At 38.3% G+C, this 288358-nt stretch overlaps 13 protein-coding genes and 1 long non-coding RNA gene across 17 annotated transcripts; 9 read left to right on the top strand and 5 right to left on the bottom strand.

Moving 5' to 3' along the window:
- The first annotated feature begins 88354 nt into the window (after window positions 1-88354).
- On the top strand, window positions 88355-102569 carry LOC134675875 (poly(A) polymerase type 3-like). The gene is made up of 12 exons (XM_063534202.1): window positions 88355-88547; window positions 91293-91512; window positions 94281-94510; window positions 95105-95212; window positions 95865-95976; window positions 96871-97029; window positions 98571-98782; window positions 99854-99974; window positions 100571-100747; window positions 101199-101306; window positions 101636-101682; window positions 102378-102569. Exons 2-12 carry the CDS (start codon window positions 91404-91406, stop codon window positions 102552-102554), a joined length of 1560 nt encoding a protein of 519 aa, XP_063390272.1. The 5' UTR covers window positions 88355-88547; window positions 91293-91403; the 3' UTR covers window positions 102555-102569.
- A 6-nt stretch (window positions 102570-102575) lies between these two features.
- LOC134675761 (poly(A) polymerase gamma-like) lies at window positions 102576-106138 on the top strand. Its single transcript, XM_063534070.1, has 3 exons — window positions 102576-102813; window positions 104067-104219; window positions 105968-106138. The coding sequence occupies exons 1-3, from the start codon at window positions 102652-102654 to the stop codon at window positions 106136-106138; spliced, it is 486 nt and encodes a 161-aa protein (XP_063390140.1). The 5' UTR covers window positions 102576-102651.
- Window positions 106139-116217: 10079 nt separating this feature from the next.
- LOC134675874 (zinc finger protein 728-like) lies at window positions 116218-120501 on the bottom strand. Its single transcript, XM_063534201.1, has 6 exons — window positions 120310-120501; window positions 119595-120224; window positions 118768-119111; window positions 117761-117914; window positions 116777-116914; window positions 116218-116418 (listed from the first exon to the last, which is right to left on the bottom strand). Exons 1-6 carry the CDS (start codon window positions 120493-120495, stop codon window positions 116233-116235), a joined length of 1638 nt encoding a protein of 545 aa, XP_063390271.1. The 5' UTR covers window positions 120496-120501; the 3' UTR covers window positions 116218-116232.
- A 1724-nt stretch (window positions 120502-122225) lies between these two features.
- Window positions 122226-126808, top strand: LOC134675867 (zinc finger protein 676-like). The gene is made up of 3 exons (XM_063534186.1): window positions 122226-122407; window positions 122862-123340; window positions 123854-126808. The coding sequence occupies exons 1-3, from the start codon at window positions 122401-122403 to the stop codon at window positions 125675-125677; spliced, it is 2310 nt and encodes a 769-aa protein (XP_063390256.1). The 5' UTR covers window positions 122226-122400; the 3' UTR covers window positions 125678-126808.
- A 5294-nt stretch (window positions 126809-132102) lies between these two features.
- Window positions 132103-166020, bottom strand: LOC134675924 (neutral alpha-glucosidase AB). Its single transcript, XM_063534269.1, has 21 exons — window positions 165834-166020; window positions 165489-165723; window positions 163746-163873; window positions 158272-158377; window positions 157136-157216; window positions 151030-151141; window positions 150208-150352; window positions 149623-149760; window positions 147271-147379; window positions 146128-146267; window positions 144362-144549; window positions 143124-143266; window positions 142015-142112; window positions 141316-141438; window positions 140338-140503; window positions 138973-139109; window positions 137926-138038; window positions 136494-136651; window positions 135438-135551; window positions 133304-133413; window positions 132103-132874 (listed from the first exon to the last, which is right to left on the bottom strand). The coding sequence occupies exons 2-21, from the start codon at window positions 165720-165722 to the stop codon at window positions 132664-132666; spliced, it is 2754 nt and encodes a 917-aa protein (XP_063390339.1). The 5' UTR covers window position 165723; window positions 165834-166020; the 3' UTR covers window positions 132103-132663.
- Window positions 166021-166777: 757 nt separating this feature from the next.
- On the top strand, window positions 166778-171626 carry LOC134675797 (macro domain-containing protein RSc0334-like). The gene is made up of 4 exons (XM_063534095.1): window positions 166778-167177; window positions 167721-167813; window positions 168416-168491; window positions 171296-171626. The coding sequence occupies exons 1-4, from the start codon at window positions 166797-166799 to the stop codon at window positions 171622-171624; spliced, it is 879 nt and encodes a 292-aa protein (XP_063390165.1). The 5' UTR covers window positions 166778-166796; the 3' UTR covers window positions 171625-171626.
- A 1245-nt stretch (window positions 171627-172871) lies between these two features.
- On the top strand, window positions 172872-187603 carry LOC134675843 (uncharacterized). The gene is made up of 12 exons (XM_063534143.1): window positions 172872-173014; window positions 173713-173945; window positions 174399-175722; window positions 176129-176310; window positions 177036-177248; window positions 178088-179278; window positions 180485-180802; window positions 181330-181551; window positions 182220-182309; window positions 183187-183374; window positions 185725-185850; window positions 186680-187603. The coding sequence occupies exons 1-12, from the start codon at window positions 172993-172995 to the stop codon at window positions 186951-186953; spliced, it is 4383 nt and encodes a 1460-aa protein (XP_063390213.1). The 5' UTR covers window positions 172872-172992; the 3' UTR covers window positions 186954-187603.
- A 1952-nt stretch (window positions 187604-189555) lies between these two features.
- Window positions 189556-212325, top strand: LOC134675946 (cofilin/actin-depolymerizing factor homolog). The gene is made up of 4 exons (XM_063534291.1): window positions 189556-189850; window positions 209277-209467; window positions 211126-211257; window positions 211651-212325. Exons 1-4 carry the CDS (start codon window positions 189848-189850, stop codon window positions 211769-211771), a joined length of 447 nt encoding a protein of 148 aa, XP_063390361.1. The 5' UTR covers window positions 189556-189847; the 3' UTR covers window positions 211772-212325.
- Window positions 212326-214720: 2395 nt separating this feature from the next.
- On the bottom strand, window positions 214721-223745 carry LOC134676018 (uncharacterized). The gene is made up of 9 exons (XM_063534334.1): window positions 223479-223745; window positions 223121-223390; window positions 222806-222963; window positions 222526-222696; window positions 219940-220122; window positions 219188-219592; window positions 218664-218900; window positions 217720-217826; window positions 214721-216775 (listed from the first exon to the last, which is right to left on the bottom strand). Exons 1-9 carry the CDS (start codon window positions 223546-223548, stop codon window positions 216682-216684), a joined length of 1695 nt encoding a protein of 564 aa, XP_063390404.1. The 5' UTR covers window positions 223549-223745; the 3' UTR covers window positions 214721-216681.
- Window positions 223746-224384: 639 nt separating this feature from the next.
- LOC134675804 (leucine-rich repeat protein SHOC-2-like) lies at window positions 224385-231907 on the top strand. Of its 2 annotated transcripts, none has more exons than XM_063534102.1 (7): window positions 224385-224973; window positions 226791-226953; window positions 227842-227937; window positions 228774-228942; window positions 229285-229400; window positions 231084-231164; window positions 231806-231907. In XM_063534102.1, exons 1-6 carry the CDS (start codon window positions 224483-224485, stop codon window positions 231135-231137), a joined length of 1089 nt encoding a protein of 362 aa, XP_063390172.1. In that variant the 5' UTR covers window positions 224385-224482; the 3' UTR covers window positions 231138-231164; window positions 231806-231907. The 2 variants fall into 2 exon arrangements, with proteins under 2 accessions (XP_063390172.1, XP_063390171.1); XM_063534101.1 differs by having other exon boundaries at window positions 231066-231164; window positions 231806-231904.
- Window positions 231908-235205: 3298 nt separating this feature from the next.
- On the top strand, window positions 235206-240780 carry LOC134675971 (uncharacterized). Its single transcript, XR_010099842.1, has 2 exons — window positions 235206-236277; window positions 236524-240780. It is a non-coding gene; the product is annotated as an uncharacterized LOC134675971 (long non-coding RNA).
- Window positions 240781-251539: 10759 nt separating this feature from the next.
- On the bottom strand, window positions 251540-262451 carry LOC134675938 (seipin). Its single transcript, XM_063534283.1, has 8 exons — window positions 262020-262451; window positions 259449-259594; window positions 258864-258948; window positions 257709-257826; window positions 255906-256044; window positions 254206-254291; window positions 252992-253073; window positions 251540-251670 (listed from the first exon to the last, which is right to left on the bottom strand). The coding sequence occupies exons 1-8, from the start codon at window positions 262286-262288 to the stop codon at window positions 251597-251599; spliced, it is 999 nt and encodes a 332-aa protein (XP_063390353.1). The 5' UTR covers window positions 262289-262451; the 3' UTR covers window positions 251540-251596.
- A 565-nt stretch (window positions 262452-263016) lies between these two features.
- Window positions 263017-270949, top strand: LOC134675995 (valine--tRNA ligase). Its single transcript, XM_063534304.1, has 5 exons — window positions 263017-263362; window positions 264071-264180; window positions 264975-265305; window positions 268353-268512; window positions 268600-270949. Exons 1-5 carry the CDS (start codon window positions 263110-263112, stop codon window positions 270779-270781), a joined length of 3036 nt encoding a protein of 1011 aa, XP_063390374.1. The 5' UTR covers window positions 263017-263109; the 3' UTR covers window positions 270782-270949.
- Window positions 270950-271070: 121 nt separating this feature from the next.
- On the bottom strand, window positions 271071-277310 carry LOC134675996 (uncharacterized). 3 transcript variants are annotated; one of them, XM_063534306.1, is made up of 4 exons: window positions 276802-277310; window positions 275598-275871; window positions 274169-274259; window positions 273762-273902 (listed from the first exon to the last, which is right to left on the bottom strand). In XM_063534306.1, exons 1-4 carry the CDS (start codon window positions 277075-277077, stop codon window positions 273851-273853), a joined length of 693 nt encoding a protein of 230 aa, XP_063390376.1. In that variant the 5' UTR covers window positions 277078-277310; the 3' UTR covers window positions 273762-273850. The 3 variants fall into 3 exon arrangements, with proteins under 3 accessions (XP_063390377.1, XP_063390376.1, XP_063390375.1); XM_063534305.1 differs by having other exon boundaries at window positions 273763-273902; window positions 276781-277310; XM_063534307.1 differs by lacking the exons at window positions 273762-273902; window positions 274169-274259 and adding an exon at window positions 271071-273605 and having other exon boundaries at window positions 276781-277310.
- Between the last annotated feature and the right edge of the window lie 11048 nt (window positions 277311-288358).

The raw sequence follows: 288358 nt of genomic DNA, 5'->3' as shown, positions 1-288358 counted from the left end.
AGAGTGCTTTGAGTGCCTAATTCTTTTTGTTTTATAGGTCAGTTCAAGTTAAAGTTAAAAGAATCGAATATATGTACAGTCAACGTCAAAAATATGTTTACACTTTTGCACCTTACTCCTTGGTAATAAGGGAAAAAGTGTAAACATATCTTTGACGTCGACTGTACTTAATATAGACGTGGGTAAACCACTTTTAAACTGCGCAATCCTAAAGCAGATCTACAATAATCTTATAGACGCTATGCAAAGACATTATTGTTGTCAAGGTGTGTTTGAGGTAATGTACTTAACTTTGCTTGTATAGAATGTTGCAGATACATATTATACGCGATGCAAGGTGCAACCCTTATACCATAGACATGTCTGTAATGAACAGGTACATTGCCATGCAAATATTCAAGTGGTTGAATGATGCTTGTTCCTCGCTAACGACGTAGGGGAGCGAATGCGTGCGAGCACTATGTATCAAATGTATGAACAGGCACGTGCACATTATGTGATATGTATGTCTATGTTATGATAGGTGCCATACAAAGCAGGATCCACTATAATAATTGGTAATATCCATTTTTACAATAAATTCGATTTCCGAATCGAATCCGATAAAAGTTTTTTTACAAATCTCATTGGCCATTCAACGTAACATGGCGATGTATTCAGTAGGTACCTGCCTACTTTACTATGTACTTACTTTCGTGTCGATCCTCTCATCCTGATCCTTTTATAGACATTATAATATAAAAATGCGGTTCATTCCCAAAAAGACGGACTACATGGAGGATTGCATGTTCACGATCCTCAGACGTGAGGGGGACCAGTAAGGACCACTAGATCGAGATAGATACTAGCCAGGAATCCTATCCCGTTATTAAATAACATCTCTCTATCCTCTCGCCGGCCAGTATCTGCTACCTAGCTGCTAAGAGGATCAGGGAATCAATATCTTTCTCTATCCCTCTCAGCAGAGCTCCGTAACTATATATATCCACACGACTAATTAGTGGCGTAAGAGCACCGTGAAGTCTCAAGTTACCTTATGATTGGATACGCGCCGAGCACGGCGATCAAAGCGTTTGAGATAGCAATCTGCCGGGGTCTCATTATAGACTTATTGTAGGCATTGCGTGATTGGAAAGGGCTGTTGGCCAACATGGTGTGAAAAGAATCCGCTTACACGTATCATGCATTGTAATTATTACATTGTTGTAAAGTAGCAACGCCCTCTGACTTAGACTGTTACCTTTAACTTTGAATATCCCCATAAAGTTGTAGGTAATGGGGCCCACTGATTAACGTCCGCTGGACGGTATCGGCCTGTCATTAGTTCGGAGCTGTCAAAATTTTGTTCTAACTGACAGGCCGATACCGTCCGGCGGACTGTTAATCAGTGGGCCCCTTAACACAACACTTACCTATTAACGATTAAGAAACAACTATTGCTGAATGCTGATGTACCACAAAACTCAAAGTACATTGGTCAATCCCTTTAGAAAATAATTGGGAACATTATTTTGCTCGCAAACACACAAATCAACATACTCGTACATGCCAAATTACCGTTTCATCGTGCGTAAAAAGTCAAAGGAATAGAAGTCAGTTTTATTTATCGTATAGGGAAATGTACAATAAATAAACACTAGAGTTTGACCAGGGCCACGCTAGGTTTTCACGCCAAGTGCTACAGAACAAGTTTCTCTAAACTTACACACACTCTTACTCACACTCAGACTCTTCTGGAATTGTAATCAATACTTTATTTTGTACATGTGTGTGTGTAAAATCTCGATTATTTTCAATTGTCTGGACCACTTTAAACTAATGGAAAGTAATCAGTGTACCGTTTTCACCCTCTAATAGTTGTACCAAACTGTCTAGACTCCAGACTAACCCAGCCGTTTATTTTTTCAATAAAATCCGAGCTCTACAAAGCTCAATATCTGGCTGTTTAATATTAAAAAAGTTGTATAAAAAGTTAAATATGTTGATGAAAACGGAAGAGCGTTTGGAATTTCCATTGTTAAACTGAGGCCGCTTCATATTTTCAAAGGGTTAACAAATTTAAAGCATTTAAGAGAATATTTAAAATTCCTGGTTTACAACAAAGCGTCTGATTTAAATATTTTAAACAGCTTCACCCTACATGTTCACTAAACTACATTTGCCTTTTGTTATATGTACAAATTGTGAAAATCTTAATTAAGTAACATTTTCGACAAATTGAGTTAGCAAACCATAGTAAGCACAGACAAGACAACCTCCAGACTGAGCATAGTAGCTCTACCCCCTCTGCCACAATATACGGTAGTTTTTACTCCATTTTCGAGTCGAAAGTGTCTTTGTGTGACGTCCGTGTCTTTGAACGGACCAATCACGGCACGGGACTTCGCTCACCTCGTCTCCCGCACCCCGCACCCCCGTATTTTTGGCAGCATCGGTTTCATGAAATAATTGCTCTAAACTCCGTATAGAGGATTCCTAGTCTATGATAGTAAGTGACCCATTTTTCTGATCTTTTTTAATTAGGGTTCCGTACCCAAAGGGTAAAACGGGACCCTATTACTAAGACTTCGCTGTCCGTCCGTCCGTTCGTCCGTCCGTCTGTCTGTCACCAGGCTTTATCTCACGAGCCGTGATAGATAGACAGTTGAAATTTTCACAGATGATGTATTTCTGTTGGCGCTATAACAACAAATACTAAAAACAGAATAAAAGAAAGATTTAAGTGGGGCTCCCATACAGCAAACGTGATTTTTGACCAAAGTTAAGCAACGTCGGGCGTGGTCAGTACTTGGATGGGTGACCGTTTTCTTTTTGCATTTTTTTCCGTTTTTTTTTTTGCTTTATGGTATGGAACCCTTCGTGCGCGAGTCCGACTCGCACTTGCCCGGTTTTTTTTATTTAATTAATTGGCAACAAACTTATCCAAATCCAGATGAATTTCTGAAGCATAAAAATCCACAGTGTCCTCTGTCAACGTCCCCCAGTCCCTAATTAGACAGGGGTCAGACCTTACAGTGTTTCATTTGTGCTCGCAAATTAGCGTAATTGCAAAATAAGACCGGCGGACTAATTAAATATTGTGCTGCGAATTGCGATGTTAGTTGTGTAGAAGTTGGATATGAGAAATGTTGCTGTTGTAATAAAGTTAGTTACAATTTTGGTGTTCCAATTGTGTCTTATACGAATTAATAGGTATTATAAATTATTGAGTAAAATAAGCATTTGATCTCGCATACAAAAAATATATCCTCCTAATTCCCGATGACCTTACTAAAATAAAATCGAATTTTGAACTATAAGAAGATTTGAAATTCAAAACTGCAAAAATCGATCTGGGACTTAGAGGGTATTACCAAGTGCTACCAAGGAATTAGTAATCCGTGAATGAAAACAAGGCCAAGTCTGTGTGGAGATAAATGGGAACATTTAATTATATGCACACACATACAAACAAACAGCCTCTACCCCTAAATGCATATACACCGTCTCTGTTCGAGGGTAGGTAATAAAAAAAAGTAAACAACACAGGTCTTGCTTCATGTAACAGAACGTCCTAACGGTAAATATACACATTCGAAATAGTTTTCCTACGTTGCATAAGTTGTCCAGGCTGCGTAGCCAACATGCCAATCGTTCACACTCCGTAGCGAACGAAACGCAACTGTCACTGTCGCACTAATATGGAAGCATTTGTATGATCCTATAGTAGTATACGCGTGCCTCCGTGAGGGACAAAACAAACGCAATGCGACTCTATGATTGGTCGAATTAATTTGTTGCCCACCATAATCCATACTAAATTTACGGTGGGGAACAAATAAAATGTGAGACTGTGACAAGGACAAACAATAATAGCTCTTTCGCTGCTACTCCTACTGAAAGATATATAAGACTATCCTGTTTGGTCACTTCCCCCCACCATTGCCATACCATGCCAGATCCAGTTATATACTAGATTCAAGTATGGAAGACTGATAGAGAGACACGAAGCGTTTCGTTGCCGTAGCGCAAGCGATTGTCACCTTGGCTAGGCACCCAGGTGTGTAGCCTTAGGCGGTAGGTCAGAAGGTAATTACCTTAATGAGCCACCAGCCGATTCCAAGAAACCGTTTGACACTTATCTAGAGTCCGAGTGGCGTGTCTAATGTTATAACTCCGGTGGGTGGTTAAGAGCGCTCTTACAAGAAAAGTCGAAATAATGCAAAATTGATGATACTAGTCGACGAAATTCAGGACTTTGTGCTCATTATTAGAAACAATTAGTACTTGTTCCAGTAAAAGCGTCTTCTTATCTTTTTAAATATCGTTGTAAATATTAGAAAAAGGACTTATTAAATTAGTAATGAATTTTTTTCTGATGGTCGTTTCCGAAAAACCGCGTGAAGCACTGAACGGCAAGCTCTTATTTGGAAATATTGAGAAGTTTACTCTGCTAAACCTGGCTATTTTGTATTACTAATACCCTGTACTTTAGGTATATCAAACGATATTTTTCCTACATACCTTTGAGAAAGAGAAAATCAAAGTAAAACGAACTCAATTTTCTCTCCGAAACAAGTGTCAATTTCTACGAAAATCTACTTAATATCGAAGTCATTTTCATACTCAAGCAATCTGCAACGTTTGCTTATACTGTTGGTATACATTAGTGTTTATGAAATTCTACTATAATTTTTTGGCAATTTTTTGAAAACTACTCTATATTACCGATGACGCGCGCTCGCCAGCTCAGTGCCGCGGCAGAGCTTGTACAGGCAGGACGTGTGTCGGTCGGGTCCGCACATTTTCAACGGCGACGACGAGGTTTTTTATCATTGTGTGCGGCGGGCGCCGTGTAAAACGCTATACTGTGTGCGTGTAAACCGCAACGAGAGACTTTGATCCTAGCACTGTTTTTATAGTATTATAATTTATAATGGTACAGTTTAATAAACTACCGGACAGGATTAAAAATATTTGAAACGACCTGACATTCTATATGTATTTATTTGACTCAAGATAGTACTCAGGGTCTGATGATGGAGCTGGAAGGTGGTCACCGGTACCAATCAACCATGCAACTAAACCACTTCGTGTTTAGGCTCATTTTATTTGTCTCAACAAGATCTTTGACACAAGATAGTACTCAGGGTCTGATGATGGAGCCGGAATGTGGTCACCGGTACTAATCAACCATGCAACTAAACCATTTCGTGTTTGGGCTCATTTGATTCGTTTCAACAAGATCTTTGACACAAGATAGTACTCAGGGTCTGATGATGGAGCCGGAAGGTGGTCACCGGTACCAATCAACCATGCAACTAAACCACTTCGTGTTTGGGCTCGTTTGATTCGTCTTAACAAGATCTTTGACACAAGATAGTACTCAGGGTCTGATGATGGAGCCGGAAGGTGGTCACCGGTACCAATCAACCATGCAACTAAACCACTTCGTGTTTAGGCTCGTTTTATTCGTCTCAACAAGATCTTTGACACAAGATAGTACTCAGGGTCTGATGATGGAGCCGGAAGGTGGCCACTGGTACCAATCAACCATGCAACTAAACCACTTCGTGTTTAGGCTCGTTTTATTCGTCTCAACAAGATCTTTGACACAAGATAGTACTCAGGGTCTGATGATGGAGCCGGAAGGTGGTCACGGGTACCAATCAACCGTGCAACGAAACCACTTCGTGTTTAGGCTCGTTTTATTCGTCTCAACGAGATCTTTGACACAAGATAGTACTCAGGGTCTGATGATGGAGCCGGAAGGTGGTCACCGGTACCAATTAACCATGCAACTAAACCACTTCGTGTTTAGGCTCGTTTTATTCGTCTCAACAAGATCTTTGACACTGAAGATACACAAGGTTTGATTATGGAGCTGAAAGGTGGCCACGGGTACCAGTCTATCATGTAACTGAACCACTTCGTGTTTAGGCACGTTTTATTCATCTCAACAAGATCTTTGACATAAGATAGCACTCAGGATCTGATGATGGAGCTCGAAGGTGGCGACGGGTACCTGTCTATCATGCAGTGTTGGCATCAATCTGAACTAAATCAATCCGGATTGATCAATCGAATTGACGCGTCAATCCTAATTGATCAATCCGAATTGATCAATTCGAATTGATCAATTCGAATTGATTTAATTCTGATTGACGCGTTAATCCGATTGAATCAATTAGAATTAACGCATCAATCCTCAATTCGGATTAAATCAATTCTCAATCTAGATTAACCTAGGGTCCCTTTCCCTTCCCTAAGATTAGTTTTCAAAGGTGTCCTTTTTAGGGACTTACTTACTGGACTTAAAGTCGATATCTGAGGTTCCCAGAGGTTCGAAAACATGTTCCTGATGTCAGTATTGACTGATGTCCCTTTTAGGGACATTTTTCGAAATTGACCAATTACGTTCATATTCGTAATCGATGTCGACCCCGATCGATCGATGTAGGTCCCGAAAAATGTTTCTGACGTCAGTATTGAAGGATGTCCCTTCCATTTCGGGACATTTTTTTAAATTGATCGTTGGCACTTTAAAACGATACCTGAGATTTCCAAAGGTTCCGTAACATGTTTCCGACGGCAATACAGACGGAGTTTCCTTTTTTTCTGGACATTTATGGGACATTTCTTCCAATTAACCAATTGCGTTCAAAATCGATATCTGAGGTGCCCAAAGGTTTCGAAACATGTTTCTGACGGCAATACCGAAAAATTACCTTTTTTCATTAGGGTGGCGTAATGCAGGTAGTAAAGTAAGTACGCGGCTAAAGTGTAGAATCTAAATATTGCCGTTGAAACCATATTTTGCACCTCAGATATCGATTTTGAATGCAATCAGTCACTTTCAAAGAATGTCACTAAAATGTCCCAAAACAGGACACCTTTCAATATTGCAGTTGAAAAAATGTTTAGAAACCTCTGTTTACCTCAGATATCGATTTTAAACGCAATCGGGTAATTTCTAGAAATGTCCCAATAAAGGACATCTCTCAATATTTCCCTCGGAAACAAGTTTCGAAACCTTTGGGCACCTCAGATATCGATTTTGAACGCTATCGGTTAATTTCAAGGAAAGTCCCGAAAATGTTCCAAAAAAGACATCCTTCATATAGCCGTCGGAAACATGTTTCGGAACCTTTGGTTAACTCAGACACCGCTTTTGAACGCATTTGGTTAGTTTCACAAAAATGGCCTAAATAAAAAGGACATTAGGTAGGTACATACAAAGTAATCGTCAATCCGAATTGACGATTGAGGATTGACCGATTAATTCGAATTAACGATTAGTAATCGTCAATCTTCAATCAGTAGATTTAGAATTAGTTTCGTCAATCGTCAATTCGAATTGATCGGTCAATTCTCAATCGTCAATTCGAATTGAATTTTTGCCAACACTGCTATCATGTAACTGAACCACTTCATAATTGGGCTCGTTTGATTCGTCTCAACAAGACCTTGGACACAAGTTAGTACTCAGGGTCTGATGATGGAGCTGGACTGTGGCCACGGGTACCAGTCTACCATGTAACTGAACCACTTCGTGTTTGGGCTCATTTGATTCGTCGCAACAAGATCTCTGACGCAAGATACTACTCAGGGTCTGATGATGGAGCTCGAAGGTGGCGACGGGTACCAGTCTATCACATAACTGAACCACTTCGTGTTTGGCCTTCGTGTTTGGGCTTCGTGTTTGGTTTATCACCTAGTGTCAAAGATCTTGTTGAGACGAATCAAACGAGCCTAAACACGAAGTGGTTTAGTTGCATGGTTGATTGGTACCGGTGACCACCTTCCAGCTCCATTATCAGACTCTGAGTATCACCTAGTGTCAAAGATCTTGTTGAGACTAGTAAAACGAGCCTAAACTTGAAGTGGTTTAGTTGCATAGTTGATTGGTACCGGTAACCAACTTCCAGCTCCATCATCAGACTCTGAGTATCACCTATATAGTGTCAAAGATCTTGTTGAGATGAATAAAACGAGCCTAAACACGATGTGGTTTAGTTGTATGGTTGATTGGTAATGGTGACCACCTTCCAGCTCCATCATCAGACCCTGAGTACTGTCTTGTGTCAAAGATCTTGTTGAGACGAATCAAACGTGCCCAAACACGAAATTGTTTAGTTACATGAGAGACTGGTACCCGTGGCCACCTTCCAGCTCCATCATCAGACCCTGTGTATCTTCAGTGTCAAAGATCTTGTTGAGACGAATCAAACGAGCCCAAACACGAAGTGGTTTAGTTACATGATAGACTGGTACCCTTCCAGCTCCATCATCAGACCCTGTGTATCTTCAGTTTCTTGTAACTTGTTTCTTGTAAATAAGCGAGTACCTATAATTTCTTTCGAGTAATATACGTTCATAAGTACGAGTATGGGGCTATTCATAAATTACGTCGTTTCAAATGGGAGGAGGGGGGGGGGGTCTGGACATCGGATGATGGTAGCATGACGTAGAAGGAAACAGAGTCATCCGAAGCATGGTTTTTGGATGATTTGAGGGATGGGGGGTCAAAAATAGATGACGTAATTTATGAACAGCCCCTATGTACATTTGCACTGCATTTAGTATTTTCGTACTTACCAAATAACAGTTTTAGGACTTTATAAGTTAAGTACAGTTAGTGTTGTTATGGTTGATTTCAATATGATTCGCGAAGGATCAAGAATGTTTAATCCATCATTGTAGTGCGAGTGTGGTAGAAGGGATCGGAATACTGAGCTCGCACGGCCTGCCGCAGCGCGTAAAATACCTAAACTCGCTCAACCCCGAAATGTAATAGCACTCTTAATGACATGTGGATGTGTGCTAGCCTGTTAGTTCTTTTGCAAAGATGGTTTTCTGATTTAAGCCATAAACAGTGTTTTAGCAAAATGAATAAACACAAAGATTGTCCAAATCATTCAACGTGTCATTTTGATAACCTAGTGCAGCGGTCGGCAACCTTTTAGCAGCCAAGGGCCACATAATAGTTAACGAAGATGATGCGGGCCGCACTTTGGTAATATTTGTGACTTTAGCAGACATTGTCGATTTTCAGTACTACATACAAAATAGCCAGGGAGGCTCGCGGGCCGCAAGCGAGAGGTTGGCCGGCCGCATGCGGCCCGCGGGCCGCTGGTTGCCGACCGCTGACGTAGTGTAAAGGATCGTCCAAGACCGACATTTTCACGGGCTAAATTTTCTGTATTTTTTAATCATTCAAATAAACAGACAAAAAAGTTAAAATTATATACGGTAGATACAAATGTCTGGAAGCAGTTTCGTATACAACTTTAGTAATAAGTAATCATCTTTAAGCATTTGTAGCGAAAAATACCACATATCTATGACTATGAGTACCTAAATGCGATCAACTATTATGAACCCATGCAAGCTTCTACTAAAGTCGGAGTGTATTTTGACAATAGTCAGTAAAAGCTAATCAGCTCTAGCTGCTAGAAAATACTTGTTAACTACTTGCAGTAAACCAATGAACATAACTAAAAAACAAGCTAGCCAACTAAACTAGCCCTGCCTCAACGTGACATAAAAAACCGGGCAAGTGCGAGTCGGACTCGCACACGAAGGGTTCCGTACCATAATGCAAAAAAAGAAACAAAAAAAAGCAAAAAAAAAACGGTCACCCATCCAAGTACTGACCCCTCCCGACGTTGCTTAACTTTGGTCAAAAATCACGTTTGTTGTATGGGAGCCCCATTTAAATCTTTATTTTATTCTGTTTTTAGTATTTGTTGTTATAGCAGCAACAGAAATACATGATCTGTGAAAATTTCAACTGTCTAGCTATCACGGTTCGTGAGATACAGCCTGGTGACAGATGGACGGACGGACGGACGGACGGACGGACAGCGAAGTCTTAGTAATAGGGTCCCGTTTTACCCTTTGGGTACGGAACCCTAAAAACGGACAGGTGACTTAACCGGTATTAAGTAGCGACCTTGAGGAATCCCTGACTATACTAACATAAGAAGGCCTATTGAACATCGCAAATCGAAATTTCATTTTCTCTCTATCGCTCTTGCATATTCGAGTGACAGAGGTAGAATGAAATTTCAATGATGTACGGCGTCAGATCCGTTCGGGTGAATAACGCTAATCCTGGATTAGATGGAATGATGGAATATTGGAGACAGATCCGGATAACTGTCGGCAGGAGGTTTAGAGTACAAGCCGAAGTATTTATCTGGAAGTCAAAGCAGTCATTACCTTGGCTTGGCACTTGTTTATGTTATTTCAAAGTTTAATAATAAAGTTTTTTTCTTAATCGTAATCTCTTGCTTTTCCGAACAGTGAAACTTTTTTTCGAACTAAGAAGGTTTATTTAAAATCATATGAACCTACATTTAAAAACAAACTACAGTAAATTCAGAATCCAAAAAGTCTAACATATTTATAAAGAGACAACAATACACATTCTAGCAATGAGTTCTGGGTCTGGGTGGGGCTGCTCAGTCAACGCTAAGGAAAATTTTGCGTTCTGTCACCACCTACAATGTAAAGTTACCTACTATTTACATTTAATAAAATACAGATTTACAAATTCTACGCAATACGAGTACAGCCTAAACTTTCATTTTCAAACTCACCCAAAACATTGGAATTCGCTCAATAACAAAGAAAGAATTCGCAATAGCATTCCAAGCAGAAAGCACTGAAAACACGAACCACATTTTCCATTGATCTTTACCCTTTCGCGATAATAATAATAGCATGCTTGGAGCGTATTCTAAAGAGCAACCAGCTAAATCTAGACCTCGATGTAAGTAACAACTGTACGTAACCAGAGGTCAGATATTATTGGTCTTTGACGAACTATCGCAGTCTCGGTAAGACAGCTGTCTGTCTCGAAACCGGTACTAGTTGTATTAATACACCTGACATTTGTATTGCTAACTGAACGTATATTTTCGGGTTATATTGGAATATGAACTTAATATTACTGTAGCAAAGGTTCTTTTTTAAATGTACAATGGTGATTGAGATTGCAGTGCGTTATAAACACACGCAAATACATTTTAAAGTGTCTCACTTTTTGCTTCAATTGTTTGGTTAATAGTTTGTGTACCAAAAGAAACAAGGATTGTTAGATTGTATGTTTATTTTTGATACTAAAATAAACAAATGTATTGAAACAGGAACTATATCATTTAAATACTCTTATCGATATGTTAAACACAGTAAATTAAAACCGTTTATAAATAGTCTCATTATATCAATCACAAACCTTTACCTTATCATTAAATGTTCTTTTTGTACAAAATATGCTAATCTTTCAAGTAAGTCTCCTGTTTTAATATTTGTCTTGTACTCCAAACTTGTACATTTACCAAAGTCAAATAATACTCAAACAATAAACTTAGTATTCGATTTCGAACCTAATTACAATAATAAAAGATTCATATTCCATCGATAATTAGTACCAAGTGTTGGTCATGAAGGCTTCTATGAATCAACGTGGGTGTGAATCAAATGCACTTAGGTACAAAAATGGACAGTGACAATTGTATTATTTACGATGGTTGATTGCTTACGTAACAACTAATAAATCATTTACCTATTTATATAACAAAAAACCTACAGTACCAACCAGTGTTTGATTTTACTATTTGTATGACCGACGCGCCACGACAAGAAAAGCTGACCGTTTATTTAGTGAATAAAAGTGACTTTTATTAGTAGTTAGTAAACACTATTGTAAGCTTATTGTTACGCTAGTATCACCAGTAATAAATGAACACCTACAAATTAATAACACAGAAATAACCGATCGACCTAGTACAGTGGTTCTTAACCTGGGGGTTATTACCCCCGTGGGGGTAAAACTGGTATTTTACGGGGGTAATAAACTAACCTAATATAATAATACAACAAACGTACACGTTTTATTTTTTATTACCATTGGGAGGAGGGGTAAAATCAGGTTCCCTAGTTAGTCATAGGGGTGACCGGACTGAAAAGGTTAAGAACCACTGACCTAGTAGTAAAGACCATTCGCATACCGATCAAATTACAAGTTATTTTGACGCAATCTCGTCATAACGAATGGAGAAGGGAATTAAGAATCATGAATACAGCGTAGACCATGCGTTGGTTCCTCAAACTACCGTCTACCTCAAAGTCCTCAGCACATCCTAAAGTGTCATTCTATGGAACTTGCTAACTATGTAATCAAACCGCCATATTGAAATTGTCAGAGTGATGAATTTACTAGTGACTTTTGTTTACATAGGTAGCAAGTTCCATTGACTGACACTTTAAATAAAGCATTCACCACACGTATGACATTAACACTTCAGAAGATACAATAAGCGTCTATCTAAGCATATCAGTATTATGTTTTGCTCCTCGCTTTAAGATGGGATATACTTGTTTAACACCGTCGTGGTATAAACAAATGTCAAATAAAGCCTGTAATGTGCGCAGAAAGAATGCGAACCCGCTCAAACGAATGCCAAAAAACAAAGTATTCTCATTTAAAAGCGAATGTAAACAAGTTGCCTACTTAAAAAGTAAAATCTACCACGTATCTCAGGCGGTTGGTAAAAGTTGGGTGGTGATTTTCTAGCCGATTAGTTGAGCTGAGTTTTGAACTAAAACTAGTAGGGTACATCGCCAATTACTAGCCACCCCCCAATTACTGGCCACTTAATTTGATTTCTATTTATAGGTGAACAAAGTTCATTTTAGTATATAAGGTACGAAAATCCAATTATTAGCCAGTTTTCAATTACTGGCCACCTATTCCAAAAATGAATTCTATTTACAGATAAATAAAACTCATTTTCAGTATAAGGAAAATGGCCAGTAACTGAAATTTATCCACAACCCACTCGTTCAATAACTGGCCGCCTCTTACAAAAATGAGTTCTATTCACCTATACACAGAATTCATTTTAGTATAGGTGGCCAGTAATTGAAAACTGGCTAATAATTGGCGATGTACCCTATATAGTTTACCTAAATCTTTACTTACTTAACATATTACAACTTCATGCAGCCAAGCCTTTAACCAGTTCATAGCTAAGTATATCATACATAACTTCTTACCAACCGTAAAACTGTAGACCAATAAGTCGTCTGCTAACTGCTACACGGCCACGGATCTTAATAAAAAATTGTTAAGTATCCTTATGTCCTTCTGTTTTTATTATAATTTTAAATTTTTGATAATGAAACTTGTAAATATTCTTAATAAATATATTGTTAAGTATCCTTTGAAAGGTGCCCCAGTGGCCGTATAACAGGCAGCATTCGAAGTGGCCCCGATTTTCTATAAATTGGAGTTTTGAGTATACCTTACTTTCCTCTCTGCACTACGGCACTGTTATTGTAACGGAATTCTATTCTGAAACAACTGAAAGCGCTCACAATCCTGTATTATAAAGGCTCGAAACAAACGTGTAACTGACTGAATGAACATTTCCCTGTCACATATTCTCCCTTGCTCCATTCACGTCATGTCATTGTAAAATAGGCCGTATTACAATAGGGTTGGGTTTAATTTATGCATGTGAATGTGCTCCAGTTTCGAGTTTCATGAATCGTATGAATGTTTTAACGATGAAAAGGAAATCGAGTTACCGGATATCCGAATGGTATATCCGCTACCCAGGTTTTGGTTCGACAGTTACATATTTATTTAAAATCTGTCTCTGAATTCAAGTCATTATCGCTAGGTGAAAATTAGATCTTGAGAACCTACAAAATGGTTACAAGATTAGGTACAAGTACATACATATATTTTGCTAGATTGAATTTTGTACAAGATTTTAATCAATGATACGAGATGTCTCTATCATCATCTTCTCATCGTACGCTACGTATTTGTATAAAGTTATGTACTCACTGAGTATAATTGCATGAATTCTATAGTAATTTAAATTGTATTTTTCTTAATTACTCGTAATGCATGTTAATTATAAAATGTAATAATGTTTTGAAAAGATGTGTCCCGCCGAGTTTGTTGCCGGTCCCATATTGGGATACCCTCCTCCAATTGAGGGGGGATTTAAATCTTCTCGGGGCAGAGGTGTACGGTTGGAGCCGGTAAATTATTTGACGTTCATAAGCGCATAGTAATATGCCTACTTGAATAAACTATTTTTTATCTTTATCTTATCTTCATCATATCATCTACTTAACTATACCTATACACTATACACGCAGTTGACCAAAGACTGTTCAAATGCAAAATTTTGCCGCATTACACTTTAAAACGCGGTCTGAACAAAAGCATGAATGACGCTATTCAATTGCAAATTACGGATAAAGCGCGAGTGCCAAGTGTAATTAATTAATTATTAAAGCTTAATTGTTTTCCGGTCAACAACACCATTGACATCACTGTAGGTATGCCCACGTAGGTGTCGTAGGTGGATGTACAGTCAGCTATACTGTTCGCTTAGCACCTTTGTATACAAACTTATACAAGAGGGTCACTTTTCTCTGCAGTTGTCATTTTTAGGATTCCGTACCCAAAGGGTAAAACGGGACCCTATTACTAAGACTCTGCTGTCCGTCCGTCCGTCCGTCACCAGGCTGTATCTCACGAACCGTGATAGACAGTTGAAATTTTCACAGATGATGTATTTCTATTGCCGCTATAACAACAAATACTAAGAACGGAATAAAATAAAGATTTAAGTGGGGCTCCCATACAACAAACGTGATTTTTGAGCAAAGTTAAGCAACGTCGGGCGGGGTCAGTACTTGGATGGGTGACCGTTTTTTTTGCCCTTTTTTGCATTATGGTACGGAACCCTTCGTGCGCGAGTTCGACTCGCACTTGCCCGGTTTTTTATTAAGTGAATGACGTAATGGCATAAGACGATGACGGAGGAGGGCGTGCAAAAACTAATAATTGATGCTTTAGTCGTTTAATACACAATTATTGTCGCTAATTGTAGCATTAAATCATGGCCATGGAAGCAGTGTTGGCCGAGTGGATATGACGCCTGACTTTCAATCCGGAGGTCGCGGGTTCAAATCCTGGCTCGTACCAATGAGTTTTTTCGGAACTTATGTACGAAATATCATTTGATATTTACCACTAGCTTTTCGGTGAAGGAAAAACATCGTGACGAAACCTGCATACATCTGCGAAGAAATTCATAGGTGTATGTGAAGTCCCCAATCCGCATTGGGCTAGCGTGGGGACTATAGCCCAAGCCCTCTCGCGCATGAGAGGAGGCCTGTGCTCAGCAGTGGGACGTATATAGGCTGAAATGATGAAATCATGGCCAAGGTAAGTGGTCGCAGTAGCTTTTGGACGTTTAGCAACTCCAGTTTTGTAAAATGCGTTCGCTTTAAGATTTCTACAACATATTGTATTAGCAAAAATATAAGTGCTATATTTTGGCAAGAAAACCTAAGCCTATGATCAGTATTCAGTACCACGCGCCCGTGATACCCATATTTTTATCAGTTTATCACACTACATCCTGCTATAGTTTTATGTTACTTACTACTGACATGACATACAAATGCATACTTGGTCTCCCGCGGTACAGGCCTAGCCTAGTGCGGGGACCCCTGGAAATTCGGTACTATATTTAACCATGCTATGCACCCACCCGATGTCACAACAATTTATGTACTGTACTGCCTGTTTTGTACGCAATAAACTTATTTTAATTTTTATTTTTTTATTTTACTACTTATTTAAATTTAGATAGTTAAACAAACGCGGCTCACTTCTGGATGAGAACCCTAAAAACAAAGCATTTTATGGCATCCTAGAAACAGAAAGAAAATATATAGCAAACGCGTTCCGCAAAGCACGTAATACATATAGCAACGCCCCAGAGACGTAGGGTTTAAAACATTTCCCGAGCAAAGTTGTATCGGGCGAGCTGGGAGCAGACTTTCAGGATGTATGGCGTATCCTTTGTTCCCGTATTTATTGCTGGCTGTACTCGTGGGTAACACCGCAAATAAAAACCGGGCAAGTGCGAGTCGGACTCGCGCACGAAGGGTTCCGTACCATAAAGCAAAAAAAAAAACGAAAAAAAAATGCAAAAAGAAAACGGTCACCCATCCAAGTACTGACCACGCCCGACGTTGCTTAACTTTGGTCAAAAATCACGTTTGCTTATTATGGGAGCCCCACTTAAATCTTTATTTTATTCTGTTTTTAGTATTTGTTGTTATAGCGGCAACAGAAATACATCATCTGTGAAAATTTCAACTGTCTAGCTATCACGGTTCGTGAGATACAGCCTGGTGACAGACAGACGGACGGACGGACAGCGAAGTCTTAGTAATAGGGTCCCGTTTTGCCCTTTGGGTACGGAACCCTAAAAATATAATGCAGAAATGCGGTATAGGTACTGATGATACAAATAACTACACGTAAGTGCCATTGCCCCCTATCTGAATAATAGATGCCTCTTAACTGACAGTCGGCACTGAAAGTTTAAGGAAATTCGGAATTTAAAATTGCCAGAAAGTTACAAATACACAACCACATACGAAAAAATACGATACGAATACTTATAAATATGAATATGATATAGGCCAGCCATATGGGAAACGACACAGACTCAAGAAAAACTTTATAATTTTCATATCAGCCAAAATATGTCCACTACGGACATAGGCAGTCGCTAATGATCGTTATAACTTCCTTTTGACTCTCAGATTCACCTTACCACTTCGCGGGAGGCCTATTATTTAATTTTGAGGTACCAGGGATGTCGCTGTTTCTTAACAATTCAGTCAAGTTATTCTTATATGTTCCATCGGCATTTGAAACAATTCTTAGATTTTATTTAGATAAAATATTAATATTTTTTTGTTAACAAGCCACTGATGAGACTCGCGTGAAAAGACAGATAATAATCTATCAGTTTTTACATAAGAGAAAATGCTTGTATACTTAACACCTACATGTATTTATAGACACGCGCAACTGTAAGTAAAATCTACAAATAGCTCTTCTAAATAGAGAATATATAAGTAAATATATATTTAAAACAATTGCTAATTTACTTCTCAAACGTTCCTAAGTTGTACATAAAGATGGAAACTTCCTTCGATTACACTGTTTACCAGATATATATAGACATATACATATATACAGACATGAATATACATGGTACATTTACATAGCAGCTGGTTCATTTAACTCAAAGATTAACTCGCAGGAGATACGAAACTTAATTACTGTGGCTGTGTAACGTATTCGGTCGGTTTTCGTTTCGAATTCGGTAACCGCATAGCGCATACTGTATTGGGAACAACAAAGTTGTTCTTGAAGAGAATAAACTTAAGTAATACTTTATTTAAATAGATGACAGTCAAAGTGGCCAAATACATAGTACGAGTATAATACATAATCTATTCGTTTCTCAAACTTTAACAGATAATATAGCGGAATTCACGAGCGCAATGACTATATACATACGTATTCACGTGAATTTTCCGACGGCAGAGTAAACGACGTTCATTCATTTTTATATAATTCTTGAAACACGTTACTCGCTTTAGGTTGTTATATCAAACTAATGCAAAAGGTTATGAAAATTGCAAGGTTAAAATATGCATCAACAACGGAAAATGTCAAGATGGCCGTATTTCAGCATACCAACGCAAACATTCCCCGCTCTTGGGTAACACGATATAGCGGTTGTATTTTCAGCCAACAACATGCATTTGAATATATAAGTACAGTCGCCATCGGATCTTCAACGTCTTGATAATAGATGCTTTATTCAGATATTTGTAAACACCTTGGCCGCGTCAATATATCTGATGGCGCCTATACCTATACCTAACAGCCAAGGAATACGGTATTTAACTGACTAGCCAGATCAGCTTCCCTACTCTCCATTTTTCTTTCCGATTTATTAAATAGAAATCATTTCAAAACATCACTGCTGTTTAGAATACATTTTCTAGTGATTTATGTCGTGCATGGTGTCAAATAACTATCTATTTTTTAAGAGAATCTTGGCCTCCGAAACGAGAGCATGCCACCTGTCCCGATCCTGCGCAACTTCCTGCCAGTTACTAAATACAATCAACATCCCTATCTTCTTTCTGTGCCACTTCCTACCTTGAAAGTCACTAGGGATCTCAGGTTCTTGTCACTGTGACAAGGTAAGAAGTGGCACAGCAAATATCTTGACTGTACGCTGCGGGCACTAAAGAAAGCAGTATACCGGGTTTTCTAATTATTATGTTCTAGTGTGAAACTTTGATGTTCCTACAAGGGAAATGAATATTAAAATGTAAATGAAACAGAAACATTTAGAACTTTGCATGTCTAAAGCGGATGTAAATCTGCTTTAGGAAACTTACGCCAAGAGCAAGTTGTGCAGCAAATACAGTCGTGTGCAATAGTGTGCATTGGGGCCAGTAGTATGGAAATTCTATACAAAGAGACCCGTATTTATTGCTCAGGAGAGTAGGTGTCAGAACAATTTTCAAGATGATAAACTTAAGAGTTAACTCCTGGTGGAGTGGATGAAACATAGATACTCCTGACTTCTCTCAAGTAATCTTGTAGAACTTATTTTTAATCTAACATAATCCTTTCAAATAGTTGTAGTTTGACACTCGAAGACGTAAAAACATAACAACTCAATAAAAAACCGGTATTCATCACAAACATACTAGAAAAAATATTGTTCCATTCTTTTTCGGCCTATAAGTTGTCGGAATGCCTATGGAACGGTCATTATTAGAGATTTTGACGTTGGTTTTTGTATGATATGAGGCAAACGACCAGACGAATCGTCTGACGACAATCGAAGTCAAGGTCTCAAAAAGCCGAGCATGGCTAGGATTGACAAAACACCATGTATAAAAACCCCTTACCCCGATTTTTATGTTAATTCAACTGACACCTCATTAAATAGTTAACGCCGCCACATGTTTATGCAATGTATGCAGATCTGGTCTCCAGCGACCCTCCTCACCTTGACCGGAATCATGATGCAATCTGATAGTGACCTATATCTAAATTTAGGAGTGGGGACAATACTTTAAAGGTTATCTAGGAGCCGACATTGATGGAGTGGTGCTTATAAAAAGTAAAATGCCGAGGTAGAGGGAAGCTTCGTAGCTTTATAAAGTGCTTTAGAAAAAATATTGTCGACAGATTCTAAATTGTATTGGATTTCAAACTAACATGGTCCATATTTATCATGTATGTTTGTTTTTATGAGTTTCTGATATTTTGGCAGGGTTGCACATTGCATGTGCACTGCACATACATGCCATATCCTCGGCGACTGGCAAATATCAAATGATACTTCGTACATAAGTTCCGAAAAACTCATTGGTACGAAACAGGGTTAGAACCCGCGACCTCCGGATTGAAAGATTTGAAAGTCGCACGCTCTTATCGCTAGGCCACCAGCGCTTTTAATAAAAAAGTGATAAGGGAACAAATGAACATACATTATGTTCCGGTCAAAATAATAACCCTTCTTTTGCTTCGCCGTAGTCCGGTAAAACAAGGCTTGTTTTATACTTAGTATTTACCCAAGACACGTGCACAATGGCCGTTCAGAATGATAGTTTGACGTGCCTGCAAGTTTCGCTCCGATGCTTGCTTCCCTCTCAAAGTGTTGACAGTTGCAAACTGTTTAAATACGTGCAAGTCCATCAGTGTCTAATTTACGAGTGAAACAATGAAGTTTGTATTGTTTCGTTTACATTTGCGTTGGGACTTGGTAAATATTGTACGTCAAATGGGACGGTGGACAAAGTAGAGAGAAAGTTTTAAACAAAATAGTATTTCAGTTACAATTATAATATCTGGGAGAAAAACTCAAAAATGCGCCATTTCCCAGATATGTCCAGTTAGATCGATTTTTCGCCCCCGAAAACCCCCATATAGCAAATTTCATCGAAATGGTTAGAGCCGTTTCCGAGATCTCCGAATTGAATTGCTCGTTTAAAGGTATAAGAATATATTTAATGGTCTTTCTAATAAAAGCGGAGATCCAGTGGGATGTTTTTGACACAGAACTCTTGGTTGGTGTAGGTATAGAATGGGCGCTCGACAAGCCAGTAAATGGTAATATTGAGGATTATTTTGGAGTGCGCACTATAACTTTTTGTTTGGTGACAATAATTTAGAAACGATTGTCAAGTTTCTTACGTATCCCGTCTTGATTTTCGACCCACGAATGTATAGTCAAATGTGAAAATATGGGTGCATATAACTTACTCAAAAATATGTCCCATAGTTCTTAACTCGCTGACATAAGAGCTATGCGACAATATTTTTGAGTCTGATGTGTGCACCCATATTTTTACTGTACAGAGTTTATAGTGTCAGGGTGTCAATAGTCAGCGTGGTGAAATAGTCTCCTGTGAGTGACAATCCTTGCAATAAGTGACAAGTAATGATGAACTGTCATATCTGTTTAAATACGTATTCTAGAATCATTTAATATAATTGCGTCCCACACAGACGCAAGTGTCCGCCACGTTGTTTGAATTCTAATTGACAAATCACAATACGGATAAATATAACTCATAGTGTAATTGCAGCTAGTATTAGTGGCTAAGTCTAGAGGATATTATGTTACATATATGCAAAGTCCGGTAAGAAATATGTCAGATGTAATATAAGAAAATTACTGCGTTTGAATTGATTGAAGTACGTTTAATATCAGTATATTATGCAGTAAGGTTCCATATACGAATATTCGTCATATGTATAGCGATATAAGGTTCAGTAGAATAAGAGAATAGAATAGGTGAAGAAAATAAGGGTTAATTAGGGTTGCGTACCCAAAGGGTAAAACGGGACCCTATAGCTAAGACTACGCTGTCCGTCCGCCCGTCTGTCACCAGGCTGTAACTCATGAACCGTGATAACTGGATAGTTGAAATTTTCACAGATGATGTATTTCTGTTGCCGCTATAACAAATACTAAAAAGTACGGAACCCTGGGTGGGCGAGTCCGACTCGCACTGTCCCGGAATCCAGGACAATTACTACTTCGATAGCTAAAATGGGAGCAAACGAAAAAGCTGGGCTTTCAGACATGAGCATTTAATGACAACTAAAAACAAAAGGTAAAACAAAACACCATAAAACATAGACAAAATATATAAAAAGTAAATAACATATAAAACCTTATATCAGTCCTCGACACGCACTTGTCCGATTTTTGTTAATTAGTCTCCAGGGCCCGTAACAGGCGGACAGGGCAAGTACTTAAATCAAATTGTAAACTTAAAATCGAAATAAATCTCGTTCCAAAAAGGAAAGTAATTTATAAATTTGAACTTATCAGTAGGAACGTATCAAATATGAACGTTGTGTACAATCAATCACGATGCCAAAAATAAAAGGCTATATTTACCACAATTAATAACTAAATCATAGATGACCCGTGCGATATGTCACGTAACCTTCCGCAGAATACTAAATGTACTTTATTACGTCGGTATAAGGCCGAAAAACGCATATATATTGATAACTCTTTCCGGTGCTATGGAGTTTGAACTGTATTCAGTTGTATTAAGGTCTATTTTGTTATTGTAAGTTATTTATAATATGTCACAGCCTGAAAAGATACATGGAAAGGGTTTCAACCGGCGATTCCGCACACGCGTGCAGTATTAATAACGCATACTAATGAATAATTGGAGTAAAATAACGTCCGCTTTCTTTATTGGCCTCATATTTTCCTCACCTATGAGAATCAAAATGCTACCTTAATGTGTATTGCAGAGAGTTCGATTTTCAACAACAGTGTAAAAGAATATACGAGGTTTATGAAGAAATTGGGAAATTGCGGACTTGACAACGTAATGTCAACTACGAACAAAATGCAAGGAGGTAAATGTCGATGTAATGTAACTTAATTAACGGTTCAATGAAAAATGTAGCAAAAAATCTTTAGAACCGATAAGTGACAATAAGTGTGCAATTTAACGCATCATAAGTTACAGATTGTAGTTGGAAGAAAATGTGAAATGAAGTAGAAAACAATTGTAAATATAATGAGACATGCAATATTTTGTTATAAGTACAAATATTATGTAAAACAATAACAAAAGCACGCAAAAACGGAATTTAATCCACTCCAAATGCCACAACCTTGACATTAATTATGATTATTTTGGGTGATATTAAACAGTTAATTCGGAAACCATTATACGACACAATATAAAATAACTACGTCGCCTTATACCTGTAATAATAAGCGGCGTCTACAATTCTATGGCCGACGTCGACGCAGCGTCGACGCAACTGCGCAGCGACGTTATTTTCCATAGCGCTGGACCGACGCCGACAGACGCCGACGCTCGAAAGACGCCAGATGTGGGGGGGGGGGCTAAGGTTTTATCACGAACACATACACAAAATTACCACTTAGTAAGAGCACCATTAGTGCTACATTACTATTTAAATACAAACAGGACCTTTTTCAAGGGTTTTAAAAGCAAAACGAACGTATTAAGTCAGCTGTAGACACGTAGGACCAAATACGTGTTGGACGAAATGCGAATTGAAATATCATTTGGACGAATTGCGTATTGGACGTACAGCTAACAAATCATTAGCTTAGCATGATCCTCATGAGCACCTCGCTGTCACATTATTATTTAAAACCATAGAGTTATGAACGCTTTAAATCAGCAGCACAATTAGCAGTAGCCACTTAGCGGCTACCATATGTAACCTCATAAACACCTCATTGTCATATTATGGCTGCGGGGTGCGGACAATCGGCTAGCCAATTCAGATGCCTGCGACGCGGCACATACTCGTATCGTATCTATAGCCCAATGTAGCTGTTAATAGTACATACCTATAGGTTATATGATGGCTAACGTAATATTTTTATAATACCAGCTTATAGACCTCAACTGAACGCGTTAAATCAGCTTTATAATTAGCCGTAGCCACTTAGCGGCTGCCATAACCTCATAAGCGCCTCATTGTCATATAATGGCTGCGGGCCGCCGAGCCGTAACTGGACAATCCGCTTGCCAATTCAGTTTGCGTGCGATGCGGCACATATCTATAGCCCAATGTAGCTTATACATCACTATACCTTATAAAACAAAGTCACCCGCCGCGTCTGTCTGTTTGTGTGTTTATTTATATGTTCGCGTTAAACTCAAAAATGACTGAACGGATTTTCATGCGGTTTTCACATCAATAGAGTGACTTTTGAGGAAGGATTAGGTGTATATTTGTTAACCCGTGCAAAGCCGAGTATAAATGATGGGTTTGACGTATATTTCCCAAGCCGCATTGGGCTAGCGTGGGGAGTATAGCCCAAGCCCTCTCGCGCATGAGAGAAGGCCTGTGCTCAGCAGTGGGACGTATATAGGCCGAAATGATGATGATGATGAACGTATATTTTATTTTTGGCTTTTAGAGCCCAATTCAAACTTACTATTATATATGTTAATTTTATAATATTATATATGTTAATTTTCGAGATATTTTGGAGGACATAGTTTTATGTACATGAAGGAAGGAACGCAGGTAAAAAGTTAGATTAGACAATTAGCTAACAACTACTTATACTAGTTTTAAAATGGTCTATACGTCAGTCTGTCGTATTGAGGGTAAATGCGAACATTGACAAATTGTAATTTTGGTGAAATTAGAACCTATCAAGCAGATAATTTCATTTGAAACTGCACTTTTTTGTATTGTTCCTGATATTTTAACATGGCATGATGACCATACAATAAGACTTAAAATATCAGTTACGTTTTATGCATGACGGCGGTGTTATGATTATGACAAGTTATGATGGCAGTGTTATGATTATGATAAGTTATGATGGCTGACCTTAATTAAAATACCTTCGAGCCCTTCCTACGAGTATAACTACTAAAATTAATATTCTGATTCACAACAAACGCCTTCTGTTGAGTAACAGATGTTATTAAAAACAAATCATAATCAAGATCTGTTTATGCGATAACTTCGCTCATTTTACGGGTATGTAATGCAAGCATTTATCGCGTGATAAATGACATAAAAGATATTCTTTCAGACGCCGCTTGATAACCATATCTTGTCGCTATAACGTGATATAGGTACGCAACAATAACTAAAATTTTGAGAGAATGATTGCGCTTATATTGTTCATCGCTTGGATTGTGCCGGTAAAACTGAATGACAGACGACAGTGACGTGACGACAGTGTCATAAACATGACTGTCATAAGTGTCATATTCAAGATGACATTGACACTTTATTACATTCAGACATTGCTTTGTCTAAGGCTAAAAATAGTTTTAAAGCTGATACATAACATAAGATACACCTGGTCATTAAATTCATTCAAGTATGTATAAAAAACGTACTTAATCATTATAAGGTCTTACCCACTAGAAATATAAGTTACGATTCATTATGTTTGCATCAAGACTGCTAACAGGTAGATATTGTTAAATGCTGCTACCTTGGACCTTAAGCAACATTAAAGTTAAAGGTCAAAAGAGTTAAGAGTGATGTAAGGGACGTTTAAGAAATCTACTGTTCCAACTTAGAGTTAGGTATAATAGACGGATTTAGTATTAAATTAACACTTAGTATAACTTTGTATAAGTCTCTTTAGAAAACTTAATAAATATAAATTTTAACTGAATTTGAAGGCTTTTCTAACGTTTTAAAACACGATTAAATATTGACGAATTACTTCCGAGAATGGCGATAAAAGTAAAAGTTTTCAAAGTCTAATGAAGCCTTTTACAAGTTACCCAAAAGTTTTCAAGTTTTAGTAGGCTCATTCAAGCATTTGAAATATTCCTAAAAGTTATTTCAGTTTGGTACTTTTGTAAAGATTTTGATTTGTAAGTTTAACAAAAGGGAAACCGTACTTGTAGGTAAATAATTACAGGAAAATAACTATGTATAAGTAAACAAAATTATTCAGCTGCTATGACTTAGACCGTAGGCACTTTACAACTTAACATTCATATGTATGTTTGTAGTTTTTAATTTCTACAAATATGTCAGGCTTAACAACAAACGTAACGTGGTTTATAAATAACTTATCAACGATGCAAATATTCCCACAATAAACCGGTCCGACCTTCTCAAGAACGTGACTCCAATACAACAAAAAAATACAAACCAAGCTGTACGTCCGAGCACGGCACAACACAAAACCACCCTTAAGATGCAGTCTTAATTCCAAAGACTGATCAAGAGCACAACACTACACAGAAAAAAAATGTAAATCCGTTGACGCGATTGGTCGATTTTTAAACTGTCGATGACCACGTGGATTTGGATTCGGCGGTTTGAATTCGCGAATCGTTCGAATCGTTAAGCCACGTGCAACGCTTGGGCTGAGCGTTATAGGACTGCCGTGCCGCAGAGACCCGAACCAACAGCTAGCTTTGAAAGACCTCAAGCTGTGTGTTATACTTGTGGTTAGAGAGCTCAAGTGTAGATGGTGACCACACCCGAATGTTTTGATGCTGCATGCATTTACGATGCGTGTGAGCGGTTGAATGGATTGATTCAAGCATTTGGTAAACAAAGATTAAGGTGTCGTTCGTCGCCCAAGGTGCTTGTGATTCGCGATGTGTAGTTAATACGTACGCGCAGTAAAAACTAACAGCCAACTTGTTATTAGAAGGTGTTACAATGTTCTTCAATCTAGGTTAAGGAAACTATAAACGATGAACGTGCTTTGTGTGGTGTAATTTAACATACATTTTTTTAATATAAAAGAAGCCATTTGTATGAATTTACGAAACAAGCCGTAAAAAAGTCAAATAATAATCAATATCTTGTTTGTTTATAAACATATTGTAAGAACCCGGTCAACTACACGAAACTTGTGTCATGTCAAATATTTGAATTGAATTAATTTCTTTAACATCGCAAAACGAGAATAGTGCAGACATATTTTCAAAGATCATAGCTAAGTTGCGGGCATCACAATACATATTTAGACAACTCCATATCACTAAAGTATGTTGTTTCACTAGTTTCTGGCTTTTGGTGTTCTGAAGCATGAGGAAGGTTGTAAACAGTCGCCACGTATGATACGCAAATTTTTACCTCTCTTACGAGAACAGACAGTTTTGAAGAATTGTGTAGTCGCACGCGACTCCACACTTAAAGTCGCGCTTGACATATCTATGCCCGCTTAGCTGCGTTGTCGCGCGCGACTCCATGTGTCTCGCTCAAGTGCGACTTCAAGTACATGGACTTATGGAGTCGCGTGCGACAACACACGTAATGCTAAGCGGTCAAACTCAAAAGACATCGTGCTGTGCGGATTGGTTCGGCCTACATGGGTGTAGCTAAAGTATACACATCAGTCATAAATGTTAGACAGTGAGCGTACTGTAAGTTGCAATATCATAGCATGAATCACATGTACAATTGCAGTTATTACTATTATTAGTACCTATGCCCAGCCACTTAGTGAGACGAGACTGCATGTAACCCAATTTCGCTCGCCCGTAAATTAAACTAATGTGTTTAGCTCCTACTATATGTAGCAGTGGCGGCGCGTCCATAAAAGCCGATTCCCACCTGCTTGCCTGTTTTTGGACGTTTGAGCAGAGTTGTAATGGAAATATGTAGGTAAGCCAAATTAGCCGGCTTGCCTATGGATATGTTTGACGCGCCGCCAATGTTAGCTTCTACTATATGTAGATAGCTTGATTTATTGGTAGGAAACTGGAGTCTCTTGTTGGAATGAGATATGTATTACGGCGAAAAAATGGCCTTTTTGAAATTAGGACACCGACACGACAATTCGTAGTGTTCTAGTAAAAATTACTAAAGTTTTACAGAACGGAATGTAATTGAAATTTCAATGAATCTAGAAAATAAATGTAGATTAAATCAAATATTTGCTTTAGTCTAAATTTCTTTGAAACAGTTTTTGTGCTTGTTTATCAAATATTTCTGTGACACACTTTGCTTGTCGGATTTAAAGGGTACGTTTGTCCTATATTAGCGCGATAAATACCTACATCCTATAAAAATATGTCAATATGCAAAAAAAAGTTACATAGTAGTCAGTAAAAGCATTTCCACTGTGTATTTCAACCCATTTTGCCTGATTACTTGCACATGTAACAAAATGTAACTCACACAGCAGCAAATCTTGTAATGCGAGTTTTACAAGGGGCATAAGACAAAAGATATACAATAAAATACCCACGTGCAAGCGTATGCACGTGACGCAAGCCGCTTGCATTTAATGCAATTAGTAGCTGGTCGTGCATTCTGGTTGGTTGGCGAGCGCTGGCGAGTCAGATGCTAAGGTCATACCAGATAACAAGTGAATTTTTTTTTTTTTTTTATTATGCATGGGTTTACTCATGGCCACAGACTAGCCGAGGCGTAGACGTGGCCTACGATGGAGCGAGCTCGCCCAGAAGGTGCCTGTTCACTCTTGATTTGAAGGTTCATAGTGAATCTCGAGATGCGAGAATATCATGCCGAAGCAGTGATCGCAGTAGTAGGTGTTTACTCAATGCTTCTACTGACGCTACCCACACGACTTTAAACTCACTGCTCATGCCGCTAGCGAATTTTTCGGGCAAAGGCAGGTAGGTGAATGAGCATGATGATGATGACTTTTACACGTCCTTTGCTCAAACAACGGTTCCCAAAACCGAAATTCGCAAATTGCGGGAATTTCTCTCTTTTGCTCCAATGAAGGCGTAATAAGAGTGACAGAGAAAGATACCCGCAATTTTCCAACTTCTATTATCGCGATTATAGCCCTGGTTGGCTTGAACGTTCGGAGGCGTTAGGAACAACACGCGTGCATACATATGTTATTTATGGATTAACCTGATTAGGTCTTTTTTTCGCAATGCCGACATGCGGAAGAATGAACTAATTATTTGAAATCACGGTAACTTATGTCCATACCACGGTCGTGTAGAAAATGTGGTTTATGACGATCAATATAAATCATTTTTACTTTAAGAAGTTACTTGTATGAGGTAACTGTTTGTTAACTAATCATTTACAATTAGGCTATAGGCAACTATTATAGGGGAAAAGTGGCATGAAACTGACAGGTTTTGAAAGAGAAACTTGGAACAGTCTAACTTTCCAGAATCAAAATCAGATATTTATTTGCTTTGCTTTTCATCTATTAAACTGAGTTTGTGCGTATGCAATTTACAAGTATGGGTAGCTAGACGCTGTAGAAACCTTTTGCCAACAAGTGGATCGAATGATAAGCAGTTACATTATTATGTAACTTATGGATGTTTTCAATTCCAGCGGAACACATAAAATCACAAACCTTCTTCGAAAGTCGGAAAAAATCGAATATTTAAGTACGAAACTTCTAAAACAACCGGTAAATACAAATACCACTCAATCACAGCTAATCTGCACAACAACACAACATTAACAACATGAACATTAACAATAACTGAACAGTAACTGAATTACTTGCGAGTTAGTCACCGGAAAAGTTATTGACGGATCAATGAACTCTTTCGACAACTCGAATGTTTGCAAAGCGATCGATCAGTAAACGAATGTAAGCAGAGAAACTTACAAAAATGATTAACGATATGGATCCAAAATACCTAAGTTCAACGTGAAGAAAACCGTCTTGGTGTAAAAATTGTATAACAAATCCATTTATACCCAAATTTCAATTGCTTATCATAAAAAAAAATATAAAATCGTACCTACTTAGAACCTAAAATACTCTAGTGCAGAAACGTTACATTTTCTGCCCACCTTTTAGAACAACAATGACTCTCTTTCAGAGCATGAGAAATGAAAAGAATGTAGAAGATTTCTTGTCTTATGACGGTCTTCCTAGCAATAAATGTTATATGCCGGTCTTCCCACAATGAAAAGAATCAGACCAGAAAATATAACATACTATCACTAGATCATCGAATTGAAACTATCAGTAGATACTTTACAATATAATTGATCCTTGTATTGGTCCTTATTGCATTAACCGTATGCAACATAGTATAAAAACGTAACAATAACGTATATTTTTAAATCATGGTGTAAGCTTCAATCTGGGTCAGTGTACGCGAACCACGCTTGTAATAAATAAGTAAACAAGTTTTGTAGTTTACAGATATTTATCGTGCGGTATCGTAACAATATACAATAATAACACTACTCTAATTAACGCAAGCAACGGTAACGGTTTGCGGTGCATTTTTACGTAATATACTGGTACAAATATATAAATTTACATATTACAAACCTTTAACTATGGAGATACTTCTGCGTAAATGGCGATGGATAGGACATGTTTTACGAAGGCCAAACAACCACCTATCCAAGCAAGGGCTGACTTGGAAAATTCCCGGAAAAAGAGGGAAAGGTCGCCCACGTACCACCTGGAGGTGCATAGTGGAAAAGGAGGCTGCACCAGTTGGCCTCGGCTGGGCGGAGCTGGAGGAGGCACATGCAAACACCATCCCATGGCTCCTTCAAAACGGTAAGAAGGGTGACGCCGGAGTGGCTTTTAGTGGGTATACCTCCTCTCCCCCTCCCAACAGGAGAGGGCGGTTGCAGGAGGGAGTCCCACATATCCCCCATGGCTCCCCAGGCCGGGGAAATGCGTAACGCATTTTTCCACTCCGTCAACAAAAAAAAGGCACATGCAAACACAGTGTGCATTACGTGTTATGTAACCTGCTAATATTCTGCTTCAGGAAAATATTAAAACGACATGCTATGAACTGAACTATCTGAAGCATCCATTTTTAAAGCACCAATATGCCGAGCGCATACTAAATTCCTTTGAGTTTCCGAACGGACACTAAACTAAGATTAAAAAGTTAGAAATGCTAACTTTACTTTAATACGGAAACTTACCTACTAAACTCCAGTCCAATTTTACAAAGGGGCAATTAAGTTTTCCGCTGAGCTGCGGAGAGCCAATCGGTGTAAAATTTTAGTGCTCACTTGCTCAGCTAAGTGAATATCTGCTGTTAGCCATGCTAGAGTGGATACTATGTAGCTTAAAATAATACCAGGCGTTAGCTAAATGCCTAATCTTATTAGTTATTAAGATAACGCGTATGTTAGCTTACACTTATATTACAGCTCAATTTAATAGTTTTTTTTATAGCGATTTTGTGTAAATTTTACCAAACAAGAAATTCGCAATTACATTAATAAGCATCGCACAGCGTTTACATTAATAAGTTATTAATATAACTATCTTAAAAAAAGAACGAATTAAAGACCTCGGATTATTAATTTATTAATTCATTACACGACAAAAGTACCTACAATCAATTATATAACTACCTACTGCTACTAACGAGCCAGCTCAGGAAAAGTTACGGCAGTGATAAATGTGGCAAAAAAACACAGATGTCCTAACATAATTACATTTCTCTGTTAGATTAATCTATCTATTCTAAAAATTCTCATCTACTCCCAAGCAATGATCAATGAAAAATCCAATTGGAAAAAGCATCGAACCGAACGCTAACTAGGGGGCCGTTAATTGGCACACTTCCACGTTCATTCGACAGTATAGATGGTAGATTGGTGAGAAATATGTTATGGGTTAGAAAACGAACTGTTGGCAATTTCCGGAAGGTTTGGCTTTCGGATTACTGCCCAGTGCCCACCTGAGTTGCCTAGGGTCGATAATAATTGGATACTCAAAGCTATTAGCACCTCAGTGATCAGCACTGGAAGCCACCAGCAACATGCTGAGATAGGGCCATTTCGTGGCACTTTAATCTTATTTTAGTGTTTTCTTTTATACTATGTATTGTTCCGATTGTTTGTGCTTACGAATAAATCTATTCTAATCTATTCTATTAGAACTTTAATTGACTGAGCGAAAGCGAAAGTCTCCGATTCAGCTTGGGCTAAAATGCTTTCATTTCTATCCGGCTGTAGCTTGTGCTCCTCTTCAGAAGTTTCTCAACCGATTCTCGTGAATTTTGGTGAGCACGTATTTTTTTCTCTGGTGGGTTTTTTTCGACATGGGGGGGTTGCGATGTCTACATACAACAGAGCCCCTGTTTAGTTAAGTTAAAATATTTTAAAAGAAAACCAAGCAAGCTGCAATTCGAAATGGATTGGACCATAAATTGTTTAATTTTTTTATGAACACATAACTAACTTCGAGATGTAACGTCATTATCAGAACATTTAGGTGCGTCTTAATTCCATTCCATCTCGAGTTCCAGTGAAACAATCATACATTTCCTCAATTCAAAATACACATGTAAAAGCGTAAAAAGCAAAACTTCCTTACATGCGAACAATGAACATTGAATCAACCAAGAATAGTACATCCTCAATCGGCAGTCACCCAACACGCCGCGTGATACTCTAGTGGATAATTGGGGTTGTCCGGTTGCTGGCCTTGGCGAGGATTAGGCTGATGCGGAAGGTCCTGTGGATGACGGGTGTCAAAGACGGGATACATGGGTACATTTGCAAATTGAGTCAAAAAAGGACACTTCATTTGTAAATTTATTTTGACGAAACCCGAGGTGGATGAGCTATCTGTATGATGATGAAGCCTGCGCTGTGGATCTGAAGATACCTATGCTATTATTATTGTTTTTTTTTGGGTCAATAAATTGCTTTTATGTTTGTAAATTTTGTAGTCATATTTATATCGCCAGTTGAAGTACATACTCTGAGGGTTGTGTTCCCTAAAGAAACAATGACCGACTGTAATAGTAGTAGACTAGCTATTTGGAAAGTAAACCACCTGGTAATAAGAGGCGCAGCAAGAAAGTCAGAATACTATTGACATCTTGGGGAGCCAAAGGTGACTAAAAATGCACTAACATATCTAGATACATATATATTCAATTTGCGGGCAAACATTTTGGGGCGGTTAACTTCACGGATTACTTTAGTTAGACACTCCAAATCGAATTGCTGTTCAAAATACGCACACATCTTACACTAAATGCTAAGCCAGTCTGCAAAAACGATACATTTCCGCGATAACAGTACGCCGCGTTAATATTCCGAGGAGATCATCAATTATAATAAATACAACTAATGAATTCACAAGTCCTAATAAATCACTTGTGGATCTATTCTTGGAACGGACCCTAAGGTAACCTTGTCTGCTAGCTAGGGACCGGCGGACACATGTAACTTGACAGATTGGCTCAATCAAGCTGTGAGCTGGATCTGAATCACCGTTATGTAATCTACAAATTGGATAAACCCAGGAACAAATTACTCGCATGACATCTAGATTAGTTTTGACCACGTAACGGCTCGAATTGGTTGGCTGGTTCGGACTTTGGAGACTAATGTTAAATCAAGAGATGTGTACAGTTGTACACTCGACCAATGAGACGTCTTGGCCATTTCGTACCTAGTCTTTGAAACAGTTTTATGAGATATATCATGGTAATCGTATTCTTGTCAATAAGAGGTGGCCTATAATGTTTAATGGTTGACTTTCTATGCGATCAAAGTGAATAGAAGTAACTTCAATGAACTTTTTAATTAATGACGCTAGAATAGTACTAAATAGAAAACAAAATTAGCCGTTAAATCAGATTCCAACGTTCTTGATAACACAACCTCGACGCCATCTCTTATGAATAAAGGATGAGGAAGACAATAAAAGCGTTTATATAATAAGACGACAGATGACGGCTTATAAGACCTAAAGGTTACAAATGGCGTCTAGACTTCAGGAGAATCACATTGGTATTTTTACTCTCGGATTTGAAGTGATTTTAAAAATTCCTACTAGCTATGGACTGCAACAGAACGAATATGTACCTACTCGTACAATACATACATAACCACCACCTTCGCTTACCATCACGCAATTCGTCTGCTCGTTTGTCTATTACATAAAAAAATAATAATACTGGGATATCGTTCTTAGTGAAAGGGTGCAATTTTTTTCTGAAGTGAAATAACACGTAACTTTTCATAGCATCTGTCATCTCGATACATTTGTTCTTTTCGTTTCGGGTTTTTAGATGTAGGTACAGTCAGTCAAGAAAGTGGTCTGCCACTTTTCGACTCTATTATCTGATTGATAGAGTCGAAAAGTGGTAGACCACTTTCTTGGCTGACCGTACGGTTGTCATCTTGGCGCCTTGGCGCCTTGTCCAGAGGCCCAGGCAGTGAAATACAGAATTACCAACAGGAAAAACGACATTTAACTATCCAAGGTTCCAAGTTCAGCCGTAGAAAGTGCGTCAATATTATACTTCCTATCTGCTAAGTGCTATTATCTAATGGCCTATCTAGAGTAACGTGAACGAATATTTGAACGTGATAACCGTATTTACTGAACAGAACGCTGGAAATTTCCCGATAGAATCGGTATCCAATATGAAGTAGTCGTAAATAAAGGTTCTAGGAAGATTTGGACCTCACAGCGATTTCTTAGTTGCCAAGCTGATCCAGGTTCATTAGCCGTGGCAAAAGGCCAGGAAAACGCTAGGAAGATGGTGAGACCGATTTGCATATGATGACTTGTGTCATCACTATACGTCCCAGTGCTGGGCACAGTCCAAAGTGAGGTTTGGGCTATTAGTCCAGTCCAGTCCAGTTTTCATCGATTCTCAAGTTTAAAGGCTCCTCTTCACTTTGGGCCAACGCCAACGAGGGACGCAGCCATGCGGTAGAATGAGATAGCAATATCACTTGCTCCCTCTAACGCATAAATGCGTCCCTCGTTGGCGTTGGCGTTGGCCCAACGTGAAGAGGAACCTGTAGCAATTTAGTAGTGATAATTATGATACAATTTCGAAATAAATGAAAACACAAAAGCAAAAAGAACTTCATTCATACGGGCACCTAATCTGATGAGGACACCCTATGCTTTATAGAAGGCCAAAACGCATAGCCTAAAATAGGTAAGCAAAGCAAAAATAGGTCTGCCCGAAGGTTCCAAGATCTAGATCTATGCATGTTACTTACACAAGTAAGTCGTCTAGGGCGTTCCGTTGAATATGCAAATTGGATATCCGTATCCGTGACCACCCAGCTTAAATCTTGCGACTGTACCCTATAAACTCCAGGGCCAGATATCCAATAACATTCCGTTCTGAGGTACCCTAAAACGGTTGGGAGCCAGATCGAAAAGGGATTCTGATTTTGAGAACAGCGATTGAATGGGAAATACATAATAATAATTTATGTAGAAGGTCTACGAAGGTAAACGAGTGACTAGCTTTTGCCCGCGAAATCGTATGCGTGGAATAGTTTTTACGTGATAAAAATCTATCCTAAATCCTTCCCCGCGATTCAAAGTACCTTCATACCGAATTTCATCTAAATCGGTCCAGCGGTTAAAGTACCAATGAGAACTTGAGAAGGTATCAGACAGCATGCGGATTTATAATGTTGTAGGAATTTATATTAACTTCCTTCTCTGTCAAATAAACTTTTTGACATTGAGTGCTTTTCCAGCTCGCCCTGGTTTTCAAAATTGCGCGTCATATATTTAGGCCAGCAACCATTGACGTATATCTCAGGGCGGCCTTTACGGGCACTAAAAATGGTACTGGTTCAGCGGTGTCACTCACGAATTCGAACCAATCGTGCAGTCGAACGCAACTAGTTGCGACCAATCGAATACAATCATTGGTTGCGAACTCATCAACCAATCGCGTTGTAGCGGTGTCACACCGCTGTAATGGCTCCATTCATGCTCCATTCTTATTGCCCGCAAGGTCAGTCCTGAGATATATGTCGATGCCAGCAACACAGCTATTTTATATTCTGTGCAGCAACTCGAGTAGCAATCCCTAAAGTGAATGACTGCAAAAGCATCCGGTAACACGAATACGAGTATACCAGAAGTCACGTCTTATACTCTAATCTAAGATATGGTTTGTGCAAGAAACGGTACAGTCGCATGCAATAATATATTGCATAACGAAGGGTGAAAAATGTCAGATTTGTTGGGCCTTAGGCGCGTGTCATAATATACTTTTTCACCACACCAGCTCGGAAAGAATTACTTAACACTTCAAAAACGAATGAGCCAAACGAAAAAAGTGAGGCAAAGTAATCAAGTGCGAATTTTGAGTTGTTTTCTTATGTTTACTGGTAGAATTGACTTTTAAATGATGATTTTGGATGATAAATATTTAATAACATTCATTTCGATTTGATTTGATTTTGTTTGATATTTTACATTTAATATTTGCTTCGGGTTGGTGTGGTGAAAAATTTTGTGTTTCACTCGGGGGCAAATTTTGTTTAACCCTCGTGCTTTGAAACCCTCGCAACGCTCAAGATTCCATTTTTCGAACCACTCGCTACGCTCGTGGTTCAATTTTGGAATCTTTCGCTTGCTCGGATATCAATATTAGCACGAGCGGTTAAACAACAACTTTGCCCCCTTGTAAAACAAATAACTATTGTACGCTTGCTGTAACCAGTCACCGAACTTTCAAGATTGGTTTCCAGATTAACTCTTTAATCCTCATTAAAACTTAAGGTGAACGGAAACAGCTTCTGAAGTATTAAATAAGCCCATTAATACGGCTTTTCCCAATTCATAATTTGATAGAAACCTCATTAAGAGCTAGGTAAAGCTGAGGGTTGGTAAATTCACTTTGACGGTTCAAGTTCATATGTTTCAAATTCATGAATGTTTCAAATAGAATCGTTTACTAAACCTTTCCTTAATTTTAGAGTTTTAGATACAATTGTATTTACGTTTTTAGGTACAGACTTTTATGATATATTTAAACTTTAATGTAAAATTAGCTTTATAACAACTTAGATAGTTTTATGGCGTATGCCATGGACCCATGTCTCATCTAAATGGCAAAATCTTATTTCTGTTTGGAATAATTAAAAAGGTGTGCAATAACGTAACGGAGCTTTTATTTTAAGTATGGCAGTTACTTCTTCTATGATAAATATCTCACTGGTGCTGGTGTTTACCGTTCCATGAAATTGTCTACCGCTGTCCCGTGCGCGAGTTTTCTGAAGATTTGCAGCCATAGGAATTCTTCTTGTGACAAATGGTCAAACATACCCCCAGATAAATAAATGCTTCAAAACAGTAATATTTAGTAAAATATTCTTATTTGTTACCACTTGTTTTAATACAACACGTTCGAGGTGTGATTATAAACGTTCGCCTGTCACCTTGACATGATCGCAGCTCCGGCGCAATCATCCAATTGTCAAACCGGACAAGATGGCGGCGGCGTCAGCGTTGTTGCCGTTTGGTTTCTCATTTTCTAGCTTATTGTGTTCTGCGAGGGCTTCAAATTATTCTTTAAACTAAACTCAGCCTTAAAACTAGAAGTAGCCTTAATATACATAAAAACTCCTAGTCAAGAAACTTGCCCAGCGATCCCACAGATGCATAGGTTATGATCATATCTTTGTCAGAATGCGTGAAATCGTGACACTTGCAAATAGCTGTACTCTAGTTTAAAAATACCCTTTCTGCAATGGACTGCTGCCCTGCAAGTCTACATCAAACTTGACTATTAAAAGTTACTCAATCCCCATGTATAGGTACATATTTGCTCAACGTCTTTGATGTAGCGATTTTATTGATAAATATATGCGTGGGAAAGGAGGGTATAATATATAACCCTACGATTAAATATAAAACAACCCTCATCCAGCAGCCGGGTAATAATAGATCCAGTTCCATATTTGCGCTCAAGCAAAACTTTGCGAATCTGAAATCACGAATTTATCTGTATGATTCTAACCGATAAGAGAAGCCGTGTAAACACACCGTACGTAGCAAAACAATCAATATTATATTTGCGCTGAAGATAAAACTGAATCAATAAACGTTCCCAGCGAAGCTCCTGGCGCCATCTATTATGCAGTAGCGGAACCGCTTGGAAGCGCAGTGCACGAACAACGAACGAAGGTTTCATAAAACATTCAGATTCTCGCCGCCAGCGGCGCGAGCGTGCAATTAGGAAATTGAAACCAGTTTCGTTACATCTCGAGTATCATAAGTATTTATCAAAGACCGGTGTTACTGGCCAGTACTGGAATGAAAAGGCTACATCTACAGCATAAAGGGTTAACAGTGTACATGAAACTTTTTCAATTTTCAACGATGAATTGCGAACTTTTTTAATATCAGTCGGGAAACAACAGCGTGGGGAGTGTTTTGCAGGATTGTGCGAATATTGTCGAGATGTATCCTTGGAAACTATAATCGATAAATATTGAAGCGAAGCGGTTCTATATACGTATATATTGCGAGCACAATGCACAGCCAATTCGCGTTGTAAATAGCTACCGAGCATTCTATTCTACAAAATGATTTCATCGGTTCAAAATGGACTGATCTCAAACAGTCAAAACTTTAACATAGTGCATAAAGGTAATATCTATATCACTTTAAGCCTAAGGAAAGGTCCTCCAAGATTATGATATAGCCAATAGTAATAAAGTAAGAATGAGCGTGTCTGTAACCCTGTTTGAAATAAACCCCTTTTATGGAACCCACCACAGGGCCCATGGTATTAGCACAGAGACCGCAACGCGACCCCGCGTCTCAAATTGCCGTCGCAAACTAAGCACGTATTAACAGCTAAGCAACATCAACACATTGATCATCGATATACCTTATCTAGTTGCAATACGGTTTAGGATAGGCCAGTTAGATATGGCAACGATAGTATCATCGCTCACGCTGTTTACTTACAACACATATACTTTATTGCAATGGTATAAGGTCGACCATTGATCAGATGAGTGTAGAGACGAGCGCAAATAGACAGCGGGACGCAAACACACTTCAATTACAATTTGTCCGGTAAAACTAACCTATTTGCGGAGAACGTAAACACGAGGTTTTGTGAGTAATATGTATTCATTTGATATGAATATTGGGGAGGCAACAAATTTTCCATTGGTAATATTGGTATTTTAAAACGTTATTACATTATATCACCCATATCGACAGTCTGTAACGGTCTCTCTTGTTTTAACTACTCGTACCTACTGATCAAATGCGAACTAACAATATTTTATTTCGTTTGAACAGTCTCTATTAAAACTCTTCAAGACTGTTTTTATTAAGTCTTCACCATAAAAGGCCATGCATGATATGTTAAATCTCTTAAATGAATGTGCATTTTCGAGCATCACTTTTTTAAAATAATTTGTGGATATCAAACTACACAACTAAAATATTTCACCGTACCTTTTTTTAATCACGGGGAAAGCCATCTCTCTTGTAGATTTTGACAGGAGGGATTTAGCCAATGACGAAGTTTCACGACATACCATACCAAGCACGATAAGCATGAATTTTGATATTGTGAAAGGATTGCGTTGGGTACCTAAAACAAAAAACATTTATTGTTATGGACATCACAGACAACACAGGACATAGTACAATTCAGGTAGGAAAGAGGCCAACATAAGGGAAAATAAAAAATAGACAATAGACAATTAGACAAGTACTAGAACATTCAATATTTTTGTTCAGCGGTCTTCTGATAGTCTATAAAAAAAATTACGTCGGTCATATGCAATGATGCGAAAAGAAAAGGTCCTTTAAGACCTTTCAGATGCAGCACAGAATAAGTAGTCATAGGTAACCTCTAACAAAACGCGTCTATTACGACAGATATGACCGCTACTACTGCTAGACACCAAAATGGGTGTGAGCCGCATGTACTTGTAGCGACGCGAGCAAATCGCGGAGTGAGTCACGCCTGGATGCAATTATCATTTTATGCAGAAATTGATATTGGTGATGGTGAATTGTATAGAAAAATGTTTGCTAGCGATTTTTAATGATATTCAAAATGCGTATCGTAACGGAACTACACTGACGTGCCAAATCGCTAGTAAATTTAACCTGAAGTGGGTCAATATCAGAGGATGTGTATTTTTTCGTTTATAACATTTATCGCATATCATATGTAATTGTCTACGGAGCAGCGTGATAATGACATTCTCATTCAATTGCATGGTGTTAAAAAGTGGCAGTATTTTATCACGTGGTTAAAGCCGTCCATAACACGCCTGCTGTCCATTTAAATAGAGCATTTAAATTTCCACATGTATACGACCTTAGCTATCCGCTATTTCTGAACAGTGACGTAAAAAAGTGGGAACAGGAAGTATCGTAATTTTCACGTAGCTGTAGAAATATATTTGTGAGAAATTTCCGACTTCCTTGGCAATCAGTCACTTTAATACATAAAAAGTGTTTGTACAAACAATATCAGAGGCTTTTTTGCCGAAGCTTGGTTTAAGTTGACAAAAGAAGGTCAAAATTTATTTGCAGCGTAATTCTTAAAGAGCGAATCCTACAGCAGTTTGCAAATAAAAGAAGCTAATGGCTTTTCGTGCGAATAAATGATATTCATGAGGAAGACATTAAGAAGGCATATTATTATCCAAAGGCAGACGATAAAAACACGATGCTATGATACTAGTAATATGTCTAACAAATGAAGTTAAATAGAAGCCTATAAAAACAAACCGGTCTAGCATTGCGTACTAACTAAGAAGCGCAGAAATGCTCATTTGATGACCTTATTACGTCGTAATACGGTACACGACTGGTCAGCCGTGTCGTCAATGTTAGAGTGTGATTCATGCAAAGTTGCAAACGCATCTAATTTCATAGTCGGCTAGCGTGATCACACCGATAGATAAGATTCGCGATTGTCATACGCGCGGTGAACGAGCATGGATCATTCACCCGAGCTTTAGGGTCAAAAGTGACACTTCAGAATGGCTATTGTTAGTCGTGAATGTAGATCGATAGGCAGGTAGGGTACATACCTATATAGGGAGTATAGGCACTGCTTGGTTAGGTCACACACAATACACCTAGGTATACGCTATACGTTGAAGATATCCCCTCTCTTATTTAAGAGGTGTGCTCTTGTCCGTGCTTAAGCATAAGTATCTGAGCACATTTTTTGAGATAAATATGTACATATCCAGGTATTTAATCCTATATTTATCCGACAAAAATCAGTTATAAAACCCTCTTACAGGATCTGTAATAAAAGTTGTACCTACATAAAATATATTTCCCTCAACCTCAATATACAATTGGAAATACGTCATTAGAAACATCTGTTCGGAATAATGTATTGTACTTAATCAATTTTCACGCTTGTCTAAATAACAAATGAAGACACAAATCGCTTAAACGTACCTAAATTAAATTGACAATAACGTTCCTCAAGTTCAGGGTATTAGGAACATGCTCCAATAAATTTCTGTAACACGGTTTGTATATTTAATTCAAACAAAACAATTTCCAGTCTAATATTAATATAATATAATACCTCCTGACCTACTTTAAGAAAGCTTCAACCTTACTTTTGAGAGCAGAAATACTATTTGAACAGAAATAAGTCTCTCGGGACGTCAGAGGCAAAATGCAACCGCAATTGCATGTCACGGCAGTTATCAAGTTCACCGTTTATCCTTGTAACACATTAGATCATGGTTATGATTAGTAGGTAAACAAGATAGAAATTATAACTGTTTCACTGTAACACAAGATCGGGTATGTTATTGACAATTACTAACAATTAGATTTAGGGACTTTAAGGGCGATGAGTAGTTAGCTTTCATTGTTTACAAAAAATTAAAACTTATTTTTTCAAATTACAGTAGTTACACTTTATAAAGCTATAGAAAAGCATACATGCACGTCGAATAGGGTTGGTCCTATGATGCCGCCTTGAGGCACGCTTTATAGCATCTTACCACCAGCCGCATAATCCAATGAAGTACCTAAATGAGCCTCGCATAAAGATTAAACAGCAATATCAACAAATGCCAAGTACAATTTACAAATATTTAAAAATCTTAGTACCATCAATTCTCGGTCAAACGACTCAAACGCCACTCGCAAGACTATCGTCAAGTTCGTTCGCGCGGTGACGCAAGCGCGGAAGCTAAGGACGTGCTACACCGTGAGGTGAGTAACCTGCGCATTGTCATTCGTGTGGGCCGAGCTCGGCCACTATTGCGAAGTCTTTTAAGATCTGTTTAATAAAATAAAGGGAATTGCTTTTTTTGTAATTGGATTGCTGGCTGACGACGGCTTAGAATCTGATCTGAAGATTGAATAGAACCAACCCAAAATAATCGAAAAAGGCTTTGGAAGGAGAATTAGAAGGTGAACATTGATGACATCTGCGATAAAGCAAATTTTAGAGATGCCTTAAAACTCTTCATATTATTATTCGCAAATTGATGACTCTTTAGTTGATTACCTACATAACAGTTTGTAACATTAATGATCCGAATTCTTGTCATAATTATGAGCGTGGAAAGCCATCTATTTTTATATCTAGAACGCTGCGAGGAAATTCATTATTATCAAAAATAATGCTATTCCGCGCGGCTTTTTAATGGCAACAACAACATTAAATTATTTAATTATCTATAAAGAATTAAGTTCATTATACTTGTACATAGTTTGAAAGTCACCTTAAGTTTACAGTTATTCTAGCCTAGTTGAAATTAAGAGATAATTCCGGACCTGTTAGCCAAATTGGGTAAAGATATGTAATTATTGTAATTAAGTATTATAAATATTGCCTGGAATAATAACACCTACCTAAAACAAGACCGAAGTGATCCCATAAGTGTTCCGTGAACAAAGTTTTGTACGGAACACTAAAAATGATGTTTTTTTCTCTTATGCTGACAAGTCTTACGTAACTCAGCGTACAATAATCTACTCTACCAGTCGATAACGTGAAAGACAATAGGTCATCATCATAAGTTATGTCCCCTTAACAGCCCGTTCCGCATGGCCGGTTTTATGTCGATTTCTGAATGAGTTTATAAAGATGACGTCACTGATCGTTAAAGATTACTAGCCAATACTTGGTATACACTTGGTACTTAAGTACTGGCGTAGTGGATAGAGACCCGAAGTTTGATATCAATTGAATCTGCTTTTATTTACCGTTCCTAGAGACACGCGGTACTATTTTTGGCAAGCGTGCGACAGGTAAACAGTATATTTATATCAGCGGAAGACACATGACATTGCTGAGCGCGAAACACGATGTAGTATTTCGAAGTAAAACTTTTCGACGCCGCATTAAAATATGTTCCTGCCAATAGATTCGATTTCAAAGTAAACTTTTATTACTGACTACTTTTCTTCGCATCGTCGTTGGCTACTCAGCGTGATCTAAAAGAATTCGATATGTTTGCGTTGTTTTATTACAGAGTTTTATGGTCATGTCCCGTCTCCATTATCATAATACATGCGGTACCACAACATTGGACTATTCCCGAATTTCGGGATTATAATTTTGGATATCGGCCTTTCCGCAGGCCCCAAACACGGCTTGTCGAGGAATCTATAATTTTTAAGTGGTGGAGCCTTCAGACCCTTGGTTTGATGACCTTAGCGCCACTTGCCAACCCAGGGTTAACCCCGGTTAAACCTGAAGTTACCATGGTTACCAGTACAATTTGACACTGGGTTAACGGTTTAACCGCTTGAACGCGGGTTAGTGGCGCTTAATATAATTCTATTGTATCTCAAGAACCTAGTAATTGTATACGTCAGGAACTAGACAATAAGAAAGTTGGGAAGGTGAGCTCCACATGAACTTGAAAACTCGAGAAGAGAACTTACGGTGAAGTTCGGTTAGTGTGTTCTTATAACTAGTTTATAAGTAGCACAGACTTCGTTAACTTTGGTAAATACGATAGAACTCAAATACTTCCTATGTTTCCTGAGAAGTAAATCTCACTAATAAAACCCTATTATTATCAAAACCCTGCTGATCCTCTAGCGAGGAAAAGGTGGGTGAAAAATCGTATAATTCATCAGATTTACAGCGTGTATAATATACACATTGAGTTTATGCTCATTAGAAAGATCTCGAACGACGATCTCGACGTTAAACTTTATTTATTTATTTAATCATTATTGCACAAATGAAAAACCTTATAGTACCATGCCATAAGGCATTCTCTACCAGTCAACCTTAAGGCTAAGCAGAGAGAACTAAACTTTGTACTAAATATAGTTCGTAGGTACCTTCATAGTTTCATTAAATTATGAAAAAGAGAAAAGTCAGTCGTATCACATTTCGTCTAGCCTGTTTTAAAGGTATTCTGTTTTCATTGCTTCTATGTATAAATTTACATTACTAATGAATTCTGCGGCACGATCTTAGCTTAAACTATTACAAACCATTTAAATAAGAACCTAGAGGGATTGTATTTGAAATTAAAACAGTATTAAAATTAAAGCCCTTTTAAAATTTAACATCGTTTATTGTAAGAAGTAGTTCTATTAAATGCCGAGTCTTTTCAAAAGGGTTTTTTTTTGTCTAAGGACGCCATACAAAAATAAGGCTTTTTGAAAAGACTCCTCAAATATATAATGGGTCTACGATGCCTAAGGGCTCATTTAGACGATGCGAGAACTCGCATGCGAGTTTCATTACATTGCGGGTTTTGATCGGTCGGTTGAATTGGACGTAACCAACAGTCCGCAATGTAACTAAAATCGCATGCGACTTCGCGCGCCGTCTAAATCAGCCCTAAAAGATACCTACCTCATTTTTTTTTATTAATTACTATCATAGCTTTAGAGGCTGACCTCGTTTAATTTACATAATTGACAATTAGGTAAAGCCAAAACTGTGATCGTTATTAAAGTAATTAAATTAATTATAAATTATTAATGAAACACAAACGGCCGGGCTCTTAACGATGCAATACATTTATACGGCTATTCCATTGCGGTAGGTTTTGAAATAGAAATTACAGTTAAGTACCTAATAATAAATAGTAATTTAAGCTTAAGTATAATTTAAAACACTAATAAAACATATAATTGGTCTACGATAAATAAGCTTAAGCAGAATTTGCGAGCACGAAAATATAATAAGGCGGTCTTTATATTGGATGCGGATCTGCACAACACTCCGATGTGCGAGTGGGAAATGGTTATATAATTGCATGGCGTTGTCTCACTCACACACAGAGGCGGCGTGCGGATCCGCACTGTGATAGCCGCGTTAGACTGTGCTCATAAAGTGCGTTTACAGCTCTGCTATCGAGACAAACTGCTTTCAGAGCTCGTTCATAAGATTACCGCAGTATCTTACGAGTATGTCAGTTCCTTTCCTGTTTAGACCATTGAAGTTGTTTACATACTTATTTAGCCATTTTTAATCCCTTTTAGAATTTTAAGTTTTGGTCCTATGGCACTACCTTGAGGTACACCTATAACGTAATCTATACCCACAATACCCACAAAATAAGTAATATAAACAATATTTCATACAGAACAGACACGCTCAACCCCGCCCCCAAAAATTACCTCATCCCGCGAAGGTTAGGATTGTCCACATATTGACAAAACGTCAGTTATACTAGCGATATGATGAGTAATTAGCCGATGACGTAAAATGTTAGTGAATTGTGTCACGTTCCCATAGTTACGCCGAAATATTTTCAAATGACTGCCCTAAAGAAGTTAATAAGTACAGAACACATAAAACAATTTAATTACTATGGCATGTCATGTTTCGGTGTTTCCGTCCAGTACTACAACTACTTTGTGTTCATTATTCTTTGAAATTGTACCTTTGAAGACTAATTTGATTTGAAGAAAATAATTTTCCTCTGCATTTCCCCCGGGGCTACTTCAATTTAAAAAGTACTTTGCATTCCAATCCCGAGAGCAAATACCACGTCTTCTGCACTAAAACTCATCGCAAGATGAGCATTTCGTTGTAAGGAAACAGTCGTATCGTAGCCAGAGCAACATTTTGAATAGGGTATTTTCCTGACTAGTAAAATTACTTTTTTTCGATTTGTCAAAACGATTAGCCACTATGGAATTTATATGAAAACAATACAAGTAACGTAAACGGTTAAGTCACCTACTTTTTTGATTTATTAAATAGAAATTGGGTCAAAAATTCACTGCTGTCGAAGTTTTTCTAATAAATTTTTAGTGCTTTAAGTGCATGGTGTGAAATAATTTATTTTTAACACAGGCAACATCCCTATGAGAAACACAATTTAAATTCGACTATAACACAATTGAAATACAATTGGACCTCTTTACAGTAAAAAGAAAAGTCTAATCGCTATTGTCTAAGCTTAGTGAAAAAGCGAACCTAATTCTGTGATAATGAGAATTTCGGGAAATGCTGAAAGCCTAATTAAATATACCTCCGTTGAGGGTTACACGTGCCATGGCCTAATTGCCTTTTCTGACAATCAAGCTTTCTGAAAGCCTCGAATGAGTGAAATTCAATTCAAATCCATTCGATCCACTCCCGGTGACAAAGTGGCTTTTTTCTCCGAAACTGATGCTTGAATTCTATAAATAGTGAATAAAATAAAATCACATTCCACTGCAGAGTGGAACCCCGTTATCGAAGTAGTGTTTGTTATTTTAGTATCACCCGTTCCGCTTCACGCCTCAAATGGAAATAATGTTCATATTCTAAATCTAAAATGGAATCGGATTTCTGTAAGAGCTGCTTTGATTCCGTTGTATGTTTGTCAAGTTTGTCGTTCAAAGGAATATTTATCAAACAGTATGGGGTGGTACATCGATAAACCTTCTCGAAACCTTTAAAATTTGCGAATCAAATGGATTTTGTATGTCATTCTATATGGCTTAATCTATAAGCCATCAGTAAACCACAGTCCTTGTCGTGTTTGCATTTACTTTAAACCGTTTCGTAATTCTACTTTACACATACTCACGTTACGAAGTTAAAAACTGCTCCAGATTTGGAATCATTTTACAATTTGCAACCAATTACGTCCGCATAAATAAACGGATACAACACGCATACGATATCTCAGAGAGTGTGACCGCAAAAAGCGTTACATAAAACGTTGCATTTTGCGTAAGAGGAATAATTATAGGCGCACTAGAAAACGCAGACAACACATAATCGCTAAGGAAATGTCGTGGGTGTTGGAAAACTTGGATAAGCGTGTAAATTTAAACTAGCTGTCTCTGGCAGAGTTTGAAGGATATGGTGAGCTCGTTAAAATAGTTAGGTGTATAAACTTCGACGTATGCGGCGTTAAAGTTATATTAGACAGATACATACACAAGGTGGGGCGTTATATTACAAGGGTGTGCGGTGGTGTAAACTTGTAATTGGTTTTAACCTGCATGTAAATGAGAACTTAACACGTGTTGCATCTTACGTCTTTAGTACCTAGTTTAAGAAGTAATGTAAGCCATAGTTTCTTACTTTTGTCCCTGACACCCAGTTCATCGATCATGAATAATTTTTAGCAGATAAAGAAGCTTCAAATTTTGAGCACAATTCATGTTTAGCCTATAAAGATGTAGAAAAATCGAACATACTACAATGTCAGTAACGTTTCCTAACATACCTTGTTATAATTATAGAAATATAAAGCAAACATTGCAGATGGTTTCGGTTTTGGTGTTCTATCGCGATTCTCCAAAAGATTTGAAATTACAATCCAAACTATTCAGCATTAATGCTAAGTCCTGCTTAACCCACATCAACGAACTGACAGAACTGAAGCAGTCGCATAGAGGATAATGAGACAAAGGCGACAGTAATCAAGTAAAATGTTACTAATAGTAAAGAAGACATCCATTGAAATGTATCCTAAAGCACTATTCAATTTAAAAACGATAAGTCCTGAAGAAAGCTGCCAAGCAGTCGCGGACGTGACCTAAGCCCTAAAAGACCTAAAACCTGGGCTTTAACCGCGAAAATCGAAGTTCGCAAATTGCGGGCATCTTTCTCTATCACTCCAATTACGCCTTCATTGAAGTAAAAGAGAAAGATCCCCGCAATTTGCAGTTTTCGCGGTAGCCCCCCTGGCTCATTAGAAAGCTAGACGTACCCCCGCAGCCGTACTCCCACGCCTAAGGACGCGAACTTGACCGGACTGACTCATCGGACCGGTTACTAACTATATGCATTACGATATACATAGTTACGATCTCTGCCGGTTCGTAATAAGCTTTTTGCGGTGCCTCTCCTATTATAGAAAAAATATGTATATGTAAAAGATTGTATGAGGTATCTATAGCCGAATCTCATCACAATGATGAAAGGAGGCCTGTGCCCGCACGTATGTAAATTTGTGATGAATATCTTTACTGTATCGTTAAAGATGTTTGATCGAGAAAAAAACACACTTGGATACTGAAAATTTTAATACATAAGTAAATCATTCAATAAGAGCGATCAAACGCCATACACGTTTGGATTAACAATTTTCAAAACGTTAGTAATCTGCTTCACGAAACTATCATAACTTAAATGGCCTCTTCAAAAATGGGTGCGGCTTATGTCAAGACAATAGCATACATCCTGTAACAGATAGGTGCCAATGTGTTGCATTGGGTGCTAATAAAATTCTCGTTTGCCTCACCCATGTGACACCCTAACATTTACATTTTACTACATATTCGTAGACTTCGGCAAGGCAAGTTTATACGTTACGTGAAAAGGAACGAAGTTTGGCGAATAAAAAATGCAAAATATGGTACGCTTCGGGTTCCGAGAAAAACAAAGGCAACGATGCATTTAAAAGTTTCATAACAGTTTTATTGCTAACGCTACTAAATCAGAAAATCTTTATTTTTGGCTTTATCTCTTGGGTATGTATTAAAAGCAACCAATTGTAAACCGTACGTCATTGCTATAATTTTTACAAATTGTCAAATAATTGTGTGGACGATGTTGGTGCATGTACAAATTGTACAATTCAATTACCAGTATCTATCTCCCTCCCTGTAGTTACCAGCGTTACCTACTTACCAAGTAGATTTTTACCGGCAACATCTCCTGAAGATGCCTCGCAGAGAGGCGAAACACGTGTCGAGTATTATTCTTTAAGTGGTGGTTTGTTATATTTATTTGCTTATTTATTTTTGCGGTGACCGGGTGGGAACATAAATTGCGTGTAAAAAAAACGCGAGTAAGTATAACGGGTTGGCACTGATTGACTAGCACGTTATCTTTTCGCGGATTAGCAAAGTAATATTTTGGTTTTAATTGAGTAGATTTTTGTTTGAAAATGTCTTCAGTTCAAATCAAATTTACAAAGAAACGAAACATTTTAAACATCGCAGTTGTACTCATAAATAGCGCTTAGCAACGATCATCTAAAACACTCAACCCAATAATAATGGTCATATTGAAAAAGCGTGCCTACGCAGAGGGCCTTATTGCTTTTTTATCTGTCCAATGCCTGACTCACAAACTAATCAAGCTAACAAGACCCGAGGCCCCTTATAGTCAATAAATATACGTGGTATATTTAGTTACATCATTGAACAGAAGTATAAGACTACGCACTTCGGCAATCTTTTGTTCTCTTCGGCTTTGTGAAATATACAGATACCTAATTCTTAAATTCATTTTCTAACAAATAAGATATTATGTACCAATCTACTACTACTAAACAATGCAACACGGTTACTCTCAATATATAAAATCAAATCGAAAGATTTACATATTGGCCACCACGTATCTTACATTAGAGCGATTGTCCTAATTCTGTGCACAATTTTAAACCACTCAAGCTTAGGACTAATCCATGAGATTTGTCAAGTCCCCGGACAAAATTTCTGCTCTATTTCAAATGATGTAAGTGTATATTTTGGCTATTACTAATATTACTATGCAGTGATATTAGTGATAGAGATGCGTGCCAAATTTTATGATCGCATCATTAGGCTTAGGCAAATTGACTTGCAAATGCCAGACAAATGTGAATGTAATGCAGGAAAATGTAAATATAGTAAAACATATTGTTACCCGATGAGGACATTCTGACGTGGTTAAAAAAATTAATATCAGGTTAATGGGAAAAACTTACTAATGCACTCAGACAGACAGACTTACAAATTTAATTATGTACTCTGTCAGTTTGATAATTATGGTCCAAAACATTAGAAAACAAAAGTTATAATATAGAATAGACTACCAGTAGAGAATACTGAAGCTAATACTAAGCTAATTTCTGGTTGAGACTAAAAATATCAGTTGTTGACAATTATTTTACCAATTCTGGGAACAAGAAAGACACCATACAGATGGGAGAACCTGGTGGAACAAGATTTCGATTAATTTCGATTGAAGGAAGGCACCATACAACCTAAATCTGTCTAGTTATGGCCTAATTTACCTACCGTCGTAATATTCGTCAAAACACAAACAATACTTACAAATTGTATTCTCATTTCGCGTCAAAATTAGATGAAAGGGAAAACAAAGGATGATACAATGAAAATTACGAGTAATTAACAGTACTTCAGTAGAGGCTTGGATTTCCCTCAGGAAGTGAGTTTCCGTCATGTTTCAGTCGCTGTTATCTCAAGGCTATCGGCGTCCCCTTCTAAACCTGAATAAGACGGAAGTTTTCGCATTCAATCTAGGTTTATTGTTTAAAAGAATTAGAAAAGATTCTTTTCAGATCAATGCAGCATTGCAAGTATCAAAAAATTAGAAAGATAAAAGATTAACAGTCACTGGGTGTGAGGTCTTTATGGTTCACAAGCGGATTTCTATGTTTAATATATGGATATGATGGATGGATATCTAATCCATGTGATAGTGTGATAATGACAGCGCCTGTCACCTTTTATCCAGCTGCGTTAGAAAGTAACAGTTGCTTTGTCACGTTTATGATACTGCAAATTAGTTCATCATCATCATCATTCTAGCCTTCAGTCGCCCACTGCTGAGCATAGGCCTCTCTTCGTGTACGCCACTTATCCCGGTCCTGGGCTAGTATCATCCAAAACTGCCCCGCGATTTTCCGAATGTCATCCACCCAACGATCCAACGGACGCCAGGCGCTTCTTTCATCCGAATCAGTTATACGCATAAGACATACCTACTCATATAAGTATCTACGTCGGATGCAAAATTGCACAGAAATCAATGAAAATTATTCACATTCGTAAGTGTGTATGAAAATAAGGCATATTACGTTTCAGTTTACTTTATTCAGACCGAATTTGGACCGTTAATAAAAATTCTGTCCGTTTTAGACAAGATGACGCCTTTATTACGCCGAGGCATGTTTTAAGGCAGTAAAAACAACAGACCGGGCTTAGGCAGTTGATTGTAACGCGGGTTGTTTTTAATCTGGTAGCATTTGAGTAGCTTTCAAATTGCGTGATCCTTTGTTATTGTGGATTTTTATTAATCTTGTTGCGATTTAATATTTCACTATTTAGAGTGAGTAAACCGTAAAAGATTTATTTGGTACTCTAGACTAGACTTATTATTTTGTTATAAGGATATTAAACTGCTTTTAAGAGGAAAATACAATAACTTTTTGACAGACTCAAAGCCGTTGTGTAAAGTAATCGACCTACTTAAGTTTTTTTTTTTGCATAGCCTACAAAATTTTATTGAATTCGTTTGGATTATATCTGCTACCCTACCTCTGCTATAGACATATTTACTTTATATCTTCACGGATCATTTAGCATAAAAACCTCTTTGCTATCAAATTGTATACTTCAACTTTGTTATTTCATATTAAAGCGTTTTCTCTCATAAAAGTGTTTCCACAAGACATACATTTCCCAATACCACGATAGAATCTGATGGTACAGAATACAAGAGCAAAACTCAAATGAAAGATAAAAAGTATGTGTGACGTTAGCAACTAATCAACATAACGAGACCATCTGACTAGTCACGGAACAAAACGTTAGCTTCAATTAGAGGAACTCACTGCCCATAAATATTAATTAGTAGAGCACGAAATATTTTTTAATTTATCGAGAGAAGTATGGGAAGTGTTACTTAACAAGCGCTCATAAGTTCGTGTCGACCTCCTCAAATGTATTGTAAGGCCGCGGCAATCCCTTTAGGTCAGTAGTTTTTAACTTTGCAATGACAAGGGACCACTGGACTAAATTTAATTATTGCCGTTGGCTATCTAATATTTGGAAGTTTATCGCCATGACAAATAAATTCAATAAATGGTCGTCCTGTTTATAAATTCGCGGACATCGGGTGTATTCAGGTACCATCAGCCTGCAGACCGCTGGTTAGGAACCATTGATAATTGCTCTCTTTCACACACGTAAGCTAGATAATAGGAGAAAAATAAATGAAATACAGTAAAAGCCGCTTTACAATCACGATTGATTTTTAATTTATCATATTCCGCGCAATACACCATTTTACATTGGCCCCTGCAACTTGTTATCATGCTTATTTTGACGGTTAATACGCTTTCCCGCTTTATTCGCGATCTCTCGTGGTTCCTTCAGAATTTTCTTAACCCTTGAAGTGGCAAGAACCGGCTCCCGGACAATTTACGTCATTTAAATTTGATTAATTAAAAAAAACCGGGCAAGTGCGAGTCGGACTCGCGCACGAAGGGTTCCGTACCACACTGCAAAAAAAAAACAAAAAAAAAAGCAAAAAGAAAACGGTCACCCATCCAAGTACTGACCCCTCCCGACGTTGCTTAACTTTGGTCAAAAATCACGTTTGTTGTATGGGAATTAAATCTTTATTTTATTCTGTTTTTAGTATTTGTTGTTATAGCGGCAACATAAATACATCATCTGTGAAAATTTCAACTGTCTAGCTATCACGGTTCGTGAGATACAGCCTGGTGACAGACGGACGGACGGACAGCGAAGTCTTAGTAATAGGGTCCCGTTTTACCCTTTGGGTACGGAACCCTAAAAATCGAAATTTCGTCAACTCAAAAATGACGTAACTATATCATCTTTGTAGAATTCATTGACAAATAAGTGAGTTTTGATAGACAATTGGAGGATAGTTAAGTTTACATCACATTACAACACGCATTTTAGATAAAATAAAATTCAACACCAACAAGAAAGTACAGTCCCAAAAATTACGGTATATAAAGAAAATAAAGTGTGTTTGCAAAATTTATTCCACACTCAACTACTTTGCAAAGTATTCACGCTCGCACGTTTTACGTCGTAATTTTGGGTTGCCTAAATATGGAATTGTCGGGTAAATGCGGTTTAGTGTCAATAGAATGTCAAGGAGGTCGTTGCAGGGTTAGAATAAATCTATATTTGTGACGTCCCACGGCAAAAGGAACCTTATGGCGGCTGGCGCTTACGTCGCATAGCGCGGCAATAATATTGGAGCGGAGTTAATAATAGCGTAAACGCCTACCGCCATAAGGTACATTTACTCGTGGGACGTCACATTTAGTTCTATTTAAACTTTAGGGCTAAACCTTCATACAATTTCATGAATTTGAAGGGCCGGTTGCGGCAAACTTTATGGAAATGTAATCATCGTAGTTCATTATCATTTGCTTGTATGAAAAGTTTAAATCCCTGTTGGAAATGATAGGCGGCGCCCATATAATCCACATATTTAACATTTCGCCCTTAAAATGTCAAATCTTTATGTCATAATTACAATGATTTGCAGGGGTCGTACAAAAAGTGCGGATGACGTCAAACCACTTATAGTGATTTCAAATAGTATTTTTGATTTTCATAAACAATTATCACTTATCATTTATCAACCTCATTATTAAACGATATCGCCACTTGAAATGAGTAAGTACGTTTTTGACTGACACATTGTCAATCAGATGGACAATAAATTGACTTCGTTATTATTTAGCTATTGTATCTTCACGATTATATTTAGCTAAAATTTATATTTACTAATGTTTAAGAAAACGCTCTAAAATGTCATCTTTACTCGAATATTGTGGCAATTTTCCGTTTTTGGAGGTACGTGACACGGAAGTTTAAATACAAACTCAAACATCATCCTGTGTGCAAGATTACGTCATTTTTACGTCATCCGCACTTTTTGTCCGACCCCTGATGATTTGACTTTTTTATTTTTTTAGTTAGGAATATTTTTTTGTGGCTATTATATGTTTGTACCTACGTGCAGCTGATAACCTTTTAGGTTTCACGATACATTTATACTTAAGATAATGCTCCATAAGGAAATATCCTAATTAATGGTTTTACGTCTAATTACCCCCCACCGAGAGACTAATTACGTGTTTATTTTAAGCCCTCTTTACAGTACTTATTATAGGTATAAAAAAACTTAAGAAGGAGTCGTATGTGTACAAATTAAGAAAAAAATAACAAACTTATGAACAAATTTAGAAAAACGCTAAAAAAAATTTAGTTATTAATTTTGAAATTACTTCAGGTGCTGTAATCCAGTAATTTTTTTTTCATTCCTCTAAAAAAATTGTCCACGAATATAGTTAGAGCGGTACAGTCACTTGCAATAATTAGTCACTTGTAAAAGGGTCAATCAACTTTAAGAACACTGATTTCGTGTCCCTAGACACGAAAAAACAAAGAAAAATCGATTTTTCAAAAACCATGTTGATTTTTTACTTTTTTGTTTACAGGGGCATTATTAGATCCATAAGTATTGAATTAACACATTAAAAGTAACAACTCGATCAGATAAAAGTTACATTTTGTACGGTAACGCAGCGGAAAAAAAAACTCCCATACAAAAATGTGTGTCCCTGATTTTTCTATGGAGGAAAACTTTTTTCTTCATAATTGAATCTCCCAATGGTTTTTATAAGGTCGTCATTGTGGAATAACGGTGTGTCTGTAGTGATGTAGTGTAATGACACACATCTTATTAATATTTATGAAAGCAACATAATGCGTATGCCGCCTTCGAAAAGTGCGTTGATCTACCGCGTAGCCATATTGACGCAGTTATGGTTCAAATACGTGGTGGACAGTTTGTTAAATACGGGTAGCGTAGTTAATTAATAAAAATAATATAGTTATATGTGGCTTTCCATCAAAGAAGGGTTCTTATACACATGAAGCATAAGTACCCTTTAGGCATTTAACGCCACATATGAAACTAAAGGGAGACCTTAATAATTAATAATTATTATTCTAAAAAAAATGGATAAGTAATCATTATTTAAGAAGATTAGTATGTCATCATATCGATTTCATAAATTACTATCCGCCCCGGCTTCGCACGGGTTACACAAAACCTTAACAAATTATACACCTAAACCTTCCTCTTGAATCACTTTATTGATAGATTAAAACCGCATGAAAATCCGTTTCGTAGTTTTTGAGTTTATCGCGAACAAACAAACAACAAACAGACAGACGCGGCGGGGGACTTTGTTTTATAAGGTGTAGTGATTTTTACATATGATACATTATACGCGCGATTTAACTAGTATCGTTTTCCCTTTAAATAATGACGCAATTTTGTACTTTATACAAGATTTAAATTTAGTTAATGTTTTAATACAAAATATCTATAGATCCTGAGTATCCTGACACAACGATAAACAGCTTAATTAAGGCTCTAAATAAACGAATATCTCCGTCTATATCTATACCCAAGTAACCATCCTTACCGTCTTTAGTGGTCTCATTCATGCCGCTATTACAAATTTAACCGCCTTAGCTGCCTATTAAACCCATCGGGGAAATCTCATGAAGTATGAACCGCCTGGAGAGTTCATTGACCCGGGACCTAATTCGGCATTAGATCACATGACACAAATAACGATGTGTTATGTGAATTGGACGTGCGTTTCAATCTTAATAACCGGGCGGTACGGGCAAAAGAATTTATGAATCACTCGTTTAAATTGGGGTATTAATACGGTTATCATAATATAGATTGATAATCTCTATAGAAAGATATGTTTGTTATATAATAAGTTAAGTTCAATGCACAATTTATAAGCCTTACCACGCCAAGACCTTAATAAGATACCAACATAAGAACGCAAGATATATGGAGTATACTGCGTATTATTTATTTACCTTTGTGTTAGCAACACTGGCGATCTTTAAAAATAAAACAAATAAAATGTAGGTAAGAATTGATTTTTAATAAAAAAATAACAGGCGGGTATTCTAGAGAAAAAAAGATGATCGAGATGTAACGGCTGGTTCTTTGTTAAAATAATATAAGTTTAATTAATTGGAAAAGCAGAATACATTGATTTACAAATCAAAGGCTGTATATATTTCTGGAAGCAGATGACCTTTAATATATCCGAAGTGGTAAGAACGTTTAGACAACCTCAGGTATGTGTTAATTTTGATTACATACAAATTTTAACAACTACACGCCTACAATTAGGAATATCACTTGTATTAAATAATATTGGAGTAGTGTAAAATAACTATACACTAATACAATATTAGTGGCATATGTAAGTAGTGCCAGTAAATTATAAAAAAATATATACAATCATTGTACAGGGTACAAGTATTGAGATTACAAAAATAAAGGAATAAAGGTGTTTCTGATTAATATTTGTTACCTATTTTACGAATTGACGTTTTTGATAAGCGATTAACTTCAACTTCAAACAATTTTATTGCCAATAGTTATATGACTTAAGTACCCTGTAAGGGCACAGCAATTTGTCTTTTACATAATTATACATAAGTATTAAGTATTATCCTTATAAACTACACTGTACAGACATTTTAATAAACTATGTATAAAAAAAAAGAGTTAATAATTATGCAGTTTCAAGTACTGTTTATTCCGGGAGGATCACCAAAAAAAAAAAACTCTTGCAGTGAACGGTAACTCTTATCCAGTAAATACTTCTGTAAAATGGGCTCAAATGATTTGGGATTTCTTCACTTAAACAGATAACTGGTACATTTTGCAATAGGTACATAATTATGTTATTATAAAATCATTTAAGGTTCCCCCTTGGCTATCCTGATTTTATTAAAAGTAAGTATTCATTTTATAATGATGATGGTGTTATGGGTAAGTATTTCTTTTATCAGCATAAAGTACCACAATATGATTTAACTAGCTGACCCGGCGACTTCGTATGTCGTTGTCAGTGAATGTCGTGTTCGACTGTTCGTGCTACCTTTCAGGTGAACTTAGTTTCGGCTTTTATAGCTGACCCGGCAAACTTCGCACCGACTAACAGTGTAAATAATTATTTTTATTTTAAAATATTTCTGTGTCAACTTAGTTAATTAAATGAAGAAAAGAAATAGTAAGCATCAAATTCAATAAAACAAAATGTAATTAAACTCGGAAGATAACATTAAACATGTTTTATAGGCGATTGGCCCGAAATTGCATGTTGATGGATTGTGATCTGAATTCAAGATATTTTTGGAAAAGTATTTCTTAATAAATAATTTTATATTGATAAATCACGCAGAGATGATGTACAATTAATGAAATACGTGATTTTATGATCAAATTTATCTATTGTACATGTTTGAATTACGATGTAAAGTTATATATGTCAACGTCAAACAACAAGAAGGACGAACTTATGCGGCAAAAGGAGATGGATGGACCCGTGTTGCATCATGTGTTGTCTGTTAAAGCGCAGTGGCGCCCTCAATCATTTTCTACAATTTCGTGTCGGACTACCCTAGGAGCAATCTTATGGCAATGAATTACTTTTATAATTTTGTTTACGTCTATTTTAATAGGTATTAACTGAAATAAATGTCATATACTGAGAAAGTTACCAAGGCCTACATAAAAACAAATTAAAATATTTTCAGTAAAATAATTTAATTTGTTCTAATATTTCTAACTGTTTAAATAGTTTATCTGATATTCCGATGGAGACAAATCAAACAGTAAAACCATGAAAATGGGTCAGCTGTTCTCGAGTTATGTGTTGTAATATAACAAACACGACTAAGTTTTAAGATAGGTATATAGACTATTATAGATTGTTTATATCATTCAGTGATTTTAGTAAGATTATTTACGAGTAAGCTAAAAAGAAAACTACCCACTAAATATCAAGTGCAGACTACAAGATATTAGCAATTTACGAAACGCTTGTTTTCGCTTTCACGCCCGGTCCAATGTTAATTGACCCCATGTGATATACGGCCATTACACGTGAATGAGGATCAGCATTATTTGGGTTTTCCGTGATGCAGCGATCGGTGAGCTTGATTAATATAGAAATGTATGGTAGACTAACGTTACATCTTATACAGTAAGTTCATTACAACTTGCATCGTTTGTCTGCACAATAAAGCTGATATTTCAATGAATAATTTAGTAATGGGGATGACAATTTTTAATTAATGTATCAGTCGATCAGGTTTGTTTTGAGGATCAAATGTGTAAATACAAACCCAGCAGACAATCAGGCGACACTCAGCACCTACTTTATAACCTTTAGACATAGAATGGCTGTAAAATGGTTGCATAGTCTTAGCTTAGCCAGGCTGAGGTGACATAAAACTGGTTAAGAGGTTCAGCTATAGCTTTAACTTACAGTAGCTGTTTTTGCTGCTACTCGTATAATGCGTGTTGGGCAGCTGGTGTTGTGGCTCTAAGTGAGTTGTAGGCGGCTGCAATTTGCACTTTGGCTTCTGAGCGGGCGATAAAAAGTCTTTTGTAGCTCCTTGTATTGCAATCGTTGCTTGGCTCCTTTGTGTCACTTGCAGTTGAATAGAGAAGTTGTTAGTCGCGGTTGTGGGTCACGTAGTCGCGGACGAGCGCTGTCCAGTCCAGTACCTTAGTACACCTTATATGTTATTAGAGACTAACTTACAAGCTGAACCTATAGCGCCATGTAAATTAGGACGTAAATACTGAATAAAAATGCATAGCTTTACTCAATTTTGAACGAATGTTAGCACCATAAGTACTTAAAACCGAACTTCACGAATGTAATTTGATTTTCGGAAATTACATGCGGTGGACCACAATTAGAAGACTGTTATTTTTTTGGATAGATATGCCCAGTATGGTCCAGTATCAGGTCCTGTAAAGTTTTGTTAATGGTACATGTATGTATCTAGTTATTGACGGTATGATTGGTTCCGATATCATAAGTCTGCTGATGACGCTGATGAGCACTATAATGTTTCTTTTTATTTCTCCATTGGATTTCGCTTCAAGCTGTCACAGGGTAGCCTTACGAACGATAATACAAAAATGGAAAATAAAATACTCATGATCTTCCCATCATACTACTTATCGAAATGACGCTGACAGGTTAAATGAGACGTTCGAACGTAGTAGTAAAAGAGAGTACAAATAGAAATGATTTATTAGCAGAAAAAGGGTACAATAAGTGTCTTGGGTTAAGTGTGTAATCGTTTCACCTTCTTCAGCTGTTTATAAGCAGCATGCAGTACACCGTTAATAAGAAATTAACATAGTTACATTTATAAAACTACGAGGTACATGAGCCAAAATGGCAAACATAAATGAACATTAAAGAATAGGTATACTTAATAACTATACCACCAAGGTATATCATAGACAACAGTAATTAAAACAAAGTAACATTTAGATATCACACAGCGAGTACCTACAAATAGTAAAAAAAAAAAAAAATTGGTTCGCTCCTTATGAGCAACATAATCAGTAGGTAATGTTACGAGTATTATAAAAGCAGTGATCTAGAAGCCAGTCCAATGGAAGTTTGTTAAACTTATGGCCCCAAGTGATTATGTGAACAGGTATAGTTATTGTATATCTTTATATAAGCATTTTTTCTGCATGTCTGTCATACAGCGTGGATGGTGTAAGATATTGTGCTCTTGGGTTGACGGAGCACATATCATAAGGTCTTGGAAATGTTTTGGATATGATTTTTGATAATTACAGATTTTGAGTATATACATACATACAAGCCAGATTTACAGTAATATTTAAATAGTGGTTTACAACTGATCCCCATAGGAGCATTTGCTAAAGTATGATGAGACGTAGCCGTGATAAGCCATAAGGACTGCTTCGTAGGAAACAGATAGTCGTAATTTTTGCAGGCCAAGACGAAATGGTCAATTCTTGAACATTATGACAGAGTGGTTATGGTCCTTCCAATTTAAAAATGAATCGAAATTTAAACCAAAGAACTTAATTTATGTTACCTGTTTTATGAAATGCATAGTCATTTATATGAATGTTGAGCTGTCGAGGTATTGTTCCATATGAGTGAATTGCATAAATTGTGTTTTCTGAGCTAAATAAGAAGCTTATTAATTTTTCTATCCAATATTTAGTATCAGATAAGGCATTATAAATATCTGTTTTATACATACTTTGATCTTGACCACTAACTGAAATTATAGTTGTATCGCCATCTGAATATCATTAATGAAAAAAAATCCCCTTCCCCCCTTAAGTAATAAATAAGTGTAGCACCTACTTTAGTAATTAATTTGGTTGTTAGTTTTAACAAATTTACTGATTTGCGTACACTGCATTCTGTTGGCTAAGTAAGATTTAAGTCAATCATTTGCCTGGCCTCTAAATTTCATTAGCATATAATTTATTGAGATGCTCGGCATGATCAATTAAGTCAAATACTTTTGTCATGTCGAGGAAAATTTCCATAATCGGTGACTTATTAAAGTTTTGAGTCACAAATTTGACACATTCAAAATAAGCCAATTCTGGATTTAGTCCTTTACGGAACCCAAATTGGTCAGGGTGTAAAATATCATGTTTAGTAAGGAAGTTATTATTGTCTTTTGTTAATAAAAAGCTTTTTCTATTAATTTTGATATTATTGGGACAATCACTATTGTGCTGTAATTACACTGTAAAACTACGATCTGTAATTATTGGGATCGTTACTTTAAGATCGTCAAACGAAGCTTTAAGCTGTTCTGGGAAAAAGCCTTGACTGAAGGATAAATGTACATGAGCAAGAGGTCTGCTTAAAAATAACCTACTTAACTTCACTAGTTCGCTTGAAATATCGTCAATACCAAAAGTTTTACTATTACTCAACTACTGTTGGCATTAAGAACATCGTATTATGGACTATTCTCAACATTTAGTTTGGTTGTTAACTTATTAAAATTACTTAATCGATAAAATGATTAATGTAGGATAGTACATTACCTATATCTTACTAATTATTATTGGTAGATCTTATAATTCATTTTTAAAGTAATTATATCTGTTGTCTGATCTAAATTTGGTACCTGCGTGGGTATATGACATTCCAGGTTGCTTTACATTTATATATTATTATTAGAAGATACATATATATTTGCTATTGCAATTTGTGTATACTTTTTTTAAATATCTTACCATAATTTTGAAGAGTTTATTGTTTGGCAGATAATCTCTTAATTCCCTTTTGTCGATGATGATGATGATGATAATGATGGGAAAACACAGATCGAAAAAAGTCTGAATAAGACACAGGATAATTAAACGCTTCCTGAGCGTTGTTCGAGCTAATAACTTCACAAAAGAAGAGAGCCTCAGAGCCTTTATACTATCATGAAACTTTCGAATGTTAAATCAACAATAAATCCTTTTCAGTTCAATCCAGGTCGTACCAGTCTTGATTTCATTAATGTTTAAGGTGACAGGTCATAATCTGATAATTCAAGTTGGTGGCTGTCAGTTAGCATTACGCACACATTAATACATAAATCCTAGTTGGTGCTTTTATGTGCATTGCCATGTTAAAACTTCTCATTATACTTGATAGCTCCTTTGTAGATGAATTATCTTTTAGAGTGTCTATATTCCGATCACCATAAACAACAATATTTCTCTATTTGAGTGTTAAAAATTGAAGTAAATTATTATCAAGCTTGTGAGGAAAAACACAGTAATGGGACTGAGTTTTTATGGTATTCTATAAATTGTAATTGTTATGCAGTAAATGCTAGTTGTATCAATGCCGCAACATTTAAAAATGAAAATGAAAAAGGTTTAGTGAGGCAAATTAAAGTAGAAGTTTGACGCTAAATGTGGAATCATAACCTTATCCTCATTTTTATTGTTCGGTATGAAATAATTATTTACTTTTGAGTGAAGAAGTGACGAAAAAGAAATTGTTAGTTGTCTGCTACTAATTGTATTACCAGTTGTAACTGACATGAGTTTATTTTCAGTGTTTGGAGTGTGTCCTCACGTCTACGGCGACGTGTACACATAAGACGGAATGTGTGATCTCGTCTACGGTGACGTGAGTAAGAAGGAATGTGTGATCTTGTCTACGGTGACGGATACACATAAAAAAAAAAAGAAGGTATGTGTGATCTTGTCTACGGTGACGGACACACATTAAAAAAAAGAAGGTATGTGTAATCTTGTCTACGGTGACGGATACACATTAAAAACAAAGAAGGTATGTGTGATCTTGTCTACGGTGACGGACACACATTAAAAAAAAGAAGGTATGTGTAATCTTGTCTACGGTGACGGATACACATTAAAAACAAAGAAGGTATGTGTGATCTTGTCTACGGTGACGGATACACATGAGATAAGGAGTGTGTGATCTCGTCTACGGTGACGTGTACACATAAGAAGGAGTGTGTGATCTCGTCTACGGTGACGTGTACACATAAGGAGTGTGTGATCTCGTCTACGGTGACGTGTACACATAAGAAGGAGTGCGTGATCTCGTCGACGGTGACGTGCACACTCGCAAAGAAGCGACGTCTACGCTGAAGAATTGTGTGATTAAATTGAGTGCAATTTCTGAAATAATTGCTTGCATAATGAACGTTATGTTATATCAAAGTGATACATTGCCATAGAAAGTTTTATTTCATTTTAGTTTTTTTATATGCTTATTAATGATGTATTGTATAAGATTAAAGTTACATTTTGGAATACTAGTTTTGTTAACGTGTTTATTGTAAATAAATTCTTGATTGTTAACAGATATAAAATAATTGTATGAGGCCATACGCCTTGTGTAGAATGGCCGAGCATTAACCGGAATGGGGACATTCCTACAACAGAATGGCCGTCTGTTAGCAACACTGGCGATCTTTAAAAATAAAACAAATAAAATGTAGGTAAGAATTGATTTTTAATAAAAAAATAACAGGCGGGTATTCTAGAGAAAAAAAGATGATCGAGATGTAACGGCTGGTTCTTTGTTAAAATAATATAAGTTTAATTAATTGGAAAAGCAGAATACATTGATTTACAAATCAAAGGCTGTATATATTTCTGGAAGCAGATGACCTTTAATATTTGGGAGTGCCTTTGAATCGAATTCAGAATTCATATTACATCTTTTTTTTTATTGCCGCTTTGGACACTCTAGGTGAACATGTCAGCCTATATTGCATCTTATGCGGACCAGTCAAAAACGTTTTTTTTTAACTGACAGTAAAGACATTAGAATGAAATTAAATACCTTTAAGTACCTACTCTTGTGGTCTGTACATATAACCGCATTGACCATAAAAAATCCGTTCCCAAATTCCTGACGTATGTTTTATTAAATCATTGAGCGTTAGGTACTAAAAACATTTTCATCACACTCGCTCAGTAAATGTGGAATTGCACGCAGGTTTAGCGGGAGTTATAGAAAAAGCGTTCTCCCTAGGGAGTTATGAAGTTTCTAGTGCCATAATTAACAGTTTTTTGTCTTTATACTTAATTTTCGTAACGCAAGTGTGATGAAAAACATTGTGTGTAACTTGGGGCGTAATAATATTGCAAACTCGAGTCTATAAATCGCTCCGGCAAGCCGTCGCGATTTAACTTACTCTCGTTTGCAATATTCAACTTACGCCCCATGTTGCACAATGTAATATAAACTTTGAAAAGCTTCACAGAACCAATTACCCGAGACTCTCGCGGGAGTTATCAAGTTAAAAAGAAAATCGATTAGTAAGTCTACGATAACTTATAACGAGAATAAATATCGGCCGACCCTTTTCGCCCTCAATTAGCAATAAAGTATCCAGTCCAGCTGGCCTAGACTTATTTATAGGAAGCGCGTGATCATCAGTTTTTAGGGTTCCGTACCCAAAGGGTAAAAACGGGACCCTATTGCTAAGACTCCGCTGTCCGTCTGTCTGTAACCAGGGTGTAACTCATGAACCGTGATAGACAGTTGAAATTTTCACAGGTGATGTATTTCTGTTGCCGCTAAAACAACAAATACTAAAAACAAAATAAATATTTAAGTGGGGCTCCCATACAACAAACGTGATCTTTTTTGCCGGTTTTTGCGTAATGATTCGGAACAATCGGAACCCTTCGTGCGCGAGTCCGACTCGCACTTGGCCGGTTTTTTAACTTGAAAAGTGTACCTTCATCACTAATTGTATTAGATATATGCGTCTTAGCGTCACTTGCACCATCCCACCAACCCGGGGTTAACCGGTTATACCGTTAACCCAGTGTCAAATTGTACTAGTAACCATGGTAACTCCAGGTTTAACCGGTTAACCCGGGTTAGTGGAATGGTGCAAGAGGCCCTAACACGTGTAATTTTGTTTTTAGGTTTAGGTTAGGTTAGTAACCATTTTGAGTATCAATAAACCTGCCAGTCTGCTTATTTTATTAGTCTGTGATTTATGAGTGGTATTGTTTATTGAAGAATTCGTTAATATCTAGATGATTCGAAAAATTGAATTTTTATTAGCATGAATGCTAGCTAGAGTCTTGATTGCTCGTAGTCTCTGTAAACTCACTTATTCGATTTTGCGTTTAGATATTTTATATCATTCGAATAATGTGCCTCAACGATCACGCAAAATTCAAGAAAATGGTTGTATTGTACCTATGCGCCAAACTTAGGCTTCTGCCAAAGTCCTAACTAACATGTAACCGAGTTCCAAACTTGTAAAACACATTAAATTACAGTTCGCCCTTCATTCAAACTCCGTACTCGTTCAATCATGCACAATCATTAACAAAGTGCCTAAACTAATATACTCCGAGCCAGGAATGTTAACATTCTCGTCAGCCGAGAAACAAAGTTACCTCGCAGCAGCCGCAAAAACTTTTCACCTGTCTCCAACGTCGAATACGGTAAAACTTCGAGTTACAGTCCTCTCGGCAAAGTCGGGCGTTTCGACATAATTCAACAAAATATCGACACAGGACTTGATGCCAGTTTTCTGGCGTGCTCGTTGGAAAGTTCATCATTACTGGCGTCTTGGTAGAATTTGTAGAGTGCAAGTCTAAGAATCGACACGACACGGCGTACGAATATGACTACTATTTAATATTAAATTATTATTTAGTGCTCTAGAGCAGTGGTTCCCAAAGTGAACTGGGCTCAGACCCAACTAACAAATACTGGCAAATTCGGGACCCACCTCTTGGCCGTCCTAAACATGGAGCGTGAAATGGGCAAATAGGTCGGCATGTCGTCTTATGTTTCAGGGCCCCCTCAAATTTCGCTTAAGAAATGCTGCTCTAGAGGGCTTTATACATTGCTTATACGAGTAGAAGCAGCGCAAGCTAATTCTGCACTTACTTGGTAGGCGAGAGAATGTGGAAGTGTCATTATAAGGGCTCATTTAGACGATGCGAGAATTCGCTTGCTGCGAGTTTCATTACATTGCGGTTATTGATCGGTCGGTTGAATTGGACGTAACCAACAGTCCGCAATGTAACTGAAATCGCATGCGAGTTCGCGCACCGTCTAAATCCTATAAAAATATGACGTTTATTTATACTGTCCCTTTCAAAAGTTTCACACTTTTCACATCACTGCGCAGTTAGCTTAGCCGGACTATACATTACTGAAACTATAGACTTTTTACAAAAATCTAAAAATATGGTTATCATCTGGTATTCCATATTTTAATCCGAGTTAGAATTCCTAATAATAAGAATGTTTGATGAGGCACATTTACATTTTAAACATAAAATCTCGGCATTTGGAATTTCTAACCCTTTCAAAGTTACTTTAAAGCCGATCCGCCGCGATAAGTCTTCGGGGGTTTGTATTAGAATTTACATAATTTTATTAGGTGCGAGTTTTCAAGGGAACATCAGTATGAAAGCGATTTGGACGCGAAGAGACGTCATCGATTTCGGTCCCACATAGCATTTAAAACAAGACAGTATTATATACCTACCTTCAGTACCTTCAGCAACAATTTATGACGTCCCACACTATTATTACACTATTATTACCGCCGCTCCAATATTATTGCGGTGCTATGCGACGTAAGCGCCAGCCGCCATAAGGTACCTTTTGCCGTGGAACGTCACATTTTATTAATGTAGCGAAACTAACCAGTTGAAGAAGGTTCTCTTCATGGAAGGTCAATTTATTGCTATGAAGTTGGTATATGAGGAATGAAGACAAATCGAATCCACCTCTTTGTGCTCATTTCATAATAATTTCATCATCATCATCATTTCAGCCTATATACGTCCCACTGCTGAGCACAGGCCTCCTCTCATGCGCATAATAATTTAAACCGCAAAAACTTATTTGATAGTGTTTACTCAGTGTAAATTAAAGGAAAAAACTCGATTAAATAAAGAAAAGTAAATAATAAACAAATAAATAGGTACGCTTAGTTTTACCTTATACAGCAGGAAATAGGAAACGTGCAATTATTAGTATAGTCGTGCAAATTGCTTACAACCTACTAATAGCAGGCGTGGCTCACTCCGCGATTTCGTCGCTTTGCTACAGGTAGCTAAAAGTACATCCGTTCGACCCCAATTTTGGGGTTTGCCATAAGCCGCGCGTGGCGCTGTCGCCACCTAGCGGCCATATCTGTGCTGATCGTGACAGACGCGTTTTGTTAGAGAGTGAGTCTTCTGTGCCTAGTACTATTATTTATTCTGTGCTAATAGGCTAAAACTAGGTTATAAATCGATTAAATTCAAGACAGTCGTAATGGAAAGTAACTTTTTTAGTCCGGCGAGTTAATACTGAGCTGTCAAGTGTCAACTCTCTCGGACAACCCTTAAAAGGCATGGCTCGCTCGGCCACATATCAAGTTGCTTCATACTACCCCCTACCATATAAACCTGCGCTCGAATACAATGAGTCTCGTAAGTATATCTGTAAATAGATAACTTGCATAGCATTTTCCTTTAGACGCTATACGAGTATTTTCTTTGGCAGAGTTTAAAGTAAGTCAAAATTTGCAGGAAAATGTAAGTCAATAATTGGCGTGTGAATTTGAATCTCCTTTCTTTGAAACTCTTTTTTAATACAGTTTGAATTTTTAGTCAGATCAGCCTAGTCTAGTGTATGAAAAGTTTTGACAAAATTTTAATTACAATATCCCTCAGAGAACTGCGTAAGAATACATTTAAAATTTACCCCATGCTGTATGTCAATGTCTAATAACGAATATGCGTTTTTCTCGTAAGATTAACACTACTTAAAGTGTCAGTCTATGGAACTTGCTAACTATGTAAACAAAAGTCACTAGTAAATTCATCATTCAGAGACAATTTCAATATGTTTAAATTTAAAAGTGGAAAAATTACTGTCTTGAATCCAGAATCCAAAGAATCGAGAGAAATCCAGAGGCCGCGAGTTCAAGTCTCACCCAAGACAGTAATTTTTACTCATTAGTAGTAATTTTATAATTATTACGTTTAAATGCGTACACGCAATGATGTGTGTCGTGCGTTTTGTAATACATTTATTAAACTGTGCGTCAACGTCTTTTGAACAATTTATTTGTATCTCGTATTACGACTGCTTACGATCCCTACCATTCATTCATTACGATTCCAAACCTTAAAACATAAAACTCAAAACCTTTCGAGTTTAAGCTTGTAGTACCAAAAGAATGCGGTATGAGTTTTTGTATTCAGAAATATCCGTTACGACAGTTAAATTGCCATTAACATATTAGCGCTTTTGTAATGTCATTCGATACTTATTACCGGTGCTTTAGGTGTATTTATTGCAACGGTTAAGGAAGGAACTTTAATTCGGTGGAAATTTAAGAACGGCGTATTGGTAAAGAAGTAAACCCTATAAAAAGTAGATGTGAGACCTGCCCGCGTACAAAAATGTTTTGCCCGCAGTGCAGATAGAAGTAGAAAATAAGATGTAGAGTCAGCGTCGTATAGTAGTTAGCATCCAAAGTATTCAAATAGTTCGTTACGCCATACAAATTACATATATGGCGTACCGAACTATTTGCATACTTTGGATGCTACCTACTATATGACGCTGACTGTACATTTGAAATAAAAGGACTAGGGTAACTACGTTATGTACATTTCTAAAAGTGATGCGCCAAAACAAGTTTGATACGGAATAAGTACTGAAATCTATAGTTCGTTTTTTTAGCATTAGAAAGAACTCCACAGAAGCAAGCGTGCAGTTTTTATCAGGCTCGTTATTTGTTAATAATTATTGAATTATCTAATGTAGCATGGTCAATACATATAATTTACTTCAAATTATTACCGCTAAATGTGCCGGATTTGGAACCAGAAGCTTACTTCTGCGAAGTTCTTTCTAATGCTAAAAAAACGGACTATAGATCAGAATCAGTTTTTCCGTTTGGGCGCCATAATGCCACTTACAAAAATGTACACATGTATGGTTCAAAATATCCGTAAGTTTTCGACATAAACCTACAGCGACATCACCGCTAACCGCAACCATTTTAGCCCCTAGCTTCGGTAGGGTTGGTAAAGCAACAGGTTGAAGAGCAATGACCTGATCGATACCCCAGAACCCAGAACGTGTAGCACCAAATTGCCTTCACGGACTGTCATAAATAATGAACGCTTAGTCTGGTCCGAATATCAATATTAGAAGTATGGATCTACCTTATAGGAATTGTCTATGACTTTTACTTCGACTAATCTTGAGCAACGGCGATTTAACAATGTATGCGTGCATATCCGTTTGTTAATAAAAGACTTAAAGATTTTCGCGGTAGGCCCTCTGAGGACAGTTCATCGCACGGTACGATTTTTTCGGTCTTATCACCGCGGCAAATCGTGGTGTCTACGTATGAATCGGTTTAATAGTGCTCTTGGTTTAAGATTACAGAATTTTGAGACAAGAAACCTAGTATCAAAGGGAAAATACCGTTTATTTAACTATTCCGACGATTCTGAAAATGTGAGTCAAGATCTTGCGGGCGAGTTCGTACGGTAGTTTGCTATATATTGCTCGCTTTATCCGAGTCATGAATGAACTGTGTTAATAAGGCGCGCAATCTACAGCAAACATGTGTGCGTAGTTGCGGCACATTCACTAGATCAGAGGGTCTACCGCGAACCACGTTCGACGTGTTTCCTTTCTGTCGCACTTATACATTCGTACGTAAGTGTGATAGGGAGGCGACACATCGAACGTGATTCGCGGCAGGCCTTCTGGAATCTAAAAGGCGCCGCGCGGATTCCGTTAAGTTTATCCAATTACAGCGATTAGCTCATTTTCTGTTCAGCAAATTGCAGAAATACGCGAAGCAGTTGCCGTCACTTCGTAGATAGGCAGCACAATAATGGTCAGTTGAAAAGATAATTATGAGCAGTTTTTCACAGCACTAAGTTCTTACGTTCGATTATAGTAAGTACATGAGAAATGCAGCAATCCTCAGAAGGGCATTTGTGTCGTTCAAGTAAAAAGGTATTTTGTCAATTGTCATTATGCTGTACTGTAGTTCGGAAATATGGTAGTTCAAAGCAAAAGATGTATGGTAAAATGTAAATTCCAATAATTGAGACCCTGTGCGTCGTCTAAGAATTATAAATTACGATTGAAGGTGTCAACTAATAGCAGTGTTGGCATCAATCTGAACTAAATCAATCCGGATTGATCAATCGAATTGACGCGTCAATCCGAATTGATCAATCCGGATTGATCAATTCGAATTGATTCAATTCAGATTGACGCGTCAATCCGATTGAATCAATCGGAATTAACGCATCAATCCTCAATTCGGATTAAATCAATTCTCAATCTAGATTAACCATAGTCCCTAAGATTACTTTTCAAAGGTCGTTGCTTATCATGAATAGTGACACAAAACAAAATGAAATGCCATTCGATTTTAAATCTTACCAGTAAAAGATAGAATATTAAATGCAATAGCATTTACTTGGTACATGGCACCGGGACGGAAAAGAGAACGTACATTCCACGAAGCTAATCGGAGTTCCATTAAGCCTTGCCTGGGGTCGTTGGTATTGGGATCAGTCCGGTTATTATTTCGTGTTGGTCTCGTAACAATAGTTGTTTGACGTGGGAGGGTTGTTAACCCGCCGCACAACCCCCAGAATGCCGGAGGACCACACCCTTCGTTGGTCAACGAGTCTACTAGACTTAGCCGGATAGTGTAGCTAGGCTGTACTACCGACCATTCCCCCATCCACCACCCGGGGGACGCTCCTCTACGCCGTGAAGGGCCAGCGCGAGGAATCGACATTCGCATTCAGAATGCCTTGCGATGCGGCGCACCTCTGCATAAAGTCTTGGTGTCCAGGCTTCTCAGCAGAAAAACTAAGATCCGAATTTACAAGACCGTGATACGACCTATTTTAACATACGGATGTGAAGCCTGGACACTAACTCTGAAGGAGGAAAATAAGCTGTTGGTGGCCGAAAGGAAGATTCTCCGCAAAATCCTCGGCCCAACGCAGAGACCCGATGGCAGCTGGAGAATCCGAAAGAACGCCGAAGTTGAAGAACTAGCTGCTGAACCAAACATCATTGGTGTGACAAAGGCGCAAAGGCTTCGGTGGCTCGGCCATCTTCAGCGAATGGAAGGTGATCGGGCGGTGAAAAGAGCGTTTGAGGGAAAACCGATAGGACGCCGCCCGGTTGGTCGACCTAGGTATCGATGGGCGGATGTGGTGGACGCTGATCTGCGCGAGCTCCGGGTTGAGAACTGGCGAGACACGGCACAAGACCGGGATCAGTGGCGAGCAGTCGTGTTGGAGGCCAAGACACACTTTGGGTCGCTGCGCCAGAGGAGTAAGTAAGTAAGTAGTAGCATTTAATTTTGAGTTGTGCCACTGTTAATGATAAGCGTCGAGGTGTCCTTTTTTGGGACTTAGTTACTGAACTTAAAGTCGATATCTGAGGTTCCCAGAGGTTCGAAAACATGTTCCTGATGTCAGTATTGACTGATGTCTCTTTTTGGGACATTTTTCGAAATTGGCCGATTATGTTCATATTCGTAATCGATGTCGACCACAGGTCCCGAAAGATGTCCCTTCCATTTCGGGACATTTTTTTAAATTATTCGTTGGCACTTTAAAACGATATCTGAGATTTCCAAAAGTTCACATGGTAGGTAACATGTTTCCGACGGCAATACAGACGTAGTTTCCTTTTTTTTGGACATTTATGGGACATTTCTTAAAATTAACCGATTGCGTTCTAAATCGATATCTGAGGTGAAACTTTCCAAAGGTTTCGAAACATGTTTCTGACGGCAATACCGAGAAATGACTTTTTACCTACGCTAAGGTTCCGAATCATGTTTCCTTCTTCTTCTTCTTCCTAGCCTTGTCCCATTTACTTGGGGTCGGCTCTCCTTATATGGCGTCGCCAGGAGCGTCTGTCCTGGGTCGTCTCTGGTGGTATTCTTTTTTCTTTAAGGTTCTTTTTTACAAGACCTATCCATGTTGTCTTGGGCCTCCCGCGACCCCTAGGCTTCTCACTCATCTCTAGCACCTTTCTCGTCATGTGGTCTAGTGGGCGCCTCATGACGTGGCCATACCATCGGAGTCGATTTTCCGTGAGTTTTTCTTCGATTGGCGTTACTCTGAAACTGCCTCTAACGTGGATATTCTTAACATGATCCAACAGCGTTACTCCGCCAGCCCATCTCAGCATCCTCATCTCCGCTGCATGCAGTTTAGCGACTTGGTCTTTTTTGAGTGGCCAACACTCAGAGCCGTATGTCATTGCCGGGCGCACAGCTGCCTTATAAACTTTGCCCTTAATATGAACTGGCATTCGTTTATCGCAAAGAACGCCCATGAGCTCACGCCACTTCACCCATCCAGTGTTGATACGGTTCACGATATCTGCATCTATGGATCCGTCGTTTTGCATGTTCGAGCCAAGATATTTGAAGCTCGTTACTTCGTTCAGAGGGTTGCCGTCCAAGTTAATTGTGTCTGTCAAAAAATTTATATCTGAGGTGCCCAAAGGTTGTCCAAAAGAATGATTTATTTTTATTGAATGCCTTGCGAGTATTACAGTAAGTATCGGGATATCCCCCGGTATTCACTGTAATACTGGCAAGGCTTTATATATTGAACTTTACTTGTTATTATGGATATTATTTATTCATTTATCTCACAATAACAATCTGTCATAAAAACATAACAAGCATCAAATGAAATCGAAGGGAGCCCGAAATATGACATTTTCTAATTGATTTAGACATAATTATAATATCGTATAGAAGTTATCTTACAGATGTATTCTCATAATTATTTTTTATCCATTAATCTTGCACACGAAAAGAACAAAGTAAAATTTTCAAACCCACATAACATTGTTCTAGAATAAAAAAATGTACCTATAGATATTCATGATGATGTTATAGATGTTAACCTTTACGACAAATAATAGTTGGTAAATGTTACTTACCGTAAGAACAACTGCGATGTCCAATCCTCAAAGTCACGCCAAGTTAATCGTATGAAACAGTCCAGAAGTAAATCCAAAAGTCCGTATAACAAGCCAACGCCAAAAAAAAATCCACAGTCCAATTTAAAACAAACACACACAGTCACACACCAACAAACAACAAGGGTTGAAGACCGAATGTCTTATCTCTACTGGACTCAAACTGGACACCACTAGAACAATAAAAGGATTAGAATCATGCTATCTCTTTCGCACTCGTACGTTTTTAGAACGCATCTTGTTATCAGCAGGGTGGCGTAATGCAGGTAGTAAAGTAAGTACGCGGCTAAAGTGTAGAATCTAAATATTGCCGTTGAAACCATGTTTTGCACCTCAGATATCGATTTTGAATGCAAGCAGTCACTTTCAAAGAATGTCACTAAAATGTCCCAAAACAGGACACCTTTTAATATTGCAGTTGAAAAGATGTTTAGAAACCTCTGGTTACCTCAGATATCGATTTTAAACGCAATCGGGTAATTTCTAGAAATGTCCCAAAAAAGGGCATCTCTCAATATTTCCCTCGGGAACAAGTTTCGAAACCTTTGGGCACCTCAGATATCGATTTTGAACGCTATTGGTTAATTTCAAGGAAAGTCCCGAAAATGTTCCAAAAAGGACATCCTTCATATTGCCGTCGGAAACATGTTTCGGAACCTTTGGTAAACTCAAGACACCGTTTTTGAACGTATTTGGCTAGTTTCGAAAAATGGCCTAAATAAAAAGGACATTAGGTAGGTACATACAAAGTAATCGTCAATCCGAATTAACGATTGAGGATTGACCGATCATTTCGAATTAACGATTAGTAATCGTCAATCCTCAATCAGTAGATTTAGAATTAGTTTCGTCAATCGTCAATCGTCAATTCGGATTGATCGGTCAATCCTCAATCGTCAATCGTCAATTCGAATTGATTTTTTGCCAATACTGACTAATAGACAGTACCAAACACTCGACAATTTCCTTTATATCACAAATGTTCCGCTTCTAAAGTCACTATAAAAATATATTTCTGCATCGCAACAATGAAAAATATTCTATCTCGGAAATGCAACTATTGTAAAAATAAAAATACGCGGCACTCAGTCGCATATCATAAGGCGCTTTATAAAACTGTTAGAGTCTGTGCGGAAAGAGAAGAGTCGTGGGATTTGAGGGCGCGCCAGTGCTATTTTATGGTTTTTGCTATGCTGACAACACTGGTCACGTGATTATAGTACGACACTAAAGGTCATGATACTTGTATCCCTTTTGTTCCGGTTTTTTACCACGGCTTACTAAACGGAGCCTGGTAGTGGTGTCGGCTCGTCAAAATCAATCCTCTGATTTAGCGCAGGCACTAGTTTTCTTTTTAAAACACACTTGTTTTTATATTTCAGATATTAAAAAGTGACAGTGCGATTGACAAAACTGCTAAAACTAGTTAAGAATCTGCCCAATACAACTGTAATTTTAGTACCAAACAAGATAGAGTCTCATTTATGTACTACCTAATCTGTGCAGTCCAACAGTTATTTTAATACAAAACCGGGTAGATCGGGTAGAAATTGGGCATTAGAACTGTAATTTTACTATCTGGGATATATTTCACCCATTGTAAACTTGACTTGTAATGTATGTGTACATTATTAATAATAAATATGAATATGAATAAAAATAGTGCATAAGTAGGTAGGCCTTATTGGGATATGCCCGGTTCTCTCATTTCACGATATTTTACTTCGCCGAAAAGTCTGCTAAATATGAAATACTTATAATTTCGTAACTAACAGAACCTAGTAAACGAACTTACAAATAAAGAAATATTTTTATGAAAAGGTTTTATTCTTTGTAATCGACGTCTGAATTAAAATATTCAATGTCACTTATGTTTGAGCTAGCTTCAGAACAACCAGGGACTGATGTGAGGAACTGGATGTGCTTGAATCCGGCACGTAGATTACGAATTCTTGCATATCACCCCCTTAGCGGTCTTTTATTCGAGATACCGTAGGTACTTTTACACAATCCTGATACAATTTTTACATATAAATATGCATAAAATGGCAAGTATCAAGACTATTTGTCAGTTATTTTAAAGATCATGAATGACCTGCATATCTATGAAAATTAATATATTTTGAATGAATATACTTACCGATTATGTACCGGAGACAAGTTACTTAGGGGGCTTATTAAATAGGTAATTGTTTAATATTAAATACAACATCAATACCCGCGAATAGCGGAAACACGTTCCGCGACTTTTTGTAAGTCGATAGTCGGCTTTTAGCCGTTTTCTTCCCGCTGACAAAACCGAGCAATGTTAAATATAATTTTTCTTGTGCTTTTATGTACGGTTTCATCGTGTTTTGAAAATATTTTATACATAAAACTTGCGGTTTTTGTTAATAAAAATATACAATGACAGAAGTTTGTTTACTTTTTGCAAGACAGGTGTCAAAGGTATGATTGCCATATAAAATTTAAAATGTTAGTTCCCGTTTCTGCCACGACTCTTCTCTTTCCGCACAGACTCTATATCCTATTTCTCGAGAACCATTTGCACAGCTCCTGAATCAGAAAAGCATCCAAGTATGATCCTTTCTTAATAACATTTTTATCAAATATGAAAGCATATTATGTATTTTCTGTTCAAGAAAATTAGGGTCGGTCCTATCCTATTCATTAAGCGAGCCCTTCCAATAACTATCTCGAAGGATATCTGAAGACCGAAGCCAGCGACATGGAAAATTGTATGTCAGAAAAAGGCCAATATTTATCCTTCAAACGAAACTTGCTTATTGGTTAAGAAGGGTAACGACGACACACACAAATCACACAATATAAGAAGAAGTAGATCTGTATGACAGTTTTTAGAGCACCGTACAAAACTTTGTTCACGGTCCTCTTATGGGATCACTTCGGTCTTGCAAATCGGTTAAATGCGTTTTTCTCAAAGACCGTTTGATGAAGGTACCTGAATTTTGGAATAGTTATTTAAAGACGTGTTTAGTAGGTAACTTATTAAAAGACGTCAATGCAACGACTACTATACCTACTACGAGTAGCTTTCAAAGGATCAAAAATATTGAATAGTATTTTAATATTTTACTAAGAGAATCTATTGCACATTCGCCCGATTTAAGTTACGTTCATGTAATTAATGTACATACATAATTACAATACAACGACTAAAATACTCATGTCTCTCCTACAGACAGCCAAACAATAGGGCCCAACTGCGGTCCATAAAAGCTCATTTAGACGGTGCGAGAACTCGCATGCGAGTTTCATTACATTGCGGTATTTGATGGGTCGGCTGAATTGGATGTAACCAATAGTTCTCAATGTAACTAAAATCGCATAGGAGTTCACGCGCCGTCTAAATCAGCCCTAAATTTCTAGAATAGAAAGAACTTTTATTGGCTAACCTCTTATTCTTAAATCAAATCAGCAGGCCTATTATGGATGGCTTTATCCATGTGACAAAATATCCGTCACTTTTTAACAGAGCGCGATTGAAAGTGACGGATGCCGTTTTATCACGCTGTCGCGTAGACAAGAACGACCATCATATCCGTACAGGATGTATCAAAAGTGAAATATCAGTGACAACTTATAAGAAATTAATATGCTACATCTCTCTAAGAAAATAATGAAAAGCACGTTTTCCATCTTCCCGAAGAGGAACGGATTTGAGGAGTAAACAAGTAATTTACAAGCGAATTGTTATTCTATTTTTGGACACGAATGGGACGGGGCGATATCGATTCACACTGACGTCATTCCGTTCCAACTAATCAGTCCGTATTTTTACAGGTCAAATATATACACAATTAAGCCCTATTTAGACGATGCGAGAACTCGCATGCGAGTTTCACACATTGCGGTTTTTGATCTGTCGGTTAAATTGGACATAACCAACAGTCCGCAATGTAACTAAAATCGCATGAGAGTTCGCATTGCGTATAGCATTGCGATCAGCTGATAAGTATACAATACAACCATATTGTTTTTAGTGTTCCGGGGTCAACGGGTAAAAACGGGACCATATTACTAAGACTCCACTGTCCGTCTGTCTGTCACCAGGGTGTAATCATGAACCGTGATAGCTAGAAAGTTGAAATTTTCAAAGATGATGTATTTCTGTTGCCGCTAAAACAAATACTAAAAAGTACGGAACCCTCGGTGGGCGAGTCCACCTTGTCCGGTTTTTTAAACGTATAGTTGTCAGTGAAATGGACCTTTGTACTTTGTTTGTTTGTGTTTGTGTAAGACCTGAGCGGCATGGATTCGCTCATCAGTGTGATAACCGTAATACATCAAATACGAAGCATCCTTTAATGTAAATGCGTAGCACACTTCGGTCCCTTTTCTATGAGAATGCCGCATAATTATGGTAATTTCACATCCACGTGGAAACTGAAATTACAATGCTGTTTTTCAAATGGCTTATGTTTATCAAAATTTCAACATGGTATGCCTTTATCATTATTTATTTATTAGTCGAAGATGTAGCAATAAAATTTGGTCACAGCGCCAAATAACATAAAACGCGGGGCGATGTGTCACTCTTAATAAATTAAAATATGTAAATTATGATGTCAGTCCTGTTTACGGTCATTAATTTTCATTCTGACATCCATTCTGACTAAGGCTCGTTTTAAATACAATAGAAAAGGTAAGAAAACGATATTATTTTGTCGTAAAAAGTTACATGATGTAAAATGTAACTACAGAACGCAAGCAAAATATTGAAATGTATTGCCGATAGGAAATAGACTTATGCGGCGCTCATTTCTTACTTGCATACCTTCTTATAGAAAATGTATAGCGTATAACAGAATAGTTTAAAAAACAGACTATTTTGACAAGTAACAGAAGTTGAAGGTCTGGTTAGAACCAGACCTTTAAAAATCCAATCAAAAAGTGTCGAATAAATTTTGTGTTCAACGCAATTCTAAAGTTTTATTCCTTGATATATCAATATGTACTAAGCTACAATGTAACAATGAGTAAATGTCAGTCCGTCAGGTACATAGTCGTAAATGCGATGTTTTACTAAACTACTCTCCTGAAAACAGTGCATTTCTCTGTAGATAAAATAATCGTTTATTTTCGTAGCGGAGAGCATCCCACGCGGTTTCCACGTCCGAGGTAAAATTAGACCGTGCATCCGTGACATAACTTGGTGCAGAGATTTTTTATCGCCTAAAGTACAGACGCAAGGAGTATCGTGGACAGAGTTTCGTACAAATGACTCCATATTAAAAGAACTCGGCATCAGACAGCGCCTATCAACCACAGTGGAGTCACGCATTCTGACCTTCTTCGGCCATGTTTCTCGTCGTGGTAATGACTCCATAGAGCGTCTCGTAGTGCAGGGAAATGTCGAAGGCACCAGAACAGCTACCGCGAAAACCGAAATTCGCAAATTGTGGGGATCTTTCTCTTTTACTCCAATGAAGGCGTAATTAGTGACAGAGAAAAATCCCCGCAATTTGCGAACTTCGATTTTCGCGGTTATAGCCCAGGCCACGTGGTAGATCACCAATGAAATGGACAGACCAGATCAAGGCCGCAACTAAATGCTCGGTTTCCGAATGTACCCGGAAAGCTGCAGTCCACGACGAATAGCGCCGTATTAGCAAGATCTTCACTCATCGAGATTCACAATGATGACCACGACCACTCTGGCACGAGTGTACCGACTAAGAAGAAGAAAGTACGAACCTGGGCCTTGTTTTATCACGATGACAATATTGACAACTGTCATCTGACAATTCGCCGTACATTGCTGGTTCAACATGTAAACATAGACGAACATTGTTGACTATACCAATATAAGTATTAGGGCTGATTTAGACGGCGCGTGAACTCGCATGCGATTTTAGTTACATTGCGGACTGTGGATTACGTCCAATTCAACCGACCAATCAAACTCCGCAATGGTATGAAACTCGCAGGCGAGTTCTCGCGTCGTCTAAATCAGCCCTTAAAGAGAAAGAGTCAAATTAACTACCGTTTATGAAAAGTTAATACGATTTATAAAATTGTTATTATGGAGTTGTCAACCCCCTGTATATGCATACTTGTAAGGATGCCAACAATTTTGCTGACTGTACCGTTAGGCAAGTGTCACAACGTGTTTTAAAAAAATAACAATGTTTATGGCCTCTACAAACTTCGCCGATTACTTATCGCATGCGATTTGCGATACATTGCAACTTTTCATCGATAAATTGAATTTTTTGCACTAAGCCAGTAATGATCTAAAATCACATGTCATTTTCTTGTAACGTAAGTAGAAGCCTTTAAAGTTTAAACGATGTGCTAAGTAATAAGATTGGTTTAGTAAGAGATTGTCAGATACTACACTAAAGTTGGAAGGATGCTAACATCTTTGCTGTACCAACAGGAAGTTTCGTAAACATTCAAATAAGCTTGTCGAGATTATTAATTAGATGAAGAGGAGATTATTTATAGTATACTGAGTAATATTCGTTCTAAACGCGTGTTGTGCGTCATTAATTATTCTTACTATGATTGTTACCACAACGGAAGGTCGATGCGCAACAACTTAGATATTATCTCTTTGTTTACATTAACAGTTAAATCTAATCATTGACGAAAATCACCGTAGTAACGCTAAATATCGACAAAATGCCATTGAATTAAAGGCCTGTGCATGTGTGCACACCGGCTTACGTGTGCGTGACGTGCACGTACGCTAAAATGCTGGAGCCGCACACGCACACGTCACGCAAGCGGTGTGCTGTCTCTCATAAAGATGTGTATACTGATGTTGCCTGTTTACTGTAAGTTTTAGTCGTTACTCTCCGAAACCAGTGGGGAGACACTCCTAAAAGTGGAGGTTCGCGCCGCGACAGAGACAAGCGACCGAGACAGCGACTATCACTCGACCATAGGCAACACCAAGGGCCCAACGTTTTCTGTTCTCTTTCACGGCGCAGCAACTAGTATCATTTCTCTCTCCTCGCTCTTTTAAAAATGCCGTTTGTCAAAAAAGGACAACCATACTGTTGACAAGGTGGACTTCAAATCAAGTGTTGCCTTTCTTGATGCGCCCAGGCTATGCGTAAAAGCGTATATGTGTGCTCTTTTAGGGATGTGAAAAGTCGATTTTAATCATGTTATATATCGATAAACGCTACACAGCGGAACGAAATAGCGATTAATTGAAGCTTCAATATCTTCGTTAAACATAAACATAATTGAAATGCTAATGGATAATGAATATATTATAATATAATAATATAATTCAATTATTGCGGAACACCTATTTTAGGAGGTATTTATGTATTTTAATTAAATATCTGAACTTTCCCTTGGTTCCCTGCTGGGGCGTGACTATAAAATTGTGATCTGATAACCACAATAAAGAATAAAAGCGTTTTTGGTCATTTTAGGTATCGTTAAGCCTTTGAAGTAAAATTAAAATTGCAAGAAATGTCGATAGTTTATCGATATGACTTTATCGACATGGCTACAGCAATGTGGTGTTAAATTGTTAATCGTACACTAAACAAAAGTGGCAACAGTGACAGCTCGCTTAGACACCGTCTCTATATATTATAAGTCTATGGGCAACACATAAGCGACAGTTCGCGGCGAGACAGAAACAGGAGACAGAGACGCTCTGTCTCTTGTCTCGCTCGCGTGCCTTTCTGTACGGTAGTACTATTATTTCTTCTATGCCGAAACCTGCTCAAACTTGCCCATTATGACATTTCTAAACGTACCTAATTTCAGTATCTGCAAACTATAAAACGTCTAGTCACTACGCTGTTATGATAAAACGAATGCAAATTCAATTTTGCACTCAGCATTGTTTATGCTAATGCGGGAATAAAAACGTTTTGCGTGACCCTGACCTAGTAACGTTTTTTATCTGTGGCGAAAAAAAAATGTAAACATAGAAAACCTATCCATGGAGAAAATTATGGTATGAAAGAGCGCTCATTTGGATATTGTACGCAAGCTGAGTTCACTTTTCTGCATGAGCTGCTGTTGGGAAACCGGTGCTTATCAATGTTGTAATAAGCATACATCGTTATCGCGGGAGCAAATATAAATTTATTAAAGAAGTGGTAAAACAGACTGCCCGTTTAGTAAAAACAGACCTTTCTGCCTACACATTATAAGCCTCCAAGAAGTTCATCATACATAGCACGAAGTTTTTGTTGCATAATGTTCATAAATCTTGCTTTACACTCTGTTAGTAAATAATGACCCGGAATCGACATATCAAATAAATATTCATGATTTATTTTGTACAACATTATTTAATTTTTGTTGATCTTAAGTGATTTTCGTAATATACGACATAAATTTTCTCTATGTTTTCTACTCTTAATCTGCGGCGTCGTGCAGTAAATATCCATTTTAATTGGCTAAATGATCTTTCGACTGCTACTGTTGTAATGGGTGCGTTTTTAAAACGACGGAAGTAATCAAATGTAGAACGATATATCGTTGAATCTAGTACTATCTCCTTCTCCGATATCAGTTCACACATTTTTTTCATAACTTCATATCCGGCATTTTTCTGCAAAACCACTTTGAACTTTTTTAAAATCTGTTTTCCATCTTTATTCAAAATTAATTTGGATATATGTTTGTATGTATTTTGTACTATGGTCAAACTTTCACTAAGAGATAGATTTTGGCACTGCAGTTTATTTATAGCATCTGGTATTACTTGCAGATACTTTGCTATGAAATTTACATCTTTTCGAACTTTTGCACTGAGTAAAGATTTTTTTGCTTTGACGATGCACTGTGCGTCTGAATTACGAAATGTGTCTATAACGCTTTTTATTTCATCAAAATACTTGTTGTAGTAAGTGGTAGCCTCGATCCATGTTCCCCAGCGAATAATTGTTGGGTTTGGAGGCAAAGGAATTCCATTAAACATTTCTCTTAATGCTTTTACTCTTTTCGGAGATTTGCGAAATACTTTCTTTACATTTGAAATTAATAGGTTAACTTCTGGAAAAAGAACACGAACTTGATCGGCAACTCTGTTAAGAGCATGGGCTAAACATGTAACATGGACAATGTTCGGAAAAAGTGTTTTCAAATTTCTGCCAGCTTTCAACATATACCCCACACCATCAGTCAATAACAACAACACCTTGTCATGCTTATTGTGACCAGGGCCCCACAAATCATCCAGGGCATTTTTTACAGTATTAGTTATACTGATATTGTTCGTTTCATTTAAACATTTGCTTGACAGCACGTGTGGAGTTCCAACATCATCTTCAAGCATAGCACCTACTATAACGTTAGCGATTTGACGACCTATAGCATCTGTGGTTTCATCAACACTTACATATATATACGCGTCTTTTAATTCGTCTCTAATTATATCCATCTCTTTGTCGTATAATTCATTCACGCAAGTCTGCCTCAGCAAACATTCTGAAGGGACCTGAACAGTTTTTTCAAATTTTCCAGATAGACAATCTTCAATGAAATTTTTAAATACAGGGTTCTCTATTTGAGACCACGGTATGTTACAGCTTACTAGAAATTTTGTCAGTTCCAACCTAAAATCTTTTTTGAGAGAAGTGTGTCTTTCAGAGTTAAAATGACGTTTCACGGAAGATTTAGTTTTACAAAAACTAATATTGCACTTCGAGCAAAATAGATTTGTATCGCGAGCCTCTAGCTCAGGATAATCCTGTATAAACAACCCCACAAATTCATCACATGTTATTTTCCTTCGAGGCATTTTAAAGGCAACTTCTATTTGATTATGTTGTTACAAATAAAGATCAGTCAAGATTGACAAATGTCTAAATTGACTGATAAGGTTGCGTACCTAATAGGTAATCTTTTTAAGTACCAATCAAGTCAAGTATGGAGGTAAGATAGCATTGATATTCAATAAAATAATTATACATTTTAAGGTCGTAGGTATAAACGTTTCTCTATACGAATGTCATTTCTGTTTTTGACTGTTTTTTATAATCTTTCAGTATTGTCAAATCGTATTTGCTCCCGCGATAACGATGTATGGTAATAAGGGTGGAAGTTGCGTAAACAAATATTGATGTAATTAATAGACGTAGACAGCATATAAGACGTAGTGGAATCGAAACAGTAGATTCATCGATAACACAAAGGTTCTAAGAATGCTAGCTTGTCTTCGGGTAATATATCCATCCTTATCACTTTATGTCGTTACAAAAGGATGGTTGCTGTAAACAGATAATATATTGATTCCAATAGGACATGTTCACAGACATATTTGACAATCAAAAGACAATTCACATAAAAGCTTAGGTGTAAAAAGACAAATTTTCACGTATAAGCTTAGCTTACATAGAGCAAAACCAATCCCCAGTCATTATTTTACTTTTAAAATTAGAGATAGGGAAAAAATAACAGTTTTGAATTATTCATGGATAGTTTCACTAGACTTATATCGACTGGGATATGAACCGTGATTACCTTTTGTACGTAGGCAACTCTGAAAGTTCTTAGAAAAGGCTACTTAGAGATCATATAACAAAAAGAAGCATATTATTTATGAAAATATAACTCTTTATACTTTTTTTGAGGTATATGCAATTTGGTCGTTATCTGCGTTTCAGGATTGATGGCAATTTGGAAATTGTACGGCGAGCGTTATTCCAATTTCGACCTAAGAATTTTTTCGTATTACTATTTATAACGATTTTCATTGTGGGCTCAGCCAACAACAGAGTTACAGTAGGCTTCAGTTATAGTTTCATAATGAAGCCTAGTTCTTGTACGTCTGTTTATTTTTTAAATTACACATTTAATCGCTTTTGTAGTTATTCAACGGATGATCATAGAGAAGCATGTCATTCAAGAGTGACGTCAAAAGTTTACATCGCACAGTTGTGCGGTTAATAAAAAATACTGGCAAAAAATTGTATATCAGTAGTTTTTGATATCCCTCAGTATTCATATGATACTGTTATAATAATCTTGCTTAAATTATTTTGTGTCAAAAAAGCTTGAATCCCGATGGGTACCTCATGAATTTCATACAAAACCTCCGAGGACCTAACATCGCCATACAAAAAAGGCATTGGAAGAATGAGTTGTGTGCGCTTCAGGGTAATCCTATCCTAATGAAAATTTGTACGCGTGGTCAGAAATAGATAAAGCACGCATTAAAATAAAGACTAACGTCCTAATTACTTCAGCTTTTTCTATTCTAAACACTTTCAGTTTGCCCCTCGTATTGGTTTCAAGCTCCCTTTATTACAAAAAGTAGTCACGGTTCATATGCCGATCGATATAAGTCTAGGAAAAAAATATTCAACATTTCATTAAATATGTCATTTTTGATATGAATGATATAAAAAAATTATAATAATTCATTTTTAAAAGTAATCAATAATCAAGCACTCACGATGAGTCATTTAGAGTTCCATTTTATTTTTAAAACAGATGGTGTAACATCTGCTGCAAAATGATATAATAATAATGAGTAATAAATTTAACTAGTATAAATTTCCCTGTATGTACAGTCAGTGTCGTATAGTAGGTAGCATCCAAAGTATTCAAATAGTTTGGTACACCATATAATTTGTATGGCATACCGAACTATTTGCATACTTTGGATGCTACCTGTACCTACTATGACTCTGACTGTACAATCGCCATCAGATACATCAGAGCGGCTGATGTGTTCAAAATATCTGAACATGCACTCTAACACATTAACAAAAGAGGCATGTTCAGATATTTGTGACGACCATGGCCGCTTCGGTGTATCTGATTGCAACTGTAGTATAGCTAAATCAACCTCAAGTTTCAAAAGAGTGCCTTAATTAGTGATTTTGCAATAAAATATTATTGTTGTGCTGTAATCTAAACTATAATGACTATTCAGATAAGTTTGACCTATTTACCTACTTAACCATGTATATAAAATTTTATATAACTAAAAATAAATATAAATTATACCTATGCCTCTACACACACTGAAGGAGGCAGTTAGCAACCTGAAGACACTGCTAGGTTTCATGGACGAGCTGGGGTGGCTAGAGTAGTGCAACCTCGTTTTCACGCAAAATAGGCACAATGGTTATCGATTTGCGGAAAGATGCCCAGGATAACTAACTAACTAACCTATGCCTCTATATCTGAAAGACAAGGGTAGCCTGGAAAGGCCTACAGATAAAATAGTAAAAGAAAAGACAAAGATAATGAACGAGTTAAAATCAAGACAATAAATAAGCATGAAAGTTCTATTAAAAGTTGTTTGTTGACAACATTTACAATGAATAATTTGACAAACTATGACTGTTAATAACCACAAACATGTTTCATATAAGTTATCAATGTTAGGTAAGAAACCTGTTGCTAAGAAGCATATATTGTGTGCAACTTGAATGCAACTTCCTTAAGACCTGAGTCACACTAGTCATAACAATGGTTCCTGACAATCAAACAAAAGATAACATTCCCGGTGCAAAATACAATGAAAAGCCGATTTATATCTTTTAAAATTATTGACAATAATAATGGAGCATTGGGGTTGATAGGGTGAAACTTACTTTAATAGCCTCATCCTGCCCCATGTGATTTTTAAAGGACATATTTTATTTTTAGCAAGTTATGAATAAAAAGCCTGATAGGTTGAGGTTACACTGAAAAATTTTTTTTTTACTAAATACGAAACCAAAGGAAAATCAACTCTTATTTCCAATTAATTTGGTTTAAATTTCAATGGCTTAAACCGAGTATGGAGGGCAGGACTAGGATAGATTAATGTTAATGACTAATCATAATCATAATCATAAACATGTTTAAAACCTAAACATGTTTATAAAGTATAGTCAATATACAGACAGTAATTTTTTTTTATTATTCAAATAAACCTTAAATAACAACAAACTAAATGCAAGTAACAAGAGGAATAAACACAAGATTATTCAATTCTAGAATTTTTATTATAACAATGTCTCCATGCAACGCTGATCACAACTTTCTAGAAATCTAGACTCCTAGGCAATTGTGGTTTACAATTTGCCACTTTCCTACTAGTTCAATCAGCTTCTTTTTTTAAACTGTAAAGGCTCCTCTTCACGTTGGGCCAACGCCAACGAGGGACGCATTTATGCGTTAGAGGGAGCAAGTGATATTGCTATCTCATTCTACCGCATGGCTGCGTCCCTCGTTGGCGTTGGCGTTGGCCCAACGTGAAGAGGAGCCTTCAAAAGGATTTGCTAATATGGAATTTATTTGAAAACAAGTATAGTGACGTCATGGTCAACTCACCTTTTTATATTTTCAATCTGATTTATTAAATAGAAATTGTGTTTAAAAGTAACTGCTCAATGTTTTTCTAATAATTATCTGGGATAGTCTTTACTTTATGGACCATCAATTATATGGTGATTCATTTAATGCATGGTGTGAAATAATTTGTTTTAAGTAGAGGAAACACCTTCTTGCTGATTTTATTTTGTTATTTATTTCATAGTTTGTCAAATTGGATATGAGAATTTAACACGTTCCCTGTGCACCTAGGAACCAGAAATTGAGTCCTCACATGCAACGTGTTTTTTGTCAAAAGGTTCATAGCCAGTATGTGCATGCAAATAAAAAAGACCTAGCTCACACGTGTACATTTTGGCAATGCTTTAAGTTTATATGGGGTCATGCATCATTAGTGGTGCATGCACGTATCATATGCACCCTATAATGCTACACATTTACACATATTATGATGCATGCACAGGGAATGTGTTAAATGTAAAATATGTGTAATGTAAAATATATGTACTATTTAACCTAACCTAAGTAATGAAATTGTATAATAATTGTAAAACAGGAACATTCATTTTAAAAATCATTAGCAAATATGATATTTGAAAACCTAATATTTTAAATTGTCATCAGTTGCTGTAATCAGCCATACTTTTGAAGCTGCTCTTAAGCATCAAAACATAATATAGGTAATTGGGTATCAGATGTGGACTTAACACATTTGTTTATTTGAACAGGTGAACTATAACTATGACACAACACATATATAACAACTCTGAATCACTATTATTGTTTGGCACTTTTTCAGAAATTGAAACTGACTTAAACATTGTTCATAATGACTGGGGAAGGTGTATAAGGTGGACTTACCTTGAAGATGGGTCTGGCGTGCCTCGGCTGGGTCGGGGCTGCCGTCGTGGTTGCCACCGCCGGCGCCGCCGCTGGCGTCGTCACGTGGTCCGCCGGCAATGACTCCGGCACCGTTTGCAGAGTCGGCCGCATCGTTGTCGACATTTTCACCAAAACACACGAGTTCAACACTTAACACTGAGCTAGCCCTAAGCGCACCCTCGCAGCTCGCATCCTCCGTGCCACACGCTCCTGCAGCCAGCACCGGCTCCTCGGGCCTTCACCAGGACTATCCACCACCAGAGAGTTAACCGACTGCCGATCAACAACGCCCATCTAACCGCATTTTCCGCCAGAAAAATACATAGCGAAACCGTTTAGACTGATCTGAGACGCGATTCCCGATCCTATTTAACTTTTAGCTGTATGCCCGCGATCGTTGTAATGGAAAACGGAAATAGACACGCAAAAAACTATTAGAAAGCTTACGGTGTCTTCTGTCACATAAACACTATCATGGATTTCGGCGTTTTAACTCTAAACCGACGCGTAACACAATTTTTTCAACGCGACCGGCTTCTATAGAAGTTAAGAAAGCGCCCGGTGGACAAATATTTGTCCATTTAATAGTAAAATTGTCAACGATAATCACATAACTCCGCTAAAAGTCCTCAGTTCTTGAATCTACTCTCAAGATGGCGGATTTTACCTACTCCTCGTAAATGGGCACAAGGCTGACACGAAAACATCAACCGGCTCTCTATCATTCCCTGTCTTTTGCTTACGATATAAAAGAGATAGTGATACATGAAAAAGTACAACGAAGTTTTAACGATACGTCAGAAAATCTGCCAATGGAGCATGCGCAGAAATAACGAATGAACGCATCTTGAACGTATCTTTGCGTTTAGATTTTACATTTTATTAACTTTATTATTTTTTACGTCTTTTATACAAAATTCCAATATTTTAAATATTGTAATTATATCATGAATTTGTTTTAAAACAATACTTTAATTTCATGTTCAAGGGACAACAAGATTATTTAAACTAAAAGAAGAAAAACCAATTTGTCAGTCAGTAAGAACCAGGAAAACTATACTCATCCTTTTCTGTTGGGTACTAGTACTAGTGTAAGACAAATATAGTATGATTTTCTCTGTCTATGATTGAAATGAGACAGTCCTTAATGGTGTGAAAATATAGTTGGTCAAACAGATCTTGTCAGTCGAAAAAGGCGGCAAATTTGAAAAATGTAGGCGCGAAGGGATATCGTCTCATACAAAATTTGAATTTAGCGCCTTTTTCTACTGACAAGATTTCCTTGACCATCTATACAGGGTGTCCCACGGCTATGCCACATGGAGGGAAAGTACCCCAAATATTGTAGATGGGACATTTTACTGAAAGAAGACATTATTTTAATTTAAAAAACAATTTAAACTGCATTCATAGATATTGAAATAATTACATGGTTGAATCGGGAATCGAACCCGCTACACGAGAAATAAATCACCCTGTAGCTTTATCATACCGATCGAAAGGCTTCATCATAAGGATTATTTTTTGCTAAATAACATAGTGTCAGAAATAAAAGGAAGCCCACGAATTTTAACATTTTTAATTCAAAATTAATCAATTTAATAAAAATGTAGTCTCATTCTGTTGATACAAAGCCGCACTCTTTTGATTATTTCGCTGAATTTCACATCAAATGTTAAAATTCATGGTCTTCCTTTTATTTCCGACACTATGTTATTTAGCAAAAAATAATCCTTATGATGAAGCCTTTCGATCGGTATGATAAAGCTACAGGGTGATTTTTTTTTCTCGTGCGGCGGGTTCGATTCCCGGTTCAACCATGTAATTATTTAAAAATCTATGAATGCAGTTTAAATTGTTTTTTAAATTAAAATAATGTCTTCTTTCAGTAAAATGTTCCATCTACAATATTTAGGGTACTTTCCCTCCATGTGGCATAGCCGTGGGACGCCCTGTATATAATGACATAGTTAATCGAATAATATATACATTCCAGTTAATGAGAATTTTTTTAATGTAAGTTTTTAGTTTTACGCTTTTGCTTTATATTGACAAGTTTGATTCTTATTCTAAACGTATTAGGCCAAGCGCGCACCACGTTTTTCATTTTTGCGACACGATTTTAGAATCGCGCTGTAATTTATCGCAGAAAATTCACTGCGCGCACTGCGATGAAAAGTCGACGATTTGTTCATTCTCGACATGGATTTCGTACCAGTCGCTTGAAACAATATGCAATCGCTGTATGACTTTGAGTATTTATACCACAAAGGTGATCTCCTTCTATTTCTATAATTAAACGGTCAACATCTAGCGTCTCATCTTGTGACTCCATTGGAGAAGCAGGTTCCGATATGTTGACGCTTGGAGAGCGAAATGCCGACTGAAGGCCGGGGGCCGGGGTGCGATTTTATTATCGCAGTGCGCGCGGGGCCATACAACTTCGTATGCTGCAATTCACTTTGCGACAATCGCGTCGCGAGCAGTCGCGGAAAAATGTGACAAATCACAATTTTAAAATCGCTGCGATTTTTTTGTCGCATATGCGCGCACTGTCATATAAACACATACGTTATGTAGCTAACACACTATCGCACCGCACCAAGGTCATTGTGGGACACACCCATAAGTAAGAGGGAGAAAGAGATATCGCTTTCTCCCTTTTACTTATGGGTGCGTCCCACAATGACCTTGGTGCGGTGCGGTAGTGTGTTAGCTACTTTACATTTCTGCGACTAAATTATCGCGTGACAAAAAGTCGCGGTGCGCGCTTGGCCTATTACTTATAGATTGTCAAACAACTTTGTCAGCAAAAAAGGCGTGAATTTCAAATTTTCTATGGGGCAATAGCCATACGCGCCTACATTTTTTAAATTTGCGGCTTTATTCTACTGACGAAAAATGGCTAGACAGACTATAAAAACTTGCAATTAAATTAAATTAAAATAAATTTAATTATTATGTTTTAGTTAAATATAGAAATTAAATTAAACGCAATCACATCAAAGCTGGTAACACATTTTTTTTTTGTGACGGTAGCATTTGCTAACGCCATTTAAAGATGGCTGCCTTGTTGTTGGCGACTGTTGGGCGCTTGTTTGGAAATTAATGTTTATTTCTTTGTATTATTATGAGTTCAATTGATTATGTTTTCGTCATTGTGAAGATAAACGCATGATTTAGTTAATTGGTAAGTGTTAAACAGCCTTTACACGTTACAACATAGTGTAGAATACAGTTATTATAACCATCCATTTAGCGCAACGTGAGATTTTCTTGTGCTTTCTTTGTAAGCATCTCTAAATATAAGTTTAAGATTTAGATCTTTGTTTTTGTTCAGTATGTTGTCTTCAATAGGATAAATTTGCTATCTAAATCTATTATTTACATAAGTGGTGACCTTAAATTGCGTATTTGCTACTCATGTTAACAAAAGGACACATCGTAATTCTTGTCATCTTGTCGATTTCTCGGGAAAGATCTCGTGGTTTTTTTTATTAATATCCCGTAATTGGTATATTTTTCATACAATACCATAGTCGTAGTTTATAATTGTGTAAACTGTAGCTCGTGGCAATAAAAAACAGGTGAATGAACTTTATTATGTTTTGTGTCGTCGTTGGTTTGTTTCGACGAAATACTTTCTAAAGACCATAACATGCCAAGATTACATTAGATTATCGTAATCCATTATGGATGAACGTTTGAATATACCAATTATCAAAAGTCATCGACTACTTGGCGTGTACGTTAGCATTAGTCAGATTGTTTATTTACTGAATTCTAATGTCCTTCTATTGATAAGAAAGCAATAATATCGCTCATATTACTATAATATATGATAATACAGTTGTTGTAAGCAGAAGTTGCTAAGCGGGCGAGGTTTTCAAAATTATCTTGACACACTCTTATTCTCTTAACAATAAAGTCATCAGATCATTTTGAATACCTGGTCCGCTTAGCAACTTCTGCTACTGACTGTACTGTAGCCAGTAAATGACACAAAACAAGTTTCATTAATTGCTTCAACACTAATAATGCTCCCATTGTGGCTACACAGTGACTTTGCTACACAAGTGTTAATTTATAGGTCATGGATTGTGTCACAACCCCAAATAGCAATTTAGCTATTCCATAAAAATTGGACAAGTGCGAGTTGGACTCGCCCACAAAGGGTTCCATGCTTTTTTAATATTTGTCATTATAGCGGCAACAGAAAAACATCATCATTGAAAAATTCAACTGTTTTGCTATTACGGTTCATGAGATACAGCCTGGCGACAGACAGACAGAAAAACAGTGAAGTTTTAGTGATAAAAGGTTGTCAATTTTTATCAATTGAATTTCAAATTTGATTGAGTTGCTCGACCATTTCTTGACATCCTGCCATTCCAAGGGCTAATGGCAAGGGATAATAACAATAGCATAAGAACCACTGTACTATGTTTATTCCAAATAAATGAAATCTAAATCTAATGGCTAATAAGTTGCTACTAAACATTAATTTACAACGTAATGTTTGGGGTATAGTTTACTACTAAGCATTGCAGGGAGTAAGCCAGAAAAAAAAAACTGCTAAGCAAACAATTATTATAATACACACTAAGCGGCCATGACAAATCACAAACAAAATAAAGTAACTAAGCCGCAAACATTATTCATTATTGTATTGTCACTTCACTACACCTTATAAAACAAAGTCCCCCACCGCGTCTGTCTGTTTGTGTTTGTATGTTCGCGATAAACTACTGAACGGATTTCATGCGGTTTTCACCTATTTATAGAGTGAATCTTGAGGAAGGTTTAGGTGTATAATTTGTTAACCCATGCAATGGCGGGTCACTAGTAAACTATAAAACAATCAAACAAATATTATTTGAACTACCCATGTAATGTTTAACTGTAATTCCTGCTATCTGAATCAGAAAGTTATGTGCATGTGCAAATTGTTAAGGGTTAACATTACAGACAATACAATACATTGAGAAATTAAACAACACATAAAATATTTATTTATTTAAAATAATGGTACAGCTAATCGAAATTAAACTTTCTTGAGACATTTTTAAACTGTTTAGATGACAACGTCGTCGCTATTGGCGACATGTTACATGAATAGTGACTAAAAATTCAAGTGAGTGAAACCATTGTGGCCTAAACAATGGTACAGCTATCATAAGAGTTGCCCACAGTGTATCGAATATTAACCTAGGTGCATAAATACACTCCATTCTAAGAAGTATATCATAAATTCATAATATAAACAAAGTGACTTTAATGAAGTTATTCTCAGAACAATTCTCAATACAATCCAACCCTTTGATGACTTTGCAACATAGGTACAGTCAGCAGCAGAAGTTGCTAAGCGGGCGAGGTGTTCAAAATTACTTTGACACGCTCTTATTGTCTTAAAAATAAGGTCGCATTAAGATCATTTTAAACACCTGGCCCGCTTAGCAACTTCTGCTGCTGACTGTATTAACTTGTAACAGTTAGTGGTCCCTGGCATGTCACTAAACTTCAATTTAAGTTGTACTAACTTAAATTTAGTGGTCTGAAAGGAGTAATTGTACTTTAAATTACAGGAATTAAAGATAAGCAAAAAAATCATGAATGAAACTACAGCATACCTGACGAGTCAGTGATCAGTGCACCTTCAATAAACTCTTTTAAAAACAAACTCGATGAACACTTTTGTAGACTACAAAACACAAGTGGACATTGATGTGCACGTATCAGCTTTAAGCTGCCTGTACAGTCGCCATCAGATATATCGGAGCGGTCAAGGCGCTCACAAATATCTGAACACGCCTCTATTGTCAAGGCGTTAGAGCGCGTGTTCAGATATTGTGAACACCTTGGCCGCTCCGATATATCTGATGGCGACTGTACAAGTGTGCATTCACATATAATAATAACATACAATTTCTTTCAGGTAGTTAACCCGGGCGCTGCCCCAACAGTCACCCTCGAGGAGAGCCCTTAATGACCCACCTAGCTTAAGCCTAAGCCTTCTTTACGATAAGTTCAACGTTAGTTAGACAAGATGTGGCCCGCACCGCAGTACTCGCACACCAACCAGCCCAAGTCCAATGAGCATCAGAACCAGCAGAATTTGAAGACGCTGGGGATGACCTCTGCGATTTCCATGGCAGGTTTGTACCCACAGATATTAGTTGCTAGCTTCTGCCTACACTTTTGTGTAATATGATGATTTCCATGACGAGAACTTGGTTTAGCATCTTAAGAAGTATTAGACGGACAAGGTTTTTGAGAGTAATTTATAAAATCGAAATATTGCCTATCTGCCTCTATCGTACGAATATGGAAGAGCAATAGAGATGCCTTTCTAACGATTTCGATTGGTTTTCGTTTTTCGCGATATTATAACATGCAGATCTGTTCGAGCAATTTTGGATTATAAAAAAAAAGCGTTTATTTTAAGACAACAAGGTCCATAGTATTGTTAGTTTAGTAGGTACTTAAAATAACAAATAAAAACTAAAATTAAAACTTAAAACATACATAAAAGGGATTCAATAAAAGTTGACCTCAAGCAACTGGTTTGTCCTTAAATTAGTCGTTTTGTTCGTTGCATAGCCTTGCAACTGACATTGCAATGCAAGTTTCCATATATAGGAGGGTAGTTATGACCCCATTCAAACAAATATTTTGTGTCCCCTTTAACACAGTAAGGAATAAACACAGTAACCTATTCTCGAACGTTTGGTAATTCACGTTCTTATCTGCGCAAATCTCAAAAAGTTTGTACATTTCGATCACATCTTAGATTAATATTAACTCACATTATAGACGGGTCTAATTTATTGATATTTTGTGAAATGTGGTGTAAGTTGTTCAGCTGCATGTACTTTACCAGCATACCAATTTTTATAGAAATCTAAGATGTAATATTTTAAACTTTCGCGTTTTAAATACATATTAACTCACATTATAGACGGGTCTAACGCGAATTATATTCAATTACCTTTATTTACCGACGTTTCGACACAGGTTTCACTGGTCGTGGTCGCGGCTGACTGATTGTCCCAGCAAAATGTCAAAACAGAGATTTGTGCATCTACCCGACGAAAAGTGTATGGCAAAGTTTGGGGTAGACATCACATTTTCAAACCACCCACCACACATAATGTTAATTATTGTCAATAGTCCGACACGCAACACTCACAATATCCACGCACCCGTCCGAAGATAGATCCTTTGACATTTTGATCTGTTTTGACATTTTGCTGGGACAATCAGTCAGCCGCGACCACGACCAGTGAAACCTGTGTCGAAACGTCGGTAAATAAAGGTAATTGAATATAATTCGCGTTAGACCCGTCTATAATGTGAGTTAATATGTATTTAAAACGCGAAAGTTTAAAATATTACATCTTAGATTTCTATAAAAATTGGTATGCTGGTAAAGTACATGCAGCTGAACAACTTACACCACATTTCACAAAATATCTCGGAAAGTTTCTAAGAAACATTCCTTTTTTGTTACCAAATGTGTCAGGAAATCTGGTGGTGGTGTGGAGAATTTCTCAGTAACAGTGTGGCCAATGGAACCCATAGACTAGGAATCCTGAGACCGAGTTTAGAGCAATTCTTTCATGCAACCGATGATGCCAAAAATACGAGGGTGCGCGGGACGAGGTGAGCGAAGTCCCGTGCCGTGATTGGTCCGTTCAAAGACACGGACGTCACACAAAGACACTTTCGACTCGAACATGGCGTAAAATTACCGTATGCGTGGCAGAGGGGGTAGCGCAACTATGCTAAGCCTGGTGTATGTTTTGTCTGTGATGGAACCTAACACCTTTTTTATTGCAAGATAGCTTACTCTAAATAAATCTACTCTGGTCAGTCAACAAGAATGTTTTCTTCCCTTTTAATAAATAACTAGTTGAACTGGTTTATACAAATTACAAAAGCAGCTTTGCACTCTTAATAAGGTCAAGATTGATAAACGCTCTTATCAAACTTGTAGTACAGAGGATTATGTAAATCTGTGGGTAGCATATGTTGTTATTTGATTAATGAATTATACAACATTTGCATATCGACCAGATAAACCATTTTGCTGCCTTTTTTTATTACTTTTCTCCCACATCCATTTTAAGATTATCTTTTCACTTGTTAAGTTGTTACATATTCATGATATATGTGATCCCCTGAGGGAAAACTCCTCCATCATTTTCCATTCCTGTTTAATATGTTACAAATAATATTAAAATATCTGGGACAACATATAAAAACTCCAAAATGCTCGTTTTCCCAGAGATAAAATCGATTTTTATCCCCTGTTTTGGCCCCGAAAACCACTCGAAATAATTATATATATATATATATCCACGCTTATCATGAATAGTGGCATAAAACAAAATGAAATGCCGTTCTATTTTAAATCTTACCAGTAAAAGATAGAATATTAAAATGCAATAGCATTTCATTTTGAGTTGTGCCACTATTCATGATAAGCGTTGATAAACAAGAATTGCTCGTTTACAGGTAACAGTACTAATACTAAATATAAAAATAATAGTGTCTTCGTGCTGGGTGCTTAGGAAGAAACCGAAAGAATTTAATATTGTATTCCTGATCACAAGATACTAAAAATCTCAGACAATCGTGTAAAGTTTCTGGACTTGGCCTAGTTTTAGACATAACATAGTCTTATTTTTCATATTGACTTACAGTAAAAAGCCATTTTCATCGTGAAGTCGTTACTGCATAGTCATAACACTCAATTCAGACATGGATATCACAAGAACTTTGCGAAATTTGTTCCAAGTAAAGAAACCTTACCAATTCAGTTTCTTTTTGCGAAATCGTCCAAACTCGTACTTTGTTTTTGCTCCTGTTATCCCGTTATTTTATTTAATTACTTGCTGTATTTTGTACTTTACATTCGTAGGTCCAAAACCGATCGACATCGAAAAGACGAACGAACTGAAAGAAGCCCTCGTACCGTTCGGAGTCTTCGAATCTGATGCTGAAATGGACCACCGCATGGAAGTGCTTGGAGCGCTACACAGGCTTGTGAGGCAGTGGATACGGGATGAGAGTATGAGGAAGAATATGCCCCCAAATGTAGCTGATACTGTTGGTGGGAATATATACACATTCGGATCCTATAGACTTGGGGTAAGTGATTTATATGACTTGACTTTTAGCACAGAATAAGTAATAGTATTATCATACAGAATAAGTAATAGTATTGTCATACAGAACGGCCACGCACCGCCCCGCCCCGACTCGCATTACCTCGGTCCGCGACTGGCCGCGACATGAATCTGGCGGACTTCAGGGCTAACCGCGAAAATCGAAGTTTGCAAATTGCGGGGATTTTTCTCTGTCACTCTAATTACGCCTTCGTTGGAGTAAAAGAGAAAGATCCCCGCAATTTGCGTATTTCGGTTTTCGCGGTAGCCGCTCTAGCGTCCTCTCAGTACAACGACTTACCCACACATACACAATGACGCGTGTACAGACGTGCCACACCCACATATAAAGGCAAATGATTTTTGATGTATGGCGTGTCCGTCCTGTGCTTTTAGGGTCTCCCCACACTAGCGTCGGCGTCTAGTCAGCGATATGGAAAATGGCGTCGCTGCACAGTTGCGCCAATGTTGCGTCGAGCAGCAGCCATAGAGTTGACAACACGCCGACTATCGGGAGACGCTAGTGTAGGGTGGCACTTCAATTTTGTTATAACCATTAATATACGTAATTGCACAGGTCCACCACCGCGGCGCCGATATCGACGCGCTCTGCGTGGCGCCGCGACACATTGACCGGACAGACTATTTCCAGTCCTTCTACGAACTCCTACGTCAGCAGCCACAGGTTAATATTTAACTACTTACTACATCATAACATCACTAACCAGTATAGGTACGTCCCACTGTTGGGCAATGGTAGTTTCCTGACGATGTTTTCTACCACCGGAAAGCAACTGGAACTAATGATATTTTGTACATATTCTTTGACTAACTCATTTCGTGCCAAGGTGGCAACCAATGATCTCCAGTTTGAAAAGCTGCACGCCTTAGGGTGGTAGTACACCTGTACAATATCTTTGTCCAATAATATTATCTCACTCTCTCATTAAGCAAAATGTGACGCAATACACATTGGATAAAGATATTAGATAGGTGGAAACCACCCCTAACGTTAAGCTGCTGACGCTTTGTTCCTACGCAACTACATATTACAGGAACACTGTCATTGTAAAAACATCTATGCAAGGGGGTTACCTTTTCTCTGCAGCTGACTGTACTCAGGGATATATTGTGTTGATAATGATAATTTTTTTACCAGTTGATGAAGAGGATGCTTATGATGAAATTTGCAGAAAGGCATAGACGAAAAAAGCTCGTTTCTGGCAGAAACTTATCTACAAATGTTAATTTGTTCCTATTAATTGCACTATGTGTTAGAAAAATCTCATATCTATCATATGATACGAAATACTTTGAACGTCTTATTTTCTACACAGGTTCGGGACTTGCGCGCCGTCGAAGATGCTTTTGTGCCAGTCATCAAAATGAACTTTAACGGTATCGAGATAGATCTGCTATTTGCCCGCCTCGCTCTCAAGGAGATACCAGGTATGAGCCCTCCTTATCATCTTACCCTCTTATTCATAAAACTAGTTAAATTATGTTTTATCACTTTCTTACAAATACATATGTCAAAATGACAAATAGAGACAAACGATTCATAGCCAATTAAGGCCGTGGTTAGCTTTGGAAAAGCATCAACATCGGCCCCAAAAGATCGGGCAGAGGTAGACTCCCTACGACCTGGATGTCAGTAAGAAGTGCATATACTTGGAAAAATTCGACCTTTGCCGCTGTGGCCCGGTGGCCGAATGGCACAAGCGCCTGCCGCGATAGCAGAGGACGCTGGTTCGATTCCAGCGTCCTCTCCAGAGGCCTTGTTCACTTTTTCTTAGTATATGACATTTATTTCAGTTTATATTTTATATAGTAGTGTGTCTACTTGAAATAAAAAACCGGGCAAGCGCGAGTCGGACTCGCGCACGAAGGGTTCCGTACCATAATGCAAAAAAAAAACAAAAAAAAGCAAAAAAAAAAACGGTCACCCATCCAAGTACTGACCACTCCCGACGTTGCTTAACTTTGGTCAAAAATCACGTTTGTTGTATGGGAGCCCCATTTAAATCTTTATTTTATTCTGTTTTTAGTATTTGTTGTTATAGCGGCAACAGAAATACATCATCTGTGAAAATTTCATCTAGCTATCACGGCTCGTGAGATACAGCCTGGTGACAGACGGACGGACGGACGGACGGACAGCGAAGTCTTAGTAATAGGGTCCCGTTTTACCCTTTGGGTACGGAACCCTAAAAACAAATTAAAATATTTTCTGAAAATAATTTAATTTGTTCTAATACTTCTAATAGAAGGGTTATTGTTACAAGTGTCACTACTCACTATGTAGAAATCATAATAATCTTAAAACAGTAAAAACCTTTCCAGATTCCTTCGACCTACGAGACGACATGCTTCTCAAGAACCTGGACCAGAAATGCGTCCGCTCCCTAAACGGATGTCGCGTCACCGACGAGATACTCCGGCTCGTGCCCAACATAGACAACTTCCGGTTGACTCTGCGCGCCATCAAGCTGTGGGCCAAGCGTGAGTAACGTCTGAAACCTCCACAGGGATAAGGGGCTATTCATAAATTACGTCATTACGAATGGGGGGGGTCTGGACATCGGATGATGGTAGCATGACGTAGGAGGAAACGGGATCATTCGAACCAAGATTTTCAAAAATCGTCAAAATAAATGACTTAATTTATGGACAGCCCCTAAACACAAAAACAACTTTATAATATATCACTTGACGCATAATCAATTTAATTAGGTTTATATACAATATATATACAGTGGTACAACTAAACGAAATTAATAACTAGCTTAAATCTAAAATAGGCCCCTGAGGCATTGTACCAAGGATGCTGGCGGCATTTCCCCGCTGTATCGCAATACTATACGTTGTGCGAGGTAGCCGCCAGCTCTTCGGTCACCAGTTACGTCAACCAGACGCTTCGCGATTTCTGCGAACAACTTATGCGCGCTGGGACCCCATGGACCTATTCACTTGACTATATTCTAACTTCAACTTCACTTTAAATGGTGACGACCGACTACTCTGGGTAGGAGGGCCGCATTTTATACCAGATTCTGGCAATGTTGCCATACCCGCAAAATTTAATAAAAATGCAATCAATCAGAAACTATTAGTTAAGATGTAGGTAGTCTGCCGTGGTTACACGTCACATCATCATTGCATACGTCCCACTGCGGGGCAAGTGGGCAAATGCTTCCTCCCAATGTATGTCCATTCAGCGTCAAATAGATGTGACGGTCAAAGTGGCCAAATATATCGTAGCACACCTTGATTGCCATTTTCACTGAAACACCAATCAGAAGCGAGCTAAGAAGTGACGTCATCAATCCATGACATATTTCTTAGAGTAGCATAAACATTGTGTTGGAGGCCAAGACTCATTTTGGGTCATCGCGCCAAACTAGTAAGTATAAGACAACCTCATTGACCGTAATCCATACGTCCTCACCAAAGAGTTTGGAGGTTCAAAAAAAAAATATATCGCCACTAATCATTTATAAGTAAAAAATAAGTAACTTACCATATAGATATTTGACCGTCACAGTCATGCTGACATTGCTAATCAGCAAGCTAAGCTAAGTTTTGGGCCATATTTTATTTGGGGCTAAGTAAATAGCTACCGTCCGCATTCAAAGACCTCCCACCTATCGAAATTGCAAACTTCACGCTGATAAGCAGGGGGAAACTGCCACCTAGTGGCCTAAATATGAAACGTGACAATGACTTAACACCAATTAACTGGGCGATCCGTGTGTGTAGGTTTCCTCACAATTTTTCCAATACAAAAAAGTTACTGTTAATTTTTTTAACCAATCAATCCCGAGATACGTCAATAGTCAAGACCGGGATACGTGGAAAGGGAGGAGGGAGGCCTTTGCCCAGCAGTGGGACACTCTAGGCTCATATAAATATAAATAAATCGTACCTATTTGTTTACTAGATGTAATTTGTACCCACGACCTTCAGTTAGTAAGGCACACGTTTTACCAACCGACAGCAATTACATGCTTGATTGCATCAATATTAATCCTATCTCTCCTCAGGTCACGGCATCTACTCGAACACACTGGGCTACCTCGGCGGAGTCTCCTGGGCGATGCTAGTAGCCCGCACTTGCCAACTATACCCCAACGCCCTCCCAGCGACATTGCTGCACAAGTTCTTCCTGGTCTTCAGCCAGTGGAAGTGGCCGCAGCCGGTGCTGCTGAAGCAACCTGACAGTGTCAACCTGGGCTTCCCGGTGTGGGATCCAAGGGTAAGTTATCCTATACTTACAATGCTAGTAGCCCGCACTTGCCAACTCTACCCCAACGCCCTCCCAGCCACATTGCTGCACAAGTTCTTCCTGGTCTTCAGCCAGTGGAAGTGGCCGCAGAGGGTGTTGCTCAAACAACCCGACAGTGTCAACCTGGGCTTCCCGGTGTGGGATCCAAGGGTAAGTTATTCTAACCTAGCTTTCGTAAGCTCCACTTGTCTTCAGCAACTTCAGCCTTGCTCCAGTCCAGTCAAACCAGATCAAAACCAAGCCTTAAGTGCCTAAGGCTGGTTTCGAACTGGCGTCTCCTTTCAGGCCTATAACCGCGAACATCGAAGTTCGCAAATTGCGGGCATTTTTCTCTGTCACTCTAATTACGCCTTCATTGGAGTAAAAGAGAAAGATCCCCGCAATTTGCGAATTTCGGTTTTCACGGTAGCCCCTCTGGTACCCTCGATCCACCCGGTCAAGGTAGCTCAATTCCCTGAGTCTTTCGCAATCTTTAACACATTGACTGCCAAGAACACGTGTTCATTTTGCACAGGAAACGGCGCCGGGCACCGAAAGTGTTAAAGATCTGTAAAGGAATGTACTGACCATTCTCTCAAGGCTAGTTTGCACTCCCATTCCGATAGCGAGATAGGCTTTTTGCAAGCTTTTATTTAGTTAGTTAGTTTGTTTCGTTGTGTTGTTGTTAGTTAGTTTCACCTGACCGTTGTCTGTAATCAAATCTTGCAAGTTAAATTTGATCCACTTCCCGGTTTCCGATTGAGCTGAAATTTTGCATACATACGTAAGTCGGGTGACAATGCAATATTATGGTGTCATCGAGCTGATTTGATGATGGAGACCAGAGGTGGCCATAGGAACTCTGTGATAAAACAACGAAACCTAATTGTGTTGGGGGTTTTTAGAATTGTCTCGATGAGTATTAATTGCCTGTGGAAAGAAAAGTACAGTCAGCGATAAAAGCTTGTACCAAAAATGAAGTTTAAAACAAACCAATCTAATGACAAGCAAAGTTCGTAAAAGGGACTAGAGAAAAGTTTAGTAATAACCTTTTTTTAACAGGTAAACGTGTCAGACCGGTTCCACCTGATGCCAATCATCACCCCCGCCTACCCGCAACAGAACTCCACCTTCAACGTGTCTGCCTCTACGAGAACAGTCATCATGGAGGAATTCAGACTGGGTACGTTAAAAAACTTTTGATTGTTGTTGATGTTTGAAATGATACAAAGTTCGTCCGTTCTACCGGACTGTTTTAGATAACACGCGATAGTAAACCTTCATAGGAAAATGGATAAAAAATTAATATGCATGAAGGTTAATTTTAATGGTATCCTTTGCCGGCTATTGCCTAGAAAAATTGATTTTTTTTGTTGTTTTATTACGAGTACTGTAATTTATTTTTTTAACTAAGCTTGAAAAAAAAATACGTCTGCAACGGCGAATCAAATTGTTGGCAATTTGGCATTGGCAGTGACACGATTTTTGTAGGAAATTCTTCACTATAATTCAGTGCTTTTCGTACTTTTTCATGACGCGACGCGACCCCCTTAGTACGAACGAAGTGTTTCGCTTATATATAGTTTTCAAGGCTGGCAGAGGCTTCGCAACCCCCCAGGGAGTCGCGACCCACAGTTTGAAAACCACTGCTATAATTAAGCTGCCTTTAAATAAGTTTAAAGGTACAACAGAAAGACCAACTATTGGTGGAGTGCCAAGAATTGGATAGTCTATCCTACCACTAATAAACTTGGTGATATAAACGGTTTTTTTTTTCAGGCCTCGCAATAACAGACGAGATAATGCTCTCGAAATGCGGTTGGGAGCGTCTCTTCGAAGCTCCCAACTTCTTCGCGCGCTACAAGCACTTTATAGTGCTGCTCGCTTCTTCAGCCAACAAGGATGACCAGCTGCAGTGGTGTGGGCTGGTGGAGAGTCGGATCAGACATCTCATCAGTAAGATTTTTATTGTATATTTATATTTCACAATAATGTAAAACTGTTTAATAGTTTTAATTTAGTTTGCAAGTTATTATTCACCTATTATTTATTGATTTAGTGGTCAATTGAACTAATAAGTTTACCAATCTAATTCTGTAAATTAAGGTAGGCATAGGAACACTATTATAAAACAACACGTAATCGAGTTTGAGCTTATTAAACTAATTTTCTAAGGGGACTTGTTTAACATAATTACATTCGGAGATATAATCTTAAATCGAAAACTTATTCTATTCAAGGACTGTTGTCGTTTTTAGGGTTTTCGGGGATTTATCCCGAAAACCTCGGAAACGACATTCTATTAAAATTACTTCCACCTAGTAGCTTGTATAATTGCTTGTAATAAACAATATTTCGTCGGTGCGTCAGCAGATATGTAGAACATTGTTTTTTTTTTTTATTACAGCAACCCTAGAAAGAAACCAACACATAACCATCGCCCACGTCAACCCAGAGTGCTACAATTCAGTGCCGCTCAATATCAACAACGGGCAACCCCTCGCCTTGCCGCCTGGTAAGCTGTACTACACTCGTATTTAATTTGCACTAAATTAGAAAATAACTAAGGACATCTTAATTCAATTGCCAGCTCTCCTCAATACAAATGTCAGAAAGAAATAGCTTTTTAGCAATAAGACCTGTTGTCTTGCCTCTTCTTAATTTTCTGTATTCCTTGTGTTGTTTTCTGTATTGAGGTGTGCAATAAAGAGTATTTGTACTGTATTGTTATGTGAACTAGAAAGAAGAATAAATATATTTGAATTATGTCATAAATCATACATGTGATAGAGATAGTACAAAATAGAATAGTAATGTATGAATAATATAACAATTTTATTTAAGGTGCCCCAGTCCCAGATCCTGGTACTGAAGTCAAAAAGAATGAAAATGTAAGTCAAACATTATTATTTTAAGATTAAGTAAGGTCATTATATTTAAATATTTGAACTATACAGATCTAGTTACTTTTGTAAAAAAATAATAATATATAGACATCAAAACTGTTAAAATACACACCTTGTTTACCACCTTTTATAATACGAGTAAGGTGGCACTTATTAGAAGTGACTTTTAATGACTATAAAGTTTTGTATATTGATGTTATTCATAATTTAAAATACTGTTTAGTATCGTTTATTTCTATGCCTTTATGACAGCGTCCTTTTTGACCTGTCCAATGTCAGTGCGTCTCACTCTCTCATTAAAGCAAAGTATGTGACGCAATACACATTGGACAAAGAAATTGGATAGATGGAATACCACCCTTAGAAAGAGATACAATTGTCCATATATTTCCCTATAGTTCGTTTTTTTAGCATTAAAAATAAGGTATACAATCTTGATGTGTCTTTTAATTGAAATCACATTTAAAATAAGTTACGGCAAATATGTAACAATTATGAATCTAATACGATCATTTATGTTCTTCTGCTTTCATAAGTAATAGTTACTGATTTTTAAAAAGCGTTTCTCAATTAAAAGACATATCTAAATCGCTCACCTTCTTTCAAGTTCTTTCTAATGCTAAAAAAACGAACTATAGTTCTAAAAATAAGGGTTATTGATATATTAGTCAAATTTACAGGGTGAAGTACTAGCGAACCACTGTTCCATGTGGTTCATCGGTCTCGTGTTTGAGAAGACCAACCTCAACGTAGACCTCACGTACGACATATCCACGTTCACGAAGAGCGTGCATTACCAAGCGGAGAATACTAATATGCTGAGAGAAGGCATGGCTATTGAGGTGAGTTATCCTTAGTAAGTCCATCTTCTGTTTGAGGAGACTAAACGTAGACCTCACGTACCACATATCCACGTTCACGAAGAGCGTGCATTACCAAGCGGAGAATACTAATATGCTGAGAGAAGGCATGGCTATTGAGGTGTTTCTTAGTAAGTCCATCTTCTGTTTGAGGAGACTAAACGTAGACCTCACGTATGACATATCCACGTTCACGAAGAGCGTGCATTACCAAGCGGAGAACACTAATATGCTGAGAGAAGGCATGGCTATTGAGGTGAGTTATCCTTAGTAAGTCCATCTTCTGTTTGAGGAGACTAACGTAGACCTCACGTACGACATATCCACGTTCACGAAGAGCGTGTATTACCAAGCGGAGAACACTAATATGCTGAGAGAAGGCATGGCTATTGAGGTGAGTTATCTTTAGTAAGTCCATCTTCTGTTTGAGGAGACTAAACGTAGACCTCACGTATGACATATCCACTTTCACGAAGAGCGTGCATTACCAAGTGGAGAATACTAATATGCTGAGAGAAGGCATGGCTATTGAGGTGAGTATTTCTTAAAGTAATAAGTTAGAGTTTGTTGCCGGTCCCATATTGGGATACTCTCTCCTCCAATCGAGGGGGGACTTAAGTCTTCTCGAGGCAGAGGTGTAGGGGTGGAGCCGGTGTAGCTTTAATTGACGTTCATAAGCGCATTGTAATATGCCTACTTGAATAATAAACTATCTTTATGGACATATACATGGCTGCCGAGAACGGAGACAAGAATATTTCTTTATGAAAACTATGATTGGCACTTTCAAATGGAATTGATTTCGTTTGTAACTTGACAAGTACAATTTTTTGATAGTAAGCATCAAAAACTTATGGCCTCACTTAGTAGATTTGTTTAGAAGCAGCATTTTTGATTTTATAGTTGTTAGAGATCAGACCTATAGTTCGTTTTTTTTAGCATTAGAAATTAGGTAAACAATCTTGATGTGTCTTTTAATTGAAAAACACATTTTAATAATAAGTTTCTGCAAATATGTAACAATTATGAATCTAATACGATCATTTATGTTCTTCTGCTTTCATAAGTAATAGTTTTTGAATTTTAAAAAGCGTTTTTCAATTAAAAGACATGTCAAGATCGCTTACCTTCTTGCAAGTTCTTTCTAATGCTAAAAAAAACGAACTATAAAGTTGCGTCCAGATTTGGCCTTTGTAGATCGGAACACACTTAGCTGGGCGTCCGGCACGGCATCTATATTAGGGAATGCAAATCGGCTATTTTCGGTTATTTTTTGTATGGAAATAATCGGTTATTAACCGAAACCGCGGTTATTTCCATACAAAAAATAACCGATTTGCATTCCCTAATCTATATTAAACGAATGCAAACGTATGCGGGCGGCCTCACTGCACGTTGTTCAAATCCTATTGACGCTTGATGCTGCGCTGAACGCCTTACTTGACTTTCGCATCTTGACTAGTTTGTTATGCAAATAGCAAATTATCTAATAATTAATGTTATTCCCAGGTGCGGCACGTGCGACGCAAGCAACTCCACCAATACCTCTCAGCGTCGTTACTGGTGAAGCGTGAGCGGACAGCGTCAGGGACTAAACGCAAGCCCGACGCCCAGCCAGTCAAACCCGCACCTAAGAAAACTAAGCGATTATCCGAGAGTAGTGTAAGTTTATGACACATTTATTTTTATTAGCTGTTTGAGTGTTCGTTCAGAGCATAAAGTACTAGAGAGAGGCCATGCCGACGGTGGTTGCGTCGCAGTTGTTAGTTCAATGAGCATACACTGCCTCTAGTTCACCGTCAGTTGTTACCGAGTGTGTATGAAGGTTAAGACAGAAAATATTCCGTTTTTATTTAAAATGCCGTGTAGTGCAATGGTTACCAGCAAACATCGTAGTGATTTGATTCATTTCCGCTCCAACGGAATCACTTTTCACATGTAAATACTATTTATTTGTAATAAAACAATGAATTTAACGTAATATTCCGATTTTACGCTTATTCATATTCATATTCAATTCTTTATTGCAGATAACAGATGATCCATATTAAATTAAAATAATTAAAATTACGTACACAATAATAAAACAATAAATAGGTACACTTAAAAATGATTAAAATAATAAAATTAAAAATTAAAGTATTCAGTCTTACACAAAAAATAAAAATAAAAGGTACATTTTGGAATTACAAACACAAAATAAATAATAATAATAGTTAAAATTCAGTCAATTATTTACATGCAAACTATTCCAGTGTCTCGCTATGGGGGAGTCCAAACAGCTAGCGATCACACTCAGAATGCCGTTGTTACTCCCACGCACACGGCGCATGATGGAGGCGACCCGCTTTCGAACAATGGCATGGAAGCCGTCTACTCGCATTTCCGCAAACATGCCCGATGCGCTGCAGCACCTGGGCAGTCCCAACAGCATCCTGAGCGTGTTATTATATTGCACCCTTAAGGCACTGACTGCCCGCTGAGTATAGTTCACCCACAGGCAGCACGAATAAAAAGACTGGCAAAACGCCTTAAACAAAGTAATTTTAACTTCATTACTGCATCGCGCAAACCTGCGGGCCAACATATTCCCCCGAACAGCCAGCGCCCTACGCTCCCTCTCAATGTCCAGGTCATCCGAGAGACACTCCGTGACCCAGTGACCCAAGTACTTAAATTTAGCGGTTCTTTTTAGTGGTACTCCATTCAACATAATATTCGGGACCCTATCCACTTTAAAACCGCGCGACTGAAATACAAGTACCTCACTCTTCGTCGTGTTGTACTTAAGTCCATGAGCCACCGCGTACCTCTCACATTTGCCAAGCAGCCTACTAACTGCACACGCAGAGGGCCCCAACAGCACCATATCGTCGGCATAGCTAATATTGTTCACCATTTTACCTGGCTTAGCCGCGATATCTTCCGCGTCCCGGCCGCTGCGGCCTGCCGGGTTCGTCAACGACACCTCGTAACTCATGAGGCCCTGGTACTTGCTCCGCACTAAATTAAATTTTTAGACAGTTTTTCTCGATATTGGCCACCGTAGTCTATGGAGACTAACAAGCAACGCTAAGTGGTTTTCGTAGTCTATGGATGTCGCTATATTAAGGGTGTCACATGCGCGTTTCTAACTTATGAAGAAATTGTTTTTACGATACAACCTAAAATAAATAAATAATTAATTTGAGGTATGGTTTTGATTCGCTTCATTTACGATTTCATTATAGTTGACTAAACCGTATCGAAATGAATATTATAGTCGAGTCGGGAGCCCTTATAGTAAAAGTACTAATTTGCTGTTAGGTATACGAAATCTTAATTCAACAATTACAGTCGACGAGTAGAAAAAAGTTACATTATTAAAATAAATAGGGTACAAAACGATGACGAACGACATTCTCCCACAGACGGACGAAGTCAGCATCCTGTCATACAACGACGACTCCAACTCGTCCAACGTGTACGAGCTCAACCTCAACTCCGCGCCCGCCCCCCCCGCGGCCGCCGCCCCCCCCGCGGCCCCCGCCGAGCCCGCGGCGGCGGCGGCGGCGGCGGGGCCCAGCATCGCCTGCACGTAGCAGTACGAGGAGTGGCGCCGCCGGTTCATCTACGGCCAGCCCCGCCCACCCCGGCCCCGCCGCAGGGCCCCGCTGTGAACTGGCTACGGTGCAGTGCAGCGCTGACTGGTGTTATGTGACCGACTCTAAATACTATTTGGCGCATTTTTGTGTCTCGATTTACTTGCTCCTCGCGTGACGCGGGCTCCGCTGGGCTCCTCCGTGTAGCGTTCGATGCGTTAGATGTGGTGTTATTTTCGTAACGATCCAATGTGACGCGTGACGATTTACGCTTTCATGCCTCAATTTATGACTCCCGATGGTTCATTTCCTCCGTCCGCCATCGGTTGCGCGGGCGTGAATGGTTTTTACCCGCCCGCGTCAGGAGGGTAATTAAGTCTAATGATCACCGAGTTGATTGTTAGTGGGTAAGTATGATATCCTAAGACTTGACGCCCCACAGATCTTACGATACAGAACCGTATAATTCCCAGCTAGACGTAGCTCCACTGCTATATTGGGTTGTGCCGACCTCACTCACACAAATAAATGGTAACACACTAGTACCACTTGCCTCATCATCATCATCATCTCAGCCATAAGACGTCCACTGCTGAACATAGACCTCCCCCTTTTTTGGGGGGTGAACCACTTGCCTATAATGTTATTACTTCTTCAAATTTATGAGCCCTTGGGCCCTATTAATAGTCAAACATGTCTATAGGCTGACTTTCCTCTTTGATTAGAATTTTTTATGGACTAAATTGATAATTAATTTCATTCAAATCCAATATTTAAGTTTTAGTTTCTCTAAAGCGTCGCATGACCCAAGTTAGCACTAATATGAACAACGGTTAGACTTTCGCGTCGAATCGTGAGTGACTTGTGATGATAGTGATAAGGTTTGTTTTGGCGTGATTTCGACGTCGGCTACGTTTTGAGGGTAAGTTACTTGACTTTTTTTACAGAATTACTGTTTATTGCATAAGTGAATCAACTTTTTCTGGTCCCTCGTTGCAATGGCTGTGTTCCCCTGGATAACCCAGAAAACCCAAATGTGGTATTAAATTTACCAAACATACGATTTTTTGGTAGTTTTAAGCCATTTCTATAATGGACCATCTATTAAGCATGTTAGTAGAAAGTGACACAACATTTCTTCTGAGTAACTGTACTACTATGAAAGTGTCATTCTATGGAACTTGCTAACTATGTAAACAAAAGTCACTAATAAATTCGTCATTCTTTGACAATTTCAATATGGCTGTTTGTTTACATAGTTAGCAAGTTCCATAAAATGACACTACTACTATTGTCCCCTGCTGACAATGGGATAAAATAACGACGAGAAAAAGTTGATCCACCTATGTGTAACAATTAAGAAATTAAGCTTATTTCAAAGAAACTTACGGTAATACGTTATTTAATTATTACAAGAGTCGTAAAATTCACGAAATGTTTAATTGTAAGATTGTTACATACACGGTAACTGTGGAATAAAAATGATTTTGAGTGCAGACAAACGCACTAATCTATGACGTGTCCTAATTTTTATAAAAATTATTGTCATAATTAAAAGTCCATCTATATCGCAATTAATGATACTATTAACAGTTTCGTTTCTTACTTAGTGAAATTGGTAAAGTATCGTATTAACATTTTACCACTGGGAAAGGGGGAACAAATGAGAAAGAAAACAACTGTTACGAGTGGTAACAGTTGGAAATAACCCCTTGACCACCAAAGTCCTCAATGTTCACCATGACGCGCTGCACACGATCGCCGTGGCGTTAAAAGGGTCAACCCTTTACATATGTGCAGATGGATTTTTCATTATTGACCACAATGATTTGTTGCACAGCCGATTATATATTTTTTTTAAAGCGGCAACATTTCAATGCGGGAGATCAGAGAAATACTCCCTAATAAAGGTTTATACCCAATAATTATTATTGTAAGTGTGCAAGCAAGTAGAATTTTTATTTAGAGATGACGAAATATGTTTATGGGGATATAAATGTCAATATCTCAAGCATTTTGTAATTGATGCAATCACTACCTAAAGTGTCATTCTATGGAACTTGCTAACTATGTAAACAAACCGCCATATTTAAATTGTCAAAGAATGATGAATTTACTAGTGACTTTTGTTTACATAGTTAGCGAGTTCCATAGAATGACACTTTATACTCTGTATCTTTAGGTATTTAAATAAAAGTAAACAAAATCTACCCTCAAATGGTTCCTTAAGCCAGTTGAGGGTAGATGAAAACATTACATGATCAAATAATGTAGCTTAAAGTCAGTTCGTTCACTGACTGATCCAGGCGGTTTTGTTGTTGGTTGGCTAACCAATAAATGTTATAACTACCTGAAAATTTACAAATTGTTTGTTTACTTTTATTTAAATACCTTAAGATTCCGAGTATAGGCACACCACTGGATTTAAAGTAGGTTTGAATATTATGTATTAGATTTAAAAGAATTTTTATCGAAACGCGAGAAAATTGAAAAAAAAAAGTCTAGGGAATAATGATTTAATTTGGTAAATGTGAATCGAAGGTCCGTTTGTTTTTGGGTTTTATTTATTTGCAGGTCGCCGGACGGGCGACGCGAGTCTGGTAAGTTGTGTGGCGACATTGAAAGACACAGTGAAATCATTTGCAAGGAAATTTGACGCGTTGTCTTTAAACTGAGGACGCTAAGGGGCTGTTCATAAACTAGTGACTCTGAGCTAAAGACCTCGCGAGCATAGCTTATTGCACGATGACAGCGGTTTGATCAATCAACAGTACGAAGTTATTAATCTATTCAAAATAAAATAAAAAATAAGAAATACGAAAAAAATACAAAAAGTTATGTCAAAAATACAAAAATACGCCATGATAGTTCTTAGCTAAGCTGACGAAATTCAGCTACTCATTCTCGAGTAAAAACTAAATATCTAAATACCGCCTAAACCAGCAATACAATTTTTTTGCATTTTTTGCCATTTACTATGTAAATATGTCTCAAAAAGAACATACTCGTATGATATTGATACGACTATTTGTTTAAGTGCGAGGTATCACGACTCCTCCATTTTCGAAAATTTCCAAAAACCGGATCGACAAAAAAAATATTTATAAAAGCTAGTCACAAAATTTCACGAGAATCGGTTGAGAATTGTGACCTGTAGAGGAGAACATCCGGACATACAAAAGCAAAATGCCCGAGTCAAAACGTAGATCTTCGCTACGCTTCGATCAATTACGTCATCTATTTTTGACGATTTTTGACCCCCCTTCGCCCCTAAAATCCTGTTTCGAATGACAATCTCTATCAATCAGATAATAGAGTCGAAAAGTGGTAGACCACTTTTATTTATTTATTTATTAGGCACACAAAACAGATAACATTTATTACATGGAATAATTCTTTTCAGAGCAGGTTTTTGGTTGGGAATGCCATCCAAAGCACAGAATAAGTAATAGTATTATCATACAGAACGGACACGCACCGCCCCGCCCCGACTCGGATTACCTCGCCCCGCGACTGAGTTCTGACGGACTCCTGACATACTCTCAGTTCGGCTAGCAACGCCGCGGCGCGATGACGCAACGTTCAAAATGCCGATGTATTTTGCGATGTATGGTTGTTTTTCAAATTCACGAAATAAAGAACATTTATTTTTATTATACATATATTAAAAAGTAGCGTTTTGTAATTATTTATATTTAGTCCACGCTAATTGTGTATCGACAATTCGACATGACATTTTTGGTAATTTATTGCCGCACCATACTAACGTAATATTTTACGGCCTTTACGGGTTACGGGTGAGTTCGCATATACGTTCAAATAATATTAGCTGTGACCTGTGAATATAACAGTTTATTATAGCAAGGATCTAGGAGAAAATACCATCTTGTAAATTATGTTTGTTTCTTTAATTTTAGGAATAAAAATGTTTGATATTTAGGTACGTTACGAGTACAACGATAACGCTCCGTGAACTCAAAAACATGTAAATAGTAGCCCTAAGCGACTTACTCACACAATGACGCGTATACAGACGTGCCGTTCACACATATACACGCAAACGAGTTTTGATGTATGGCGTGTCCGCCCTGTGTCCAAAGCATGTATGCACATCATGAAACAAATATTAGAGCGAAAACTACAACTATACTAAGACTACTATACAAACTAACTTAATTACACAATAATACAATTTTAGGCACAAAACATAATAATTCACATAATGAGGAAATTAAAGACATTAATGAAACTTAATGTTATGGTGATCGATGGCAAAGAACTTCCATAACCTGTTTCCGAAAGATTGCAAATCTCGAGTTGAATATATCAATATGGCTATGTTTAGATACCAGGTCGTTGTACAGACGGCACATTCTTACAATAGGGTTGTAAAATGAAGCACTTTCTTGGCTGACTGTACACTTGCCTTGGGGCCTGTTTACATATTGATTAGTGTTTAGTATGAGTATACATATGCTACTTTTAAACGAAAGTACCTCCTATCTCGAACGATCGATACAAAAAATAGAACAAGTAAATATTAACTATGCAGTTAGTTAACTGGGTTTAAAAAAAACACCGTGTATTATTAATTACAGAAGGTTTACTTTTGATTTTGACAAAAGTCGTCTCTATGTGCGCGATAGTTTGGCTTTGACTGGAAGTTTATTGAATAAGTTAGAACTAAAACTACTTATTTAATAAATCTAAATAGTTTTTGAATTATACAACACTAGCGACTCGCCCCGGCTTCGGACGGGTTAACAAATAATACACCCAAACCTTCCTCAAGAATCACTATTGATAGGTGAACATCACTTGAAAATCCGTTCAGTTGTTTTTAAGGTTATCGCGAACAAACACACAAACAGACAGACGCGGCGGGCGATTTTGTTTTATAAAGTGTAGAGGTTTTACGTTGCAATTAATTGTGACTCGACTGATTATAGTAACGATTGATACAATAATGTACTTATTACTTTTCTTTCCTTGCAAATGGTTGAACGTTTGAGAGTACAAAGTGGAAGAAAGATATTATACAGGTTTATTTTATATATTATTGAATTACACTAAAGTGTCATTCTATGGAACTTGCTAACCATGTAAACAAACCGCCATATTGAAATTGTCTCTGAATGATGAATTTACTAGTGACTTTTGTTTACATAGTTAGCAAGTTCCATAGAATGACACTTTATCTTATTTCGGTTATCTAAGCGGCTTTCAGATTTATAAGAGTGTCAGGAGTATTGCAAAATTGAACCGTATCACTCTGAAATGAAGTTCAGAATCGAGGCTTATTGTCTGGACTCTAACATTGAGCCGCCATTTTCTATATCTCTTGCATGCTAATTATATTGCCGTCCCGCTCGCACACAGTGGCGGATTTGCAGTCTTTGCCGCCCTAGGCCCCAAGCCTTGTAGCCGCCCCTTTCTCAGCATCAGCACCCATCATATTGACTACATTTAGATCAGGCAACGAAAAGATATATTATAGAGGGAAATGGGACACATTTTTTACTTAGTAACTTTTTTGGACTCGTTAGGAGGTGAACATATCAAAAGTAGGGGGGTTTGGTTTGAAGGTCACATGTTTCGGTTTTTCGCTTATTATATCTCAGAAACTATACGTCCTTGTGACATGATCATAGGAACATAGGTTTTACGAAAAAATAAGCAAATACTTTTTCATTTTAAGTGACAGTTTTGCCAATAACATTGACTTTTTATGTACCTACAAAAACATTCAAAAAATCTAAAAAAGAAACATAAGAAAAATATTGTATTTGCCTATTTTCTTGAATAACTGCTAAACTATTTATCCTAAAATTATAAAAAAAAATATATTTGAGATTCTTACAATGAGCTCTTTGATTTGATATGTAACACGATATAGTTTGAAAACCTTTATTTTTAAATTTTCTCATTTACCCCCCAAAAATGGCCTCCATATTTAAAGGAGAAAAAGGGGCTGTGACAGACGGACAGCCAGACGCACGAGTATATATAAGGGTTCCGTTTTTTCCTTTTGAGGTACGGAACCTTATAAACGAGGAACAAGGCGCGAAGGCGTCAACAATATGCGAAATCGACGCCACACTCGCGTCCGCGGCTTCGCGCCGCGATTCGCGCACAAGTGTGGAGGGCCCTCCAGATATCGTAAAAATTGTAGCTTGTAGCAAATTTAACCAACTTTCATTTTGTATAATAAATAATGATCATGGCGTTAGAACGCATAGTTTCCGAGATATAAGCGAAAAACTGAAAAATATGACCTACAAACCTCTCTCTTCCCCCGGCTCAAGGGCTACGGCTTTGGGACTTTTGATATGTTCACCTCCTAGATAGTCCAAATAAAGTTAGGTACAAAGTCAAAAATTGTGTTTCAAGCATTTCCCTCTAGGTACCTTTTTTTGAGAATTCGTTGCCTGGCCTGATAAATTTTGAGTCATTTTTTGTTATCATCAGCGAATTTTTTGTCACAATTTGCCGCCCCTAATATCTCGCCGCCCTAGGCCCGGGCCTACTGTGCCTTATGGGAAATCCGCCACTGCTCGCACAATGGCATTGACTGCCAGCACGTGGGCGGGACAGCAATATAATTACGCTCGTGCGGTAGAAATATGAACAAGCGAGTCAATGTACGAAATTCTTCGTTCTTAGAGTTCTTACTTTAGCGGAAAAAATAAATTATATTTTAGTAGTAAAAACAGACTTAGTGTTTTTTGTATAAAATTGTTGTCCTTTCAAGTACAGTCAGCAGCAGAAGTGGGTACACGGGTGGAATGATCAAAATTATCTGCACGTGCTTATACTCCCATAAAAATTAAGTTGTGCATAGCTATTTTTGAAAACCTCGAGCGCTTATCAACTCTTGCTCCTGACTGTACCTATACCAAGCAATTTTGTAAATTCATACACCGGTTCCACTTAATTTTGATTAAAACTTCAATATTGAATATTTATATTATATAGGTAACTAATTTGTACTTGCTTTTTTATATGAAAAAGTTAGTCGCATTCAAAAGTTACTGCCAAGACTCGACATTCCTATTACCTATGTACAGTGGCAGAGAGTGCGTTGTGAATAGACTATCACATTAAAGACAACATATCAATATCTTCCCTAGAACCCAATACAGAACATAAGTTAGTACAAGTACAGAAGGTATGTCTTATTTCCTCGCTATTATTATGTACAGCCAAGTGTAAAAATATGGGTGCACAAATCATAGTCAAAAATATGTCCCATAGCTCTTGTGTCAGCGTAATAATAACTATGACATATTTTTGAGTAAGATGTCTACAACCATTTTTTTACACTTGACTGTAAGCAAAATTATTAGCGGAATGGTTGCTAAGCTAATAATTTAATTGACTGTACAATAATAATGTAAATATTAAAGTAAAAAGGCCGCTTAGATAATGAAAATCATTCTTTTTTCTTCTACTTTCGAGTTCAGTGCTTAAATTTTCAAGATTTGGAGGGTAGTTTCGTTCTTTGAATATGTGTCTTACCTACGAAATGTTACAGTGGTGAGCATTTCAAGTATTTTTTTCTAATCTACACTTGAATAGAAGTCAATATACAATATTTTTTATATTAAGGTCATTAGGGTCTGTTTACATATTGATTTTACTAATGAAGGCCAGTTACACTTACCCGTATTGATCTTATATACTTACGATTTATTAACATAAAAACATTATTACTTATGATAGGCGGTTTACATTCGCGGCTCGTCTCGTGGCTCGCCTCGAGCGCGTAAGCACGTCGAGCTAATCGATTTTAAACACTAACGGCATACGATTTGTAACCGAATGGCAAGACGAACGCGAGTGTAAACGCAAGCAGCGCGAGTCACTTTGACTCGTGCCCAAAAAATAACCACTCCTCCACGCAAGCCGAGCCACACTCGCGTCTCGTGGCTCGCCCGAGAATGTAAACCGCCTATCAAATGTTTTAAGGAACGAAATTCTCTTCACGTCTCTCTTCCGAAAATTATTTATTTATCGAATTTAATCCCAAATTACTGTACATACGTTATTATATAAAATTCACTGAATGTTGCACTCCTTAGATACATTGTATGTCTAATTTAATTAATTTACGAAAGTTATTCCACGTAGCTATAAGACTCAAATGTAGTTGATGCTAAGGACCTTCTTGATAATTTTAAGTTGTATATAACGATAGCCAATTTATTATATATGAAAAAATATATATCTGAGAAAAAATTAAAACAAAAAAAATAAAATCTACAAGAAAAGGACTATATTGTCGTTTATTTTTCCTCCCTGAAACCTTCAAACTGATATGTGACGTCCCACGGGTAAAGGTACCTTATGGCGGTTGGCGCTTACGCTATTATTAACGTCGCTCCAATATTATGCGGCGCGATGCGATGTAAGTGCCAGCCGCCATAAGGTACTTTTTGCCGTGGAACGTCACATATTTGTTCATATTTTAAGCAAAACAGCTTATTGTCTGGTCAATATATAAGGCACTACTAGGCAATAATATAAGCTCTAGGCAATAATAGCTCTTCTATAGGTATATCTGGTCCACAGTGATGAACGACAATTTTTAATTTGGGGTTCCGTCAAATATTTCGCTTGCCGAAAGGGTTCCGTCACCAAAAAAGTTTGAGAACCGCTGCCCTATTTCAAAGTCATTTAGGTACAGTCACCTGCAAAAATATGTTACACAAAGGCAGCAAAATAATTTGACACGATTTTATTTGTAGAGCCATAAGAGCGTGTCACATATTTTTACGGCGTTCAAAGAGTAACATATTATTGCAGGGGACTGTACAACAGGCAGGACATTTCGAAAATAGTAAAAACAAAAATAATAAATTAGTCAAATGTCAATCATTTATTTACATTCCCTTACTATTTAGACATGATTAGTAAATAATTTAAAATTGAAAGTATTAGCCGGATACACAGAGCGAGCATACGCGCTCAGCCAAGGGCGCGCGAGGCACGTCTACACTGGCCGTTTTGTGCGCGAGGAAATTGCCTCGCACGTATGCTCGCTGTGTGTGGACCCGGCTATTCAGTACGCGGTCTCTCCGGAGAAGTTCAGTGAATCTGAAGCAGTTTAATATGAACCTGAACAGCTAGCATGAGTTGCGTTCTCGCGCGCGACTCCATACGTCCAGCTCGACTTCAAGAGTGGACTCGCGAAACCGCTCTGTCCAACAGTACACTTCTTGATATCCAAATATCATTTAAGCATACGACCTGATGGTAAGCGATCACCAGCACAGCCAATGCCTGCAACTCCAGGGGTGTCACATGCGCACTTAGTTTTTTTTAGGGTTCCGTACCCAAAGGGTAAAACGAGACCCTATTACTAAGACTCCGCTGTCCGTCTGTCCGTCCGTCTGTATCTCACCAGGCTGTAGAAATTTTCACAGATGTATTTCTGTTGCGCTATAACAATAAATACTAAAAAGTACGGAACCCTCGGTGGGCGAGTCCCACTCGCACTTGTTCGGTTTTTTAAAGACAGTTAATGACCCAGAACCCAGTCAGGACCGAACCCTCTGTCCTCACTATCCTCTTGAGCGGCCTTCAGCTCTAAGATCTCGTTTTGTATGGAAACGCTGAGCTCTTGTATAGGCACCGGCTCGGTCCGCCAGTACACTTCTTGATATTCAAATATCAGCCAGTTTATAAGAACATCGTTGGCATACAAGCATACGACCCGCCTGATGGTAAGCGATCACCGTGGCCAATGGAGGCCTGCAACTCCAGGGGTGTCACATGCGCACTTAGTTTTTTTTTTTCAATAGACAATGACCCATAACCCAGTCAGGACCGAACCCTCTGTCCTCACTATCCTCTTGAGCGGCCTTCAGCTCTAAGATCTCGTTTTGTATGGACACGCTGAGCTCTTGTATAGGGACCGGCTCGGTCCGCCAGTACCTACACTTCTTGATATTCAAATATCAGCCAGTTTATAAGAACATCGTTGGCATACAAGCATACGACCCGCCTGATGGTAAGCGATCACCGTGGCCAATGGAAGCCTGCAACTCCAGGGGTGTCATATGCGCACTTAGTTTTTTTTTTTTCAAAGACACTTAATGACCCATAACCCAGTCAGGACCGAACCCCCTGTCCTCACTATCCTCTTGAGCCGCCTTCAGCTCTAAGATCTCGTTCTGTATGGACACGCTGAGCTCTTGTATAGGCACCGGCTCGGTCCGCCAGTACACTTCTTGATATTTGGACGTCCGGTTGCGGCGCTTGTGCGCTTTAAGATGTACCTGTAATGGTATAAATAGCAATGATTTATTATTATTTCGTGGAATAAATGAACATTGAAATTATTGATGCCTTTTGACACAGAATAAATAATAGTACTAGGTACAGAAGACTCTCTAACAAAACGCGTCTGTTACGATCAGGACAAGTATGGCCGCTAGGTGGCGACAGCGCCACGCGCGGCTTATGGCTAGCCACTAAAATTGGTGTGGAACGGATGTACTTTTAGCTACTGTAGCAAAGCGACGAAATCGCGAAGTGAGCCACGCCTGCTTTTGTTTAACAGATTAGGGTTTGAGCCGAAAAAAACATGTCAGAATATTTCGACTATTCCAGGACAAGTCTAGGATGGTCACATACCTTCTTGATGTGCGTGTTGACCATGGAGCGCAGGTGGAACAGCGAGGGGCACAGCGGGCAGCGCCGGGAGGGCGCGGAGTGCGCGCACTTGGCGTGCTGGTTGCGCCGGTTCACGGACACGAAGCCACGCCCGCAGATCTGCCATACAAATCAAATACATTATTCTTATTCATAAACATATTGATTTTCTTACGGTCACATCCCACCTTGTTAAGGTCGCCGGATGGCGCTGGATGCGGGTCGCTTCCAACCGGCACGTACGGAGGTCCAAAGGGGAGGCCTATGTTCAGCAGTGGACGTCTTATGGCTGAGATGATGATGATGATGATGACATCCCACCTGGTCGGAGGGCGTCCTACACTACGTTGTCTGACACACACTATACCAAAAAACAACGGGCTGCAATCCGGGAGTGCCGGCAGAACTGAAAACTCAATGACATTGTAACAGTTTTTCGATCAGGTCACGTGTCCGTCTTACGCTATCGCGAGTTTAACATTTTTTCCCCATCACAAAAAGTGCACAGCGCCGCTAACGAAGTTTTCACTTCAAAAAGAAAGGGATGGAGATAGAGTCGGTGTAAAACAGAAAGATGCCCGCAATTTGCGAACTTCGGTGTTCGCAGTAGGCCCAGTCTTACTTACTGGCAAAGAGAATAGACAGTATAGAGGGCTATTGCCAAAGTAAATTTTGTAGTCACGATACATTTACTGCCGTCTATCGACACACGATTAAAAGTTGAAATAAAATTGAGAATGTATAAATTAATCAAAATATGTTTACAGATAAATGATTTTTAATTTTTATTGTTCCATAGTGACCCATGTTCTTTCACTGATATGTGTTAAAATTGTTAAATATCAAACGGTGTCGTCAACGCCATCTAGCCGAGAATAGGCCAAAGATGTGTGCGCCATCTATTCGAGAATGACTTTTTCTTGATTTTCGAGGCACGTTTTTTACTTTTTTACGTTTTTTACTTACCTCACAGATATGCGGCCGCTCATTAGTATGTAACCTTGTGTGCCACATAAGGGCCCGTTCGTCTACAAAGTTGCCACCGCAAAGGTCGCAGTGGAATCTCTTTTCCTTCTTCTTTGGAGGTTTCTCTTGAGGCTTGGGAACTGGGGATAGGTCCCTGTAAAAAAGATCGTTTATTACAATATTTGTTGTAATTTTATTCACAAGTACAAATAATTTTCCGAAAATGGACTCTAATATTATGGCATTAAGGGCGATCTTAGGAATGACCAGACATTCTAAAGTCCCTTTATTTCCTAACAGGGATGTTGCGGATATTCGCATCCGCGGCACATCCGCATTATTTTCAACATTCGCATAAAATCGATGCGGAGCATCCGCATGATGCGGATGTCGACCAAGTCGGTAACAGGAACGTATTAGCGGCGGCGCCGACGGCGTAAGTGGTAGGTAATTTCGTCATTATATATAACGAAATCGTCTAGATCCCGAAAAGTCGACCAAGTTACTGTTTATTAAATAAAACGCAAATAAATACTAAACGTTTCGTTTTTTTAAAATAAAAAATGTAATATTTGACGTTTTTTAAGTACCAAATCTTGACATCCGCATCCGCGGATGTGAGGCTTTAAATATCCGCATCCGCGGATGTCAAAAAATCTGCATCCGCAACATCCCTGTTTCCTAACATATAGTTTTTTGTGGTCACGTTTAAGATCAAAGCTGAAATAAAAGCTGTAAGTGCTGTAACTCATGAACCGTGATAGCTAGACAGTTGAAATTTAATGATAATGTATTCCTGCTGCCACTATAACAAATAATAAAAACAAGATAAAATAAATATTTAAGTGGGGCTCCCACACAACAAAAGTGATTTTTTTGCCGTTTTTTGCATAATGGTACGGAACCCTTCGTGCGCGACTCCGACTCGCACTTGGCCGGTTTTTTTATAAAATCAGCAGAAATTGCTGTTTTGACTACTTATTTCTCGGAAAGAGAAATTTACTCACGTATTTTTAACTCGCAAATGCTCTTCATGCTTCTTTATATGACTATCAAAGCTTATTTCCCCTTTATACATCTTTCCACAATAATAGCAAGTATATTTCTTATCATGTTTCTTCTCATAATGTTGTTTCAAATGGTCCTCGTCTGCCAGCACTTGTCCGCATAGCTCACAGATATGCGAGCCTGTCATAGCGCTTTGCTGCATGGCTTCATGTTTCTTGAGATGGGAGATGATGGTGTCTCTCTTTTTAAAGACCATGAAGCAGATTGCGCATATGTGTGTGTTTGTGTGGGTTTTTAAATGGTTGTTGAACTCTTCTTCGTCTTCCATCGTAGCTTTGCATACCTGAAAATGTTAAAATTATACTGCTAAATTTAGGCTAAGCGAGAATTCTTTACTTTTATTTTTATTAGTAAATATCCTTAATTCAATGTGAATTAGCTATTTAACACACCTAATGAAAAATAGAGTTACATAAAAAGAAAACAGGATTTTTTTTCCAAGTACCATTAGGGGGTAATGGATGACCTCTTACAGATCTTAGAGGAATGTTAAGAATATTCTTTTAAAATTGATAGATAGCGATTTTGATCTATCAAAACACAGAATATATCTTTAAAAAATGCTACTGTACTTGGGAAGTAAATTCTTACAAGTAAGATAATTTAACACTTTGACTACCGAGAACCCGCCTGGTAGGCACTCGTAATGTTAGCTCAGATGCCGGACAACCCGCCCAGCGGGTTCTTTTGTACGCAGATATAGACAACCGGTTTCTGGGGTAGTGCGCCGTTTTTTGCCCGGTTGCGAAAGTGTTAATATACTAACCCGACACACAAATAAATCAATGTTATGTTCATTTTTCATGTGATCCCTCAATTTAGCTGCAAATCTATATTTGACGGGGCACTGGCTGCAGAACATGTATGTCATCGGTTTCCTTTTCTTCCGCTTCTTACTCTTCTCCACCTCAACTTTAATTTTAACTTTATCTGAATAACCAAACATCTTCATGTATTTCTTTTCCTCAACTTTATCAACTAACACTAAATTCCCATCATGAGGCTTTAAAAAAGAAGGTTTATTATCATCCATGACTACAATAACATCATCTTCATCTATCACTTCTTGTTTCACCACAACTTCTTTTTTAATAGCAGAAATATGTTTTTCGATATCAGAATTATCATCTGCATTTTCACGGCTATTCTGTAGCGCTAGGCCTTCTAAATCATAGTCATATGATTCAACACTTGGGGTAAATAATGGCAAAGATATACAGATCGAGTCCTCAGAGTTTTGCAAGTCTGTATTAATAAAGTCCATATTCTGTTGCAGTTCTTCTGTGTAGAAATTTAGGATTTCTTGACTCCGCTTGGTTGAGAGGAAGAATTTATAGGCAGCCGATGCTGTTACAAAGCAATCTGAACACACCCTGTGTTGAATAACATCTGAAAACTGGTGAAAACAGGGTGGTGTTTAGATTATAAAAAGGCAAGTGTTTCAGAAGAGTAGGTAATATTATAAAGGTTTGGAAACTAACCTTAACGTGGCAAACCTGCTCTAAAACGTCTGCTACGCAATATTCCTTGCCTTCTTTGCATATTGTAGTCAAAATATGTTCATTCAGCTCGTCCAGCGGCTTCAAGCAAATTAGACACAAATTGTCTGCCAAGGTACCGTTTACGATGTGTTGGATAACAACTTTAAGGTCCACGGAACTCGCCATAGCCTCCTGCCAATGAAAATATATTTGTAACACATATTTTAACTTTGATTTAGAACCACGTAAAATATGTTTACATGCCAAATTTCGGAATTTACCACTTACAAATTATAGCTGCGTTCCATAAAAGTACAACGTAGCCCGAACGAGACTTGGAAGCGATCGTTGAAACCAATACCAATGGCCGACGTGACGTATATTTGTTGCTACATCAAAATTGGTCATAGACTTATAATATATATAGACGGGGTCTCAGCGAGCTGTCACTGTTGCCACTTTTGTTTAGTGTATGATTAACAATTTAACACCACCTTGCTGTAGCCATGTCGATAAAGTCATATCGATAAACTATCGACATTTCTTACAATTTTAATTTTACTTCAAAGGTTTGACGATATCTAAAATGAACAAAAACGCTTTTATTCTTTATTGTGGTTATCAGATCATAATTTTATCGTCACGCCCCAGCAGGGAACCAAGGGAAAGTTCAGATATTTAATTAAAATACATAAATACCTACTTAGATATGTGTTCCGCAATAATTGAAATATTGTATTATATTCTAACATATTTATTATTCATTAGCATTTCAATTATGTATATGTTTAACGAAGATATTGAAGCTTCAATTAATAGGTATTTCGTTCCGCTGTGTAGCGTTTATCGATATATAACATGATTAAAATCGACTTTTCACATCCCTAAAAGAGCACACATACACGTTTTTACGCACACATACACAGCTTGGATGCATCAAAAAAGGCAACACTTGATTTGAAGTTCACCTTGTCAACAGTATGGTTGTCCTTTTTTGACAAATGGCATTTTAAAAGAGCGTGGAGAGAGAAATGATACTAGTTGCTGCGCCGTCAAAGAGAACAGAAAACCATAGACATAATATATATATAGACGGTGTCTCAGCGAGCTGTCACTGTTGCCACTTTTGTTTAGTGTACGATTAACAATGAGGCCCACGTTGCTGTAGCCATGTCGATAAAGTCATATCGATAAACTATCGACATTTCTTGCAATTTTAATTTTACTTCAAAGGCTTAACGATACCTAAAATGAACAAAAACGCTTTTATTCTTTATTGTGGTTATCAGATCACAATTTTATAGTCACGCCCCAGTAGGGAACCAAGGGAAAGTTCAGATATTTAATTAAAATACATTAATACCTCCTACAATAGGTGTTCCGCAATAATTGAATTATATTATTATATTATAATATATTCATTATCCATTAGCATTTCAATTATGTTTATGTTTAACGAAGATATTGAAGCTTCAATTAACCGCTATTTCGTTCCGCTGTGTAGCGTTTATCGATATATAACATGATTAAAATCGACTTTTAACATCCCTAAAAGAGCACACATATACGCTTTTACGCACACATACACAGGCTGGGCGCATCAAGAAAGGCAACACTTGATTTGAAGTCCACCTTGTCAACAGTATGGTTGTCCTTTTTTGACAAACGGCATTTTAAAAGAGCGAGGAGAGAGAAATGATACTAGTTGCTGCGTCGTGAAAGAGAACAGAAAAGGTTGGGCCCTTGCAGAAAACGTAGGGGCCTTGAAATTGGTAACTAGAAAATACCTGTTACAAATACAAATACCAAGTATTTTTTATCGAGTACCTACTAAAAAATACTATGTGGGGTGTTTAAAATTTAGCTCTTGCAATACTGGACTTGCAATCTGTCAAAATTAATTATTGTTCGCTGAAGGAGTGGTGTAGATCTTGCAAATGGATCCCTTTTTTAATTATTACTCAATTTCCGTGCTCAAAGCAAGAAAAGAAGCTAGTAAAGAAGTGTCTCCTTCTTGCCATCGGCAGACCGACACATGGGATTGCGTATGAATGCTAAATTTTAGATGTTCGGATTATAGTACTTTTCGCAATGGAAGGTAATTGTGAATTATTGAATAATAACAGAACAAATAATTGGCTTTATTACAATCTCGTTCGCAATTATGTAGTTATGTTATAATTGAGGATGTTTAGATTTGTGTTATTATCAAGTTTCACTACTAAATTGTACTTATCGCGGAATGCATACCGATATTTTTCTGTTTGTAAATAGTGCATTTAAGTACGACCTGTTATTATGCATTTGATACGACAGTAAATACACTTTGCTACGCGATGTAGGTAGAAATTTACATATTAATTCTCCTTTGATTAAACATTCATATAAATTTGCATAACAATCAGACAAAAAGCCAGTTATTACTTATACTTACCTGCATTTGTGTTGTTGCATTGTTATTTATAGTTTTTTTTAATCTGATCCCAATTAGATTTTTTTTTAATTTCCCTTAAATGAATGTCAATAATTTTAGCATAATTTTTTTTCTACAGACTCAATGGCCTTAGAAAATACCCTCCAAACAGACTCAAACTACCAACTAACAGATAGTGTAACAATTAAGGAGGAGTTGGACAATAACATAGTTATAGAAGAACACAATGTAGAACTGCAATTAAAAACTGAAAAAGAAGATCCCTATCAAAATATACAACTAGAAGTGAAAGAAGAACCAGTTAATTTCAGGAAATATATAGAAAGTAAGATATTAGAAGAGTTTAAAGTACAAAGTGAAGTAGATTCAATATTGCCTATAATAGATCCAGAAGAAGAAGAAAAGGTGAAACAAGAATGTTTGGCAGATGATGCTATGATATCATATGACTTCCCGAATTTTGATGATGGGAGTGTCGGGGCTCGGAGCATGGAGACTGGGAGTATGGACAGCAATGATGCAGCCGCTCTTGGGAATGTGGAAACGTGTCTGCAAGAAGACGGGGTCAGTGTTAAATACGAGAATGATGAATATGATGTAAGTATCAGGTTTTTGTCTTAATACCTTTAAATAATGGCTTCTCTGATATTTGAAATATTACTTAAATTAACTGTTAGAAGGTAATAATCTTATTAGAATTTTTTTACATTTTTATGATATTATTATATGGGAAAATACAAAGGACCTGGTCAAATGGAGGAAGAGGGAAGTCCTCTGTACAGCAGTAAGACTAATATAAGTATAAAAAATAGAGATCCATTCACTCTTAATAGACCCTGTAGATACTTCTTGCAAATTGGTGGGTTACTTCTGTCTTTGCATGTGTCTCCCAAATACAGAAGATTAATCTATCTGTAATCCCTTTTATCCTGAGTAAGAGACTAGGCTATATCTCTTAACTCAGAGTGCCACTTGGCAAAACTCATCTATCTCTTTCCACTGTAGTCTGTCATTCTCCTCCATTGGCCCACTGTTAGGTTAAGTTCATCCTCCACACCTTGATAGAGGTCTTTTTAGGACATTTAATACTTTAACTTTAAATTTTTTCAGGACCCTCACTTAAGCGTGAAAGAAGAAAGGGACTTGACAGTAACAGAAACACATCTAATCTCAAATAAAGTGATCAACACAACATCAACCATCACCAACCCGCAGGACGGGCTCATAGAGTCACAGACTACCAAAACACTAGTCATGGAAATACACCCCATGTCACATAGTGGCAGTGTCCCTCTATCTAAGATAGGGAATCCGGAAGAAATCCTACCTAACGACATAGAATATGATGACTTCCAATTAAATTCTATCACAGGAAATGAATTAACGTTAGAACAAGAGGCTTACGGACTTTTAAAGGCAAAGAAGAAAAAGATAGATCCAGAAAAGACACATCAATGTCCTAAGTGTGTGAACATGTACCGCAGCACAGCGTCTCTTAGAAACCATTTGTCAGTGCATGCCAGTATAGAGAAACGAGCGAAAGGTGTCATTCAAGGGCAGAAAACTAGGCGTTTAAATAGATTAAAGGCAGAGAAACAATACAGGATAGAACTTAAGAAAGAGATGAAACAGCAGGAACAATATCTCAAGCCTAAGATAGAAAAGAAAAAAATGAAAAAGAACCCTGCAGAACCAGTTAAGAAGGAAGGCTATGAATGCACTTGTGGCAAAGTATTCAGAAGAAGAAGCCGCATGGAAACTTGTTTAAGATCGCATAACTTGTTTGCTGAAGAAAAAACATACCCTTGCCATACATGTGCAAAGAATTTTAAAAACAAAGAAGAACTGACGCTACATAGAAGACGGTTCCACACTAAGAAGAAATTCCCATGTAAATTTTGCCCCACGGACTACAACACGCCTAAAGAGCTCTTCAAGCATTTACAAATACACCAGAAAGTTCAGCTAATGGAATATAAAGTTATTTCAGAGATTGTTAAAGGCAAAAAGATGAGGTGTTTTATGTGTTCTAAAACGTGTACAGAACTTTCAGAGTTGAAGTCCCATGTCATGGACGACCACAAGGAGCCTTACATTTGTCCGCATTGCCAGCAAACATTCCCTAAAATAATAGATTTTGCCAACCACACAAAAACATCACATCCTGAGGTAGAAGGCCAGTCAGTCTTAGATGTCCTAGAAGCGTTTTCAAAACTAGTACAAGCATGGAAGTGTGAGGAATGTGAACTGCAGTTCCACGAGGCGGATAAATTAGCGAGGCATCAGATAGAGAAGCACAGTCGGGAAGCCAAATCGGAGCTACAATTCCAGTGTACAGATTGTCAAAGAGTTTTCATCACACAGAAAGGTCTAACATCACATAGAAGAGTACATCACAGCACAGAAACGCCCGAAATCAGTGACATTATCGAAAAGGGTATAATGTGTTTAGAATGTAGGAAGATATGCAAAGATATGAACGCTTTAACATCACACATGAGGCTACATTCTCCGGATAGAAGGTATCCATGCAAATTTTGCGATTTTCGTTTCGCAACTCCTGAAAAGAGGAAAACGCATGCTGAAATTCATACAGGTGATATGAAATATGTTTGTTTTATTTGTGAATATCAATGTACATCGGAGAATAGGCTTAAACAGCATAAATTATCAGCGAAGCATTCAAATATGAAGGAATACTTATTAACCGGTAAAATAAATAACGAATCAACACCTAAGCAAGATGAAATCAAAGCGTCTCAAAGTAAAAGTGTTAAGAAAAAGAAGGCAGAAGGTACAGAGGAGATAGAAGCGACATGTGAAGTGTGCGGTGAGAAGTTCCCTAGTGAAGAGACCATGTTGGAACATAAACAGACACATCCCTTTATCGAGTTTCCTAATGAAGATACGCCTAGTAGGATATTTTTCAAGTAGCCTAAAGCCTGCTTGTTATTCAGTACTGCCGTGTTGAACTAAAAGGGTAGAAACAATAATGTTTCATTTTTTTATTTGCAAAAGGTCGTTCGGACCCTTTTTTACTGCGCCTCCGGTTTGTGGGTACTGAATTGATTCTTTTAAGTTCAAAAACTAAAAACTGTAATCGTGGCAACAATAGCTCCAGTACAGATGTACTGCATAATTGTTTTTCATCGTATTTTCTCGGAAACGTTCGTATTTGTCATGCTATTTCAGACAACCTCAGTATTTTTTGTACCAAGACTGACTGAAATAGACACGTTAGTAAGTTTCCGTGAAAATACGATGGAAAATAATTATGCATTACATCTGTATATGTTTGATCCTACTTTCAAAATGAAAGGTATACATGTATAGCCATTTTAGTTCCACACGGGGGAATGCCACAGGTTTAAGAATATGGTACAGGTCATAATCATGCATTTTATTTCTTATATCAATGGAGTAAGGTACATATTTGTATGGTATTTTTTCTTAACTCAAGCACAATAAAGTCATCTAATAAGTAGTTATGGCTTTTAATAAAAGATTGAAACAGGTATGAACTGGGAGCGGTTTTTATTAAATGATATTTTATTTATAACTCTCTTATACTTATATCTCAGTAGTTTATAATTGTTTCTGTATACCTGTGGCTATGTAAAACTATATTGTTAGGGAGGATTTAAGTTATAATTAAAGTGTTTTTTCGTTTAATTAAGTGTCAAGCTAGTCTTATACGTATTTGCAAACGTGATCCAATCAAAGCTAATAGAAATAGATTCAATTTTGCAGCAACACTACGTACAGTAAGATGTAAGTAGAGATAACTGACCCACCCTGTATAGAAACTGGTTTGGGGGGGGGGGGTCAGTTATCTCTGAATGTTACTGTACATTCGCCACCAAATATATCGGGGCGTGCAAGGTACTCAAAATATCTGAACATGTCTAACGCCTTCACAATAGAGTAATGTTTCGATATTTCTGAGCACCTTTTTTAGTACCGATATATTTGCAACTACGTATGTATTCGAGTAATTTTGCCGCTTATTGTTTATTACATGTAGCTTTAGTTGGACTCTAGAGTTAGACCGAGGTAAGTCTGCATCGATTTTGACAGCAATCATAGCACACGCAGTAGGTACAAGTGTTATTTATACGTCATAATTTCTCAGAAGTTGACGTTTAACATTACACATGCACTGTGTGTTATCAAAATCGTTGCAGACTTATCTCGGTCTGACTCTATGATGTTAAGTATGTGCCTGAATTATGTAATATCGCGTAAGTACTTACTTCGGCCGGTTCGAAATAATTAAAGGTCACTGTAAGATTATTAGATATTTTTGAGAATGTTATGCCGCAAAAATATGTGATACGCTCTTATGGCTCTACAAATAAGATCGTGTCAGATATTTTTGCAGCCTTCGTTCTATAACATACCAATTATTGCAGGTGATATTTTAATAAAATGGCTCATTTACTTTTTAAGAGCCTATCAACGTGCACACTAGCGCCACTGCTAAATAATCCTGATTTTTTAAATGTAACCAAAGATAATCCAGCAACATAGAAACTAGTTTGATGTATTCAAAAGATACTTAAATACAAAATACAATATGTACCGGCCCCCTTTTTAGGGTTCCGTACCCAAAGGGTAATACGGGACCCTATTACTAAGACTTCGCTGTCCGTCCGTCCGTCTGTCACCAGGCTGTATCTCACGAACCGTGATAGCTAGACAGTTGAAATTTTCACAGATGATGTATTTCTGTTGCCGCTATAACAACAAATACTAAAAACAGAATAAAATAAAGATTTAAATGGGTCTCCCATACAACAAACGTGATTTTTGACCAAAGTTAAGCAACGTCGGGAGTGGTCAGTACTTGGATGGGTGACCGTTTTTTTTTTGCTTTTTTTTGTTTTTTTTTTGCTTTTTGGTACGGAACCCTTCGTGCGCGAGTCCGACTCGCACTTGCCCGGTTTTTTAAATATCTATCATTAAATTTAAATAATCACGATTATTTAGCAGTGGCGCTAGTGTGCACGTTGATGGGCTCTTAAGAGAAACAAAATAAGAACAGCTGAGTAAATAGCGATTAGATATCGTTACTGTGTAAATAAATGATCCACCTTAAAATGTATATATTAAATAGTTATATAAAGGAGAAATAAAACGGTTGCATATTCAAAAAAACGTATTTATTATCACAAAACATGATACACCTCACTCTTCACAGTATTTGTATGTGACTCCCGCATCTCGAATAGGTACAATTTGTTTTAACTCAATTTGTAGGTAAAGCCATAGACAAGATAATACTAAGACGCGTCAAGTAGCGGTAACTAAACTTTGTTTTATATCTCAGGTATAAAAATTACAGTTAATTTTAGTACAAAACGTACATAAAAGAAGATAATTGGAAAGTAAATTAGCCAATTCCACCGTAATTTTGTAATCTGGAAAATAAAAACAGAACTTAGGCTGTTGTTACCACAAAATGGTACCAAACCATACTTCAGCCGCAAAATTTGTTACTACACTACATAGATCGACCGCTTAAATGAGTCCTCGCCTGCGCGGTACGGGGGCGACGGGGTAGGACGACTAAGCCCACATTCGCACGACAGCTTTTTCAACTTGAATCTGTCCACAGTCTAAATTCGACTTAACGACCAAGGCTCAAAGTCGAAAATCCAGCAACGCTTGATGCGCCACCGCTGTCGTGTGAATAAATACACATGTATCCATTTGTGTCACTCCAACGCTTTTTTAACGCGCGTTGAAAAAGCTGCCGTGCGAATGGGGCCTAAGGGTGGCGGGGAAGGTGCGGGCGGCAGGCGTACGGCGCGGTCGGTCTATAGTTTGCGCCTCTTTCAATTCCTTTATCTGTGCCATTACACTGATTACACTCATTGCCATTTTGAGAAATAATAATCCGTTGGTACGAGTAGATGCTCATTTCCATACCACTGAATAAAACATATGAATGAAAACATAGTTCGTTTTTTTAGAAAAAGACTACGCGATTTTACGACTTTTAATTGAAAAACGCTTTTTTAAATCAGAAACTATTACTTATGAAAGCAAAAGAATGTAAATAATCGTATATGATTCATAATTGTTACATATTTGCCGTGTCTTATTTTTCAAAAGTGTTTTTCAATAAAAAGACACGTCAATATTATTTACCTTTTTTCTAATGCTAAAAAAACGAACTATAGTAATAATGTAGAAATTATTTGTAAATGATTGGATATAATATATACTTATTCCATTTTACTATCACGGTAACTTTCCAAAGGTCGATTGAAGGTACAGTCAAGGAATTTAAATTCCGACCCATTTCGTACTTTGTCACAGTGACAATCAATATGAAAGCCGCTAGAGACCTCATACGGTTGTCACTGTGACAAAGTACGAAATGGGTCGGAATTTAAATTCCTTGACTGTACCTTAATATTTTATTACCTACATAATAAACAAAAAATACGCCATTTAACGATTAACGCCTTTATTAACTTAAAATTAAAGTCTTATTTTGAAATATTCACGCAATAGTCAAATGTAAAAAGTTTATACAGACATACATTATGTTTATGCGATGAAAACAACATGTACATATATTGTAAAACATAGCGTACGTACACAATTTAAATATGGAGTATCTATATTGATCTAATTACATATAAAAACCACATAAAGTTAGTAAATCACAAGACTTTTATATATTTCTTTGATCGCCAATGCGACTTGTTGTATTAAATTAACGCAAGGATCAATTTGCCTTGACAATGACGTTTTGCGTTATTTAGCGAAATGCCTGTTGTTAATAGACAAAAAAAATTACTGGTAATACAAAAGTTATCACTGGAGTGCGCATGATTTGGGGCCAAAACACGATTTCAGAGAGCTTTTTTATTCTTAAGGGGTCATCCATTAATTACGTCACACGAATTTCTAGGTTTTTTGACCCCTCCCCCCCTCCTTGTCACACTTGGTCACATTTGGCAAACCCCTCCCCCCTAGTGTGACGTCACATTTTTTCTACGAAATCGCCAAATCGAATTAAGTACCTAAGTATTATTAATATTTTATCAAAATATTTTTGATGATATAAATATTAGTAATTTTATAACCCAAAACTGCTTAGGAAAGAAAATTAAACGAATAAAAACTATTATCGTTTTAAAAACTTGTTATTTAAATGTACAGCGAATAAAATAATTCAAATAAATTTTCGGTTACTGACGAAGTTAAAGTGACGTCACAAAGTTTGTGTCTCCCCCCTCCCCCATGTCACAATATGTCACGTTTTCTTGACCCCCTCCCTTCCCCTAAACGTGTGATGTAATTAATGGATGACCCCTAAGGAGGCAACTAAAACTCAAATTAACCACGTTTTTTGTTAGTAAATGTCTTTTGACAATGTGGACTAGTTTGAATATTTTAAATTACTAAAATTGACAGTTATTTTTCGTTTAACTGCACGTTTGTCAAGAGACAGGTAAGGCAAAACTAAGGACACAGTGGCACGTCAAACTTGGCGTGAATCGAAGGCGGGTCCTGAGGTTTTATTGAAACATTTATATCAGTGCCCTGTTTATCAAAATCTTGTAACTTGTAATACACGTGAAAGTGCCTTTTTGACAGCTTTTGTTAGAAAGGGACTTCCGCTTGTATTACAAGTTACAAGCTTTTGATAAACAGGGCATAGGTCTATCGGGAATCTATATTGGTATTAATAAATTTGCGATAGACTTGTTATATTTTGTTTTTAATGTATTCAATTCAAAACCCGAAAGTTTTCAATGGTATACCTTAGATTTTCTTTACAATCGCCTTACAAAGCCGGGAAGTGGGATTTTCACCCAGCTCAGTAAATAACACGACGCGAGGCCTGTTTCACAAATGCTTGTAACTTGTAATACAAGCGGTAGACATGTGTAAGTAATGCTCGTAATATCACAAATGAGATATCTCTCGAACACGTAATATGGCATTACGTATCTCTCCGCGAAATCAACCAGTACTTCAAACATCACCAATCACGCGAGCTGCACCGAGCGCGCGAGCGCCAACGACCGGCCGAAGCGCGCGAAATGGATTCAATTCCAAATACATTGACTCGCCGATATGAACGGTCAGTTCAAGTCTACGCACGGAGCGCGTAATGTGTAATGTCACTTGTGATAGTGTCATGTTTGTTCGCCATGCCATGCCATCATTGCTTTGTTATCTCGCTCGCACTCGCACTCAGTGCTCGCTCGCTCTCGCTCTGCGATGCTTTCGGCTATCTTCGGAACCATTCGGGTAGGTCCGCTCGGCCGATCGCCGCGGTTTAAGTTGTCACTCACTAATATTTTTACGAATATGATTTTCTGCAAGCGTCCGCGTAGATCTTAAAATGTTTTTTTATAATACAAGGACGCGGTCAAATGGAGTAATTTATTTGCGATTTTGAATTTGACGAAAACCGTTTATTATTATTGTTGTGAAATGTTTGATAGTTTGCTTGACTTTCGCGGTTCGCGGCAAACAGTACGAGTTAGTACTTGTTTATCCTTTAATTTAATTGTGAATTAGTGCATATCGAGACTGACTGTAGAAATTCGAGTTGTTTATAAAGACTAATTGAACTAAATTACAAATATAGTTAAATTAAATTGTGAAAAGTGTAAACAATAGTTTCGTTATGGCAATATTCTGATAATGTATTAGTGCTGGTGAGCAATCGCTTTTTTACGGACTATTGGTGACTTTAACTTGATTGACCTATTTAAAAAAAATGGCTATAAACGAACCACTTTACGGAGACAGAACCAAAGCGAGCAATAGTACGCATTGTTATAGAATACTCGCCATATCGGGAAGCTCCATAGGCAATTATCTACCTCCGAAACTTACATACATATTACATAATTACATTATTTTATAATTTATAAGAACTAACAAAAAATCTTTCACATAAAGGTGACAAAACGCAACGCGTAATAAATAGATCGATCGCCGACACGGATACGAGACGCCCTAGAATCACTAGAGTGCTGTATGCGCTGTAAGAGATAGCTGTAATGTGGCCGTCTCGCGCGCGCCCGAGCGCTGTTTCACGTTCGGGTCATGTTTCGAGTGATGAGTGATGTGATATCTCAGTGTACCATTACGTGTTCGGAAAAGTGATGTGATATAGCATCACTTTTCGAAGCACTGTTTCGCGCATGTCTAACAAGCGGCAAGCGGATGTCTCTTTTTGCCAGCTTTTATTAGAAAAGGACTTCCACTTGTATTACAAGTTACAAGCTTTTGAGAAACGGGCCCCAGGGCCGTGTTGCATAATAAACTACAACTAATATAACAAGCGGAACTCCTTTTCTAATAAGTGAAGTTAGAAAAGGAGTTCCGCTTGCAATATTAGTTGTAGTTTATTATGCAACACGGCCCTAGCCTAATTCCAAACGTCCAACCGTCGTTGGTCAATTTGAAGTCACTATATTTTACCTTATCAGGATCAAAGACACGCTAAAAAGTACTTTTCTGTCCCCGAAAGTACACTTCAGCTTAGAGGCTAATTCGAACTGACATTTTTTTTTAATTTATTTAGAACACAAACAGTCACATAACACAAATGGATTTGTAGTTTGTATGGATTTTGATGTCCTTTTATAATACATTTACGGATATGAACGAGCGAAATGTACGCGCGTACCAAAATGGTAGCCATTGCTAATTTTTGGGAATAGAATTACAATGAATATTCTATTCTGACAGATAAATTACGCCATCTATTTTTGAGCCCCTCCCCCCTAAAATCATGCTTCGAATGACGCCATTTCCTCCAACGTCATGCTACCATCATCCGTCCAGCCCCCCCTCCCAATTTGAAATGACGTAATTTATGAATAGCCCCTAAGTAGGTACCATTAAAATGGTGTCAAACATGAAATAACTTCCAAAATGTCTTAATAACTGAACACAATCTTCCAAGGCTGCGCCATGCTGGCGGCCGGTTTTCTCACAACTAGAACATCGTTGCCCTTGTGTAGGGTCATCTGCAGGGCGAGCTGTTTGTCGCCCTGTACGAGCTTGGCTGTCTTGGGCGGGGATTTGATGCCCGCGATAACTATGCGCTCCACCCACGAGCGGGTGGGATAGCTGGCGGTGTCGACGAAACTGGAAAGAATAGGGGATATCAGGTCTTACGTTCTCGCGAGTTTAACATTTTTTCCCCATCACAAAAAGTGCACAGCGCCGCTAAAGAAGATTTCACTTCAAAAATTATATGCTAGCCAGGATTGTGTATGTGTAACATTTGAAGATACTCACGAGTAAGTGATCCCGCTGGGCTCGTAGTCGATGTGCGCGTAGATGTACTTGTTGTTCCTGAACTCGTACGTCTCGCCGTCGTCGATGTACAGCGAGCCGTGAGCGGTGTTCTGTGTATTAACATTTGAAGATACTCACGAGTAAGTGATCCCGCTGGGCTCGTAGTCGATGTGCGCGTAGATGTACTTGTTGTTCCTGAACTCGTACGTCTCGCTGTCGTCGATGTACAGCGAGCCGTGAGCGGTGTTCTGTGTATTAACATTTGAAGATACTCACGAGTAAGTGATCCCGCTGGGCTCGTAGTCGATGTGCGCGTAGATGTACTTGTTGTTCCTGAACTCGTACGTCTCGCCGTCGTCGATGTACAGCGAACCGTGCGCGGTGTTCTGCAAATTTTACACACGAATGGCGTTATTCATAAACGCGCTACAAGCCTGAATAGGGGATATTAATGCAATGTTGTGCCGCCAGAGTGCAGCACTACTGACTTAGTAAATTCATAGGCTAACTTATACGTACTGTGCCTTAAACTGTTTTTTGACAAGTTTTCACAGACAATAAAATGTGACATTGATACATCAAGGCGGTTTGTTAACAAGGGCCTACCGGTAAACGCGAAAATCGAAATTTAGTCATCTGCCTCTTTATCGCTCGAATATGCATGAGTGATAGAGAGATTAGATAACGAAATTTAGATTTTCTTGTTTCGCGGTAGGCCATGTAATTGACGTGACGTGTGATGTGTCAATGTGGTTTGTTTACTGTATGTGCCACAAAGGTGCCATCTACGCAGAGCTTTGCCTAATATTCCCTATTAGCTATTAATGGTTTGTATTTATCTGTCATTTTGATTTATGTATTTGTAAGAAAGGGATAAAACATAATTTAACCAAATCGGGCCCGTAAAGTTTTATGAATAAGGGAAGATATTGTTTTCGTATTTTTGGCCACTCACGAGAGATGTTAGGAGAGCCTAGGTCTCAATTTTAAACAGACTTCAAAAAAGGATGAGGCGGAGAATCGTCGAAATATTATTTTTTTCAGTCACTTTTGTGTTCATCAATCATCACACAAATAAATGCCCATACCGGGATTCGAACCCGGGACCGTCGGCTTCGCAGGCAGGGTCACTACCGACTAGGCAAGACCGGTCGTCAAATAAATAATATACTCACGTTGGCATCTAAAGCGACGACGATGGTGTAAGTAAAAAGTAACTAAAAAGTATAAGTTATACTGTATGCAATATTATTTGCGTTATTTGACACATTGTGACTGACGTATATAGAGATGAAACTAACCCAAATCGATTGTCACAGCAAGCGATTACGATTGGATAGCACGTAGACTGAGGTATCGAATTGTGACGTATAATGAATTTTTATTTGTGATTTAAATAAAGCTAGAATTATATGGTTTTCCCGCAAGGTAAATGCATTTAATACACCGACCGAGTAGGTCGCACCCATCGTCAAAATCTAAACTAACTGGGGATCTATTTTAAAGTTTATTTCTGTGTCAAATTTGTTGTCTGTTAGGTGACGATAAATATATCCATATTTACAGTTAATTATCCACCTTTTCCTTACTTTTATTAAAAGAAAAATGAAAAATTCATATCGATTTACTTAGACTACTACCGATTCATAACGGTGGTGTCCGGCCAACCCTAAAATTAAAAAAAAAGACGTAGAACGTAAACGTTCGCAGTGCATTTGTTTTCCTTTGTGATTTCGATGATGTGAGTTGGATGATTCCGCCAATTCGCACTAAGCGCTTTGCTTCTACTTTCCTTATGCGCACTGCCAAGGAATGGAATTCCTTGCCGGCGTCTATATTTCCGTGCTCTTATAACCCGGCAACCTTCAAATCAAGAGTGAACAGGCACCTTCTGGGCGAGCTCGCTCCATCGTAGGCCACGTCTACGCCTCGGCTAGTCTGTGGCCATGAGTAAACCCATGCATAATAAAAAAAAAAAAAAAAATGTGCAAGACATTTTACGTTGTATTGCTGTTGTGAGTGACAGATGTCAAATAACGCAAATAATATTGCATACAGTATAGCAATGAATTTTCTTTAGAGATAGGCTTTTTGGCAGCATAATATGTTTAACGGCCTCCTAGCCTAGTCGGTAGTGACCCTGCCTACGAAGCAGGAGGTCCCGGGTTCGAATCCTGGTAAGGGCATTTATTTGTGTGTTCATCACAAATATTTGTTCCCGAATTATAGATCTTTTCTATGCATATAAGTATTTATGTGTATATATATTATATATATCGTCGTCTAGTACCCACAACACAAGCCTTATTGAGCTTACTGTGAGACTAGGTCGATCTGTGTAAAATTGTTCAATAATATTTATTATTCATTTATTATTATTTATAATATGTATTGTAAATAATATGCTCACGTTGGTATCTAAAGCCACGACGATGGTGTAAGGGTCGGACGCCATGAGCGCGGACGAGCGGCGCACGCGCTCCTTGCGCGGCACGACGCTGCCCCCGCGCTGGTACACCGGGATCTACAGACAAATCAATATTCATACTTTACTAATCGTCGGGTGACAAGCAAAAGTCACTAAGTACCAATGGCGGCGCGTCAAACATATCCATAGGCAAGCCGGGGCTAATTTGGCTTACATAATTATTTCCTTTACAACTCTGCTCAAACGTCCAAAAACAGGCAAGCCGGTGGAAATCGGCTTTGATAGACGCGCCGCCACTGCTAAGTAGGTACTATCAAACAATTAAAGTAATAATGCACTTTATTACATTTGTAACACGGTTTATTGTCCAATAATTTCAATGGTGTTGAGTGACTTTTGCTTGTTACCCGACGAAATACAATAGTTATTTGTTTTACAAGGGGGCAAACTTGTCATTTAACCGCTCGTGCTAATATTGATAACCGAGCAAGCGAAAGATTCTAAAATTGAACCACGAGTGTTGCGAGGGTTTCAAAGCACGAGGGTTAAACAAAATTTGCCCCCGAGTGAAACACAAAATTTTTCACCACACCAGCCCGAAGCAAATATTAAATGTAAAATATCAAACAAAATGAAACCAATCAAATCCAAATGAATGTTATTAAATATTTAACATCCAAAATCATCATTTAAAAGTCAATTTTACCAGCAAACATAAGAAAACAACTCAAAATTTGCATGATGATTGATTACTTTGCCTCACATGTGAATAAAATGCAACCTTGCTATCAATTTTGTACAATCAAGAGAGCCTTTACCAGTTGGTGTGGTGAAAATAACCTGCAGAAATATCAGTTACTCGATTAGAACAAATCGTCAGGTGACAAGCAAAACTCACTAACTACCACCACAAGTTTATAACCATAGTGAACCGTATTAGAACTAAAAGGTCGTTTTTTGTTTAATTTTTTTTGTAGTTAGTGACTTTTGCTTGTCACCTGGCGAAATGTATATGGTAGTGAGATACGTGTTATTTACCTTGGCAATGTTGACGTCCTGCGTGAAGTATCCGTTGGCTGCGTGCGCGTGGTAGGAGTCGACGTCGTACCAGAGGGTGCGGGTTGCCTTCCCGGGCAGGTACACCTTCACGCTGGTCACGCCGGGCTCCGTCACGGGCCGGACCAGGAACTCATCGCCTGGGGAAGTATATAGGTATTTATTTAGCAATATGTAAATTCGTCTGCTCCAGCCATTCACAATTCTTCAAAGTAAAAGATATTTTTTGACAAATAATATATTTTTGAATTACACTTCAAAAATACCCAGAAAAGGGTTCACCAAAAGACTAAAATATTTTTATCGCACAGAATACATAATAGGTTTAGGCAAAGAGAATTTGAAATAGAGAGTTACTGTCTTGGTAAATTATGTAGCTACAGTACATTTACTGCCATCTTTCGACAGACGATTAAAACTGTTAGAACGCCATTTGACTTTGATCATTATTCTTTCACTGATATGTGTTACTCGTAACTTGTTAAATATTAATATTAACGCCATCTACTCGAGAGTAGGCTGAAGATTATGGCGCCATCGCTCGAAAAGATTGCACCATACCTTTGGCCTATAGTCGAGTAGATGGCGTTAATATTAACATTTAATAAGTTAACACATATCAGTGAAAGAATAAGGATCAAAGTCAAATGGCGTTCTAACAGTTTTATGTTCTGTCGAAAGATGGCAGTAAATTTACACTGGCTACATAATTTACTTTGACAATCCGTCTCTATACACTCTATTCTCTTTGGTTTAGGTCTACCTACAAGGTACAGCGCAAGGTAACAAATCATGCTGTCTCTCCCTAACACATGTAACGTTCTCTCACTCGCTCAATAGACAGGGCTTTTGTTACAAACCGAACGCGTCCAAACAATTGAATGATATAATTACCACAGATTTTTGGTAAGTATGACCAAGTACATGCCCATCGGGCCATGTGCATCGAATGCAACCTTCTCGTTTGCCGCGGCGTGTTTTGCTTGGTGCCATAGCTGATGCCAAGAGAAGTGTCGGTCGGCCGATGCTACGGCATAAGGACTGCGTCAAGCGAGACATGAACTCCTTCAACATCCCGGTTCATAAATGGGAGGAGCTTGCCGAGGACAGAGATAAGTGGCGCAAACTGGTGTTCGATGGTCGTAAAATCCACGATGACGCTTGGTTTAAGACACTCGCAAGTAAGCGAGCCAAGCGTCATCAGCCCGACATCTGTTCGCCACGGGCACACTACACCTGCCAGTTTTGCGGTCGTGGTTGTCGCTCGCGTATTGACTTATACAGCCATGAAAAAAGTTGTCGCCCTGCCTGACACTGTTTGTATAGTCTGCAATAGACTGAAAGGCCTATGGATGAATGACCAAGTACTAATTATACTCGTTTATGTAATACGTAATGAAATCCAGGTACTTACCGAGTAAATACTGGTCTTGGATGTCGAAGGTCTCCTCTTCTTCAGGATAATCGTGGAACGTCGGTCTCATGATGGGCAGCCCGTCCACGGAGTGCTCATAGAACAATGTGTACCTAAAATATTTTACTGTTAGGTAAGTGAAATCACTGCTAACGTTCTACGTCACTAATTCAAAATCTGTGTATATGCATGAAGCAAAAAGCTTCTTTCTTTTCCAGTCCTTTCATGACAACAAGAATACAAGACAACACGAGTAACTTGTAAAACAAGTACAATTTGAAAGGTAGAGATATTTTTTTAGGGTTCCGTACCTCAAAACGAAAAAACGGAACCCTTATAGGATCACTCGTGCGTCTGTCTGTCTGTCTGTCTGTCTGTCATAGCCGATTTTTTTGCATTTAAATTACTATTAAACATACCAATAGTCGATGAGCGCGTATCTCCTGCGCAGGGCGTCTCTGATCAGAGCCGTGGTAGCGGGCTCGTACAGCCAGGGCTCGCGGCGTTTGGTCTCGATGTGCGAGTGAGCGCGGAAGAACGGCTGAAGGCACCCGCCTGTGAGGTTAAACAACATACCAATAGTCGATGAGCGCGTATCTCCTGCGAAGGGCGTCTCTGATCAGAGCCGTGGTAGCGGGCTCGTACAGCCAGGGCTCGCGGCGTTTGGTCTCGATGTGCGAGTGAGCGCGGAAGAACGGCTGAAGGCACCCGCCTGTGAGGTTAAACAACATACCAATAGTCGATGAGCGCGTATCTCCTGCGCAGGGCGTCTCTGATCAGAGCCGTGGTAGCGGGCTCGTACAGCCAGGGCTCGCGGCGTTTGGTCTCGATGTGCGAGTGAGCGCGGAAGAACGGCTGAAGGCACCCGCCTGTGAGGTTAAACAACATACCAATAGTCGATGAGCGCGTATCTCCTGCGCAGGGCGTCTCTGATCAGAGCCGTGGTAGCGGGCTCGTACAGCCAGGGCTCGCGGCGTTTGGTCTCGATGTGCGAGTGAGCGCGGAAGAACGGCTGAAGGCACCCGCCTGTGAGGTTAAACAACATACCAATAGTCGATGAGCGCGTATCTCCTGCGCAGGGCGTCTCTGATCAGAGCCGTGGTAGCGGGCTCGTACAGCCAGGGCTCGCGGCGTTTGGTCTCGATGTGCGAGTGAGCGCGGAAGAACGGCTGGAAGGCACCCGCCTGTGACAAAAACACAATTTATGGAGTTTTTTTGAGCATTAGAAATAAGGTAAACAATCTTGATGTGTCTTATAATTGAAAAACACATTTTAAAAATAAGTTATGGCAAATATGTAACATTTATGAATCTAATACGATCATTTATATTCTTCTGCTTTCATAAGTAATAGTTACTGATTTTTAAAACGCGTTTTTCAATTAAAAGACATGTCAAGATCGCTTACCTTCTCTCAAGTTCTTTCTAATGCTAAAAAAACGAACTATAGACCAATTACAATTGCAAGTATATCCGCGAACAGTAGAAGATTTGCAGTAAAACACAAGTTTATTATAAAGAAGGACATCGAGACACATGAGAAGGGTTGCACTTGGTACTTACGACCCAACGGAGAATGGTAACCCAAGAGAGGGTAACTTGACCCAATTGGTGATAACTTTGCCCCAATTAGCATAATTTTGATCCAAGAAGGGGTTAGTTGGCCCCAATAGAGGATAAATTAGACCCAATGGGTGGTAACTTTGCCCCAATGACCATAATTTTGATCCATAAAAGGGTTAGTTTGCCCCAAAAGAAGGTAACATTGACTTAAGGGATGGTAACTTAGCCGAATGCAAGGTATATCAGTATCACTAACCTGGTACCATCTCGTCATCAGCTCGGCCTCAGGATATTTGAAGAATCCACCGACGTCGGAACCGCAGAAGCTGATACCGGCTACGGACATCGAGATGCACTGTGGAATGGAGACGGCCAGGAAACACCATACCGCCATGTTGTCGTTGCCCCAATGAGCATAATTTTGATCCAAGAAGGGGTTAGTTGGCCCCAATAGAGGATAAATTAGACCCAATGGGTGATGACTTTGCCCCATTGAGAATAATTTTGATCCAAAAAGGGGTTAGTTTACCCCAATAGAGAGTAACATTGACCTAAGCGGTAACTCAGCCAAATGGAAGGTATATCACTAACCTGGTACCATCTCGTCATCAGCTCGGCCTCAGGATATTTGAAGAATCCACCGACGTCGGAACCGCAGAAACTGATCCCGGCTACGGACATCGAGATGCACTGTGGAATGGAGACGGCCAGGAAACCCCATTCCGCCATGTTGTCGTTGCCCCAATGACCATAATTTTGTTCCAAAAAAGGGTTAGTTTGCCCCAAGAGAGGGTAACATTGAGCTAAGCGGTAACTCAGCCGAATGGAGGGTATATCAGTATCACTAACCTGGTACCATCTCGTCATCAGCTCGGCCTCAGGATATTTGAAGAATCCACCGACGTCGGATCCGCAGAAGCTGATGCCGGCTACGGACATCGAGATGCACTGGGGAATGGAGACGGCCAGGAAACCCCATTCCGCCATATTGTCGCCTGTCCATACGGCTGCGTATCTACAAAAATACATTATTATAGTTCGTTTTTTATAGCATTAGAAAGAACTCCACAGAAGCAAGCGTGCAATTTTTATTAGGCTCTTTAATTGTTAATAATTATTGAATTATCTAATGTAGCATGGTCAATACATATAATTTACTTCAAATTATTACCGCTAAAAGTGCCGGATTCGGAACCACAAGCTTACTTCTGCGAACTTCTTTCTAATGCTAAAAAAAACGAACTATAGGCCAAGTAATAAGGAGGTATACAAGGAAATGCTAGAACAATTTTTGACACCGTATTTTGTTTGGACTAGTTAGGAGGTGAACATATCATAAGTCCCCGGCCGTAGCCTTTGAGTCGGGGACCATCCGCTATCATCAGTTACGCGTGAACAAGATGCATGTAACTGCGTCGAAATATCGGGAGCTCGACAACAATACAAAAGGTAATCACGGTTCATACCCCGGTCGATATAAGTCTAGTCTTAAAAAATATTTTAAAATTAGTTGTTGATCTAACGCTACGACGACACATATTTCGTCGGCTAGAAGACTGGCGTCAACTAACAAACAAGTTGTTGTGTTGCTGTTTGCGAGCGAGAAAATTAGAATACTGGCGAGGACTTTTAAATTTTAGCAGTGTTTTAAGCTGTTATTTTATATTTTAGAGATTTGATTCACGTTACCGGATCCGAGACCGGATCCGGTGAATTTTGTCGGATCTGGTAACTTGAAAAATGTGCAGGATCTGGCCGGATTACCGGATCCGCCGGACCGGATTGCAATCCCTAGTTGTTGGCATGGTCTTGCTTGTCTGGCTTTACCTTTGAGTGCCGGCGAACGCGGAACGCGTGAGGATGAACGGCCGGTATTTGCCGTCGGCGCGGTCCAACATGCCCTGGTGAGTGCCTTTGATGTGCGCTAGACCGTATTCATTGTGGACGTGTCTGAAAAAAAATGATACAAGGTTTTATAGCTGATGGTACTTTTCTTTCAAGCCGAAATGAAGCGCTGGTGGTCTAGCGGTAAGAGCGTGCGACTTGCAATCCGGAGATCGCGGGTTCAAACCCCGGCTCCTACCAATGAGTTTTTCGGAACTTATGTATGAAATATCATTTAATATTTACCAGTTGCTTTTCGGTGAAGGAAAACATCGCGAGGAAACCGGACTAATCCCAATAAGACCTAGTTTCTCCTTTGGGTTGGAAGATCAGATGGCAATCGCTTTCGTAAAAACTAGTGCCTACGTCAATTCTCGGGATTAGTTGCCCAGCGGACCCCAGGCTTCCATGAGCCGTGGCAAAATGCCGGGATAACGCGAGGAAGAAGAGGCAATTAATACGGTGATTCATTGATTATCAAAATATTTGATGACATAATTGAAATTGTTTCCAAGATGTCAATATACAGAGAGGAAAATGGACGACCGGTTCTTTATACACACGTAGTCCACTTTTGTATGAAGAACCGGTCGTCCCCTTTCCTTTTAAGGTGTTACAACCACTTTCTAATTGTAACAATACCTGTGTTCCCAATAGGAGGCGAGTCCATCGTGGCCGTCCTGGGGAGGCTTGTAATGGCGGCAGTCCTTGGGCATGGTGATTTCAGGACCGTTGAATACCTGTTCAACATTATAATTATATTATCTTCATATTAACTTAAATATACGTATACTTACAATTAGTATGTAAACTAACGAAAAACATTTACTCAAACCCGTTAATGTGTAGGTCACACTGAGCAACTTTTACTATGGGACCAACCCCGAATACGCGGAAAAAAAATGGATCTTTCATACATTTTGCTGGTCTGATGTTGAAATTTCCTATGGGAGTGTCAATTTTTTTTCCGCGATTTCGGGGTTGGTCCCATAGTAAGAGTGGCTCAGTATGACCTTAACATTAATGGTTCTTGGCCTTTCGTTCTGATACACACTGTATATTTTGGGAATCTCGGAAACGGCTCTAACAATTTCGATTAAATTTACTATATGGGGGTTTTCGGTATATAGGTCTTATCTCTGGGAAAACGCGCACTTTTGAGCGTTTATATGTTTTCCGAGCAATGCTCCAGATATTATTAACTTAAATAAATAATCGGACACACTTAACCCTTAATTTGGCAGAACTGGTAGCGCTCGGAGCAGTACTTGCTGGCCGAGCGAAGAGAGACCTTAACTCAACGTAGTAAGGTTCATATTACTCACGCTGGGCTCATTCATGTCGTTCCAGATGTGGACGTATTTGCTGGATCCGGGAAAGGCCTTGAACTGGTAGCGCTTGGAGTAGTACTTGCTGACCGAGCGAAGTAAGACCTTAACTCAACGTAGTAAGCTTCATATTACTCTGTTCGGTTCATATTACGCTGGGCTTCGTTCATGTCGTTTCAGGTGTGGACGTCTTTGCTGGATCCAGCCCAGTTCTTGAACTGGTAGCGCTCGGAGTAGTACTTGCTGGCCGAGCGAAAACCTTTAAGGTTCATATCACTCACGCTGGGCTCGTTCATGTCGTTTCAGATGTGGACGTCTTTGCTGAATCCGGGGAAGTTCTTGCGCTGGTAGCGCTCGGAGTAGTACTTGCTGACCGAGCGAAGAGAGACCTTAACTCAACGTAGTAAGGTTCATATCACTCACGCTGGGCTCGTTCATGTCGTTCCAGATGTGGACGTCCTTGCTGGATCCGGGGAAGTTCTTGAACTGGTAGCGCTCAGAGTAGTACTTGCTCACGCGAGGGTCGAAGAAGTCCAGGTAGGAGGAGGAGCCGGGCCAGCACCAGCCTGGAGACAATTTTTAAGACTTAACACCTGAACTAGGTTTTTACTAAGTTCCCCACGAAGCCCTATTGAATTTCCTAGACAATTGTGAAGCAATTTTTCTCAAGCAATTTTTTCAACACAATTTTACCTACTTTACAGGTCGCATTTCTCACCCGATTCTCGTGAAATTTTGTGAGCAGAATCGATAATTATACGATTTTTTTGTAGATTCAAATTATGAAATATTTTCAAAATGGCGGTGCCATGTGGTATCCTGAGTTCTAAATCTAACAGAACGTAAGTAGGTATACTAACCTTCATAATCTTTCCCGTCTTTGTCCTTCACATAGTACCCGTTCTCGGTAGCGTCTTCGTGTAGGAAGTATCCGGGCTCCGGGATCTTGATGTGGGGGTCGATGATGGCGATCAACCTCCGGCCCTTGGCGGTCAAGTTGGCGACCATTTCGGCACGATGGGGAAACTTTGGGCGTAGTATATGCTCCTCTAAAGTAGTAGGTACTAACATGCGAGTATGGCACCGTATCCTGTTCTGTTTACAATCGAATCCCTTCGCTATCAAGAATACACTAACCTTCATAATCTTTCCCGTCCTTATCTTTCACATAGTACCCGTTCTCGGTAGCGTCTTCGTGTAGGAAGTATCCGGGTTCCCTCTTGATGTGGGGGTCGATGATGGCGATCAACCTCCGGCCCTTGGCGGTCAAGTTGGCGACCATTTCGGCCGGATGGGGAAACTTTGGGCGTAATATATGCTCCTCTACAGGTCTCATTTCTCAATCGATTCTCATGAAGTTTTTATGAGCAGATTCGATAATTAAATCGATTTTTTGTAGATTTTAATTATGAAATATTTTCAAAATGGCGGAGCCATGTACTATCGTGCGTTATAAATCTAACAGATCGATAAATATACTAACCTTCATAATCTTTCCCGTCCTTATCCTTCACATAATACCCGTTCTCGGTAGCGTATTCGTGTAGTAAGGTGTCTCACGAAATTTTGTGAGCTGATTCGGTAATTTAATGAATATTTTGTAGATTCAGATATTGAAATATTTTCAAAACGACGGAGCCATGTAGTAAAAGTGTACTAACCTTCATAATCTTTCCCGTCTTTGTCCTTCACATAGTACCCGTTCTCGGTAGCGTCTTCGTGTAGGAAGTATCCGGGTTCCCTCTTGATGTGGGGGTCGATGATGGCGATCAACCTCCGGCCCTTGGCGGTCAAATTGGCGACCATGTCGGCCGGATGGGGGAACTTTTCGGCGTCCCAAGTGAAGTACCTAGGGGTAAAGTATAAATGTTATAGGACAGTTTTACATTGATCGACCTAATCTATAAGCTCTATAAGGCTCGTGTTGTGGGTACTATAGTCTGTATCTTTCTATCTTTAGGTATTTAAATAGAAGTAAACAAAAAAATTGTATATTTTCGGGTAGTTGTAACATTTATTGATTTATATTTATTTATATAAGCCTATACGGTGTCCCACTGCTGGGCAAAGGCCTCCCCCCTTGATTTCCATTCGTCTCGATTTTGGGCAATCTCCGGCCAGTCGTTAAGATATGCGTCCAGGTCGTCCCGCCATCTCCGTCTGGGCCTACCACATCCTCGCCCGTCTTGCGGCACCCATACCGTGGTTATTTTGGCCCACCTCTGTGGGTGCATGCGGCAGACATGGCCGGCCCAGTCCCATTTCAGCTTGGCGGTCTTAGTTCCAACATCGGTAATGCGCGTTTTTGAGCGCAGCGTAGAGTTACGGATTCGGTCAATCCGTTTTACCCCTAGTATGCTGCGCTCCATAGCTCTCTGGCAAACCTTCAATTTGGTCTTTTGCGCCTCGGTGAGTGACCACGTTTGAGCACCGTAGGTTAGGACAGGCAGAATGCACATGTCGACGAGTTTCCGTTTTAAGGTCAGAGGAAGGTCGCCCTTCATCAGCTCCTTCATAGACCAATAGCTCCTCCACGCGTTTTGGATCCGCCTTTCGACTTCTCTATCCTGTCTATGGCTGAAGGAGACTAATTGGCCCAGATACGGGTACTCGTCGACATAATGTATTGTCTGCCCATCTATTGATTATTGATTAACCAACCAAATACAAAACCGCCTGGATCAGTCACTGCATGACCTGACTTTAACACATACATTGTATCATTGTATGGAACTTGCTAACTATGTAAACAAAAGTCACTAGTAAATTCATCATTCAGAGACAATTTCAATATGGCGGTTTGTTTACATAGTTAGCAAGTTCCATAGAATGACACTTTACCCTCAACTGGCTTAAGGAGCCATTTGAGAGATTTTGTTTACTTTAATTTAAATACTTAAAGATACAGAGTATACACGACGATTACATTATATATGTATACTTACATCTGTCTGTGTACTCGATGTCGAGCCAGATGGCGTCAACGGGCATGTCGTGCACGTCAAAGTTGTCGTCCACTTGTCGCACGTCATTCTATACAACATTACATATGTATATACTTACATCTTTTCTGTCTGTGTACTCGATGTCGAGCCAGATGGCGTCGACGGGTATGTCGTGCACGTCAAAGTTGTCGTCCACTTGTCGCACGTCATTCTATACAACATTATATATGTATATACTTACATCTTTCTGTCTGTGTACTCGATGTCGAGCCAGATGGCGTCGACCGGCATGTCGTGCACGTCAAAGTTGTCGTCCACCTGTCGCACGTCATTCTATACATTATATATGTATATACTTACATCTTTCTGTCTGTGTACTCGATGTCGAGCCAGATGGCGTCAACCGGCATGTCGTGCACGTCAAAGTTGTCGTCCACTTGTCGCACGTCATTCTGTACAACATTATATATGTACATACTTACATCTTTCTGTCTGTGTACTCGATGTCGAGCCAGATGGCGTCAACCGGCATGTCGTGCACGTCAAAGTTGTCGTCCACTTGTCGCACGTCATTCTCGTCCACGTAGTTCCAGCGGCATTGGTGGTACGCGATGGAGAATTTCTGGTGGGACATATGGATTTACTTGTTGAAAATTTGGAGGTTGGAATGTTATTAGCAACTATAGTTCGTGTTGTTAGAATTAGAAAGAAGGTAAGCGATCTTGACATGTATTTTAATTAAAAAATGCTTTTTAAAAATCAGAAACTATTACTTATGAAAGCAGAAGAATATAAATGATCGTATTAGATTCATAATTGTTACATATTTGGCGTGACTTATTTTTAAAACGTGTTTTTCAATAAAAAGACACGTCAAAATTGTTTACCTTATTTCTAAGGCTAAAATAAACGAACTATAAATATAATACCAAAGAGAATATAGTGTATAAAGAGTTATACTGTCATGGTAACTTATGTAGCCACAGTACTTTTACTGCCATCTTTCGACAGAAGATTAGCTACTAACGCCATTTGACTTTGATCCTTATTCTTTCGCTGATATGTTAACTTGTTAAATATTAATATTAACGCCATCGAGTAGACTGAAGGTTATGGCGCCATCGCTCGAAAAGATTGCATCACACCTTTGGCCTAGCGTTTTTTTTACTATGGTGATATGATTATTCAGTACGTTTGTATTGCGTTATCGCTATGACATCGGTTACACGCTAATTCTGGCGTCAGTTCAGTCATAAGACTTATTCGAGTTTTGACTGATGCCAAAATGACGGAAAATGGATACGGTTACACGATCAGTCCAGACTGACAAAAGACTGATAAAATTACGACACAGTCGCCGTTTGGACACAGAACGCAACAGTCATCAGTCTTGTCTAATATGGTGACTGACGCGAGAATGACACAAACAGGTTACAAGATCAGTCTCCTATCAGTTTTCTGTCATTCAAAATGGACTAACTAAAATATTAAATATTCATCAGTCCAGACCATCAGTCCGAGTGTTACACGTTAATTCTCTCGTCATTCTGACCAAAATGTTGGACTGAACTGACTCCAGAATTAGCGTGTAAGTAACCGATGTGTATATCAAATGTTATACTTACGGGTGGCAAGGGCATTACTCCGGTGAGCCGTGTGTACTGCCTGAACACGTCCTTAGGCCGGTTGCCGAGCATCACGAACACGTCCACGATACCGGACTCGCTCATGAATCTGCCAATAAATATTAAAAATTATAGAAAACTAAAATAATATATCTTTATTTAATTACACTTACGGGTCTACCGCGAAAGTGTGGTCACGGAAAAACGGTCTTTCCGTGAACACAGTTGGTGCAACTCAGATGAAATGTCGGAATTTAAGGTAAAAACAATGAAATTATATCGCTGTAGACCCGTTAGTGTATTTAAATATGTGTACGAAACGCGAGAGTTTAAAATCTTTATTTCAGAATATTAAAAAATGCCATAAAACATTGTTAGTAGTTGGTACCATATCATTATAGCTACATGTTAGTAAGTACATTAAAATTAATCATAACATTACATAAATAATTGCCAGAGTATTTTTATAATGAAATTAAGATTTATTATAATAAAATTAAAACAAAACGAACACGTTCAATTTATTTCACGTCCACTCACGTATTTTTGGTAAATTGCGTTTACATAATTTTTACTTTAGAATAGAATTTTAATAACAGTGTTTACCTAGCATCGACTTGTTTCTTCTGCCCGCCGGTGACCAGATTGGCCAGCGAAGAGACGACAGTGCCCTCCGCGTGGTTGACCATGTCCACCCACGTTTCAACAATTTACTTGTTTATGTAATAGTAGTTTGATAACAGTGTTTACCTATTAGCATCAACTTGTTTCTTCTGCCCGCCGGTGACCAGATTGACCAGTGAAGAGACCACAGTGGCCTCCGCGTGGTTGACCACGTCCAGCCACGTTTCAACAGTTGTTTACTATGTATGAGTAGTCGTTTAAAAATAGTGTTTACCTAGCATCGACTTGTTTCTTCTGCCCGCCGGTGACCAGATTGACCAGTGAAGAGACGACAGTGCCCTCAGCGTGGTTGACCACGTCCACCCACGTTTCAACAGTTGTTTACTATGTATGAGTAGTCATTTAAAAATAGTGTTTACCTAGCATCGACTTGTTTCCTCTGCCCGCCGGTGACCAGATTGACTAGCGAAGAGACGACAGTGCCCTCCGCGTGGTTGACCACGTCCACCCACGTTTCAACAGTTGTTTACTATGTATGAGTAGTCATTTAAAAATAGTGTTTACCTAGCATCGACTTGTTTCTTCTGCCCGCCGGTGACCAGATTGACCAGCGAAGAGACGACAGTGCCCTCCGCGTGGTTGACCACGTCCACCCACGTTTCAACAGTTGTTTACTATGTATGAGTAGTCATTTAAAAATAGTGTTTACCTAGCATCGACTTGTTTCTTCTGCCCGCCGGTGACCAGATTGACCAGCGAAGAGACGACAGTGCCCTCCGCGTGGTTGACCACGTCCACCCACGTTTCAACAGTTGTTTACTATGTACGAGTAGTCATTTAAAAATAGTGTTTACCTAGCATCGACTTGTTTCCTCTGCCCGCCGGTGACCAGATTGACCAGCGAAGAGACGACAGTGCCCTCCGCGTGGTTGACCACGTCCACCCACGTTTCAACAGTTGTTTACTATGTATGAGTAGTCATTTAAAAATAGTGTTTACCTAGCATCGACTTGTTTCTTCTGCCCGCCGGTGACCAGATTGACCAGCGAAGAGACGACAGTGCCCTCCGCGTGGTTAACCACGTCCACCCACGTTTCAACAGTTGTTTACTATGTATGAGTAGTCATTTAAAAATAGTGTTTACCTAGCATCGACTTGTTTCTTCTGCCCGCCGGTGACCAGATTGACCAGTGAAGAGACGACAGTGCCCTCAGCGTGGTTGACCACGTCCACCCACGTTTCAACAGTTGTTTACTATGTACTTATGAGTAGTCATTTAAAAATAGTGTTTACCTAGCATCGACTTGTTTCCTCTGCCCGCCGGTGACCAGATTGACTAGCGAAGAGACGACAGTGCCCTCCGCGTGGTTGACCACGTCCACCCACGTTTCAACAGTTGTTTACTATGTATGAGTAGTCATTTAAAAATAGTGTTTACCTAGCATCGACTTGTTTCTTCTGCCCGCCGGTGACCAGATTGACCAGCGAAGAGACGACAGTGCCCTCCGCGTGGTTGACCACGTCCACCCACGTGTCAACAGTTGTTTACTATGTACGAGTAGTCATTTAAAAATAGTGTTTACCTAGCATCGACTTGTTTCCTCTGCCCGCCGGTGACCAGATTGACCAGCGAAGAGACGACAGTGCCCTCCGCGTGGTTGACCACGTCCACCCACGTTTCAACAGTTGTTTACTATGTATGAGTAGTCATTTAAAAATAGTGTTTACCTAGCATCGACTTGTTTCTTCTGCCCGCCGGTGACCAGATTGACCAGCGAAGAGACGACAGTGCCCTCCGCGTGGTTGACCACGTCCACCCACGTTTCCGCCGAGTTGTGCCAGAAAACGCCAGTGGTGCGCTTGGAGCTGCCAACAAAATGTCATGTTAGGACCGTCCAAAGATCAAAGTTTTTTATTGTATATAAGAATCAGGTTACATTGCAGGTCGAATATGTAAGTACAGATGTAGTGCATAGTTATTTTCCTTCGTATTTTCACGGAAACGTACGAACGTGTCTTGCTATTTCAGTCAGTCTCGGTATAAAAGTACTGAGGTTGACTGAAGTAGCATGACAAATACGAAAGTTTCCGAGAAAATACGATGCAAATCAATTATGCACATATGTGTACACATTTAGTTACACTGGGGCTTACAGGTGCTTTACTTATCTTCTTAAGCATCACATTCGGTCTACGAGTATCCTTTCGGCGTTCCTATAAATTCCAGGGTTCTTCAAGGCAAAAGGGAGGGTTTTTGAGAATCATGTGACACCCCTAGAGTTGCAAGCGTCTATAAGCTATGATAAAACTCACCCATGCGCATACATGACGGGGATGGCGCCATACAGCGCCATGCGGCTGTCGAGTTCAAACTCGAACACGTCCAGATTATAGAGGCGGTACGGCTCGCCGCCGCTCGTCGTGCGGAGGGCGAGATTATCCGTGTGCTCGGGGATACCTGCCGACATTAAATATTAGTATTATAAAAAAAATCTAAAGAACGGTAGAAAGTATAAAACTCGGCATGTTTCTGAACTGTGAACTGGTGAGGTAAAAAAACCGGTCAAGTGCGAGTCTGCCTCGCGCACGAAGGGTTCCGTACCATTACACAAAAAACGGTAAAATATCACGTTTGGAGCCCCACTTAAATATTTGTTTTATTCTGTTTTTAGTATTTGTTGTTATAGCGGCAACAGAAATACATCATCTGTGAAAATTTCAACTGTCTAGCTATCACGGTATACATGAGATACAGCCTGGTGACAGATAGTGGAGTCTTAGTAATAGGGTCCCGTTTTTACCCTTTGGGTACGGAACCCTGAAAATGGATTACACTCAGAAGAAAAGTTTGGTTCCCTCTTGTGATTTCTAAAATTTGTAAAAATCTTAAAATTCTACACAAGCATAGCAAGTTTTGTAGTAACATTTTCGCTAGGTCGAGTCTCAGTGGGTAAACAATCATAAACAACAATAGAAGGGATGTTTACAAAAGCAACATAACTGACTACACTGGTTGACACCTGAAACGATTAACAATGTTCTTAAAAAAGTGTTAACCGCTCTAAGCAGTTATGTTGTTTTTGTAAACATCCCTTCAATTTTACTCCCTTGTATAACAACTATTGTTTTTCTTACCGTAGACATGGTCGGCCTCGGGGAAGGTGACATCGAGTGAAACTGCCTCGTTGCCTCGCGGTTTGCTGTCGTGGTGAGATTTGAAGTTCTCCCCACGCGAGCTGTCGTCTTCCTGTAGAATATTTTACTAAATTAACATATGTGTTCGATGTACTCCTCAATTTAAGCTCTTGCGGTAATGAAGAAACTCCAGGATAGTACTATCTTCTTTCTATTAACTTAATAACTAGATACAAGTAACGTTTAGGTTTTTGGGAATCTATATAGGAGCATTCCATGAAATTGTCTACCGTTGTCCCGTACAAACGCGAAGTTTCTGAAGATTTAGAGGTATAAGAGTTTCCTTTTCTATGACAAATGGTCAAAAATATGCACAGAAATATAATCGCCTGCTTTAAATGCCGAGAAAAAAGTCGCAACATAGGAAATAAAATGCGTTTGCACGGGACAGCCCGTGGAATGCTCCTATAACGATATGTGTAGCCGCTTCGGCTGTAAGTTGCAGTCTAATGTAGGTACGGGGAACGGGGAGCCGTGACGTATGTGTGTGACGTCATGTGTCGTCAACCGGTCTTCGTACGAGTACTTATGTTGCGCCAACAATATGTAGCATTCCATCAGAGGGTCCTTATGCACATAAAGCATAAGGGCCACCCCACACTAGCATCGTTTGAAGTAAATGGTGTCGCCATAGACTAGGAATCCTCTAGACCGAGTTTAGAGCAATTATTTCATGCAACCGATGATGCCAAAAATGCGGGGGTGCGAGGTGAGCGAAATCCCGTGCCGTGATTGGTCCGTTCAAAGACACGGACGTCACACAAAGACACTTTCGACTCGAACGTGGAGTAAAATTACCGTATGCGTGGCAGAGGGGGTAGCGCGACTATGCTCAGACTGGAGGATGTTTTGTCTGTGGGTGTCGCTGAGCTGTTGCGTGAAGTAACAGCCATAGAATTGGCTAGACGCCGACGTTCTGGAGACGCTAGTGTGGGTGAGGTGGCCTTTAGCCCCCCCCCCCCCCCACATCTAGCGTCTTTCGAGCATCGGCGTCTGTCGGCGTCTGGTCAGCGCTATGGAAAATGACGTCGCTGCGCAGTTGCGTCGACGTTGCGTCGAGCAGCGGCCATAGAGTTGTATACGCCGACGCTCGAAAGACGCTAGATGTGGGGGGGCCCTTAGGCATCGAGCACCATAATTATAATTAGCAACGGAAATTCAAACACAAATGTACCAGAACTCCCAGTTTACATATTAATTAAGAACAGAACACAGATAACAACAGTATGTAGATTAATCATGTTAATAGGCATTTAATTGAGCCGACCCGGTCACAGGTCAAAAGGTGGATACGTGCCGTACTATAAACTATATCAGTCAATTATCACATTTTATTGCTAATAAATAGCGTAAGCATGTCCAGTAAAGGTCTAAAATATCAATACGTATAATGGGACAATAAGGTCGTGTTTATATCCTCCTAAGGCCCAAGGTCCTACCTATAGTACCTATTTAGTTGACAGGAGTTTAGTAGTCAATAGGAACAGAGTCGCTTTTGCTTTGTTTCGTTCTATTTTCCAACAACGAAAAGTCAACTCTATTTCCTACATTGTAGCTTCAAATTTCAATGGCAAATTTTGGATCTTTCATTTGTATGGCTGGGCCTTAAGAGGTTATGTTTTTGGCGCTTTGTCAGAAGCTACACTTCCCTCTTAACATGAATTGATAAATTAGTTTGGGAGCACCGAGATAATGAAACAAACTCTCTACTATGCCAGGCGTGGCTCACTCCGCGATTTCGTCGCTTTGCAACAGGTACAAGTACATCCGTTCCACACCAATTTTGGTGGCTAGCCATAAGCCGCGCGTAGCGCTGTCGCCACCTAGCTGATCGTAACAGACGCGTTTCGTTAGAGAGTGAGTGTTCTGTACCTAGTACCAAAGAGAATAGATAGTATAGAGGGGTCCTATCATAGTAAATTTTGTAGTCACTGTAAATTTACTGCCATCTATCGACACACGACTAAAACTCAAAATAAAGACGTATAAAATTATCAAAAAAATGTATATATACACCGTGAAATTTTAGTGGTTGTCTTCCCGCAACGAAATGATTCTGCTATCGATATACAGTCGATGTGTAATCTTTTTTTTAAATAATGTTAAGAAATGCCAGATTTATAAATGTGTCGAATGAAACTCGAAAGTGACCTAACACCAGTAGTAGCACTGCAGTAGTACCTACCTAATTCTTTTGAGTGAATGAAACAAAATAACCTAAAAAGTAGTTCCATTTATTTTTCCTTCACACATTTTACGTGCAGTTAGTTTGCAGATCCTTAAAAGTAAACATAACAAGTTAAGATCAAGCTTTTAATGATCAAAAACTTACACAAACACTTAAACTTCCCGATACCGCAATAATTGTTCGAACTGCAATCCGTCACGTTCAATACACAATCTGGCACGTTTAATTTGATTTTATTTCAATGATATTGGTGTGTCTCTGTCACGTCTAATAACATCGAAAGCGTCGGTTATTGCCACTATTAACGCTTCTTGATTTTCGTATTCCCGCTGGTACACTAGGCGCTTTAGCTCAAACCACAAATAAAAGTCCAACGGAGTAAGGTCCGGGCTTCTCGCTGGCCAAGGCACGGGCCCAGCACGCCCAATCCAGCGCCGGGGAAACACGGCATCAAGGTGGGCCCGCACGGCGCGCTGATAGTGAGACCGGGCACCCGTCATGCTGGTAGTAAAGATCTACTAACACTGCTAGCGGAACGTCGTCTAATAAGTCAGGGATAACGTTCTGTAACTCCAAATAACTTCCCCCGGTCAAGTTTCCAACTATGAAATGAGGGCCAATAACGTAGCCATTGACTATCCCAGCCCACACATTTACACTAAACCGCACTTGATGAGTACACTCGCGGATTACATGTGGGTTATTAAAAGCCCAAAAATGTTCGTTGTGCTGATTAAAAAGTCCCACTCGCGTAAATGTTGCTTCGTCTGTCCGCAAAATGTTAGCATTCCTGTTATCGAGCAACCACCGACTGAAAGCTACCCTAGCTGGCCCATCGTTTTCGTGAAGGGCTTGCACTTTCCGAAAATGATAAGGATGTAGTCCCTCTCGGTTTAGCACTTTCCACACGTAGTATTGGTTTACGCCGAAAAAAGCCGCAGCGATACGTGTACTACAACGAGGATCTTGTTCGAAGTACTCGATGATCTCTTCGTCGAGTTCTGCATTGTAAGCAGCCGGCCGACCTCTGCCCTGTGCATGTGCTGGCGTTTGAAACTGCCCGTGGCTAAGCAGCCGCTGTATTGCGGCGACAATTGTTCGTCCGTGTGGAACTTGGGGGTTTAAAATCCCCGAAGACGCAGCGACTGTAAATGGTCCGGTTCCGCGTAAAGTCGCCGGGCGGCGTGGGAGTCGTAGTTAGCCCGTAGCGTACAGCTGCACCATCGCGACGTACTCTAAATTAGAATATTCGTAATGTCGATCTATTTTACTAGAAATAGCATTGATGACATTGACAGGCTCTGTTATAACATTAGTTTAATAAGCGAAGAGGATGTAATTATTCTATTTACCAAAGTTGACACAACGTAATGGCAAGATCAAACTAATAAAAAGGTTTTATTTCAACTGTTAATCGTGAAGGAACCAAGAAGGAACAGTCTAAAGTGTGTTACTATTGTTTTTCGCTTGTTCGAGTTTAGGTTATTTTTTTTGTAATTTTTTTTTTGGAAAACAGTTTATTTATTAGTTTGTCTATCATAATTCGAAAGTACTACCGATAGCAAATCGCCCTGCCGCGGGAAAACAACCATTAAAATTTCACGGTGTATATGGATAAATGATTTTATTATTTTGATATCATTTTGACCCATGTTCATTCACTGATAGCTATGTGTTAAAATTGTTAAATATGAAACGGTGTCGTCACGCCATCTAGCCGAGCATAGGCCAAAGGTGTGTGCGCCATCTGTCCGAGAATGACTTTTTCTTGATTTCCGAGGCACGTTTTTTGCTTAGACTTTATTCATCTTATACGAAGTTACATATGTCTTTGCTAGTACTATTATTTATTCTGTGACTACTAAAAAGCCAATGATGTAAGTTAAATCTTCTTCATCTTCTTCTTCTTCTTCCTCGCGTTATACCGGCATTTCGCCACGGCTCATGAGAGCCTGGGGTCCGCTTGACAACTAATCTCATGATTTGACGTAGGCACAAGTTTTTACGAAAGCGACTGCCATCTGACCTTCCAACCCAGAGGGTAAACTAGGCCTTATTGGGATTAGTCCGGTTTCCTCACGATGTTTTCCTTCACCGAAAAGCGACTGGTAAATATCAAATGATATTTCGTACATAAGTTCCGAAAAACTCATTGGTACGAGCCGGGGTTTGAACCCGCGACCTCCAGATTGCAAGTCGCACGGTCTCATGTAAGTTAAATCAATGTTAGCAATTAAAAATGACGTAAAATTTCTCCGTTATCGCTGTCATTGACCTGTTGACACACTCTCGTAGTCATTGATCTCGCTTATCGCTACGTGACTGATACAGCGTTCGTATTGGGATATAGATGTTTACGCGATAAGTGATAACCGGGAGATGAAGGATCGAAAATAATAACAAAATTGATTATCGATCGTGAGGAAGAGACGATCTCGAATAATAATAACATTAATGATCTTGATCAAACAGGGAGGTTGGGTTAAAATACGGCAGCTAAATCTAAAAAATGACGCAGGTACTATAGATCGTTTTTTTAGCATTAGAAAAATGGTAATTTTGCTTTCATAAGTAATAGTTACAGATTTTTAAAAAGTGTTTTTCAATTAAAAGACGCGTCAAGCTCGCGTTGTCTTTTTATATATAAATGAATCCCTATTTTATTTCCCTTGGTCACGGAACATTCGAATAGATAATCCTTTGTTTCATGATATGTGCAAATAAACAACGGGTACACGTGTAGATAAGTGTACTACATTGTAGCAATTACATGTGCATATACAAAGGTCTTTGAACTCAATATACACATACATGAATAAGAAACTAGAAACTTTGAATAAGAAACTGAAGATTGAATAATTTTACGGTTTAGACTAAATTGTTTTAGTCAATCGCGCGACATTTCCGGTTTACTGAAGATTCTTCCAAACACGAGGTCTTAACGAATAAAAGTATTTTAAAAAACATGTTACGATCAAATGTGGCTTTGCATCACAGAAGGGTCCTTATTTTTCAAATGCAATAAGGACTTTTCCATCTAAAATTCCAACAGAAATTCTAATTGAAACGGCCTTATGGCGGATGAAGCATAAGGACCCTTCTCTCTGGATGGAGAGCCACTAAATTGTTATAATTCGATCGCTCGCGCTAATTGGTGCGCGCGAAATACACTGCGAGTCGTGTCAACCGTTGACAGTCACATGCAATGCAATAATATGTTACTCTTCGAAGGCCGCAAAAATATGTGACACGCTCTTATGGCTCTACAAATAAGATCGTGTCAGATATTTTTGCGGCCTTCGTTGTGTATCATATTATTGCAAGTAACTGTACACAACAAATAATAGACAAACAATGCAGTGACAATAAATATAACAATAAGCTGGATTAGAAGGAATCTAGTATTTAATATTACTCATTATAGTCTTCCTGGTGTAGTGTTGTCTGGACATTTTTGCCACGGCTCACTTGGAGCTTGGCTTGTTCATAATTAAAGGCTTGCTACACGGTCGCCGACAAGCCCCCAGACCGCGTGGCCTTGGCCGGTCCCGGACCGTGTAGACAGTTGTTACCAACAAAATTTGACCAAAACTGACCAAGGACAGACCAAGGTCGTCTGACGTCTGAGGTTAGAAGGCTTGTCGGCGACCGTGTAGCAAGCCTTTATTATCCATCGTATTTTCTCGGAAACGTTCGTATTTGTCATGCTACTTCAGTCATTACTATATCCTATTTGACATTTGGGGACCTCTCAGACACTCGAACCTCAGTTCTCCGGTGTAGGGGCTTCATTATCGGCCTCAACTGCTGAATTAGAATACTAGATTCCAGCTACTCGCGAGACAGGACAACACTCACGTCACCACCCTCCTCTTTGACCTTGAGCGGCTCCACAAACAGCTGCGCGTTGCCGTTCACCACCACTGCCACGTCGCCGGCCTGTTGAAATAAAAATAACATTGCTTTCAGGATCAGGAAAAATGGAACTAAGCCCCCCCCCCTCCCACATCTAGCGTCTTTCGAGCGTCGGCGTCTGGTCAGCGCTATGGAAAATGACGTCGCTGCGCAGTTGCGTCGACGCTGCGTCGACGTTGCGTCGAGCAGCGGCCATAGAATTGTAGACGCCGACGCTCGAAAGACGCCAGATGTGGGGGGGGCCTAAATCGTAACGGATTGGTACCCAAGAGGTTGCACACGGTTGCCAGAGGAGACCTCGAACAAGATGGGAGGATGAACTCAAACTCACAGCGGGCCCGAACTGGAGAAGAGTGGCCCACGACAGACCCCAATGGAAAGAGCTGGAGGCCTTTGCCAAGCGGCACACTGAGCCAAGAAACATATTCTAACCTCTAACTCAGAATAAAAGGGCTTAAGAGATAGATATATAGACTTTTAGGCAATGAGAAACCAAATCATATCTTATTCGGGGTTTTTGGATTCCGGTCTTGGCGACTCGAGGGTTTAGTCACTTTTACGGTGCCCTATTGATTCCCCGATTCCTTGTTAAGGTGGCCGGAAGACGCTGGATGCGGGTCGCTTCCAACCGGCACGTATGGAGATCCAAGGCCTCCCTATGTTCAGCAGTGGATGTTTATGGCTGAGATGATGATGATGATTGATTCCCCGATAAAAAATATGTTTTTATCGGGTTTCGTAGAGTAACCATTGGCAGAATCGTATTACGTTGAGTATTCGTCTGCAAAACTGGTGAGTACGCAGAGCATTGATACGCAGATTTAATTTTCGTAGAATGATCGTTTGCTAACCGTCACAATTAACCGAGGAACCATTGGTCAAAATACACTGGTCAATATGAATACCAAATGATCAGTCCAAGGTAGGAGTTAAGTATAAATTCTCCTATACTGATGACAGAGCCCCAATTATTAATAATATAAAATGATACTTTAATAAACATTTGAGAACTATTGGTGATAAAAATGTGCAATAATTTATATAGTCGATTTTTTTAACTAGACGTATTAAAAACATACCTGATCAAGGAACTCCAACTTTAAGGGTTCCGCCGTGATGAGGACCTTATGGCCTTGCCCGTTGACCACCGTCACCACGCCTTTCGCGCTTGATACCAGTTTCAAGCTGAAATACATATAAGAGTTTAAACAATTATTTTTTTACATACAAGATATATACAATGGTAGGTACTACTAAACGAAAATATTAACTAGCTTAAATCTAGAATAGAATAGCATTGTACCAAGGATGCTGGCGGTATTTCGTCGCTGTATCGCAATGCTGATACGTTGTGCGAGGTAGCCGCCAGCTCTTTTCGTCACCAGTTACGTCGACCAGGCGCTTCGCGATTTCTGCGAACACCACCGAACTTGTGCGCGCCGGAACCCCATGGAAATTCATCTCATTTATAAATATTGTTATTATTACAGCACAGCTTTATTTTTCACTTCACAATGTATTTTCAGTTTATAACTTTAACCATATCCATATCTTTGTTATGAGGCCCCTCTAAGGGTAAATGCCTCCTCCATTCTTTCATAAGTATTGTTAAGCGGAAGTAAAATAATCATAGAAACTTTAAAATGTTTTAATTTTTACCGTAAGACTATATTAGATATACCTATAATTGATTGACTAATGAAAACAAACGATACTGATACCTAATGGTAATGATGACGTCACAAACAATTATAGTACTGTTATGCCAACAGTACTTTTGAATCCTTCAAATGTTGTTATATTGTGTTTGTAAACAAAACATCAATGTAACAGGTAAAAAATGTATGGCATCCCGTAGTTTAGATTTAAAGAGCACTTCACACTCTTTGCGCTATCGACGAAAGATAAGTGTGGATACGAGCAAAAAACCGGGCAAGTGCGAGTCGGACTCGCGCACGAAGGGTTCCGTACCATAATGCAAAAAAAAAAACGAAAAAAAAAAGCATAAAAAACGGTCACCCATCCAAGTACTGAACACTCCCGACGTTGCTTAACTTTGGTCAAAAATCACGTTTGTTGTATGGGAGCCCCATTTAAATCTTTATTATATTCTGTTTTTAGTATTTGTTGTTATAGCGGCAACATAAATACATCATCTGTGAAAATTTCAACTCTAGCTGTCACGGTTCGTGAGATACAGCCTGGTGACAGACGGACGGACGGACGGACGGACGGACAGCGAAGTCTTAGTAATAGGGTCCCGTTTTACCCTTTGGGTACGGAACCCTAAAAACTAAACTGTAGGCTGTACTCCTCATACTGACCAACATTTGTTCAGCAACTTTTAAAAATAACTTGTGGTTTGATTTTTAATACACTTTAAAGTTTATTCTAAGACGCAATGTATTGCGAATTTTGTTATGTTTAAGGCGTGACAAGCAACGTCAATCACAATGATATGGCGTGGCGATGGCGTCCATTGAAGATAATACAGTGCCAACCACTTAAATAGCCTCACCTATATATTGTGAGTATTATAATTATACGTGATAATTTTTATCAATATATCTTAAATTTGAATTGTACGCCCTGACGTTTATCGAACGACACATTCACAAGTCCGAACTTGTCTGCGCGCGAAACGTCGTGGACGCAAGAGCTAATACGGGTCGTCCACATGAATAGCCTCAGTGTAACATTATTGTCCAAACCGTGCATTTATGCTTCGCTTTCAAATTTATTTTTCTCAAACATGCAATGAAATATTGATGTTATGTTCCTTATAATAGGCTGCGAAGTATGACGTTTCAGGTGCGGCTAGGACAAAAGGTCGTTAATGGAATTTCATACACATCTTGCAGGCCTAGGCCGGCAAAGTCCTCTTTTTTAATTTTCATTTCACAGATATTTGTGACACAGCATCGTGGCATTCATTCATAAAAAAAAACTAGAGGCAGTATTTGCTTTATGGTTCGTAATGACACTCTGCCACTACGCCTATAAAAAAAAACAAAAAACAATGTTTGCTATAATTTGCAGTTTTATTTGTATAAAATTAACATGAACTTAATAAATAATACATTCTATAATTTTATAATTTCAAATTATAAATTTAACTACACAAATAAAAACATTCAAAATATTTAATCTAAACGTTAGCGGTAAAAAGGTCTACTCAAACACGCGTAGTTATATTTTTTAAATTGTTATGGAGGTAAAGTTGAAAAATATTCATTCTGTTTTATTGGATTTATGGTGCGTTGTTGATTTTTTGACTTTAATATGAGTTCCGACGAAATAATGAAATTAATTAGGTGTTGGAATTGGCAGCGTAAGCAGAATTGATTTTAAATAACTTGCTGCCTCTGCCGCCAAGTAAAAGACGAAGTGTGTATATGGTTGCTTATGGCAATTTTATTATATGAGAAACTAAGAAAAATGGTTTACAGTTTATTAGAAACAGTTTTGTGGCATATTTTAAATGAATGTAACTACAAATTCGTCAACACTGTGGAAATTATACTTATTTACTCCATGCATAAAGCAACGATGTATGTGAAACATGATATCAACATGAAAGACTATGTAAACTTATGTGACGAAAACGACAATCAGACGGATACAAGGCGAAAAAATCAAAGATACATGAAAATAGACGGGTAGTAAAAATACACGACTCGTGTAAAACATAAGCGTGATAATAGAATAGAATAGAATAGAATAGAATGTTTTTATAATGATATAGGTACGTGTTGGTTATATTTTGGGTGTAGTTTACTTTTAGTTTTTTCTATAAATAAAACTTGGGTTTCGTGGATTTTTTATTTTATTTATTTCATTGCATGTTTGAGAAAAGCACTATACATACCTCGGCGGGAAATGGGGTTGCCCGCGCTCAGACCTATCCGGCCTCGCTTCGCTCGGCCGTCTATATGTCTTCGGCCGGCAACCCCTTTCGTCCCGGCCTCTGTAGTAATGTACTATTATTATGATTAGATAATACAGAAGGCGTCCTATTAAGTACCTGCAGTAACGCGATAAACACAATGTTTTTGTGACTATAGGACGTGGCAAAAACTTACAAGTTTAGAAATTGCAAAGGTTAATTTTTATTTAACTCATAAATTATCCCATCGTGAGATAGCAAAAAAAATAGGTCGCAGCCCTAAAGTTATTAATAATTATGTTAAAAATAAGGAAAATTACGGCCACCAGTATAAAGGACGCACAAAATTTGCCACTATGGATCGTGAACGTCGACTTATTTTACGCTCTGCTTCAAATTCCACCAAGACCGCCAGGCAGATAGCTAGTGAAATAAATACTAGAGTATCTCTCTCTACAGTTCGACGAATTATTAGAACATCATCCCACCTCAAACGAAAAATATCATGAGTAAACCTCCTTTGCGCGAACAACATGTGGCGGATCGACTGTCTTTTGCCAAAAAGTACATGTGCTGGAAAACCTAGTGGCGAAATGTGGTTTTTAGTGATGAGAAAAAGTTTAATCTAGATGGTCCAGATGGATTTAAATATTATTTTCATGACCTAAGGAAAGATCCGAAAGTATTATCACGTCATCACTCAACCCTCGGATCGGTGATGGTTTGGGGAGCAATTTCTTACTATGGTACTGTTGATTTAATTATGGTAGATGGAAGACTAAATGCTGAAAAGTATTTAAATTTATTAAAAGAAAGAAAAAGTAAGATCAGAAAAGTAATAAGTAGAAAAAAATGTTTTTTCAGCATGATAATGCTCCCATACACACGTCAGCCATAGTTACAAAGTCGTTTGAAGAAAACCAGATTGAAGTTCTAGATTGGCCATCCTTGTCTCCTGATCTGAACATCATGGAGAATGCCTGGGGTTGGCTGTCTCGGCAAGTTTATTACAACGGAAGACAGTTTAGTAATAAAGAAGAACTAATTCAAGCTATTTACACTTTTTGGGATTCTGTGGACGTTAATTACAACATTCTTTATATGAATCACTACCTAATCATATTTTCGAATTAATAAGGTCTAATGGAAGGTATACAAAATATTAAACGAAAGCGTTTTAATAACTAAAAAGTATCCTTTAGCATGTGAGGCTATTCAAGTGGAAGGGCCAATTATTTGTTTGACGTTATTTCTTAAAACTTTGATTAGATAACAATAAATATTTTTTAATACAGTTGCTCAAAAAGTGCTACTTTACGTAGCTGTTTAGCGTGCGGAAAGTTGGTTATCTCGAACTAGTGCTTTTTACTTTTCCAATTTTTTTAAATTTATACTTGTTCCAATTCACGACTACTTATTGATGAGTGTTAATATTAGTTTCCTTTAAACGTCGTAATCAGCATAAAAACCTACCGTTAATGTAAGAATACGAAAAATATTACATATTTCATATTTAATTACTTACCTCTTCATCATTATAAGACGTTTATTTATTAATATTCAATATTGAAAATTCCGTTCTTAATAAGTTGACTGAATGGAACGGAATAGCTGCCAAACGCCCATAGATATAATATACTTAAAGACGACGTCTAACCGAGCTGTCACTGTTACCACTTTTGTTTAGTGTACGATTAACAATGTTTTTCTTATTTTTTCGCAACTGTATTAAAAAACGTCGTTCGATACACGTGCGGAAATGTCATTCTTCACTCGTCCCGAGTCTTGCCACTCGCCTGCGGCTCGTGGCAAGATATCTCGGTACTCGTGAAGTAATAACATACCTTCCGCACTAGCATCGAAATGTACTATTTTTTACTATTACAAGGCTTCCTGTTTTATTTCATATTTAATGTTTAATGTATATCTCCTTTTTATATTACTATGAGAAATATTAATTTTGGTGAGTGAGGCTATTCAAGTGGCTGGCACTGTATTTATTTTGTATGAAAAATAGGGAGTCTAAATACTTCATAATTTTTAAAAGTTGTTGAACAAAAGTGTCACCGTTTGAGAAGTACAATCTATGTTTTAATTATTTGCTCATGTTACATGCCACACCCGGTATATTACATGCCTAGTTGCCTACCCTATAATTATTTGCAAAAATATCAGAAACAATTTCTCACAGGTAACAGCCGTAGGTAGGCTTACAAATAAAAATCACCACATGTCAATCTCACAATCTGCAACCAAAACAGTACCGTTAACTAGCTGATAACGCTAGTATTGTTACAATTCCTTATCAAAAACCGTAGTCAAATAATGCTATTTAAATTTGAAACCTACATCCTTCAGCATAAGGACGAATTCGGAAAAACAATTTATGTAACAAGGTTAATCGGTTTGCTCGACAATTTTACGGTTTAATTAAAATCATATTGGTTATAAATATATGTTCGTAAAAGCCTGCGCAAACCGGGGCGCAGCGCAGATCACTTAAAATTATCAATGTATTTTCTTCGATTTCAATTACCTTCAGTTATAAATTTAAATGCTTTGAGACCGACCTCGGAGCATCACGGAGGATTGTTACTCCGCGGCATCGAGGAGCACGTTAGAGGATACCGCGGCGGTAGGCGCTGGCATGCAGAAAGAGAGACTAACCTGTCGCCTTTAGGTTCACCGTCCAAAGAAAACTGAGTCCTGTAGCGAGGGTACAGCGGGTCTGCTTCATCCAACTCCACCCTGAAGGTCCCGTCGACTAGCGCCGTCAGTTTGAGGGCGTAGTTCCACTGTTGAAGAGAATTACAGTGTAATTCAAGAAGTCAACAACTTTCAATTAATATATATCCTATATCGCCAAAACAGCTTAACCAATCATGTTGCTATAGTTTTCATTGAAAGACTTTATCATGCTTTAAGGGGCCCACTGATTAACAGTCCGCCGGATGGTATTGGCCTGTCAGTTGTTCGGAACTGTCAAAATTTTGTTCTAACTGACAGGAAAAAAAAAATGCAGATTTACCAAGTGTGATTATCTCGGAAACTAGAATCAACAATAAGGTCCCTTCTTATACATTTTAGTCACATTATATTTTAGTAACGTTTAGTCTTAACATAAAAATACAATTTGAAGTTTAGTTGCATATTGGCCAATGGCCAGATTCGGAATTCCAAAACTTATTAATAGCACTGACATAATTGCAATGTTTATTTACGATATTAGTAATCATGATAAACATGTATGGCAGAGCAATGCTACAGGTAGGGCTGCCATCCGTCAGGGTTTTCCGGATTTGTCCTAGTTTGGAGGCTGTCCGGGGGAGTTTTCAAAAAGTGTCCAGGGAAAATCTGGACACTTTTTATGTGAGGAAACACCTTATTGAATTTAATTATTTACCAGTGGCGACGCGTCCATAAAAGCCGATTCCCACCGGCTTGCCTGATTTTGGACATTTGAGCAGAGTTGTAAAGGAAATATGTAAGCCAAATCAGCCCCGGCTTGCCTATGGATATGTTTGACGCGCCGCCACTGTTATTTACAGGCATTATAGTAAACAAGGTAGGTAAAAAAATGCAATGATCGGGTTTTTTTAAGTCTTAGTCCAGGTTCGGTGAATTTAGAGATGGCAGCTGTAGCTACAGGCTACTCAACCCAGCTACCGTCCAACATGACTTCATCAACAAATTCAAACATGCCACTTATATGGCAAGAAGTGCCGTGTGGCGTGCAGTGCTTGCATGCAATTTACGTTATCCACTGACTCTAAGGTTTTATTTTAAATAAAGATATTTTAATTTAAGGTAAACTGCATTCAAAAGTTTGCTCAGATGTAGTGACGCCACACAGCTGTTCACAAAAACATAAAATAAATAAATTATAATAATCCTTTTTGTTCTTAATGCTTCAATGATTTAGAACAATACTATGTAACTTGAGACATTACGTATAAAAATATAATACTCATTGTAATTCGATATTTTTAATACTTTCACATCATTGAACAAGAATGCAACCTATTATAACTTTAGTAGTAAGCCTCATGTTTTCTCAATAATAAAACAGTATTTACTCGACTCTTGGGTTATTATACCCCTCCACACAGCACACGATACATCAGCGGTCGGTAAAAGGCGACCCATAAGCCTCCTTGGCTATTTCATATGGAATATTGACAAACGACAATGTCTGATAAAATTAAGAATATTAACAAAGAGCGGCCCTTTATAACATTGTTAACTACTATGTGGCCTTTGGCTGCTAAAAGGTTGCCGACTGCTGCTATACAAATACCGAAAATTGTATTTTTTTTATAATTCTTGAATACGTATTATTAAGTGGTGTCAAAACACCACGCAATTTTGTGCTTCAACTAATTCTTGACTAATGAATAAATCATTACATACCAGTATAATCCTCTTTTCAGTTTCCGTGTCCACCGTATTGACTTCCGCAGTGAGCACATTTCCGTGCACAATAACCGTGTCCAAGTTCAGCGAATACTGAGACTTCTCCGGCTTCAAAGACCGCAAACGTTTGCAGAAACCTGATTGCTCGCACGTCTTAAAATTGTTCCTATCCACGGCCAAAGAGCCGGCGAAGGCCAGCGAAAACACCAGAAGAGCGCCGAGAGTCTTCATTCTGAAATACCACAAGAACCTGACGTGGTTATTTGTTAGACGCTCACAAAGGCCGGTGTCAGTGACCAACACCTGACTTCAAGGACTGTAACGTGATATTATAAGGTTTACCTGGCGGATTTACTGCACAGCGCACTTATAAATTTGTGATAAGCACCCCTGAATACTTTAAAATGCGAACATTGCCGGAAACACGTCGTTAATTCAATAAATTTAATATTTTCTTGATAGCCCCGCACGCCAGAATTACGTGGAGAAAACTCGTTGTTTGACAAGTACAGTGCTGCCAGCTTGATATGAAATTCACCCTATAGTAGTTTTTTTTAACCTGTTTTTTCTAAAAACGCTTTTATTAATGTCCAATTTTTTTTGTATATATTGTGTCCCACTGCTGGGCAAAAGCCTCCTCTGTCTTTGGCAACTCGTCACGGATTTGTGCATGCTCCCGCCATCGCCAGTCGCCACAGAATGCATCATCTGCAAATGCTTCCTCAAAATTCCATAAGTTCAGATACCACCATCCATGCCACCATCCACCATTAGAGTGATTAGATTGAGACATAAAATATCTTCACCGAGTAGATTGGGAATTTTTATTTTCTGGCAATACCCAAAAAACTCAATTAAGTTCTTTTTTACTTAAATAAGCCTTAGATTATTCGTAGTGATAAGTTTTATAATTAAACAAACAAATTCGTTTTAAACATTTCAATAAGGAATTACTTAATTGACTTTCTATCAGGTTTAGATTTAAAAGTAGGGTCAATTTGTTAAACACCGGATTTTACTATGTCAATGTCAGGTCACCGCAAATCATCCGCAAAAGCTTCCTCAAAATTCCGTAAGTTCAGATACCACCATCCATGCCACCATCCACCATAAGAAATACATACTTTTGTTTGCTGTTGATACGCTTCCGCACTGTTTAAAAATGTTTCACGAAATTACGTTAGTTTAAGAGAAAAGTTTTCTTTTTACACAAAGATATCATTTTGGTGGAAATTATTATTCTTCAAGTTTAGCTTCTGAATCTGAACGTGTTTTCAACGTTAACTGTCATTACTGTCAAAGATAATGTTATCGCCGGTATATCGCTCTTTATTTTCCTTGATTCCGAGCCCATCACGTAAAGTTTTACCGTTCGTCCAAATTCTACAACACAGTTCCGCTTCCTTTAAAAACATGACGTCGCCAGCGAAGTGGAAAATCGAGAAAACCAGGATTTTAAACATGCCGTTAGACGAAAAAATAAAACTTTACGCGTCGCCAGACTACGTAACTCTCGAGAGTGTTTCCCCTTGGGATGACTGTATTAGAACGCAAAAGGGTCTTGAGTCTAAAAAGCACAATCTGGAAGACTTGGAAGTATTTCAGAGGGCTAAAATTGACAACGAGAAGAACACTGAATTGATCAGAAAGGTCTCAATTTTCAAAGGGGATATTACGAAACTTGAAGTGGGTACCTTCTGTGTTATTTATTATGTAAAATTTCTCACAACAATAATTTTCTCGAAACTGTCGAAAAATCATCGTGTGGAGACCTAACTTATCTCTCAAGGTTGTAAGGTCAGATGGCAGTCAGCGAATAGATAATATGAATACCTACTTAATACAAAAGTTTCACTATTGAATACAACCAGTGTTTAATGTCTCACACAACAAATTACACCACTCTTCTTATTTTAACTCCTTGAATCATAAAGATGCAATATTGGGTTAGCAATGACACTCAAAATTCAATTCTACATGTAACAGTCGAAGACTGTTTTTATCTGGCAAATTTAGATCCTTGGGACTCAATTGATTAAGCAATTTCACACCAGTTATATTTCCCAAGAGCCAAGCCAATGATACAACACATTCACTACCAAAGTTTTCATAGCGCTATGCTCGTAGCCGATCCCATTCGTTTTCCTGCTTTGTAGAAGATAGCGACTATAAACAAGAGAATCAGCCAAGCGGATTCGTGGCACTCAATGAGTGAACTATCTTTTTCAGGTGGATGCTATAGTGAACGCGGCTAATTCTCTCCTAAAGGCTGGTGGAGGCGTTGACGGAGCCATCCATAGGGCTGCTGGACCTCTATTACAGGTAGGTATTGGAATAATTTCATCCTTTTCTTCTAAACTGAAATAAACATGCAATTTCATTATGTTCAAAGACACTTTAGTTTCTCCATCCTGCATTTTACACATGCATGGATCAGACGTAGATTAGACTTCACAAGAAAGATTTTTCTAAGTTCAGATCCCACCTGCGGCGTAAAAGGTTTTTGTTGCATTTGAAACCAGTGGCAGATTTGCTTTAAGACCCAGTAGAGGCACTAGATGCAGGGCCTAGGGTGGCAAAACATTAGGAGCAGCATGGGTGCTGAGAAAGAGGCGGCTAGTGCTTACAACGGGGTCTGGGCTAGGGCAGCTAAAACTATCAGCCACTGTTTGAAACCTGAACATTTAAATAGGGTTATGCTTTTAATCTACTTTATTAAAATATAATAATTTCGATAGATACTGGTGGAGAACAGCACAGAATAGGAAGGAATGGGAAAAACTGGGGAGGCCTTTTCCGCACATGCAGCATGTTAAAAAAATAATTTAATAAATAAATGTAATAACAATGAAAGTGTAAAAATAACAAAAACTCATGAAATAAAGGCTATTAATTAATTAATAATTTGTAATGTAATTTTACAGCAAGAATGCAACACCCTGGGAGGCTGCCCTACTGGTCAGGCCAAGGTCACTGGAGGCTATAACTTGCCGGCTAAATGTAAGTGGAATAAATGGTGGTTGCCCCCGGTTGGTTTATCCTCTTGGGGTTCAATGTCCTAATACTAGTACAAATTACCTCCAATGAAATTTAAAATTTTAATGAAATGGAATAGAGTTTCTTTTATTTCGTTTCGTTCGATTTTAAAACAAAACAAATTCAACTCTATTTTCTAATACCGTTGATTCAAATTCGATTGCCAATTTTCCTTGTATGGTGGGCCGCTAGAGGGTATATTTTTTCGAACATTATTGGAATAAATACTAGTACGAAAACCGGACCAAATATTCGGTTCGGTTTTACTCTAGTTTCGGCCGAAACCGAAACTTCGACTGGAACATGATTTTTATGCCGAATCTTTGGTTGGACACTACCGAAAGTTTCGATGCGGGCGCAAGGTTTGACAGTTTTTTGGCTTTTTTATATGCCGAAACGAAACGAACCGAAACTTTGGTTGGACACTATTAGGGTTCCCCCACATCTAGCGTCTTTCGAGCGTCGGCGTCTGGTCAGCGCTATGGAAAATGACGTCGCTGCGCAGTTGCGTCGACGTTGCGTTGAGCAGCGGCCATAGAGTTGTAGACGCCGACGCTCCGAAGACGCTAGATGTGGGGAGGGCCTTAGATATAGGTATCTAAAGGCCCGTCTCCATATTTCGCGGCAAGCTATCGAACATTGGCTTGATAGCTTGCGAGCCCGGTATCCATTGCGCGCGGCTGCCGCGCGAGCCAACTCGATCATTGGCGCGCTCGAACGCGCCGCGCGACGAACCATTCATTGTCGGTGTTTCGACGCGCGGCAAAGGAATGTTCGCGCGCAGTTGGGACGGGTGTGTGTATATTTCAGTTGGCTCGCGCGGCCGCATACATGTATTAGATATGAGCGCCGATAGGCATTTAGTCGGCGGCGGCGCGCCGGTCAAAATAGGTCGGCGGCGGCGGCGAATCGGCGGCGTGGCCTTGAAACACCTTTGATTAACGAAAAAAGAATACAAACCAAAATTTTACCGAAAATACATGTTTTGCTGCAAGAAAGTTATAAAATAGTGCATTTTTCAATTTCAAGCAAAATTTATTGAATAAAGGTACGAAAGTTTTTTATATAGTATAATAAACGATATCGCGCAGCATCAGAGGCGGTCTTAATCTTGGCGAGGCTCTGGCCGGCCGTCCGGACGATCTTTGCGAGGCCCTTATCTTTTGTGCTAGTAAAAAGTAGCGGATTGACTGTATCAGGGAAACGTCTGGTCGACAGTCCAAAGTGCCGAAGTAAGGAAAACAAAGCTCCGTCATTAACCAATATCAACCCAACAAACCGATTTACGTCAAAAAGTGAGGCCCACGGCCGAGCTCCACCTAACACCGAAGACCTGATAACGACGCCTTCCCATGCGTGGCCAGATGCTGAGCTGCAGGTAAGCTTACAGCTTAGAATCGAACGCCAAGTGTGAGCTTGGCTGACGGCCGAATGTGCGGAGCGCCGACTACGGCGCGCTTCTGTGCGAGGCCGAAGGCCAAGCTGTAAGAGAGCAGAGCTTGGAATGGAACTATTGGTTCAGTGTAAAGCAAGTCCGAAGGCCGATTAAGACCGAGGCCATAGTGTTAAAGACCTGGAGCTTTCCTGCAGGTGCATTTGTGCGAGGCCAAAGGCAGTGGAGCTAAGATCGGAGAAGAACCAATGACCAAGCATTTTAAAAGCGAGGCCGAAAATTAGGCTCCAAACAGGGCCGAAAATTTGGAGGTTCAGATAGCGGCTTACTTCTATGCGAGCGATGCGAGGGCAAAGCTTGAAATTTGAATAATGGCCAAGCTAAATGAGACCCGATTCCGTTTCCGATGCCTTCCGTGCACAGCCAACGGCCACCGTTGGGCGTGAAAGCACTTAATATCTGAAATTAACCCCCTTTTACACCTTTTAAAGACATTTAACCATTCTTGCAATGGTTAAATTAGCGGTGAATGACGGATGAGCTAGCCAGCTGGCAAAATTAGTCATTTCGTTGCCCTAACACTAGTAGCGTGGTTACCAAACAGAAAAGTTTGAATTTACCATCGATATTTTTGAATTATATGGACCTAAAATGCCTTTTGAATGTCTATAAGCTATTCAGACTGGCCCCGTTAAAGATCTAAACTAGATAAAATATATATTATCTGATTCTGAAAGTAGTAGTACCTATCAAGGTCACGCCGATGCCACGCCGATAGCGCAGCGTCGGCGGCGGCGGCGCGAAAATTTTGTCGGCGGCGGCGGCGCGCCGGCGCGGCGCTCATATCTAACATGTATAATGAAAAGTGTCGTACTTTAATTGAATTATACAGCACTAAACAGTTTCTAGGGAACAGTAAATGTAGTGATTATCGCAGCAGATCATTTTTCTATTTGACTATACTTCGTTCCAAATAATTAATTTTTGTGATATAATGTGGTCGATCGTCGGATCGCCTGCCGCGCGCGGCCACCGCGCATAAGTTCAAGATGGTGCCGAAATTGGCTCGCGAGCCAAAATACAGGTTTGCCGCGGTCGAACATTGCTCGCGCGGCCGCCGCGCAATATCGAGACGCGCCTTAAGGTTTGCGAAAAAATCTTTGGTATCCAAAAAAAACTAGCTGCCCACAGCTCAGAAATTGTCAAGACAAATGCACTATTCGATTCGTCAAAATAAAGATCCAAAATAGAGACCTTTTTATAGGCCTCTGGGCGGCTAGCGGTCAAAAGTCCAGCCGATATTATGGCAATGACCGACTTAAAATACGTTAGCCACCAAAACTTGCATTAAGTTGAAATATTTTCCATTTTACAGATGTCATCCACACAGTGGGCCCTCAAAATGGCTCAGCACCAGACCTCCAATCCTGCTACGAGAAATGCCTATCGTACGTGAAGGAATACGATATTAAATCCATCGCGTTCCCCTGCATCTCAACTGGAATCTACGGGTTCCCTAACCGCCTAGCGGCCCACATTGCTTTGAAGACTGCGAGGAAATTTCTAGAAGAGAATCTAAATATGAACCGAATCATTTTCTGCACTTTCCTGCCGATTGATGTGGATATATATGAGACTTTGATGCAGATGTATTTTCCTATGTACGAACGGAGATATAATGATGGGGCCAGTGTGACTGAATAAGGGAGATAAAACTGAAAATTTCAAGCCAGGATTTAATATTTTGGTATTGCAGAGCAGCTAAAAATATACATTTGTCTCTTTCTTTGAGATGATAATTATAGAAGCAAAAGCAAGTAGCTTGCTTGGCATTTTGTATGTGATTTTTTTTTAATTGTTGCATGTTTTACTATAGACGGTCAAGCAAATCTTGTCAGTAGAAAAAGGCGCGAAATTCAAATTAAATATGAGACGATAACCCTTCGCGCCTACATTTTTCAAATTTGCCGCCTTTTTCTACTGACAAGATCTGCTTGACCAAGTATACTTTTAAGATTGGTGGAACCATCTCATTTTAATTTCGGGTGTCTTTTTTATAATTATAACATTTATTACCTATATTTTTATTGGAATTTAAAACTCCGAACCAGGTAAAAATTAGTTAGGCCAGGGCATCCCATTTCAAACAGAGATAGAGAGAATCATACTGTCTTTGTCATGCGCTAGAAGAGACCAAGCTGTAGTGTTGACGTCATAGACTTTTAAAATAACATTTGCACAGTCTGGGCTATCAGACTTTTAAAATAACATTTGCACAGTCTGGGCCAAAGAGTAAAGTAAGTATAATAGGTAGTATGGGCTATCAAAATCGCTGCCAATTTATTTGGTTTAGCTCTACCAAGCTCTAGGTACTAGTCTACTAGCACCCAAAAAAATTCTAATACCTATTTTTTTTGTTATGGACTTGACGGTGGTGGTGCCCGTAAATAGCCAACGTCGAGTACAGCCTGGCAAATAAGAGTAGAAATTAAAAAATGGCAACATCGTAGTGACGTCCCTTTCAAACCGTTGCTGCTAACAACAAATACTAAAAACAGAATATAATAAATATATAAGTGGGGCTCCCATACAACAAACGTGATTTTTTTGCAGTTTTTTGCGTAATGGTACGCAACCCTTCGTGCGCGAGTCCGAATCGCACTTGGCACTTGGCCAGTTTTTTTAAGTATAGCAACATTAGACTTGTTAATTTGACAGTCAAAGCGTTTTAATCTTGCAATGGAAAATAAATATTTAAAGATACTTTAGCTGTACAAAATCTTAAAGCATGTCCTTATTTCAAAATTTTACTTTATTCAAATTACGGGTATTTACAATTAACAATTTTCACTGTACAAAAATTAAAAGGAACGAAAGAGAAATATAGCGGTTGAACTAAATATTAACACCCGGCCAATTTGCCTCAAAGCAACTTCGAAACGCACAACAACATGTGCACGTGTGTCAATCGCATACTCGCTTAGTTTTATTTTATTTATTTTCGTAAGTTGACCATTATCTCACTAAGATCAAGTAATGTTTTATAATATATAGTCTGGAATCACAGTAAAAATGTCACTGAATCCTTTAAACGGTAAGTTTTAATATAGATCTACGACTATAAAAAAATACAGTGTGGGATTGTGTTAACCCCAAATGTATTTTGTATTTTAGCCAATATTATTCCATTTATGTATTTATTTCTATCACTTCTTTGATTTTCTATAGATCTAAACAATATAACGTTGTAGCAGAAACCTTTCGAAGTTGTTTTATGTTATTTCGGCGCAACATTATATTTCTAATTTTTGAACCAGTTCTTCATGAAATATTGTATCTTAGACTCAATATAGACATAATAACGGCTTAATATTTAGAAATTAACCCAGCTTTGTTATACAAACAAGTGTTTGTTAACATGTATATCAGAACAGATAGATAGAAAACTGATAGGTACATAATAGTTTATTCATCACACAATGACATTTAAATTTACATCATGTACACAATCCTAGGCCTGCCTGCAAATGGCACATGATAGGAATGCCTGAAAGAAAGTGGTGCTAAGGGTCTGTGGTAATCACGACCCTCAGCAATGAGGATATGACTGGAAAGAAGACAATATCCATTTTTTTTTGATAGCCTATTTTGTGTCCCACTGCTAGGCAAAGGCCTCCCCTTTCTTCCGCCACTCGTCACGGTTAGGTGCAAGCTCCCTCCAATTGCTGCGAAAAGCGTCAAGTTCATCCTGTCATCTCTTTTTATTATATTACATAAATTTTATTTTTTCAGAATTAAAACGGCGCTTGGAAGACGACAAAATAGTCTTACCAAAACGTCTGTGTCTGGCGAGAAATGTTGTCCACTCCCAACACTTCCCTGCTGGTCCGAAGGAGAGAGTTGTTGCAGAATGGCTTGATCAAGTAAAGCAGAATGGACTCTCTGGAGGAGAGCTGAAAAATATTGTAGGCTGGATTAATGTTGGAGATGATTTGAGTGGCGAGTTGAAAACTAAACTGATACAGGTATAATATTAAGTAAATAAATATAAATATAGGACATTTTTTACACCAATTGACTAAGCCCCACAGACAATACACAACACAACAACACTACACAATATTTATTTAAATATAAGTTAAAATAAAATCTTACTGCTATCATGAAACCATTACTGCTCTGACATTACATTCATGAAAGTGCACTGAAAAATACAAGGTTAAACATGGTTTTGTAGTTAAAATTACTGAAAAATGAAATCACCTTGTATGAAGGAGTCAGATTGATTTCTAATATCGCAGATAGCATTTCTGTTACTAAAACGTCAAATTCTAATTTTTAATGACTTATTTGACTGGTTAGAAAAATTGCCTATTATTGATAAATGACTTGATAATTATTTAGATGATTTTTTTCTAATTATTATTCATACATTATTATTTGTACTTAGATATTAAACACCATGTTTTATGTTACAGATTGTGTCAGATTTTGTTAAAAAAAGTACACTAACACTTGAGGATGTCCATTCAATCATCAACTTCTTGGAAAATGAAAAAATTGCCAAACAAGTTACGGAAAATATAGATGAAAACCTATTCATATCTGTTACATTACTGAAATCATTAAGAAACACTGATAACAAAGATGTAAATAGAGTTAATATTCTTACGACAAGAATTCTAACTGACCTCACAAAACACTATAAAGAGTCAAAGAAGAAACTTGAATTTATTATAAAACTATTAGACGGAGAAAACTTAGAAACAATATTCAGTTTACTAGATACTGAAAATCGTAATTCTATTATAGAATTATGTCAGAATATCCTTTTTCCAATGAATAAGAAAACTTTCTTCATCAGCTTCTTACAAACTTTAGTAAGAAAAGATAATATTGATGAACTTATTGCTGAAAAAGGAGACAATATTCAGTCGGTGTTGAAAATAATGAATGTATTCTTCGAGTTCCCGAACGGCCGCACTTCAAAAGACTACAATTTCTTATGCAATTTCGTGAATGTTTTCGTGACATGCTTTAAAGGGGAACATCAGCTTATATTCGCTTTATATATAATTACTACGTCATCTTTGAACATGACACAGAATTATTTAAATCCTAACATGACTTTATCTTCAATTGTGTTTGAAGAAAATGATGATAAAATCAAAAGGAATATCTTTCTGAAATTCCTGGATATTTTACTGAGAAACGAAGTTGACATCAGCATCAGATTGACAGATACTTTTGGTGAGAAAATATCCAAAGTTGAGATTAAAAAGAACTTTACCGGATTTCTCCAAAGTGTTATGATGGGATTGTTGAAGTTAGAAGGGAAACCTGATAAAACTACAATGAATATAATAAATGTAGCATTGCAGTTGGATCCAATATTAATTGAACAAAAGCTAGACACAATTATACCACCGATTATGGCTGCCAAGAAAAATAATGCAAGCACCATGGAAACATACACAGCCATGATGAAATGCCTTCTACAAACCTTATTTAAACTTAGCAGAGGAACTTTATTCATCACGCAAATACTACCAAATGTAAAGCTTATTTTAGAAGCATGCAACCCAGAGCAATTTGAATTGATACAAAAATCTAAAGAGGACGATTCAGAGAAGATCAAAAGTAAGATAATCATGAGCAATGATATCATTCCGCAAGAATGTGTGGAAATGTATGGAAAATGGACATCAGAGTTAATGTTCAGGCAAAACAGTGAACTACTAGTGACTTTACAGAAAGATTTTCAAGTACACTGCCTTATGATGTTAGAAGAGGGTTATGTCAGTAAGTATTAAAATCTTTTATAATTATATAATTGTCTATGTACATAACTACTTTCTGTGATCTCTGTTGCCATCATAGACAAGAAACTGGTGATAGCTTGATGGGACTGCCAAAGCACTGAAGCAATCCTTAATCCCCACCACCTAAACCCACTGCTTAGTAGACCATGGATGACTACACTTTTTTATCATTTATTTGTTCAATTTTGTGCAAATGGTGTATGCATAGCCATAAGCGGAAATGCATGGCCGACTGGCCGTCTCAATTGCCAGACTTGCAACGCACACAGCAACACCACAACACACAACAACCTTTTGCTGCAACACAGCATTGCAACTAACATTCGTCAGCGTCATTAATGACTGAGCTTAGCCTTTCATACTCTTTTTCATTTCATTTCTTTCAGGCCCCTCGATCATAACTCTGTCCGAAGTCCTGGCGGCCATTTTGTGCAGCTTCTTCGAGAACAATAAGATGGCGGACCACACGGTCCCGCGCCACATCGCCGAGGAATTCTGGACCACGTTTGGAAACTTCGAGAACGAGTGCTTGAAGAAATTGGGAGAGTGTGTGCTGAAACTCAATTATGTGAGTTGTGTTTTTTTTTTAGTTATTTCAATGAAATAAGACAAGTCAGATGGACTTATTGAAGTGTCCTGATCTGGCCTAAGTATAGGGATTCAGGTCACGAGGTGGCAGACCCTCTAACGCGCACTGTCCTTATGACCTTATTGTGTATACCGTATATGTTGCTATAGACCAATCCTAAATTAAGATTATGTACAAAAAACCGGGCAAGTGCGAGTCGGACTCGCGCACGAAGGGTTCCGTACCATAATGCAAAAAAAAAACAAAAAAAAGCAAAAAAAAAACGGTCACCCATCCAAGCACTGACCACCCCCGACGTTGCTTAACTTTGGTCAAAAATCACGTTTGTTGTATGGGAGCCCCATTTAAATCTTTATTTTATTCTGTTTTTACTATTTGTTGTTATAGCGGCAACAGCAATACATCATCTGTGAAAATTTCAACTGTCTAGCTATCACGGTTCGTGAGATACAGCCTGGTGACAGACGGACGGACGGACGGACGGACGGACAGCGAAGTCTTAGTAATAGGGTCCCGTTTTACCCTTTGGGTACGGAACCCTAAAAATGAATTCTAAGGATGAATCAAGACTTCAGGACTGTAATAGAATTGAATCGTGTGATGGTGTGCTTCACGCTTTTCTTAAACCCCTTTTAATGTGATTTTTTTTAAGCTAGAAGAGACATCAATTTTTTTTGTTAAATTATTATCATGACTCATTTCAGAACCCAAATCTAGCAAACGCGTTCTTAAAGCTAAGCATTAGCTTCACCCGACTGAAACTGATCAACTTAAAATATGGCAACATTAAAGTGGACATGAAGGCTGGCAACACCAGTGCAGTATTCGACTTCAGCCCGATACTGCCGTGTTTGAAAACGAAACAATGGGTAACGCTGGCTGGTAAGGTGCAGGAAGATGATTCAAGATTGCTATTGGTGAGTTATTTTTCAAAGAGGATTCACGGTAGTTTTTAGGGTTCCGTACCCAAAGGGTAAAAACTAGAGATGCCCCGAATAGTGAATTTGGCCGAATATTCGGCCCCCTCTCTCGGCCGAATACCGAATATTCGGCGACCGAATATTTGGCATAACATGCGAACATTTTGAGTCACAATTATTACAAAAACTGTTCGGCAACAAAGCACAAAGTTTGCTAAGATATATGTTTATGTTGAACAGAATTAATTAATGTAGTTAGAGCCAATCAAATCAGACCCATGATAAAAAATAAAATATTTTGGAATCAACAACTGCTTTATTTAACCACTTTCCAAGAATACATTTTAGATATTAAATATACAAGTTTTTGGTTATTTTAGTAGTAGTAGTAGTAGTAGTAAACACTTTATTGCACAAAACAAGTACATAACACAGAGAGAATGCAATAAATGTGTACAAAGGCGAACTTATCCCGTTAAGGGATCTCTTCCAGCTAACCTTTAAGTAACTGATAGAGATACATATATAGATATTTTTTTATGAAATTTAAATACCGAATATTCGTCAAAGTAGCCGAATAGGCCGAATACCGAATACTTTGCGAATATTCGTGGTATCTCTAGTAAAAACGGTCCGCTCGTGTATCGTACAACGTTTTACAGTACATAATATGGCCCTTTAAACTTTTGTCATAGGCACGGAAAGTGCTCATTCCCGCACTAGTGCGGGAAAATAGCAACATATATAGGTACCTACTGTAAAAAGTATGAAAATAGCTTAATTATCGCGTTGTGATTTCAACTAACCATTTTAATGTAAATTCTATTTAATTTCAGGATGACTTAGTAGCCAACAAAATCCTAGCAGCGGAGTTATTAAAAACAATACCAGATATAAAAACGGAGTCGGAAATAGAATACAAATCACACCTAATTAAACAAATAACCAGTTCCGATTGTTTGAAAAACGAGAGTTATTTCAACAAATTAGTGATGGAGAATTTAGAGAAAGGACACGCAAAACAACTGGCGAAATGCTTGGTGAAATTATATTTAAGTAATATCGAAATAGATATGTTTAAACGTAGCTCCGTAATAAATAATAAACCATTGCTAAACGCTTTGGTGTTGGAGACATTGAAAAATATAAGTAAATGTCTAGAAAACGCAGACGAATTGACAAAAGCTTTGAGTAAATCCGAATTTGATATGACTTTATTTTTAGAAGATGTTGATGTTAAAGAGTATTTCAACAAATTATCTGTAACCGAGGAAAGTGAAGTAGCGGGTTATTTGGAAATATTGAAACAATTGCCGATCTACTATTTGGAAGAAAAATATCAACTGGCAGCGATTTTTGTAATGTTAGCAGTGAAGAAAAGTGTCAGTAAGAAATTGAAACGCAACATTGATCATATTTTGCAAAGTATTTACGAATTGAGTCCAAAAAATCCGGACTTGTACAAAATATTCCCAGTGAATTTGCTGTTTTCTTTCGAAGACAAAATATTAATAGATTTATTGACGCTTAAAATAAAAACGTCAAATAACCTGCTTTTGATCAAAAGCACATTAGAAACTGGAGTGAAAAAAGTTAAAACTGATAGTGAAATAGTCAAAAGCATAGTCAAAATACTTCTGAAAAAACAAAAAACCAAAAACAACTCAACCGAATATTTTTGCGACCCAGTATTCCAAATGAGCTGTATACTTTTACCGATTATATCTAAAGAGAAGCGAGCTATTACAACAAGCGCTTACAGATCTATATTAGCTGAATTACAAGAAAAAATACACAAGACTATGCTGGATGCGTTTAAAAAGATAGATTTTAGTGAAAATAGTTTATTTAGTCAAGATACTGGCAACATTGAAGACTCGGTTGTTTCTGACAATGCAATGGCGGCACTGAATGCGATGGAGGCCTATTCTTTGACATTGTCGAAGTATTGCGAAACGAATGATGCTGCGGAAAGCAAGAATTTGGACTTCCTTTGGTCCGGGTTGAATTTCTTTATGGAAAATGCTGTAAGTACTTTAACTATGCTCATAGACGAAGTATGTGTGTTAGATAGGAAGTTTTGTGTATTCACTAAACTGAAAATCGTAATTCAAAACTAAAAAACCGGGCAAGTGCGAGTCGGACTCGCGCACGAAGGGTTCCGTACCATAATGCAAAAAAAAGGCAAAAAAAAAACGGTCACCCATCCAAGTATACTGACCCCGCCCGACGTTGCTTAACTTCGGTCAAAAATCACGTTTGTTGTATGGGAGCCCCACTTAAATCTTTATTTTATTCTGTTTTTAGTATTTGTTGTTATAGCGGCAACAGAAATACATCATTTGTGAAAATTTCAACTGTCTAGCTATCACGGTTCGTGAGATATAGCCTGGTGACGGACGGACGGACGGACGGACAGCAGTCTTAGTAATAGGGTCCCGTTTTACCCTTTGGGTACGGAACCCTAAAAAAGAAAAACAATTTTTCCACTGCAATAAATTGTTTGTAAAATAGTACATTCCTTTTTATAAATAAACACGCTGAGATAATATGTTTATTGGTAATTTTACTTCTATTACGATTTAAAAAAGTACTTTTATTTACTTATTTTTACATAAATACAAGGCGCGCTAGTAAAAAGTGGCAACATTGTCTTACTTTTTTTGGTCTTGAATTACGATTTTCAGTTTAGACTATATATCGACCGGGATATGGACCGTGATTACCTTTTGTATTGTTTCCGAGCTCCCGATATTTCTATATCCCGGTCGATATAAGTCTAGTGAAATTAACCGTGAATCATTCAAAACTTAGTTTTGTGTATTACCTATTTAATAGCTAAGTATTTGAAAGCCAATGTAGATGTCGCCTTATGGCTCCATACATTATGCAGTAACTCTGGTTGTTAAAAGTTGACGTTTGAATATTCAGTTACCCTAAAACAGGTGGCGCCATTTTCTTCGAGCAAGATTTTTTCTACGACCTTACACCACAGAATAAATAATAGTACTAGGTACAGAAGACTCACTCTCTAACAAAACGCGTCTGTTACGATCAGCACAGATATGGCGCGCGGCTTATGGCTTTCCCCAAAATTGGGGCCGAACGGATGTACTTTTAGCTACCTGTAGCAAAGCGACGAAATCGCGGAGTGAGCCACGCCTGCTTACACATCATATTCAATTAATAAATCTTTAAAAATAATGTTGCCATGTAATATTTTCCATTTTCAGATACAAGCGATCCAAAACCCAGACTCCAAAGCACCACACATAGAATCATCTATTCACCTACTAAACGTATCACTACGTTACATCAAGAAACTAGAAAACCACGACATTTTCAAAGACAAAGATGGTTTGTTTTTAAAAATATGGCGGAGCATAAAAGAGAGACTGCTTATGGTTTATGATAAAGCACAAAAGAAGAGAATTAGCGAAAGTTGCCTAGAGAATATAAGTATATCTTTGAAGTTTGTATTGGAGTTATCGTCTATTGAGTGCTTTACCAAGCAGTTTGTTGGGGATTTGGGCAGTTTGGCAGCTCTGAAGGTAAAGTTGACTGTTTGTCAAAAAATTTATTAACAAAATCTACAAAATAATCAATTTGTCTATTCTCTATGCCCAATGTGCATGTTGTCGGAACTAAAAGCGAGGGCTTGTGGCGCTCCCTACGTCAACTACTACTACTATAACTAATTTTTACCGTAGCCGCAAGGCGGACGCCACAGTCACGCAGATAGCTCATAGTAGATATACGAAAATAATAAAGAAAAATCATTACGCCAAAATGTACTAACATGACAGATTATACGAGCAAGAAACTACAGATGTCGTGCATAATTGTTTTCCATCGTATTGTCTCGGAAACGTTCGTACTTGTCATGCTACTTCAGTCAACCTCCGTACTTTTTGTAGCGAGATTGACTGAAATAGCAAGACATTTTCGTACGTTTCCGTGAAAATACGATGGAAAATAATTATGCTCTACATCTGTACGATGAAAACATAATAATTTCACAGTATCTTGACAGCAAAAAACGGTATATATTTTTAACAACTCTACCTTTTATTTGCAGGATCTAGAATCCCTGAAAGACGAAAACACCTCAAACACATTATTAACCTCCCACAAAGTATCAAAATATTTGACCACACAATGTCTCAAAGCCAACATAATAGGTCAAAAATGCGCCGCTTTGTCCAAGCAAATATACAATACTTGTAAAACATTAAGGTCTTGGATTCAAGATAATTATGACTACGGTTTGGAAGTGAAAGGAGATAGGATTGTGGTTGAGGTGAAGGAGGTAGTAGTGGGAGATGTTGTTTGTGATATATTGAGGAGTCATTTAGATGTTTTGGCGGAAATTGTCTTGGCTGCAAGAAGGGTAAGTAAACATGTCTTGGATTCAGTATAATTATGAGTGTGGTTTGGAAGTGAAAGGAGATAGGATTGTGGTTGAGGAGAAGGAGGTAGTAGTGGGAGATGTTGTTTGTGATATATTGAGGAGTAATTTAGATGTTTTGGCGGAAATTGTCTTGGCTGCAAGAAGGGTAAGTAAACATGTCTTGGATTCAGTATAATTATGAGTGTGGTTTGGAAGTGAAAGGAGATAGGATTGTGGTTGAGGAGAAGGAGGTAGTAGTAGGAGATGTTGTTTGTGATATATTGAGGAGTAATTTAGATGTTTTGGCGGAAATTGTCCTGGCTGCAAGGAGGGTAAGTAAACATATCTTGGATTTAATATATTTAATTATGAGTATGGTTTGGAAGTGAAAGGAGATAGGATTGTGGTTGAGGAGAAGGAGGTAGTAGTGGGAGATGTTGTTTGTGATATATTGAGGAGTAATTTAGATGTTTTGGCGGAAATTGTCTTAGCTGCAAGAATGGTAAGTAAACATCTCTTGGATTCAGTATAATTATGAGTGCGGTTTGGAAGTGAAAGGAGAGATGATTGTGGTTGAGGAGAAGGAGGTGGTAGTGGAGGATGTTGTTTGTGATATATTGAGGAGTCATTTAGATGTCTTGGCGGAAATTGTCTTGGCTGCAAGAAGGGTAAGTAAACATATCTTGGATTTAGTATAATTATGAGTGCGGTTTGGAAGTGAAAGGAGAGAAGATTGTGGTTGAGGAGAAGGAGGTAGTAGTTGAAGATGTTGTTTGTGATATATTGAGGAGTAATTTAGATGTTTTGGCGGAAATTGTCTTGGCTGCAAGAAGGGTAAGCAATAGTACACTACGCGATAAATCGACACGAGTTGCGAATAATTACCCTTTCGCACGTGTATTGTACAACGTTTTACAGTACATATATGTATAGCCCTTAAAATTTTTGATTTAGGCATATATTGTCCTTAATTCGTAAAGTAAAGTAGCTCTATCCTCTAGCGGCCCACCATACAAGGAAAATTGGCAATCGAATTTGAATCTACCGTATTAGAAAATAGAGTTGGATTTGTTTTGTTTTAAAATCTAACTAAACAAAATAAAAGCAACTCTATTCCATTTCATTAAGATTTAAATTTCATTGGAGGTAATTTGTACTAGTATTAGGACATTGAACCCCAAGAGGCTATATGTACCTATAGTCGGACCAATAAAAGTCTGCAGCGGATTTGATAGCCCACGCAGTGTAAGTATTATTTAAACGTCATAATTTCATAGAAGTTTGACGTTTAAAATGACACTTGCACTGCGTGGGCTATCAAAATCGCTGCAGGCTTTTTACGGTTTAACTTATAGTATATTACTTGATATTACATAGGCAGTAAAGTAAGAATTGTCTCAGATCACATGTAATCTTCGTTTAGCGCCGCGGGCCGAAAGTTGACGCTTTCGGGCTATGTCGGGCAGAAAATTAAACTAAAATGAACTTTCCAATACTAGAGAAAAGTACTTTTTAATTTTTTAAACAACGCTTTTCTAATTCCAGATAATCCTCGACTACAAGTTCCTAGACTCAATATTCGAGCTCCTCCACCAGATACACGGCATTATGTGCTGTAATAACAAGCGCGTAAGGTGCAATGTGGCGTGGACGGCGTTCTTCAAGCTGTACGACGGGTCAACTGCGGTGTTGAACTGTTTGCTCGTTTCTAGAGAGGAGATATTAGAAGACAGGTGAGATAGAGAGTACGAGTCATATTAGATAGAGACAGCGGTACTAGTGCCTCTGATACCGCATTATGGGCTGTAATAACAAGCGCGTAAGGTGCAGAGTGGCGTGGCCGGCGTCCTTTAAGCTTTATGACGGTGCAACTGCGGTGTTGAACTGTTTGCTCGTGTCTAGAGAGGAGATATTAGAAGCAGTGGCGGATTTCCCATAAGGCACAGTAGGCCCGGGCCTAGGGCGGCAAGATATTAGGGGCGGCAAATTGTGACAATAAATTCGCTGATGATAACAAAAAATAACTCAAAATTAGACCAGGCAACAAATTCTCAAAAAAGTACCTATAGAGGGAAATGCTTGCAACACAATTTTTGACTTTGTACCTAATTTTATTTGAACTATCTAGGAGGTGAACATATCAAAAGTCCCCGGCCGTAGCCCTTGAGCCAGGGGAAGAGAGAGGTCTCCGAAACTGCCGGACCAATTAAGTTGAAATTTGGCACACATATGTAAGTTTGTGACCCAAAGAAGGACGTGTAACGTAAATAATAGTACATTGTGCAACATGGGGCGTAAGTTGAATATTGCAAACGAGAGTAAGTTAAATCGCGACGGCTTGCCGGAGCGATTTATAGGCTCGAGTTTGCAATATTATTACGCCCCGAGATACACACAATGTTTTTCATCACACTTGCGATACAAAAAATAAGTTTATAGACAAAAAACTGTTAATTATGGCACTAGAAACTTCATAACTCCCTAGGGAAAACGAAATTTCTATAACTCCCGCTACGCCTACGTGCAATTCCACATTTACTGAGCGAGTGTGATGAAAATGAATTTTAAATATGGCCTCCGTATTTTGGGGGGTAAATGAGAAAATTTAAAAATAAAGTTTTTCAAACTATATCGTGTTACATATCAAATCAAAGAGCTCATTGTAAGAATCTCAGATTTTTTTTATAATTATAATATAATAAAATAATAGTTTAGCAGTTATTCAAGAAAATAGTTTTTAATGTTTTTGTAGGTACATGAAACTCAATGTTATTGGTAAAACTGTCACTTAAAATGAATAAGTATTTGCTTATTTTTTTCATAAAACCTATGTTCCTAACATCATGTCACAAGGACGTATAGTTTCTAAGATATAATAAGCGAAAAACCGAAAATAGTGACCTTCAAACCAAAGCCTCCAACTTTTGATGTGTTCACCTCCTAACGAGTCCAAAAAAGTTACTAAGTAAAAAATGTGTCCCAAGCATTTCCCTCTATAATATATCTTTTCGTTGCCTGATCTAAATGTAGTCAATATGATGGGTGCTGATGCTGAGAAAGGGGCGGCTACAAGGCTTGGGGCCTAGGGCGGCAAAGACTGCAAATCCGCCACTGATTAGAAGACAGGTGAGATAGAGAGTAAGAGTCATATTAGAGAGAGACAGCGGTACTAGTGCCTCCGACACTGCATTCTGGGCTGTAATAACAAGCGCGTAAGGTGCAAAGTGGCGTGGCGTGAGATTTTTTTTATACCACATCGGTGGCAAACAAGCATGCCTAAATGGTGATGAAATTTCGGAAATTTCTTCTATTTTTAATGGGCCTTAACCTATTAGCGCCCATTATATCCACTTGGGTAAACCTGGGTATGGGTAACTGTGTTAGATTTGATTTCCTACTGTAACTCTTTCTAACAGCATTAAAAAAATGGTGGGTTCCAAAAAGTAGGTGTGGGCGCTAATGGGTTTGAAGCACGAGTGACTTCCAAAACTTTGGCGTCATCTCAAAATTTATGATTATTGCAAACTTTACGTTGTTATTTTTAATTAAGATTGAATCTCGAATGATCATAAATTTAGATGTGTCCGTACTGCAGATAGGGGACAATTAGTACGAGCACAACCTTATTTTATAAATCTTGAAGTGTCAAAGTCAAGATATTAAAGAGGGAGGAAGGAGATAGAATCCCAATGCCCGCAGGGTTTTTATTATTTGAGTTTACAATTTTAATATCGTTCGTGTTACAACCAATTGAACCAATGTTTTGATGAAGTATACAGTATGTGTCTGACCATGGGGCTTTAATTCCAGGGCTTGATTTTACTCGCTAAACTGAGTAACTTTTACTATGGGACCAACCCTAAAATCGGGGATTTTTTTTTGGCTTTTCCCTAGAAAACGTCGACATCTGATCAGCCAAAATGTATGAAAAAGTAAAATTTGTTTTGGGATTTCGGGGTTGGTGCCATAATAAAAGTAAGTCAGTTTAGCGAGTAGAATCACGCCCTGAATTTAAAGCCCCATGGTCAGTAACACCCTGTATACCTATATAATAAGTAATAACGTTCTGGCTAATAATTTCAGATGGCCGTGCTACATGCAGTGCTACAGGGCTCTCGTGTTTTCCCTGTGCGAGCGATCTTCCTCGCAAGTGGAACTGGACAAAGCTACAGAAGACCGGCTGGCTGAGGCGGCACATTCTATAGAGAAGTAAGCATTATTTGTATTATTTAAGTATATCTTAAAACTGAAATATATTAGACCTACCTTTACCTTATTCCTCCTCGCGTTATCCCGGCATTTTGCCAAGACTCATGGGAGCCTGGGGTTCGCTTGACAACTAATCCCATGATTTGACGTAGGCACTAGTTTTTACGAAAGCGACTGCCATCTGACCTTCCAACCCAAAGGGGAAACTAGGCATTATTGAGATAACTCCGGTTTCCTCACGATGTTTTCCTTCACCGAAAAGCCAGTGGTAAATATCAAATGATATTTCGTACATAAGTTCCGAAAAAATCATTGGTACAAACCGGGGTTTGAACCTGCGACCCCCGGATTGAAAGTCGCACGCTCTTACCGCTAGGCCACCAGCGCTTTACATACGTATAAAACTTCTACTCAGCTATTTTCTTTGTATAACAATTTGCAGAAAAAACAATAAGCGCCATTTGCACCATCCTACTAGCCCGGGGTTAACCGGTTAAACCTCGAGTTACCATGGTTACCAGTACAATTTGACACTGGGTTAACGGCTTAACCGGGTAACCCCAGGTTTGTGGGATGGTGCAAGTGGCGCTAAGTGTCTTAGGTTAAATGTACAATCGTTTCACCTTCTTCAGCTGTTTATAAAATAATACCAGCCAGACATATATTGGGAGTCCTAGAATTATTTTTCTAAGAATGGACAAGACCGATCCCTTTGTTTGAACGCCAAAAGATAAATATTTTATTATTGCACAAAATTAGTGTACTAGAATTTGCCACAGTTTAATTTCCTTGTAAAAAAATAATGCTAATTAATTTTATTACATTCCAGATTAACCCAATCCATCTGCAAGAGAAAAACCCACGTATCCCGCCTCGCAACCTACACCGTAGCCGACATCTCGTCCTGGCTAGAACGCACGGCCCCTTGCAAAATGGTCCGACAACATCTAGAGAACTCCGTAGTTCTATTCATTCAAGCATCTGACTCTACTCACGCTATGGCGTTCTTGAGGAGAGCGCTAGCTGGCTCGCCGGGCCAGATGACTATGACTAACTTGTATACTATGTATAAGAGATACCATAAGTATACAGGCAATGCCTAATGTAAACTGGAGAACTCCGTAGTACTATTCATACAAGCATCTGATTCTACCCATGCTATGGCGTTCTTAAGGGCTCTAGCTGGCTCGCCGGGCCAGATGACTATGACTAACTTGTATACTATGTATAAGAGGTATCATAAGTATACAGGCAATGCCTAATGTAATATAGAGAACTCCGTAGTACTATGTACTATTCATACATGCATCTGACTCTACTCACGCTATGGCGTTCTTGAGGAGAGCGCTAGCTGGCTCGCCGGGCCAGATGACTATGACTAACTTGTATACTATGTATAAGATGTATCATAAATATACAGGCAATGCCTAATGTAAACTAGAGAACTCCGTAGTACTATTCATACAAGCATCTAATTCTAGCCACGCTATGGCGTTCTTAAGGGCTCTAGCTGGCTCGCCGGGGCAGATGACTATGACTAACTTGTATACTATGTATAAGATGTATCATAAATATACAGGCAATGCCTAATGTAATATAGAGAACTCCGTAGTACTATTCATACAAGCATCTGATTCTACCCACGCTATGGCGTTCTTGAGGAGGGCGCTAGCTGGCTCGCCGGGGCAGATGACTATGACTAACTTGTATACTATGTATAAGAGGTATCATACGTATACAGGCAATGCTTAATGTAAACTAGATAACTTCGTAGTACTATTCATGCAAGCATCTGATTCTACCCACGCTATGGCGTTCTTGAGGAGGGCGCTAGCTGGCTCGCCGGGGCATAATAAATAATAATATGACTATGACTAACTTGTATATTATGTATAAAAGGTATCTTATTCATAAGTATGTCGGCAACGCCTTCTAAGTCAACTTTGGCTTTACTGGCGAGGCAAATCAGCTATAGTTCTAGTGCATAATTATATTCCATCGTATTTTCACGGAAACGTACGATCGTGTCTTGCTATTTTTTACCTTGTATGTTTGTAATGTACAGTCAAGGAATTTAAATTCCGACCCATTTCGTACTTTGTCACAGTGACAACCGTATGAGGTCTCTAGCGGCTTTCATATTGATTGTCACTGTGACAAAGTACGAAATGGGTCGGAATTTAAATTCCTTGACTGTACAATGAAATAATGGAAAACATTCTGTATGCATGTAATTGTAAGCTACAAAGTTTCAAAAATTCATTGATTTCTCGTGAAAGTTGTTATTGGTTGGATAAATAAAGATGTTTATTTACATTTAAATTTATATTTATTACTTTTTGGGTTCCGTACCCAAAGGGTAAAACGGGACCCTATTACTAAGACTTCGCTGTCCGTCCGTCCGTCCGCCCGTCTGTCACCAGGCTGTATCTCACGAACCGTGATAGCTAGACAGTTGAAATTTTCACAGATGATGTATTTCTGTTGCCGCTATAACAACAAATACTAAAAACAGAATAAAATAAAGATTTAAGTGGGGCTCCCATACAACAAACGTGATTTTTGACCAAAGTTAAGCAACGTCGGGCGTGGTCAGTACTTAGAATCTTCGAGCAACACCGGCTTCCGACACGTCGGAAGGGAGGGGCCCAAGCGACTCTCACCGTACAAATCTTTCTGCCATTTTTCGCGGGGGGAAAGGTGCACACAGTCGCAGTTCTCACACACTTACATACAAAATCCAATCTGTAATGATGTAGCAGCCCCTTTCTCAGCACCCATCATATTGACTACAATTTGAGTTATTTCTTGTTATCATCAGCGAATGTTTTGTCACAATTTGCCGCCCTAGGCCCGGGCAGGGATGCGAAACTCCTGACTTCGGTCAAACTCGGCTCAGCATTGCTCCGACCAATTATGGTTGGCACCACTTGACTTCCTTTTGCGTGCACGACTACAGATAAGAAAATCACTTGATTTTTGACAACCCTAAATAGCCGAAAGGGATAGTGTCATATATTAGAAACGGCCAGCATGATTCGACCTTGAACCGCTATCAAACTTCGTTTTTGTAGGAAGTTTCCTTTCTGTACGGTAGTACTATTAATTATTCTGTGGCCATTTTTGGTGCAACGGAGTGGTGTTAACGGAATCGGTATAAACAATTTCAACCCGAATTATTAATTAGCATTAATTACGTTAATATTAACCTTAATTTACCATTTCAGTTGGAATTATCTATACCAATTCAGTTAACACCACTCCGCTGCACCAAAAATGCTGTAAAATTTACGATCACTGGTTATCACAAAAAACTAAGAATTCGTATAAAATAAATATTTCAGAAGTAATAAAGAAACTCTTGATATAAAAAAATATAAAATACGATAACTGTGTTCGACCGAAAGGCGCCAAATTTTCAAAATGTAAAATGGCGACTTGAAGTTATTTCCGTCTGTCCATATATGGGCATTTGTTAAATACTGGAATGTGATTGGATAAAATTTAATCGTAATAGTGACTCACTTGTCGACTAGCAAGAACTTTAGTTTTATCACTGGCTTTACAAGTGTATTGTTTGTTCTTATCTCATTCCGCTGATGTGACTTTCATTTATCAAGATATAAATATATTCGAGTATTCATTGTCACGACAGCATCGACGTTGTTAGTACAACTTTGAAGTTTCACATTATCTGTATTTGCAATTTTGCTACAGAAAATTAAGAGACTGTTTAAAAAATTCAAAACAGTTGTATAAATATTTAAACTGGATTCCAATTAAACTCTGCATAATTACATTGTTATAAAGTTAATTTTAATTAATTGGGAAGTGTACTGACTTTACTTCACAATTTTGACACATGCGCCCATTGGCTCATTCGCTGTCGCAAAATAACGGGCAGCCAACTGTACGGATCAGTGTCGTTCCGGTCGCTCGCTGTTGTCGCGGAGTCGGTGAAGTTAGTGGTAAAATTTTTACGTGAATAACATCAAAAATGGTAAGTGAGGAGAATAAATTGCAGTGCTTCATAATTGTGTTGTGAAAAAATATTGTGGGTGCGTCGAAAAACGTATCGCAATGCCGAAATTGCAACGGAATTTATTCTTGTGAGACCGGTGCCGCCATATTTCGCACGAACCACCGCCGAGTTCGCACGCCTTTTCTCGTTAAAATAAATGTCACCGTTCAGTGATTTTATGCCACGTGTTGTGTTTTTAGCGTTATTAAAACTGGAGCTGGCTAAATCCTGTCCGTTCCGAAGTGGATGTCGGATGTTGGGTTTGGATTAGCGGTGTTGGATTTCACGTATGTTTGAAAGGTTACGAGTCTGCAGCGCCTTTTTTGACGGCTATGGAATTTTGGGCGTTACTGGATTGCTGAATATTTGAAAGAAATTGTATCTCGTAGTTTGTGAAGGTTATTTGTCGATGCCGGTGGCGTACCGAGGGCATCGAACTGAGTGAGGGTTTGCATCGCCGCGCAATCGCATTCAGTTTTACCATATATGGTATAGCGGTCGGCGGCGCTTGTCACATACATTTCACGTCTATTTCGGGTGAATAGAGTCGCGCAATAGGCGTCGGTGCAGACTGACCGGGGGTAATGCTCCCGCCTGACGCAGTGTCAAGGTCACTCACTCACTCACTAATTCAAATATCGTGCCTTACAAATCTTGTCTACCAGTCAAATCTTCCGGAAAACTAACCTAACATGCAAATCGTTACAAACCTCGTAATATAACCTGAGAAATCAAAAGAAATTCCAAATGAGTGACTATTTAGAACATACATGTGGAATCTTATCAGAATGCCTGAGTCATATGGTTACGTTTCTAGCTTGTTGTTGACATTATATTTCCTTATTTGTCCCCGTAATGGACTAATGGTGCTCGGGCATTGGCAGAGCTGAATCATGTGTTTATATGGTCTATTGAATTATTAATTTTCTTGTAGAATACACTTTGACTAAGAATTGACAAAGTTAACTCATCCAGTCGAGGTTTCACAAGCTCTAGTTAAACTATAAGAATATGTGAGGTAAACCATAGAATATTTTATTACCAGGTTTTAGAATTGCTATTATCTATTAATCAAAATAATTCTGTTGAAAATTACCCTCATCATACAGGAAACGAAATATCATAGTCTTCCTTAAAGCAGAGCAGTCTATTATTGTATAGATATCAATCCTAGTTGCAATTAAAATATATTTTTTCCTTGATACTTAGCTGTACAGCTAATAGACTATGGCAGTTCCCAAAGTTCACTGGGCTCTGACCCACCTAACAAAAACTGCCAAATTCGGGATCCACCTCTTGGCCGTCTTCAAAAGGGCATAAAATATAATTGGTAACACTCGGATTCCCTAGAAGTTTTAGGGCCCACTCAATATTTGCACATGACCCATAATTTGGGAAATACTGGACTATGGAATTTTAATCTGAGAGTATGCACTGCAGTTTCATAATAAACAAAACTCAAATAGGCTTGTATTGTGGTCAGAAGTAGAAGAACTTAAGCAGACAAAGTTTGTTAACAGTACCGGGAACAAGACCTTTAAACAACTTAGCAGTTGCTTAGCGCGCAGGGGTCACCAAACATTTCGATCAAAAGGCCCCAACTGGTCCTCCGTTTCTTGTCCTTTTCAGGCCTATTTGGCACTGGCAGGCTATACTTTAGTTAAGACTGTTGGCTTTGGGCAATCTGTCTAGGGGTTGTCCCTTTGCTTGGCGCTCCAAAATCTCAGGAGTTGATTGAATCAGATGGATGACATGAATACAAAAACATACTTACTTAGCAACTTGTCTATTATATGTGGCTTTACATCAGAGAAGGGTCCTTATGCTACCCATTTCGTACCTTGTCACAGTGACAGTGAATATGAAAGTTGCTAGAGACCTCATACTATTGTCGTGACAAGGTACAAAATGGTCATAAATTAAAACTTTCAACTGTACATGTGCATAAAAGTATCCTCTGATGGAAAGATTCCTTATATGCATGAGGCATATTAAGGACCCTTTTCTAATGGAAAGCCGCATATATCACTCATGTCTACCAGGAAAAATCCATAGGCCAAACCCATTATAAAAAGTTGCAAGTTCATGAATTAGTCATAACAGATACAGTTATTAATTAGCATTTCCTGTTTAATCTTTATGGTTTGGGATTAAGATGTGTTTTTCCATGACTTGTTGTGATAATTTCATTCTTTTGATTGTTTAATTATAATATTTAATAAGTCAAGCTTACTACTGTTGGAAACATTTTTGGGTATAGTTAAGATCTTAGTTAAATTTGACCCACTTCCCGATTTCCAATGAAGCTAAGAATTTGCATGCATATGTAAGTCGTGTGACAATGCAATATGATGGTACCATCGAGCTGATCTGATGATGGAGACAGGACGTGACCACAGGGACTCTGTGATAAAACAATGCAACCAAATTGTGTTTGGGGTTTTTTAGAATTGTCTCGATGAGTATTCATTGCCTGTGAAAAGAAAAGTACAGTCAACGATAAAAGCTTGTAGCAAAATGATTTTTTTGTCATAAACATAAATTTTCCAACCCATTATAGCCTACAATTCAATGAGTTTATTTATTTTCCTTGTGAAAGAAACGTTCACGTTATTACCGGTATCTACCTAATCTATCGTTATCTGGCTATCTTTGACTTCTACCCGTTATCAGGCGGACCTACTCAACTTGTCAATTAGAGTGGTTAATCCCTGTAACCTCGCCCTTGCTGCTTCATTACTCGACATAGTTCCACTTTTACCACAAAATAAATAATAGTACTAGGTACAGAATATTTACTCTCTAACAAAACGCGTCTGTCACGATTAGGACAGATATGACCGCTAGGTGGCGCAACAGCCACGCGCGGCTTATGGCTAGCCACCAAAATTGGTGTGGGACGGATGTACTTGTGGCGACGCGACGAAATCGCGGAGTGAGCCACGCCTGCTTTTACTCTATGGAATAGGGTTCACCTCTCAAACTTTTGGACCTGAGAGCCACGGGGGCCTCCCCTTTTATTGGGTTATTCTCGCTCTCATATCGAGTCGCGCGGTAGCCTTTCTCCGCAGACGTTGTGTCTGGTTTCCCTTGGTATAGGCCTCTCCCATATTCCTCCACGCGTCCCTGTCCAGAGCCTGTCTTCGCCACAAGGCGTATTAGTTGCTGTTAAATGAAAAGTCCAGCCGGCGAAAAAATCTTGTATCAAAAATGAAAATATTCACAATATTTTTATTTAAAAAACCTTTCAAGAACATAAAAGTAAGAATACTTAGGAAATCTGTATCTATCTCATCCCGTAAGGATGCAGGCCAGTGTCCTTGCCCCGACACCTGAGTGAGTCAACCGTGACGCATGGTGAGATTGGTGAGGTCACTGCCCCGGCCCAAACGGCTCAAATAATACGCACTTGTGTTGTGCCGATGATTAGTCGATCATGATGTGATCGTTGGTGAGTAGCGAGGTAGCGAGTTACTCAAGTGTCTTAAAGTAATCGTGACGGATTTGAGCTGTGATCATTATGGCTAGGTGATCATTGGTGTTGATGTGAATCATTTTTAAGGTTCCGTACCCAAAGGGTAAAACGGGACCCTATTACTAAGACTTCGCTGTCCGTCCGTCCGTCTGTCACCAGGCTGTATCTCACGAACCGTGATAGCTAGCCAGTTGAAATTTTCACAGATGATGTATTTATGTTGCCGCTATAACAACAAATACTAAAAACAGAATAAAATAAAGATTTAAATGGGGCTCCCATACAACAAACGTGATTTTTGACCAAAGTTAAGCAACGTCGGGAGGGGTCAGTACTTGGATGGGGGGTAGGGTTGCCACCTTTTTACTAAGCAAATAGAGTAGTTCTCATCTTAATTCAAAAAATAAAAAGTACACACCATAAAAATAAAGTATTTTATTTTATTTTTTTAAATACATACTTTTTGTTCGACTTGGCGCTGTCTAACAATTTTTTATCAGTTTTAAAAATATTTATTGCGTCTAAACAGGGTAAACAGAGGTTTAGGTACACTAATAATTCGTTTCGAATCAGCTTCATTGAAGCTTTGTTTCTGTCGTCCCGCCACTTCGCATTCATTACGGAAAACACCCTTTCTGTAAATGCTGAAGTGGCGGGAACGGACAGTAAACGTGAGATCACTTTAAATATATTGGGAAACAAGGTTTCCTGGGAAAATATTGATTCCCATTTTTTAGCTGTGCAGGATTCTTTAAAACTGCTGTTGTATATCTTTTCCCTCACATCATTTAGAAGGTTTACTTCTGTGTAAAGGCAATCTATATCCAATTTAGATTGCATATTCAACATTTCAGTAATTTTTAAGATCTCTTGAAATGATAATGCAGAATTTAAGTCAAAATGACTTATAATAGCTAGCCAGTTATCAGGTTTAAAGTTGAACCATTTTTCTAGGTAACTTACAGCTTTTTCTATAAATAGATCAAAGTTTTTTAAAATTTTATTTTTTAGGCCCTGTGAAGATTGCTCAAGTAATTCTATTTTCTGCATTGTTATAAACCCATAAAATTTATCTTCTTTTCTTTTCAGTAAATCTTTTTTTATATTTGTCATTATGTTAAAAACATCCAATACTGTGATAGAATCACCCTCTAAGCTCTTCACAGTTTTACAAAATACATTTAATACATGGCTACAGAAATTTAAATACACTTCTATTAAATCTTTATCTTCATTCAATAATAATAAATTTTGCATTATTATTGGGCAATCTTCACCTAGACTAATAAAATAATTCCTTATTGGTGCCCAGTTTTTTAGAACAGTATCCACACAAGGCAAGAGTGAAAGCCAGCGTGTTCCTACATGGCGTTTCAGTTCGTGGAAATTACCATCAGCAGCTTCAACAAATTTTTTTAAGTCTTCTCTCCTAACTGCTGAATGAGCAAAGTGACTGTAGATTTTTAAAATCACGTTTTCTATATCATAAGACAGGAAATCCATGGCACGCTTTACACAGTTGTGAATAATATGTGCATGGCAATTGCCTTTTAATACATCAGGGACCTCCTCTCTAATATTAGTAAATAAAGAATGTCGAGCACCAAAGTTTGCATTTGTGTTATCAGCACTAAATCCAGAAACATTCTCAAAAGTCAAATCCAGGTTTTCTAATGACTCCTTTATAGAACTAAACATGCCATCTGCACTTTCATTACTATTTTCATAGAAATCCAGCAACTTAGTTTGAAGACCATTCTTTGCAGAAAAATATTGCACAACAAGTGGAAAAAGCTTAATATTTTTTTTATTAGAGGCATCTGTTTGAAGGCTGAAGTACTGGTCTTCATTTTTTAAATCATCCACAACACCCTGAAGAGAATATGGCCCCAACACCTCAGTCACTAAAGCTTCCATTTTTGTTCGGCCTAACCGTATGCTGGTGGCTGTGCTTGAGTCAACGTAGATAATTTTATTTAATTTCACTAGACAATCCATACTGTTGTATGAAAGATTATGTTTTATAGCATGATATGTCAAGGCAAGCTCAGCCGCTGAAACATTCTCAGTGTTATTGTTGAGACATGCAGTGTTAGATGTAGATGGAGTTGTCAGGAATTTACTTAAGAGCCCAGATGTTTTTTTAATTTCCATTCTTTTTTTGTGTGTATTAGTATTCTCATGTTGCTTTATCTGGAAATAAAAAAAAACAAACCATGTTACCTCCACCTTCACCCTTCACCAGTCCACCCTCTCAGGCCCTCAATAAAACAAGACAAGTATGTATGATACAAGTACATATTTATGTACTACATTATTCTTACTAACACAAAATTGAACAGAGTCACAGACACACCATGGCAGTAAGTTAGTTTAGTAATTTTAGTATGCACAAAAACACTCAAACAATACAGTATAGTTAGTTAAGTTAAGACTGTTAGAGTTAAAACATGCACCAGTAACTTGACCAAACAACTAACCGTGAATGAAACTGTATATTAATCGGAATTGTATACCTGTCTTTGAAGTGTGTGTAGGTACTAGGTACGGTCAGACGGTCACATCTATAAATATATAAACAGTCATAAATATGGTTACACCCTTATTACATTGACAATAAGGTGTAACTGTTTACATATTTATGTTCCATCTGTACCTATATTTATGGAGCCGACTGTACTACATAAATTATATAATATGTTAATATGTAGTATGAAAAATATTATTTTTGGCACATGGCTTAAAAATTAATGTATTCAAATTCTTCAATAAAAAACCAGTTAAAAGGCTTCATTTCATTAATCCAAATAGGTAAACTAGGTAATCTATGTAGTGTAGCCAGTGAAGGGTAATAGAATAGGTACCAAAAAAAATTAATGCTCACCTGACCTACGCCACCTGTTCCGATAACAATAACAACACCACACGCTGTGCATTTTGCATTAAAATCGTTAGTTTCATCCTTCTTTAGCCAAGGGAAATCGGCTTCCCATTGAAATTTATATTTTTGTGCACGTTTTTCTACTTTACGTTTTTTTACCACGCGAACAGTCCCATCTTCGTATTCTTCGTCACTTAAGTCACTTTCCATTTTAAATTTAAGGAATCTAACAGTCAAAACACCTTTTAACACTGTTTTAAAACTTATTCTCAACAAAAGTTTAGCGCAGAATCACACACAACACAAGAGACAAGACAGAAAAACGACAGATATTGGGGAATGGGGATACCGCGAAAATTTTATTGACACTATTGACAGTGGCAGTGGCAGCTGTCAAGCCTGTCAATGTCAATTTCGAAATGCCAAGCGGTAATGGGGCCCACAAACTCATGTCCAACCAACGTCGGTAAATGAAAAGGACGCAGCGATGCGTTCATATATCTGCGTCCCTTATGTTTGCCAACGTTCGCGTTGGTCATGCATGTGTGTAGGTAGGCCCCATAAAATGCGAAATGTAATAAAATTTCGTTCAGAAACATACTCTAAAGTATTTTACTGTTCAATTTAAGTATGAAAATTTATAAAATATGTGTGTTTTACTTAAAAAAATACTAATCACTGATGAATGTTGTAAATAAAGTATTTTGGCGTACTTTATGTGTTTCGTAAAAAATAACGTACACACGGCTAAAATAGAGTACAATACTTTATATTAAAGTACGGGTGGCAACCCTAATGGGGGGTGACCGTTTTCTTTTTGCTTTTTTTTGTTTTTTTTTTTTGCATTATGGTACGGAACCCTTCGTGCGCGAGTCCGACTCGCACTTGCCCGGTTTTTTTTCTCCGTAGAAACTGGTCATTTGAGCCCGGTTATTCATTTAAGCGTATCTGTTGACACTAAGCCCATGTAAATGGGGATACAGATCTACCATGTAGAGACCGTTTGGAGTTTTAATGTCATGTAATCGCCCGCTGAATGTCATTCACGGATATGATGTTTTCATTATTAACATGAGATATAACAGATAAGTCGGAGAAACATTAATCCTTTAAGCCCTATTTAGACGATGCGACAACTCGCATGCGAGTTTCATTACATTGCGGTTTTTGATCGGTCGGTTGAATTGGACGTAACCACCAGTCCGCAATGTAACTAAAATCGCATGCGAGTCCGCGCGCCATCTAAATCAGCCCTTATTGACAGGATAAGTTCAACTCTTCCGCTGGAATTGAATTGAATAATCCGTCCTGATAAGGATAATCCTAGAAAACCCGGTCGTATGGCAGAGTAAATACCCGAAGCAGTGTTGTTGAGTAATTTTGACACAGGAAAACAAAGTTAATAACTAAAAGGATGACCGCAATAATCAGGAAAATTGGGTATTAAAATAACTTAAAATACTAGGAATATTTTTCCCAAGGAAAAAAATAAGGTGGAAATTCGAATATCAACGCCAACATCGTACAAAATTTTATCTGCATTCCTGTTACTCAAATTAGTTTAATTTCTAATTGGAAGGCCAATAGAAATGGACGTAAACTTCTTCAAATTTTGATTGGCTGTCCTATCCTGGACATGAGATTATTCCGTGGGCCGAGGTGCGCAACAAAAAATAGTCGAACATTTAATCACTTTTCGAACTCTTCATGTTATATCTAAAGAGGCCCACGGATTACCAGTTCGCCGGAAGATATTAGTCTGTCAGTTGTTCGGAACTGTCACCTTTTGCGATTAACTGACAGGCTGAGATCGTCCGGCGAGCTGGTAATCTACGGGCCCTTAAAGAATGGTAAAGATTCAAGTCTTTAGGACATAGAAGGACATTCTAAGAATATCGAAGTTAAACCTACACTAGATATAAGTAAATGTCATCCCAACAGTATCACGTCAGAAGGACGCATAAAGGCGAGTATTTATTACGATCTCGCGAAGTATCTCTTGACATAACAGAACAATTTCTGTCTTGGATGTCCGCCAGCGGCGTTTTACACTTGTGACACCTCTCATTCATCTACGTAACGTATTTATAACCATCGACCATTGTCCTTTCTAGCTCTCTATCTAGTCAATTCACTTGTTTTTTTGTTTTGTCTGGCCCTGAGATTCGTCGCTTGTTATCATTGGTCTTCATATAGTCTTCTGCTGACCGTGAACCTCCAGACCATTTCATTATGATATTTATCATGTCAAGTGTAACGTTCGAATTGGCCGGATGCACCCTTATCCTTGCGTAGAATTTAGTCTAAGGCACTCTACTGACATCCCCTTAGTCACTAAGTTTGTTGTCCCGTATTACACACCCAAAATATTCTTACTAGTCTTACGATTTGTGTCAATCTTGAATATCTTGATACTGCTTTTTATTTTCATTAATAAGATTAGTGCCTGTTGCACTAACCACAATTAGCAGACTGATCAACGTCATTCAGCAGTGTACTTTGAAATGTCCCAGATGTACAATACAATTTTGCGAACTCTTTAACGAAGACAAACGGTTTGATGCTTAATCTGGTTGACCTGAGTCAAAGAAGCAGGCCAGATATGCGGTTTGGCAAGCCCTAGTGAATTGTAGCCATATCGATATTAGTGACGTGGCAGTTATTTTCGGCTGGGGACTCCCCGTGGGTAATCGAATAGATATTTTAGAATGTCTTTTCTCAACCCGCTGGGTCATAGCAAACGTGAACTATCTTCACTGTCTTTTTAGATGCAACTGTCAGCCATCAACCTCGAGAAAATGTATAATTGGTCCTGTTTTATTACTTAACTCGTCGGCGATGGGACACTGCATTATACAGTCGCCATCAGATATATCTGAGCGGCCAAGGTATTCACAATATCTGAATAAGCACTCTTAACACCTTGACAATAGAGGCGTGCTCAGATGTTTGTGAGCACCTTGGCCGCCCCGACATATCTGATGGCGACTGTACTGACATTCTTCGGATAACCCAGTGCAAATGGGGCCTCCCGTCTTTTGAAATACTGCAGAAATGTCTCTAAAAGATTAATTTTAATGTTGACATACCCGCCTAGTGAATGTGGAGTGTAATAAATTCATTATTCTGTCAAAACATCGGAAATAGGAGTGAGCAATTCTCGTATTGGTGCCGGAATCATTATTGACGTCAATATGTTTGTGTTACAACACAATTATTTGGAGCTAATTCAGAAGAAAATTAGTCATGGCGTATCAAAATATCAAAGAGCTTCCATGTGATTGAAGCAAATACCTTATATACTCGATGTTGGGGAGACGTGCTCTACTTGAGTACTCCCGAAGGCCTTCCGAGATCGTCGAACATTGAAATTTCGTTATCTGCCGCTTGAATAGATGCAAGGGCAATAGCCGAACGATCGAAGTGGTTCGCAATAAGCCCTCTGAAGTTAAGGAAAGGAAATACTTGCAGATTGTAACGATGCGATTTTGGATCTTGGGACTGTTAGTAACCGAAGCAATCAGACATTCAGTTGTTTCAGCATCTTGAAATTGGGCCGAAAAACGAAAGTCGTTACGTAAAACGTAACGTAACACAAATGATATCGTGCATCAGTTTCATCAAGGTCCTATACTTTCAGAAACGCGTAGGCGTCCACTGGCGAGCATTATTAATCATGTTGGCAGAAGTAACATTCATTACAGAAGATTTACAATGCAAGGGTAATAGGCGATGTTTATTGACTGGAAAGTTGAAAGTTACAAATTTCGTTACAATAACTATGTGTTTACATATTTAGTTATCATGTCTTAACATTTAGTTAAAGATATGTATGTACAAAAAAAGAAAAAAGGTTTACAAACTTTATACGGCAACCCTAGGCTTATAGGACTGAGTATCAGGATGTCCATAGGAGTATTTGTTGGTAATCATTAGCAAATGCTACTTGAGGACTCAATAAAACCTGTTACAGAGTGAAAGAGTCGAGACGGGTGAGTCAGCGACCGTCATGGTTCTTAGAATGCGGACGGCAATGGAATAATAAATAACCTATAAATGTTTTATGTTTAAAAGCCCATGCGACTTCCGATTTATTAGGCATCGGATGCAGAAATCGTTTAACCTCTTGTCCGTTTATGATATGGAACCGGACAGATTTTTTTTTTCGACGGTAATTTTTTTCTGCTCTATACAACACAACCGTGGTGTTTACGACGATTTTTGACCACACATAAAAGGGGTAAAAACGGAATTTGGTTGTCCGTAACGGAATTCTTGATCTGAATTTTCATCAACTCAATTTTATGTTATGAAATGGCCTAACCGTGTTGTATTGTAATGTCACTACAACTATATTGTTGTTGTTGCTAACAATAATGGAGCAAGGCCGCGGACGGACGGACAGACGGCTAGAATGAAACATTTTTCTAGACACAAATGTATGTTTACGTACCAATGTCAGTCATTATCAGAAACTTCATGTTGTTCGCTAATTTTATTAGGTCATGGTATGAGAAACTAAGATGACTTGCATTTTGTATGTTTTTGGCGGCTCGCCAGTGCATCATCAAGTCATTACTATTAGCCTGTTTTATTTCTGTGCTGGAATCATCGTCTCCTTTTCATAGTGGGCCAAAGTAAAATGTACTCAAACTCGAACATTTATTTAGCAAGTAGGCCATAGCCACAAGGGCACTTTAACAATCTATATTTTGTAGTACTGTCGCTTTATCAGTTATCGATACTATAGCATAACCTGACTAAGCAAAACGCACAAAATACAAAACTTATGTGCTCATTTATTCTTAGCCGTTCGACTGTTTCTATTTAATATCCGTTATACTGAAGAAGTTGTCGTAGTCATGGTAATAATTTCAGATATTGGTTGAAGTTCACAACACACGCTATTTATCGCAGTATCGAGCTATTTACCGCAGCTTTAACCTGGTCCTCTCATCTGTGCCTTACACTTTGTCTAGCTGCCAATACTACAGTTACACGAAAGCGCTCCTAAAGGATCTTTCCCATTGAACATCCCGTTTTTTGCGGGTACGGTTTTCTGCAGGATCCCGTCTTAGTATTATTATATTATTATTCAGAGCCCACTGTGCCCCACTGCTGGGCAAAGGCCTCCCCCCTCTTCTTCCACTCGTCTCTGTTTAATGTTGTTTCTGGCCACAGCCTCTCAAGGAGTCGCAAGTTATTCCGCCATCGCCGACGAGGCCTGCCGGCTCCCCGATTAGACTCGTGGGGCTCACACTCTGTGGTAAACTTGGCCCACAAGTCGTCTGCCGGCCATTCGGCAGACATGACTAGCCCAGTCCCATCTTAACTTCTTCTAATATTTTTTTTCTATTACTATGTTTTAGTATTTGTGCTAATATAGTTACGTTCACACGAGCATTCTGTTTGCGGGATACTGCAACGGGACTAAAACGGGATCCTGCAGAAAGCCGTACCCGCAAAAAAGGGATGTTCAGTGAGACGGGGCTCCAAGGTTTTCCCTAACGTTTCTCTTTACATCCCTTATCTTCAAATCTACCTATAATAAACCGGCCAAGTCAAAAAGACCAACCAAATGTAAACTACCTTTCCCGCCACTCGGCTACTTAACTCCGTCAGGTTGGCTAGACGGGAAGCCCTCCTAAGGTTCAGTGATGTATGTAGCACGTGTTGCATCGACTGCCTCTAATAATAGAGCTACGGCCAATGTCTCTACTGATTCTATTTCGATACAGCGACGTAGGAGGGATTGAACGCGGCTCGTATTCCAGAATATACGATATTTTATAATGTGTTAAACTATTGTCGAGTTCTATATACATAGAATTTTAAGGAATTCACGGTTATCGTTATCACTCAAAGTATCACTGAACTTTGCGATTTTTTGACCTGTCCCGGTCCCGGTGTAATCAAATCTTACAAGTTTTGATCTAATTCCTGTCTTTGATTATATGAAAGTCATGTTATCATGCCCATACATTAAGCTTCGATTTCTATATAAACTTGTCACTTAGCTAGGCTCCGTTTAGAGCTTGAAAAATGAAAATGAAAAATGAAAAAGCGTTTATTGGTTACAATATTGTGTACAACAAATTATGGTTGGAATCTCCAAGTAAGTAAAATTATACTTGTGGCAGGAGATCCCGCTCTTCCTACCAAAGTTACATACAAAGTAACCGAAAATATACTTAAATGAAAATCTTACAAACTAAACTAAACTAAATTTAGGCTAAGATATGTGTGCGAGTGTGTGTGTGTGTGTGTATGTGTGTGTGTGTGTGTGTGTGTGTGTATGTGTGTGTGTGTAATGGGGTATAGGTAAATGTATATACATATATATGTATCTATTGTTTTTGTAAAAGTGCTTCTGTTTCCTCGTAGTCTAAATTTCTAATCCATTCAACTATAGCTTTCTTACAAGTGTATAATTGCAAAGGGTATATTGAAATAATTTTATTTATGTGATTATATAGGTGAACAGACTGGCTTGTAAATTGTCTTCTGGCATAAACAGATTTAATAGGTGGCTTAGGAATTACATTTGTTTTCCTCCTCCGTGTTACTATGAGTGGTTTAAATTTTATAGTTTTGTGTAGCTTTAGTAGTGAAAATAGAATATAAAGTTTCCTCATACTAAGTACATCACAATCCTTGTACAGTTCAGTGGTTGGGTATCTATAAGGTTTGGAGTATATAACTTTAAGAAGGCATCTTTGACCCCTTTCAGCATCAATGAATTTGGTCTTGTTTGTTCCGCCCCATACTGGGATACAATAAGTCATAACGGACTGGGCTAAAGTAAAATATAGTTGTTTAAGTAAAGCTTTAGACGCTACATGCTTAAGTATTTTAAATATCCAAATTAACTTGCGAATCCGACCAGCTATAAACTCTATATGCGGATGCCATGAGAGCCTCTGATCTAGCATTATTCCAAGATACTTAGTGGTGCTTACTCTTTTTATTTCATTACAATTACAATCTAAAGTGTTCTGAGGGTTACAAGTATGTATTTTTAATTTAAGGGTATCAGGTGGTTGTGTGTTTTTATACTTTGTGAAGCATATGTAATTTGTTTTGGTAATATTTAGTGTTAGAAGGTTAGCATTTAACCATGAAAATATACGTTGAAGACCTTGCTCAGCTTTATCAAAAACGCCAGCCCAGGTACTATCGTCAAAAATAACCACCGTGTCATCTGCGTAAGAGAAAATCTCTCCTCCGTGAATGACAAGATTCGACAAGTCGTTGATATATGTTAAAAACAGAGTTGGGCCTAGCACACTTCCCTGGGGGACGCCATACGTGATATCTCTTTTTGTACTAACATGATTTCCAATCTTAACAATTTGGCAGCGACCCCTGAGGTAGTTATCCAAGAGCTGTAGAGGTGTCCCTCTTATACCTATGGTCTCTAGCTTTCGAACAAGAATGGAGTGAGAGACGGTGTCAAAGGCTTTTTTTAAATCAAGAAAGACAGCCAAACATTTACGACCAATATCAACTTGCTTGGTGATTGAGGTAGTGAGGGCAAGTACAGCATCCTCTGTACATTTCCCGTGTCTAAAACCGTACTGAGAGTTGGACAAAATATTGAATTTATTTAGATAGTTAGTAATCCGGACGTTGATCAATTTTTCTAAAATTTTGGATATAGGTGATAATACAGAAATCGGTCTATAATTGTTAACTTCATCTTTTTCTCCACTCTTGTATACTGGGGTCACAAGGGCAAGTTTAAGCTGGGTGGGAAAAATCCCAGTGGCAAAGCATAGGTTTGCTAGTTTACATATTATTGGAACAATAATGTGTCTAGCAAGCTTTAAGAATACAGTAGGTATTCCATCGTACCCGGGAGCACTATCGTTCTTTAAACTCATTAAAATGCTGTCAACTTCCTGGTAGTCAGTGTCTAGCAGTACAAAGGATGCTAATCTAGAGTCATTTATTAGGGTATGAGCGCGGCGATGTACGTCCACGTTTTTCTGCAAGATATTGTCTGCTAATTTTTTTCCAGTGTCAGCAAAAAACTCATTTACATAGCTAACTGCTTCACTAGGAGTAGGCCCAGCGTTAAGCAGTTCAATTGGGTGAGTATTGTCTTGTTCAATTGGGTGAGCTTATTAAAAGGCAATTGCTTTTAACTAGAGATAGTAGCAAAATTATGACCTCGGTCTTCGAACTTTCCGACCAGTCACGCGCGTTAAAAGTTAGTAGGTTAGACGGCAAATTCGATGGTATCTGTCGCCGAGTTCGAGGGAGATACTAAACGAGTTTACTCTCTGCGGTTAGTTGCTAGGGGCCTAGGGGGTAATGAATGAATGATGGTTAACGTGAATTGACATTTGTTAGTGTGTTGTTTGTTATTAAATTGTCACCAGTGCGGCTAACATGATTCCTTATTAGCTGTCAAATCCAAAGTAGCTTTTAACAAGTAAGGTACCTAAAGTATAAGTACATTTGTGCCATTCTCAACCAAAAGCAAAGGGTAATTTGAAGTCAACCTTATCGACAACTGATAATGTGGTACCTTTTGGTTGAAAACGTCACATAACTTCTTATCTTATTAGCCAAATAAGTCTTTTTATTAGTAGAACTCTATACAGGGTGTAATCGTTAATGAAATGAAATGAAATCTCTTACGACACCGACGTTATTTAAGGGGTGACTCGTCTTACTAAATGTATGGGAGGGTTTTAAGTTAATGTTTGGGATATTTCTGCTTTTATTAAAAAAAGTTATTAATGTAATTTTACTCATTGGGTAACGCACTTTCGATATCAGTTGGAAGTTTTCTGATATCTGTTATATGTACGGAATTATGGCCTGGCCACACTTAACGATTACACCCTGTCTTGCATCGAACGTGAACTATGAGTAGGTACTCTAGTTCAAAACGCACGACCACCTGATCAAACATCACTCACACCGGTACAACTAAAGTAAAAACAATGAGTATTTATTTACATAAACTGTCGATATCGGGTCGAGACGCGAGATAACTCGCGTTTTTCTGACTCATGCGTTAACTCAGCTGTTACTCGATATTAATCAAAACATTTGAAACGCCTGATCTGCGGTCAGACGAGAGGATTAAAGGCCATCTCGTGCGGCTCCGGTGCCCGGCTAGCATTGCATGTCCCACGGCCTACGTGTCATCATCATCTCAGCCATAAGACGTCCACTGCTGAACATAGGCCTCCCCCTTTGGGGGGTCTACGTGTACGTGAAGAGTATTTGATCTGTAGAATAATCCAATGTTATTATGGAATAATATTAACATCAATGAATTGCTCTGATAATTAGATTAAGATTAATTACGATTCATAAGAGCTTGTTGCTAGGCCTACATGAATAACGTATATTTTGAGTTTGAGTAGGCAATGCAAGCGATGTGTAAAAATATGGATGCACAAACCATCTCAAAAATATGTCCCATAGCTCTTATGTCAGTGAATTACGAACTATGGGACATATTTTTGAGTAAGTTGTCTACACCCATGTTTTTACACTTGCTTTACTTCGCAGTGTGGTCTGGCCTTAACACAAAGATGATATCTATATATCTATTATTAGAGATGTTAGTTACGTAGGCACTTTCACGACTTCGTTTAAAAGGTTTACAAATGTCAGACGCTTAAAAGCCTGTCATTCGATGTTTAATACAATTTCATTACTATACTATACTACCATATAATACATATGTGTGGTCGTGAAACTAGGTTAAAAGTATCCATTGATTCCCGAAGTAGGTAAAATCTCCTACTTTTTTCCTTGTTGGGGAATGTACGTACCTATGTGCCTACATTTAAGTGACGTCATTTCATCATCATTCATTACACTCGCATGACTATATTTGGTCATACATCACATCTATAAGAGAGACCGTTCTATTTTGAAAAATCAGTAGTAATCGTATTCCTAAAACTTATGGCAACCAGATAACCACTAAAATATGTGTATCATTATAGTTTCAAGACAACTATAAAATAAAAATCCATAAAACCTACCTTTTAATCTAAGCCTAGGCCCCTCGGCAAGGTCTTATCACGCAGGCAACATTCCCGCGCTGTATACCGATAGTAATCCTTTGCGCGAGAAAGTTGCCAAGATTGGCAAGATTACAAGTTTTATTATTTTTCTATCTGTTTCAAGACCATATATGGTCAGGTAGAATCTTCGGGCATTACTCATATAATTAGAACTCGCAACAATTTGCGAAATGTCGACACGTATTTTGAACATGTTCAGTTCCTGTCATTATCTTTGCGATTACTCATGTTATGGCGTCGCTGTTTTATGACTTGTATTGTATTATTAGCACAGCACAGGCGTATCAGTAATCAAATCTTTATGAAATTTACTGTATTTGTCCGCTAATTTAATATGATATTGTCATTTGTCATTTTACCACAGAAGAAATAGTACTACCGTACAGAAAGGCCACTTCCTACAAACCCGAAGTTTGACAGCGATTCAGGGTCGAATCATGCTATCCCTTTCTAATATATAGGCACTATCCCTTTCGGCTATTTAGGGTTGTCAAAATTCAAGTGATTATCTTATCTGTGGTCGTGCACGCACAAGGAAGTCAAGTGGTGCCAACCCTAATAATTGCTCGAAGCAATGCTGAGCCGAACGGAGCCGAGTTCGACCGAAGTCAGGAGTGTCTCCCCTCTGATTTTACAATGATAATTATGTTTTTCAGTTAAATATGGATACTTTCCCCGATTTGAATCAATTATGTTAACCCTAAATGAGATAATAGGGTCTCTAAATTGAAATTGAATTGGAATATCGTCGGGTGACAAGCAAGTCACTAAGTAAGTACTATCAAAAAATTAAAGTAACAATGCACTTTATTACACTTGTAACACGGTTTATTGTCCAATAAATTCAATGGTGTTAGTTAGTGACTTTTACTTGTCACCTGACGATATGTAGTTACTAGTAATGGCTTGACAAACAGTTTGCCTGATGGACTTCCATGCACCTAGCTTAGATCTAACATTTATTACAGGACCGGCAAAGTGGCAGACTTAAATATAGACGGGACGAAAACTAGTTGTGAGTTGTGAATTGATGTTTCCGACTAAAATGACACGATGAGGTTTTAGTTCGTCGTCGTCACCTCCAGGATCTTTGTAGAAATAATTATGAGAGAAAACTAAATACATTCGTCCGTTGTAATGAACTGGTCGTGTTCTTTAGTCAAGTAGTTGGAGATACGTCAGTTTTTAAGGTCGTCCTAACAGTTTTTCCCTTATAACTGTATCGGAGTTTTCTTAAGTCTTGGCTTGACCGCCCCTGTAATTTTTTTACAAACAGGTCCATTTCGCTTTTTATTTATTTTCATTACACTTGACTTGTATAGAAAGGTGGAATCTCTGTTTGAATCGGTCACGCTTGTAAAGGCATTGTCTATAGCAAGCAAGAAAGATACTAGGGGTTTCCCTACAGGACAGGGCACAATCTTCCGCTGTTTGAAATGGTTATGTAACTGAATGCTGAACATACTACTATTCTTATATCGAACCGGGATATGGAGCGTGACCTTTTGTACCCGTGAACAAGATGCATGTAACTGCGTCGAAATATCGGGAGCTCGAAAACAATACAAAAGGTAATCACGGTCCACGGGACACTCTGACAACACCGATTGTCGTATGTGTGGCGAAGAGGAAGAGACAGTAACACACTTAATGTGTGAATGTCACGCCCTCGCCAGACAAAGAATGAAGGACTTTGGAGCAGGAGCAGGAACCAAAGAACTTTAAAACGCTACCCATGAGCTCCATCATCCGACACATGGATATGGTGGGAAAAGCTCTTGAGTAGTTGACGGATCTCTTCTAGGGGGTAACTGCACAAAAGATCCCTATGGGTCGAAGTGTATCCGCAAGGGCCCCCGAAAACAATAAGATACGATAAGATAATCACGGTCCATATCCCGGTCGATATAAGTCTAATGAAACTAACCGTGAATCATTCAAAACTGTAATACTACTATTATCTCTGTGACTATAGGCAGGCGTGGCTCACTCCGCGATTTCGTCGCTTTGCAACAGGTAGCTACAAGTACATCCGTTCCACACCAATTTTGATGGCTAGTCATAAGCCGCGCGAGGCGCTGTCGCCACCAAGCGGTCGTATCTGTCCTGATCGTTTTTTAGAGAATGAGTCTTCTGTACCTAGTACTACTATCTTACTCTGTGGCTATAAGCAAGCGACACACATTTTCACACATATCAGTCTCGTAAACAGGCCCAACCGACCTTGGTCAGCGCTGCAATCCCGCGCTAAATGCGTCGCTGAACGGATATAAACCCAACAAATAAACACTCTCCTTGGAACTGTGTCGGCGCGATCCGCGATCGTAGACCGACGGTAGCATCGACTGCCATCAGATATATCGAAGCGACCGAGGTGCTCACAAAGATCTAAACACGCCTCTATTGTCAGGGCGTTGGAGTGCGTGTTCAGATATTTTTGAGCACCTTGGCAGCTCCGATATATCTCATGGCGACTGTACAACAATACAGTCGGACTAAGCTGCCAGAACAGATTTTGACGTGACAGAGCTTAAACAGCTTGAATCGAATTCGATAATACTTTTTTACGTGGCATAAAATGTTTATACTATTTTAGGGTCAGTGACAGGTGGCTAATATTTGACTCATATTCGAGTTTATGGATTGGATGGAACATTTAGAATGGTTCGGCTTCGCGGTTCAAGTTCCGCTGTGATCATTTTCTGTATCTGAAATCTTTAAGGCTTTAAGGGGCCCACAGATTACCAGTTCGCTGGACGATATCAGCCTGTCAGTTGTTCGGAACTGTCACCTTTAGCGATTAACTGACAGGCTGATATCGGCTGGCGAACTGGTAATCTGTGGGCCTCTTTAATTGTTTTCATAAACAAAGTGAAAAATTAGTAACAATCATTTCTGACTTTTACGTTTGATTTGATCTTCACAATATTTTTCTTTGTTTCTACAGTAAAGTTTAAAAAAAGCTTGCAAGCCTAAACTCCCCTCTCTTTCCAGGCGTCTGGTGTGACAGTATCGGACGCGTGCAAGACCACGTACGAGGAGATTAAGAAGGACAAGAAGCACCGATACGTGGTGTTCTACATCCGCGACGAGAAGCAGATCGACGTGGAGACCATCGGCGAGCGCAACGCCGAGTACGAGCAGTTCCTCGAGCACCTGCAGCAGGGCGGCACCGGCGAGTGCAGGTATCTCTCGCACACTACCCGTCTCTCTCTACCACCAGCACCGACACGTGGTGTTCTACATCCGCGACGAGAAGCAGATCGACGTGGAGACCATCGGCGAGCGCAACGCCGAGTACGAGCAGTTCCTCGAGCACCTGCAGCAGGGCGGCACCGGCGAGTGCAGGTATCTCTCTCGCACACTACCCGTCTCTCTCTACCACCAGCACCGACACGTGGTGTTCTACATCCGCGACGAGAAGCAGATCGACGTGGAGACCATCGGCGAGCGCAACGCCGAGTACGAGCAGTTCCTCGAGCACCTGCAGCAGGGCGGCACCGGCGAGTGCAGGTATCTCTCGCACACTACCCGTCTCTCTCTACCACCAGCACCGACACGTGGTGTTCTACATCCGCGACGAGAAGCAGATCGACGTGGAGACCATCGGCGAGCGCAACGCCGAGTACGAGCAGTTCCTCGAGCACCTGCAGCAGGGCGGCACCGGCGAGTGCAGGTATCTCTCTCGCACACTACCCGTCTCTCTCTACCACCAGCACCGACACGTGGTGTTCTACATCCGCGACGAGAAGCAGATCGACGTGGAGACCATCGGCGAGCGCAACGCCGAGTACGAGCAGTTCCTCGAGCACCTGCAGCAGGGCGGCACCGGCGAGTGCAGGTATCTCTCTCGCACACTACCCGTCTCTCTCTACCACCAGCACGGACACGTGGTGTTCTACATCCGCGACGAGAAGCAGATCGACGTGGAGACCATCGGCGAGCGCAACGCCGAGTACGAGCAGTTCCTCGAGCACCTGCAGCAGGGCGGCACCGGCGAGTGCAGGTATCTCTCGCACACTACCCGTCTCTCTCTACCACCAGCACCGACACGTGGTGTTCTACATCCGCGACGAGAAGCAGATCGACGTGAAGACCATCGGCGAGCGCAACGCCGAGTACGAGCAGTTCCTCGAGCACCTGCAGCAGGGCGGCACCGGCGAGTGCAGGTATCTCTCGCACACTACCCGTCTCTCTCTACCACCAGCACCGACACGTGGTGTTCTACATCCGCGACGAGAAGCAGATCGACGTGGAGACCATCGGCGAGCGCAACGCCGAGTACGAGCAGTTCCTCGAGCACCTGCAGCAGGGCGGCACCGGCGAGTGCAGGTATCTCTCTCGCACACTGCCCGTCTCTCTCTACCACCAGCACCGACACGTGGTGTTCTACATCCGCGACGAGAAGCAGATCGACGTGGAGACCATCGGCGAGCGCAACGCCGAGTACGAGCAGTTCCTCGAGCACCTGCAGCAGGGCGGCACCGGCGAGTGCAGGTATCCCTCTCGCACACTGCCCGTCTCTGTCTACCACCAGCACAGATACGTGGTGTTCTACATCCGCGACGAGAAGCAGATCGACGTGGAGACCATCGGCGAGCGCAACGCCGAGTACGAGCAGTTCCTCGAGCACCTGCAGCAGGGCGGCACCGGCGAGTGCAGGTATCTCTTTCGCACACTGCCCGTCTCTCTCTACCACCAGCACAACCGTCTCTCTCTACCACTCTACGTTACACCGCTGTTGCGTTATTTATTTGCCACTTTCCTAAAGCCATTATTTTAGTGTTTCCTTGACGAGACAACCTTATTTTCATAAGCTAATATAATTGTTTATTAATTCCAGATATGGCCTGTTCGACTTTGAATACACGCACCAGTGCCAAGGCACGTCGGAGGCGAGCAAGAAACAGAAGCTGTTCCTCATGTCGTGGTGCCCCGACACCGCCAAGGTCAAGAAGAAGATGTTGTACTCCAGGTATACTTACTTACTAGTTTGGCGCGGTGCGGTGACCCAAAATTAGTCTTGGCCTCCAACGCAAGAGCACGCCATTTTACTCGGTCCAGCGTGGATTCACGCCACTTTTCAGTGACGCCACAGAATAAATAATAGTACTAGGTACAGAAGACTCACTCTCTAACAAAACGCGTCTGTCACGATCAGCACAGATATGGCCGCTAGTTGGCGACAGCGCCACGCGCGGCTTATGGCAAACCCCAAAATTGGGATCGAACGGATGTACTTTTAGCTACCTGTAGCAAAGCGACGAAATCGCGAAGTGAGCCACGCCTGGTTATAGTTATGGCGTTAGCCAAAAAGATCGCTGCCGGAGTATACTAATCATGCTAATCGTACGTTAATTTGTTCCAGCTCTTTCGACGCCCTGAAGAAGTCCCTAGTCGGCGTACAGAAATACATCCAAGCGACCGACCTCTCCGAGGCTTCCCAGGAGGCCGTCGAGGAGAAACTCCGCGCCACCGACCGCCAATAAGCATTTCATGACGACCGGGGCGCATGGGTTCTTATAATATATCGTTTCATCCTTAAGCTTTCTCTGCCGTGGTGTACAGAATTGCCCGGCGATAAATATTGCATTTCGATATTTGGCAAGAGACAATTCGCTGTAGACGACTGTCAATCAATCATCGTATTTATATGGACAACAACTGACATTTTACGTACGAAGCCAAAATTAGCAGTCTTCGATGTTTAATATTTATCGCCGGATACTGTAACTAGATACTGTATAATACGGATGGGATTATTATAATAATTTAAGTTATAACTAATTATTATATATATTTTTTCCTGTAAAAGAGTAAGGTAAGCTCAAACTAAATTAAATTCAGTGACGCGAGCATTTTTTTTTGTTACACGCGAACGCCGGTCGGCTTTTTGTACTATTTAGATTGTAATATATACTAAACTACGTGCGATCAAGTTTACGTTTGAGATTCTCTGTCGCGGCTTTGCTCGGCTGGCCTCTGGTCGGTGGATGAGTATTTTGTAACCAATTTATCCAGAAATACACTCGATATAAGCGAATCGATTGTTTTATTTACTTTCCTAATAGGTTTCTAATCGAATAGGGTGCGTGCGCTCTGGAGGGTCTGCCATCTTGTGACCTAACCTAAATTTAACCCTTTGACCGCCGTTGGCATGTATACAAGACAACGATAGAACGATACACTGGCGCCGCTGTCTTGTATACAAGACACAAATTCAACCGCTCTGTAAATGTGAAAAAACATCAATTGTAGCATATTTTTACACTCGTGTTAATGTTTTAGGTCTTTGATTTTTAAAATAATTGCATTTAAAGCAGATAAATAAATCCATTCTTTTATAATAAGGCAATCAAAAAAATTGCTCCAGTTTTCAACGTTTTTCATGTTCCTCGTCGCCGTTGTCTTGTATACAAGACAGCTAGGGATGGGAATGTTAATTCGATATGAGAATATAGTTCGATAGTTGTTTGGGCGGATACTGGATATTCGGCCTGACCATCGGCCGAATATCCGGTATCCGGCCGCCGAATATCGACCAGCAGAGCTGCACCTACATTTCGGTTTTTCAGGTGCGCATTCTGCAGTTTTGACCTGTTTCTAAGTGAACGTTCGCGCGGACACATTTCTAGGTTCGAAATGAGTGCGCGTGCAAGTCAGTTGAATCTCTAAATTGTTTTAAAATAATAAACAAGTACGATTGTGACCGTGACTGTTTCTTAAATCCAATTTGTTTACTCCAAAATCAAGCAATGGTACTATCCGGTATTCGGCCGGATAGCAGGGCACTATCCGGTATCCGGCCGGATATTAAAATACTGGCCAAATAGGGCGGATACCGGATAGTAACCGAATATCCGGTGCATCTCTAGAGAATATTCAAAATAAATATCAAGTGGCCAATCTGGTTTTATTTAAGCATTTGAACACCTGTTAAATGCCAATTGGTGATAACCAGAGCTCGGATAGGGTGAGCTATTTGCCTTATAATTTGACATGTCTTATGTCATATATAAGGCAAATAGCTCACCCTATCCGAGCTCTGGTGATAACTAGTAACTAGAATACGTTAAACGAGAGAGAGACAGGCATAACTATAGCTGGAGTTCAGGGAACTTGTTCAGCTGTCCATAGTAGAGTCAGACAAGTAAATCTGTCCTTGTGGTCTATTTGCAGAAAAAATGATTCATTTTGAGATGATAGTGTAGTGGGGAGTGATACCCTGCAGTGACCGCTTCGCACAAGAATGGTACCTACAGGCGGACGCTCGGACTAGTCAGTGTCGCCTAACTATGAGAATGTTATGTATTTGAAATTGACGAAAAATTATTATGGTAGGGAGGGTGTAATACGGGAATTGACAAGCTCTTCTAAGGAACATGTCGAATGTGAAACATGCATTCCCGAACATTTCTGATACCCACCCTTTTCCAATATTATTGTTCTTCACTCATTGACAATTCAACCCACGTGTCATTTTCCCCAATGCAGTTCCGGTACATTTATATTATCGACACACGATGCGCGGCTCTAACCTAACGCTTATAAAGTTTACGTACCGACAAGCGCTTACGCCGTTGACCTAGAGACTATTATTACTTAATCCGCGCGGAAACGGTCCTTGTCGGTCTGCACTGCGGGCAGTCCATGCGCGCCGTTGTCATGTATACAAGACTTCTAGTAGAGCCTAGTGCGGTGATATTATGTCATGAATCGATATTGTTTAGTGGTTGTTTTTAATGATAAAGACCATTATTTTTAACATTGTCGTGTGTAAAAAATATGTTAATTTTTGGCATTCTCGAAATAAATTAAAGTTGGTTAAGAACAAAGCCAAATTGAGAAGATTTTTACCATAAATTGTAAATATCGATATCACATTTTGCAATCCCTAAACTTTTTATTAGTTGTTTACTTAGAATTTACTCTGGCGTGTGAGTGACCGTCTTTGCGGACTAGGTCCGGCGGCCAAAAGGTTAAAAAACAAAACCTCAAGGTCGTTTTTTGGCTGGCATTGCTGGCAAATATATTTAGACCCCTGTGGCAGATGATAACCCTTTATAAGGCATAAATAAGAGTGTAAGTATGCAAAGTTGAACTCTATCACTTTGAAATAAAGTTCAAAATCAGGTGGGAAATACGCCCCACAGAGTTAACGCACGCTACTTGTGCTATAGTCAGACCGTAAAAAGTCTGCAGCGATTTTGTTAGCCCACGCAGTGCAAGTGTCATTTTAAACGTCAAACTTATGGAATTATGACGTATACATAACACTTACACTGCGTGGGCTATCAAATCCGCTGCAGATTTTGTTTGGTGCGACTCTAATGGATGTCCCCTAGATGATGAAAGTCCGTAGGTGAATAGGTACGGTAGCTACAAAATTCTATTTGAATAAGCTACTTCATGATGTAAAATCTAAAATGAAACATATGTTTGTCAAAACATTTATTCGAATCATTGTGGCAACAGTTACTATCACAAACAGAACGACTACGGCCTAAAACATTTAAGAATATAAATCTAATGACTTTGTCGTAGAAAAGTGCTCTCAAGTAGAAGCCGCGTGTGGCTTAGGCAGGGTCTTTAGGGCAGGGAGCTTTTTCAACGCGCCTTAAAAAAGCGCTTGAATATGTCCGCACTTTAAATTCGATTTAATGACCAAGGCTTAAAGTCTAAAATCCAACAACGCTTGATAAAAAAGCGCCACCGCGGTCATGTGAATACATAGATGGCTAATATCCATTTGTGTCATTCAAACGCTTTTTTAACGCGCGTTGAAAAAGCTGTCGTGCGAATGGGGCCTAAAAATAGACTACTGTTTCTCGGTTAGTGTTGTGTGTGGGGCACTTATAGGGAAGAAGGGAGAGTAAGGTACATATAGTTGGTCAAACCAATTTGTCAGTCACTTAGAACAAGGAAAACTATACCTACTCATCCTTTTAGGTGCTAGTACTAGTGCAAGACAAAGATAGTATGATTCTCTCTGTCTATGATTAAAATGAGACAGTCCTTTGACAAACTATAATAGGGCCCGACAAATTGTGTAGTCTAAAATTCTTTTTTATTTATGTGCACACATATACCATGGCAAAAAATAGGGTTGTTGGGGGAATAATGAAGAAGGGTTTTATGCTTGACCCGTATTGCCGAAAATAGATATTTTATACATTTTACAGTTTTACTTCTAGTAAGAAGTTTAACATAGGTACCTATATATAATGTTAATCATATTCTATTGTGCGACAAGAAATATCAAAAAATTACTACCGATTGATAAATCATAGCTAACAAAGACAAGTGAATAGTACTACTGTTAATTCATTTACGAACAAAGCTCTCTCAGTTGTTTAAGATTACTGGTATAAGAGATATTATTTCGAGCGAATACAGATGTGTATGGAAATAGTAGTCTATATTACTGACGTGTCTCTAAAAAGAACATATTGCCTGCATTATTGCCATATTTTGATAACATTCATATTTTAATTTAAAATACCTAGTCTATTTAATACTTAGTTTGAAATCTGAATCAGCCATAACATGTTCAGTCGTGTAAGATAAAACGTTTACTTTTTAAATGTTAAAACATCAGTTTGGACAGAAAAGCTTATATAAAATATAAATATGCGACTCACTTCGCTGGTCCATGGCGGGTTAGTGGGTCGCAATATCTTATAGTAAGTAAATATACATTCTACTTGTTTAGATATTTACCTAATGAGTCAATCGATAAAATGGTTTGAGGATTTTTTTTGCTTTACTGGCAACATTCATCAACGTCGCACCACCTGATTTGATCGGACAATTTAATCAGATTGGCGGAAATTGTCCCCATCTGGACACGCCTTAAGCGTGGGTAGTACAACGCTCTGTTAAGAATTTTCCTGATTTGTATAAGGCATAAATAATATAGGGGTAATTAATATTTATAACTACATACGTACTTACAAACAACAATTTTGCTTTAAAAACAATCATACACATAATACACAACCCATCACATAAAATCTTTAAAATGGTTACACCAAAAACACTATAAAAATCTGTAAAGCTGATTTAAAATTCCTTAATTTAATATTAACCATATTTACGGCCATTAATTTGTGAAAACTTTGGTATTGTGTAAAATATTCATTAATATTGCACTTAAAACTAATACGATAGCATTATTTTTCTTAAAATCTATGAGAACAAACTTGTTTTTCACCTTCGTGGCCATTTGGCCTTCAGGCGATTTCAAATCCTTTTTTTATCATTAAATTGACTAACTAAAAGTTATAAATCCGCAATTCCTCGTCAAATCGTCGAATTTAACCCGAAAGCGATTTTAAATCGCTCGAACCGACTTTGCAGTCCTCGATTTGAACCCAAGTACCTTGACATAAAGGTGACTTTATATGCTGATAGTGCTTATAGTATCTGCAGGTACCGGGGTCACCACGGGCTGTTGTATCGCCGGGTCCAGTAAAGGAATGCTGTCAGTTGTTCTGAAAATGAAATAATTATATAAATCTTGTGATTTGGCTATTTTGTCTCCACCTAAGACCCCGACTTAGTTGTTGCGTTTTTGAATTTGAAACGTTTATTTAATCAATAAAAGATCAGAATAAATTGCAGAATAGGTACAGTCATCAGCAATAGTATCTTACACAACTAGGGCCGCAAAAATATGTGCCACGTTCTTATTTGGAGCGCAATAAGAGCGCGTCATATATTTTTGCGGCCCTAGTTGTGTAAGATACTATTGCTGATGACTGTACAACATTTTGTACAAGGGGTCTTAGGAGGTTAAAGTTGATTTTTTTATTATTCTTTATTTATTTATTGAGGGTTTTTTAACAAATGCCACCCTCATAGAGGTTATGACGAATAAAACAGTTTAAAACTTCCCCCTTGTTAATAATGTTACTAGTAAAGAAAATAAGCTACTAATTTGGTATTATTTGTATACTGTAACGATAATAATGATTATTATTTACAAGCTCTGCCCGCGGTTTTGCACATAATTTTATTTAAGAGAGTTAGTCAATTAAAGATTATACATGCTAAATTTTATAACATTCGATTAAGTTTAAAAAAACAGGTAATAGACAGAGTCACTTACGTATTTATAATATAAAAATGTACTATAGTGCGATATAAAATAGTAGAAATTAAATAAAACGGAACTAAATAATTCCCATACTAAATTGTTGCCATGTTTAAGCATTTTACGTAGATTTAACAGCTACGTAGGAAGCGGCATCCTAAATAATTTTCTACAATTTCTTGTCGAACTATAACTATAGACGGTCAAACAAGTTTGTCAGTAGAAAAAGGCGCGAGCTTCGAATTTTCATAACTCTTCTCGCCTACATTTTTTAAATTTGCCGCTCTTTTCTACTGACGGAAATGGGTATACTTATATTAGTATAGATACTATGAATTTTACCTCGTTCTGGTCAACGTTTGTTCAGTGACGACTTCCTCGCAACATGGTGTCGTTTTGTTGCGGACGATGGGAAGAGTCGTACACAATGTGGCCGAGAGATACACATACTGAAAAAATACAACGTAATGTTAAGTTAAAAATCAATATGTGCTAGTTTATATAGAGACGGAGAGATAGCTCGAGAAAAGTAGGTATGTAATTTTGATAGGTAGGTTGTATTGTATACCATTTTTAATGTGTTTAAATAATTTTTTTTATTATTGTTCATATTTGTGTACAAGAATAAATAAATTTTGTTACAATTTTGGTAGCAAGTAAAACGTCATTATAATTATTTTACAATACTATTCCTATATTTCATATTACTACACCCGAGCATCTGGCAAGTGCGAGTCGGACTCGCGCACGAAGGGTTCCGTACCATAATGCAAAAAAAAAAAACAAAAAGAAAACGGTCACCCATCCAAACCAAGTACTGACCCCTCCCGACGTTACTTAACTTTGGTCAAAAATCACGTTTGTTGTATGGGAGCCCCATTTAAATCTTTATTTTATTCTGTTTTAGTATTTGTTGTTATAGCGGCAACAGAAATACATCATCTGTGAAAATTTCAACTGTCTAGCTATCACGGTTCGTGAGATACAGCCTGGTGACAGACGGACGGACGGACGGACGGACGGACGGACAGCGAAGTCTTAGTAATAGGGTCCCGTTTTACCCTTTGGGTACGGAACGTATAAACGGTATAGCAGAAAATTCATTGCTAACTTATACTTTAGTTTCTATTACTGAGAATTCCATTTTCAAAATAATTTGTTTTTGAGATAGCGCTATTCGGCTTAGGAGGGCAGCATATACCTAGGAGAAAAAAGAAACAGACTGTTTTCCAAGGAGCTCTAAAACGAATGAGTTAAAAACTACTCTTTGATTTGGGAGTGCTTACCATAACGACAACGAGTATCAAATAAATAGTCGGCGTAGACCAGTGGCCAGAGTTTTCAATGGCGACAACACCCATCACCCAGTTGATAGCGAAGAAGGGCTCCAACACTAAGCACAAGTTCAGGTAAGACTTTAGTTCGTTCCCTTCCGTATTCCAACTCCATTTCAAAGACAGGTTGTCCATGCTGTAGAGTACGTTTAGAAGTCCTCTGTCTTGTAAGGCTTTTATGTATGGAGGCTGGAAATGAGACATTAATAATTATTTATTATAGGACACCTTATGTTAACTTTACCTTACCTTTAAGGCGTGCAATAAATCACCTTTTTTCTACAGGCTGAGACTATATCTGTATAAAGGAAAATCTTTATCTCCCGAAATGATGTCCCATTAATCCTATTATACATGACTTAGGGGCTAGAGATTATTAATCTTTAGTTTACTGTTAGTAAGTTAAAGCACCTAACTGTAACTGTAGCATGGTAATAAAGGTAAGTATAGCAACAAATTCATGTAATTACCCTTACCTGATTCTCACCGTCTAAATCTAACTCTCCATTAGAATTCTCCAGATTAACATTATACTGGCAATCATCCTCACTCATATTGTAATCTTTATCTGAAGTGTCTGTGTTCTTCCGGCTACTGCTAGGGCTGTATATGTTATCCAAAGTATCGATACTTCCGGTGCTGTTCCTTTGCTCATTCTTAGGCCAGTTGGCTAGGTGATGGTCTACCAATTCCTGAATCTTGGCTGTTAGCATTTCAGCTTGCTTCCTATTGACGCTTTGCAGTCCGATTATTATAATGCCAGTATTGATCAGGATCAGTATCATAGCTGGAACCATGAATCCCATGACCATCCCCTTTTCAATCGACATCCAGCAATAGTGCTTTATTTCGTAGTGTTCCATCGATAGAGCGTAGTTGAACTGAAATTAAGTATTTTTTTTTAAGTGAAACTTTTATTTTATCGCCCCATTACTGCTTGTATAAGATAATATTACCATTGGAATGTTTCTTGTAGATTACTTTTCTAATGTTTTTCATAGTTTTACTACAGACATCAGCCGGCGTATTATGGATGGGATGGCTTTATCCATCTTGATCCACGTGATAAAATAACTGTCACTTTTTAACACCATAGGATAGAAAGTGACGGACACCGTTTTATCACGCTGTCACGTAGACAAGAACGACCATCATATCCGTACAGATCGAGACCGATTAACTATATTACGCTTACAGTTGTTATAGAATAAATATGATAAAAACATACCATGACCACAATCGCCGGTACTCCATAAGCCAGCAAGTAGATATACTTAAGCGGCAGCAGTGTATCGCAGACGCAGTACTCAGCCACGGCCGCGGCAAGCGCCACGATCCACATCGCGCAGGACACGTGCGTGTAGTGGAGGAGGAGGGCGATGCGCTCACATTGAGACGGGGATGAGACGCCCTGGGTAAATGAAGAGGATAATAAATTTATTCAGGACGCTTAGAAGTTAGACCAAGAAAAGTCTGCAGCGATTTTGATAGCCCACGCAGTGCAAGTGTTATTTATACGTTATAATTTCATAGAAGTTTGACGTTCAACATAACAATTGCACTGCGTAGACTATCATCTTTTTATTGCAGGTTTTGTTGGTCTAACTCTACATTACTTAAGACTATTATGAAAATCCTTTTACAGTTGAAAGTATAAACGACACTGAAACGGCCTCCTCTCAGCGTGATGCCTGGTTACATATCGGATACCTTGATGCTGGTCTTTCTTGAAGACCCATCCATAAGATTACGTCAGAACGCAAATATATTTTTGGGAATATGCAAGTAAAATGTTATGATTTCCCATAACTTGTCCTTGATGTCCTTATAGTGTGTCTCTGTAAACTTATCTCCTGCTCACTTATTTCTGTTTGCTTTCCAAATAAATAAAATAAAATAAACATGTTTTGCACTTCTTGTAGATATCTACACTGACTGCGCCAGTATCGCCTAGTTTTATTTTGAAAAGTTTGAAGCAGTTTGAAAAGAACTTAGCGGTCTTTCTAGATTTAAAAAAGGCGTTTGACACAGTCTCTCTTCCCATTCTTGTGCAAAAGCTGGAAAAAAAAGGTGTCAGGGGTACACCACTCGCACTCTTTATAGATTACCTGTACGGTAGGCAGCAACGGGTTAAGCTGGGCGAATATAATAGTGAAGATGAGGACGTGCTGTACGGCGTGCCCCAGGGAAGTGTTTTAGGCCCAACTTTATTTTTAGTCTATATTAACGACCTCTGTGACATGACCATTCCTAAAGCTAACATATTCTCCTACGCTGATGACACAGCCGTTATTTTTTCTGGAAAATCATGGGATGAGGTGAAGGTCAACGCTGAAATTGGTATGGCTAAAATCTCGAATTGGCTAAGGATAAATTTGTTAACACTGAACACGAATAAAACAAAATATATATGCTTTAGTATAACAAATTCCACTCAGCCTCCCTTTCAAATGGACCTTAAAATTCACTCGTGCCAACGATCTAACTCTTCTGTCTGTAATTGTCCGGTTATAGAAAAAGTAGCTGAAACAAAATACCTAGGTGTACTCTTGGATCAAAACTTGAACTGGTATTCTCACATTGACCAAATCACTAGTAGAGTTAGGAAAATGATCTGGATATTTAAGACGCTGAGGTACATTGTTCCATGTAAAATGAGCACAACTTTAACCAACTCCCGCAATGTTTTAAATGAAATTTATATGTCCTTGGTACAATCTATAATAGTGTATTGTATACCTGTGTGGGGAGGCGCAGCAAAAAGTCGTCTCATTGATCTGGAACGAGCTCAACGTGCTCTGTTAAAAGTCATGTTTTTCAAAAAAATTAGATTCCCCACCGACTTATTATTCCAAACTAGTGGCCTACTTTCTGTCAGGAAGTTATATATATTACAAACAACACTAAAAACACACAAATTATTACCTTATAACCCTAACTACAAAAATAATAGACGTATTATCCATGTAGCTACAACTTCACGTACAAGATCGCACTTTGCAAGGTCGCAATTTAACGCAAAGTCTGCCTATTTATATAATAAAATAAATAAAGAATTAGACATCCACTCAAAGTCACACCGAGATTGCAAAACGCTCCTTACTCAGTGGCTAAAAACGAAATCATATGAGGAAACGGAAAAACTACTAATCTTAGAATACTAAATAACACAAATAAAAAATGGCAATCGGACAGAATAGTCTCTGTCATATATATACACACACACACACACACACACACACACACACACACACACACACACACGCACACGCGCGAGCGTTTTACATGCATTTACATTAAATTTATTATTATATTTAAGCTACTTACAATAAAATAAATCTGTTAAAATTTAACACCTAATTATAAGCTATATGCTTTACGTGTAAGCTAAAAATGGTCATTGTTGTTATTTTAGTTTTAGAAATTATATTTTTAGGTATTTATGTTTAGATAAAAAGTTTGTTGTTAACCTAGGGAAGAGCGGTGCCTCCCAACACAGGCAATTCTTTGCTTACCGGGCGGCTCCATCCCCTAAACCATGGCCACGTGTATTTAAATGAAATAAAGGATTTTGTATTTGATTTGTATTTGTATTTGTTTGGTGAAGCGCTCCATGTGTTTTATTACTTCTATTGTCGTCTTAGTTGGTTATATTCCCGTTACTCTATGTTTGTGTGATTATATATGGGAGCGCCAACATTGGCGTCAAAACATAACATGGTGGAATCCAGTAATTTTGACGAGATCTCGAACGTCAACTTTGTACCAACTAAGATGCAATGTGGATTGGGGTTATTGAGAGATATGTACTTACCATGACTGCTTGCATATAAATAAAAGAACAAGCCCCTAGACAGCAGCACAGGTTAATGTTGATTGGGTATAGCTTGCTGCTCTTTCTGAATTCAGCTGCGTATTCACTCCATAGCAGCCACAACACAGTGGCAGCTAACATCGTAACTGCGATACTGCTTGTGACGAATATCTATTAACACAACAATATTTTGTTTGTATTACATACTTTCACCGACTGGATTTATGAACTTGACTGTACATATGACATAAAGTTTCACATGTTGCAAAATAATACTTACCAATATTTTCCATTCATTTCTCACGCCATGGCAGTTGTTAAAGCCGTAAAGGTATGTAACACTGTCTATGATATTATGCTCCTTCAGATCCGCATCGGCCAGGGAGTCATCTGGTAAGTCCACCTCCGAGTCCATCGCTCGGGCGTCCACCGATTTGCCTAAAATGTAATCATTATATTTCTATTTGTTGATGTAAACGACACAAACCTATAAATATGTTAAGTGAAAGAAGTTCAACAGAAAAACAAACAACTGTTGATTTTAAAATCATATGTTCAGTGAACCTGTTGCTTTCAATTTTAAAATGCCGTTTACCTTGATTGCTTCTGGTTAAAATTTCTGGATTTGGATATAACGGAGGATTGTCATCGTAAATGGAAGACGTAAAGTTAGATACTACTCCGCCATATTCGGAGTCGTAAGAGGTAATGTCGTAGTCCGTGCGATCTTCCCTTGGATATGCTTTTCGATATTTAATTGAGACTGGCTGGAACGATCGGTACGACGGTGGTTTTTGGTTCTTGAAGAAACTATCATCCATACTTGATCGACGTACATGGTGGAAGGTCCTATTTTGCTGTAGAGCTAATTAATAACAACAAATACATTTATATTAAGTATATGACAGATTTGAGACTCGTAATCATTAAGAAAAAATTATAATAATACTTACCATTTGTATTACAAACAAAAAAATGCTCTATAAGAGCTATTGTAAATATTAACTTAAAAATATGAGACATTTTATTTATATTTTAAATACAATCACTTTGGATAAAAAAGGATCACTTGTTAATATTTTATTGCGTCTAATCGTAGCTAATCATTTCCTAATTTGTTTCTACGACTATCCTCTGTTTATTTTTAATACAATCGATTAGGCCAAACATTTTCCGCGAAAATACAAAAATCAATACATTGCTTACGTTACATTTGACGCAACACTCGATTGTTTAATTCACGTAAACTAAACTTTATCTAAACTAATTAACTAGTTTTTATTTAAACGTATGACATTATCCGTTTTTTAATATTTGCTTTAATAATGTAATAATTTAATAATGACAAATCGCTTATTTTTGTACTTGGTAGAAATTATCACAATATCCTAGCAACACTTTCTAAAAACCTCAAGAAGGATTTTCATGAGGTTTTAGGTGTTCATAAAATTACGATTAAAATAATTTTCTAATATGTACATCACTCATTATCCATTTGGTAACACAATAAATTAATCATTCTTTATTATGTAAGTGATATTTTATAAATTTACTATGAATATCGTACAATTTCCATTTTCGTAAAGGTATTAAAGCTAATCATAAGAAACTCATCGACACCACAGGTGACCAGAGGGCTGGCAGCTACCTCGGCCAGAGAATAAGCCTGGCCATCCAAAAAGGAAACGCTGCCAGCCTCCTGGGCACCATAACAAACGAAGGCGACCTGGGGAGCATTTTTTATTTATAAGTTCTGTTAAATTTTAGTTTTAATTTTAATGTTGTTTTTATTATCACTTTATTTGTTATTGGTAAATAAAATTTATTTATCATAAGAAAAATACTTCTTTAAAATGTCAAATTGTCCAACTGTCACTGTCAACTCCAATGCACCTGTCATTTACACAACAAATTCAAACGCAATAGTTTCTTGAAATGCACCCAAAATAACTCAAAAATGAGTTCAATATTAAAATTTATTCGTGATAATCACATATTGGCCATAATAGAATCAGCAGTAGTGAAAAAAAAGTCAAGACTGAGCCTCAACGCGTTCGATATCACAGAAATTCCCAGCCTTTTGTATACCTGTTACGAAGTCGAGCATCTTTACCTACATAGAAACAAAATAACAACAATATCAGTGGAATTAACACAGTTATTAAATTTGACGACGCTGACCCTTGATTATAACAACATAAGTTCCTTGCCACCGGAGATAGGGAGCTTGAAAAACCTAGTGAACTTGAATTTGAGTTACAATCCTTTACAAGTGTTGATACCCGAGATTGGTGAACTGGAGAACCTTGAGGCGTTCTGGTGCAACAGGATAGGGCTCCGGGAGATACCAAAGGAGATCGGGAACCTTAGTAAGTTAGATACATTTGGGGCGCGAGGAAATCTACTCAAAACTATACCGGAGGAAATGACCAAACTGTCAAAATTGAGGTGAGAATTATTTTTAACGTAGAATGAACTTGACATTGAATTTCTGGCGGAAACTAGTTGGCAAGGATTTTATTGTTTTTATTAACAAGTGTTTTAATTATTATTCACTTAACAAATACAAAACAAAACACATTTCATACATTATCATTATTTTGTGTGGTTAAGGACAAATATATTTTTAGACTTAATAATGCTAGAAATAATAATGTAGATGCAGGGACAACACAAAATAGATTGTTGTGGCGAAAACTTATGAGGAGCGCTGACCCAAAGTGATATGGGAATGAAGAAGATATTTTTAGACTTAATAAAAAAAACGAAATTTGAGGTAACATTTTAAAAAGTGGCATACTTAACTAAAACCTAGCTTTAAAAATTGTGTTCAATACAGTATTGGTATTTTATACCCATCATCATCATCATCATATTTATTCATCAACAATACAAAATTGTGTGTTTGTGTTGTTTGTGTTTCGATGACCGGTCTGGCCTAGTGGGTACTGACCCTGGCTATGAAGCCGATGGTCCCGGGTTCGAATCCTGGTAAGGGCATTTATTTGTATGATGATACAGATATTTTGTTCCTGAGTCATGGTTGTTTTCTATGTATTTAAGTATTTATATATTATATATCCCAGCGCATGTTTGGTTTGCCTTTTCGGCGCTTACCGTCTGGGCCTTTCCAGTTCGTGACTATGGCTGTCCATCTGTGGTCTTTTAGGCGAGCCACATGTCCCGCCCATCTCCATTTTAGCTTTCTAGCGTGTTCTAGAGCATCTATTGCTTTTATTGTTGCTTTTATTTTACTATGTCTTATCTTTTGTATCTTTTTTATGTTCAACATGCTTCCTTCCATTCCCCTCTGGCAAGTAATAATTTTATTTTTTATTTTTTCTGTGAACTTCCATGTCTGGCAAGCATATGTTAAGCTGGGGATGAGGCAGGTGTCCATAGCCTTCTTTTTAAGAGTTATTGGCATGCTACTTTTAAATATTTCTTTATAAGACCAATATTTGTTCCATGTATTTTTGATTCTTCTGTCAACTTCTAGTTCATTGTTCTTGTTGTTGAAACCAATCTGCTTTCCTAAGTATATATAGCTTTCAACATAGTCTAATGGTTTGTTGTCTACAATGATATCTATTTGTTTTGAGTTGGTCATGGTTTTTGTTTTATTTATATTCATCTCCAGTCCTACTTGTTTGCTTGCATTTTGGAGACCATCTATCATGGATTGCAGGTTTCGGGACGATTCCGCGAGCAGCACCAGGTCGTCTGCGAATCTGAGGTGGCTGAGATATTTCCCTTTGATAAATAGGCCTTGGTTTTTCCATTTTAAGCTGCATATGACTGCGCTGGGAGGAAGACATGAAAAGAATTGCTGGTCCAAATTGGAAGAGAATAGCACAAGACCGTGAAAAATGGATATCTTTGGAAGAGGCCTTCACCTAACGGGTTCCTACAAATTAAATCAACATAAATATAGTAACAAACTTATGTATAACAAAAGGAAATAAAAGGCTTTTTATTTTTATTTTATTTTATTTATTTATTATATTATATATATCGTTGTCTGAGTACCCACAACACAAGCCTTCTTGAGCTTACCGTGGGGCTTAGTCAATTTGTGTAAAAAATGTCCTAAAAAAAAATGTGCTTGAAATGCACTTAGTTACAATAAAATACTATTATCATCTTTATGTTTGCTTTGTATTCTTTTAACAACTTTTATTCTAACTGAAGGTATGACCATACTACCATAGATTTATATACAACACCAATTCTGCACCAATATTTCAAATCATACCACATTCCAGATGGCTAACCCTAGAGCACAATGAGATTGAGACCCTACCGAACACCCTCGGAGGCCTAGAAGCCCTGGTACACTGTAATCTGCGGCACAACAACCTCAGGGAATTCCCGATGTCCGTGCTGCAGTGCGGTGATCTCATGTTTCTACAGCTTAATAATAACCAGGTAAGGTTAAGTTCCAAGGACCAATCCCTTCCAGCTCCTATAAGAAATAGTTCCAACACTGAAACATTAAAAACAAATATAACTGAAAAGGAGCATTCCACGGGCTGTCCCGTAAAAACGCATTTTATTTCCTGTGTTGCGACTTTTTTTTCGGCATTTAAAGCAGGCAATTATTCCTCTGTGCATATTTTTTCCATTTTTAATAGAAAAGGAATCTCTTATATCTGCAAATCTTCAGAACATTTGCGTTTGTACGGGACAAACGGTAGACAATTTCATGGAATGCTCCAAAAGCAGAATAAGATTTAAGAAAGTAACAAAGTTAAAGTAGAAAGGAATGGAAACAGCTGGGAGAGGCCTGTGTCACAAGATACGCCTATAGTTTTTAAGTAAATTTGTTTAAAAATATAATGTAATACCGTTTTTGTTTCGGCAATAAAGGCTATTATGATTATGAAGGGTGAGTTAAAAACTTATGGCATTATTCATAAACACGTTACTGGACTGAATTAGCTATGAATCATTTGTCTTTATCTGTCATTTTGACTTATGTATTTGTAAGAATGGGATAAACAATAATTTATGAACTAAATCGGGCCTGTAAACTTTGAAAGATATAACCTCTAGCCGCCCAGAGACCTATAAAAAGGTCTCCTGTTCCATTTTAATTTGAACTTTGTGTTGACAAAATAAGATTTCATTTTGCTTGGCAAGATTTAACATATGGGCGGCTCGAGGTTAAAATTGAGGCCACTAAAGTGGAAAAGAATTTATTTAAACTTTATTGCATCAAATACCAATAAAATGTACAAATGGCGAATAAGAATAAACTAGGTTAAGCTCTATTATTATTAATTCGGTCGTTTAATCTAAATTATAATATTCTAGATATCCAGCTTACCTGAGGACTTCGACATAAATTCCCTGCAAGTGTTAGAAATGATAGACATGAGGGACAACCCCATCTGTGAGCTTGATCATCCAGTAAGTTAATTTTTTTTTAAATATTCTACCCAAAATTAGCTGGCTGAGATCCGCACACAATAGCCGACATATGCGGTCTGTGAGATAGACTACCCGTCTTGTTCTATGTTGCAATAAAAACCGAATACTAGATGGAGAGATGCTACGAAATTTCGATAGATTCTGGTGGAGAACAGCACAGAATAGGAAGGAATGGGAAAAACTGGGGGAGGCCTTTTCCGCACACGCGGCATGCAAATGAATAAAATAAAGTGAAAAACAATAAAAGTTAAAAAAACTATTTAATAAATAAGTGTATAACAATGAAAGTGTAAAAATAACAAAAACGCATGAAATAAAAGCTATTACTATTACTACTATTACTTGTTCTATGTTACTTGTTTAGAAGTATTAATTAGTGAGGGATGGGTCAGTCTTATCTTGCGAGCGAGATACTGTCACACCTCTGTGGGTTTTACTCATTATTTTCGCTTCTAAAGAGGGTGACTGCTATTAGTTATTGGTCACTTCATAGTAATTGCCCTTTTCTAACAAATCAGAAAGAAACAAGCGAAAAGAAGTCTTATTTTTAGGATTTGCCATATACTACGCAGTGGCACGCGTGTCTCACTCCGCGATTTCGTCGCTTTGCTACAGGTAGCTAAAAGTACATCCGTTCGGCCCCAATTTTGGGGTTTGCCATAAGCCGCGCGTGGCGCTGTCGCTACCTAGCGGCCATATCTGTGCTCATCGTAACAGACGCATTTTGTTAGAGAGTGAGTCTTCTGTACTTAGTACTATTATTTATTCTGTGGTAGTGGCCAATAACTTTAGCAGTCACCCGATATTGTTTTCAGAAACACATGCTCATCCGCTACGCGGACGTGTCAACGCCGAGCTCGCTGAGCGAGATAGCGTCAGCGTCGGGGTCGGGGCGGCACGCGGCCGCGCTGGCCGTCAACGCCACCGCGCTGCGCCTGCCCGCCGTGCCCGGCCCCAGGCGGCTCGACAACCACGCCTTCATGGGTGAGTGACAGAGACATCCCATTTGTAAAGGTACAGCGTAAAGATTAGCTTTTGATTCTCTTAACTTTACGATTTCTGCCATCTGACCTTCCAACCCAGAGGGTAAACTAGGCCTTATTGGGATAAGTCCGGTTTCCTCACGATGTTTTCCTTCACCGAAAAGCGACTGGCAAATATCAAATGATATTTCGTACATAAGTTCCGAAAAACTAATTGGTACGAGCCGGGGTTTGAACCCGCGACCTCCGGATTGAAAGTCGCACGCTCTTACCGCTAAGCCACCAGCGCGTCCCCTAACTTATAGCCTACCTAATCTAATATTGAGCGAATTTCCTTTTTCAGCCGAAATGGACCTGGACGCATCCTCGGTAGACTCCTCTGAGGACTGGGAGAACAGCGTGAACAGCTCCGAGCTGGACGTGCAGTACCAGAGCGACGAGGAGCGCGCCGATAATGAGGTACGCCGGCATTGAGGCTCTCTTCTCAGTCGTTAGAGCACTGCTCTGAGAGCAGTCGTGGTCATTAAGGTCATTGTACGGCCTTTTTTAGGGTTCCGTACCCAAAGGGTAAAACGGGACCCTATTACTAAGACTTCGCTGTCCGTCCGTCTGTCCGTCTGTCTGTCACCAGGCTCACGAACCGTGATAGACAGATGAAATTTTCACAGATGATGTATTTCTGTTGCCGCTATAACAACAAATACTAAAAACAGAATAAAATAAAGATTTAAATGGGGCTCCCATACAACAAACGTGATTTTTGACCAAAGTTAAGCAACGTCGGGAGTGGCCAGTACTTGGATAGGTGACCGTTTGTTTTTGCTTTTTTTTTTCGTTTTTTTTTTGCATTATGGTACGGAACCCTTCGTGCGCGAGTCCGACTCGCACTTGCCCGGTTTTTTGTTGTTTCCCGCCATGCTTCGCTATAAGCTTTTATTTAGTTTCACCTGTCCCGTTGTCTGTCTGTAATCAAATCTTGCAAGTTAAATTTGATCCACTTCCCGGTTTCCGATTGAGCTGAAATTTTGCATGCATGTATAAATCGGATGACAATGCAATATTATGGTACCATCGAGCTGATCTGATGATGGAGACAGGAGGTGGCCATATGAACTCTGCGATGAAACAACGCAACCAAATTGTGTTAGGGGTTTTTAGAATTGTCTCAATGAGTATTAGTTCTCTGTCGTAAGAAAAGTACAGTCAGCGATAAAAGCTTGTACCAAAAATGAAATTTTTGCCAATAACTTATTTATTGCATTCCGCACGCACATATTTAAAGGTGACACGGTGAGAGTTTTATCTTGGTCGGTTCATCGCATTGTAGGCTGCAATCTGGGTCTTGTGCCACCTCGTGTGATCCACTCTGTCCTGAACAACAAGCCTCTCCATGGCGTCGTCATACCTACCTACCACATGCGCATGGGCCCAGTAATAAATATAGTTACCATTTTCCGCACGAAATATATAATTATATTCATTAAAAGAGATATATACCATTTTTTCAATACCCCCCCCCCCCCCCCCCCCCGAGCATCTACACCCATATCTAAAGATTCTTAAGTAATTTATTTAACAAACGGAACACACAAACAAATTAAACGTCGGTATGTGTTTCCCGTCTTTGTATGTGTTGCGTTGATAAGATTACTTTAGGGTGGTATTCCACTTTCATTTCTTTCTCCAATGTGTATTGCGTCTCACATTTTGCTTAATGAGAGAGTGATAACAAAACAGCCGCAGAAATACATACCTACAAAACATATGAGTAAATACCTATAATTAGGGTAGTCGTCTTACATTTACCTTAATAAACGAACAATCTTGTATGGAAACATATATTCAAAGTGAGCTGTTTCAATTGCCCATTAGGTGAGGTACATCACATGTGATACAGAACATATACCGATATAAAACAGCCCCGGAAATGGGCCCAAAACATATTTACCTATTTGAGCTAGACTCCCTATATTTACACTACTGACGTGATAACATTAGTCAGGTGGAATACCACACTTAGACACAACAAAAGTCGGTACTTTATCCATATTTGTGTGCGTCAACTCAGTTTACACACTAACAATCATGCGACCACCGGACGGCGTTGTAAACACGCTCACATAGATCGCTCAATTCTTCCAGGCCGTCGGCATGGTGTTGCCAGAGCTGTCCCGCTACGCCTCCACCGCCAGTTAAGCTGGCAACACTGGGAGGATAATTATGGTAAGTAAAAAAATAAAAACAAATAGCTTAACGACTGGTGCTACCGAACATACGAGTACGTATTAATCTAATTCAATCACTAATACTAGCTCTTGATTGTCTTAGGCCCACTTGCACCATTCCACTAACCCGGGGTTAAGCGGTTAAACTGTTAACCTAGTGTCAAATTGTATGGCTAACCATGGCAACTCCTGGTTTAACCGGTTAACCCCGGGTTAATGAAATGGTGCAAGTGGGCCTTACTGTATTTATATGAACTACGTTCCTTTAATAATCATGGAACATGTGTAGGCACAGACTTTATTTGAGATCTTACGTCATTCGGTTGAAAATTGGAAAGAACATATCAATATTTTTGTTCATGACAACCAAAGCGTTGAGAAAATTAAGTTAATTTGTTTCTTATCAAGCAGCTCTTAGGACCTATCATGGTCTCGTCCCGTCCATTCTTAGTTACGGTATTGATCTATGGGGTAACTCTCTAACAATATACAAATCACCAGACGGTTTTTTTTGTATTCAAATTATAAAGACGCTGTCAATCTGTCATAGAAGGTTAAGTATTCTAGGCCCTTTAATTTATTTCATGACCCTGAATAGTCGGAAGCTTAAATACAACATAAACTCCCTAATTCTTACAGATTAGGGCGTGATTTGGCCAGAGCTGTTCCACTACTTCACCGCTAGTTAAGCAGGGAAAACTACGAGGGAAATGGTGATTATATCAATAATTTTTTTAGCAACTGTTTCATTTGACAATGCAACTTGAAATGTCATTATTCCTGTTTAGAAAAACTGTAAACATTCATGTGAAGACAATTGAACCTATGTGCTTATGACATGTTGTTATAAAACAGGTCGAATTGATCCTTCTTTTTTTTAGGTCGGTTAAAAACTGTAAACATCTCTTAAGGTGGTTCGCTTTTCATACAAAATTCAATCAAAGCTCATTAAGTAACTACACACTATTAGTACATAAATATTTCCGCATTTATCTTCTTTCGAATATTCGTTTGCGCGAAATTAACAGGAAAACAATGTTTCATACAGAAATCATGCAAAAATCATAGTTAACTTTTCATCAATTTTACGTATGTGTGTGTCACAAATGTCGTGTACAGATACATTTGCGACGTTGCCATACCATTTCCGACGTTGCCGGGCTGACCACGGCTCGAATTTGGAGTGCCGTCATGTTTAGTCCAATTTTGTTGACACTGATATTTGACAGGTAGTTAATTGACCTAAGCGAGAATAAGTACCCGAAGTTCGTCAGCTTAGCTAAGAACTATCATGGCGTGTTATGCAAACAGTCGCTTTTTTGCTTGCAAACGGAAGATTCCCGGTTCGATCCCCAGTCATTGTATGCTGGAACATAACTTTTTGTATTTTTGTTACACCTAAATTTCGTATTGTTTTTTTATTTTTATTTAATTTTTCTTATTATCATAAATCGATTGATTAATTTTTCTTATTATCATAAATCGATTGATTAAGTATGGGCTACACGTATTCTTTTATTTTTACAAAGATAATTAGAAATTATACTCTACCTAATCTCTCTGATTTTTACAATCAGGACATCCTCACTGCAATAAAAGAGAAGTGTATAAAATTTCCTGTGGTTAAAAATAATGGATTTTGTCTATGAATGAAAAACTCAATTATTACTATAGTTTGTTTTTTTTAGCATTAGAAATAAGGTAAACAATCTTGACGTGCCTTTTAATTGAAAAACACATTTTAAAAATTTTAAGTTACGGCAAATATGTAACAATTATAAATCTAATACCATCATTTATATTCTTCTGCTTTCATAAGTAATCGTTTTTGATATTTAAAAAGCGTTTTTGAATTAAAAGACATGTCAAGATCGCTTACCTTCTTGCAAGTTCTTTCTAATGCTAAAAAAAACGAACTATAGTTACAACCAGATAAGTAAATTATAACTTGATTATAACTTTATTAGAATCCATATTGTTGCAAATGTTGCATCATCTTTCTTTCTATTACATTAGTGATTTTTTCCTAGATTCATGATATTATACAATTTCTTTCAGGTTTCAGGTACGGATAACAAATATGAAAAAACCGGGCAAGTGCGAGTCGGACTCGCGCACAAAGGGTTCCGTACCATAAAGCAAAAAAAAAACGAAAAAAAAATGCAAAAAGAAAACGGTCACCCATCCAAGTACTGACCACGCACGACGTTGCTTAACTTTGGTCAAAAATCACGTTTGCTGTATGGGAGCCCCACTTAAATCTTTATTTTATTCTGTTTTTAGTATTTGTTGTTATAGCGGCAACAGAAATACATCATCTGTGAAATCTATCACGGTTCGTGAGATACAGCCTGGTGACAGACAGACGGACAGACGGACGGACGAACGGATGGATGGACGGACCGACAGCGAAGTCTTAGTAATAGGGTCCCGTTTTACCCTTTGGGTACGGAACCCTAAAAAATGTACTGTACTTGAAATCATAATAAAAAAAAAATATGTTTTCATTTTATTTTACAATTACCTACTACTTTATTAGAGGTTGAGCAGTAAGGGATTGCTTTACTTGTAGAATTATAACTACATATTAGCGCTTTAAAAAAACTGATACCTGCAGGTATCAGTTGACACTTACAAACCTGGACTTCCTTGGGGTCATTCCGCTAAGAATCGTCAGTAGGTATTCTCCATACTAGCATAAAAAGATATCCTAAAATGTCGGTTCCATCACGTCAGGTTTTAGTATCAAAAATGTTTCCCAGCCTGCGTGACGTAGCGGAAACTAAAACTTGTATACAAATATTTGGGACATAGTTTTTATATTAGCATCAGGATTCAACAAGAATATGCTAGTGATTCTGAGTTGGAAGAACCCAAAAAGATCTTAATCTGTGAAAATCAGGTATTGAATATTTTTTTTGAAAACGTTGATAAAGTAATTTATTGATAATACCTGATAACGCGCTGCTGGCCTAGCGGAAAACAATTCGGAGGTCGCGGGTTCCAACCGCGGCTCGTACCAATGATTTTTCGAACTTTTGTACGAAATAGCATTTGATACCTATTTATATACCGATACCTATTTTTCGGTGAAAGAAAACAATGTGAGGAAACCGGCCTAATCCAAATAAGTTTACTCTCTGGGTTGGAAGGTCAGGGCAGTCGCTTTCGTAAAAACTAGTGCGCATGCCAGTTCTGGGATTAGTTGCCAAGCGGACCCCACGTGAGGAAGAAGATTGAATATCTGGGAGACCGACCAAAGCTTACAAAACATAAAAACTCAAAAATGCGCGTTTTCTCATAGATCAGACCTAGCTAAGAGATCAAACCCCTTATAGCAAATTTCATCGAAATCGTTAGAGCCGTTTCTGATACCATCCAAATATATAAATAAATAATTATATACATAATAATTGCTCGTTTAAAGGTAAGATAACACAAAGGAGAAACAAAAAGAAATTACCTACTCGCACCAGTCTTGAACCCCAATCCTCTTGCACGTATTTCCACGAACATACCGTTACGCTATTGCAACATACTTACGTTGTGTGAAATTGTCTACTACAACGATCACGGAAACACTGTTTGCATGTGTGAGTAACAGTAGGAAAAAGCGTGACAGCAACACTCCGTCGAATTAAAAAGGTGGTTTTTGCACAATGAAGTATTCAATGTTTATTTTAATAGTTCAATATTTACTTAAAGAGTGCGCGAAACATACTTTTAAGTATACAAATACCAAGACCATTTCACAAAAAAATAAAATCTGAAATTTTGCAAAAGTGGTGCCATCTAGCGAGAGTTAAGTTTTGAGTAACCTAGGCGAACCACCTTAAAGTTGTAGTCTCCATATTTAAGCATCTTGAAGATCTGGCTGTGCCAAAAAGCTTATAGAAATACTGAATATTAAATAAAAAAATGAGGCCACGGAATTAAGGCTTGTATTACGGTCCATGTAGGTACAGTCGCCATCAGATATATCGGAGCGGCCAAGGTGTTCACATTATCTGAACACGCGCTCTAACGCCCTGACAATAGAGGCGTGTTCAGATGATTGTGAGCACCTTGGCCGCTCCGATATATCTGATGGCGACTGTACCTACTCTGTTTCTGTCTTCAGGGTGACTTACTTGAACATATCAAAAAAATAATTAATAATTTAACAGGGAAAAGGGAACCATTCTGTAGAAAGAGACAGAAGTTACGATTGAATAAACACAGCCTCAAAATATATCGTTAGGTGACAACCAAAACTCACTAATTACTAAAAAATACCCAATGAAACAAGAATCAACCTTATTGCAGTACTAATATGGTTCACTATGATTATGGACTTGTTGTGGTAATTAGTGAGTTTTGATTGCCACCTGAGGATATACGTCAACCTTCAGGGTTCCTATCAGCTTCTTAGGATCAGGAGTGTTTTAAATGGACACGAGTTGCGAATCACCTATTCGCACGTGTATCGTACAACATTTTACAGTACCTATGGCCCTTTAAACTTTTGACATACACACGGAAAGTGCTCTTTCCCCCACTAGTGCGGGAAAGTACCACCATATGTACTGTAAAGAGTATTTTTATTCTATTGTATTGTAATGGGTGAATCAACTTTTTCTTGTCACTAGTTGCCATGGTTACGGTCTCCTGGGTCACTCTTAAAATACTAGTTATTTCGTATTTAAATGAACCAAACTTGAATTTTTTGGTAGTTCTAAGGCCTTTCACTAATGGGACATCTACTAAGCACGTTTGTAGAACATGGTACAGCAGCTCTTCTAAGAAACTAAGCTACTATTGTCTCCTGGCTGATGGGACAGCATGACAACGAGAAATTGTTGATCGACCCTAATATATGCGTTTGTGCGGGACACCTCATGGAATGACCCTTTTTCAAATGAGACAGTTGACTACAAACACTCTTTGAACCTTAGTCTTTACAATGAGGTTTACAATATGTCGTAACTGACAACAGTTTGGATATAGTTTGCCAAATTGTTGGTTTGATAACATTAAAACTTGGTGCTGAAGTTTGGGCCAAACTTTAGAAGTCATTGACGTGTAATATCTAAGGATGGGCCTTACGGGCACTAAAAATGGTACTCTAGTTCGTTTTTTTAGCATTAGAAATAAGGTAAACAATCTTGATGTGTCTTTTAATTGAAAAACACATTTTAAAAATAAGTTACGGCTAATATCCAACAATTATGAATCTAATACGATCATTTATATTCTTCTGCTTTCATAAATGATAGTCACTGATTTTTAATAAGCGTTTTTCAATTAAAAGACATGCCAAAATCGCTTACCTTCTTCCAAGTTCTTTCTAATGCTAAAAAAAACGAACTATAGTTCAGTGGTGTCACTCACGAATTCGAGCCAATCGTGCAATCTTAACGCAACTAGTTGCGACCAATCGCGCGCGTGATGCGAACTCATCAACCAATCGCGTTGTAGCGGTGTCACCGCTGTACTGGCCCCTGTCATGCCTCATTATTATTGCCCGTAAAGCCAGTACCTAGATATCTATGTCAATGTTAGAAATGTTATGTCACTGGTGGCGCCTAAATTGCACTGCCGTTCCTATTCTAAAAAAAAACTTTAATGCCATACATATTTAAAAAAATATTCCTAGTTTATAAAAGGCCAATGGAAAAATTTGATTTCGTCACAATGTCTGTAAACATGTTATTAATTAAAATTTTATTTTCAATTATGAGGGTTTAAGATACCTATTGAATTGTTTCCTATAGCTTTTAACAGTGACGGAACAAGTAAATAATAAATGGCTGCTATTTAACTGAATCTAATTTACCACCCTAAAATAATAAATGATCACCAAAATTGTAACTCCATTTTAATGCGAACTGATTACCAATTTTATTACATTTTACTATCCTATTAAAGGACATGACGCCAAACTAATCATTATTAACCCAAAAATTGTAAATGATTACCAAATTTCAAACACCATTTTAATGTCAATTGATAACCAATTTTTTTCATCTTGCTATCCTATTAAATAAAATGACACCAAAATAATCATTGTAAACCCGAAAATAGTAAATGACCACCAAAATTAGAACTCCATTTTAATGTAAAATTATAACCAAATTTTTAAATCTTGCAATCCTATTAAAGCAAATGACTCCAAAATAATCATTGTAAACCCAAAAATAGTAAATCACCACCAAAATTGTAAATTGTTTCTGTATGGGTCACAGTTCAAACCTAACCTAACCCACTTTTCAAGTAGAATTTCGTTTCTGTATGGGTCGCAGTTCAAACCTAACCTAACCCACTTTTCTAGTAGCATTTCGTTTGTGTAAGGGTCACAGTTCAAACCTAACCTAACCCACTTTTCTAGTAGCATTTCGTTTCTGTAAGGGTCGCAGTTCAAACCTAACCTAACCCACTTTTCTAGTAGCATTTCTTTTCTGTAAGAGTCGCAGTTCAAACCTAACCTAACCCACTTTTCTAGTAGCATTTCGTTTCTGTAAGGGTCGCAGTGCTAACCTAGCCCACTTAACTGATAGCAGTTCAAACCTAACCTAACCTACTTTGCTACTAGAAAAGTAGGTTAGGTTAGGTAGGTATGCAGTGCGAGGTACGGGGGGTTGTGCGGGAGGGGCTAGTAATTTTGGCATCATTTTACTTTATTTGGTAATATGTATGCATTTTTTGGTAATCATAGTGGTTTATTAGGTGAAAATATCGCATTAATTTGGTCTTCAAGATTTGGTGATCATTAATGATTTTTGGTAATCATTCAATATATTTGGTATTCGAATACAATTTGAAGTGCAGTCGTAATTAAAGCGGTGGTACTTTTGGAATTTTAGGCCTTATGTTTTTGGTGTTCAGTAATTTTTTTTGGTAAGCATGATTTTTTTATTTAGGGTACCAAAATATTTTTTGGTGGTCATTATATTTGTAGCCATAATAAATGTAATATCATTTTTTTTTTATTACATTTGGCCTAAGAAAAAAAAAATTAGGCGGACTCCAGAGGACGTGTATAGGTGGGAGAGATGAATTTGTCGAAAATATTTAATATGACACCTTCACTTCTTATGTTACCAATACCTATTGTTGTATCTTTAGGTATAGCAAATTTTAACACTTTGACCACCACAGTCGGCTATAGCCGACAAAATTACACCGTAAATTCAGCCATAATAAATTCTAATAAAATTCACTGTGGCATGTGATATAAAATAGCTGTGGCGGTCAAAAGGAAGTAATGGAATTGTTTTATAAGGTTCAACTCTCAACGGTTGATATCCCCGATTTCTCATAAGTATACCATGCCTAGATTATTTTTAATACGTAATATACATTTCATCAAACTAGCTATAGCTGGTCAAGCAAATCTTGTCAGTAAAAAAAAGGCGCGAAATTCAAATTTTCTATGGGACGATATCCCTTCGCGCCTACATTTTTCATATTTGCCGCCTTTTTCTACTGACAAGATCTGCTTGACCAAGTATAGTGACCTCTTTTGACCCATAATAGCCCAGTGTGTCGTACCCGATCTATTATTTTTTTAGCTTTCGCTTAAAAAGCGAGAGTGGTTTATTTTTTTAAATCGATGCAGTTAAATGTCAGAATATATAGCTGGTCAAACAAGTTTGTCAGTAGCAAAAGGCGCGAAATTTAAATTTTCTATGGGACCATTACCCATTATACCCGGTTTTTTCTACTGACGGAAATGGCTTGAGACACTATAGTTTATACTTTATATTTCGAATGCGTTCAAATTATTAAATTGTTTATACCAGAAACTACTTGAAGTAGCTTTGCTTTAAAAAAAAAAAGGTGTTTCAATAAATATTTTATCGACTGTGATAGAATTTTTGGCATAATTGCACTGAAAAAACTTTGTTTAAGTTTACACTGTTAATAAACATAAATTTTATAATTGTCTAAGGTTGGTAATTATTTTTTTAGGTTATTCATACTTTGTGTACCGTTTTTATTTAACGCTAGAGTAGTAGTTCGCCCACACAGTGCAAATGTTATTTTAAACGTCGAATTCCTACGAAATTATGACTTATAAATAGCACTTGCACTGCGTGGGCTATCAAAATCGCTGCAGACTTTTCTTGGTCTAACTCTACTCACCTTCAATTAGCCTTTTAATAAGCCAGTGTTTAATCACCAACTAAATCAATTAATTTAGTGATCAAGAACTAAAGAATAAACTAAAGACTAAAAAGGTCTATAGCGTTAAAGGGTTATAAAGATAATGATTCAAGAGCTAAATAATATTGCTAGTTTTCTTTAGATAGTTATTATAATAACGATTTAAAAGACAAAAGTACATTCATTAGTTAAACCTAATTTCTAAAGGGGCCCACTGATTAACAGTCGCCGGACGGTATCGACCTGTTAGTTAGAACAAAATTTTGACATTTCCGAACAACTAACAGGGCGATACCGTACGGCGGACTGCAGTTTAATAATAATAGCCCCCCCCCCCCCTTCAGGTATGAAGTGAAGACTTTTGTTTAATAGTTTTTCTTCTAGACTTTTTGGACCTCTCAAGGCTTAGTGGGTACATATGTAGTGCATATTTTTTTTCCATCATATTTTCTCGGAAACGTTCCTATTTGTCATGCTACTTCACCCAATCTCAGTCCTTTTTTTACCGAGACTGACTGAAATAGGAAGGCACGTTCGTACGTTTCCGTGAAAATACGATGGAAAATAATTACATTACACACTATATCTGTATAATAATAGTAAAAATCTAATATCTAAAGTGGTATCTGTGTAATAGTTTATTATTTAGAATTTTTGGACCTACTCATCAAGTTTAAGTGGGTAACAAGTATAAAATATCAATCCAGTAATAGTACCAAAAACCGTTCCGTTTTTGGAACACAATTAACACTTTGACCGCCACAGTGGGTCAAAGACGACAAAGGTATAACAGTACATACTTTCTAATAAATTTTACTAAGCGTATTATACTAATTAAAATAGTCGTGGCGGTGCAAAGGTTAAAAATTATCTGTCCCTTTCTATAAATAAAGGTAGGAATGAGGCGCTTCGGTGACAATTCATTGGGGTTAATTTATACGTGGGCCATACTGAAAGTCTCTGGTTTCTGATATATGAGACGACTTAGTTTTTCTAAGTGGCCAGTTCCAGGAATTTCAGTATGCCCTAAGTAGGGTCTATGGCATATTACCTATGCATTAGTGAGTTTACTGGAACTTTAATAACATATTTATGGCGTTATACATAAACGCGTTACTGGCCTGAATTACTTAGCTATGAATCGTTTGTCTTTATCTGTAATTTTGACTTATGTATTTGTATGCAAGGAATAAAACATAATTTAACCTTTTCGACGCCGTGTCAAACACAAAAGCTCGTCGTCGTCACTCGGACGCCACGTCACCGAAGTGTCAAAACTGAAATTGAACTTTATGCATACGCACGTAGGTCTATGTCGCTCTGTGGTCTGTGACCGATTAATCGGTCTTTGGCGTTGGACCTTCGGTGCGGATATATCGGTCATTGGCGTCCAAAAGGTTAACTAAATCGGGCCCGTAAAGTTTTATGAATAAGGGGTATAGTCTTTATGAGGATTTGTGATTGAAATACCAAAATAACATCAATACAATAAATACTGTGAGTTTTCTATTATGTAAAAAAACTGGTGTTCTTCAGTATATTTTGTACATCGATGGCCTATGGTAGTGGGCTGTCCATAAATTACGTCATCTATTTATATGGATTCTTGAATCCCCGCCCCCTAAAATCATCCAAAAATCATGCTTCGAATGACCCCTTTTCCTCCTACGTTACGCTACCATCATCCGATGTCCAGACCCCCCTCCCCCGCCCCTAGTTTGAAATGACGTAATTTATGAATAGCCCCTAGGTATATTGTAACTTACTATGTTTTATGATCCGAATTTTGGATATAGTATTATTAAAAACATATAAAAATGTGACTATAATCCGAATTTTGGATATTCTACAACTAAATGTAAAAACATGTTGTCATATCGGTGTTCGGGATAATTAAAATAAAATATATTTATTAAATAATCAGTGAATGTGATTATGATCAATTTTGAGCTTTATTCTATACGGTGTAAAGTTGGTTTTAGAAATCAATTCGAGAAGCATTGTTTGATCTATCATCAGATTTTTTATCGTTTATTCTAATGTAAAAAAATATATATAATCATGAAGAACCAAGGTATCATCTTTCTTACAAAATTTTATTGCACCTTTATTAGGTACTTATTATGTTTTGTTGTCATATCTATGGTACCCTAATAGTAGGTACAGTCACCTGTAATAATATGTTACACAACGAAGGCCGCAGAAATAGCACGATCTTATTTTTAGAGCCATATGAGCGTGTCACATATTTTTGCGGCCTTCGAAGAGTAACTTATTATTGCAGGTGACTGTACCTTTAGTATGATGTTTTGTTGTCATATCTGTGGTACCCTAATAGTATAGTCACCTGCAGTAAAATGTTACACAACGAAGGCCGCAAAAATATCACGACACACGATCTTATTTGTAGAGCCATAAGAGCGTGTCACATATTAATGCAGGTGACTGTACTGAGTGGACTTATGTTGAATGTTACTTTGAAGGACTTCTTTAAGACAAGATAACTCAAATTAAATATTCACATTATATATCGATCTAAATGGAGCCGCCATTAACAGGCGTTCCCCTCTGTCGAAAATAGGCGGCCAATGGTCAACCACATGTCAACCATATGTATGGACTGACGTTTATCTGACATGACATACCTATACATTTCATGTGCCCCTCCCCCGCAAAAAACGGCAGACTATTTTGTACCGAAAATTTTAGACATGGCGTCTCCGTTGGTTATATCTTCTAAGATCTAAACTATCAAATATCCTGCCTAGATTTAATTACCTATTCATAATTAACAAATGTACCAATTTAGTAGACACTAGAAATACTTCCGAATAAATAGAAAAATGGTATACCTTTACAAATATTGAAATTCTGTTATTATGAGTTATAGTTCGTTTTTTTAGCATTATAAAGAACTTGGAAGAAGGTAAGCGATTTTGGCATGTCTTTTAATTGAAAAACGCTTATAAAAAATCAGTAACTATCATTTATGAAAGCAGAAGAATATAAATGATCGTATTAGATTCATAATTGTTACATATTTATCGTAACTTATTTTTAAAATGTGTTTTTCAATTAGAAGACACATCAAGATTGTTTACCTTATTTCTAATGCTAAACTATAGTCTACCTATTTGTTAACATGGGTGCCTCTTTAATTGTTAGATGATATGTTTAAGTTTGTTTTTATTTTACGTATTTGTTAAACCGTTTAAGGTTGTCAATATTTGAATCTGTGTATAGTAAAATAATAATGATTAAGCCTGTGGGCGCTTACTTCATTGTCATCATCATCATCATCATCATCATCATCTCACCCTATATACGTCCCACTGCTGGGCACAGGCCTCCTCTCGAGCGCGAGAGGGCTTGGGCTATAGTCCCCACGCTAGCCCAATGCGGATTGGGGACTTCACATACACCTTTGAATTTCTTCGCAGATGTATGCAGGTTTCCTCACGATGTTTTCCTTCACCGAAAAGCGAATATCATTTGATATTTACTTCATTGTAGTTATTATTTTTTTTCTTTTATCTTATGGCTCCTCTACACGATGGGCCAGCGCCGGCCACTCCAAGGGACGCAGCCATGCGGTAGAATGAGATAGCAATATCACGTGCTCCCTCTAACGCATAAATGCGTCCCTTGGAGTGGCCGGCGTTGGCCCATCGTGTAGAGGATCCATTAATTTTATACAGTAAGCTTTGTCGGCTACGGCCGACTGTGGTGGTCAAAGGTTAACCCTTAATTTGGCGGTGTCCAAAATAGGTAAGTATATACTTATACTGTGCACAATCTCATACAATATTTTTGTATTTTTTTTCTTAACCAGAGTCATTGATACTGTTGAGCGTAGAGGTTTGAACCTTCCGTGATTTTTGCCAAATTAAGGGTTAAACTCGTCTTATAATATTTTAAACTTTCGCGTTTTGAATACATATTAACTCACATTATAGACGGGTCTAACGCGAATTATATTCAATTACCTTTATTTACCGACGTTTCGACACAGGTTTCACTGGTCGTGGTCGCGGCTGACTGATTGTCCCAGCAAAATGTCAAAACAGAGATTTGTGCATCTACCCGACGAAAAGTGTATGGAAAAGTTTGGGGTAGACATCACATTTTCAAACCACCCACCACACATAATGTTAATTATTGTCAATAGTCCGACACGCAACACTCACAATATCCACGCACCCGTCCGAACGCGCGCGCGCGCGCGGGTTCGCGTTAGACCCGTCTATAATGTGAGTTAATATGTAAACTCGTCTTGCTGAAAAAATATAATAATAAAATCGTACCTATTAGATGAGTTTCTGTAGAACAGTTTCAGCGATAAAGTATGTTTATTGGTACAGTCGCAATCAGATATATCGGAGCGGCCAAGGTGTTCACAATATCTGAACATGCACTCTAACGCCTTGACAATAGAGGCGTGCTCAGATATTTGTGAGCATCTTGGCCGCTCCGATATATATGAAGGCGACTGTATATGGTAATGGTATCTATATTTTATTTCTGTCTCACAAATGTTTAATTCGGAAGTGTTTCGCCTTAAATGTACCAATCGTAGTGAACTTTTACTAAATCTCTTTACAGTTTACATCGTCCTATTATTCAATAGACTTAGTGATAGTAGCGGGTTATATTTACACGCCTGTATATGTATATTGAAATTTATATATAGTAAAGAATACTTATACATTCTAGCTGTCTATATACCTAAGTATGTACGTGCCAATAGGTGCAAAGATTTTTGAGGTAATCCTAAGCTACAGTAGCAAGGCCATAGGGTGGTGCTCATCATATTGTTTGAAAAAACCACAGGTTTTTGTACCCATAAATACAGAATATATACCGTACCTTACTTAAACCTGAAACTTCATAATCCAAGTCAGAGCTTAAGGGATATTAATGGCGATGGCGAAGCCTTTTTTTGGACATAATAATTATAGTGAGACCGTTAAAAGTCTGCAGCGATTTTGATAGCCCACGCAGTGCAAGTGTCATTTAAAACGTCAAACTTGTATGAAATTATGACGTATAAATAATACTTACAATGCGTGGGCTATCAAATCCGGTGCAGACTTTTCATGGTGCGACTATAATAACATTCAGGAAAATTATAAAACTCAGAATAGGAAATATGTGACGTCCCACGGGTAAAGGTACCCTATGGCGGTTGGCGCTTACGCTATTATTAACGCCGCTCCAATATTAATGCGGCGCTATGCGACGTAAGCGCCAGCCGCCATAAGGTACCTTTTGCCGTGGAACGTCACATATGATTAACAATGTTGATAGGTATCCAAGTGTATTTTCTAGTGAAATAGTATTATTCCACTTGAAACGCTTAAGTGGCTCCTGTGGTGTTGCTTATGTCCATGGGCGACGATGACCGCTTCCCATCAGGCGGCTCGTCTGCTCGTTTGCTGACTATTGCATTAAAAAAAAAAATATATATATATATATATATATATATATATATATATATATATATATATACTTGGCTACTGTGGGTCACTGCTTCTACTGGTATTGAAGTAAAATACCGCCATTTTTAAATTGTGCAGTTTTTTAGAATTAGAGCACGGAATAACAATATTTATTTTAGAAATATACTTTCGCGTACAGGCGACTTCAGATGGAGCTAAATGTTCAACTAAACGAAACAAGGATTTAACTTCTTATTATTGCTCTAGAGACAAATGGGTTTAAAACTGCTAAGTTTGTTATATTTAATATTACCTACCTGTACCTACTGCAAAACGTAATTCAAGACCAAATAAAGTAAGAAAATGTTGCCATTGCAATAATTTATTTGTAAAATAGTAAATTCATTTTGATAAATAATCACGCTAAGATAATTTATTCATTAGTACTTTTTACTCCTACTAATTAAAAAAGTACTTTTATTTACTTATTTGTACATAAATACAAGACGCGCTAGTAAAAAAGTGGCAACATTTCTTACTTTTTTTGGTCTTGAATTACGTTTTGCAGTTTAAATAGTAAGCTGTGTCTAAGAGTAAGTTAGTTTTTCTGTAAAGGTAGGAGTTTATGCACAATTATTATAATAATATTATCCCAAGTACAGTCAACTGTAATAATATGGGTGTAGACAAGTTACTCAAAAATAGTTAGGGCCCCCCACATCTAGCGTCTTTCGAGCGTCTACAATTCTATGGCCGCTGCTCGACGCAACGTCGACGCAACTGCGCAGCGACGTCATTTTCCATAGCGCTGACCAGGCGCCGACGCTCGAAAGACGCTAGATGTGGGGGCCCTTAATTCACTGACATAAGAGTTATGGGACAATAATTTTCAGATGATTTGTACACCCATATTTTTACAGTTGACTGTACTTTAAGTTTAGTTAGTCCAATTCTGTGGTCGACTGTACGTTAGCACAAAAATAAATTAAATAGGTTCACATTGTAAAACAGGTTCACATTGTACCTAATTATAGTTCGTTTTTTTAAGCATTAGAAAAAAGGTAAACAATCATGATGTATCTTTTAATTGAGGTAGAACTAAATTTATTTGGATAAGTAATGACAAAATTGTGTCATTCTCAACTAAAAGGGTACTTATTGTCGGTTGTCAATAAAGCGCTATTTCCATATAGCTTCAATTTGAAATCAACTTTTATCTACAACCGCCAAACCTTTTGGTTGAAAACGTCATGGCTCCTCTACACGATGGGCCATCGCCGGCCACTCCAAGGGACGCAGCCATGCGGTAGAATGAGATAGCATTATCACTTGCTCCCTCTAACGCATAAATGCGTCCCTTGGAGCGGCGCTGGCCCATAGTGTAAAGGAGCCATCAAAATTGAAGACTTGAGCTGGTTGTCACGAATGTTGCTCACTAAAGGATCAAATAGACATGTCAATCTTGAAATCAATCAATAAAGACCTTTTACATCATCTGTGTTTTTTGTTTCATCTGTCTTCTATACAAATACAGGGTCATTTTTGGACCGTTAGCCATATTGTGCGAGGTCATTATTTCGGGGTTGGTCCCATAGAAAAAGTTGTTCAGTATGGCCTACCTAATCACCTCGCACAATATGGCTAACGGTCCAAAAATGACCCTGTATATGGAAGTGTGAACAGTCAGCAACATGTATAAGTAAATAGTTACACTGGCAAGGCAACCATTATTTAAAAAACCGGGCAAGTGCGATTCGGACTCGCGCACGAAGGGTTCCGTACCATAATGCAAAAAAACAAAATAAAACGGTCACCCATCCAAGTACTGACCACTCCCGACGTTGCTTAACTTTGGTCAAAAATCACGTTTGTTGTACGAGTATGGGAGCCCCATTTAAATCTTTATTTTATTCTGTTTTTAGTATTAGTTGTTATAGCGGCAACAGAAATACATCATCTGTGAAAATTTCAACTGTCTAGGTATCACGGTTCGTGAGATACAGCCTGGTGACAGACGGACGGACGGACAGCGAAGTCTTAGTAATAGGGGCCCGTTTTACCCTTTGGGTACGGAACCCTAAAAACAAATTTGTTAAGAATGAACATTTCGCCCGTTTCCCTACTTTTGCTGAGTGTACTATCCCTTCCTACTTTTAGATTACTATTACTACCTACAATTACACATTAGTTCAGAGAAGTAGGTAATTAATTCGTTAATCATATATAAGATAAAAAACCGGACAAGGCCGAGTCGGACTCGCCCACCGAGGGTTCCGTACTTTGTTAGTATTTTTGTTATAGCGGCAAAAGAAATACTTCATCTGTGAAAATTTCAACTGTCTAGCTATCACGGTTCGTGAGATACAGCCTGGTGACAGACGGACGGACGGACAGCGGAGTCTTAGTAATAGGGTCCCGTTTTACCCTTTGGGTACGGAACCCTAAAAAATACACTTAATAATTGTTGACTTTTAAACAAAAAAATCGGATAAGTGCGAGTCGGATTCGCCCACCGAGGATTCCGTAGTTTTTAGTATTTGTTCTTATAGCGGCAACAGAAATACCTACGTCATTAGTGAAAATTTTAACTGTCCAGCTATCACGGTTCATGAGATACAGCCTGGTGACAGACAGACGGACGGTGGAGTCTTAGTAATAGGGTCTCGTTTTTACCCTTTGGGTACAGAACCCTAAAAACTACAACCAGGTAATCCATTGCAGAGGAGAATAAAATAAATAAATATTACTCAAAGCTTTATTAAAATGTTTCGCTCACCGAAAATATAATATCACAATTTATTAAAGTAGACATCATACTCCAAAATCAATAAAAATAATTTAATTATTTATTCTAACTAAATAACTTTGTGTACAGCAAAGACTACACATAAGCCTTTTAAATCTCTTATAAAAATTATGTATAACATAACAATGAATAACAAAAAATATCAAAACAACATCGGTCTTAATCTACACCTACTTAAAGCTAGTAACAAAGGGAAAAAATATATTGTACATATGTTTTTTTCAACTGGAGGAAATATGATCAGCCTTATTTCACTACAAGTAGGTATATACCTAATACATGGCAAAAGTGCAGTGCAGGTAAGGCAGACAATTATTTTGGGCAATTACACTTAACAGTTCTATAACCTCGACACTAAATTGCCATTTCGATTGGGCAATAGACTCCCCAATCTGCCCAAGCCAATACAAATGTAGTGCATAATTGTTTTCCATCGTATTTTCTCGGAAACGTTCGTATTTGTCATGCTACTTCAGTCAATGTCAGTACGTTTTGTACCGAGACTGACTGAAATAGCAAGACACGTTCGTAAGTTTCCGTGAAAATACGATGGAAAATAATTAGGTATGCACTACCAGATGTAGTGCATACCTAACTAATTGAATGTGAGAGCTGGTATTATATCACGTTAAAAAGATTTAAAAAGTGTGATGTCGGTATAAATATTTACGAAGAGTTTTAGATAAGTACACTTTATCACAGAATAAATAATAGTACTAGCGTACAGAAGACTCACTCTCTAACAAAACGCGTCTGTCACGATCAGCACAGATATGGCGGCTAGGTGGCGACAGCGCCACGCGCGGCTTATGGCAAACCCCAAAATTGGGGTCGAACGGATGGAGTTTTAACCTTTTGGCCGCCGGACCTAGTCCGCAAAGACGCTCACTCACACGCCAGAGCAAATTTTAAGTAAACAACTAATAAAAAGTTTAGGGATTGCAAATAGTGATATCGATATTTACAATATTATGGTAAAAATCTTTTTAATTTAGCTTTGTTCTTATCCTGTTTTAATTTCATTCCAAATTGCCAAAATTAAACATATGTTTTACACCCGAAACTGTTTAAAATATAGGGATTTAACATAAAAAACAACCACTAAACAATGTCGATTCAAGACGTGATATCGCCGCACTAGGCTGTACGAGAAGTCTTTTATACAAGACAACGGCGCCCATGGACTGCCCGCAATGCAGACCGACAAGGACTGTTTCCGCGCGGATCAAGTAATAATAGTCTCTAGGTCAACGGCGTAAGCGCTTGTCGGTACGTAAACTTTATTGGCGTAACGTTAAAGCTGCGCATCATGTGTCGATAAAGTCAATATACCGGAACTGTTTTAGTGAAAATTACACGTGGGTTGAATTTTTAATGAGTGAAGATATTATTCCGGAATTAGAATCTATCATTATAATTTCAGTTTGGTTTACATTAATCTATAGGTAAACTCTTATCAAAAAAACGTTCAACGACTTGTTACAAAAAAATTACACATTAACTTCAATGTTATAACAATAAAAGTAAAGTCTGATAAACAGGTATGTCCCTGTACCACACTTGTGCGAAGCGGTCGCTGCGGTGTATCCCCTCCCACTAAGCTATAAAATAACATCAATTATTTTTTTTATTTATCTCTTCTGCAATTAAATAGTCCACAATCTACAATGGCAAATTTACTTGTCTGACTCTACTTTATAGAGCTAAAGAAGCTACCTGAACTTTAAATATAGTTATGCCTATCTGACTTTCGTTCTACGTATTCTAGTAAGTAGTTACCTACTATTCGTTGAAAAAAATTGGCGATTAACAAGTGTTCAAATACTTAGATAAAATCATATTTCTGACTTTATATTTACTTTAAAAATTCCCATATCGAGTTAACATTCCCATCCCTAGCTGTCTTTTATACAAGACAACGGCGACGAGGAACATGAAAAATGTTGAAAATTGGAGCAATTTTTTTAAATGCCTTATTATAAAAGAAGGGATTTATATAGCGGCTTAAAAAGCAAATAAATGAAAAAACAAAGACCTTAAATATGAACACGAGTGTAAATGAAATTGCAATTTTTATTATTTTCACATTAACTCAGTGGTTGAATTTGTGTCTTGTATACAAGACGACGGCGCCAGCGTATCGTTCTATCGTTGTCTTCTATACCGCACAACGGCGGTCAAAGGGTTAACTACCTGTAGCAAAGCGACGAAATCGAGGAGTGAGCCACGCCTGACTTATAATACAGAGATTAAAGCGATTTGGAATGGACAGAGTTATTTAGAATCAGGCCAAAAGCTATGAAGACGTTTAGTTGAAATACGTGTGGAGTTCTATTTTCCCATGTTATGTTATGGTTAACAGTAGTGTCAGTAAATATGTAAATTGTACAATACATACCGGGTGTGGCCTGTAATACAAGCAAAAAATTAAACTGTAGGCTATATTCCTCATACTGACCAACATTTGTTAAGCAACTTTTAAAAATAACTTGTGGATTGATTTTTAATACACTTTAAAGTTTATTCTAAGACGCAATGTATTGCGAATTTTCTTATGTTTAAGGCGTGACAAGCAACGTCAATCACAATGATATGGCGTGGCGATGGCGTTCATTGAAGATAATATTTATTTTGTATGAAAATAGGGACTCTAAATACTTCATAATTTTTAAAAGTTGTTGAACAAAAGTGTCACCGTTTTAGTTGTACAATCTATGTTTTAATTATTTGCTCGTGTTACAGGCCACACCCGGTATATAGGAAGTCTAGCCAACAAATAACTAGGTACTATACAAAACAACCTTTTTTCCAAATTATCTATATGTTATTTGCTATCCTATCCTTCAAAGATATAAGTAGGTTAAATTCTAAAAAAATCTATCTAACTTCGTCCTGCCTAATGTGATTTTTAAAGGACATATTCCATTGTTAGCAGATTATGAATAAAAAGCCTGGATAAGTTGAGGTTACACTGATTTTTTTTTTACTTAATACGTGAACCAAAGGAAAACCAACTTTATTTTACAAATACTTTGGTTTAAATTTCATTGGCTTAAACCGAGTATTATGGACAGGGCGAGGCTAGCAGGGAGAGAGCTATGATGTCAGTCTAGTTTTGTATTTTGTCACTTATACAGGTTGGCTAAAAATAACTGCATTCCCGTTGCGAGGGAAGTTTTGGGATTATACTGAGCAACTTTTACTATGGGACCAACCCCGAAATCGCGAAAAAAAATTGGCTGTTTCATACATTTTGGCTGGTCCATTTTCTATGGGAGGGTACATTTTTTTCGGGATTGGTCTCATAGTAAAAGTTGCTCAGTATAATAAACCTCCCTGGAAGTTATTTTTCAGCCATCCTGTATAAGCGACAACTATATTATTGAAATTCATCGGTTTATTTTTGACGTACCTAAATTAATTTTTAACTGTTTGATTTTTTCTAACCTTTTGATATCAAACAAAGTATAATAATAGTATACCTTATTGGAATGTATGAAGGTCCATTTTAAATCGTCGTCTATCGCCGACCGTGGCGTTTAAAAGGATAATAATTAAATTATCAGTATATGGCAACTAAATATACATTTCTCATATGTTTTCTTTACTTATCCTCTAGCCGCCCAGAGACCTATAAAAAGGTCTCCTGTTCCATTCTAATTTGAACCTTGTGTTGACAAAATAAAATATCATTTTGCTTGACAAAGTTTGACGTATGGGCGGCTAGAGGTTATAACCCGATTTCTTTCATAATAAATTCATATTTGATTTATTTTTATTATTCATAGCCAATATGTATATTTTAATTCTCAAATATCACGTTAACGTTTTATGCTTACAACAAACATTTTTTCTTTTGCGCCGAATAATTGACATAATTTAGTAAAAAGCCGTACAAAAATACTCTAACGACATTGCGCGACTGGCGGCGGCGGCAACCACGGTTGGAGCGAGACACAGCGATCGGACCTTTCGTTCCCACCTACCGCCTACCGTCGCCAGTCGCGCAAGGTCGGGGCCGAGCCGTAAGCTCGAGTCAGTCTAAGTCTTCTTTGGTTCATCGATGTGTTTCAGCTCCTCCATCAGGCTCTCGTCATCGAGGAACATGGAAGAATCTGGAATATCCACTTTAATGAGGAAAATGTACTAACAAGTAAAGGTTCCGTCACACAGGCGCGTTTTCTGGGCGGGGTGTGAGCGTTTTATATGTAAAAGCGGCGCTCCCCCTCACGCGCCGCCCGCAAAACGCGCCTGTGTGACGGAGCCTTAAAACTTCGGCACTGTAAAAAATAAGTAAAGTAACAGTGGAGCGTCGCCTTTGATGTTTGCGTAAATACCGACACCGCACAACACAGTAGGGTTGTCACAGACTTTTAAACAACTGCCCAAAAATTACAAACATTTCAACTAAGACACCCTTTTATAATTAATACCGAGCTACTAATAATGGCGATGTATGCAGCTCGGGTGCGCGAATATTAAAATTCATGATTTCAAATTTCAAGGATGTTTTATGGCTAGTAAACTGTAAATGCACATTCCTGGGAATAAAGGGGATAACGCAGCTGTCTGACTAAGGGCCCCCTTACAACTAGCGTCTTTCGAGCGTCGGCGTCTGTCGGCGTCTAGCGCTATGGAAAATGACGTTGCTGCGCAGTTGCGTCGACGCTGCGTCGACGTTGCGTCGAGCAGCGGCCATAGAATTGTAGACGCCGACGCTCGAAAGACGCCAGATGTGGGGGGCCCTAACAGCGATAAAACGACTAGCGAACAGTAGTTCGTAGTAGAAAGAATAAACTCAGACCAAGAAAAGTCTGCAGCGGATTTGATAGCCCACGCAGTGCACGTGTTATTTCAAACGTCAAACTTCTATGAAATTATGACGCATAAATAACACTTACACTGCCTGGGCTATCAAATCCGCTGCAGACTTTTCTTGGTCCGACTCTAGTAATTATTTCGCAAATAAAACGTACGTGTAGATTTTAGATTCTATTCGAAAAAAACCGGGCAAGTGCGAGTCGGACTCGCGCACGAAGGGATCCGTACCATAATGCAAAAAAAAAACAAAAAAAAGCAAAAAGAAAACGGTCACCCATCCAAGTACTGACCCCTCCCGAAGTTGCTTAACTTTGGTCAAAAATCACGTTTGTTGTATGGGAGCCCCATTTAAATCTTTATTTTATTCTGTTTTTAGTATTTGTTGTTATAGCGGCAACAGAAATACATCATCTGTGAAAATTTCAACTGTCTAGCTATCACGGTTTGTGAGATACAGCCTGGTGACAGACGGACGGACGGACGGACGGACGGACGGACGGACGGACGGACGGACGGACAGCGAAGTCTTAGTAATAGGGTCCCGTTTTACCCTTTGGGTAAGGAACCCTAAAAAGATCCAGAAATACAAATATTACGTAAATAGTCAACACATACCTGTTCTTTCCAATTTCACTTTCTTTAAATATTTCTTTTCGTCGTCGGGGTCGCTTTCGGTTTTGACGTCGCCAAATTTGCTCTGAAACATAAAACATAGCATGTCATCTTCCTACCAAATTTAACCCGTTTCCAAGCATAGCACGATTTATCGACCACATACGCGCCACTAGAATTTCAACTTTAGCATTCCGATTTAAGATTCAAATTAGATTGCACTTTCGGGAAATTTGACTTGTCTTCAAATGAATCATCAGAGCTGGATTAATCGGAATATATTTGGATTTTTCGGGACAACCTTGTAGATTGGTGCGGGGTCCATATTGGGTCGCATAATAATTTATTGTCCTAACCTAATGTAATGTTACATTACCACAATGTTACGCATAAAACTCATTTCGCATAATTTATAACACAAACTTAACCTAACCTACCCTATTTTACACAACCTATGCAAAATATTTTGGAAAATACTTTCTGTTTCAGCTTGAGAAAAAATATGCGAAAAGAGATTTATGCGTAACATTACATTATGACAATCAATTATTATGCGATGAGATAGGATCCCATTGGACGGCCTGGAAAAGGGTTAAGACATATTTATGCAACCCTTTCACCATCGAAGACGTCAACTGACGCGCACGGCTTCAGCTCAATATCAACCTTCGTGCATTGTGACAAGGCTTATGATGAGGCGGCGCTCCCGATTGGCGTGGCGTTCAGTGTCAAAAAAATAATCATCGGCCTCTGTAGCGCTTGGAACTGGTCCCAATTTTAGGTTCAGTGTTTTATTGTCTATGTGTGACTGTTATAAAATTGAATTTTCACCACACCAGCTGGTGGCTCTCTTGATTGTTCAAAAAGTAATGAAAAAGTTGCGTTTTATCCACATGTGCGGCAAAGTAATCGAATGCAAATTTTGAGTTGTTTCCTTATGTCGGCTGGTATTGATGAATTTGTGTTTTCGAACCCAACGCGCTGCGCGGTCAAAGGGAAATTTTAGTGCTTGAAAATGGAGACCTAAGCTTCGAAACAAGTCACGAGAGAATCTAAAAATAACGCTAAATATTTCATCCTCTAGCCGCCCATACGTCAAACCTTGCCAAGCAATATGAAATTTTATTTTATCAACACAAAGTTCAAATTAGAATGGAACAGGAGACCTTTTTATAGGTCCCTGGGCGGCTAGAGGTTATAAAATCGATACAACTTACCTTCACGAAGTCTGGTAATCCGTCCTGTAGGTGATACCAGCTCAATATGAATATGAGCGACACGAAGAATAAATTCGTACTGATACCTGAAAGAGACAATAGAACATTAGTAAGAAAAGCAAAGAGTTAATTACGCGAAACTCTGCGTAGGGGGCGCCACTACGACTATCCATCACAATCTGGGGGTCTACCGCCAAACAAGAAAATCGAAATTTCGTTATCTAACCTCTCTATCACTCTTTTAAATTCGAGCGATAAAGAGGTAGATAACTAAATTTTCAGACAATAAAATTATAAATTTTATTATAAACTGAAATGTCATATACTAAGAAAAAGTGACCAAGGCCTCCAGTGCCCCAGGCTGGAATCGAACCAGCGTCCTCTGCTATCGCGGCAGGTGCCTGAACAACTCGATAAAAACAAATACACTAAGTACTTCTTCTTTTTCTTGTTTCTACTTGATAAAAACAAATTAAAATATTTTCCGAAAATAATTTAATTTGTTCAAATACTTCATAGTATTTTTAAATTTTATTGTCTGTGAAAACTTGTCAATAAACAGTTTAAGGCACAGTATGTACTAGTGCTGCACTTTGACGGCAGAACATTGCAGTAATACCCCCTATTACCCATCACAATGAGATTTTTTTATCAATAAGAGAATAAACTTTTAACATACATGGCCAATTTGCGTCCATATTTGTAACTCGTACGTGTTCGACTTCATACTCTTGCAATACGGTTGTAAATCGTTAGTTACGAGTAACACATACTAATGGCATCCGAGTCGTGGCTAATGAACGGTACTGTCCAATGCCCGCTAGATGGTGCTGCACCGACGCGATTTATACCTCGCGCTAACGAAATTTTAATTGGGTTTATATAAAAGGGTTGGGATTTATCCGAGTCGTGTATAATGAATGGTATAGTCCAGTCCCTAGATGGCGCTGTACCGAACGTCGTGGATTCTACATCTCGCTAACGAAATTGTTATTGGGTCTTGGGTATTCTTGTTGTTTTTTTATATTTTATTCTAAAGTATACTAACCAATGGCAGCCGAGAGTCTTGGATAATTGTACATGCAGTATCGTAGGCCGGTGAAGTGAGCCTCTATTTGTAACTCGCACGTATACTTGTGTTCAACCTTATACTCTTGCAATACGGTTGTAAATCGCTAGTTATAACATACTAATGGCATCAGAGTCGTGGCTAATGAATGGTACTATCCAATGCCCGCTAGATGGTGCTGCGCCGACGCGATTTATACATCGCGCTAACGAAATTCTTATAGGGTTTGTATTTAAGGGTTGGGATTTATTCTTGTTTTTTATATTTTATTCTAAAGTAAGTATTCTAACCACGAACGCTAGTGGCCTAGCGGTAAGAGCGTGCGAATTTCAATCCGGAAGTCGCAGGTTGCAAACCCCGGCTCGTACCAATGAGTTTTCGGAACTTATGTACGAAACATCATTTGATGATTAGTCGCTTTTCGGTGAAGGAAAACATCGTGAGGAAACCGGACTAATCCTAAGAAGGCTAGTTTCCCCTCTGGGTTGGAAGGTCAAATGGCAGTCGCTTTCGTAAAAACTAGTGCCTACGTCAATTCTTGGGATTAGTTGTCAGACAGACCCCAGGCTCCCATGAGTCGTCGCAAAAATGCCGGGTTAACGCAAAGAAGAAGATTCTAAAGTATACTAACCAATGGCAGCCGAGAGTCTTGGATAATTGTACATGCAGTACCGTAGGCCGGTGAAGTGAGCCTCTATTTGAAGCTCGCACGCGTATATCTGCGCGTGTCTGGACTGTAGTTCGACGTACGCGTCGGTTACTGGTAAATTCTGAGGGTAGAAAATACAGGGTCATTTTTGGACATTTAGCCATATTGTGCGAGGTGATTAGGTAGGTCATACTGAAAAACTTTTTCTATCGGACCAACCCCAAAATCCCAAAAAAGTTTGGCCTTCCCATAGAAAACGTCGACATCCACTCGACAAAAATGTATGAAACGGCCAAAAAATTTCATGGGATTTCGGAGTTGGTACCATAGAAAAAGTTGTTCAGTATGGCCTACCTAATCACCTCGCACAATATGGCTAATGGTCCAAAAATAACCCTGTATAAGAGTTAAATTATAAAATTACATGCACATTTATGCTACCCTACTAATATCATAAATAAGCGAAAACACAGAACAAATAATAGTACTAGGTACAGAAGACTCACTCTCTAACAAAACGCGTCTGTTACGATTAGGACAGATATGGCCGCTAGGTGGCGACAGCGCCACGCGCGGCTTATGGCTAGCCACCAAAATTGGTGTGGAACGGATGTGCTTTTACCAGTGGGGAGATACTCCTGACTTCGGGCAAACTCGGTTCCGTTCGGCTCGGCATTGCTCCGAGCAATTATTAGGGTTGACACCACTTGACGTCCCTCTGCGTGCACGACCACAATAAGATAATAACTTGAATTTTGACAACTCTAAATAGTCGAAAAGGATAGTGCTATAAGTTAGAAAGGGACTTGATTCGTCCCCGATTCCCTGTCAAACTTCGGCTTTGTAGGAAGTGTCCTTTCTGTACGGGAGTACTATTACTTATTTTGTGGTGTTACATAAAATATCCATGTTAAAAGTTAAGATTGTATTCTTACAGCGTATCCAGAGTATCACTATTCACATATGATTCGTCTCTGTCTGTCCCTACGTGGTAGAGAGAGATACCTGGTCGTCCTCGAAGTCGCTGAACAGTTCGACGTGGAGTTGCTGACGCTCCTCGTTCACTCCCGTGAGGAGTAGAGGAGAGAACACTACGGTTCGGATAAATTCGTGTAGGATATGATTCGTCTCTGTCTGTCCCTACGTGATAGAGAGAGATACCTGTTCGTCCTCGAAGTCGCTGAACAGTTCGACGTGGAGTTGCTGACGCTCCTCGTTCACTCCCGTGAGGAGTAGAGGAGAGAACACTACGGTTCGGATAAATTCGTGTAGGATATGATTCGTCTCTGTCTGTCCCTACGTGGTAGATAGAGATACCTGATCGTCTTCGAAGTCGCTGAACAGCTCGATGTGGAGTTGCTGACGCTCCTCGTTCACTCCCGTGAAGAGTAGAGGAGAGAACACTACGGTTCGGATAAATTCGTGTAGTATATGATTCGTCTCTGTCTGTCCCTACGTGGTAGATAGAGATACCTGATCGTCTTCGAAGTCGCTGAACAGCTCGATGTGGAGTTGCTGACGCTCCTCGTTCACTCCCGTGAGGAGTAGAGGAGAGAACACTACGGTTCGAATAAATTCGTGTAGGATATGATTCGTCTCTGTCTGTCCCTACGTGGTAGAGAGAGATACCTGGTCGTCCTCGAAGTCGCTGAACAGTTCGACGTGGAGTTGCTGACGCTCCTCGTTCACTCCCGTGAGGAGTAGAGGAGAGAACACTACGGTTCGGATAAATTCGTGTAGGATATGATTCGTCTCTGTCTGTCCCTACGTGGTAGAGAGAGATACCTGGTCGTCCTCGAAGTCGCTGAACAGTTCGACGTGGAGTTGCTGACGCTCCTCGTTCACTCCCGTGAGGAGTAGAGGAGAGAACACTACGGTTCGGATAAATTCGTGTAGACGTGACCTGTCCAAATCAAGTATCAAGTATTCACAGACAACCCTAATGATTAAGTTGAAGAAAATATACAGGTTGCCCAGTAATTAATGGATAACCTTCTAACCACCGACAGGGTACCATAGGCTGGTCCATAAAATGCACGTACAGGTCTAGTAAATGTTTTTAATTTTGGATCCTTGTTTCACTGAAGAAAAGTTCGATTATCTCGAAAACCACGAAACTTTTACTAGACCTATAAGTGCATTTTCTGGACCAGCCTAAGGTGCTCTGTCGGTGGTTAGAAGGTTATCCACTAATTACTGGGCAACCTGGTATATTTGAAAATAAAATATATTTTTTTAATGAACCCAAACTTGCGTTGTTTCACAGAGTACCATCGTCCACACTGTTAACTGTACATCGGTGGACCTTATGCCTTTTGTAATAAGGTCCTCCGATGTACAGTGAAGAGAGTAACTATTTGGTACCACCCCCTATCGTCATCAGATCAGCTCGATGGGAGTATAATATTGTACTTACCTACTTAATACAAATCTTCGAGCTGATAAGTAGGTACTTCTAACGCAAATTTCAACACAGTAATGGGGAACCAATTTAAATCTTGGAAACAAACTGGAGTTGCATATTAAGGATCACCCCCACACTAGCGTTTTTTTTTGAGCGTCGGCATCTAGTCAGCGCTATGGAAAATGACGTCGCTGCGCAGTTGCGTCGACGTTGCGTCGAGCAGCAGTCATAGAGTTGTAGACGCCGACGCTCGGGAGACACCTGTGACCTGTGTGGGGTGGCTGTAACCTCCTGAGGCCGAAGGTCCTACCTATAGTACCTCTTCAGTTCCATGTTTAAATCCTACTCAAGTGGAACAGAGTTGCTTTTGCTTTGTTTCATTTAATTTTCCAACAACGCAAAATCAACTCTATTTCCTACATTATAGGGACAAATTTTCAAATTTCAGTGCCAAATTTTGGCTGGACAGGAGGCTAAGATGGCTGTCAGCCGAATGGGATCACTAGAAGCTTAGAAACTAGCTTGGGAGCACTAACCTGTGTCTAAGCATAGCGGATCTGCAGGATGACGACACTAGGACTCCGCCCTTAGCCCTCATCTGAGCACACACCATGAACATGCCTGGAAATAAACATAATATACAGAGAACAAGGAAAGGAAAAACACATATATGTATTTTATTTATAGTTTTTTTGGTACAACCCTAAATAGCCGAAAGGGATAGCGCCCTACATTAGAAAGGGATAGCATGATTCGACCCTGAATCGCTGTCAAACTTCGGCCCTTTCTGTACGGTAGTATAATTTATTCTGTGGGCTTACTTCTAGGTTACCAACGCAACTTATTAGAAATAAAATTGATTATGCGGGCAACACTAAAAGTTATTAAGAAATACGAGTTATAACACAGTATAAATAATAGTACTAGGTACAGAAGACTCACTCTCTAACAAGACGCGTTTGTTATGATCAGGTCAGATATGGCCGCTAGGTGGCGACAGCGCCACGCGCGGCTTACGGCTAGCCACCAACATTGGTGTGGAACAGATGTACTTTTAGCTACCTGTTGCAAAGCAACGAAATCGCGGAGTGAGCCACGCCTGGTAATAGTAATAGTCATACCAAGTTCTTTGTTGATGGGCGACTCCGGCATATCAAGCACCAGCCGCACGCGGTAGGGTTGCGCTGACATCAGCATCTGACTATATTTCGTCAGCTGGACGTGGGCTGACGGGAATGAGCATAGCCCCATTTGCTCGTCACATGACCTGAAAAAATGAAGACATTTTCTCTAATACTTCTTTTGGAAAAAATTTGTAAGTAGTTCGTTACCTACCCGGTCTTATACTCAAGGCAATTTAGTTTGAAAATCTTAGCAGAAATGGCTAGGCAACACCTATAAAACTTGCAACTAGTAGTTTTAAAACACAGTTCCCTGGATGTGAGATTCTCAAGTTTATTTATTTTTACTGTTTACTCTATTATTGTGAATAATAATATTTTGTAAAGAAAACGTGTTTTTATTACAACATGACTTTAATGACTGATGTTTTAATATCTCATAAAATAAACCAAAGAGTACATTAGACATATAACTTAAAAAAGGCTAAACATTTACGTTATTATTTTTAACCTAAGCTATTTAAGCAACTCATGTTTGTGTTCTATAAATCTAATCTCAAGAGCAATTAAATTAAGCCTTGGACAATAAAACTGACAGGTTAATGTATGTAAGGTTAATGATTGAGATTAGAGGTCGAAAGAGATCAGATTTAATATATTCACACCCATAGGCCACATGTGATCTAGAATGAGCTGATTTTATTATTTTATTATTAAAGCCTTTCTTATACGAACTGTTAACATTTCATTTAACAATTATAATTTTATGTATGTATATTTCTGGAGGGTTAAAGAAAAGACCACAATGTAAACCGTACAAAAGATGGGAAGATGACTTTCCTGCAGACTGGAGAAGACTCTCAAAAGACCGCGAGGAGTGGCGTCGCCTGGAGGAGGCCTATGTCAAGGACAGCCTGACAAAGAAAAATAAAAGAAAAGAGTAGAAGCATAAATAAATAAAACATAAATAAATACTCGTATAGTGTAAAAGAAAATGTAAAAATGTATATGTCAGGAATAAAGGCTATTTCAATTCAATTCAATGTATATTTCTATATGCATGTTCGTAAGGTCTTTTTGACCTAGGCCTCTTCCGAATCGCCTTTTTCTAATATATTTAAGTATTTGTCCAACATTTTCTTCCATTCTTCTCTATCTATTGCCATTTCTTTCCAGTCTTTTCCTATTGTTTCTATTAGGTCTTTTTCCCATCTTGTTTTTGGTTTTCCCTTATTTCTTTTACCAATTTTTGGATTCCAATTTGTTGCTATTTTTGTCCATCTGTTGTTTTTCATCCTGGCTATGTGCCCTGCCCGTGCCCAATTGTATTTTTGTTTCAATATATGTATTGCTGCATCTATAAATCTTGTTCTTCTTCTTATCTCTGTTTTTCTAACTCTGTTTGATAACTTTATGTTAAGGACACTTCTTTCTATTGACCGTTGACATACTTGAATTCGTTTGATAATGAAAATGAGCTGATATTAAGATCATTTTATGCCCAACTGTTTATTTGTTTTCTTTTCTTTTTTTTTCTCAATTGAACCAAACAATATCTAACAAGTTATTAACAAAAAAAAAATTACATTAAAATGCACAGAGGCCGCAAGCAGCAGCAAAGACATTCTTAATAAGACCTTTCGAGAGAGTCTTGATAAGACCTTTGCTTTGCTTTGCTTGTTTGGTGGTATCTAATCTACGGATGAAGTCGATGTGAAAATGTTTTCATTTAAGATTTTGAGCTCATTTTTTATTTATTTATTTATATAGCCCTTTATTCTGAACATGATTGTTGGTTTTTAGTTTTGAATGTTTATATGAAGTCTCTTGGTTCAGTGTGCCTGTCGGCAAAGGCCTCCTCCATCTCCTTCCAGTATTTCCTCTCTCTTGCCACCCTTGTCCAGAGTGGTCCCACTGTGAGTATAATTTCGTCTTCCCATCGTGTTAATTGAGGGCCTTGCGATCTTGATCCATGATATTGAGCTCATTAATAAATGAAATAATATTTTAAGCATACTTAATCAGGCATAGGTTTACTATAACAACAGAATTACAGTCGAGTAAGTGAGATTTAGATCTGGTTACTTAGGAGTCTTAGGACCACATAGATCAAAGAGTTCATCATCTTCCTCGCATTGTCCCAGCATTTTGTCATGGCTCATGGTAGCCTGGGGTCCGTTTGGCAACTAATACCAAGAATTGGTGTAAGCACTAGTTTTAACGAAAGCGACTGCCATCTGACCTTCCAACCCGAAAGGGAAACTAGGCCTTATTAGGATTAGTCCGGTTTCCTAATGATGTTTTCCTTCACCGAAAAGCGACTGGTAAATATAATATCAATATCGTACATAAGCTCCAAAAAACTCATTGGTATTATTTTTACAAATAAGTACTTACATTCATTTTAATACGAGTTATAGTTTTCAAGCTAGGGTGCGCCAAAGTTTACTAAAAATCTACCATTAACAAAAATAGGCCTTATTGGGATTAGTCAGGTCCGGTCTTAGATCAAAGAGTTATTGATAGGAAACTATATAAAGCTAATTATGTTAAAACATTTATTTTACTTACTTGAATTGTAGATGCACGGGCCTCATATGCGTAACGTTTGGCATGTAAGTATAGTAAAACACCACATACATAAATATCGACACCCATAAAATCGCAGTAACGAACACAGATATGATGCCAGCCCTGTATAATAACTCTTTGACGCTGTTTATCCCTTTCTCTGTCTTCTTCTTGTACCCCAAGTACTGGTGCAGCACAAACGCTTCTATAGGATGACGAACAAATTCACGAAAAATGTGAAATGGGTTCACATAATTTAATATCGCCATGGTTTTTCTGATTTGTGGACTCTGTTATCTAAGCTCCGGTCAAGGAAACGGAACTAGAACAGTGTTTTAGATAATGACCGATTTATTGCATCGACGATAATAGGCAGTCGACTAATTTGATAAAAGAAAGAAAACAAAGCCACCGGCTGATAAGTAGAACTGTCAAAAAGGTCGATTCCGTCAGTTTGACATTAACGTTCCTATTTTAATAGACTTTAAAATAAATTTAATAGTGTGGACTCTGAAATAAAGCACGGAGTCTTCAGTTCTTGACTTAATAAGAATAAAATGATTTTTACTGAAATCTTATCTTTAGGTTTATTCAAAGTATTTTCTAAATCGCAAGGAGAAATGAAATATTTTGCACAGACAACAGTAAAATGGATCGCATTTAGTTGCGATTCCGATATACGTAAAATGCGTTACAAAAAAAAAACATTGTGCTATAGTAGCTTTATAATATAGCATAAGAGATTATAAATAATGTTTCTGTATTTATTTGTTTTACTTAGTTATAACAAAACGTGTAGTGCTGCATGTTCTGTATGGGCGTTTGTGTTGTCCTCTGTTCGCAGGTGCAGGATAGGTGCAGGCATCAAAATACTTGACATTGGCAAATTTATGCCAGTTTGACCAGACCGCCATAAAATATAAGAAGAAGAAACATCTATCAAAAAGTACGTACAATGGAATGTCCTAATCTAAATTCTTAACGTCAAAGATGTCAAATTAATTGAAAAAATCATGAAAAAAATACAACAGCACTGCGAGAATGCTTAGAAAATTTGAATTCTTTTAAAATATATTTAATTTAAAATAAAATGTATTTCCGCCATAAAACTTATAACTGTATAAAATCCTATTTACGTCTCTGGAGTCGCAGTATTTCGAAAACTTCTCGTATCATTCCTAGACCTAACTTGTCGGCATTGGCGTACCAGCCAGCATTTGTGGAAAAGCATGTATATCAAGAATGGGAGAGGGATGGTCTGTTCACACCGGAGAATTTCAGTTCTAAACCATCTTTCAGCATGGTGCTCCCGCCGCCTAACGTTACTGGGAAGTTGCATTTAGGTTAGTTAACCAGTTAACTTCAGTATATGGATAATCTATTTATTTTTGTTATATGTATGAAAAAGGGCCCAGTTTATGTGGTATGGCTTGCCTTGTCAAGATATAGAACTCGAAAGCTATAAGGACTAAAAACCATGGTCGCAATGAATAAATGATTTATGATTTTAAAAAAGTGTTAAGGTTTCCTATCCTAATTTATGATGTATGAAGTTGTTTTATGAAAGTTATATTCTGTTATCAGAATACAGGTGTATTCCCATTTGTCCATGCCCTATGTAACCACCTCCATATATGAGGCAGGAACAGGTCGGAATGATTAATATGTGCCTATTCCAATCCGTGCCCGGCGGAGACAAATGCGAATACCTTTTTTTTTATGTGATTTGAACTTTATTGTTTGTTATAAGCTATCATTAAGAATAACTATAGAGAAAACAATACATAGATTGCTCACTCCATACATCAGTTTTGGTACCAAAAATACTATTATTTTCAGTCAACATCTAGCATTGAGTAGCGGAATGATCAGTACTGCTACTCAATGCTAGATGTTGACTATGAAAATAATAGTCTTTTGGTAACAAAACTGATTTATGGAGTGAGCACTCTTGTCTTACTATATTTATTTATGGAACTAACATCTGCCTAATAACAGCAACAAGTATCTTTAAAATTCCCGCTTTAAAATGTTCTGAAACTTACTTTCAGGTCATGCTCTGGCCGGCACAGTTCAAGATGTAATAGTCAGAAGGAAGAGGGCTACAGGCCACAATGTGCTCTGGTTACCAGGCACAGATCATGCCGGTATTGCTACACAGGTATTAAAGTCAATAATGCCTAGCTGCTTTGTCTCACTACTTTAGAAACTTCGAAAGTGAAATTTACCAGTCACTATTCGGTGCAGGAAAACATTGTGAGGAAATCGGACTAATCCCAGTAAGGTCTAGATCACCCTCTGGGTTGGAAGGTCAGATGGTAGTTGCTTTCGTAAAAACTAGTGCCAATTCTCGGGATTAGCTGCCAAGCGAAACTCAGGCTCCCATGAGCCGTGGCAGAATGCCGGGATGCCGGGGGCCACAGGAAGATGGATGGAAGAGCAAAAATTGTATACAAAAACACTGGCATAAGTGATATTACATATACCTTTTGCCTTTTCATCTTTGTAAACATGAAATAAAATAAAGGATAAGTAGTATACTGCCCTGCTAAGCCAAATAGCGCTATCTCAAAAGAAAATTCATTGCTAAATTTAGTTTCTATTACTGAGAATTCCATTTTCAAAATCATTCGTTTTTGAGATAGGGCTATTCGGCTTAGGAGGGCAGTATAATAAATATAGATATTAAATAATAAGAGCCTATTAGAAATTAACTTCGTCATACTACAGTTCCATAGTCTAATAAAACATGGTCTTCTCTTCCCAAAGTGACACAAGCCTACGTCACAATAACATGGCCGCTATATATAGCGCTATCGCATATTATCATATAGCGCTGTCGCATGATGATTGATGACGTAGGCTTGTGTCAGTCACGTGACCACGAAAAGACGGGAAGAGAGTACCAGGCAGAGTATATTATCATACCATGCTACAGTTCTATTTTTATTCTAGGGTGTTGTTGAAAAATATCTAAAAAGCCGTCACAATCTCACCCGCCACGAGTTGGGACGCGACAAATTTAACAAAGAAGTCTGGAAATGGAAAGAGGAGCATGGCAATACCATCTGTCAACAACTCAGATCTATGGGCTACTCTTTAGATTGGGACCGAGAAATGTTCACAATGGACCGGAAGCATATAAATGCTGTGAAGTGTGCGTTTATAAGACTGTTTCAGAAGGGATTAATTTATAGACAGACGGCGTTAGTGAATTGGTGTAATGCTCTGCAATCTACCGTTTCGGATATGGAAGTGGATAATATGGAGATTACTGGTCCAACGGGTATGTAATTATGTATATGTTATTACAGGCGTGGCTCACTCCGCGATTTCGTCGCTTTGCATGAGGTAGCTACTCGTACAAGTACATCCGTTCCATCCAATTTTGGTGGCTAGCCATAAGCCGCGCGTGGCGCTGTCGCCACCTAGCAGCCATATCTGATCGTAACAATTTTCGGTTACTGATGAATAGTGATGAAGTTAAAATGACGTCACAATGTTTGTGACTCCCCCCTCCCCCATGTCACATTTTCTTGACCCCCTCCCTCCCCCTAAACGTGTGACGTAATTAATGGATGACCCCTAATTTGACTTGACCGTTATTCGATGCTTTTAATGGCACGTCGTTTCCCGCTATTGTTTTGCTAAATCCCTAAAAACCTTGAATATACTTCAGATGATAAAGTTACAGTTTAATTGCCACAATCTGTCCGACCGATCTGTTCCGTTTGCCAGGGGACAATTCTACTAAAGGCTTGGTCAAACATACGGCGCGACGCAGCGCCGCGTCCGCGCCGCGCGACCGCGGCACATGCTAACAGGTTACCGACGTCAAACAGACTGCGTCCCGCCGGTATCACGCCCCGCTTCTGTCGCGCCCCGCGCCGCGCCGTCCCTTGCGTCCACGCGGCGCGTGCGCAGCGCTGCGCCGCGCGGACGCGGCGGCCCGCCGCGTCGCGCTGGGTCACATCAGTCGGATCGGACGTTAGGCAGCGAGCGGTGCGCCGCGTTCCCGCGCGGCCGCGCCGCGTTCACGCGCGCCTTGAGGGCGTGTTGAGAGCGTGAGGCCGGCGCGATCGGTGCGCGCCCTGTTTGACCAGGCATCGCGTCGGCATCACGCGGCGCTGCGTCGCGCTCTGTGTTTGGCCAGGCCTTAAGATGCGTAGTAAATGTCTCATTGTGTTAAGGACTTATATTCTACCACAAAAATGGATTTTTATTTTTTAGTTAACCCTTCAAGTGTATTACATAATATTAGAGTTCTTGAAATTATAATTTTCTGTCAATTCAATTTCAAATAAGTACTTAGACATGTCCTGCAGCGGAATTTGCCACGCGAAAAGGTAATTTAAATAACATAAACCCCAAGTTTAAGAGTGACCCAGGAGAACGTAACCATGGCAACGAGTAACAAGAAAATGTCGATTCATCTTCATACCTAGTGTCCTATCAAGAGTGTACCTACTTATACATGTTTATGAATTTTATAACTAGATATGTATTAACCTTTTGGCCGCCGGACCTAGTCCGCAAAGACGGTCACTCACACGCCAGAGTAAATTCTAAGTAAACAACTAATAAAAAGTTTAGGGATTGCAAAATGTGATATCGATATTTACAATTTATGGTAAAAATCTTCTCAATTTGGCTTTGTTCTTAACCAACTTTAATTTATTTCGAGAATGCCAAAAATTAACATATTTTTTACACACGACAATGTTAAAAATAAAGGTCTTTATCATTAAAAACAACCACTAAACAATATCGATTCATGACATAATATCACCGCACTAGGCTCTACTAGAAGTCTTGTATACATGACAACGGCGCGCATGGACTGCCCGCAGTGCAGACCGACAAGGACCGTTTCCGCGCGGATTAAGTAATAATAGTCTCTAGGTCAACGGCGTAAGCGCTTGTCGGTACGTAAACTTTATAAGCGTTAGGTTAGAGCCGCGCATCGTGTGTCGATAATATAAATGTACCGGAACTGCATTGGGGAAAATGACACGTGGGTTGAATTGTCAATGAGTGAAGAACAATAATATTGGAAAAGGGTGGGTATCAGAAATGTTCGGGAATGCATGTTTCACATTCGACATGTTCCTTAGAAGAGCTTGTCAATTCCCGTATTACACCCTCCCTACCATAATAATTTTTCGTCAATTTCAAATACATAACATTCTCATAGTTAGGCGACACTGACTAGTCCGAGCGTCCGCCTGTAGGTACCATTCTTGTGCGAAGCGGTCACTGCAGGGTATCACTCCCCACTACACTATCATCTCAAAATGAATCATTTTTTCTGCAAATAGACCACAAGGACAGATTTACTTGTCTGACTCTACTATGGACAGCTGAACAAGTTCCCTGAACTCCAGCTATAGTTATGCCTGTCTCTCTCTCGTTTAACGTATTCTAGTTACTAGTTATCACCAATTGGCATTTAACAGGTGTTCAAATGCTTAAATAAAACCAGATTGGCCACTTGATATTTATTTTGAATATTCTCTAGAGATGCACCGGATATTCGGTTACTATCCGGTATCCGCCCTATTTGGCCAGTATTTTAATATCCGGCCGGATACCGGATAGTGCCCTGCTATCCGGCCGAATACCGGATAGTACCATTGCTTGATTTTGGAGTAAACAAATTGGATTTAAGAAACAGTCACGGTCACAATCGTACTTGTTTATTATTTTAAAACAATTTAGAGATTCAACTGACTTGTACGCGCACTCATTTCGAACCTAGAAATGTGTCCGCGCGAACGTTCACTTAGAAACAGGTCAAAACTGCAGAATGCGCACCTGAAAAACCGAAATGTAGGTGCAGCTCTGCTGGCCGATATTCGGCGGCCGGATACCGGATATTCGGCCGATGGTCAGGCCGAATATCCAGTATCCGCCCAAACAACTATCGAACTATATTCTCATATCGAATTAACATTCCCATCCCTAGCTGTCTTGTATACAAGACAACGGCGACGAGGAACATGAAAAACGTTGAAAACTGGAGCAATTTTTTTGATTGCCTTATTATAAAAGAATGGATTTATTTATCTGCTTTAAATGCAATTATTTTAAAAATCAAAGACCTAAAACATTAACACGAGTGTAAAAATATGCTACAATTGATGTTTTTTCACATTTACCGAGCGGTTGAATTTGTGTCTTGTATACAAGACAGCGGCGCCAGTGTATCGTTCTATCGTTGTCTTGTATACATGCCAACGGCGGTCAAAGGGTTAACAGTATAAGTGTCTTGGCTGTAGCTGTAAACTTATACTTCTTGTTTGCCTGAATAAAGAATACCTAACTTTATTTTAGAGTTCCGGTTACCAGGATACAATGAGCCAGTGAAGTTCGGCCAGCTATATGACTTTGCGTACAGGATATGCGACAGTACGAAGGAGGTTGTGGTATCGACAACTATGCCCGAGACAATGTTGGGAGACGTGGCCGTAGCTGTGCATCCAGATGATCCCAGGTATTGGATGTGATCCTTATTGGGATCAATCTGATTATTCGTAGCTTACAATATTTTCTTTCATTAAAATAGCGATTTTTTTACCAGGTACACACACCTCGAAAAGAAGCGAGTCATCCATCCTTTCAACGGCAGAACTTTACCCATCATTTTCGACAGTTTCGTCGACATGAAATTCGGGACTGGAGCCGTCAAAGTAACCCCTGCCCACAGCAAAATAGATTATGAGGTTGCTAAGCAACATAAGCTGGAGCTCCATCAAGTCATAGATGAACAAGGAAATATTATAAACTCTAAAGAGTTCAATGGATTAAAAAAGTATGACTGTCGAAAAGAAATTGTTAAGAGATTAGATGAATTGGGACTTCTAAAGAAGATTACACCGCATTCGATGACTCTACCTATATGTAGTAGAACCAATGATATTATAGAATATTTACCTAAAGAACAGTGGTTTTTAAACTGCAGTAGTTTAAATAAAAAAGCAATAGATGTCGTAGAGAAGGGAGAATTAAACATACAGCCTGAGAAATTTGTAAACAATTGGATGAACTGGTGTAAAGATGATAGAGATTGGTGCGTTTCGAGGCAATTATGGTGGGGGCAGGAAATTCCGGGATATAAGTGTAGTTACGGATCATACGTCACTTGGGTCGCGGCTTATGATGAAAATGAAGCCAGAAACATAGCTGCAAAACTGTTAGATACAGAAGCAGATAGAATTCAAGTGGAAAAAGACACAGATGTTTTGGATACTTGGTTTTCATCAGCAATTTATCCGTTTTCTTCTTTAGGTTGGCCTGATAAATATAGCTTGGATTACGACAAGTTCTATCCCTTGAGCTTAATGGCCACCGGGCATGATATCTTAGGTTTGTGGGTGCACAGGATGGTAATACTTGGTCTCGAATTGACTGATAACCTTCCATTTAAAAATGTATTACTCCATGGAATAATTTGCGATAATAAGGGCTCAAAAATGTCTAAAAGCAAAGGCAATGTTATAGATCCTATAGATGTTATAAACGGAATATCTTTAGGTGAACTTAAAAAGAAGACCGAGAAGATGTATGCAGATGGGATTCTAAGTAAAAGCGAATTGGTAAAATCTTTGGAATACCATAAGAGCAATTTTTCGAATACTAAAGGAATACCAGAATGCGGAGTGGATGCATTGAGGTTCACATTATTGTCACAAGATATAAAGTCGCATTTTGTCAACTTTGATGTGAACATGTGCCATGCAAACAAATTATTTTGTAATAAAATATGGCAGAGTGTGAAATACACCAATCTACAGTTTGCTAAATTGAAAGAACCGCCGAAAAAGAGGACCATTTTTGAAAATGATTTGACTGTCTTTGATGCATGGATTTTGAGCAGACTGGCACATATGATAGGTATAGTTGACGCAGCTATGGAAAACCATGATTTCCACTTGGCTACAAAAGCTTTAAGAACTTTCATTTATAACGAATTCTGCGATGTGTACTTGGAAACTACCAAACCAGGATTTGAACACAAAAACCAGAAGATTGGTTATGCCCATGCTCATACTTTGAGCACTGTTTTAAACGCATCTCTCAGATGTTTAAATCCATTTATGATATACTTGACATATGATCTGATACCAAAGATACCTCAATTCGAAGAAAGTATTATATACAATTTTAATGATTATAACGAAAAATATTATAAGTACCCTCAACCTGATCAGTTTAGAAAATGGAGAAATATTAAATTGGAAACTCAAGTAGATCAGTTTCTAAGTGTTATATTTTTAATTAGACAACTGAAAGGATGTTATAATATATCTAACACACTTAGGCCAACCGTGTGTATAAATACAACAAATAAAGTGTTAAAGGATGATATAAATAACTTTAGTGATATAGTAAAAAATCTAACAAAATGTAACACCATTAGTTTTGGTGAAGTTACAAACAAAAATTTCGTAAGTGGACAGCTAGATAAAGATACTAAAATATATGTAGAATTATTAGGTGAAGATAGAGATTTAGCTATGAAAGAAGCTAAAGCTAAACTAATGAAAAAAATAAGAAAGGTAGAAGATTATTTAGCTAAATTAGAACAGAAGATGTCTAGCCCGAATTATATGAAATTGTCAGAAGTCACGCGAATGATAGACAGAGAAAACGAAAAGATTAAAAGAGACGAGTTAATGCAGTTGAAACGATTAGTTGTTGATAATGATGATGTATTATTGAAAGACGACAAAGGGAAAGATGATCACGTGAAATTGTCCTAGTCGCTTAACTCACCGTAAAAGAATTTCAATCATAGTTAGGTTGCAATTGATTTGAATTGAAGTCAAGTATATGTTTACTTAGTCCTTTACATTGTGAAAAATGTAAACATATCTTTGATATCGACTACTTGTAATAGCGTTAAATATAAATTATAGATTTTGTTACAAGATGTGGTTTTCTATGATACCTTAACTAGATCATTCCGGCAGCCAAATTATTTTGATCTCAAATAAAAAAAAAATTTACTTTCTTGATTATACTCTTTTATAATGTAATGATAAAACTCAGTTTACAACAAACGATAAAATTTATTTAAAATAATTGACTTAATAATTTATAAGTTTATAACAATAATGGCCCCCTTGGAAAATAAAACCATTAATTTCAGATTTTCACATAAACATAAAAGCCAAATAACGGACATTCATAAGTTCACAACATAATCATAATATTCTTATTAATAAAATTCATAACTAATTCAATATAATAAATGAAAGACACAAACAAAACCTACTGCACTATGCACGCCAAAGTATAGCCAGCAACAAATATCTACACGAACAGAATTTCAAAAATATCTACCTGCCAAACAAAAAGTGGTATGTATGTTAGAATTTGTATTTTGTATCATATCAATATTTGCAACTGACTGTACAGACTATTTCATTTTAACATAAACCTTACATGACTAAGTTTCATTTTCCTGTGACAAAAAATATTTATCTACAATATTGTGTAGTATTGTTACATTTTAAAAATCTATTTTGTATGTATTTTAATAAGTAGGAAGTCACTTGTATTAGTACTTACTGTGGATTGATCAACTATTTCTTGTTGTCATTCTACTTATTTGGCCCCGTTACCCAGGAGACAACAGTAAGAAAGTTTAAGTTGTAATGATGTAACTCATTTTGCTAACATACTTAGTAGATGATGGCCCCCACAGAAATGGGCTTAAAATTTCCATTATAGTGTAAATTGTGGGTCTAAAGGGTGACAGGTGACGAAACCATAGCAACGAGCTAGTACAAGAAAAAATTGATCAACCCTTTTCCTTATGGAAGTTGTTAAGTAAAATACCCACTTTGTAATTGCAAAAATACACTATTATCTCTCATGGAACATGGAAACGTTGAAGACCGAGTAAAGTGACTATCTTCTATATTTCACAAGCTAAAACATTCTTACAGAACAACGTTTAAAATAATCAAATATAAACCGAGATAAACATCTATAATGAACGAAAACAACTCATTTTGGTTTAAACGCATATACACTATAAAACTAACTAAATACAAATTTATTTTAACTATTACATTTAGTGGGTCAAAGTGCACTTAAAATACACCTAGTATAACCAATTTAAAGAAAACATTTAAATTCTGACAGAATTAAGCAGCCGATTTGAACTTCCCTTATATGCATTTATCTATCCATCTAACATTTACTTGCTGCTATATATCATATTTGGTGAAGCGAAATATGTAAGTACAATCAAACAACTAGAATAATGCTACTCCACCGTAGAACCATTTCAAATTGACTAAACTAAAAGTGATAACGTCACTTTGACATGGTTTTACATTGGTCTAAACTGCAAAACGTAATTCAAGACATTGCCACTGCAATAATTTATTTGTAAAATTGTAAATTCCTTTAGATAAATAATCAGGCTAAGATAATTTACTTATTAGTAATTTTACTCCTACGATTTAAAATAGTACCTTTATTTACTTATTTTTACAGAAATACAAGACGCGCTAGTAAAAAGTGCCAACAAGTTTCTTACTTTTTTTGGTCTTGAATTACGTTTTGCAGTATAGAGTTAAAATTGGTTGACTGTATCTACTATTACTTATAAACGACACATCTAATTTTGAATTAAATTGTCAGATTGAGGTAGTCACATGGAAGCAACAGTTTGATTGTATCGTTCATAAGATTTTATATTCAAGCTTACGTCTTCAAAGAATACGTAATTTGCTGTCGTGGTTTCATTCATTTTCCTTGAAGTGACCCAGGAGACAGCAGTGATCGGGCAAAATTCGCAAGGTAATCGCATAGACGATGTTCATGAAGTAGCTGATTTAAATGCATTGTTCAGCAATTTTCTTTTACTGAGTTTTTGTTTAGTGAGTTTTTCGTTGTCTGAGTACCCACAACACAAGCCTTCTTGAGCTTACTGTGGGACTTAGTCAATCTGTGTAAGAATGTCCTAAAATATTTATTTATTTATTTATTTATTTATTTATTTATTTTCCTATCATATGTATATTTTTAGTGTCTTTAACAATGCTATAATTAAATTTTTTGACGTTTGACTCTGCATTCGGTTGATGTTACTAGTTACCACAATTTCGCAACGCATAAGAGGACGAATCAACTTTTAGACCGAGACTAATCTATAACGTTTATATGTACGAGTATTATATGTCCAAACAAGCGATAGACTAAAAATTCAGATAAAGATAAAATTGGAAACGTAGTTCTTGGTAACTCCAGAGACATTTTTGTTAACGCCAGAGACGTGAAAAGTGTAGGCCTAATAGTTGCTTCGTCCAAGAACCGTTACAGCCATTGGAAAACCAGTGAAAATTTGAAATTTATATCACACGAATGCGCTCGGGAATTCTTTGAGTTTTGCAATGGATGTTATGCACGATGCGGCAGTATTTATCACCGGAAAGTCAAAACATGGCTCTTTTAGCCAATGTCAGTTAATACTGAAGCTACGATACTATGATCTCTTTGTTTTCTTAGCTTTTCCTCGCTGGCCCATCTTCTTTTTGCCCGAATGCAAAACGATGCATTTCTTACGGTTTGCTGGAAATAAATAATTGACCCTTTAATGAATGGTTTGATGTTCTATCAAAGGTGAAAGATAGAGTGGGGTATTTAATTGATTAGTTCCTAATAATTCGCCGGATTCTCGTTTAGTGGGATTGTGACGTACTAAAGTAAATCCGGCGAAACAGGAATTCGGTAAATCGGGAACTAAATCATTTTACTGAGACAAGGGACTCAAGCGAAAACGAATTAAAACATGTTAATGTTTGTGTAAACATTTATTATTCCAAAAGTTCATTGAAACTCTCTATCTTCCCCATGGCTTCTGCAATTCTGTAACAAAATAAAGAAAACTTTAAGTTATTATGTATTGACTATTGTATTCTTATAAATAATTCAAATGCAATAATTCACTGCCACTGGCTTTATGAGTAAATGTACTTACATTTTAAAATATACTTAAATATAAATTATATCAACCTTCGTACATTCTCACAAAGGTCACATTGACGCGTCGCGCACGATAAGAAGTGCCGTTCAAGGGTTTAAAGAGTATCTTTCAAAATGTAAATATATTTTTTATTTAAATAATTACTGACCTGCCAAAAACTTCAACTTTTTTCCTTTTGTGCTCCTTGTCGAGTTCCTGTCGCGCCCTTTTAATACTAATAAATTCCCTTTCATATTGAGCTAAAACAAGAGAAAATTAACTGCAATCGTTATGGACAGGACACAACATTTTATTCAATAGTATTTTTTAATAATTGGGTGAATCAACTATTTCATGTTGTTGTCCTCGAACTATTATTAAAAGGGCTTATCACTACCATAAAAATGCTTGTTTAATTAAATGCCGTGAAACCAGGATTTAAAGAGTGACCCAAGCGACTGTAAGCGAGTGACAAGGAAAGGTTGGTTCACCCAATCACAAAAATATAGATCAACCAAAAATAAAGCTTTAGCTGACCATATTGTGGCACTGAGTGTCACTAAGGTAAAAGCCACTTATTCATTTAGAGCTCATTATGATGTGTATCTCTCTGTTGTATTCGCATGTGTTGTATGTTTAATTAGGGATATCATACAGACATTGGCAGCTACATTTTGGTGAATCTATAAAACTAAGGTGTTAAATAAATTTATTAAAATTTTGTGAAGATAATATACTTACCCGTCTTAAGCTATCATCCTTTTTTGTACACCACAATATGGTCACTAAAGGTTTTATTACAAAATAATATAATATTTTTTTTTATTGGTGGTCTATGTTTTGAAGGGGGCACAAAAGGAAGAGAGGAAGGCCTACTCTTCGATGGTCAGATGACATTAAGAGGATAGGCGAAGTGGACTGGCCTAGGAAAGCCAGAGACCGCAGTACCTGGAAAGACTTGGAAGAGACCTATGTCGGAGGACAAGCTGAAGTTGTCGATGGAAAGTAGAAAATAGTTAATGGTAATATGTATATAATTGTATAGTGATAAGATATATTTTTTAAGTAGATAGATGTTACAAAACTTCAGTATTAAAGGCTATTTTTTTTATTTTTATTTTTATTATGTTTCGAATAAGAGATTTTTTTCTCTTTTGTAAACTGTTAAGTAAAATTTTTTAAATTGATATTTTGTACAATTGTTTATCGTGACGCAGGAGACAATATGTTGCTTAAAAATACTTTCAAAGATCATAAAAAAATATTGATACAATGATGATTTTGTTGACATAATTGTAATTTTAAAATTGATTCTTCCCCCGTCATACTTTTGTGTGTGACTCAAGAGATACCAGGACAATTAGTAACAACATCTATCTATGTAGAAAATCAGAAGAATTTTTTTTTCTTTTTACACATAATAATAAAATAATAATACACAACTGACCAAAAAAAAGAGTGTATTGTTTTTAAAACTGCTATTTAGTCAGCTATCTATGGTATATGGAGTCTAAACCGTAAAATTATTCAATGTTAGTTTGGCTTATTAGCATCGTTTGCAGACATTTCTGCTTGTTAATATTTAAATTAGCACTTACTAAGTTTGGCCATATCCAGCCCCTTCTCTTTCTTCTTCTCATCCTCATGCCATTTCACATGCTTCACCAGACAGAAGAGGTACTTGAAGCTCTCCGAGCACTTCGCACAAGCGTACATCATCTCTCCTTTCTCCACCTTCTCCGGACCGTCGGGGTAGGGGAGGTCATCTTCGCATTTGTCTGCATTTTTGATGACACCTCCAGGGAGGATTTCGAGGGTTGGCCAGCTGTCTGGTGGCTTTATGTCTGTGTGTTTTTGCTCCGGGACTATATCCTGGTAAAAAGTGTAATCATGGTTTACCATTGTGAAATCAAAAATTGTAACTGTTTTTGGAAAAAAATTTGAAAATAATAAAACGTTGTGCACTGGCTCTCATTAATGGTGCATTTACAATATTGACAAAGCAGTTATAAAATAGTATGTAAAATGAACTTTGTTTTATATCATAGTGATATATATTTTTTATCTAGTTCATAGCCATCAAAATATTGTTTAGAAAATGCATGAGGTTTGAAGATGTACAGCAGAAGTAGCCAGTCAGAAGTATTCAAATTGATCCTAAATCACCCTCGCTCTCTCAATAATAAAGTTAAATCAATTTTAACACTTTCGCAACCGGGATAAAAACGGCGCACTACCCCAGAAACCGGTCGTCTATATCTGCGTACAAAAGAACCCGCTGGGCGGGTTGTCCGGCATCTGAGCAAACATTACGAGTGCCTACCAGGCGGGTTCTCGGTAGTCAAAGTGTTAAATCACGTTTGTTGTATGGGGGCTCCCATACAGTGGGGCTCCACTTAAATATATGATTCTGTTTTTAGTATTTGTTGTTAAAGCAGAAACATAAATATATCATCTGTGAAAATTTCAATTGTCTACCTATCACGGTTCATGAGATACAGCCTGGTGACAGACAAATGGACAGAGGAGTCTTAGTAATAGGATCCCGTTTTTACCCTTCGGGTACGGAACCCTAAAAATTAACCACTACTGGCCACATTCAAAATTGTGACCTTTGGCACCACTGTTCCAATAGTTTTAATCAAATAAGGTCCCAAAGGACTTTGAACCCTGCCAGAAGTGGTGGATTATTTTGACTGCTCAACTATTTCTGCTGCTGTCTCAACTGTAACATGAACAAAAACACTTGCAAAATAATAGTATAAGCAAAAGAACTATTACATTTTCTGTCACATCTCTTACTATCGGAATTTCATCCAACGGCTCGAGAACTTCTGGAACAATCATCTCTGCGGTGTCACTGTCGTCTTCAACCACTTCTTCAGACTGAATGGACACCATACTCCCAATGTTTGAGTCCTCATCATCATTGACTACACAATCGTACTCAATGTCATCAATAACACAGGTTTCTAGTTCTTCACAATTCCTTTCTCTCGAGGGCTGTATGTCCTCCATACGCACTAGTGGCACGTTGTCAAGCTCTTCACTGTTTTCTATCGCGCTGGCCGCGGACATTTTTGATAAAGATAGAATAAATGTTGATCGTTAGGCCCTATCAAAACATTACGGTATTATGACGATATGTAACGTAGTTGAAGAGCTTAATTCTACCAGCGTTGTTAATGAAGTGTAAGCAATAGTTTACAACGCAAAATTGCTAATGGGAGTAGAGGAGAAATCCATTAATTCAACAAAAATGTTATAAGGCTGACCTAAGTACACATCAACTCCATTTTGACAATCAATTTTTAGTGTTGCCAGTGTGAGTAGTTAAAATTTTTCCACATCGGTAGTCTGTTTATTTATTCGTATGGCATTCATTATGAGTCGTTCCACAGTTTTATTTACAAATTAATGTCTAGGTTCTTCACCCATTGGGCTGCGTTATCACTAAACGCTATTAAGTCCAGAGGGTCACCAGGGTACATTCGTTTTGGGCACTCGTGAATTATATGGTGGATAGATTGAATAGGCGCTCCGCAATCACATTCCGGTGAGTTTTTCCACCCACACCGAAACATAAAATCGCCAGATCGACCGTGCCCTGTGCGAAGTCTATTAAGCTGGCACCATTGCCGTCTTGGGGCCGAGAAGCTTTTGGGTCTTTCAGTGGGATTGTAATCGCTGTAGGCTGTAGGCAGGTTGGAATTCCATTTCTCCGTAGTCTGTTATTGAGGTCAAATAAGAAGTATGAAAATATAGTTGCATCTCTTTCTTTAATATGTAAAACGAAAGTGACTCATATTCGCAAGGCAGTAACAAACAAACCACGAAGTGAGATAATATAAATAAATATAGATGGTCAAACCAATCTTGTCAGTAGAAAAAGGCGCGAAATTAAAATTTTCTATGGGACGATATCCTTTCGCACCTACATTTTTCAAATTTGCTGCCCTTTTCTATGGGACGATTACCCTTCGCACCTATATTTTTTAAATTTTCCGCCTTTTTCTAGTGACAAGATTTGCTTGACCAAGTATAAATACTACGGTACTTCACAGTTTCTTATCGCGTTGTATCACATTCACTGCCCCCGACCAGGCGTGTCTCACTCCGCGATTTCGTCGCTTTGCTACAGGTAGGTAAAAGTACATCCGTTCGGCCCCAATTTTGGGGTTTGCCATAAGCCGCGCGTGGCGCTGTCGCCACCTAGCGGCCATATCTGTGCTGATCGTAACAGATGCGTTTTCTTAGAGAGTGAGTCTTCTGTGTTCTGTACTTAGTACTATTATTTATTTTGTGCCCCGACGCACATGTGCGTTCACCGTCATACAAGTTTGTTCCTAGGCCACGGTCCCTGGCAGTGAATGCGTTAAGGTTTTATGAAAGGTATTTTATTTTGCCTGATAAATTATATAACGGGTATCTTCTAGAGATGCAACGGATAGTTGTTTGGCCGGATACCGGATATTCGGCCTTACCATCGGCCGAATATCCGGTATCCGGCTTCCGAATATTCGGTCAGCGGAACTACTTTATACCTACATTTCGGATTTTCAGGTGCGCATTCTGCAGGTTTGACCTGTTTCCTAGTAAACGTTCGCGCGGAGTCATTTCTAGGTTCGAAATGGGTGCGCGTGCAAGTCAGTGGAATGATTAAATTGTTTTAAAATAATAATCAAGCACGATAATGACCGTGCCTGTTTCTTAAATCCAATTTGTTTACTCCGAAATCAAGCAATGTTACTATCCGGTATACGACCGGATGGTAGGTGACTATCCGGTATGCGGCCGGATAGTAAAATAATTGCCGGATAGGCTGGATACCGGATACCGGATAGTAACCGGATATCCGGTGCATCTCTAGTATTTTCTATAATTTAATAAGGGATGCATTGCAAAATAAATACATAAGTATTTAAGGACGATTTATAAAGTTCTTTCTAATGCTAAAAATAGTTATTTGTGTAACAAGAGAGCAAAGTTAGTTTTTGTTACAAGAGAACTTGAGTTCCGAGTAAGCGCCTAGATTATGAGCGCAGGGAGCCGATTTTTGAAATTCGACCACTCGATTTCGTGTATTTTGTTAAATGATATCTCCACTACTATGCATTTAAATTCGACTAATAGAATTGAAATCGAGTGGTCAATACCACTAGATTCCAAATTTCGATCGCTCGTATTTCAAAAATGAGCATTTCTCCGTTTTCCACCGATTTTCGAGTGACGAAATCGATTGATCGAAATTCAAAAATCGGCCCCCAGTGAGGAATTGAAAAAAGAAAGAAATCGTTCTCGAGTTACCACTCTACCGAGTTAGATCAAAAAAAGTCTGCAGATCAATGCCCCATAATATTTAGCTTAAAAGCATATCCAACCAGCTTCTGCTTATACGATAAAAGCACATCATAATGCGCCTACTTAAATTGTAATAGCACTTTCACACAATACTTACAAATAAGTACATTGCAGGCGTGCTTTTAATCTTCGGCCCTGGCGGGCTTTTAAGCCTCTAAGGCTGTTGTTGTTGTTGTTGTTGCATTAAAAGCTTTTATGCTACAAGGATAAAATTAACATTGTGACGCAGTAAAAAGGATTAAACATAAAAGATACAAGGCCACTTACCAAACAGGTAAACAAGGAGATCCTCTCTGCAAGTAGGTACCTTCAGTTGATTTCATTGTTATCAGAGAGCAGAGGGCCAACCTGTAAAACCGAAATTCGTAAATCTTACTTCAATGAAGGCGTAATTAGAGTGACAGAGAAACATTCGGTTTCACGTTTTCGCGGTTAGATATAGCCCAGACTTTGCATTATCAGTACCGCAGAGGTTCCCAATATTTGCAGTGACCCTGGATAGAAAACACCCATAACTCAGGAACAAATATTTGTGATAAACACACAAATAAATGCCCTTACCAGGATTCGAACCCGGGACCTCCTGCTTCGTAGGTCACTACCGACTAGGCTAGGAGGCCGTTAAATAAAACATAAAATAAAATAAACATAAATGCATCCCCAGAGGCCCATCCCCCTGCATTAGACAAGCTATTTGAAAAGTTTTTGTTGTTGACCAATCAGTTGCAGCAGCAGCGGTGAACAAAACATGATTTTTCTTTGTTAGTCGAGTTGTTTGCGCGGTGCCATAGATATGTAAATTGTATGAACTGTCAATTGGTTTGCGATAGGTCTGTGACTGCGTCGATAAGCGGGTTTTCGCGATAGGCCTTCTTTAGAATACACGAGATGAGACGAGATGACACGGTGTAACATGAGGAAACCGAATAATTTTAACCACGCATTTCTGAGGTCAAAAGAAGTAAAAAATGTAATGAGTTAAGGACAATTTCGCAAAAAAAAAATTTTTTTGTTTTATGTTATTGGTAAACTTGTCACTTAAAATTGATTTTTTCATTTTTTTTTCGTAAAACCCACTTTTTGCAAAGTGTTACTTGTCACTTTTTGACATCTATCGATAAGGATATTTAGACTACGTCCCATAGCAGCAACATCACCATCAAAATGGCCTTTTACACTATGTAACAATAAAAACTTGTTTTTTTTTTTAAATTAATAATGTCTCTGAAACTAGGCGAATTTCAAAAAAGTTTATAGGACATTTTTGTCTCTAAATATGATCAGGAATACGCTGTTAAAATTATTCGGTTTCCTCTTGTTACACCATGTGTACGCCTACCCGTCACCTCACCTTTTAGCCACTAAAGGTTGACTCTCGCTAGACCCGGCCGTGCCCGGGCCGAGATGTCCGACATGTCATCTTTTATGATAGCTGATCGGTGATCACGTAGCGCTTTCCATAGAGAACGGAGCTCTGGAAGCTCTGGCCCAGCCGCGGCCCGGTCTAACGTGAGTCATCCTTAAACCTTCGACAGAATAACGACCTTAGTTCGTTATCTCATTCAGAACCTCATATTTATGATATCACATGCAAACAATTATTATAATCTAATTTAAAAATAATAGGGTACCGTAAACCGGGGATACTTTGAACAATTTTAGAGTTTGGCACCATTTTTTGACGATCCTAATATAAGTAAAAATATGAAATAAAAATATAATAATCGGTTTTTTTTTCTCTTCTTTCCGCCTGCCAAATAAAAAAAAATTAGGACTTATAATTTTTTTCAGAAAAAAAAAACAACGCGATCAAATTTATATTGAGAATGGGGTTACTTTGAAACCACTTATTTTTTTGCTGACAATCTAAAGTAGACCCGCTAAAAAGCTCGTAAAAAATAAAAATCGGTTAAGTACTTTTTAAGTTATTTATATTTTTAAGGTGTGGGGTTACTTTGATATCATACGAAATGATACAAATTAGAAAAATTACGCGCTTATTTACTATAAATAACGTAGGAATTTAACTTATCATCGCACTTAGCAACAGATTTTTGAATTGCAAGCTTTTCCGTTTCAGTAAATTTGGTCTGTGCACCCGGGTTTTTGATATGTTACCTTTAAACTTATTGTATAAAGTTCTATAAAAATATTGTGTGCTTTCGATGTGGCACGAATAGATTTTGTGCCAATGTTTGCGAATGCATCATTAAGTTGTTCTTCTTGGTATTTTTTGTAGTCTCGTTACCCGATATTTTTTATTTTGTAATCTATGGCATTATTTCTATAAAAAACAATGCATATTTATTTATTGTAGAATTAATTCCCTTGTGGGCTGGTGGCCTTACGCACGTATAATAAAACACCTAAATCAAAGCCGCAGGATAAAATATAGCCAAATTCCACCCAGAAACTTAATTCCATGCGACATGTGGAGGTTGTCGAATTCAGGTATTTTTTTATAAACATGCGAATCAACACTGATTAACGTAAGACACTATAAAATTACATGTATTCATTATTGACACAAATACAGTCAAAGTTTATCAACCAATAAAATCAGGAAGAAAAGCGTACCCGCCATTAATATTTTTTTTCTAGACGAAATAATAATATTACACTCGCATCCGCTTACTGCACGGTGAAACAACTATCAGTGTTGCCAATAAAGAAAAAAATACTGCGAAGTTTTTGTTCAACTCGTTAAAACAAGGACTTTAGTAGCGGAGAGAAGTTGCTATCAAAGTCGACCCGCAAATCAAAGTAACCCCGGTTTACGGTATCCTAAATTATTCGTACTCATCTTAAACAAATATTCATTGGAAAAGAGCTAAGTATTAATTATTCAGGACTGCGGAGTTTTGCTTATGTCTGCAGTGAATTTTCACTCGTTTACCGCAAGCTGAAAAGTTCATGAAATTAAGTTCCACTGTATACCTACGTTACAGTAGTGTATGTACATAAATAATAAATAAATATTATAGGACAATCTTACACAGATTGACTAAGTCCCACAGTAAGCTCAAGAAGGCTTGTGTTGTGGGTACTCAGACAACGATATATATAATATACAAATACTTAAATACATAGAAAACACCCATGACTCAGGAACAAATATCTGTATCATCATACAAATAAATGCCCTTACTGGTATTCGAACCCAGGACCATCGGCTTCGCAGGCAGGGTCACTACCCACTAGGCCAGACCGGTCGTCAAAACGGTACATACACGCCTACACCCGACCTTTCTCGAATGTCTACCTCGTCCTGTCTGGCGGTAACATCGTTTCATACCCCCACTAATATTACTCACACTTATCTAAGGTAACATCATCATATCAGCCTTTTATCGCCCACTGCTGAGCATAGGCCTCTCTACGAGTACGCCACTTATCCCGGTCAGTGGGGAGACACTACTGACTTCGGGCAAACTCGGCTCGGTTCGGCTCAGCATTGCTCCGAGCAATTATTAGGGTTGACATGACACAACTTGACGTCCATTTGCGTGCACGACCACAGATAAGATAATCACTTGAATTTTGACAACCCTAAAATAGTTGAAAAGGATAGTGCCATAAGTTAGATTGGGATATCGTGATTCGACCCTGAATCGCTGTCAAACTTCGGTTTTGTAGGAAGTGTCCTTTCTGTACGGTAGTACTATTACTTATTCTGTGTCCCGGTCCCAAGCCAATCTCATCCAGAAGGGACCCGCAATCTTCCGAATGTCGTCCACCCAACGAGTCAACGGACGCCAGGCACTCCTTTCGTCTGTAAGCGGCCACCATTCCGTTTTTAAAACATTTTGGCCCACCTGCAATCGCTCTGCCTGGCAACATGTCCCGTCCAACTCCATTTAAGTTTGGTACTGACGTATCCGACGTACCAAACTAAGTTAACGATGTAGGTACCGTACTAAGGTACCACGTTCTGTACGAGTAAGAGTGAGCAAAGCGATTTTTTATTTATTTTCAAAATAATTAATTACACTTGTTGTTTAACTCCTCGTCCTAATAATTACTGAACCACGAGCGTAAAGAACACGGAAATTGACAGCTGTGTCCATGTGTTTGTCTCATTAATGTTGTTTAAAGATAGATTATTCACTTCACTATGCCATTATTAGTTTTCAACCGTGTTCTTTATTTCATTACATATTGAAAATCGTTATAAATAGTAATACGTAAAAATTCTTATTAAAATTAAGTATAAACTAAATAAATTAAAACTAAAACTAATAAAATAAATAAATAAAACTTACCCACCTACCTTAGGTCCCCCAGATCTGTCCCCTGCGGAAGGGTACCCATAAGGCTGGCTACATTCCGCATTCCCGTGTTTAATATTCTTTAGTCTACTCCACAAGTCTACACCCGGCAATCCATCGTGGCTATTTGTGTCCAGGGGCCGTACCATGATGTCCTTATTGCGATTCTGTTTAGGATCTAAACTGTATTGCTAAGGGGCGGAGTTATGTGACTTATACCGGGTGTGGCCTGTAATAATTAAAACATAGATTGTACTCCTCAAACGGTGACACTTTTTTTTCAACTACTTTTAAAAATTATGAAGTATTTAGACTCCCTATTTTTTTGATACAAAATAAATATTACTTTCAATGGACGCCATCGCCACGCCACATCATTGTGATTGACGTTGCTTGTCACGCCTTAAACATAACAAAATTCGCAATACATTGCGTCTTAGAATAAATTTTAAAGTGTATTAAAAACCAAACCACAAGTTATTTTTAAAAGTTGCTGAAGAAATGTTGATCAGTATGAGGAGTACAGCCTACAGCTTAATTTTTAGCTCATATTATAGGCCACACCCGGTATAGCTCCGTCCTTTAGCAATTCAATTTAGGTCCTCAGTGGCGGATTTGCCCTAAGGCCAAGTAGGCCCGGACCTAGGGCGGCAAGTTTTTTGGGGGCGGCAAATTGTGACCAAAAATTCGCTGATGATAACAAGAAATAACTCAAAAAGTAGTCAATATGATGGGTGCCGAGAAAGTGGCGGCTACAGGGCCTGGGGCCTAGGGCGGCAAAGACTGCAAATCCGCCACTGTAGGTCCTAAACAGAAAAGCAATAAGGACATCATGGTAAGGCCCCAGCTATCACTTTATTAAAAGCAACTACAGAATAACGTCACACTCTACGAGTATACTTTTGACATTGTAGAAATCATCACAAATTTGATGGAAGCCATATTTTAACGAAGAAGTAGGCCTTGTTTTATTTCATAAATGGGCCGTTTATCTAATAAAGCCTGAGGTGAATGTCCTCCACACAATCAAAACATCCTCCAGACTGAGCATAGTTGCGCTACTACGCATACGGTAATTTTACTCCATGTTCGAGTCGAAAGTGTCTTTGTGTGACGTCCGTGTCTTTGAACGGACCAATCACGGCACGGGACTTCACTCACCTCGTCCCGCGCACCCCCGCATTTTTGGCATCATCGGTTGCATGAAATAATTGCTCTAAACTCGGTCTAAAGGCTTCCTAGTCTATGGTCCTCCATCTTTCACTCAGCTAATAGGTCTGTTTATTATCCTGCTATTATATTATCCTTAACCCATATTTTCAAGTTAGCGTTTAATCTTACAAATGGATTCACACAGTAAAAAACAAAATGAAAGCTCTCGTGCATAACGACCAGTCTGGCCTAGTGGGTAGTGACCCTACCTATGAAGCCGAAGGTCCCGGGTTCGAATCCCGGTAAGGATATTTATTTGTGTGATGAACATAGATATTTGTTCCTGAGTCATGGCTGTTTTCTATGTATATAAGTATGTATTTATCTATATACTTACGTATGTATATCGTCGTCTAGTACCCATAGTAGGTACAAGGTTTGCTTAGTTTGGGGATAGGTCGATTTGTGTAAGATTGTCCCCAAATATTTACTTATTTATTTATAGTTATTGCTTGTTGTATCTACTTAGCGCCATGCACCATCCTACTAACCCGGGCTTGACCGGTTAAACCGTTAACCCAGTGTCAAATTGTACTGGTAAACATGATAACTCCAGGTTTAACTGATTGACCCCGGGTTAGTAGGATGGTGCAGGCCCTTAATGAATTAGGTGCTTAAAAGTTTAATAGACAATTATCTAGGTAGGTAACATAGAGTCTAATAAAGATGGACTCTAAACGTCTAAACTTAGTGTTTTATTAAAATTACAGCACCTAGAAAACTTTATATTACCTATCGTAGCTATTTTACAACATGTCTAAACTTGTTCAATTTCGGTCCGATACAGGCGAAGTTGGGACGATGTTTTGTAACTTCGCCGGCAACTATTGTTTTTACTTAGTTACCTATCTGGCCCCGTGGCTCAGAGGTATGTGGTAACGCTTGGGCTAACCGGAGGGCCTACCGCGAGCATTGAAAATAGAAATTTCGTTATCTATCTACCTCCTGTATCGCTCTAAATAGCTTTACTTACTATACATATTTAGGGGGCTAAAAAATCAAAATAAGCAAAACTTTCCAACACAGATATTAAAAATATTAATAGTTGATAAAAAAATTGCTCTGGGGTCAAAAAGCATAAAAAATCCAATACAATAATATTAATGTTTTTAGCACACTGGGGGCCGATTTTTGAATTCCGGTCGTTCGATTTCGTCACTTGAAAAACGGTGGTAAAAGGCGAAATGCTAAATTTTGAAAAACGAGCGATAGAAATTTGGAATCGAGTGGTACTGACCACTCGTTTTCAATTCTATTAGTAGAATGTAAATGCTTAGTAGTGGAGATATTATTGAACGAAATCGACCGGTCGAAATTCGAAAATCGGCTCACTGTACTCTTTCCTCCGTAGCACGGCGCCGTAGCATGAGTTTACATTACAAGCTGGAAATTTGGGTCGTCGCGAGCTACGCGCTACGTTCGTAGCCGATATCACGCCTTTTCCGCATTGTAGTCTACGCGCTTTTCACTATACTACCAAGAATAGTCTGCAGTGGATTTGATAGAACCTACGAACAGAGAACCCTTCTAGCGGGTCGCTGGTGTGAGGCCATTTCCAACTTTACATTTGAATAGAGTCGGACCAAAAAAGTCTGCAGTGAATTTGATAGCCCACGCAGTGCAAGTGTCATTTATACGTCATAATTTCATAGAAGTTCGACGTTAAAAATAACACTTTCACTGCGTGGGCTATCAAATCCACTGCAGACTATTCTTGGTCTGACTCTATCAACATTATATCTAAAATTTTAAATAATGTCACGCACGCTTACTTAAAGATATATTTTTTAAACAAAATCTAACTAATTTATTAATCAATGATATACAGGGTGAAATTTAAATCACTGGCCATATTCATTCCCGGCACTAGGTTACACTTAAGGAATCTATTTAGCGAAAAAAAAGAGTACACTTTTTTTTAATTTTCATTTATCAATTTTTAAATATTTTCCACGAGTCGTGGTCACCCTATTACCACAAATGTAAACAAACCTAATAGTAGGTTTTAACAACAACATCAGCAAAACCCTTATCTGACCTACACTAAACCTTATAATCGTTGCAATAGGGTCCACCCAGTTAGTGTTGGCGATGGTAGGCAGGTTTATCAATTTCGAGGGTAGTCTAAACTAAACCATTCCGCGCTAGCGGTAAACATAACGGTAAGCATAAATGATTAGTCACTCGTCACTCGCCAACCTTAAAATAATAATCGCGCGCGTACTAAGGTTACAAAAAATGTTTTCGAACCGGGAATATTACGAAGTGGTACGGTGTTATTTATTAAGTGGTGAGTGTTTACGTGGTGCACAAAGATTATACGAAATGGAATCCGTTCCATGCCTTCGCAGACAAGGATTGAATCCAAGAGTACCATCTCGTGGGACTTTCGTTAATTGCGTCGATTTTTAATCAAATGTACGTAAGTTCATTCAATTTTTTAAATACGCCTGAATGCAAAGATTCCTGACCTAGTTTTTAGTCATTGTTTTTAAGCCACGGACATTTTGTTAATAATCATTAGTCAGAAATAACATTTTAGATTAAAAATGGGTTGCCTTTGCATTTTGACGGTTCTAAGCCCGTTAATATGAAAGGAAAAATTAGCAACTTATGTAGGTAATCTCGCTGCAATAGGGTTCATAATTGGTGACGCGACTGCAAACAGCGGGAGGGGCGGGGTGTCAATGACCTTAACTGATAAGAGAGAAGCGGGTGTAGTGGGTAGTTGTCGGTTCACCATAACGTACGAGGTTTTTAGGACAACTTGATGATGAGTTATTTCGAAAAAAATGTACTGAGCGGTATTAAAAGAATAAACACGTGTTTAATATTTTTTCGAGTTCTTTCGGTTGTTTCAATTTGGCCAGTGAATTAAATTTCACCCTGTATTCTTCTGTAAATACACCAATCCCGGGGATCCACTAAGGTAAACGTACTGGTGCTCGACGCGGTCCCAGTACATGTCATCTTGAAACTTAAGTCATTGTCAATAGAGGTGACAGCAAGGTGTCATCTACTGGGCATTAGCACGTCGAGCACTAATACGTTTACCTTACTTCTGGTTTAAAATCACGTACCTATATAAGTAGAAAACAAAAGCAGAATGAGTTAAAGGAAAATCAATTAAAAAAAATAAACTATCAGGACACGGACCAAATAAAGTTCAAACAGCTTGATTTAATAAGTGACCTCCTTTTTATCTAGTTCAATCGTTTATAAGGCGTATAAACATAAACATAAATGCCCAATAAAACCGGCCAAGTGCGAGTCGGACTCGCGCACGAAGGGTTCCGTATCATTACGCAAAAAACGGTTAAAAAAATCATATAAATAAGTATTTATTTTATTTCATTTTTGGTATTTGTTATTATAGCGGCAACAGAAATACATCATCTGTGAAAATTTCAACTGTATAGCTTAGTAATAGCGTCCCGTTTTTACACTTTGGGTACGGAACCCTAAAAAGGTTCCCTAAAGGGATTATCAGCCATAACCATCGGTGCTACAAAACATCT

This window comes from Cydia fagiglandana, chromosome 23, assembly GCF_963556715.1.
Source record: "Cydia fagiglandana chromosome 23, ilCydFagi1.1, whole genome shotgun sequence".
Lineage (NCBI taxonomy): Eukaryota > Metazoa > Arthropoda > Insecta > Lepidoptera > Tortricidae > Cydia > Cydia fagiglandana.
The sequence above is the reverse complement of the archived record's forward strand: the minus strand, read 5'-3'. Positions and strand labels throughout refer to the sequence as shown.

Excerpts from the sequence above, each read along its gene's own strand:
- LOC134675995 (XM_063534304.1), top strand. The coding sequence starts at position 263,110 with ATGTATTTCCGCCATAAAACTTATAACTGTATAAAATCCTATTTACGT. Across the intron at positions 263,363-264,070 it reads TACTGGGAAGTTGCATTTAG|GTCATGCTCTGGCCGGCACA; the intron begins GTTAGTTAACCA and ends ACTTACTTTCAG. Across the intron at positions 265,306-268,352 it reads GGAGATTACTGGTCCAACGG|AGTTCCGGTTACCAGGATAC; the intron begins GTATGTAATTAT and ends ACTTTATTTTAG.
- LOC134675797 (XM_063534095.1), top strand. The coding sequence starts at position 166,797 with ATGTTATCGCCGGTATATCGCTCTTTATTTTCCTTGATTCCGAGCCCA. Across the intron at positions 167,814-168,415 it reads CTGCTGGACCTCTATTACAG|CAAGAATGCAACACCCTGGG; the intron begins GTAGGTATTGGA and ends GTAATTTTACAG. Across the intron at positions 168,492-171,295 it reads CTATAACTTGCCGGCTAAAT|ATGTCATCCACACAGTGGGC; the intron begins GTAAGTGGAATA and ends TCCATTTTACAG.
- LOC134675938 (XM_063534283.1), bottom strand. The coding sequence starts at position 262,288 with ATGGCGATATTAAATTATGTGAACCCATTTCACATTTTTCGTGAATTT. Across the intron at positions 258,949-259,448 it reads GCCCATCAACAAAGAACTTG|GCATGTTCATGGTGTGTGCT; the intron begins GTATGACTATTA and ends GTTTATTTCCAG. Across the intron at positions 254,292-255,905 it reads AAGACTCTCGGCTGCCATTG|GTATCAGTACGAATTTATTC; the intron begins GTTAGTATACTT and ends TGTCTCTTTCAG.
- LOC134675867 (XM_063534186.1), top strand. Across the intron at positions 123,341-123,853 it reads ACGAGAATGATGAATATGAT|GACCCTCACTTAAGCGTGAA; the intron begins GTAAGTATCAGG and ends AAATTTTTTCAG.
- LOC134675761 (XM_063534070.1), top strand. The coding sequence starts at position 102,652 with ATGCTGAGAGAAGGCATGGCTATTGAGGTGTTTCTTAGTAAGTCCATC. Across the intron at positions 102,814-104,066 it reads GAGAAGGCATGGCTATTGAG|GTGCGGCACGTGCGACGCAA; the intron begins GTGAGTTATCCT and ends TGTTATTCCCAG. Across the intron at positions 104,220-105,967 it reads AGCGATTATCCGAGAGTAGT|ACGGACGAAGTCAGCATCCT; the intron begins GTAAGTTTATGA and ends ATTCTCCCACAG.
- LOC134675804 (XM_063534101.1), top strand. The coding sequence starts at position 224,483 with ATGAGTTCAATATTAAAATTTATTCGTGATAATCACATATTGGCCATA. Across the intron at positions 226,954-227,841 it reads TACAGCTTAATAATAACCAG|ATATCCAGCTTACCTGAGGA; the intron begins GTAAGGTTAAGT and ends ATAATATTCTAG. Across the intron at positions 228,943-229,284 it reads CGACAACCACGCCTTCATGG|CCGAAATGGACCTGGACGCA; the intron begins GTGAGTGACAGA and ends TTCCTTTTTCAG.
- LOC134675946 (XM_063534291.1), top strand. Across the intron at positions 209,468-211,125 it reads GGCGGCACCGGCGAGTGCAG|ATATGGCCTGTTCGACTTTG; the intron begins GTATCTCTCGCA and ends TATTAATTCCAG. Across the intron at positions 211,258-211,650 it reads AAGAAGATGTTGTACTCCAG|CTCTTTCGACGCCCTGAAGA; the intron begins GTATACTTACTT and ends AATTTGTTCCAG.
- LOC134675996 (XM_063534305.1), bottom strand. The coding sequence starts at position 277,077 with ATGTCCGCGGCCAGCGCGATAGAAAACAGTGAAGAGCTTGACAACGTG. Across the intron at positions 275,872-276,780 it reads TAAGAGATGTGACAGAAAAT|GATATAGTCCCGGAGCAAAA; the intron begins GTAATAGTTCTT and ends ACTTTTTACCAG. Across the intron at positions 273,903-274,168 it reads AAAGTTGAAGTTTTTGGCAG|AATTGCAGAAGCCATGGGGA; the intron begins GTCAGTAATTAT and ends ATTTTGTTACAG.
- LOC134675924 (XM_063534269.1), bottom strand. The coding sequence starts at position 165,722 with ATGAAGACTCTCGGCGCTCTTCTGGTGTTTTCGCTGGCCTTCGCCGGC. Across the intron at positions 147,380-149,622 it reads AAGAAACAAGTCGATGCTAG|ATTCATGAGCGAGTCCGGTA; the intron begins GTAAACACTATT and ends ATTTATTGGCAG. Across the intron at positions 136,652-137,925 it reads CCAAGACCAGTATTTACTCG|GCGATGAGTTCCTGGTCCGG; the intron begins GTAAGTACCTGG and ends ATACTTCCCCAG.
- LOC134675874 (XM_063534201.1), bottom strand. The coding sequence starts at position 120,495 with ATGGCGAGTTCCGTGGACCTTAAAGTTGTTATCCAACACATCGTAAAC. Across the intron at positions 119,112-119,594 it reads TTGATTTATTTGTGTGTCGG|GTATGCAAAGCTACGATGGA; the intron begins GTTAGTATATTA and ends TAACATTTTCAG. Across the intron at positions 116,915-117,760 it reads AGCGGCCGCATATCTGTGAG|ATCTGCGGGCGTGGCTTCGT; the intron begins GTAAGTAAAAAA and ends TTTGTATGGCAG.
- LOC134675843 (XM_063534143.1), top strand. The coding sequence starts at position 172,993 with ATGTCACTGAATCCTTTAAACG. Across the intron at positions 181,552-182,219 it reads GAGATAGGATTGTGGTTGAG|GAGAAGGAGGTGGTAGTGGA; the intron begins GTGAAGGAGGTA and ends ATTGTGGTTGAG. Across the intron at positions 183,375-185,724 it reads GAGGAGATATTAGAAGACAG|ATGGCCGTGCTACATGCAGT; the intron begins GTGAGATAGAGA and ends TAATAATTTCAG.
- LOC134675875 (XM_063534202.1), top strand. The coding sequence starts at position 91,404 with ATGTGGCCCGCACCGCAGTACTCGCACACCAACCAGCCCAAGTCCAAT. Across the intron at positions 97,030-98,570 it reads CATCAAGCTGTGGGCCAAGC|GTCACGGCATCTACTCGAAC; the intron begins GTGAGTAACGTC and ends ATCTCTCCTCAG. Across the intron at positions 98,783-99,853 it reads TCCCGGTGTGGGATCCAAGG|GTAAACGTGTCAGACCGGTT; the intron begins GTAAGTTATCCT and ends TTTTTTTAACAG.
- LOC134676018 (XM_063534334.1), bottom strand. The coding sequence starts at position 223,548 with ATGTCTCATATTTTTAAGTTAATATTTACAATAGCTCTTATAGAGCAT. Across the intron at positions 222,964-223,120 it reads TTTAACCAGAAGCAATCAAG|GCAAATCGGTGGACGCCCGA; the intron begins GTAAACGGCATT and ends ATTACATTTTAG. Across the intron at positions 222,697-222,805 it reads GAAATGAATGGAAAATATTG|ATATTCGTCACAAGCAGTAT; the intron begins GTAAGTATTATT and ends TTGTGTTAATAG.